The sequence below is a fragment of the Stegostoma tigrinum genome, chromosome 21 (assembly GCF_030684315.1).
Source record: "Stegostoma tigrinum isolate sSteTig4 chromosome 21, sSteTig4.hap1, whole genome shotgun sequence".
In the NCBI taxonomy this organism is placed as follows: domain Eukaryota; kingdom Metazoa; phylum Chordata; class Chondrichthyes; order Orectolobiformes; family Stegostomatidae; genus Stegostoma; species Stegostoma tigrinum.
Genome location: NC_081374.1, coordinates 44,729,221 through 44,935,611, shown reverse-complemented (window position 1 = coordinate 44,935,611; position 206,391 = coordinate 44,729,221). Strand labels below are relative to the sequence as shown.

The 206,391-nt window shown below is 43.1% G+C and overlaps 2 protein-coding genes across 3 annotated transcripts; both read left to right on the top strand.

The window, feature by feature from the left end:
- The first annotated feature begins 7,007 nt into the window (after positions 1 to 7,007).
- On the top strand, positions 7,008 to 88,869 carry LOC125462862 (sodium-coupled monocarboxylate transporter 1-like). The gene is made up of 12 exons (XM_059653229.1): positions 7,008 to 8,318; positions 16,622 to 16,687; positions 17,072 to 17,123; positions 19,187 to 19,254; positions 25,866 to 26,020; positions 41,447 to 41,587; positions 43,351 to 43,480; positions 47,992 to 48,080; positions 48,210 to 48,319; positions 52,675 to 52,742; positions 70,667 to 70,869; positions 87,750 to 88,869. The coding sequence occupies exons 1-12, from the start codon at positions 7,965 to 7,967 to the stop codon at positions 87,805 to 87,807; spliced, it is 1,494 nt and encodes a 497-aa protein (XP_059509212.1). The 5' UTR covers positions 7,008 to 7,964; the 3' UTR covers positions 87,808 to 88,869.
- Positions 88,870 to 92,780: 3,911 nt separating this feature from the next.
- Positions 92,781 to 176,958, top strand: LOC125462696 (sodium-coupled monocarboxylate transporter 1-like). Of its 2 annotated transcripts, XM_059653227.1 has the most exons (16): positions 92,781 to 93,834; positions 94,004 to 94,163; positions 104,409 to 104,474; positions 104,858 to 104,909; positions 106,569 to 106,636; positions 113,366 to 113,520; positions 126,901 to 127,041; positions 127,746 to 127,875; positions 137,049 to 137,137; positions 137,267 to 137,376; positions 138,005 to 138,072; positions 139,858 to 139,944; positions 154,313 to 154,515; positions 164,510 to 164,613; positions 165,902 to 165,996; positions 176,018 to 176,958. In XM_059653227.1, the coding sequence occupies exons 2-16, from the start codon at positions 94,008 to 94,010 to the stop codon at positions 176,135 to 176,137; spliced, it is 1,644 nt and encodes a 547-aa protein (XP_059509210.1). In that variant the 5' UTR covers positions 92,781 to 93,834; positions 94,004 to 94,007; the 3' UTR covers positions 176,138 to 176,958. The 2 variants fall into 2 exon arrangements, with proteins under 2 accessions (XP_059509210.1, XP_059509211.1); XM_059653228.1 differs by lacking the exons at positions 164,510 to 164,613; positions 165,902 to 165,996 and having other exon boundaries at positions 92,781 to 94,163; positions 176,018 to 176,150.
- The last annotated feature ends 29,433 nt before the right edge of the window (positions 176,959 to 206,391 follow it).

Sequence of the window (206,391 nt, the reverse complement as noted above, 5' to 3'; positions counted from 1 at the left end):
AACATTGTTGTAAAAGAGATATGCTATCAAAGATTTTGATTCAATTGGAGTCAATGTGCTTGGTTTGAAATTAAACAAAAACCTAGCAATGAACAGTTCACCATACATTTTGCATGGCAGATAACAAAGTGTGGGGCTGGATGAACACAGCAGGCCAAGCAGCATCTCAGGAGCACAAAAGCTGACGTTTTGGGCCTAGAACCTTTATCAGAGAGCTCTCTGATGAAGGGTCTAGGCCTGAAACGTCAGCTTTTGTGCTCCTGAGATGCTGCTTGGCCTGCTGTGTTCATCCAGCTCCACACTTTGTTATCTCAGATTCTCCAGCATCTGCAGTTCCCATTATCACTGATACATTTTGCATGGCAATGCCTCTACCAATGGCAGCCTTCTCACCAACCAATCAGTATCCTCTTCATAACAGAAGACCCAATATAATTTCAGATATTGTGGAGAACCAAGGATGCTATGAGAGTGAGGAACTTGAAGTAATTTATGAAGGAAAATACTGGAGAAATTAATGCAACTGAAAGATAATAAATCTGAAGTAGGAGGTGGACAATAACTGGAATCAGCAACCTGCATCTCCTGATCAGCTCCAAAACAAACACACCTTTCGAATTTTGAACTTTTTAGAGAATTATTCATTAACGTGTTATCAATGCAGAAGAATACTTTTAAAAACCATCAGACAACTAAATCGTCTCGTCTGTTGAATGCTTCACCAGGAAAAAAACGATGTCTGGCTGTCAATCATGGGATTGTGTACAGGCAGGCAGGTTAATCAATAAAACATAACTTACATTCATGTCCTGTTTGAAAGGCTCAATTTAATTAGCTTTAATATTTTAATAGATATTATGAGCTTGGATTCCTGTACAACATGGGGAGGCAATGGTGTAGTGGTACTATCACCAGACTGTTGATCCAGCTCATGGACTGGGGACTCAGGTTCAAAGCCAACCATGGCAGAGCTTAGATTTTTCTTTGTAAAACAGAATTCAAGGATAACCATGAAACCACATTGCCGATTGTCAGGAAAAACGCCTCTGATTCACTTATATCTTTTAGGGAAAGAAATCTTCCTTCCTTACTTGTGCTATGGACCAGATCAAACCGCCTCACAACATATCAAGACAATAACCTCAATCCTAAATTTTATCTTCATTTAAAGGCAAGCATAAGGCACTGTGCTCCAGATGTGAACCGAAAGGTCAAACTACTAGGCTTTAAGCAAATAACACTTTATTCTTCCACCACAGTTAAAATACAAACAAAAAAAATGAATTTTCATAACTTTAACTCTATCAAAATACTTAAAAATATATATTATGTAACTACCACTATTCCAATATAGCAGCATCCCATAAACACACCCTTGGCAAAGGCAAATTCAGCAAAATTCCCTCACTTGTTATCTCCTCCAGTCCAGGTAAAGGAACATTTACAGAATGAATCTAGCAGCAGAGGGAGAATTGTATCCAGCAGCTTCAACTCCAAAAACACCAACTTCAACAACTGAAAACAAAACTCAAATCCTGGGTCTGCATGAGTCTGAATCTACTTACTTTTTAAAAAACCCAAAACTATTTACTCTGCTTTCCATGGAGGAAATGCCTTGGCGCCAAGTTTACAACACCACTCTTCAAGGGAAGCGGAGTAGACAAATCCCTCTTAAAGGCACATATCATCACACTTACCTTTAATTCATTTCAGACACAGAAGAATGTGGTTGACTGTTAACATTAAGGGATGGGCAATAAATGCTGGCCTAGCCAGCGACATCCACATTCCATGGATGAAGTGAAAAAAAATGAGGGTGTAGATTAATCAATTTTAGAGATGCTCCTCGTGGTTATGATGGTGAACACGTAGAGTACATTTACTTGTCCCTCATGTTGACTGATGTTGCTTTCTGAATACTTTCAACATTTTTCCCAGCAGCTACCCTCTCCTGCTCCATTTTGACCAACATTCTACCCTTCCTTCTGATTGATATTAGAGACATTAGTGCAGTAGAATTAAATTTAAAAGTATTGATCATAAACTAGCAACTCACCACTCAACAAAGGTTCCTTTATACAGCACATTCTAAACCTGCATCTTTTGCCACTTGGGCCAACAAAGGAATCAAACACATGGGAACATTACCAATTGCAATTCCCTCCTCAAGGCACACACCATCTGGACATGGAAGTATATATCACCGTTCCTTAGCTGTCACTTGGTTAAGAAGCCTCTCCCTCTCCCTCTAATAGCCCTATCAACTCTGTTCCTGTTCTAGAGTGTCTGATCAATAAGATGCTGGAACTGTTTGAACAACACAAAGCTTCCAAGCACACATCTGCTCCCCAACTTGAACTATTTAAAAAGGAGAGAAAATTAGTGAATTACGGACCAGTTAGCCTAAAAGAGTAGTGAGAAAATGTTACCGTTTATTGGAAAAGGCATGATAACAAACACTTGGAAAGCATTAACAGGACCAGACAAAGCCAGCATGCTTAACAAATTAGTTAGAGTTTTTTTGAGGATGCAACTAGACTATGAAGAAAGATTGGATCAACTGTAAGAACATAAGACATCGGAACAGAAATTAGACCATCGGCCCTTGAGTCTGCTCCGCCATTCAATCATGGTTGATAAATTCCCTAACCCCATTCTCTCGCTTTCTCCCCGTAGCTCTAGATCCCCTTGATAATCAAGAACTTATCTATCTCAGTCTTAAATGTACTCAATGACCTGCCCTCCACAGCCTTCTGTGGCAGTGAATTCCAAGGATTCACCACTCTCTGACTGAAGAAGTTTCTCCTTATCTCCATTCACGTTACACTACCCATCAACATCTCAGCATACATTCAACCCACTGTGAGATCAAACAGCCATCCAACAGCTGGTAAACAACAATGCCTCCAGCACAGAAGGAATTCCTGCTGAAGTACAAAAATATGGCAGAGAGGCACTCTTGACACAAATCTATAACCTCATTGCCTCTGCTGGAGGAAGAAAGGGTGCTGGGAAATCTCAGAGAGCGTGTACTTGTGATCATCTTCAACAAATGAAATGGGTCCGACTGGAAATTACAGAAAGAATTCCCCACAGTCTGTCATGGGGAAGATCGTTTGTGAAAATCCTCCTCAACAGTTTTCTCTGAGCAGTTGAAGAGTTTTTCCCTGAATCTCACTGCAGCTCCCACCCATTAAGAGGCACAATGGACATGATTTTCTGTGCTGGACAAATCCAAGTACAGGAAATGTACCAACCTCTGCACATCGCCTTCTTTGTTCTCGCAAAGGTCTTCGACACTGCCTATCAAAAAAGACTGTGGAACATTGCCCCCAAATTCAGCTGCCTACGGAATTTCATCACCATTCTCCACCTGCTTCATAATGATCATGTGTAAGTCGTGATCCTCACAAGTGGATCCACCACAGACCCAATGCAAATATAAACTGCACTAATGCTCTTCTCCATCTTTCTTCACGAAGAAGCTAATTTATATAAAATCCTAGGATGCAGCCTATCAGCCCAGGAGAGTTATCGACCTTTAGCCACATTAGTTTCCCTAATAACTTGATTCTAGTGATATTTATGATGTTTATTTCCTTTCCTCTTTGCTCCTTTGATATTTTAGGAATACCCTTAATGTCTTCTACCAGGAAGACTGACACAAAGTATGTATTCACTCCTCTTACATTCTCTAGGGCCCCATTATTATTTCCCAGCCTTATTCTTTAATTGGCTAATGTTCATTTTACCCCCTTTCTTCCTTTTTAAATTATGTGGTTCCTGTCCATTTTATACTATTTGTTCGTTTATCCTCATAATTACTTTTCTCCCTTTTTTTGGTCATGTTTTCTTGGCTTTTAAATTCTCTGTCATAAAGATTAGATGGTGTTGTATTTTATATCCCAGCAGACTAGAAATGAATTTCACAGGCATATACATTTACAATCCAATTTTTGGGAATAGGCTGTTTATTATGTTAATTAAAGAGAGTGTCACTTTATAAAGCAATGTCTGTACGCACTCTATCCAGAGAGATTAGCTCAAGCGAGGGAAGAAGTTAAATTCATGGAGCTCACCTCTTATGATGGTGCAAACTGGGCAGGCCACGAAGATTCTGAATTATTGTATGTGAATATGGTAATGAAAACAGACTCATAACCTTGTCCTAGACTGGAGCACTGCATTGATTGAATTGGACATACACAATTTGTCACAATAATCTACTTTCTAAAGGACATTGGCAAAGTCTGATAATTGATAGACTAAGAAATATCACCTTTTTAAACATCAAATGGTCTTTATCAGTGTAAAGTCTTGCTGATTTGAATGAAAAATGCACCAGCAACATTTCACTGATTAACCAATATAGTCTTTGAAGGTCTCCGTAATTGTGTTGTTTACATCAATGATTTGCTTGTATTTCAGCAAACCTGGGGAAAACATTTACACCCTTGCCTGAACTCTTTCATCAGCTATGAAAAGCCAGTTTGGTTATACATTTGGCAAAGAGTGAATTTGCCAAGGCAAAGGTGATTTATTTGGGCATTAATCTGGGACAAGGTCAAGTAGCACTGAGAGAAGTGAAAGAATGGGCTATTTTAGTTTTTCCTGCAACTTGGGTGAAAAGCGTTTTATTCGTTTGAGTGGATTTATTTTAAGTGTGTCCCAAAACCTTGGCACTATCACTGCACCTTTATAAACTTGCAAAAACTGGCTGAAAGTTTGTTCGGATGCAAGAGTGGTAAAGTGCTGTTGAACATTTAAAAGCTGTTTTGACATCAGTACCAGTTTTAGTTGTACTGAATAGTGTCAAACCATTCAAACATAGAACATAGGAGCAGGAACAGGCCATCCAAACTTTCAAGACTGTTCTGTCATTCAATATGGTCATGGTTAATTATTCAACTAAGTACCCTATTCCTGATTTTGCCCCATGCCCTTTGTTCCCCTCAGCTCCAAGTGCGATTTCCAACTCCTTCTGGTAAACATTCAATATTTCGGCCTCAACTCCTTTCTGTGGCAGAGGATTCCACAAACTCACCACTCTGTGAGTGAAGAAATTTCTATTCATCTCAGTTCTAAATGGCCTACCCCATATCCTTAGACTGTGATGCTTATTCCTGGACTCCCAGACATCCTTCTTGTGTTTACCATGTCTTGTTCTATAAGAATTTGATAGGTCTGTGTGAGATCTTCCTCTCATTCTTCTAAGCTCTAGTGAATATAGCGGCTGTTGATACCAACAACATTAGAATGGGGGGTCTTTTACTGCAAGATGGCAAGATGGAGATGGACGGCCTCAGTTATTTTTCAATGAAACTGAATTTATAAATACTCTGCATGGAGAAGGAGACATTGAGTCTCACTCTGACTGCATCGTTTTGAAATACACATCAGCAACAACACAGAACTTATTTGGACCACAGCTCTTTTAATTTCTTGAAAAGATTTTGGGACAGCATTTTATAATTATTTCAATGGTGCTTAATTCTCCATATTATTTGATAATCCTTCGTGTGCTTATGATAGCACAGCATGTGATATGAAACCAAATAACCTATGTAATTTATGGTTGCCTCCTAATGGTATATTTAATGTTGGTGTATTAATCCTGTGTCATGCGGCACAGAAATAGTATAGGAAAACATGTAATAAATTTTCTTTCTTTGATGGGGGAGGTGTGATGTAGGGTGTGTGATTTAGAAATACCTTAATATAATTTATTTTTGAGTTGGGATTTTGAATTGTGAACCAATGGCATGTCAGTTTATCTGTGTATCTGAGGTGATTTAATAATGGCCATGTATGTTTTTCAGTAGCCATGGTGACTTATTTTTAAATAGTTTAAGAGAGCTAGCTTTCGAGGGCTAATAGGTTTTTGTGTGAACTAGAAGAGTTTGTGAGTGAACAAGGTAAACACAGATGTTTTGGTGGTCAGGAATTTTTTTTGATTCGGGAAAACATCCATAGCTCGGAAAACAATTCTTTTAGTTCTGGTATGGGACAGTTGTGCAGAGGTCTTCGATGAAAATGGATGTGTAAACCAATTGCTTCTAAGAAGAAAAGATAGTTAATTTTATTAACAATGTTTTTTGCCTTAGAATGAGGAACTTAGTCATAATGCCAGAACAGAAGTGATAGGGTAAAACCCAAGCTCAATTATTCAAAGGGTTCAGTAAGAATCTGTTGAATATCCAGATTGGGCGTTGAAGTCACTGTTAAATTAAGCATGTAGAGGCGACACAAAACACATTTTTCACTGCTATGTCTACTGTATGAGTTTGTGTTGGGATAAAGGGGAGTCTACGCTGTTTTTAAGTTTGTGTTACATGTAAATTGGTTTATTCTATTTTCATAACAGGTGAAAAAACTTGTTTTATTGTTAATACCAAATCTGTTAACATTGCATGGTTATGTTTAAGTGAAAGATTACCTTGTTATAGCTGAAAACAAAATCAAATCAGATCTATCAATCCAGATACTAGTCTGTGGTCTGAACTGTCCATTGATAGTGTGGTAGACTTCCAGGGATGGTCAATAAATGCTGGATCCAAGATGAATTTTTTTTAAAATCAGCTGGGATCAGAATAATTTGAAGATAACTCTGAAGAAAACCTTTGACTTCGCATTCACCTTGACCAATCGTTCAAGTACAAGCATAAACACTGACATGGTCCTGTCAGGATGAAAGTCCTCTTTAGTTTTGGAACTTTATGATACAGAATAGAAATGAACTACATCATCCACAGGAAATCACCACGGTCCCTTTCTCTAGCTGCCCAAACGGAAGAAATCTCCGGACATAGCAACAACTGCAGTGGCGGACACGCCAGGTCAGGGGCTGCTGCTGGTCAGTGATGGTCACTATGTGTTGGTACCAAGAGGGGGCGGGGGGACAGTCATCGGGGGGAACAGGGCACCGCCCGGACAACCAAGGGGATACCTTCCGGCGGCTCCTTCCCTGAATTCCCCTGAGGAAGGCGGCAAAAAAAACCTGACAGGATTCTCTGGCGCCAAGTCCTTCGCCTACCTTCCGTTGGATCCCGATTCCAGCAGAAGGAAGGCCGTGAATGGTTTCTCAGTTTGTAATTAATCAGACGGAAGCTCCACCCGCCATCACATAATTCCCCCCCCCCGCCCCATTTCCACTCCCGCCAGAGAATATTCCATTCTCTTCCCAGTAGGTGGTCTGTACAGACTGAGACGATCTTTCTGAGGCAATAGGGTTGAGATTTCCAACAAACAGGAATCTCTACCCCCTCCAGAAGAGGAGGATACAGCCAAAAATAACAGGCAGCCACTCACAGGAACCTCAACTGTGAGGCTGTCCAGGTTCAAAGGAAAAACGACTAAGGAAAGAATATGTTAACACAAGAGAAGCAGTGAGGGAGAAGACCAGCACATCTTTTGTTGTGATTCCAGATCCAAATATTCAAATGCTTACATACAGCAAAACATGCAATAACCTGCACTTCAGTTTCAAATATAAATATTGTCTGTGATGGCTAATGCTTGCTTCTCAAATTAGGTGTTTGGAAAATTCATTTGAAATTAGTTGATAGAATTAATCAATAGTCAACCAGTAGATCCTTTATAAATTGGGAAGTAAGGTGACTTGTCATTCAATCAGGTAGGTGCAGTGCAAGGATTTTTTGGAGTTGTGTTGTTTGAGAGGCCAAGAATCAATGTGTGACATGAGCTTTCTGTATCTCTGTTCTAGCTGTAGTCTACATTTGCTTGTGATCTCTACCACATCTGTTACAAATTTCCTTTATTGTTTAGCATTTTCATGAAATGCACAGAACAATTAGACAAATTCCCCTGATGTTTTCTCCTGAGTCTTTTCAGAAAACTTTAGTTTTGTCAACTTGTGTTGATACTCAAAGCTTTCAGAAAGTTTATTTTTAAACTTTTTGTTCAAACTCTGAAGTGTACAGCCCCGACTTTGAATCAATTTGGAAATGTCTACTCCCAGCACTGCTGTGGGTGAGTTCACTGCGTGGGATTATGTCGTATTTGTACTTATGCTGGTTACTTCAGCACTCATTGGAATCTATCAGGCAATTAAAGCTAGGGGCCAGTATAGCAATGTCCAGTATTTGTTGGGAAACAGACAGCTGAGGGCATTTCCTGTGGCTTTGTCCCTTGCATCCAGCTTTATGTCCGCAATTACAGTGATTGGGACGCCAGCAGAGGTTTATCGCTTTGGGGCCATGTTCTTGATTTTCTGCTTTACCTACGCCATCGTGATCATCGTCAGTGCTGAATTCTTCCTGCCTGTATTTTACAGACTGAATATCACCAGTACTTATGAGGTAAGAACAAAAGCTGATTTCCAAATTCATAATCCTCTGACTTCAAGACTAACTGCATAACGTTGCTTATCTCCACAGCTGTTTCAGCTTGTCTGAAACTTTATGCCTTACCTCCACTCCCTTTGTACTTGATTACTCTCGTGATCTCCTTGCAAGACTCCTAAATTACATCCTTCATAAACTTGATGTCGTCTAGAACTCCACTTTGTGTGTCATAGTTCATATCAAGTCCTATTAAGCCATCAGCCACATGCACGCTGATCTAAATTAACTTTTATACTTTCATGTTCATACGTTCTCATAATTGTTTTCAAATCCTTCTATGACATCAGTTCTCTGTTTCTTTAACCCCTCCAGAAATACCATCATCTGTGATTACTGTGCTCCTTCAGCTCTAGTTTTGTGTGCACCCTGACCTGGTTCATTGAATTAGTAGTGACATAGAAATAAAAAGCACTAGAGAAATGCAGGAGGCTAGGCAATGTCTACACAGGAAGAAGCAGAGCTAATGTTTTGAGTCCAGTATGACTCTTCAGAACTCAGAAGGATCCAAAGAAGAGTTATATCAGGCTTGTACTTAGTTTCTCTCTCCACAGATTTTGCCAGATATGCTGAGTTTTCCAGCAGTTTCTGTTTATTTCAGGTCCCAACACTGTGGTACTTTGTTTTATTCTGGCAGTGTTTTCAGCTGTCTAGTTCCTGAGTTTTGAAATTCCTTCCTAAACCTCTTCACTGCTCTTTTTTCTTCTTTACGGCAGTCTGCCAGACATGTGGTTACCTGATCTAATATTGATAGGACTTTTAATTAGAAACCTGGGTTAGGGTTAGGCTAAGGGCATGTAATCACTGGACACAAGGCTAGTGCAAACTGTTGGCATTTATTGCCCAGAAATGATGCACGTGAACGTAGTAGAGAAGGGCTTCACTGTTGCCTTCTTCCATCAGGTTTCAATCCCATGTGATCTGATGTCATCATGAAAGAGCTTGTTACAAAAATGATCTGGAGCTCTAAATTGAATATTGTTACATTTAGTCCCTTGGTCTACAAAATTTCTCCAAATTTGTGCCCAGTCCTTGTCTGATGATGTTCCTCTGAAGCACCTTAATACGTCTTATAACATGACAGGTTTTAAGTGAAAAATGAGGAATCCTTTTACGCCAAAAGAAGTGTTTATGTTTTGCCCTCCAGTACCTCAGTAAGTTCCTAAGTGCTTTGTTGCCAATATAACATTTTTAAATTGCAGTTACTGCTGTTATAGACCCAGCAGTCAACTTCTTCACAATAAATTCTCTCAAATATCATTCACATACAAGATCAGAAAGTGGGGGGAAAAAAAGAGAAGATAAAAAGGAGCTATTTCCTTTGTCGATGATTTCAAAACAAAGCATCATAAAATTAAAAATTGTTCAGCAAATATGTCAGGTAATACAAAAGACCGCTGAGAAAAGGTACAAAGTATCTTGCTGAGGGGGAGATCAGGAATATCTGCTGAGGAAAAAGATATCCAATATACCTGTGTTTCCATAGCATGTATTTTATGTACTATAGATGCCATAAAAATCCAACCTAACTCTTAGAGCAATAAAATCACCAGAGCATGTCTCTCAGGTAACGCACTGCTATTCATCCTGTCCATGCTCTACATCCTTACTGAAAGCAGTATTCAGTAAAAACATTGGTCAAACCTGGTGAATACAAAACACTTTGAAATTGATCACTGTTATATGTAAAATGCAGAACAAAATGGGTATTCCAAGTTGGAGGATGGGGAAAAACATTGTGTCTGTAAGAGCTGCTCCTTTTTTGAGGTATTTTCAGTGTTGGAGCTGATTTCCTCAAATTCTGGGAGAAGTAATTACTGCTTTTTAAGCATTTGCATTATTTTGGAACCTTGGGGAAAAGAAAAGAACAAAGCAACAACACTTCTAAAATAAGGAAAACAGATAAATGGAGTGACCACATAGGAAGTGAAACAAACAGAGAAATAGCTGCACTGCTGTCTGACCCAGTAGTCAATCTGCACAGCTGACTGCTCTGCTGTTTAATTTTAAATATCTCTGGACATCAGAGGTTTGTCTAAGAAAAAATAAAAAACAGTAAAATTCACATCTAACCTTGGAGAAACCTGTGTGGGAGAGCGCACAGTAGAAGAGCAACTCAGTGGCTTTCTAACCTTACTGTTTTCCTTTTGTAAATCTACGATAATGAGTAGAGTGGACTCTTTTTTGATGTTTTATTAAGATCTGTTTCTTGATTAAACTTTAAAAATTTGAAAACATAGGTACTAAGTTAGCCTGGAGTAGTGTTTTTTAGAGCAGTAAGACTATGCTATTCTCTGGGTCTGTAGATTGTTAAGGTGCAAAGTTGGCCTTTAGTAGAATGATGTGCTCCTTCTGTCACATTTGGTGATGAGGGAGAGTTTCTGTGTTACTCGTGATTTTGTCTGCAGGAAGTGTGTTTTATGGCGAGTCTTATTGGCCTGCATGGATTGGTTGGAGTGGCAGTTAGAGGCAATGAGGAATTTACAGGAGCTACGGGGTGTGATAGATGGCAGCTGCAGGAAGGGAGATAATCCAAAGATCCAGTCAGGTAGATGGGTTACCTCCAGAAAAGGTAGGAGAGGGAGACACGTCAGGCAGGAGTCTCTTATGGCTATCCCCATCTCAAACAAGTATGCTATTTTGGAAAATGTAGAGGGGTGGGGTGGATGGCCAACAGCGACACATCGCAATGGTGTGTTGCCTCCCTGGTGCTAAGATCAAGGATATCTCAGAGAGGGTGCAGAATATTCTCAAAGGGGAGAGGGACCAGCAGGAAGTCATTGTACACATTGAAACTAGTGACATAGGAAGAGAAAAGGATGAGCGATTCTGAGGAGACAATATAGAAAGTTAGGCAGGAATTTAAAAAGGAGGTCCTCAAGGTTTGTAATATCTGGATTAATCCTAGTGCCACGTGCTAGTGAGAGTAGGAATAGGAGGATAGAGCAGATGAATGCCTGGCAGAGGATCTGGTGCAGGGGAGAAGGATTCACATTTTTGGACCATTGGAATGTCTTCTGAGGTGGAAGTGACCTGTATAAGAAGCATGGATTGCATGTCAATTGGAAGGGGTCTAATATACTATGAGGAGAAGGTGAGGTAGGACCGGTGAATTAAATTGCATTTCAATGCAAGAGGCCTAACAGGTAAAGTAGATGAACTCAGGGCATACTTGGGAACAGGGACGGGGATATCATTGCAACTACAGAGACATGCTTCAGGGATTGACATGACAGCTCAGGACAGGCAGCTTAATCTTCCAGAGTATAGATGTTATAGGAAGGATTGAAAGGGGAGCAAGACAGGAGCGGGAGTGGTGTTTTTGATTTGGGATAACATTACAGCTTTACTTAAGGAGGATATCCCTGGGAATAAATTCAGGGAAGTTATTGGGTAGAACCAAGAAATAAGAAAGGGATGATCACCTTATTGGGATTGTACTATAGACCCTCCCAATATTCAGTGGGAAATTGAGAAACAAATTTATAAGGAGCTCTCAATTATCTGTAAGAATAATGGGATGGTTATAGTAGAGGATTTTAACTTTCCAGACTTAGACTGGAACTGCCAAAGTGTGAAGGGCTTGGATGGAGAGGAATTTGTTAAGTTTGCACAAGAAAATTTGTGGATGTACCTACTAGACAAGGTGCAAAGCTTGACCTATTCTTGGGAAATAAGGCAAAGCAGTGACTGAGATGTCAATGGGGGAGCATTTTCGGACCAGTGACCATATTTCTATTAGTTTTAAAATAGTGATCAAAAAGGATAGACCAGATCTAAAAGTTAAAGTTATAAATTGGAGGAAGGCCAATTTTGATGGTATTAGACAAGAACTTTCAAAAGTTGATTGGTGGACGGATGTTTGCAGGTAAAGGAATGGTCAGAAAATGGGAAACCTTCAAAAATAAGATAGTGATTTCAGAGACAGAATGTTCTGTTAGGGTGAAGGACAAAGCTGGTAGGTGAAGGGAATGCTGGATGACGAAAGAAATTGAGGTTTTCATCAAGAATAAGAAAGAAGCATAGGTTAAGTATAGACAGCAGAGAGCGAGTGAATCCTTAGAAGAGTATAAAGTTAGGAGGATTATACTTAAAAGGGAGATCAGGAGGGTGAAAAGGAGACATGAAATAGCTTTGGGAAATAAGGAGAGTCCAAAGCGATTCTACAAATGCATTAAGGACAAAAGAGTGACTAGGGAGCGAACAGGGCTTCTTAAAGATCAGCAAGGCAGCATATGTGTGGAACCGCAGGAGATGGGGGAGATATCATCCGAGTATTTTGCATTAATGTTTGCTGTGGAGGAGGATGTGGGAGTTGTGGAAAATGGGGAAATAAATAGCGACATCTTGAAAAATGTCCAAATTACAGAGGATGAGGGGCTGGTTGTCTTAAAATGCGTAAAAGTGAATAAATCCCCGGGACCTGGCCAGGTACACCTGGAACCCCATGGAAACCTAGGGAAGTGATTGCTGGGCCCCTTGCTGTGATATTTGTATCATTGATAGCCAGAAGACTGGAGGTTGGTTGATGTGGTGCCACTATTTAAGAAAGGTGGTCGGGAAAAACCAGAGAACTATAGATCGGTAAGTCTGACATCAGTGGTGGGCTTGTTGTTGGAGGGGATCCTAAGGGATAGGATTTACATGTATTTGGAAAATAAAGGACTGATTAGGGATAGTCCACATGGCTTTGTGTGTGCGAAATCAGGTATCACTAATTTAATCGAGTATTTTGAAGAATTAACAAAGAGGATTGACGAAGACAGAGTGATGAATGTGACCTATATGGACTTTGGTAAGGTGCTCGACAAGGTTCCTCATTTTAGACTGGTTGATAAAGTTATATCACATGGAATGCAGGGTGAACTAGCCATTTGGATACAGAACTGGCTCATAGGTAGAAGACAGCGGGTGGTGGTGGAGTATTGCTTTTCCGACTAGAGGCATGTGACCAGTGGTGCACCACAGGATCATTGCTGGGTCCACTGCTTTTCATCATTTATACAAATGATGTGGATGTGAACATAGCAGGTATGGTTAGTAATTTTGCAGATGACACCAAAATTGGAGGTGTAGTGGACAGCAAAGAAGGTTACCTCAGAGTACAATAGGATCTTGATCAAATGGCCCAATGGACCAAGGAGTGGCAAATGGAAAATAATGTAGATACTTGTGAGGTGCTGCAATTTAGAAAGGCAAATCAGGGCAGGACTTATACGCTTAATGGTAAGGTCTAACAGATTGTTGCTGAACAAGAGATCGTGGAGTGCGGGTTCATAGTTCCTTGAAAGTGGAGTTGCAGGTAGACAGGATTGTGAAGAATGCATTTGGTATGCTTGCCTTTATTGGTCAGTACATTGAGTATAGGAATTGGGTGATCATATTGCAGCTGTACAGGACATTGGTTAAACCACCATTGGAACACAGCATGCAGTTCTGGTCTCCCTGCTATATGAAGGAGATTGTGAAACTTGAACGGGTTCGTGAAAGATTTGCAAGGATGTTGCCAGGTTTGGAGGTTTTGATCTACAGGGAGAGGTTGAATAGGCTGGGGCTATTTTCCCTGGAGCGTCGGAGACTGCGGGGTAACTGTATAAAGTTGTATAAAATCATGAGGGGCATGGATAGGGTAAATAGACAAGGTCTTCCCTCCAGGGTTGGGGGAGTCCAAAGCTAGAGGGCGTAGTTTTATGGTGAGAGGAAAGATCTAAAAGGGACGTAAGGGGCAACTTTTTCACGCAGAGGATGGTGTGTTTATGGAATGGGTTGCCAGAGGAAGTGATAGAGGTTGGTACATCACAGCATTTAAAAGGCATCTGGATGGGTAACTGAATAGGAAGGATTTAGAGGGATATGAGCCAAATGCTGGCAAATGGTACTAGGTTAATTTAGGATATCTGGTTGGCATGGATGAGTTGGTCCGAAGGAGCTATTTCTGTGCTGTACATCTCTTTGAATCTATGACTCTAAAATCTGAAATACTTAGCGTGAACAAAGACACTTATTGTTTGTCAGTCAGTGCTTTCAGCAGTGAAGTACAACAGTTAAATAAATGTCAACATCTGGTATTTATGTATATAGATGAACAATAGCCACTTAGAGGTGGAACTGGGGAGTTCCTAGAACTTGTTCAACTGAATTCCAGTAAGTATCACATCCTGCAACGAGGCTGGGATAAATAGATGCAGAAGTTGAGGGGAAGGAAATTTTGAAACTGAACTCTAACCAGCTCAATTCCCTGGTCATGGAATTAATTCTGAAATAATGTGCGCATCAACTTTACCGAAACATAAAACAGACATTCATTCTGAAGCCAATTCATGGCTAGCACTTGAATTTATATCATGTGTACTGTTTGTAGTAAAACAACTCACAAGATAATTCAAAGAAGCTGTACGAGGCCAAATTTGATGTCAAGCCACAGAATTAGCTATTAGAACAGGTGACCAAATGATTCGATCAAAGTGATAGCTTTTGAGGTTGACTGGAAGGAAAGATGAGACACAAAGAGGTGTAGAGTGGGAATTCCAGTGGTTAGGACCTAGGCAGCTGAAGACATGGTCACTAATACTGGAGCAACCAAAATTGGGGTTGCTCAAGTGGCTGGAATTGGAGAAATACAGACCTCTTATATGCTTGCAACATGGAGGAGTTCAAGGCAATAGAGAGATATGAGGCCATCGAAGTATCAGAAAACAAGAATTTCAAATGTGACTGCCAGATCAGGAACCAATAAGGTAGATCAGTGAGCAGTAGGACAATGGATGAATGGGTGACAGTTTGGATACAGGTAACAGACAAGTGTATAAAATCATGGATGGAAGTTGAGAGGTGACAGACCTTTAGAACAGTATTGTAATTGTCCAGCCCAGAACTGAGATCTGTGATGATAAAGTTGAGCTGAGCAGATGACATTGTAGAAATGAAACTACATGGTATTGATAATGGAGAGAAAATACCAGTTCAACTTCAAGCACTTTCCAGGAAAAAGAATGGAGTTGTTGGTGAAGGAAAAGAACTTATTTGGAAAAAGTGCTGAAATCTACTGCATGTCATTTCTAATTGAGCTTAACACCCAAAAAGAATCAAGCTAATGTCCAAAGATGAGATATGACTAGAAAAAGCTATTTATGTGATTGAAATGATCTGTGAATGTAGGCTCTAATCTGAAGTGAATGAAGGATGTGGATCCATAAAGTGCAGCTTAGTTGGATTGGCCATGCTAAATTGCCTTGTAATATCCAGGAATGTGCAGGCTAGCAGGATTAGCCATGATAAATACAGGCATGTGTGGGTCTGGGTGAAATGCTCTTCAGAGGGTACAGTCTTGATGGGCTGAAAGGCCCTTATCCACACCATTGGGATTCTTTAATCCAATGTGTAAAAGAATTCTGAAAAGAGGAGAAAGATTTAAACTGTTTTTACTGTCTTTTAAGTTCTGCTAATAGGCTTTCGGTTTTTTGTGTTTAGCTGATTTTGTTTGTGGACCTCAGAACATGGCCAAAATAATAATTTGGAAATAAAGACATAGAAAGTTGAGCATAACATACCATGTCTCTGTCAAGTCAACTGCGGTGCAGCTCAGGTCTAAGGTAGTGTTTGTTGTATCATTCATTCAATCTCAGAAAGGCACTATACCTTTAAGACATGGTGCATGTGATGGTCTCGTATAAGAGGTCTCCTTCTTGCTCTCTGTTCATTCAATCACTCAGCAGTTAAGCAGTCAAGCAGTCAACCTGTCTACTAATTGGTTCATCAGCTCATTATTGATTTGTACAATATAATAGTAATCTAAGTAAGCATACAACTTGGACTGCATGTGGAATTCTGATATGTCACAGTATAGGTAGTTATTTGTTAATAAACTTCCAGATACATGACTCAATATGAACCCACTCTGGTATACATTACTTGGGCTAACATATAGAAAACCACTAGGTGCCCAACGGTAATGACACTACCCATAGCAGAGAAGATCACCACAGCCCTCAACCTGTCTGCTGGGACTTTCTTTGGATCCAGGCATGATGTCTATTTCAGGATTTTCCAAAGAAGGGATTACGGATTTACACAGCTGGTTGTTGATTTCTAGCTCAACTAATATGAACGTTTTAGGAACAAAAGCAAAGTTGCTTGACAGAAGAGGGAAATCTTGTCTCAATCCTGTTTCCTCCTAATACGGCAAGAATATGTAAGATTACATGCAGAACCTTTGTAAACATAAGTTATTCAACACTGACTGTTTGTTTTTCTCTCTCCAGTATTTACGTATGAGGTACAACAAAATAGTTCGGTACATTGGGACCTGTTTCTTCATCACTCAAACTGTGAGTATCAAATCTTCTACCACGCCAAAATATTTCCAAGATACTTGAGTTTTAAATTGTTTGTTGATGAAGAAGGAGAAAACCAAAGTTCCAAAACTTCCTGCCTTTATTTGATAACCTATGGACACTGTCTAGGTTCATTTGCAATGATCGACAATTTGTTTAAGATACCAGGAGAAGATAAATTAAGTTAGCATCGTACAGTGAGAAGCTGGACAGAAAAACATTCATGTTTCAGTCAGGTCTCTCAATCCTACCAATGAGCCTAAAGCCCAAGCTAGAGAGAATTCACTAATTTCATCAACTGGGTGATGTTGTTAATTTAATATTGGACATGGTTCTGCTTGAGATTATTGATTAATGATATTGGATGTCTTTTTACAGGTGCTGTACACTGGAATTGTCATTTATGCTCCTGCACTAGCATTGAATCAGGGTAAGCACAAATTTACATTCCTTACACATCTGTTAACTAATAACTGTACAGTCGAATCCTAAGAGGATGAGGCTGTTGTAGTGTGGTGAAGGTATCTCTACCACTGAGCAAGTAGGCCTGGGTTTAATTGCACAAGTTCCAGATGTCTGAGAAAGGGTCACCGGACCTGAAGCGTTAACACTGATTTCTCTCCACAGATGCTGCCAGACCTGATGAGCTTTTCCAGCAACTTTGTTTTTGTTCCTGAGTTACAGCATCCACAGTTCTTTTGGTTTTGATTGGGAAAGTACACTGAGGGGGCTATTTTGGTGTAATGGCAATGTGTATCCCTCTGGACCAGGAGGCCAAGTTTCAAGTCCCATCTGTTCCAGAGGTGTGTCATAACAGGAGTAAACAGGTTGAATAGAAAATTTCTAGTTAAAGGAGGAACTGAAAAATTTATAAGGGAATGTGTAGGGTCACAAAACATCCACAAAGTGACAATGACCAGTTGTCCATTCTGGAGAGTTGAAGCTAATAATTGACATTCATTTCATAAAGTCTCAAATGTCCGATGTTCGTTTCTCCCTGCCAGCATTTCCCATTCCCTGGTATTCTGCATCAAATTCTCCTGTGGGAGAATTAACCGTGTTAAGTGGTTGCTGTAGTCTACAGCTCCTGGTGTGCATTAGGAAGCAAAGACTTAGGATGGAAAATTTCATTATGCTGGTGGTGGCCACATGATATGACAAGATTGGCATAAATAATGCCAAATTATTTTGCTTGTTGATCACATCCAAATGTTACAGCAGACTAATATTTCATTGTAATTACAAGCAATTGACATGCTTTCACACTTCCCAATGTAATAAAATTCAGTTTCATCCAAGCCTGCCTTTCTCTCCAGTGTGTTTTTAATATCACTCAATATTGACAAAACCTGATATACAGCCAAAGGAATATCACCTTCAATAATCTATCTGTGCTTTAAGATAACAATTAAATATTAGTTATTAAGGTAGCATTAATATTATGGATCAGATTATTATTATTAAGAAGTTTAAGATAGATTCTATTACATTTTCATTTCTGCAACTTTTGCTTCCTCTGTTATCAGAATTGTCGGACAGAATCGTCTGCTCCCAGAGGTGGTGAGCTTGGAAGTGGGAAGGGCAGTTCATTAAACAGAATGGTATCGTAACCATAACCTGCACCTTCTTGTCTCCATCAGAATTAAATTTTGGATGGGACAGCCCAGATTTGGCCTTCCAGTCCACCCATTGATTAAGATCTTTCAGAGACCATTTAACAGCACGTTACGGGCTTTAGTCCACTATCTTAAAATTAACCCATCTGAGAGTGTTGCTGTCATCACTTAGGATGCACAATTGCTGCTACCCTGCGCATAGCTTGTAACGGGGGGATTTCTCTCAAGTTAAGTGCTTGATTGAGGGACTGGATGTTACTCAGGCAGCTTTCAGCTGGGATCCACACCCCTGCCCTTGCTTCTGACTGCTGTCTGTCTGTCTGTCTCTTTCTTTGTCCATACCACCCTGCCACCTCACTCTGTATGATGCTTCCCTGTTCCTCTTCAAATATTTTTATCCTTTTTCTTTCATGATTTCATTTTTTTTTAGCTCTCTCCCTTTACCTGGCTCTGTTTCCTGTTTCAATATCAGTTTCAATTAGCCTTTTGTTTTTCATCTATTTCCGTACCATGCCCTACACCATCCTTCTGCTGGCTCCTCTCAACATTTCTGTATTACTAATCTTTCATTGTGTTTTGCACAAATTTCTCTCACCTCCCTCTGTTGTTCTGTCACTATCCATATCTCCTTATCGCTGTCTAATCAAAGTGCAAAGATGGGAAATAAATCTTGTTTTCCTTTCCGTCTATTCATCTGCATTTATTTACTTAAATGCCCCCACCCCACCTTTCATGTGGCCTCTGCTTAAGCATTGATTCATTCCTTTTTTTGGACCAATATTTAATTTGTAAGGTAATTTATACTTTTATAAGTTAAACTATTCCTGTGTAAAAGAAAATTAAACCACTAAGTTGGAATAACTTTTGTCTTTAACAGTAACTGGATTTGACCTTTGGGGTGTTCTTGTTGCAACTGGTCTTGTCTGCACCTTATACTGCACTGTGGTAAGTTTAATCTGGTTATATGTATATTTATATATGTATGTGTGTGTAAGTTGCTGTGTCTCTGTGTGTGTTGCTGTGGGTGAACCAAAAAGGTGCGTAGATACATTTGGCTGTATTTGTACAAACTTTTTCCGGGCATGAATTGTGATACAAATATGTAAACCTGGTGTGAGAAACAATCCTGAAGCCAGTGAATTGGTACAGATGGATTCATGTAAGTGTGGCATTACAGAGACTTTCAAATCTGCCATTATTCCCACCGTATATAACACCTGATCCCTATATCCTTGCAAACTACCATTTCATATCCGACTTTCCTTTCCCTCTGTAAAGTCCATGATTGATTTATCTCCCAATTGCATGCCCATTTTCCCTATAACTCTTAAGTTTGAGTCCCCTTGTTCCAAGACAACGTGCTTCTCATCTTTCTTGCCCTGCCACAGCCTTTCTGGCCCACTGCCTTTGACACAGTTGATCACACTTTCCTCTTCTGATATCTCGCCATGTTGTCCAGCTGTGTGAGAGCTTGCTTACCTATTCTCATCCTTTTTTACCTGATTAGAGACACTGCGTTGCTCCAGTTGGGCTTCTTTTCTGTGTTCTTGCCCTATTACCTCTAGTGTCTCCAAAGGACGTATGCTTAATACCTCCCATTCATCATCAACTTTCTGCCCCTCAGCAATATCTTTCAAGATCGTGTGACAGTTTACATATGTTCACGGATGTACTCCAGGTATTCAAAACCAGCCCGCTCGATTTCCCTATCTCTACGTTATCAGACTGTTTAGCCATTATCCTGTAATGCATAAACAGAAACAATTGCACACTGAGGCGACTGAGTCATTTTCTTTGTTCCGGCCACAACCTTATATCCTTGTGCCAGCTGATCTCCCTGAATGGCAACTTAGTGAAGTTGCTCCAGACTGTTCGCAACTTTGGTATCATATTTGATACCAAGATTAATTTTCAATCACATTTCGGACCATAAGGCATAGGAGCATAAATAGACCTTTCAGCCATCATGACTGCTGTGTCATTCAAAAGATCAAAGCTGATCTGATGATCCTCAACTCAACTTACCTGCCTTTTCCCCATAGGTCTTGATTTCCCCTAATAATTAAAAATGTCTATCTCAATCTTGAATATACTTAACAACCCAGCCTCGACAACTGTCTGGTAAAGACTACCAAAGATTCATACCCTCTGAAAGAAGAAATTCATCCTCATTTCTGTTCTAGATGGGTGACCCCTTTCTCAGAGAATATGCCACCTGGTCCTAGATTTGCCCACAAGTAGAAACAACCTTTCTGCACCTACCCTATCCAGTCCCTTAAGAATCTTGTATATTTTAAAAAGGTTCCCTCTCATTCTTCTAAATTCTAATGAGTACACATTCAACTTACTCATCCTGTCTTCATAAGACGGTCTCTCCATACCTGATATCAGCCCAGTGCAGCTTCCCTGGACAGCCTGTGTTGCCAGTTTGACTTTCTTTAGATGTCAGGCCCAAAAGCTGATCTCAGCAGATCTGCATTTGAAACAATCATTCATTTTTCAATTGATTGTTCTCATGTATTTCTGGCCAATCTCTAAACTTCTCCCTTCTGTAAATTTCAGGTTATGCAAAACTCTGCTGAGCATGCCTCAACCCGCACTGATTTTCATTCCACAATCACCCTAATGCTCTCTAATCTATAATGTCTTCCAGTGAACTGACGCCCTGATATTAAAATTTTCATTTTCATTCTGAACACAGAACATATACACAAACCTATGAATCAAGAGCAGGACTAGGCCAATAGCCTACTCTGTCATTTAACTATTTGGCAAGTCATGTATCTCAATCCGTCTGCATTCTAGAACTCTGCAGTCCTCACCATTGAGATAATGTTCTCCTGCCTAAACGATCAACAATACATTTTCCCATATTATTCTCCTTTTGCCATATCCTTGCCTGCTTCTTCTAGCTAACAAAATATTTTTGTAACTATTTTCCCTCTTTGCTACTTAATGTCCTACCTATCTTTGTGTTTTCAGCAAATTTGGCAACCATGTCTTCTGTTTCTTTATCTAAATAATTTATATAAACACTTGAGTTCCAGCACTTATCCCTGTGACATTCCATTTGTTTCATCTCGCTAAACTGAAAAAGATCAGTTTTCACCTGCTCTGCTCCATGTTAACCAAAGACTTATCTATATAAGGATGCTACTGCTTACATTGCAATCTTTTATGTTCTGCAATATTCTTTGATGTGCCACCTTATTAAATGCCTTCTGGAAAAGTACAGTACAACCATTGATTTCCCTTTTATGCACAGCACATTTACCTTCAATAGATAGGTCAAATATAATATCCCTTTTGCAAAACTATGTTGGCTTTTCTTATCCAAGTGCCCTATTATGACTTTGTTAATTACAGCTTTGAATATGTCTCTTGTGACAGACGTTAAGCTAATTACCCTGTAGTTTCCTGCCTTCAGAATCACTCTGTTTTGAATTAAGAAATTATATTTGCTATCTTCCAATTCAATGGGATTATCCCTGAATCAAGAGAGTTTTGGCAGATTAAAAACAATGCATCAACTTTTCACCAGCCATATTTTAATACTCTGGAATGGAATCCCTTAGGACTTGGGCACTTGTCAACCCATGACTCCAACAACTGTCTCAAACACCACCCCCCCCCCCCCCCCCCCCCCCCCCCACCGGCCCAATCTCATGTTTGTTATTTTCCTGAATTCCTCCCTCCCAGCCATTTCATGATGTGTCGCTGCTTCTGGGATGTTATTTGTATCTTCAAATGTGAAAACCAATGCAAATGATCTGTTCAATGAATTTACCATTTCCTTAATTTTCATCTTAATTTCATCATTCCCACTTTCTGTAGGACCAACACTTACTTTGTTAACTTTTTTCTTTATTAAATATTTAAGGAAATTCTAAATTCTTAACACCTGTTTTATATTTCTGGCTCGCACTCTTTTATACTCACACATTTCCCCCTTTTTAACTTCTGGCTAGTGTTTGCTGTTTTTCTTTACATGCTCCAATATTCTGATATGCCACCTGTCTGCATAATTACCTGATTTTTCTTTTAGTTTGTGAAATAACTGCACAGCGGCCGGTATCCCATCACCACGGCACCCTTTATTTACGTGTGGTATGTATATGGGCTCTCATCAGCCAGCTCAGATCCAGTCCCTAGGATTGGGACATTCTCTGAATTTCTTCCTTATATCTGTCGGCCAGGGCTCCAAGATTGGCCCACATTAACAACCACAATCCAGAATCTCATAGTTAATGAGATCCACCTTGCCCTGGTTCTAATCACTACATTTTGATACTATCTTTAACACTTGTGGTTAACCATGTGGTTAACCGTGCATCTGTCTTTTGGAATTTTTTGTACTTGTTGCAATGTATCTATTCTGAATACTGTGGAATATCCCATTATACATCTGTCATTGAATCACTATTAAGCTATCTTTCAACCTACTTTGCTGATTCACTGTTGCAGCTCTCCTTTCATATCCTCATAATTGTTCTTATTGGATTTTATGAAACTAATCTTGAACTCACTCCTCTCACCTTTGAACTGAATGTAAAATTTAATCAATCATGTTGCATCCAATGCTACCTAGAGACATCTTCGCTGTGAGATCATTAATACCAGTTCCAGTGTAACTTGGTCTCTGGTTAGCTCTATGCTGTTCCAAAAATTCCATTTTTGAACTCCTCACATTATGGACCAGACCAGATTTCCACAACAATCCCCACCCTCACGACCCCCTTCCATCCCAGGTATTGTAAGGAAATAGCCTAGACCCTAACTTTACATTTATTTAAAAGCAAGTGTGAAATGCTGTGTTCCTGATATGATTTAGTGGTCCACCACTAGGCTTTATTCTTACAACACAGTTAAAATACAAATGAGACAACAATTGGCACAACTTTAATTCTATTGAAATACTTAGTGAAATAGTATACAGGTATTTCTCCTATAACATGATAGTTGCGTTCTTGTGTGACCTCGCGCTATAGAAAATCACCACAGAAAATTGCATTGTAGTGAAATTGCTATAGAAAATTGCTATACTGCATTGTAGAAAGTTTGCATTATCCAAACAACGTCCACTATTCATCAATCGTGTTACAGCCAATTTGCGCTAACAAAACATGCATTACAGCAAGAGTACCTGTATGATTTAACCACTAATCATCAACTACACCAACATAAGCAGTATCCCATAGTCACACCCCTGGCAAGGCAATTTAGCAAAACAGTTTTACACTCACAAGCTGTCCTTTCACTCTAGCAGCATAGAGAGAGCTCTAGCTTATAGGTGTGAGGCTGGAACAGCATGGCAGGTCAGACAGCATCTAAGGAGCAGGAGCGTCAACATTTTGGGCTGAAACCCTCCGTCAGGGTGGAAGGGTGAGGGGCAGGGGGAAGGATAGGAGAGATGATGACAGGCCAATGCAGATCAGGAGTTGTTGTGATTGATCTGTGGGAAGGGTGGACAGCCGTTAGGTGAATAGGAAGATGGACATATTAGGTCAGGTCAAGAGGATGAGGGCTGGACATGGGTTAAGGCTGGAGCTAGAAGGATTTTGAAGCTGGTGAAGTCAATGTTAAGGCCATTGGGTTGTAAGCTGCCAAGGCGAAATATCAGGTGTTGTTCCTCCAGTTTACGTTTGGCCTCAATGTGACGGTGGAAGAGACCAAAGTTGATTATGTCATCAGGGTGTGGGGGGGGGGGGGGGGGGGGGGGCGGGGGGGGGGGGAATAAAAATAGGTGGCAAATGGAAGGTTGGGTTGGCTGTTGTGTGCAGAGCACAGACATGGCACAGGCAGAGGAATTGGGCATATGGAATAGCATTTTTGCAGGAGGGTAGGTGAGAGGATGTATAATTGAGGTAGTTCTGGGAGTCGGTGGGTTTGAAATGGATGATGGTGGTGAGTCTGTTTCTGGAGATGGAGGCGGGAGAGGTCCAGTAAGGGGAGGGAGGTGTCAGGTAAATTTGGGGGCTGGGTGGAAGGTGTTGGTGAAATTGATGAACTACTTGAGCTCTTCACGGGAGCATGAGGCTGCTCCAATGCAGTCATCAATATAGCAGAGGAAGAGTTGAAGGATGGTGTTAGTGTAGTTGCAGAAGAGGGACTGTTCCACAAATCCCACAAAGAGGCAGGCATAGCTCGGGCCCATGCAAGTGCCCAAAGCCGCCCCTTTGGATTGTAGGAAGTGGGAGGAATTCAGGATAAATTACTAAGTGTGAGGATCAGTTAAGCCAGGCAAATGAGAGAGTCACTGGAGGGGGACTAGTTGGGTCTATGAGAGAGGAAGAAACGGAGGACTTTTAAGCCCCCGCCATGGGTAATAAAGGTGTATAGGGACTGTATGCCCATGGTGAATGTGAGGTGTTGGGGGTTGGGGAATTAAAAGTTTTGGAAAAGGTGGAGGACGTGGATTATGTCCTGAATGTAGGTGGGGAGCCCCTGGACCAAAGGGCAAAGAGTGGAGTCCAGGTCGGAGGAGATGAGATCAGTGGGGCAGGAGCAGGCAGAGACAATGTGTCGACTGGGGCAGTCGGGTTTATGAATTTTGCATAGGAGATAGTAATGTACAGTGCGGGGTTGGGGAATTATCACGTTGGAGGCTTTGGATATCAGTTCTCCCAAAGTGATGAGGTATTGATGGTCTGGGAGATGATGGTTTGGCGATTGGCGGTGGGGTCATGATCGAGGGGATGGTAGAAGGAGATGTCAGAGAGTTGGCGCCTGGCCTCAGCAATGTAAAGTTCAGTATGCCATACTGCCACAGTGCCCCCCACTTCCCCATTGTTGTTAGGGATTAATAGTCATGTTGGGGTGGAGTGAAGGGAGCAGAAGGCTGTGTGTTCTGATGGAGAGGGGTTGGAGTAAGTGAGAGGGATGGAGAGATCCAAGCGACTGGTTTCACGGCGTCAGTTTAAGTTGAAGAGCTTGAGGAAGGGTAGGAGGTCAGGAGGATGGAGTTTGCTGGAGGTGGGAGAAGGGGTTGTTAGGGGGTAGGTTGGATTCCCATTCAAAGAAATTGGCACGATGGTGGAGATGGCAGAAAAAGAGCTTGACATCATGGCATGTGTGGAATTCATTTATGTGTGGGCGCAGTGTAACGAAGGTGAGCCCCTTGCTGGGGACTGACTCCACAATTCACCCTGCCCACGGAAAACTCTCAATAACCCCCTCCTTGCATCGTCTACCTATTATCATCCCTCCTACCCTTGCCCCCAACCCCACACCCCTCCGTCTATTTATTTCTATATTCCCCACCCCTTCCCCAGCCTTGATGAAGGGTTTCGGCCGAAAACATGGACTTTCCTGCTCTTTGGATGCTGTCTGACCTGTGCTTTTCCAGCCCATGCCAATAGTCTCTGGATTCCAGTCTCTGCAGTTCTTATTGTCTCCAAGGAAGAGAGCTCCAGCTGCCAGCTAGCAGAAACCTCTCACTTCTCCTTATAAACACTCCTTAAAACCTACAGCCTAGGCCCAGTTTTTGTGTTCTATCCATATATCTTTTTAGGTAGCTCTGTGTCATTTTTGTAACATGATGCCTTTTGTGTTTTTAGGGTGGTCTGAAAGCTGTGGTGTGGACTGATGTGTTCCAGATAACGGTTATGATCATTGGGTTTGTGACAGTGATAATCCGAGGTGCAGTAATTCATGGAGGTTTTGCACAGGTGCTGAATATTTCATATCATGGCGGAAGACTCAACTTCTGGGAGTAAGACCCTGACACTTATCTTTGGGGACATGAGAATAAGTTAGCAATATAGGAAGGGTGGCTTTCTCTTAGCAATTTGATGATGTTGGAATCAGATTTTGACATGTTGTGTGGCACTGTCACTGTGCTAAATGGGACAGACATCAAACAGATCTAGCAGTGCAACACTGGGATTCCATGAGGCAATATAGGCCATCAGCATCAGCAGAATCACATTTCAACACAATCTACAACTTCATGGCCCAGCAGAGCCCATACTTAACTATTACCATCAAACCAACAAAACCCCTCATTCAATGAAGAGAGCATTGGCTATTGGCCGTGACAACCCTTCTAGTGGTAGTACTGAACACTTGTGCGCCAGAACTTGCTGAGCCTCTAGCTGATTAACAATACTAGAATCTACCCAAAAACGTGAAAAATCACCCAGGTATATCCTGTAATCAAAAGGCAGGACAGATTCATCCGTGCAATTACTGTCCCTGTTGGTCATAATCACTCCTACCCGATCATCAGTAAAGTGATCAAGCAGCACTTGCTTAACAATAACCTGCTCATTCATGCTCTGTTTAGGTTCCTCAGCTTCTGATCTCAGTACATTCTTGGTTCAAGCATGTATTTCTGAAGAGAAGTGCCAGAACAACCGCACTTGATATCAAGGAGCCTGGAATTAATAATCGGTGGAAATTTTCTGCTTATTGGTATCATTTCTGTCACATAGGAAGATGAGATTGTAGACATCCTCAGCGAACTGGTATGTTTGGTTGTAGACTTTCGTCACCCTGCTAGGTAACATCGTCAGTGCGCCTCCAGTGATAGGTTGGTGTTCTGTCCCGCTGGTTATTTAAATGCCTCGGTTTGCTGGAATGGTTGGCATTACATCGGGTTCTGTTTTTCAGTGGTTTGTATATTGGGTCCAGTTCAGTGTGTTTGTTGATGGAGTTCTGGTTGGAATGCCAGGGCTCCAGGAATTCCCTAGTTTGTCTAGGTTTGGCTTGTGCTTTTATCGATGTGTTGTCCCAGTGGAATTCGTGTCCTTCTTTATCTGTGTCTATTGAGACCAGTCAAAATTGGTTGTGTCTCTTGGTGGCTGGTTGGTGTTTGTGTGTCCTTATTATCAGTTTTCTTCCAGTTTGGCCTGTGTAGTGCTATATGTGATATGAGGCATATAAGTAACAAGTGGGACCGAACACCAACACTTCACCAGAGGCACACTGATGATGTTACTGAGCAGGGTGACAAAACATCTGCCATCAGACACACTGGCTCAACAAGCAAGTCTACAACCTCATCCACAATGCAAGCTACAAGTCTTCTCAAAAACTTTATACATAGAATGATGGTTTTGATGGTGGAGGTCAGATGTCGAGATTCCAGAACATCTCGGGAGTTCCTCAGGGTAGTGTCCTCGGCCTAACCATGTTCAGTTGCCTCATCAATGACACTCCCTCCGTGTTAAGGTCAGAAGTGGGAATGTACACTCATTTACTGAAAAATGGCTTAGTGTGAGGGCAGCTCTGTGGCTCACTGGTTAGCATTGCTGCCTCACAGCACCAGGGACCCAGGTTCGATGACAGTCTTGGATGACTGTGTGTGAGGAGTTTGCACATTCTCCCCATTTCTGTATGGGACTGATCATTGCCCCTCTGAATGCACAATTTCTAACTCAAATGTGTCACAAGTTACACCATACTGAGACAAACTGAGACAATAAAGCAGCTTCACACTAAGCCAGCCATAGTGGTCCCATGATCCATTCCTACACTTTGTAAATGTGACCTTTAAATTCAACTTAAATATACCCATCCTTTCAGCCTTCAAATTATAACAATGAACTGCAAGAAAAACAAACGTAACAAACAGAAAAAGACAATAAAATGGGTCGGATCATGCTGTGAAATGTTTGGACCCAATGGTCAATGTAGAAGCTGTATCATGCCTAACTGAAAGATGAGACCTGCCAACCCACCTGGAACATCCAAGAGCCTCTTTCACCTGACTGCTTCTATTTTGGGGGAGTTGAAAAGGCAGTTTAAAATGTTTACTTTTCCTTGCACCTGTCACCAGGAAAAGATTTCATGATGATGGGCTTGTAGCATAGATTGAAATTGGCCGTTAAAATTTTGTGGGTATCATTAGAGACTTGGCTGCAAGAGGATCTGGGCTGACAACTAAATATCCAAGGATACACGTCCAATCATAAGGAGAGGCACACGGTCGGAAGAAGTTGGGTTGCCTTGTTTGTGAGAAATTAAACTAAATTGGTAGCAAGAAGTAATACAGGATTGGAAGGAATAGAATCTGTGTGGGTAGTTGAGAACTTCCAAAAGTTAAAAAACATTTAAATGAGTAATGTACAGGCTTCCTAGCAGTAGTCGGGATCATAGATCATAGAATCCCTACAGTGTGGAAACAGGCTCTTCAGCCCAACAAGTCCACACTGACCCTCAGAGTATTCCACTCACACCCATCCCCCTATAACCCACCTAATCTGCACATCCCTGAACACTGCGAGCAATTTAGCATGGCCAATCCACGTAACCTGCAAATGTTTGGACTGTGGGAGGAAACCAGAGCACCAGGAAGAAATCCACGCAGACACAGGCCGAATGTGCAAACCCCACACAGCCTGAGGGTGAAATCGAACCTGGGTCTGTGGCGCTGTGAGGTGACAGAGCAACCGTGCCACCCTTTGTGGGGCAGAAACTAAATCGGGAGAGAGAAAAGACGCCTGTACTTCCTGCCTCTTCTGATAACTACCCATCTATTAACCTAGAGTCATTGACCTACACTGTTGTTCAGCAGTGCCCAGAATTTGTAATACTCATTCATGTTTCCATGTTCCCTACCCTGTCTCTGGTCCACTTCATTAAGCTGGATAAGCCTCCAAATAGTTTGCTAGCTTCCAGCTCAGACTTCTCGAATAACCTACTTTCTGGATGTGAGTTTGCTCGCTGAGCTGGAAGGTTAGTTTTCAGACGTTTCGTCACCATTTTAGGTAACATCATCAGTGAGCCTCCGACGAAGCGCTGGTGTTATGTCCCGCTTTCTATTTCTCTGGTTAGGTTTCCTTGGGTTGGTGATCACCAACATCACCAACACAGGAAATGACATCACCAACCCAAGGAAACCTAACCAGAGAAATAGAAAGCGGGACATAACACCAGCGCTTCGTCGGAGGCTCACTGCTGATGTTACCTAGAATGGTGACGAAACGTCTGAAAACTAACCTTCCAGCTCAGCGAGCAAACTCACATCCAGAACCTCAACCTGAGCTACAAATCTTCTCAAAACTCGCTAACCTACTTTCCTTTTTCAGCCTGCAGCAGCCGTGGCCCTCAACCAGTGAAATTCCTCCCTAAATCTCATCATCCCTCTATCTTGCACTTGCTTTCAGAGCCTCCTGAAAATGTAACTCAGAGCCTACTACCCCCAGATGATGCAGATTTTCTGAGGTGAAAAGTCTGATCAAACTTCTGAGAAATAACTGGTCATTTTTTCTACTCAGAACAGTACAGCACAGGAAGCTATTCGATCAACCAAGACTGCGCCAACACACATTGTGTTTGTAAAAACCTTTTGTCTCTACATGGTGTGTATCCCTCTATTCCCTACCTTTATTTATTCATTCATGAGATGTGGGTGTTGTTGGCTGGGCCAATATTTAATTCCTGTCTCTAGTTGCCTTTGAGGAGGTGGTGGTGAGCTGCCTTTTTGAACCGCTGCATTCCACCTGATGTGGGTTGATCCACAATGTTGTTAGTGAAGGAATTTAGGTTATTGAGCCAGTGACCGGGAAGGAATGGTAATATAATTCCAAGTCAGGACGGGGAATGGCTTGGAGGGGAACTTGCAGGTAGTTGTGTTCCCTTGTCCTTCTAGATGGAAGCGGTCGTGGGTTTGAAAGGAGCTATTTAGGAATCTTCGGTGAATTTCTGCAGTGCATCTTGTAGATAGTACACACTGCTGCTACTGAGGATCAGTGATGGAAGGAGTGAATGCTTGCAGATGTCAAGTGGACTGCTTTGTCATGGATAGTGTCAAACTTCTTTGGGAATTGTTAAAGCTGCACCCATCAAGCCAGTGGGAAGAATTCCTTCACGCTCCTATCTTGTACCTTGTAGATGATGGATAGACTTTGGGGAATCAAGTGATGAGTTACTCGCTGCAGTGTGCCTTGCCTCTGACTTGCACTTGTTACCACTGTATTTATGTTGCTGTGGACCAGACCAAACCCCCTCAAAATATACTAAGAAGATAACCTAGACCCTAATATTTTCTTACTTTAAACGCAAGTGCCGGATGTTGTTATCCTGATGTAATTTGAATGGTGAAACTACTGGTCTTGAAGCAAAACACACTATTCATACACCATGGTTAAAATATAACAAAAATAAGAAGAAATTGGAATAACAGTTTGATTGGAAAACTTAACAGAATAATGGATTATTTGACTATTAAACAGTAACTGTTCCAATATAGTAACATCCTATAAACACACCCTTGGCAAAGATAAATTTAGTAAAATGGATGGTCTCACGGGCAATTTTCTAATCCAGGAGGAAAAACATTAAGTGAAATTTCTGAGAGAGAGAGTCGCAGGAAGAGATGTACTACACCTTCCAAACCAAGCTTCAAGACCCCAGCAACTGCTGTTGAAAAATTAAACTAAATGTTCTGGCTCTGAGGGAGCTTGACCCCATCCATTCAGGCTCCTTCTATTCCAACTTAAAAAAAACACAGAGCCTTGCACGCTGTTTACTTTAATGGATTCAAATATTCACCTCAGCACCATTGTCTTAAAACCTCCATTCAAGAAAAAGATCAAAATATACCTCTTACAACCATGGTATCATCACAATGTGGCATGTCCAGTTGAGTTTCTAGTTAATTGTAACCTCCAGGATGGAGACAGTGGGAGATTCAGTGATGGTAACACCATTGAATGTTGAGGGGAAGTAATTCAGTTGTCTCTTATTGGTGATGGTCATAGCCTGACATTTGTGTGGCACGAATGTTGCTTGTCAGCCCGAGCCTGGATATTCTCCAGATCTTGTTATGTTTGAACATGGACTGCTTCAGGATCTGAGGAATTGTGAATAATGCTGAACATTGTGCAATCATCAGCGAACATCCCCACTTCTGGCCTTATGACGGAGGGAAAGTCATTGATGAAGCATTTGAAGATGGTTAGGCCTAGAACCCTGTCCTGAGGAATTCCTGCAGAGGTGTCCTGGAACTGAGATGACTGACCTCCAACAACCATGACCCATCTTCCTAAGTGTCAGGTATGACTCCAACCAGCAGAAAGTTTTCTCTCTGATACCCATTGATTCTATTCAGGTGTCCGCCAAGAAGCCCCTTCAATATTACTATTGTTTTCACCTCCACTACCTCCTCTACAGTGCATTCCAGGCACTTACCACCCTCTTGTAAAAAACTTTCCCCTCACATCTTTAAATTTACCCCCTTTTACCTTAAACCTATGTCCCTGAGTAACTAACATTTCTACCCATGACCCTCATAATTTTGTAAACTTCTATCAGGTTGCCTCTCATTCTTCAACATTCAAATGAAAACAAACTAGATTGTCCACTCTCTCCTCATAGCTAATACTTTCCAAATCAGGCAGCATCCTTGTAAACAGTTTCTGTACTCACTCCACATCTTCTGGTAGTGTGGTGACAAGAACTACACAATAATCCAAGTGTGCCCTCACTAAAGTTCCATACAGCTGCAATGACTTGCCAATTATTATACTGTATGCCCGACCAATGAAGGCAAGCATGCTGTATACCTTCTTGACCACCTGATCCACTGATGTTGCTAATTTCAGGGAACTGTGGACCTGTATGCCTAGATCGCTTTATATATTCATGGTACTAAGGGTTGTGCCATTGATCGGATGTTTCGCTCTTGGATTAAATCTTCCAAAATACAATGCCTCAGATTTGTTCAGATTAACATCTGCCATTTCTCTGCTCAAGTCTCCAGCCTGCCTATATCCTACAGCATCATCTGGCAGTCCTCCTCAATATGCCCAGCTCCACCAGTCTTTGTGCCGTCCGCAAACTTACAAGTCAGGCCATCTACATTCTGGTCCAAATCATTTACATATGTTACAAACAACAGGGGTTCCAGCACTGATCCTTGCAGAGCACCAGTGATCAAAAATCTCCAGTCAGGAAAAAACCTTTTCACCACTACTCTCTGTCTTCTATGACTAAGCCAGTTCTGTATTCCTGATACCAGCTTACCATGGATCCCATGCGACTTTACTTTTTATATCAGCCTGCCATGAGTGATCTTGTCAAAGGTCTTGCTAAAGTCCACGTAGACAACATCTACCACTCTAACCTCATCAATCATCTTCATTACTTCCTCAAAATAGACGTTCAGATTTATGAGATATGTGCATTGCCGCACAAAGCCATGCTACCTATTGCTTACTAGTCTGTATTTTCCAATTGTGAGTAAATCCTATCACTAAGAATCTTCTCAATTATGTCTTGACAGCTGAAGTGAGGCTAAAATAGTGATCAGAGATAATGACATCGCCGAGGCCAAACACCAACTCTCGGACACCTCCTCCTACTGCCCCCTTGATCATGACTCCACCCCTGAGCACCAAACCATTATCTCCAATACCATCCATGACCTCATCCCTCGGGTGACCTCCAACCCACAGCCTCCAACCTTATTGTTCCCCAACCCCACACGGCCTGTTTCTATCTCCTTCCCAAAATCCACAAACCCGTCTGCTCTGCAATGGCTGACCTATTGTCTCTGCCTGCTCCTGCCCCACCGAACTCATCTCCACCTATCTGGACTCCATTTTCTCCCCCTTGGTCCAGGAACTCCCCACCTACGTCCGTGACACCACCCATGCCCTCCACCTCCTCCAGAACATCCAATTCCCTGGTCCCCAACACCTCATTTTCACCATGGACGTCCAGTCCCTATACACCTGCATTCCTCATACAGATGGCCGAAAGGCCCTCCGCTTCTCCCTGTCCGGCAGGCCCAACCAGCCCCCCTCCACTGTCACCCTCATCCACCTAGCCAAACTCGTCCTCCCCCTCAACAACTTTTCTTTCGACGACTCCCATTTCCTACGGACAAAGGAGGTGGCCATGGGTACCCGCATGGGCCCAAGCTATGCCTGCCTCTTTGTAGGTTACGTGGAACAGTACCTCTTCCGCACCTACGCTGGCCCCAAACCCCACCTCTTCCTCCATTACATTGATGACTGTATCTGCGCCGCCTCTTGCTCCCCAGAGGAGCTCAAACAGTTCATCCACTTCACCAACACCTTTCACCCCAACCTCAAGTTCACCTGGGACATCTCCAACATCATCCCTCACCTTCCTGGACCTCTCTGTCTCCATCTCAGGCAACCAGCTAGAAACTGATGTCCATTTCAAGCCCACCGACTCCCACAGCTACCTAGAATACACCTCCTTCCACCCACCCTCCTGCAAAAATTCCATCCACTATTCCCAATTCCTTCTGCTCCCAGGATGAGGCATTCCACTCCCGCACAACCCAAATGTCCGCGCTCTTCAAGGACCGCAGTGGTTGAGAACGCCCTCGATCATGTCTCCCACATTTCCCGCAACACATCCCTCACACGCCGCCCCGCAATAACCGCCAAAAGAGAATCCCCCTCGTCCTCACGTACCACCCCACCAACCTCTGGATCCAACGTATCATCCTCCGACACTTCCACCGTCTACAATCCGAACCCACCACCCAAGACATTTTTCCATCCCCACCCTTGTCTGCCTTCCGGAGAGACCACTCTCTCCATGACTCCCTTGTCCGCTCCACACTGCCCTCCAACTCCACCACACCCGGCACTTACCCCTGCAACCGCAGGAAGTGCTACACTTGCCCCCACACCACCTCCCTCCCCCCATCCCAGACCCCAAGATGACTTTCCATATTAAGCAGATGTTCACCTGCACATCTGCCAATGTGACATAGTGTATCCACTGTCCCCATTGTGGCTCCCTCTACATTGGGGAAACCAAGTGGAGGCTTGGGGACCGCTTTGCAGAACACCTCTGCTCGGTTCGCAATAAACAACTGCACATCCCAGTCGCGAACCATTTTAACTCCCCCTCCCATTCTTTAGATGACATGTCCATCCTGGGCCTCCTGCAGTGCCACAATGATGCCACCCGAAGGTTGCAGGAACAGCAACTCGTACTCCGCTTGGGAACCCTGCAGCCCAACGATATCAATGTGGACTTCACAAGCTTCAAAATCTCCCCTTCCCCCACTGCATCCCAAAACCAGCCCAGCTCGTCCCTAACCCCCACTGCATCACAAAACCAGCCCAGCTCGTCCCTGCCTCCCTAACCTGTTCCTCCTCTCACCTATCCCCTCCTCCCACCTCAAGCTGCACCTCCATTTCCCACCTCCTAACCTCATCCCACCTCCTTGACCTGTCCATCCTCCCCGGACTGACCTATCCCCTCCCCACCTATACTCTCCTCTCCACCTGTCTTCTTTTCTCTCCATCTTCAGTCCGCCTCCCCCTCTCTCCCTATTTATTTCAGAACCCTTTCCCCATCCCCCTCTCTGATGAAGGGTCTAGGCCCGAAACGTCAACTTTTGTGCTCCTGAGATGCTGCTTGGCATGCTGTGTGCATCCACCTTCACACTTTGTTAACTGATGTGAGGCTCACTGGCCTGTTATTTCCCAGATTATCCCTGTTTCCCGTCTTAAACAAAGGAACAATTTTAGCTATTCTCCAGTCCTTTGGGACATACCCTGTGACTAAGGAGGATACAAAGATTTCGTATAAAGCCCCAGCAATTTTTTTTTGCCTCCATCAGTATTCTGGGATAGATCCTGTCAGGTTCTGGAGAATTGTCTATATTATTGCTTTTCAAAATATCCAACACCTCCTTTCTGATATTAACATGCCCCTGAATATCAGCACACTCCAGGTATGTTAATCATCGTTACCAGCCCCCATGTTCCTCTTCTTTGGGAATATTGATGCAAAATATTCCTTAAGCATCTCACCTCCATGCATAAATTCCCTCCTCTTTCCTTGCGTAGATCTACCCTTTCCCTAGCTATCCTCTTTCTCCTTATGTATGTCTAAAACACTGGGATTTTTTAAAATCCAATTTGTCAAAGACACTTCATGGCTGTTTTAGCCCTCCTGATTGCTTGTTTGAGTTCTTTCCTGTTATCTTTGAATTCTTTGAGGGTTCTGTTTGTCTTCAGTTTCCTGAACCTTCCGTATTGTTCTTTTATATTTGTGACTAATCTCTCAATTTTTCTTGTCATCCTAGGTTCCCAAATCTTGTCATCCTTATCCTTCATTTTCACAGGAAAGATATTGGCCCTGAGCTCTAATCAACTGGTCTTTAAAAGATTCCTACATGCTCTCTCAGTCGCCCCCCAATCTACATCCATCAATTTCTGTCTAATATTGTGGTTGTCAGCCTTCCTCCAGTTTATACTTTCACCTGAGAACTACTCGTACACTTATCCATGGGTAAGTTAAATCTCACACAATTATGGTCCCTGTTCCTGAAATGCTCCGCCACTGAAACTTTGATAACCTTCAGTCAGTTCATTCCCCAATACCAAGTGTAGTATGGCCCCTTCCCTGGTTGAACTATTAACATGTTTTTCATAAAGCCGTTCTGGACACACCTAACAAACTCTACCCTACAACCAACCCCCTGGACTAAGCAAGTCCCAGTCAATGTAGGGGAGTTTAAGATCAACTACCACAACAACCCTAGTTAACAAGGTGTAGAGCTGGATGAGCTGGGTTGTGTAAAGGTTCTGTATGGAGTCCAGTCACAATCAATTGTGCGCAAATTGGAATGCAGGACATCATAAAGGAACCGTTTATCTGGAAATGTTTGTACACTGGATTCTGAAAATTACACGCTGTATAAGATCATGTTCACAAGTACAAGTATTTCTAAGTCGGATATTCGGAGACAAGCAGCATCAGAGGAGCAGGAAATCTGACTTTTTGGATCTGGACCCTTCTTCAGCTGAATAGACTTGCTGTATATGTAGTGACCGCGGACACTGGAAGTATTCCTGATTTCCTATGTATTGCAGGAGGAGCAGGTTGGGTTCTCCTGCTATTTTGAACCTTATTGACAAAATCAACCTTATCGACTACAGACAATGATCAAGGAACAGATTACACAACCTTACCCACTCACTTGTCACCAAATTCTGGTCTCTTACTCCTGTTTTGTATCCCTAGCAGAGTACAATTACAAAAAATAAGTACTCTCTCAACGCAAACCTGGTTCCTGAGGAGCGAAGCTGATGTCATTTTTTGCTTCATGATATCACATAAGAAGCTCCACTCCTCGCTCCAGCTCCACGTTCCATCTGACTGACCCTGCTCCTCAGGTATTTATCCTGCTACCGCTGACACTGTTCATCCCCAGGTTTGCTCTGACTGACCCTGCTCCTCAGGTATTTATCTTGCTACCGCTGACACTGTTCATCCCCAGGTTCAACCTCTTTCACTCGGTTGGTGCTGCTATCATTGGTCAGACAGACCTCAGTCCAGGCCATGCTCCTTTGGTATTTATTTTGCTGCTGCTGTAGCTGTTCAACTCCTGCTGGTGAGGCAGTGCCTTCACTTCCTGTGCACCCCAGCCCCATTGTGAAAACTTTGAATTTCTCCCTGGAGTGTGAGAGTCTTTGTGGAATGGTGCAGGTCACACTCAACTGCCGTTACTGCAAACTGTCTGGACAACTTGTGTAATAGATGCCTTTTTCTCAGTCTGCAGAAATCTGTTCCTTTCAGGCCTTACTCCAGCCAGCTGATCACAACTATTTCAGAAAACCTGAGGACCTTCTGCCCCCAGGTCCTTCATTAAACAAGGGAAGGTTCACTCAGAGTGACTTAATGAATAAATGCTATAGATTTAAAAGAAACAAAAATAATTGTTCGGAATAATCTGCCATGTAGTGTAATACTTTAAAACACATTGGAACCATTCAAATAGGTACTGGAATTAATCAGAATTTGATATGAAACATTAGGGTACTGAACGTTGGAGAATTAGGGTTCTGAAAGGATGAAAAGTTGAGAGGTAAGGTACTGATTATTAGCCATCCGAATGCACAGTTTCTAACTCAAATGTGTCACAAATTAAACCATACTGAGACAGTGAAGCAGCCTCACATAATACCAGCCATAGTGGTCCAAATTATCCATTCCTACACTTTGTAAATGTGACCATTAAATTCAACTTAAATGTATCCATCGTTTCAACCTCCAAAGTATAATGTACACAATGAGAATCTCCAAGTTATTGGCTCTTTTTTATATTCTATATTATCTAATGTTACTGGACATCCTTCATCATAAGACAAGGGACTTTGTGTCAATGATTTCTGGTATTTCTGCGGGTGACCACTGCTAGTACCTTGTGTTATTTGCCATTTCTACCAGTAGGAGGTACTGGGCAAGGGTTATATGAACAGAGATAATGGGAACTGCAGATGCTGGAGAATCCAAGATAACAAAGTGTGAAGATGGATCAACACAGCTGGCCAAGCAGCATCTTAGGAGCACAAAAGCTGACGTTTCGGGCCTAGACCCTTCATCAGACGGGCTCTGATGAAGGGTCTAGACCCGAAATGTCAGCTTTTGTGCTCCTGAGATGCTGCTTGGCCTGCTGTGTTCATCCAGCTTCACACTTTGTTATCAAGGGTTATATGAAGTTGTTCACTGCCACCAATGCTCCTTTGTCTTTGGCAAAAATCATGAATGCTCATAGAGGGTACACTCCTGTAGAGTACAGAAGGGGTACCGTTAACAGAAAACAACAGTTATTAACAATAAGTACACCAGAGTTAGGCATTCATAAGACTAGGACCACAGGAGCAGATGTCTCAACTCGCTCTAACAGCTAAAGTCCTACTACTGATCTCTACCCACAATCTGTGTGTTGTCACAAGTTAACTGGGAAGTTTGCATTGACAATTGTGCTCCACAAGTTATCACAAGTTAACTGGGAAGTTTGCATTGACAATTGTGCTCCACTTTTCCACAGGCCATCGTGAAATATATAATGTATAAAATCACAATGAGACCACAAAAATGACCAATTTGTCTGACTGACTGCTACTCAGGACAAAAGCACTTCACAGCAGGTTTTGTCTAACAATGAAATAATTATTTATTGTAGTACACCTAAATGCATCAAGAGCAGAGACTGTGCAACCTTCAAAATCCTGAAACACAGATACATTCAATCTTGATTTAAGACAGACAGAAGTAAAATGGCTTAACATATACAGTAGGTGGGAAAAAAAAGTATATATAGATAAACAAAATTCTGAAGAACAAGACTCCAGATCATAAGGTTGGCAGTAATTTTCTCGGTCCTTTAGATTTTTTCAATGAAGATATACTATTGGCTGTAGGTTAATGGTTGTTCTTTGACTCAGTGATTGATCACACTAACATAGACCTTGACTTGTTTTAGGTTTTTTTTTCTTTTAATCTATCTTGGTTTCTCTGTCTTCTAAACACACACACACACACAGCAGAGATGGATGTTCTCTTTGAGTTCTGGCCATTTTTTGAATCTCTTGTGCTATTGCTGGCACTTGCAGCATTTTAACATTCAGCAGCTCAACTAATCTGAGAGGATTATTGTCAGGCAGAATTTCCTTAACTGGAGAGATTCTTGCTGCTGCTCAATATCAAATTCTCCCACTCCCTGCTTCAAAAAGAACATTATATTGCACAGCTCAAAAATGTGCAATACTTGATTGCCAAATTGGTGGGCTTCTGTTTCAGTTTACTGTCCCAGAAAATAAAATACAAAGTGTCTCCGAATATCTGACTTAGAAATACTTGTACTTGTGAACATGATCTTATACAGCGTGTAATTTTCAGAATCCAGTGTACAAACATTTCCAGATAAACGGTTCCTTTATGATGTCCTGCATTCCAATTTGCGCACAATTGATTGTGACTGGACTCCATACAGAACCTTTACACAACCCAGGGACTGTATATAGTCTCTTACAGAATGACATCAATAACTAGCTAAAGCCAATATAACAAAACATGAACCCCATCAGAACCATCCCCTTACACAACATTTCAGACATAATTCGATTTACAATCTCTTTGTTACTTTGGCAAATACAGAAGCAATGTCATACAAGATCACGGTCTAGAGGAAATTATCAATTTTTTGTGTAGTATAATCACCAAGAGAATTTCTTGATCATATTTAAGTTATGCTGTATTGACAGACCTGTTGCGGAGATTTAAACTCCTACTCCAGGTTGATAGTTTGGTGCTGTGCAGCGAGAGTGCTGAATTATTTGGGATGTTACAAGTAGTTCTGCTATAACATGTTAACGTGAATTGGCTATAATGCGATTGATGGATAATGCAAACTTCCTGCTGTACACGTACGGTGATTCTCTATAGTGCATTTTTCTACGGTGTGATTTTCTATTGCGTGCGCTCGCACAAGAACACAACTGTCACGTTATAAGAGAACTACCTGTACTTTGTAATGGAGACTTTAAAGTGATGCCCTGCCTGCCCCCTCAGGTCGCTGTAAATTATCCCATCGCACAATTCAAAAAAGAGCAGTGGGGTTTACTTCGAGTTTAAAATTAGCTATTTGGGACATTGTGAAATTTTGAGAAGTGTTGTATTTTTGTATGATAACGTACAAGTTATTTACATTTCCTGAGCGCATGTAGTGCATAGCTCCTTGAAAGTGGAGCAGCAGGTAGACAGGGAAATGAAGGCGTTTGACATGCTTGCCTACAGTAGTCATAACGTTGAGAATAGGAGTCACGATTTCATGTTGCGATTGTGCAGGACATTGGTGAGGCCACTTTTGGAATACTGCATACAATTCTGGTCGCCCTTCTTTAGGAAGGATATTGTTAAACTTGAGAGGATGCAGAAAAGATATACAAGGATGTTGTCAGTACTGGAGGTTTCAGCTATAGGGAGAGGCTGAATAGGCAGGGACAATATTCTCTGGAGCGTCAAAGTCTGAGGAGTTACCTTATAGACATTTATAAGATCATGAGGGTCATGGATAGGGTGAATAGCCAATGTCTTTTTCTACAGGTGAGCGAGTCCAAAATTAGAGGATGTACTTTTAAGATGAGAGGGGTAAAATTTAAAAGGGAGCTGAGGGGTAACTTTTTCATGCAGAAGGTGGTACGTGTCTAGAACGAGCTGCCAGAGAAAGTGATGAAGTGAGTACAGTTACAACATTTAAAAGCCGTCTAGATGAATTAATAGGAAATGTTTAGAGGGATCTGGGCCAAATCCTGACAAATGGGTTTGGGTCAGATTGGGATATCAGGTCTGTACAGATGAGTTGGATGGAAGGAGATAATGGGAACTGCAGATGCTGGAGAATTCCAAGATAATAAAATGTGAGGCTGGATGAACACAGCAGGCCAAGCAGCATCTCAGGAGCACAAAAGCTGACGTTTCGGGCCTAGACCCTTCATCAGAGAGGGGGATGGGGAGAGGGAACTGGAATAAATAGGGAGAGAGGGGGAGGCGGACCGAAGATGGAGAGTAAAGAAGATAGGTGGAGAGAGTGTAGGTGGGGAGGTAGGGAGGGGATAGGTCAGTCCAGGGAAGACGGACAGGTCAAGGAGGTGGGATGAGGTTAGTAGGTAGCTGGGGGTGTGGCTTGGGGTGGGAGGAAGGGATGGGTGAGAGGAAGAACCGGTTAGGGAGGCAGAGACAGGTTGGACTGGTTTTGGGATGCAGTGGGTGGGGAGGAAGAGCTGGGCTGGTTGTGTGGTGCAGTGGGGGGAGGGGACGAACTGGGCTGGTTTAGGGATGCAGTTGGGGAAGGGGAGATTTTGAAACTGGTGAAGTCCACATTGATACCATATGGCTGCAGGGTTCCCAGGCGGAATATGAGTTGCTGTTCCTGCAACCTTCGGGTGGCATCATTGTGGCAGTGCAGGAGGCCCATGATGGACATGTCATCTAAAGAATGGGAGGGGGAGTGGAAATGGTTTGCGACTGGAAGGTGCAGTTGTTTGTTGCGAACTGAGCGGAGGTGTTCTGCAAAGCGGTCCCCAAGCCTCCGCTTGGTTTCCCCAATGTAGAGGAAGCCGCACCGGGTACAGTGGATGCAGTGAGGGTCTGTTTTTGTGCTTTATGACTCTATAACTGTCAGAACAGGCAGCTATAGCTACAAGTAAATGCCAAAATGAAAGGGCTAGTCTTTTCAACGGGTGGCACTGCCTCACTACTGTGCTTCTCTGCCACCTGAGATCAAGTACTCACATGGGCATGTGTGCATGATGGTAGCACTTTGTCTCTAATGTCTCATTGTTATTCCAACAATAAAACGACAGCAAATCAAACAGTCGATCCTCACCACTGTTTTCTTGCCTGTTCTCAGCTTTGATCCAAGCCCAATAAGACGACACACCTTCTGGACGATCGTGGTTGGTGGAACTTTTGTGTGGACAGCTATTTATGGCATCAATCAGTCTCAGGTTCAGCGGTACATTGCTTGTAGAAGCCAGTTTGAGGCTAAGCTGTAAGTATTTGATCTTCAGTTGTCTAGATCTATTGAAGTGTGTGACATGGTGCTCAAGTGGTTCAGTAGTAATTATGTTACAAGTGCTACAAATAAACCCACTTCGTGTTGTCCACAATCTCTAGGTATTCTCCGACCATGTCACCAGCTCCTCTCTATTCGTCTCACTTGTTATCCTGTTTGTAATACTGTGCAGAGGAATCCCAGCCTAAAGATTAATTCAGTCAAACTGCTGTCACAGATGTCATTGGATGTGTGTTGCCCATTCAAAAGAACACGTCAGGTGTCCAGAGGCTGGACCTAGGGGACGCTGTCTCAGAACTGACTGTGGAGTTGAGAGGATGCAGTAAAGTGTTCCATGTTCAATTTACTCTCCTTCTACCTTGTATTCTAATTATTGTTCCAGTGAACCACAATTACAACACTTGGTAATGTGAGCAGGATTTGGCCCACCATCTGTGTGGGAACACTTTTTTTTGTTGGGAAAATAGATATCACATGTACTTTACTCCCACAATCCCATGCTGTTTTTAATGTCAAAGGAAGCAGTCACACGTGGACTCAGACCCCGGGTAATGCCAGGGAATAATGGTAAGTACTGAGGTGTGGGCCAAGAGAAGTGGCTGTGAGGGGTACACAGGCTGCAGCTGATGGCTGAAGAGGGGACTATGCATCTGGATGTTCCAAAAACGTTGCAGAGAACAGTCGTGAAGGTTCTCAGGCTGTGGTCAACGCCAGTTGAGAATGGTACAAAAACGAAGTTGCTGGAAAAGCTGAGCTGGTCTCGCAGCATCTGTGAAGGGTAAAACAGAGTTAACATTTCACGTCCAGTGATCCTTCCTCAGAACCAAAGTTCAGAACTGATTGGTTCTGAGGTTGCGTCACCGGACCTGAAACGTTAACTCTGTTTTTTTCCTTCACAGATGCTGCCAGACCTGCTTAGCTTTTCCAGCAACTTTGCTTTTGTTCCTGATTTATAGCATCCTCAGTTCTTTGGGTTTTTATTGTAAATTCATTTGTCTTTTGTTTGTAATTTTAACTATAGTGTTTAACTGAATTATGTCTTGCTTAATGTTGAGTGGTTTGACCAGTTGAACCACATCTGGAACACGCACTTCGCACCTACCTTTCAAAGATGATAAAGTTAGGGTCTAGGCTAACTATTAATATATTTTGAGAGGGTCTGGTCCAGTCCATAATATTCTGTTCAAGTTTACACTCTGTTTGCCTTATGTTCTCTTTACGGTTCCAGTGAACCACAAACATACTAACCACCATAAAAATTATATTATAAATTCAGAAATATGTTGTAGAAGCACTTTGAATTTGATATTGTAATACCTCAAGAAACATATAGATTGGTCATGATGCACTGATGTGATAGATTCAGACACAGCACACCTGATATGGAATTTCTACCATCGCATGTCTGCAGAGCTTTTTAATTATTGCAATCATTGCAGTGTCTGTGTCTTTTATTTTTTCCCTGTTATGAGGGTGTTTTTAAAAGAAACAGTTGTCGTTGTGTTGTGCTGCCTTGAGGATAGAAAAGTTGATTGCATAAGCTTGATTCTCAATATTAGACTTGACACAAGCTCTGGCCTCTGTGGACTGCTTGCTAATGGCCCATGACTGACCGTTCCATCTTATTTTTCTTCCAGAGCTATATTGACTTGTTTTTTTTTATGAATATCTCCTAGCAATTGTAAGTTATTCACTTCCATCCCCTTGAAGCTGCCATTCTCGGATTTTCTTTATTTCAGATCTCTCTATATCAATTTGGTTGGCCTGTGGATAATAGCCATTTGTGCAGTATTTACCGGTCTCACGATGTACTCTATTTATCACCAATGTGATCCCCTGACTCAGAAAAAAGTCAGAGCGTCAGACCAGGTAAGCTGTCAGCAGCGAGGTCATGGAGTATCCTTACAGTTCATGAGGACATGAGGCCCACTGGGTTCACGCCAGGTCTCCATGGTGCAATGCAGTCAGTTGTATTCCCCTGCTCCATGACCAAATATCCTACGAGTTACGTCCGTCAAGTCACGAACGAGTCTTTTGTGAAATTATTGATCATTTCACCTTCCTCTGAAGCAGTGAATTCCAAGTGGTTACCACTTGGTACACTAAACAGTTTGCCCCAATATCTGTTGCCCTTAATTCAGTGTCCTCTAGTCTTGGTGTCACCAACTAATGCAAAAGCTTTACTTTGTCCATCTTATTAAGCATTCATACTCCTTTAAGTCCAACTTTACTCCAATCCCGCTTTTTCCAACTTAACCCTGTCACTAAACTCCCCCATCTCTGGTGAATTCTGGTACATGTCCTCTGTACTTCTCAAATACCTTAACAGTTTTCCTCCTGTGTGGAGACCAGAACTGAACATATTACTCTAACTGCAGTCTGACCAGAGATATATTAAAGATTCAGTGTAATTGTTCCTGCTTTTTAATTTAATACTACTGTATGAAGCTCAAGATCCCATTTGCTTTACTTAATACAGTTTCAGCATATCTTGCCCGCATTCAAAATTTATGCACATGAACCCCCCACCAGGCCCTTCTATCTATGCCGTCTCTTTAAATTGTACCACCATGTAAATGTATATTTACCCTCTCCACATGTTCTGTGAAAATGCATTGTCTCACACTTCTCTGTGTTAAATTTCTTCTGGCCCACTCTGTCTATTCTGCAAGTCGTGTTGCAATTTGTATCATCCACATTGTTTGCCTTTGCTCCAAGTTTGGTATTTTCCAACATTTGGTGAAGTTTTGTGCAAATGTCAGGTCAAATACTGAATCTGAAACTGACTCTTGGAGGACACCATTGTGGAGTCTGAGAAATAACCATTACTGACTAAAAACTGAAGAATTCCTGATGCTGAAAATCAGAAACAAAACCAGGAATCGCTGGAAAATCTCAGCAGGTCTGGCAGTACCTGTGGAGAGAAGGCAGAGTTAACAATATGGGTCCGTTCTGAAGTGTGGTCACTGAACCCATAACATCCTTCCTACCAGAGAAACTGTATTTTACTTCTGACCCTTGTCAGGTCTCTAAACTGCCCTAAATTTTAATCTCAGTTTTCTAAGCCCATATTCTGAGACATTCTTAAACATTCCTCACACTTCCTGTCATAAATCATTACAGTATAAACAATCTTCTATGAACTCTCCAGGGATTCCCACCCTCTAACAAATACTGAATTAGGTCACTGTTCCGGGATAGCTTTCTGAACTCTTCTTTTAAAAAATAACCTTTACAAAAGTTACCTACTGATTTGCTATCGTTTTGAAATATAAATGCTACTGTTGTAAATGATATTAGTATATATTTCATATATAAATAAATCACGCGCCTCTCCTTACAGTCTAGTCCCACCCACTGTGGTTAACCATCACCTATTTCCAGCTTAAAATGTAACTGTAAACTGATTTATGTCAGAGCCAGTTGAAATTCCTAAGACTCTGAAAGGAAAGTAATGCCACAAATATCCCTCAAGTGCAAATGGGACGAATAAATTCCCCTAGAAAGAACCTTATGTGAGTACCATTTTCCGTTCCACACGAATATCCCATAATTGTGGAATAATTTGGAGGTGTAGGTACTGCAGCCTTGTGGCTCAGTGGTTAGCACTGCTGCCTCACAGCGCCAGGGATCCCGGTTTGATTCCACCCTTGAGCAATTGTCTGTGTGGAGTTTGCATGTTCTCCCTATGTCTGCTTGGGTTTCTGCCAGGTGCTCAGGTTTCCTCCTGCAGTCCAAAGATGTTCAGGTTATGTGGATTGGCCATGCTGAATTGCCTGTAGTGTCCAGGGATGTGCAAATTAGATGGATTAGCCGTGAGAAATGCAGTTTTCTGTTCGAAGTGGACACCCTTGCCATTCTTACTGAGCTTTTGGAACACCACTTGACTGAAGGCCATTATTTCGCCTAACTCAGGACATATCCTGAACAATGCAACTCTAGGTCAGCCCAAAGTCAAACTATGAAACAAAGCCAAGCCTTTGCCAAATTGTTAAAATTTTCTTCAAATGTTCGCAAACAAGCCGTTGTAATCACTTCATGTGGACTAGACACAGCCAATGAGCCCTACTATACCTAAGTTGAGTAAGAAAACTCATAGGCCGGTATCCAGGAGAGTGCACACCTTGCAAAATCCACTTACATCTAGTTAACAATAGTCAAATTGCTTACCAACATCCAAATCAGAACTAATAAAAATTAACTCTCTGTTAAGTGGCCACCTGTTTCAAATAAATACTGGCGCAGCCATTTCAGTCATTGCGCAGCCCGTCTTGAAAATTCGCTCTGGCCTCCAACCCTTAAGTTTGCACAAAGACCTCAGCCACCCTCAGAACCTAAACCATGCAACTTTTACAGGTTAATTGCACAACTTTGGTCTGGTCTCTTATGAGAAGCAGCTGGTTCAGTTACCACAGATTGTAGTAAAAAGGCTGAGGCCCAAGTTTGATATGGTGAAACTGGTTCAAGAAGATTCACCATGATTGGCTCAACATTTTTTGATTAGAAAATAGCTGCCTGTGTGTAGTTGTATTTAAATGCCCGGAAATTTTTCAGGAAGGTCTACAGACTATAAAAGGAGCTGTGACCACATCGCATGTCGACCAGGAAGCAATTCCATGGTTCTGTAAAGCCCACCCAGTGCCATTTGCCTCATGGGCAAAAGTAGAGGGAGAAATTAGAAGGTTGGAAAGTAAAGGAATCGTCAAATGAGTTCATTTGCGGAATGGGTGATGTCATTCATACTGATTGAGAAGTGAGGTGCGTCAGTTTGCACATGTAGAGATTTTAAACAAACAACATAATGCTTTTCACAGCTGGATAAATACCCAATCCCTTGCTTAGAGGACTTAGATGGAATGCTGGCAGGGGACTATCAGTCACAAAGTTGGACATGACCCATGCATACGTACAATTGCAGTTAAATGAGAATTCCCAGAAGTATGCTACAATTGATACCAATAAGAGTTTGTATCAATATACAAGATTGGCATTTGGGATATCTTCAACCTGTGCAATTTTTCAACAGACAATGGAGAACATTTTACAAGGTCTACCCTAGGTAGCCATTTACTTATCTTGACGTGCTAATGATAGGAAAGACAAATAAGGAGCATTTGGAGAACTTGGACATATTCCTGAGATGTTTGTTCATCTTGTACGCCTTAGAAGGGAAAAATGTGATTTCCAGGCACCCTTAAGTGACCTACTTGGGCTACAGAGTTGACAAGATTGGGTTAAACCTGTTGGCAGGTAAAGTGAGGACAATCAAAGATGCCCCGGCTCTCACATCAGTAACGGAACTTTGATCTTTCTTTGGCCTGGTGACCTATTACAGAAAGTTCATGCATAACCTGGCCTCCATCCCAGCACCTTTGTATCAACTCTTAAAAAAGGGTCAGCCTGGGAAATGTGATGTGGCGAAGCTAGAGATTTCAGGGAAGTGAAGAAACAGCTATCATTCTTTAAGGCATGGGCATACTATGATCCCTAGCAAAGTTTACTTCAGGGGACAAAGTTTGGCATGGCATTGGCCCTACATAGATAAGAGTCATGGTCTGTGTGAGGTCAGGTGCAGTGACGTATAAAGTTTAGGTAGGTACTGGAGTTCTGAATGAGGACGTGGACAGTATGAAAGCTGCAAACTCACACAGTGCAGGAGGAAAACATGTCTAGGTCCTTGACTGCCCTTCCAAACATTCTGGAGCCTGTGGATTCTCCATCTCTGTCATGTGTTGAAAATGCATCGGATTCTGAGATGGACATGACTAATGTCACTAACCTTAAAGCCTTTGCCACCTGAAAAAGAGAATGAATTTCTTCCAAGATGCTCTTGGCACAGGAGACAAGCTACTGTGCGTTATATGCCACCTGTATCAGAGGCAGATTTGGAATAACCTAACGTGGTGCTAAAATGCCCTGGGAGGAACTGCAAAATAAAAGAACCAGACTATGTCATCTGACACAGAGAGGGAGGAATGTGGTGATTGTAACAAGGTGAGCCAGGTGGATTCATAGAATATGAAATTCCTGATTGGGGCTGTTAATCTGGCCCAGTCAAGAAGCCCTGGCAGACAGATATAAACAGCAGTGGCAGAGTTCTGTCCACTCTTAAAGCTGGCTCTGAGTCAGCTGGATCAGTGTCAGTGACTCTACATGTATTTAAAGGATGACGGTGATGAGATACTGGCCTCTGTCGAGTTATTTGAAATTGGACTGTATTTGTCAGGGATCTTGTTTGAGCAAACCAGGAAGCGTAGGATTTTGCTTGAATAGTAGATGGTATTCCTTAGTAATTTGCCATACCATATGGGGTAGAAAAGGTTCCCAGTAAGTGGGTCTTAATATGTTAAATCAGGTTTGTTATACTCCTTGTGTTTTAGTTGCTCCCATATCTGGTGATGGATATTATGAAGGATTATCCTGGCGTTCCAGGACTGTTTGTGGCAGCCGCATACAGTGGGACTTTGAGGTACTGTACATCTGAATCTATTCAATAATCCTTAATGTTAATGTCCTTGTTCTTTCTAATTGATCTCGCTCTAATGCTGTTTCCTTCAGTGTTGAAGTCCTGACTCTCTTTCATTGATTTTTTTTTTAGTACGGTTTCCTCTAGTGTCAATGCATTGGCTGCTGTCACAGTGGAGGATATCATCATCCCGTTCATCAGTTTATCAGAGCAGAAACTTGCTTGGATCACAAAGGGACTCAGTAAGTAGAATTGCATGGCTACAAATGTTCAGATACATGTAGAAACCACTTCCAGGTTGGAATTTCAGTCAAACTGGTAGTTGATCCAGTTCTTAGGTGGAACATGAAGAGCAATCTACTAGTAGGTCAGCATTTATACATCAAACTCATTTACCAGGGTCTCAAAACTGTGGTACTGTGTTTTTGCCTCTGACTTTCCTTCAGCTTGTAAGCTGTACACTCTCAAAATCAACGTAATCATGTAATTGTTCCTGCCTGATAGAACTCATCAGGGCTGGATATTTTTGGTGGTCACCTGCAGAATCTACTTTGAGATTTTCAGTACCTGTTTTGAGTCACCTTTATTTTCAACTGCTCTTACATGCAATGATATGAGCCCTTTTCTATCAGAAAACTCAACATTACATTAAGGAGATATATCATTTTTATTCACAATGGGTCAGTAGTGTAGGATAGTGTTGTTGAGGGGCTCTGGTGGCCTAGTGTAACTGAGCCAGGAGACTTGTGTTCAAGTCGCATTTGTTCCAGAGGTATGAAATAACATCTCAGAGCAGGTTGATTCGAAAATGATTAGAAAGCATAACATGATTGAGTTCAGTGTAACATTTGAATGTGAAAAGAATGAAAGAGCTATTAGAGTTTAGGTAAGGCCAATTTTAATGAGATGAGGCAGAGACTGTTCACAGTGATCTGGGAATATCTGCTAATGGGTAACGCAACAGAAGAGAAGTTGAGGGTGTTTAAAGAAACATTTAATATCAAGACAGTTGATACCTCTGAGAGGGAAAAGCTCACTTTCACAGAAAACAAGCTATAGGTAACAAAAGAGATAAGGGACAGTATTAAAGGGTTTACAAAAATGCAAAAAAAAGCACCAATCCAGTTGAGTGGGAAATACTACAAAGGCCAGCATAGGCAGAGCACCTTGTAAGAGCAATAAGAGGGATTATGACAGAAATCTACAAAGGATATCAAAATCAATAAGAAATTTTATAGTAATGTAAAGGTATAGAGCAGTGTTAGTCCACGAAAGATTGGAAGTGGGAGTATTGTCAATAATTATGGGGAAGTGGAAGACATGTTGAATAATAACTTTGCCTTCTTGTTTACAGTAGAAATGTGGGTAACTAGCTGGAAATCCCAAGGAAATAAATAGTAGATTGGAAATAGGGACTAAATAATATTAATACAAGTAAACATCGGTAATGAGAATTCTGGCTGAGGGTACTTAGGGAAGTAGATGACCACATTGTTGACACCCTAACTATAATCACTGAGTTCCCTAGATATAGGAGTTGTCCGTCTGGATTGGAAAATTGCACTTTGCTTTTATTTAAGAAGGGCAAAAGAGGAAAACCAGGGAATTGTAGATCATTTAGCCCAACATTTGTGACGGGGATGTTGTTGGAGTCTGTAATCAAGGATGGGCTAACTGAACACCTTAAATATTTTCGGTTAATCGGTGAAAGCCGGCATGGAATCATGATCGATGGATCATGCTTGACAAACCTCACTGAATTTTTTGAAGAGCTGACTAAGGTAGTTGACAGAGAATTGTCTATGGATGTTGTTTATATGGACTTCCAGATGGAATTTTAATAAACTCTGTCATAAGAGACTGTGTTAAAGCACATAGAATAGAGGATAAATCATTGACTTGTTTGGAAAATCATTTGTGCGGCAGGTGACAGCAAATAGAGATAATGTATAGGAATTCAAATTAGCAGGATGCAACTAGTGATGTTCCACAAGGATCTGTTTTCGGACCTCAATTATTCACATTGTTTGTTATTATCTAGTTGTTAATGAACAAAGTCAGAGATCCATATTTGCTGATGACATCAAGTTAGGAGGCATTGTAGACAGCGTAGATGATGACACAAAGAGATATTGATAGACTAGATAAATGGGCAACACTGTGGCAGATGGAATTCAGTATAAGCAAGTGTGACGTTATCGATTTTGGGCTGAAAAAGGATATGATGTGGAGGTGCCGGTGTTGGACTGGAGTGGACAAAGTCAGAAGTCACATGACACCAGGTTATCGTCTCACAGGTTTATTTAAAATTACAAGCTTTTGGAATGCTGTTCCTTCATTACGTGGATGAAGGAGCAGTGCTAAGAAAACTTGTGATTTTAAATAAACCTGTTGGACTATAACCTGCTGTCGTATGACTTGTAACTTCGAAAAGGATAGATCAGGGTAGTTTCTAGGTGGCGTAAGGTTAAATACAATGGATGGCCAAAGAAACTTTGGGGGTCGGGTGTAGGAGCATAGAACTTTAAGATGCCATGAACAGATGCAGAAACTAATCCAGAAGACTGGTGGAATGTTGGCCCTTTTAATTTAAACAGAACTGGAGTATAAGGATGCAGAGGTTATGCTGCAGTTATATAAATCCTGGGTTAGATTCCATTTGAGTACTGCGAGCAGATCTGGGCTCTGTACCTTGGGAAAGATGTATTGGTCTTGGAGGGAGTACAACATTTTTTTAAAAGAATAATGTCTGGACTTCGGGGTTAAATTCTGACAGGAGATTATACGAGTTAGGCTTGTTTTCTCTAGAACTTAGAAGGTTAATGGTGATCTGTTGGAAGTCTTTAAGACATTAACAGGAAAAGATGGGGTAGGTAAAGAAACTAATTCCACTGATTGGGAATTCTAGAACTAGGGAACATAGTCTGAGAATTAGGGCCAGGCCACTCAGGAGAGATGTTGTAAAGCACTTTTACACACAAAGGGTAATATATATTTGGAACTCTGTTCCACAAATGACTGTGGGTGCAAGATCACTTGTCATTTTTATATCTGAGATAAATAAGTTTTTGTTAAGCAGAGGTATTAAGGCATATGGACTGAAGGCAGCTATATGGAATTAGATCACGGATCAACCATAACCTTTATTGACTTGTGGAATGGGCTGAAAGGCCTGAATCGCCTATTCCTGTCCCCATGTTCCTAAAATATCTAAAACAGCTTTTTAGATCACTGTGGGATGCTGCATAACATATCAGGGTAATTCAGCATGCTACAGAGATCCAGGGAGAAACGAGGTATTATTCTACAGAAGTTACAAGGGATTACTCTTCCTTATGACTTGGCACAATTTCTTACAGCCTCACTGTAAATTGCAGGGTTTACAGACATTTTCCTGTTTCGCTCAGTATCTAGCCTTGTATATTATTAATGACAATGATCTGCGGCTTTGACAGATAAATCCCCACAGCCATCTGGTAAGAAGCATCGAACAAATAGATGTTGTCAAAATATTTTAATACTGGTGACAATCACAATCATTTTGTGCAGTGGAGAAAGGGCCTACACTAATTTTTCCAGATTGTAGATAGACACCGTGAACATCTTAAACAATATCATTGTCAACACAAAGATTGCCACACGAAACAATGTTTCACAATTTTAATTATCTTAATTAAATTGATCAGTCAACATATTTTATTTCTAATCAGTATATTCTGCTGTAAGCCCACCTCTGATGTAATGCATTGCTTATTGCAACTATCCGCAGTTGTAACATTTCACCTTACCAGCTAGTTTTATTGTACTTTATTAAGTTGCTTAGTATTTCAAGATTCGAAATATCACTCAGTGACAAAATGCAGTTACACTGAGCAGAATGTAACCAGCTAAGCTCTAAGTTCAACACCACATGAATTTGTTAGTGAAACATTGCCTCAGTTTAGAGAAAGAAAACTACATTTAAACTCATCGACCTATCACTTGTCTAATTAATTCTTCTGGATTTTAGTTCTCAGATCTTGCTATCCCTTGCTTCCTCTCTCCAACAACTTCTTGCTACGTAAAAGACCAAAACAGCAGCTCCTTGTTGTCTGTACTAAATACCTTAACTTGGGTCCAGTATTCTGTTGAAGCTGCACTCTATCAAGCTGGCCTTTCTACTTCTTGCATGAATAAAAACATGTACTTATTGGGGCTGAAATTCCACTTATGTTAGACCTGATGCCTTGAGAACTAACTTCAAATAACCACACAACATGTAGAAGACAGATAACGTTTTTCTATTGATGAAAACTGGAATAAAATGTCAATGTTAATGTTAAATTAAAGGCATCCTGCAACTCTTCACGAGATTTTAAGAAGACATTAACTCACCAAATTCCCAAGTTCAGTGTTATGCCTTACTGTTTTGTTGAAATGACCTCTCGTAGTGTTAACTCAAATTTAACTTTTAAACACATTGGATTCCAAGATTTTGCCAGTGGACTGAAGACCATCTGTATGTCTAAGAGATTTGTAAATCACTGTATTTGACCATGGATATGCTGCATTTAATGGGGATGTACTGTTCTACAACAGTTACTTATTTGTTTCATAGGCTTCTTATATGGAATCATCTGCATTGCAATGGCTGCATTGTCCTCTGTGATGGGTGGCGTACTACAGGTAGGATTTACCTGTTTATAGAAGTAATGAGACGTCACTTCACATTTACTGAAATTTAGCCTTCATTAGCATGGCCAGATCTCATGCATTCAGCATTCTTTCTTTTTAAATAACTGCTGTCAGGGAGAACACAATCTGGCTGAGAAATCATGATGTAAACTCCAACAATACACATTAGTCACTCACCTCATCTTTTCTTACTGTACCAACGTGAGGTTTCCATTTCTTGTGCAAGACTCCAGTGGTTAGATTCTCAGAGATTGCCAGTTTAGGCCTACAGACCTATCCTAAAAGCTTAATTGAGAAAACTGAGAAGATCTTTACATCCAGAGATAATTGCATCAGTCTGAGCTGCATTTGGAGCCCAATCTAGTTGAAAGAGCTTTGTGCTGAGTGTTGCCAGGTTTGTATATTCCAATAACACTTTTCCCCTCAACACTTGTGCAAGTAGGAATTCCTCCCCAGACGGAGACCATACTGTGTTCCTTCTGCTGAATAAAAGATTCTTACTAATTCACCAGAAATAGTCAATTCATTATAAATTCATGGGGTATGGGTGTAACTAGCTGGGACATAACTTATGCCCATCTGTTACTACCCCTTCAAATGAGGGCTTGCTAAGGTTTCTTAGATATTCGCTGATGGAATGTGCGCATCCCTGGCTGGGCCACCATTTTTTGTAAATGTCTAGTTTGCCCATAAGGTGGTAGTGAGCTGCCTTCTTGAGTTGCTGCAGTCTATGTGCTTAGAAATTTCCTAACAGATAACAGCCTGAACCTTTATCCCCATGATTTGAAATTTGTAATTTTGTGCTACTTCTTTGTACCTTTGTGTTTACTTGTGATCGTGTTGGCGGGATATTTCCAATGGACCTCTGAATCTTGCTATCAGGCTCAAATGGGTATCAGAAGTCTTGAACAACTTGACTTTCTCTTGGGAAATAGGGCAGGACAGGTGACAGTAGGGGGAGCACTTTGGGACCTGTGACCATACTTCTATTAATTTTAAAACAGTTATGGAAAAAGACAAAACTGGTCCACAGGTTCAAATTCTAAATTGGGGCAAGGAGAATTTTGATGGAATTAGATAGGAGCTTACAGGAGTTGATTGGAGTAGTTTGTTTGCAGGCAAAGGGACCTCAGGCATGTGGCAGTCCTTTAAGAAGTGTGATAGACAGAGTTCAAGATCTATATGTTCCTGTGAGGGTGACGGGCACAGTTAGCAGGAGTGGGGAGCCCTGGGTGACAAGATTTGAGGCTTTGACCACAAAAAAAGAAAAGCATGGCTTGGGAGCAGGCAGCTGGGATCAAGGGAATCCCTAGAGGTACATAGGGGATACAGGAGTTTACTGAAGAAGGAAATCAGGACGGTGAAAAGTGGGCAACAGGTAGCTTTCGCTGAGAAGATTAGGTGAATCCAAAGAGGTTCTATAAGTATGTTAAAGGAAAAATAATAATTCCATAGAGAATAGGACTCCTCAAGGACCAAAGTAGACATGTACGCGTGGAACCACAAGAGATGGTGAGGCCTTCAATGAATTCTCCACCTCTGTGTTTACCATGGAGAAAGACATGAAGCCTTGGGAACCTGGGGACAGTCCAGATCATAGTACAGGAGGTATTGGAAGTATTAGAATGTGCAAAGGTGGATAAATTCCCTGTTCCTGACCAGATGCTTCCAGGAACTCTGCACGAGGTTAGAGAAGAAATTGCGGGGGCCCTGGCTATATATTTGCATCATTGTTAGCCACGGATGAGGTCTCAGAAGACTGAAGGGTAGCGAATGTTGTGCCCTTATTCAAGAAGGACTGTAATGAAAAAGCTGGCAATTATAGACCAGTAAGCTTAACATCTGTTGCAGGTAAGTTACTTGAGAAGATTCTGAGGGATAAGATATACATGCATTTGTAAAGATAGGGTTTGATTAGGAGTAGTCAGCATGGCTTCACAGGTCGGAGATCATGCCTCACAAATTTGTTAGAGTTCTTTGATGAAGTGACCAGGAAGGCTGATGAGGGCAGATTGGTAGACATAGTCTGTGTGGATTTCATTGAGGCCTTTGATAAGGTTCCACATGGTAGGCTGCTCTGGAAGGTTATATCACATGGAATTGAGGGAGAGTTGGCAAATTGGATACACAGAGATAGTAGGAACTGCAGGTACTGGAGAATCTGAGATAAGAAGGTGTACAGCTGGATGAACACAGCAGGCCAAGCAGCATCAGAGGAGCAGGAAAGCTGACGTTTCAGGCCTAGACCCTGCTTCAGAAATGGGGGAGGGGAAGCGGGTTCTTGAAATAAATAGGAAGAGAGGGGGAGGTTGATAGAAGATGGATAGCGGAGAAGATAGGTGGAGAGGACACAGACAGGTCAAAGAGGCGGGGATGGAGCCAGTAAATGTGAGTATAGCTAGGGAGTTAGGGAGGAGATAGGTCAGTTCAGGGAGGACGGACAAGCCAGGAGAGCGGGATGAGGTTAGTAGGTACGGGATGGGCGTGGGAGGAGGGGATAGATGGGAGGAAGGATGGGTTAGAGAGGCGGGGACAAGCTGGGCTGGTTTTGTGATGCGGTAGCAGGAGGGGAGATTTTGAAGTTTGTGCAGTCCACATTGATACCATTGGGCTGCGGGGTTCCCAAGCGGAATATGAGTTGCTGTTCCTGCAACTTTTGGGTGACATCATTGTGGCACTGCAAGAGGCCCAGGATGGACATGTCATCTGAGGAATGTGGGGGGAGGGGGTGCTTTTGAAATGGTTCGCGACAAGGACTTGCAGTTGTTTAGTGTGAACCGAGTGTAGATGTTCTGCCTCCGCTTGGTTTCTCCAATGTAGAGGAAGCCACAACAGGAACAGTGGATGCAGTATAGCACATTTAGCAGATGTGTAGGTTAACATCAGCTTGATGTGGAAAGTCTTCTTGGGGCCTGGGATGGGGGTGAGGGAGGAGGTATGGGGGCAAGTGTAGCACTTCCTGCGGTTGCAGGGGAAGGTGCCGGGTGTGGTGGGGTTGGAGGGGAGTGTGCAGCAGACAAGGGAGTCACGGAGAGAGTGGTCCCTCCGGAAAGCAGATAAGGGTGGGGAGGGAAAAATGTCTGGTGTTGGGGTTGGATTGCAGATGGCGGAAGTGTTGGAGGATGATGTGTTGGATCCGGAGGTTAGTGCGGTGGTACGTGAGGACAAGGGGGATTCTGGTTTGGTTGTTATTGTGGGGGGGGGCGAAGGAAGTGGGCATAGGGGATGGCATTTTTGCAGGAAGGTGGGTGGGAGGTGGTGTATTCTCGTTAGCTGTGGTAGTCGATGGGCTTGAAATGGATATCGGTTTCTGGGTGGTTGCTAGAGATGGAAACAGAGAGGTCCAGGAAGGAGAGAGAGGCATTAGAGATGGTCCAGGTGAACTTGAGGTTGGGCTGGAAGGTGTTGGTGAAGTGGATAAAGTGTTCGAGCTCCTCGTGGGAGCACAAGGCGGCGCTGATACAGTCATTAATGTAATGGAAGAAGAGGTGGGGTTTAGGGCCAGTGTAGCTACGGAAGAGAGATTGTTCCATGTAGCCCACAAAGAGGCAGTCATACGTTGGGCCCATGCGGGTACCCATGGCCACCTCCTTTGTCCGACCACCTAGTCACTGAAAAGGTTAGTAGGTACTTTCATGCGGTACCGCCACATCTGCTCCCAGGACGAGGCATTCCGCCCCCGTACATCTCAGATGTCCTCGTTTTTCAAGGACCGCAACATTTCCCCCCACCTCGCCAGCGGTCGAGAATGCCCTCGACCACGTCTCCCACATTTCCCGCAACTCATCCCTCACACCCCGTCCCTGCAATAACCACCAAAAGAGAATCCCCCTCTTCCTCATGTACCACCCCACCAACCTCCGGATCCAACACATCATCCTCCGACACTTCCGCCATCTGCAATCCAACCCCACCACCAGACATTTTTCCCTCCCCACCCTTATCTGCTTTCCGGAGGGACCACTCTTTCCGGGACTCCATTGTCTGCTCCACACTCCCCTCCAGCCCTGGCACACCCGGCACTTTTCCCTGCAACCGCAGGAAGTGCTCCACCTGCTTCTACACCTCCCCCCTCACCCCTATCCCAGGCCCCAAGAAGACTTGCCACATCAAGCAGATTTTCACCTGCACATCTGCTAATGTGGTATACTGCATCCGTTGTTCCCGTTATGGCTTCCTCTACATCGGGGAAACCAAGCGGAGGCTTGGGGACCGCTTTGCAGAACACCTCCGCTCGGTCCGCACTAAACAACTGCACTTCACAGTTGCGAACCATTTTAACTCCCCCTCCCATTTCTCAGACGACATCCTGGGCCCCCTGCAGTGCCACAACAATGCCACCCGAAGGTTGCAGGAACAGCAACTCATATTCAGATTGGGAACCTTGCAGCCCAATGGTTTCAGTGTGGACTTCACAAGCTTCAAAATTTCCCCTCCCCCCACCACCGCATCCCAAAAACAACCCAGCTCATATCCTTCCACCCACATATCCCCTCGCCCTACCTCCATGTCCTACCTACTAATGTCATTCCGCCCCCTTGACCCGTCTGTCCTCCCTGGACTGACCTATTTCCTCCGTAACTCCTCATCTTTACTGGCTCCATCCCCCACCTCTTTGACTTGTCTGTCTCCTCTCCACCTATCTTCCCCTCTATCCATCTTCTATCCGCCTTCCCCCTCTCCCTATTTATTTCAGAACGCCCTTCCCCTCCCCCATTTCTGAAGAAAGGTCTAGACCCAAAATGTCAGCTTTCCTGCTCCTCTAATGCTGCTTGGCCTGCTGTGTTCATTCAGCTCCACATCTTGTTATCTCAAATTGGATACACAGTTGGCTTGATGGTAGGAAGCAGAGGGTAATACTGAAAAGATGCTTGTCTGACTGGAGGCCTGTGACTAATGGTGTGCCTCAAGGGTCGGTGCTGGGCCCACTGCTGTTTGTTATCTATATTGATGATTTGGATGAGAATGTACAAGGCGTGATTAGTAAGTTTGATGGTGCTAAAATAGACGGTTTCGTAGGCAGTGAGGAAGGTTATCAGTAATTGCAGCAGGATCTTGATCAGCTAGAGAAGTGGGTTGAGAAATGACAAATGGAGTTTAATATAGATAAGTGTAAGGTGTTGTATTTTGGAAAGACAAGTCAAGGTACGAGTTTCATGATGAATGGTAGGCCCTTAAGGAGTGTAGTGGAACAGAGGTACCGTGGAGTTCAGATGCACAGTTCTCTGAAAGTGGAGTCACAGGTAGACAGGGCAGTGAAGAAGGCTTTTGGCACACTGGCCTAGATCAGTCAGGGCATTGAGTATAAAAGTTGGGAAATTCTGATGCAGATGTACGTGGCATTGGTGAGGCTGCACTTGGAATATTGTATTCAGTTTTGGTCACCTTGCTGGAGGAAGGATATTATTAAAATGGAAAGAGTGCAGAAGGAACTTACAAGGATGTTGCCAGGACTTAAGGGACTGTTATAGGGAGAGGTTAGACAAGCTGAGATTTTTTTTTCTTTAGAGCTGAGGAGACTTGTGGGGGGGTGGTCTTCTCAAAGTGTATAAGATAATGAGAGGTATGGATAGGATGAATGCAGTCAGTCTTTTTCCCAGAGATAATGGGAACTGCAGATGCTGGAGAATCCAAGATAACAAGGTGTGAAGCTGGATGAACACAGCAGGCCAAGCAGCATCTCAGGAACACAGATGCTGCTTGGCCTGAAGTGTTCATCCAGCTTCACACTTTGATATCTAGTCTTTTTCCCAGGGTTGGGGAAGTGATGACAAGAAGACATCAGTTTAAGGTAAGAAGGGAAAGAATACAGGGGAACCTGAGGGGCAGCTTTTTGACACAGAGGGTTTAACACTCATGGAATGAGCTGCTAGTGGACATGGTTGAGGCAGGTACATTAACAACGTTTAAAAGGCATTTGGACGAATACATGGATAAGAACGGTTTAGAAGGATATGGGCCAAGGGCAGGGAAATGGGGTTAGCGGGGATGGACATTTTGGTCGGCACGGACCAGTGTGGGCCGAAGGACCTGCCGCCGTGTTATAGCACTCTATGACTCTCTCTAAGTCTGCTCAGTGTGGGCGATAATTACTCACTGGTACTTCGCCAGCTGATCAAGATGCTGCTGCAATTTCTGAATACCTTCCTCACTGTCCACGTTACCACCTACTTCAGTCGCAAACTTACTAATCATACCTTATGAGTATATTTTCCCTGATTTGGCCATTTTCCCTGCATCCATTAGTGAGTTCCTCTCAAGGCTTGAGGGCTAACAGGAAGCAATCATCTCGAAAGCAGCAGAATTGTTCATTGTTCCCTGAAGGTGACAACGCAGGTCAATAGGGTGGTCAAGAAGGCATGTGGCATGCTTTCCTTCATTGGGCGGGGTATTGAGTACAAGAGTTGGCAGATCATGTTGCAGTTGTATAGGACTTTGGTTGGGCCACATTTGGAGTACTGTGTGCAGTTCTGGTCGCCACATTACCTAAAGGATGTGGATGCTTTGGAGAGGGTGCAGAGGAGATTCACCAGGATGTTGCCTGGTATGGAGGGTGCTAGCTATGAAGAGAGGTTGAGTAGATTAGGATTATTTTCATTAGAAAGACAGAGGTCGATGGGGGACCTGATTGAGGTCTACAAAATCATGATGGGTATAGACAGGGTGGATAGCAAGAAGCTTTTCCCCAGAGTGGGGGACTCAATTACTAGGGGTCATGAGTTCAAAGCAAGAGGAGGAAAGTTTAAGGGAGATATGCGTGGAAAGCTCTTTACACAGAGGGTGGTGGGTGCCTGGAACACGTTGCCAGCGGAGGTGGTAGACGCAGACACGTTAGCGTCTTTTAAGATATACTTGGACAGGAGGGCCGAAGGGCCTGTTCCTGTGCTGTAGGTTTCTTTGCTCTTTGTTTTTCTGTTTAATAACATGGCAGATAAGAGAGGGAATGCACTTCAAAATGGTGGCACCCTCTCTGCAAATATTTCATATTTAAAACATGCAATGGCCTCTGCAGCCAGGCCACCACTGTGGCAGGATACCTGCTGCTGCACTTCAAGTAGACTGAGAGGCCTCCAAGTCTACCTGGGGAGCTGGCTCCTGGTCTGCTACTTGTTCCCATGCAGTTGAACTGTTCTTCGCCACATGCAGTGACCTGGAGGCTGACGCTGGCACAGAATGAACTGGGAAATTGGCATGCTAGGAGCGACATGAAGCTATGTACCCACCTCCATACCTGCCCTCAGACACTGCTGAAAATCCTGCCTCTCAGTTTGTGCTGGGTTCAACCCCAATTTTTATAGCGTTATGTTGAACTGCCTGTCTATTAAGAAACATTTTCTGATTCAGTGCTTTCAACAAATTGATATTCTGGACCAATGCAGACAGTGCCTTCAGGAGAAAGAAAGTTTAATAGAGAACAGGAAACATCATTAGAATATTCCAATTACAGAGCTGCAGCAGGACCTTACAGCATACAATTTACCTAAGGATCAAAGGTAACGAGTTATTCCGTGACAACAGCAGCCGAAAGGTTAAAACCTATTTTAAACTGAGAGGCAAAGGAATGTGAAATAAATCTGGTTTCCGTGAATTGTCCTCTTAAAACTGTTTCACATCTCTCTGTCACAGATATCACACAAATATATCAGCAATCCACTCTCTCTTCTGTTTTTCCAGGCTGCCCTCACTATTTTTGGAATTCTTGGTGGTCCATTACTCGGGGTATTCCTGCTAGGCATGATATTCCGTTGTGCTAATTCAATTGTAAGTATCTGACAGACATCAGAAGCTCATGAAGGGGTTATACAAACAATCTGGAACTGAAATAGATAGCTTTGGGAGGAAATGGGGAACGTAATGTAAATTAGTCGAAGGCCAAAGAGATCCAAGTACATCAATAATTAAAAGTGACAAAATGTACAGAAAATGGCAAAGCAAAAGAATACAATAGGGATACGCCGGGCTTCTGCTATACAGAGCTTTGCTTCAACTGCACCTGAACAATTGTAAACAGTTCTGGGCAACACTACTTTGGAGGGATGTATTAGCCTCAGGGGGAGTGCAAGTTTGATTTTCCAGAAATAATTCAAAGGATTAATTTCAACAAAATAATGTTGTGTTCTCAGGAATTTAGTATATTAAGGACTGGTTAAGGGATGTTTTGAATGATTTTCATGATAAAATGTGAATAGGGTTGATAGAATTACCTATTTCTGTTGGCTGGCCTTTGGAATAAGTCAGATAGCCTGAAAATTAGAACTCAACCATTCCAGAATGAAATTAGAAAACACGAAGGCATGTAAAATGTGATCATTTGGATTTCTGTTCCACAAGTGGCAATTGATGTTGGATCAGGTGTAAATTTTAAAGATGAGATTGATTGATAGTTTTATTAGACTAGGATTAAAGGGTATGGGGCAAAGGTACTTAGATGAAATTTGGTCTCAGTGAGTCATAATCTCAATGAATGGCAGTGGAACAGGCTTGAGGGACTAAATGGTTTACTTCTGTTTTTGTTTCATAAATACCCATGGTAATTTAATGCCTGGTTTTAGGTGTATATGTCTGTAGAATGCTGCGACCATTCCTCTTTCCTGGACTGCTTCTACGTTCAGCTTATAGTGATAGAGGTACAACCATTGAGTTTCAACTGGAAGAGGCTGTTATCTTAAACAAAGTATATTTATGCATGTTATCAGTCAGGTTCAAGTTACATTAGACAAGCAGTAGTTTAGCAATACAGCAGTTGAGTACTGCTGAAAAAGGTACGTCGGCCTATCACCCAAATGACTGATGTGGTATATGAATTTCAGCTCTGTTGTGATGCTAGGTATTTAGCTGCACATCCCAAAGATGGTGGATGGCATCAAAGAGCAACAAGCAAGCTACTGACTGTAACCAAGTAGCCCATGCTTCCAAAGCTCGATGTAGTATCCAACATTAGGTATGATTCTGCAACTGGACAACATTTGTTACATAATCCTGATTGTAGAAAGAATTATGCTGCCAGTTGATTTGGGTTCCTCTCTCAGACTGCAAATTAAGGCATGTACTGAAAGGTACACTTATCGGTACATAGAATCTGTTCTTTCCAGACAGAAAGAATGCAATAGGTTAGAGTCATTCCCTGGTTCATACCTCAAGGCAATACTTTGCTCAGTCAGAGTCACCTTTCCTTGTTTAAAACACAAAGCCTGACAGCTAAGGATTAACTATCATTATGTCATGCGCTGTCCATGGCAGCACCTCTAGCAATCAGAATTCACTTGCTAACCAATAAGCATTCTCCTGTCATACGGTATAAATATTGGTTTCCCTTTTGACTTCAGTCTTCTTGTGACATGACCTGATTTAGCAAGAGAAGTTTTGTCAAACTGTGTCTTCTCAGCAAGACCCAAGTTACATGAACATTGTGACTAACAGTATAAGAAACCTATGAATCTTTTCACTTCACAAGGTTTAAGATTTTCTGCCTTACTGTTACCCAAGCCAGTATGACATCATCACAGTGGCCAAAACTTTTCACAGCCTCCAGCATTAACCGTTTCAGAACTATTATATTGCATAATAGATTTAACTTACACTTTTGGACCTTATTACTGATTAGCATCTCTTGAATTTCTCTGAAGGCATTCAAACAGGCATATATAAGTTTAGCACACAAGTAATGAAGTGATCAAATGCCGTTTTTGTGGAGTTGTAAAGTTGGTATTCATTAACTAAGGATTGAATTAGATAGCCCCAAAACAGGCATGAGAATCACAATGTGAAATTACCCCACATCAGTCAAAGAGAACGTAGACAGCATGCCAACTTTGTGCTCCCTGCTCATTGCAATAATTGTTCCAGGTTGCCAGGAGTAACTGGAATGAACACAATGGCAGAGTGCCCAATAATGTTGTCTGATAACACATACTTAAAGTTCACCTGCACTTCTTAAATATAACCTGCACCTCTTATGCAGAAGGTACATTGTGACTGCTGGCAGTGACAGGATCATTTTGAATCGTGCAACAAAGCAGTGGCTAATGATGGGAGAGAGCATGCACCCATGTTTTTTCATGCTGCAAGGCAATCTTGAAAGCGGAGGTGAAAAAGAAGAAAGATGTTCTGTTTCCACATTAGACACAGGGCATTATCCTGCAGATAAAGAATGAGACAGCAGTGGGAACAAATAACCATAGGTCACTGACGGGTGTTATAGCCTTGACTGAGTGGATTTAATGTTCTACTGCTTGTATGCTGACCTCACAGTGTGGGGAAACACTGCTGCAGTAGGAATGCTACTGGACTAGTAATCAAGAACCCAAACTAACATTCTGGTGAAATTTAATCCAGATTTGCATTGGGTTCAAAGAGCTGGCCTAGTCATGTCCATTTAAAAAAAATCAACAAAACACATCTGGGTCACTATTGCCCTTCAGGGACAGAAACCAGACATCCTTTCCTGGGCTGGCCTATACGTGACTCCAGATCCACAGCAGTGTGGCTGACTCTTAAGTGACTTGTGGCCAATTAAGGAGGAACAATAAATGCCGTCCTCGCCAATGATACTGATCACAGATGAAGTGCCAGCTGACTGGAGGATTGCTAATGTTGTTCCGTTGTTCAAGAAGGACAGCAGAGATATTCCAGGTAATTACAGACCACCTAATCCTATGTTAGTAGTAGGGACGTTGTTGGGAAAAAAGTCTGAAGGATTGGATTAATTAATACTTGGAAAGGTAGGGATTGATCAGGGATAACCAGCATGGATTTATTACAGATAATGGGAGCCGCAGATACCGGAGAATCCAAGATAACAAAGTGTGGAACTGGATGAACGCAGCAAGCCAAGCAGCATCTTAGGAGCACAAAAGCCGACGTTTCAGGCCGAGAACCTTCATCAGAAAAGGGGGAGCGGGAGAGGGTTCTGAAATAAATAGGGAAAGAGGGGGAGGCGGACCGAAGATGGATAGAGGAGAAGATCGGTGGAGAGGAGACAGACAAGTTGAAGGGGCGGGGATGGAGCCAGTAGAGATGAGTGTAGGTGGGGAAGTAGGGAGGGGCTAGGTCAGTCCAGGGAGGACGGACAGGTCAAGGGAGCAGGATGAGGTTAGTAGGTAGGAAATGGAGGTGCAGCTCAAGGTGGGAGGAGGGGAGAGGTGAGACGAAGAACAGGTTAGGGAGGCACGGACGAGCTGGGCTGGTTTTGGGATGCGGTGGGGGGAGGGGGGATTTTGAAGCTTGTGAAATCCACTTTGATACCATTGGGCTGCAGGGTTCCCAGGCGGAATATGTGTTGCTGTTCCTGCAACCTTCGGGTGGCATCATTGTGGCACTGCAGGAGGCCCAGGTTGGACAGGTCGTCTAAGGAATGGGAGCGGAGTTGAAGTGGTTTGCGACTGGGAGGTGCAGTTGTTTATTGCAAACCGAGCGTAGGTGTTCTGCAAAGCGGTCCCTAAGCCTCTGCTTGGTTTCCCCCATGTAGAGGAAGCCACAACGGGTACAGTGGATGCAGTATATCACATTGGCAGACGTGTAGGTTAACATCAGCTTGATGTGGAAAGTCTTCTTGGGGCCTGGGATGGGGGTGAGGGAGGAGGTATGGGGGCAAGTGTAGCACTTCCTGCGGTTGCAGGGGAAGGTGCTGGGTGTGGTGGGGATGGAGGGGAGTGTGGAGCGGACAAGGGAGTCACGGAGAGAGTGGTCCCTCTGGAAGCCAGACAAGGGTGGGGATGGAAAAATGTCTTTGGTGGGGATGGAAAAATGTCTTTGGTGGTGGGGTTGGATTGCAGGTGGCGGAAGTGTTGGAGGATGATGCGTTGGATCCGGAGGTTGGTGGGGTGGTATGTGAGGACAAGGGGGACTCTCTTTTGGCGATTATTGCGGAGACAGGGTGTGAGGGATCAGTTGTGGGAAATGTGGGAGACCATGGTTGAGGATGTTCTCGACCACTGCAGGGGAATGTTGCAGTCCTTGAAGAACGAGGACATCTGAGATGTATGGGAGTGGAATGCCTCATCCTGGGAGCAGATGCGGTGGAGGCGAAGGAATTGGGAATAGGAGATGGAATTTTTGCAGGAAGGTTGGTGGGAGGACGTGTATTCTAGGCAGCTGTGGGCGTCGGTCGGCTTGAAATAAATATCGGTTTCTCGGTGGTTGCCTGAGATGGAGACAGAGAGGTCCAGGAAGGTGAGGGATGTGTTGGACATGGTGCAAGTGAACTTGAGGTTGGGATGGAAGGTGTTGGTGAAGTGAATGAACTGTTAGGGGGGGCTGAGGGCCAATGTCGGTGCAGAAGAGGGATTGTTTCATGAAACCTACAAAGAGGCAGGCATAGCTTGGGCCCATGCGGGTACCCACGGACACTCCTTTATTAGAGGGAGATTCTCTCTGACTAATTTAGTTGAGTTTTTTTGAAAAGTTGACTAAATATATTGATGATGGAGTTCTATTGATGTGGTTTACATGGTCTTCTGTAAGGCCTCTGACAAGGCCCCACGTGGATAACTCACTCAAGAGTTACGTGACCTTGGGATCCACAGCAAATTGGCAAAATGGGTCCAAAACTGATTTAAAACTGGAGGCGAAGGATGGTGAAGGGTTGTTTTTATGATTAGAAGCCTGTGAACAGCAGTTTAGCACAGGGATCAAAGCTGAGACTGTTACATTAACGACTTGGATGTGAATGTAGAGGATATAATTATAATTCTCCAGATGACATGAAAATTGGTGGTGTTGTATTGGAGGAGGATGGTCTCAGGCTGTAGTCTGATATTGATTAGCTGGTGATTAGGGAACAACAGTAGCAGATGGAATTTAATCCCAATAACTGACGGTTGATGCGTTTTAGGACGTCTAATAAGGGAAAGATATACATAATGAATGGTAGGTCCCTTGGGAGTACTGAGGAATATAAGCACCTAGGTATACAATTCATAAATCCCTGAAGGTGTCAGCACAGGTAGGGTGATGAAGGCTTATGGGTTACATGCCTTCATGAGCCATGGTGTACACCATAGGAGGAATAAAGTCTTGTTACAACTTTATAAAACATTAGTTAAGCAACAGTAGGAATCCTATGTGCAATTCTGAGTTGCCACACAATCAGAAGGACTTGGATTTTGCCTGGGGTGAAAAGTCTTAGTTGTGTGGTGAGACTGGCTAGGCTGAGTTTATTTTCACTTGGAGCAGAGGAGGCTGAGGGAGTATCTGAGTGAGGTATACACATTTATGAGAGACATACACAGTCAATTGTGAGAATCTCTTCCCCTTGGCATGTGTCTAAGACCAAAGGGTCCTGAGAAAGTGGTGGAGGCAGGTACTGTCGCGACATTTATTAAATGCTTCAATGAGTACTTAATGTGTCAAGGCATAGTAGGCTGTAGACCAAGTGCAGGTAAATGGGATTTGTGTAGTTTTGGGTTTATTGGTCAATAAATATGACATTTGTGCTGCAGCAACACAAGGGGCAAGGACAGTGCATGTGCCAAATTGTCAGATGGTAAAGTTACACACATTTCATTGGACAGCACCCAAATCCAGATTTATTAGATTCACTTTATAGAATATTGATGGGCAAATGCAACAGGAACGCCAGTTCTTTGGGAAGCCTGCCAGAAAACTGGAATTCACCAGGTATAGAAGACTTTAGCAACAATTTGGCATAGGACTTTGTACAAAATTTGGCACAAATACTTTCCAGTATGATCAACTCTTATAAATAAGCTTGCAGAACCGAAACATGATGCAATAACCTACACCCTAAAGCCCAGTGAACAGACATACCCTGAACTAACTGTAACATATTCCAGGGAATACACACTGTCAGCATTCAGTGTATCACATCGCCGGGAACATACATGTCCAGCATTCAACTGTTGTATTGCAGTGGATACACACACTGAGCACTTGCTGCAACATGTCCCAGTGAATACACACGCTCAGCGCTCACTGCATCATGTTCCAGTGAATTGATACGCTGCAGTCAGTCTGTCACTTTCCAATGAACAGAGACATCCCATTCAATACACATGCCAAGCATTCATTGTTTAATATATCATGCACTCACTGTATGCCTGTCCCAGTAAATAGAAAAAGCCCTGTGTTCCCTGCAATCGTGTCTGAATGACTGTGCACACCCTGCACTCAATGTATTATAAACTGGTGTATAGACACACATAAGCTGACACTGTACGACTTCATGGTGAATGCACAAGTTCACATACTCAGTGTATCACATCTCGGTGAACACACACACCCATCACTCACTGTATATATCCCAGAAAATTCACACACACTGCCCCCACTGTATCATGTCCTACTGAATACAAATACACAACATTCACTGTATTACTGTACCAAACTCTCTTTCGAAGTCCAGATATAATGATGTGAACTAAGGCTATCCAGAGGCTTTCTCAGTATCAGAGATAATGGGAACTGCAGATGCTGGAGAATCCAAGATAACAAAGTGTGGAGCTGGATGAACACAGCGGGCCAAGCAGCATCTTAGGAGCACAAAAGCTGACGTTTCGGGCCTAGACCCGTCATCAGAAAAGGGGGAGGGGGAGAGGGTTCTGAAATAAATGGGGAGAGAGGGGGAGGTGGATCAAAGATGGATAGAGGAGAAGAGTTGCAGTGGGAGAGATATCCCCTGAGGTTTGTCTGGAGGGAGGACTCCCTGAGCTGTACCCATTCCCGCCATTCCTTCTAGTAGGCTGTCACATCCCAACAGCCATATCTCCCGATTTGCAAGCATCCAAAGATAGATAAAAGTTTGTCTTTCACCTTAGCAGAGCAAAGGAGTTCATTGAGTACCTTGTAGTTCTAGATTCAATTTCTGTCCATCACCACACAGCTGCCTATCTCTGCTATCTCCAATCAAGTTTATTTGTTTCTGTGGGAAGGCCACTTCCGTTGGTCATGATTGAAAAACACCTCCCACTTTGCCCTAGAAGCTTTGAGTGTGTAAAAAACTGTGGGACCACCCAGATTCTCCTTTGTGTAATGTCACAAGGGTTTTCAGTGGCCTGACAATCTTTCAGAGGACAGGAGGTAGAAGGTTCAGTAAGATATGAGTTCTGCTAACAGAGGGATGATTTGAGGTAACTGACTGAAGAAGTAGGTCAGTGACAGGTTTTTGGAGTGACAGAGGGTTTGCCTGAAGTTGATAGACAATTCACACAATGTTTCTTGCTGGGATAATCAAAACTCACCGTCGTCACAAATTTCCTGTCCTTCAATGTATCTGCCATTTCTGGTGCTGGTGAATTTTTAAACTGACCACTGAATCAGGATTCCAAGTCTCAGCCTGCCTCACCCCATCACCAACCCCGCTCACACATCTTCCAGCACTGCCCATCTTCCTGTCCCCACGCCTGCTCCTGACCCTAGCTAGATGCTCCCTACATGAAGGGCAGATATGAAATTAGATTCACTAGTAAAGACAATATCTAACATATAATTATTATAGTTACTCCATGAATACACTGAGCAAGTAACAGTCTGGTATATTTGTGAATCTAATTTCATATCTGCCCTTCATGTAGGGAGCATCTAGCTAGGATCAGGAGCGGGCGTAGGGACAGGAAGATGGGCAGTGCTGGAAGATGTGTGAGCGGGTTTGGTGATGGGGTGAGGCAGGCTGAGACATGGAACCATGATTCAGTGGTCAGTTTAAAAATTCACCAGCACCAAAAATGGCAGATACACTGAAGGACAGGAAATTTGTGACGACGGTGAGTTTTGATTATCCCAGCAAGAAACATTGTGTGAATTGTCTATCAACTTCGGGCAAACCCTCTGTCACTCCAAAAACCTGTCACTGACCTACTTCTTCAGTCAGTTACCTCAAATCATCCCTCTGTTAGCAGAACTCATATCTTACTGAACCTTCTACCTCCTGTCCTCTGAAAGATTGTCAGGCCACTGAAAACCCTTGTGACATTACACAAAGGAGAATCTGGGTGGTCCCACAGTTTTTTACACACTCAAAGCTTCGAGGGCAAAGTGGGAGGTGTTTTTCAATCATGACCAACGGAAGTGGCCTTCCCACAACAGTTCATCCACTTCACCAACACCTTCCACCCCAACCTTCAGTTCAGCTGGGCCATCTCCAGCACATCCCTCAACTTCCTGGACCTCTCAGTCTCCATCTCAGGCAACCAGCTTGTAACTGATGTCCATTTCAAGCCTACCGACTCCCACAGCTACCTAGAATACACGTCCTCCCACCCACCCTCCTGCAAAAATTCCATCGCCTCTTCCCAATTCCTCCGCCTCCGCTGCAACTGCTCCCACGATAAGACATTCCACTCCCGCACATCCCAGATGTCCAAGTTCTTCAAGGACCGCAACGTTCCCCCAACAGTGGTCGAGAACGCCCTTGACCGCGTCTCCCGTATTTCCCGCAACACATCCCTCACACCCCGCCCCCGCCACAACCACCCAAAGAGGATCCCCCTCGTTCTCACACACCACCCTACCAACATCCGGATACAGCGCATCATCCTCCGACACTTCTGCCATTTACAATCCGACCCCACCACCCAAGACATTTTTCCATCCCCACCCCTGTCTGCTTTCCAGAGAGACCACTCTCTCCGTGACTCCCTTGTTCGCTCCACACTGCCCTCCAACCCCACCACACCCGGCACCTTCCCCTGCAACCGCAGGAAATGCTACACTTGCCCCCACACCTCCTCCCTCACCCCTATTCCAGGCCCCAAGATGACATTCCACATTAAGCAGAGGTTCACCTGCACATCTGCCAATGTGGTATACTGCATCCACTGTACCCAGTGTGGCATCCTCTACATTGGGGAAACCAAGCGGAGGCTTGGAGACCGCTTTGCAGAACACCTCCGCTCAGTTCGCAACAAACAACTGCACCTCCCAGTCGCAAACCATTTCCACTCCCCCTCCCATTCTCTAGATGACATGTCCATCATGGGCCTCCTGCAGTGCCACAATGATACCACCCGAAGGTTGCAGGAACAGCAACTCATATTCTGCCTGGGAACCCTGCAGCCTAATGGTATCAATGTGGACTTCACCAGTTTCAAAATCTCCCCTTCCCCTACAGCATCCCTTAACCAGCCCAGTTCGTCCCCTCCCCCCACTGCACCACACAACCAGCCCAGCTCTTCCCCTCCACCCACTGCATCCCAAAACCAGTCCAACCTGTCTCTGCCTCCCTAACCGGTTCTTCCTCTCACCCATCCCTTCCTCCCACCCCAAGCCGCACCCCCATCTACCTACTAACCTCATCCCACCTCCTTGACCTGTCCGTCTTCCCTGGACTGACCTATCCCCTCCCTACCTCCCCACCTATACTCTCTCCACCTATCTTCTTTTCTCTCCATCTTCGGTCCGCCTCCCCCTCTCTCCCTATTTATTCCAGTTCCCTCTCCCCATCCCCCTCTCTGATGAAGGGTCTAGGCCCGAAACATCAGCTTTTGTGCTCCTGAGATGCTGCTTGGCCTGCTGTGTTCATCCAGCCTCACATTTTATCATCTTGGAATTCTCCAGCATCTGCAGTTCCCATTATCTCTGGTATATTTTCAATTAGCTTTTCAAATGGGCAACCCACCAGAACAGAATGTTAATCATCAAGCCACCGACCGTAAGCTGATTTTGCAGGAGAGGGTTGTGGGACTGCAGCTCTGTCTTTTGAATGAGATATTAAACTCAACCTCTGTTTATCCTCTCAGGGGGATGTGAAAAACTTAACTTCCTTTGGGTTGAGTTGGAATTTGGAATTCATTTTCAGAATGTGGGATAAAACCCTAAGACACAAGACACGTGGAGCATCATGAGGGATGAGGGTTCTCAGGCACCTGCTTTGATGTGATCTCAAGGTGGAACCTGGTGCCTGAGTTTTGTTACTGTTTTAAACATTATCACTGATCTGTTGACTGTCTATTTGATTTCAGGGTGCACTAGCTGGTCTTGGTGTCGGTTTCCTACTGACGATGTGGATAGGAATTGGTGGGCATGTCTATCGGCCACTACCTACTCAAACTCGACCATTACCCCTCAGCACAGCAGGATGTCTTGATATCGGTATTAACACATCACAAGCAGCGAGAATAGGCCCTTATTTAACAACACACCATGCACCTGACCTGACTTCCAGGTAAAATGAAAAGAACTGAGACTTTGAATAAAATGTTTATGGGTATTCATGTCCCTACAGTATTGTAGCCTGGCTCTGCTGTGGAAATTATATCAGTCTGTTAAATTACATTTACCATTTTTTTTTCTCCCTGCCTTAGGTATTCCCCTTTCTCATTATTAAAGTTGCATATCTGTCAGTTATTTTTAAAATAGCAATTGGTTAAATCATATCTTGACCGCACATTTGGCACCTGGCATACAGAGAATTGTCAATAACTCTTGTGCTCATTAAGCAGTTTCATCAACAGAGCAGAATTTTCAGATAATTTGTTAAGCCTATTCAGCACTATCCATGTGTAATTACCAGCTACCTTCACATGTGTGGCTTAACACAAGGATCTCTCAAATGTCAGGCAGAGGCTGCAGTTTTCATGTCATGGACAGGCTCACATAACTAGGGCCACTTCACACACTTAGAACGAGAGATTGGGAATACTGGTAAGCAGTATGTACTGGCATTGAGGTTTCCTATTGTCCCCATCATCCAAAGTGTGGATGATGGTGGGGGGGAGGTGATAAATTAAGAGAATTTTTTTATAACCTTGACCCATGCTTAGAACTCTTCAGTGGGCCTATGCTCACCAGAGGCTATCATGCACTCAGTTTAGCAACCACCGTCCTTGGTCAAGAGCACACATTCTCCTAGCTTCTTTGTGTGGGAAGGAGGCTTCCATTCCTAATCTAATTTGTGGCTCTTACATACAATCTTATTAATCTTAGCATGGGAAGAGAATAGCAAGAGTCAGAAAGGCCCAGGTTTTTCAGCACACTGAAAATGATAATTAGCATTAATGACAAGAGCAATGGAAAATTGCACCAAATCTCCACCACATTTGCCTACCAACTTCCACCCCCAAACCCCACTCAGACCTATCTGTGATGCTGTGTAAATGTCTTTTTAGTTTTCTGTATTTTTAATTGTGGATTGAAATTGGAAAATCACTTTTTAATTACAAAGGATTGTTGCACTTTTTAAAAGCAAATAGCCTGCCACTCATTGTACTCTTTACACAGCTGCTTGTTCAAGTAGTAATGGAAGTCCGGAGCCAGGATATAGGTATGAATAAAGCTTTGGCTGGTAGCAAGCAGCTAACTGATGTCTAACTAGTGACCAGTTATCGATGACAAAGGCTTTCTGCCTGCCAATAGTCATGTGATTGACATGAGATACCTATGTAGCTTGGGGATTTGAACGAGATAGTCACAAACAATTGCATCTCCATGAAGGCAGGAGCTGTCTTCTCTGCAGTAAAAGGCATCTCAAGGATAATTTCAGCAAGCCTTGTGGACAGAGACCACTAAACGGCTTTTCTAGTTTTTCCTTCCATCCATTTCTCCTAAGTACTTTTTACTTTCTGTATGTGTGTCGAGGGGGAGTTTATCAAGGAGTTACAGTCTTAACAATTAGAACTTTATGTCAACAGTTTGCAATTCTTTATATATAGTTAGACTCAAATAATTTGTAAAACTCTCATTCTCATTAAATACAGAAACCTGATCTGTTCTTCTCGTCAACCTGGATCAGAAAGACAGGGAAATGGAGGAATTCTGTGGAATTTTTAAAAACTTTGACTTTTGTAGTGACTTCAGGAACAGCAGGACTTGATTTCCAGTGTGCTACTGCACTGAGGATAGAACATTTCTCTGAAACCTCCTAATAAGGAGTCTCTGAGGGTACTCCTGGTCAACACATAGGAGTAAAACTTCTCCTACATCAAACTCTATCTTTGGCAGAATCCCTGGAGAAACAATGCAAAAGATAAGGAATGAAAGTACAAGGAATAAAATATATTCTCATGAATGCCAGGTTTTGTCAAGTAGGCACAGTCCTGTGTACCATACATCTTCAATGACTGAGATATTTACAGTTATAGAAAGAAGCCATTCAGCACGTCATGTCCACACCAGTCAACAAAGATCTGACTGCAATGATCCAGTTATCCAGCTGTTGTCCCCTGGCACTGGAGGTTATGGCAACGCAAGGGAATATCGAAATATTGCTTAATGTTATGAGAGTTTATTACTGAATCATCCTTACAGGCAGTCCATTCGAGTTTCTCCTCAGTTTGACTCTTACCCTTCTGTTTCTTTCCTTAAATATGTGCCTCCTGGATATTGACTCCTCTGCTAACGGAAAAGGTGCTTTCCTCTTCTCATTATCCATGCCCTTCATAATCTTTACTCCTCTATCAGCACCCTCTCAAACTTCACTGCTCAAAAGAAAACAAACCGCAGCTTATCCAATCTTTCTTCATAGCTCAGACACCCCAGCCCAGGAAGCATCCTGTAAATCTCCTCTGCACCCTCTCTCTAGTACAGTCACATCCTTCCTATAATCTGTTGACCGGAACTGCATTCAGCACTCCAGTTGTAAGCTAACCAATTTTTGAAACCGCTCCAGCGTAGAGTTCCAGTATAGACTCCCAGCTCTTCTGTTCCAAATTTCAACTAATAAAGGCAAGTATCCCGTCTACCTTCGTAATACCTTAACTGCTTGTCCTGCTGTCTCAGGGCTCCGTTAGTGTAGACACTGAGGTCCCTTTGTTCTTCTGTACTTTCCAGGGTCCTATCGTCTATAATGTAGACCTTTGGCTTGATTGCCCTTCCCAGGTACATTACCTGACATTTTTCCAGGTTAAATTCCATTTGCCACTACATGCCCAGCTGACTAGTCCCTTGATATCCTCCTGTAGCCTACCACCTGACCAGTTTCTGTTTCACCTGTGAATTTCTTGATGATTCCCCATCCATTTAATTCCAAGTCATTAATGTACATCACAAACAGCAAGGGATCCAGCAGTGATCTCTGTTGAACCCCACTGAAAGCAGATTTCCAGTCACAGAAACATCCCTCTGCAATTATGCTCTGCTTTCTGCCTCTGCTTCAGCTAGTTTTAGATTCAAAGTGCAGCTTTGTTTTGAATCCTGTGAACAGTTATTTTGTTGACCAATCTGCCATAAGGGACTTTATCAAAAGCCTTACTAAATATTGGAGTGAGCCATTCAGCCCCTTGAATGTTCCACCATTCAGTGAGATCATGGCTGATCTGTGGTCTTGTTAACGAAATATGCCTGTCTTCAGCCCATTATCCCTTAACACCTTTGTCAAAAAAAATCTATCTCAGACTTAAAATTAATAGCTGATCCAGCATCTGCTGCTATTTATGGAAGAGAGTTTCAAATACAGATCCCACATTTTGTATAGAAATGCTTCCTGACGTCCCTCCCGAGCGTGGGTCTGGGAATCAGGCTGAGGAGCCGGGTCTTGGGAGCTTTTTGGATCTCCCATCTTGGAGTGAGGCCTTGGCCTGGAGTAAATCTGGACAAATGAGAAAATGAATACCCAGTGGTTTACCAAGGGAAAGGTTTAGAGGGTAAGGGGCCAAACACAGGTAAATGAGACTAGTTTAGTTGGGAAATTTAGTCAGCATGGATGAGTTGGACTGAAGGGTCTGTTTTGTGCTGTATGACTCCATGAGCTGTCTGGGACTAATTCTCAGACTAAAGTCCATATAGACCAAGTAAAATGCATTACCCTCTTGAACACATAGATCACCTCCTCAAAATTCAGTCAAATTTATCAAACATAATCTTCAAATCCATGCTATCCATAATTAATGTGTTTCTCCAAGTGCAGATATATTCTTTCCAACAACTTTCCCACCATCAATGATAGACTAATTGGTTTGTAATTTCCTCATTTATCCTTTCCCCATATTTTTAATAAGGAGAAAATATTAGTTGTCTTCCCATTCCCTGACACCTCACCTGTAGACAGAGAAGATTTTGAAATTACTGCCAAGGCCCTAATATCTCCTCCATTGCCTCCCTAAACAGCATTGGATACATCTTATCTAGGCCAACAAACTTAGATTACTGAAACTACTTGTACTTCCTCTCTCTCACTGTTAATTTCTTCTAATATTTCACATTCCTTCACCCTGATATCCACACTGACAGCATCCTTTTCCATTATGAAAACAAATGTACAGTATTCATTGAAGACTGTGCCCATATCTTTTGCGCCCCATACACATTGTCTTTCTGGTCCTAATGGAACCTTCTCTTTCCTTAGTTAAGCACTTTCTCTTTATGTATTATAAAGAAACTCTTTGAGTTTTCCTTAATTCCACCTGCCAGTGCTTTCTCATGCACATTCTGAGCTTTCTTGATTTCCTTTTTAAGATCACACCTGCAATTTTTATGGCCCTTTCAGGACCGTGCCTTTGACATCTAGGGTTCTTCAGTCTTGGTCCCACCCTTTGTGTTTATGGGAACATATGTGCTTTCTACTGCTCTGACACAATTTGATCTACAAGTATCCACTTCCAGTACACTTTGATCAAATTGCATTTTGCCTTCATAAAATTAGCCTTTCCCCAGTGTAGAATTTATATTCCTGCCTATTCTTAACCTTTATAATCATTATCCTAAACCTAACTAAGATTTTAGTCACTATCTCCAAAATGCTCCCCTATTGCCTTTGTATTCTCCATCCCTAATTGTCATTCAGAAGCTAGTGCTGAGCTGCCTTTTTGACGTTATGATGGAGTAAAGATTGTTGATACAGTAACTGAGCATGGCTAGGCCTAGGACACAACCCAGAGGAATTCCTGCAGAGATATCCTGGAGCTGTTTTGACTGATTTCTAAATAACCACAACCAATTTTCAAACAGCAGAGGGTTTTCGCTGTAATTTCCACTGACTCATTTTGCTAGGACTCCTTGATGTCGCACTATGTCAAATTTGGCCTTGACGTCAAGAACAGTCACTCTCACTTCATGCCTGAAATTCAAATTTTTTTGTCCTTGTTAGTAGCAAGGCTGTAATGAAGCCAGGAGCTGCGTGGCCTTGAAAGAACACACACTGGCATCAGTGATTAGGTTATTACTGAGCAAGTGCTCAGTTTTGATGACACCTTCTATCACTTGCTGATAATCAAGAGTAGACTGGTAATTGGCCAGGATTAGTTTGTTCTGCCTTTTGATTACAGGACGTGGCTGGACAACTTTCCACATTGCTAAATAGAAGCCAGTGTTATAGCTATACTAAAACAGGGTTCTGGAGCATACGTTTTCATTGATGGAATGCTGTGAACCCATAGTCTTGCCTGTACCCCATGCCTTCAGTTGCTTCCTGATATCAAGTGGGGTGAATTACATTGCCTGAATAAGCATTTGTGATGTTGGAAACCTTCAGAGGATGCTTCATTCGCTTGCCAGTTCTGACTGAAGATTGTTGTAAATTTTTCAGCCTTATCTTTTTGCAGTGATGTGCTGGGCTCCTCCATCTATGAGGTTGAACATATTTGTGGAGCCTCTTCCTCCGGTGAGTTGTTGTCCACCATTGTTCATGCCTGGATGTGTCAAGAATGCAGAGCTTAGATCTGATCCCTTGATTGTGAAAATGCTTAGTTTTATTCATCATATGATGCGGCATGCAATTAGTCCTGTTGAGTAGCTTCACGCGCTTGACACCTCATTTTAAGGTAAACCTTCTACACTCTCCATCGAACCACAGTTGATCGCCTGCCTGGATGGTAATGGTTAAGTTGGGCATATTGCTGGACCATGAGACTGAAGTTGTGTTGGATTACAGTTCTGCTGCTATTAGCCCATTGCACCAATTGGATGCCAGCCTTGAGCTGCTAGATCTGTTCGAAGTCATATTCCATTAAACGTGATGATAGCTCTGCATAAGACAATAAAAGGTTTTCTTAAAATGAAGAGAAGGTTTTGTCTCCATGGGACGCTTGTGGTGATCATTCTCACTGACACTGTTATGGACAAATGTATCTGCAATAGAGAGTTTGGTTAAATGAAGTCATTTATGTTTTTCCCTCCTATCGGTTCCCTCACCATTTGCCACAGATCCAGTCTAGCAGAAATGCCCTTTAAAAGTTGACCACCTCAAGTAGTGTTGCTGCTGAGCCGCTGTTGGGGATGGACATTGAAATCTCCCACCCATCTCTGTACCCTTGCCACCCTCAGTGCTTCTTCCAAGTACTGTTCAGTATGGAAAAGAACATATTCATCAGCTGAGGGGGAGGGCACTGTTCATAATCAGCAGTTTCTTTGCCCACGTTTGACCTGGTGCTATGAGACCTTATGGTATATAGAGTCACTATTGAGGAATACATCAATAACTCCCTCCCAGTGTGTACAACGGCGCTGCACTTCTGCTGGTGCTGTCCTACTGGTGGGACGGTGCATTCCAAAGATGGTGATGGTTCTATCTAGGACTTGAACAGTAAGGTAAAATTAGTTGTTGCTTGACTAGGCAGAACAGTTCTGCCAATTTTGGCAGTAGCCCCCAGATGGAGGACTAGGTAGGTTTCATAGGGCTGTGTTGGTGTTGATGTTTCCAGTACATTACTCAATGCCAGGATCAATTCTTGGGACTTTTTAAGAGTTTGTTACCATGGAGTGGCTTGCTTAGCCACTTCATAGGATAGCTAAAAGTGAACCACATTGCTATGGGTCTGGAGTCAGATATAGGCCAGACCAGGTAAGGATGGCAGATTTTCTTCCCAGGCTGGATTAATGAACCACAGCAGCAGTGGTTTAATGTCATCATTGGATTTTTCTTCGATTGAATTTTGACTATCTGCCTTGATGGGCTTTGAACCCAGGTCCATACACCATTACCTGAGACTCTGGATTGCTAGTCCAGAGAGAATGAATGTTGCCTCCACTGATGTTAGCCCATACCAGATAAGCATAATCTTGTGTATCTGAAATCTTCATCACCGCTGCAAAGCAGTCATGTTAGAGGCTTGTGTGTTATGAGGGTATAGCAAAGAAAGTTTTAAAATATGAATTATCTCTAAGGTTTTTAAACTGTGTTTATGGTCTAAGTTTAAATCAATATCCAGTCACAACAGACAAGCAATAAAAACCCGTCAGTTGCCTATTGGTCTCCTGAGATGTCACAGTTTAGTTTAGTTGAAGTAGCTCTGCCTCTGGCCTGTCTGCTCTGGATCTTGCTGCTCCCTTTAACCCAAATACCATTGGTCCAGAGGCACACACAGCTCTACTGTCAGTCTAATATAATAAAATGTGAGGCTGGATGAACACAGCAGGCCAAGCAGCATCTCAGGAGCACAAAAGCTGACGTTTCGGGCCTAGACCCTTCATCAGAGAGGGGGATGGGGGGAGGGAACTGGAATAAATAGGGAGAGAGGGGGAGGCGGACCGAAGATGGAGAGAAAAGAAGATAGGTGGAGAGGAGAGTATAGGTGGGGAGGTAGGGAGGGGATAGGTCAGTCCAGGGAAGACGGCCAGGTCAAGGAGGTGGGATGAGGTTAGTAGGTAGGAGATGGGGGTGCGGCTTGGGGTGGGAGGAAGGGATGGGTGAAAGGAAGAACAGGTTAGGGAGGCAGAGACAGGTTGGACTGGTTTTGGGATGCAGTGGGTGGAGTGGAAGAGCTGGGCTGGTTGTGTGGTGCAGTGGGGGGAGGGGACGAACTGGGCTGGTTTAGGGATGTGTTGGGGGGAAGGGGAGATTTTGAAGCTGGTGAAGTCCACATTGATACCATTGGGCTGCAGGGTTCCCAAGCGGAATATGAGTTGCTGTTCCTGCAACCTTCGGGTGGCATCATTGTGGCACTGCAGGAGGCCCATGACGGACATGTCATCTAAAGAATGGGAGGGGGAGTGGAAATGGTCGCCCAGTCCCTATACACCTGCATTCCGCATGCAGATGGCCTCAAGGCCCTCCGCTTCTTCCTGTCCCGCAGGCCCGACCAGTCCCCCTCCACCGACACCCTCATCCGCCTAGCCGAACTCGTCCTCACCCTCAACAACTTCTCCTTTGACTCCTCCCACTTCCTACAGACTAAAGGGGTGGCCATGGGCACCCACATGGGCCCCAGCTATGCCTGCCTCTTTGTAGGTTACGTGGAACAGTCCCTCTTCCGCACCTACACAGGCCCCAAACCCCACCTCTTCCTCCGGTACATTGATGACTGTATCGGCGCCACCTCTTGCTCCCCAGAGGAGCTCGAACAGTTCATCCACTTCACCAACACCTTCCACCCCAACCTTCAGTTCACCTGGGCCATCTCCAGCACATCCCTCACCTTCCTGGATCTCTCAGTCTCCATCTCAGGCAACCAGCTTGTAACTGATGTCCATTTCAAGCCCACCGACTCCCACAGCTACCTAGAATACACCTCCTCCCACCCACCCTCCTGCAAAAATTCCATCCCCTATTCCCAATTCCTCTGCCTCCGCCGCATCTGCTCCCACGATAAGACATTACACTCCCGCACATCCCAGATGTCCAAGTTCTTCAAGGACCGCAACTTTCCCCCAACAGTGGTCGAGAACGCCCTTGACCGCGTCTCCCGTATTTCCCGCAACACATCCCTCACACCCCGCCCCCGCCACAACCACCCAAAGAGGATCCCCCTCGTTCTCACACACCACCCCACCAACCTCCGGATACAACGCATCATCCTCCGACACTTCTGCCATCTACAATCCGACCCCACCACCCAAGACATTTTTCCATCCCCACCCCTGTCTGCATTCCGGAGAGACCACTCTCTCCGTGACTCCCTTGTTCGCTCCACACTGCCCTGCAACCCCACCACACCCGGCACCTTCCCCTGCAACCGCAGGAAATGCTACACTTGCCCCCACACCTCCTCCCTCACCCCTATCCCAGGCCCCAAGATGACATTCCACATTAAGCAGAGGTTCACCTGCACATCTGCCAATGTGGTATACTGCATCCACTGTACCCGGTGTGGCTTCCTCTACATTGGGGAAACCAAGCGGAGGCTTGGGGACCGCTTTGCAGAACACCTCCGCTCGGTTCGCAACAAACAACTGCACCTCCCAGTCGCAAACCATTTCCACTCCCCCTCCCATTCTTTAGATGACATGTCCATCATGGGCCTCCTGCAGTGCCACAATGATGCCACCCGAAGGTTGCAGGAACAGCAACTCATATTCTGCTTGGGAACCCTGCAGCCTAATGGTATCAATGTGGACTTCACCAGCTTCAAAATCTCCCCTTCCCCCACCGCATCCCTAAACCAGCCCAGTTCGTCTCCTCCCCCCACTGCACCACACAACCAGCCCAGCTCTTCCACTCCACCCACTGCATCCCAAAACCAGTCCAACCTGTCTCTGCCTCCCTAACCTGTTCTTCCTCTCACCCATCCCTTCCTCCCACCCCAAGCCGCACCCCCATCTCCTACCTACTAACCTCATCCCACCTCCTTGACCTGTCCGTCTTCCCTGGACTGACCTATCCCCTCCCTACCTCCCCACCTATACACTCCTCTCCACCTATCTTCTTTTCTCTCCATCTTCGGTCCGCCTCCCCCTCTCTCCCTATTTATTCCAGAACCCCCACCCCATCCCCCTCTCTGATGAAGGGTCTAGGCCCGAAACGTCAGCTTTTGTGCTCCTGAGATGCTGCTTGTCCTGCTGTATTCATCCAGCCTCACATTTTATTATCTTGGATTCTCCAGCATCTGCAGTTCCCATTATCTACTGTCAGTCTGCCTGCTTCTGGGTTCTCACCTTTTTGCCCTTATTGGTGACTCAGTTTGCTCCGTCAGGATGATTTGTTGTCTCCTTGGTGCCAGGATCAGGTATATCACTGAACGGCTACAGAACATTCTAAAAGGGAAAGGGCAAAAAGATTGAAGTAGATATTGACACCAATGATATAGGTATGAGGTGCTGCAAGTACAAATATGGGAGCTAGGAAGTAGGTTAAAATAACAGGACCAAAAGGTAATAATCTCTGGATTACTTCAGGCCCCCCATACGCGTGAGGAGAAACAGGAGGTTAGAAAGTTGAATGGAGAGGTGCTGCAGGAGGGAGAACTGTAGATTTCTGGAATATTATTTTTGCGGTTGGTGGGACTGTACAAGTCAAATGGTTTGGATCTAAACACACCGGGACCAGCGTCTTTATGCAGAGGTTTGCTTGTGCTGTTGAGAGGGTTGAAACTAACTTTGGGGGCGCTGGAATCCAGAGAGAATGTTCAGCAGGAGGAGCTGCACAGCCCAAATTAATAGAGACAATAAATGAGTCAAGAAGACGAAGACATTGTAAGCCAGTTGAGGCACGAGGGAGTTTTGCAAAGTTGGATTGTGGGGAACTTGAAAGTGCGTGGTAAAGTTAAGTCAGCGTAGCTTCATTAAGGGGAGATTATGTCTGACAAATCCGTTGGAAGTATTTGAGGGAGTAATGAGCAAGTTAGACAAAGGAGAGCCAGTGGACGTAATGTATTTGGATTTCTAGATGGCCTTTGTTGCACAGGAGGCTGCTAAATAAGATAAGATGCTGTGGTGTTGGGGTAAGGGTACAGAATTGGCTGACTGGCAGAAAGAAGAGAATAAGGGAGTCTTTTTCAGAATGGTAGCTGGTGAATAGTGGAGTTCTGCAGGCGTCAGTGTTGGGACCACAACTATTCATAGTATACATTAACAATCTGGATGAAGGAACTGATGGCATTGTTGCATAGTTTGCAGATGACACGAAGATAGGTGGAGGCATAGGTAGTGTTGAAGAGGCAGGGAGGATGCAGAAGAACCTTGACAGGCTCAGAGAGTGGACAAAGAAGTGGCAGATAGAATACAATGTGGAAAAGTGTGAGGTTATGCACTTTGGTAGGAAAATTAAAGGCAAAGATTGTTTTCTAAACAGTGAAATGCTTCAGAAATCTGAAGCATGAAGCAACTTAGGAGTCCTAGTTTAGAATTCTGTTAAGATTTAACACGCATGTTCATTTGGCAGTTTAGAAGACAAATGCAATGTTAGCATTTATTTCAAGAGGGCTAGAGTACAAGAGCAGGGATTTATTTATGATGCTCGAAAAGGCTCTAGTCAGAGTGCATTTGGAATATTGTGAGCAGTTTTGGTCTCCATATATAAGGAAGGATGTGCTGGTGTCGGAGGGGATCCAGAGGAGGTTCCCAAAAATTATTTTGGGAGTGAAGGGCTTGATGGTCATATGAGGAGTGGTTGATGACTCTGGGTCTGTACTTAATGGATTTTAGAAGGATGAGAGGGTTCTCATTGAAACATTCAATATACCGAGAGGCCTGGATGGACTGGACATGGAGAAGGTGTTTCCACTAGTAGGTAGTAGCTAGTTTCTACTCGTACCCAACGGCACAGTCTCTGATTGAGGGGACAACTGTTTCTAACTGACTTGAGGAGGAATTTCTTCAGATAGAGGGTGGTAAATCTGTGGAATTTATCGCCACAGAGGGCAATGGAGGCCAAGTCAATGAGCACCTTTCAGGCAGACATGTTCTTTATTAGTAAAGGGATCAAAAGTTAGGGGGAGCAGTCATGAGAATGGTGGTGAGAAACATATCAGCCATGATTGAATGCTGGAGCAGACCTAATGGCCTAGTTCTGTTCTTATACATTATGGTTTTATGGTCTTATCTTTGTGGTAGAGTGACACCCACAGTGATGTTACGAAGGGAGTTCCAGGATTTTCACCCAGTGACACTGAAGGAATGGCAATACAGTTCCAAGTCAGGATGAAGTGTGTTGTAAAGGGGAACTTGCAAGTGATCATTTATTCACGCATCTACTGCTCTTGTCTTTCTAGGTGGAAGAGATCACAAATTGCAAGGTAGTTTGCCACAGAGCTCTGGCAAGTTGCTGAAATTCACACAGTTAGAATGGACACTGTGTGTCACTGGTGGGATGGTGAATGTTGAAGATGGTGGAAAATATTTGATCCCAAAACGTTACCTTCAGAAGATTTTACTCTACAAGTGACATTTCCGTTTCCCAAATTTATTATTTCGATTGAGTCTACCAGTTTAGTCCTGAACTGTGTTATAGTTTGAAATATTCATACTTAACAGATGTGCAAGCAGCAGGGAGTTGGGCTTTAGATTTAGAATAGCTGTAAACACTCCTCAATCTAAGCTCCCTTTTATCAACAGTCTATTTCACAGTAAAACACCATATGATTTTTGCCATACATCAATAACAATCTTAACTTAAACATTCCTGAAAGGAGACTAGATTTTGAAGCCATTGGTCTTGTAGTCATCAGAAGGCTCTGATTCCTTGTTTCCTTTTTGCATTGTTTAAGTTCTGTACTATCAAACAGTTATTGACAACCTTCAACTGTGTTCTCGTTTTCAATTTCAGACCAGCGATTGCAGACACGTTGTATTCAATCTCGTATCTTTACTTGAGCCCAGTAGGAACTGTGACTGTCATGATTGTTGGTCTGATAGTCAGTTTGCTGACAGGTTAGTGTTTACTCTGAGTTTATCAAAGTTTAATAGGCAGGTGAGATGGTATTTTAAAGAGCCACAGTGCAATATTAGTTTCTGTGTAATAAAGTGTAAATTAGATTGAGCAAAGAGCATGTTCTTTTACCCAGAAACGTCCAAATACGAGCTGCTGTCCATCCTGAATAAGATTGAGTTCTGGCATCCTCACTTTGCAGCAGATCTCTACATAATGAATTTAGGGATCCATATTTTGCAGCAGATGCCTATCGGAATGGGCTTGGGGATCCTCACTGCAGTTGATCCCTGCAGAAATGAGATTATGGATCCACACTTTGCACCAGATCCCCATGAGAAGGACCCATTTTTTGCAGCTAATCTCTCTGGGAATTTGGCTGGGAATCCACATTGCAGTTGATCCCTAAGGGAATGAGATTGTGGGTTCACACTTGACAGCAGAATAAGAATGAGTTTGGGCATCCATCCTTCGAGTTTCCAACATTGACACAATGTGTCGTTGAAAAAACCAAGTAGGAGTTTGAGTTTCCTCTGACAGTAGTCAAGCTGGCTACTGACATCAAGTGCCAATGTTTATTTAAGATCTACAGGTTTTCAACCTGAAATGTTAATTTTGTTTCTCTCTCTGCAGATGATACTGAAAATTTCCAGCATTTTCTCTTTTTATTTCTGATATCCAGTATCTGCTGTACTTTGCTTTTGCATCAGAGTTGTTTTTAATCTTCACAAACTGAAATTGACTGAACCATCTCAGACATTATTTATGTAAAGTTAGTTTAACTGAAGCACCAATTTAATTAAAAATAGTCATCACAGCACAATTCCTGTGGCTGGCCTTACACTTCAGATATTGTGAAAGTTTTATTGTGAAGATGATGCTGTCTGAAAGACAGAGTATCTGGTCAGAGTTTGCCAGAACTTCTCTTTAGCTGTTTGTTACACTGTGAGAGAATTACTCTGCCAGTCTGTTCCCATCCCTGAATAGTTTAAATCAAACTGATCTCTGTCCTCTAGATATTTTAATCAGCCTGTTCACATGTTTATGCAGGTATGTGGCACAGGTGGGATATGAACCTGAACGGTTCTGGTCCAGAAACAGGGACACTAATACCATGCCACAAGAGTCCTCATTTGGCTGAGAGATATTTTCTGATTAAACTGTTCAAAATGTGATCACACACACCTCTGGAGCCAGTGGGACTTGAACCCAGGTCTCCTGGCCCAGAGGTAGGGAAATTACTACTGCACCACAAGGAACTTCTAAATCGTACTGCACCAGGTATTTCCAGGCAGTCTACAATACAGGTAATAACCAGACCTGAATTTGCTTAGCATCCGAGATCAATTATTTTGAGATTACCATGGCCATAGGCCCTGTTTGGCCTCCATTAGTGATGGTGACTGTGATCAGCTTTTTGCTCTGACAAGAATCAGTCCTGAAATCACGTAGCATTTTCTTCAATCTCAGTCAGTTTTCAGAGTGGTTGTTTTTGTCATGTGATTGATGTGCACTGAATCTGCTACTGATTCCCATAGGAGGGAAGCAGAACGTGGTGGACAAGAAGCTGCTGATGACTTACAAGGATACGCTATGCTACACCTACTATGTCAACAGAAGTCTGCGTTCTCTGGTATTTGATGATGATTAGCATAGATAAAGGATTGGCTAATTATTAGATGGCAGAGAGTTAGGATAGTGGAGTAGTTTCAGGATGGCAACCTGTAACTAGTGGAGTGCCATAGGGATCATTGCTGAGGCCACAGTTGTTTAAAATATGTACTGACTTGTTTGAGAAACGTGAATGTCAAGTTTGCAGATGACACACAAATAGGTGGGAAGGCAAGTGGTGGCATATAGACATGTTTGAGTGAGTGGGTAAAACTTGGGAGATGGGAGTACAATGTGAAAAACTGGGAGACAATGCATTTTAGTTGGAAGAAGATCTGAACATTATTTAAATAGGAAAAGACTGCAGAAAGCTGCAGCCCAGAGATTTTGGAGTTCTTGACATAAATCACAAAAAGCTACCATCCAAGTTCAGGAGGTAAATGGAAGCCAAATGGAATATGCCCTTTATTTCAAAGGGAATGGAGAATTAAAAATAGGGATGTCTTGCTAAAACACTGCCACGCACTGGACCACATCTAGAATACTGTGAACAGTTTTGGTCTCCTTATCTATGGAAAGATCTGTTCTGGAATTGTAGGCAGACCAGAGAAAGTTCATTAAGTTGACCAGAAACTGGACTGGCCATATAAATACAGTGGTTACCCAAGCAAGTCAGATGCTAGAAATCCCATAACAGTGCAGCTCCGACACCATTCAAGAAACTTGACACCAACCAGGACAAAGTAGCCTGTTTGACTGGCACCAGATCCACAAACATCCTTTCCCATCCCAATGACACTTAGTAGCAATAGTGTGCACTTTGATTTTGTTCCTGATTTACAGCATCCACAGTTCTTTTGCTTTTTATTTACCACCATCTGGACGTTTCACTTCAAGCTACTTACCATCCAGAACTGTAAATATATTGCCATTCTTTCACTGTTGTTGGGTCAAAACCGTTGAAGTCTGCCCCTAACAGCATTCTGGGTCTATCTAAAGCATATTAATTGCAGTGGGTAAAGAAGGCAGTGCACTGCCACCACCTTCTCAAGGGCAACAAGAGATGGGCAATAAATACTGAGCCAGCTTGGAACACCCACACCCAATGAGTAAATTACACAAAACGTTAATACCAGGTAATGTGGGATTTTCTTATGTGGAGAGATTGAGTAGGCTGAGCTTATATTCATTAGAGCTTAGAAAAAATGAAAGGTGAGCTTAATGAAATAGATAAGATTCTTAGGAGTTTTGACAGAGTAGATGCGGTGAGACTTTTCCCCCTTGTGAGTGATTATGGGATCAGAGGATATAATTTTAGGGTAAGGCATTGCCCGTTTAAGTCTGAGATGGGGAAGAATTTCTCCTTTTGAGTGCAGTGAATTGAGAGAATTTATTACCAGGAAGAGCTGTAGAGGCTGGGTCATTAAGTGTATTCTTGGCTGAAACAGTCAGATACTTAATAAGGGAATTGGGTGTTATGGTAATAAGACAGGAAGATGGATTTAAGGATTATCAAATCAGTCATAATCTCAGAAGGGCAAAGCAGACGCAATGGGCTGAGTGACCTACATCTGCTCCTACATCTTATGGCCTTGAGGATTTATGCATGAGAATGACAATACTGTTTCAACTGTGGTTTGGGCATTGATGGATATTTTAGACCAAATGAGAAATTCTCTTGTGTTTAGTGTCACTGATTTCACATAACTGTGTGCCTTATGTTCTGGAATAGGCCTTTACTCCACAGTCTGGAGTGGCTGGGAAAGGTTCTGGAAAAGGGCTGGGAATGAGTATTGTATGTGAATAGACTAATGAATAGAGTGAATTACTAACTACTTTATAGTACTACTCACAGCAGACAATGACAAGATACTCCACAGTCTTGCTGGTGATGTGTTAAATCCACTTTTCAAGTGAAATTCTCCAGTCGTCCTGTGTTTAAAAAGATCTTCATTCTTGAAGATTGATATCCTCAGCAGATCTCCCAGCTGTGTAAGTTTCAGTTTGTCCCTTCTCAGCTGAACAAGAAGCCAGAAAATCTCTGTGCCTTTGTATTGAAGTACACAATAAGGGACACAGGGTTTTCCAATTGACGCAGTTTAAAATTCTGCAAGCAGCTGAAAAGCAATTCCAGTGCTAGTTTTCCAAGTGCTCCATCAGCAAAAATAACAAAGCAAAATCGATGTCCTCGCTAGCAAATCAAATCTCGAATGGGTTCTTCACTTCCATCTAAGTCAGCCCCAGGCCAGAGATCTGTTATCTTATGGTGAGAGATACTCAAGCATATTTAGAGAACAGCCATAAGACTGAAAAAACTTGGGCATTTCTACCTAGAAATGACAGAGGGATTCTTAGTAAGTAATGGACCAACTAGTGAGAAATTGAGTTGTGTCTAATATAGCCAGAACACTGATCTAAACCAAATCATTTCCATTGGTCAATGAGAAATCAACTCAAATTGAGAATTCTTTTTTCCCATGAAGAGTGCACATGTGAAATGAACATTTGGGTGGAAACATTAATATGAAACACTTGGAATGTAAAACAGCTGGATATTTGTAATCAACCTGTCTCAGACATGTTGTGACACACCTCTGGAACATGTGAAACACTTGGAACGTAAAACAGCTGGATATTTGTAATCAACCTGTCTCAGACATGTTGTGACACACCTCTGGAACATGTGGAACTTGAACCCAGACCTTGTGATCCAGCTGTGGGGACACTACCACCACATCATAACAGCGCTGAACGAAAATTTTTATTTCCTTGAGTTTCTCCTAAGTGGTCACCAAAACGTTTTGAAAAATTAATTGTGCTGACATACTGGTTGATCAGTTGAGAGAAGAACCTGAGGAAGCTTTTGGCTATATGTATTTGCAGAGTGGATTTCCATACACAAAACTAGATGGAACTTATTTATGAAAGACTGTGAATTGATACTGTGTGTGCTGTATTCACTCTTGATGTTGTTCCTTTAGATGTTGCCCCCTCGGGACCAACAGGATGTGGTTGCCAAGGAGGAGCTGGAAGCAATAGCTGACACAGAAAAAGTTACTCCCACATTCACTGACCAGGAGCCCATATCCACTGCTGAAGAGCCCATATCCACTGCCGATGAGCCCACATCCACTGAACATGTGCCTGATTCTGAGTAACAGAATCGGGAATCCACAACAGTTATAGTTAGCATGTGGGCTTTCTTCGATAAAAGTGCAGTAAACAAGTCATCAGACTTTGGAGATACCTAACACAGTGGCTTAATGTCTGTGTAAAATTGCCCTGTACATTATTCCATCGATCACTGGATCAGAAATAATATAAACCAGTTCTTATCACCCCTCCCAGTACTTCTCTTTCCCAAACTGCAGTGTAAATGGATTAATTTTTCCATTGCATTTCCAGTCAGATCAAACGAGCAGAAACAGCTCTGAAGATTTTTTACGGTTATAACTTTAAACATTTTAATGTCTGTGTTTTTAAAACTTTTGATGTTATTTGCATTACTTGGGTCAGTGTCAATGTCTACTCCCATAAACAACCCTCATTCTTGTTCTCCACGTGGCTGTGACAAGATCACAAAGTCAAACTGAGAACTTGTGACTGGATTCCAAATTACTGGCGTATGAATTGCAGCCACATGCCATACCTGTTTGGAGTGGAGGGATTGATCATAGACTGCTGTTTGCAGATCAGAGAAGGTTTCACATTCTGAAGTGAACTAAATCAGACTTGGCACAACTTTGTGCAGCTTCTAGCTCGTGTTCCAGCTATTGCCAGCAGTACATTAGCTTCATTGGAGCAACTGCTAAGAATGTTTCCCTGTGTAACAAATTAAGGCCCATGCTGCTCCCATCTAAATCCGATGTGCTCCTCACTCACCGTGCTCTCCATCCAGACTCACTGTGCTCCCATCCCAGATCTATTATGCTCCCAACCACACCCACCATGCTCCCCACCCTTCCAAATCTCCATCCAGACCCCCCCTGCTCCCTCCTAGACCATCCTCTTTCCTATCTAGACCCACGCTGCTCCCTATTCATCCTGTTCCCCACTCAGACCCACCAGGCTCCCTACCCACCGTGTTCTCAACTCAGAGTGACCCTGCTATTCGTCTAGATTTTGTCTTGCTCTGCATCATTTCTTATTTGATGTTGTAATGAGTTACAAAATATGTTCAGACTTGCTGTGAAGTGTTTTTGTCAATTCATAATTACATTAAAACTATATCAGTTTGTTCTTTCACTCTTATACACATGTTATTTGGACACTTTTTAGACATTAGAATAAGCAATAAGATTATGAATCCATTTCACATGGCACAAATTAGATTGATAGAAACTCTAACACACTAGCATGCCATAAATCAGAAGAGAGTTCTGATAATAATCGATATAGGGTCTGCTTAAGGAATGGTCAGAGTATGGTGGGAAAATGTGGGCACCAAGAAAGATGGAGAAAAAGAATGAAAAAGAGTTTGGAACAGTGAAGGCAGTATCGAGAAAAAGGGTCTTCAGAATAATCTTGAAGCAAGAGGAGAGTTTATAGCATGAAGAATTGTGGGCAGCACTGATAGAGGTTGAGGTGTTGAGGGAGAGAATAAGTGTGCTAGATATTGTTGATGGAGGGTGTGAGGAGGGAATCAAAAGACTTTTGAAGGTCCTTGAAATTGTATTGTTTGTATCGCCTATTTTTTTGTTTCTGTGTAAAACTGGCAAGAACATCTGGGCCATTTGGCTGAACTGTTTGATCAACTATAAAGAGCCAATTAATTTTACATTTGTCTCAGTGAATTTGCCAAGGCAAAGGTGATTTATTTGGGTGGGTAAAGGCCAGGTAGCCCTGAGAAAAGCACAACTACGGGCTATTTTAGATTTTCCTGTGCCTTGAATGAAATATGACATTATCTTTTGTTGGCATGAATGGATTTTATTGCAAGTTTGTCCCAAACCTGACCACAGTCACCAAACCTTTAATAAATATTAAAACTGGCAGAAAATGTGAATGGATGCGAGAATGTCAAAATGACGTCAGTGTTAAAAATTTTAAAGCCGTTTTGACATCTGCACTAGTGTTAGCTGTAACAAATAGTGTGAAACCATTCATATGTGGAAAATAAGAGCAGGAGTAGGCCATTTGGCCCTTCAAGGCTGCTCCACCACTCAATATGATCATGGTTGATCTTTCAATATCCCTGATATTGTCCCATACCCTTTATTCCCTTGAGCTCCAAATGGCACTTCCAACTCCCTCTTGTAAATATTTAATATTTTGGCCTCAACTACTTTCTGTTGCAGAGAATTCCATATACTTGCCACTCTGGGTGAAGAAATTTCTCTTCATCTCTCCTGAATTGCCTATGTAGACTGTGACACCTGGTTGTGAACTCCCCAGTTATCAGGAACATCCTTCCTATGTTTACCCTGTCTAGTCCTATAAGAATTTTATAAGGAACAAAAACAAAGTTGCTGGAAAAGCTCAGCAGGTCTGGCAGCATCTGTGGAGGAGAAAACAGAGTTAATGTTTCGGGTCCGGTGACCCTTCCTCCGAACTGATGGTGGCTGGGAAAACGTCAGTTTATATGCAGAAAATAGGGACATGGTGGGGTAGGGAGTAAACGATAAGATAGAACGCTACCGCACCCACCTCCCTATTTTCTTCATATAAACTGACGTTTTCCCAGCCACCATCAGTTCTGAGGAAGGGTCACCGGACCCGAAACATTAACTCTGTTTTCTCCTCCACAGATGCTGCCAGACCTGCTGAGCTTTTCCAGCAACTTTGTTTTTGTTCCTGATTTACAGCATCGGCAGTTCTTTTGGTTTTTATTAAGAATTTTATAAGTTTCTGTGAGATCTTCCCTTCAGTCTTCTAAACTCCAGTGAATATAGTGGGTATTGATACAGATAACATCAGAATGGGGACTGTTTTACTGCAAGATGATGAGATAGGGTTTGAATGATATCCATTATTTTTCAATGGAACTGAATAACAATAATGAATATAGTCCACAGTGGAAAAGGAGACATTGAGTCTCACTCTAGCTGTACATAATTTTGAAATACATGTCAGCAACAACAGGGAAGAAACTAGTATTTATATGGATCCCAATTCTTTAATATTCATAGAAAGATTTTAGGACAAGAATTTGCAATTATTTCAATGGAGCTTAGTTCTTGGACAATTTAGTTTGAAACTTTTACCACACAGAGTGTGGTGCACATATGGAACAAGCTGCCAGAGGACATGGTAGAGGCAGGTACAGTTACAACAATTTGAAATACATTTGGACAGGAGCATGAATAGGAAAAGTTTGGAGGGATATTGGCCAGCCGCAGGCAAATGGGACTGATTCAGTTTGGGATACTTGATTGGCCTGGACAAGTTGGATCGAAGGGTCTGTTTCCCTGCTTTATGACTCTGAAAATTATTTGTGTGTTTGGAAAATAGGAAGTGACGGTATATGTTTTAATGAGGGTCCAAGTGATATACAGTGTCTTATGTTATATCCATGAAAACCTTAGTAGATATTCATTGTCCCCAAATTAGTTGCAGTAAATGTTGATGTATTAGCCCTGTGCTGTCATAGAAGTAGCATTAAGTTAATTTTTGATGAGAAATTAAATGTCTGTTAAATACATACTTCCTTCTATGGGCAGAGATGTGTTGTAGGGTATGTGAATTGTGAACCCAAGAGCATGTCAATTTTTCCACTGTCTGAGGTGGCTTAATGATTACCTTTATATATACTTCTACAGCCAAGGTGATTTATTTTCAAACCTTTTGAGAGAGATAGCTTTGCAGGACTCATGGGATTTTGTCTGCATTAGAGTTTATGAGTGAACAAGGTAAACAAGGATGCAATAAACTTGTTTGGAGGATGGGAATTACTTTGGTTGCTCAGAAACAATTGTTTTAATTTCAGTCTGGGGCAGTTGTGCAGAAGTCTTGGATGAAGATGGATGTGTAAACCAATTGCTCCTGAGAAAAGGAGAAGATAGTTAAATTTGTTAATAATAGTATTTAACTTAGAAGGAGTTTTGTCGTAGTGCCAGACCAGAAGTGTTATGGTAAAATCCTGAACAGGTTATTTTAAGCTGAGAACATTTAAGTGTAGGTGTATCAGATTTTCCAGACAGCAAGTTGAAGTCACATTAGAGGCGACAAAGGAGGTTTTTTTTCCACTGGTGTGAGTACTGTATAGGGTGCTTTTAGGATTTGCAAAGGAGTGTTTTGGGTTAAATGGGATTCTAGACTCCTGTGCCTGAAACTCTTTTTGGTTTAGTCTATCTTATTGTATCATTTGCTGAAAAAATTTGTTTTACTGTTAAAACAAAATCATAACATTGCATGCTTACATTTCAGCGAAAGAACACCTTGTCAAAACCAAAACAGTATATGATCTATCAAACCAGACTTCAGTCTGGGATCTGAAATGTACAGTAATAATGTGGTGGACTCCGAACTGTTCTATGGGCAGTTGAGGAATCGGCAATAAATGCTGACTCAGCCAGCAGCTTCCACATCCCTCGAATGAACAAGAGAGAAAAAAAATCAACTGGGAATAGAAGAATTTGAAGATATGTCTGAAGAAAATCCTTCATTTTGCCTTCTCCTTGACCAATCGTGTGGGATTAAGAGGCGTGACAAAAGTGACCAAGGTGGTCAACAAGGGATAGTAATGGATTATCTGTAAATTTGAATTGGATAAGTTGTTGCTTCAAGTACAAGCATAAACACTGACATGGTCCTGTCAGGATGAAAGTCCTCTTTAGTTTTGGAACTTTATGATACAGAATAGAAATGAACTACATCATCCACAGGAAATCACCACGGTCCCTTTCTCTAGCTGCCCAAACGGAAGAAATCTCCGGACATAGCAACAACTGCAGTGGCGGACACGCCAGGTCAGGGGCTGCTGCTGGTCAGTGATGGTCACTATGTGTTGGTACCAAGAGGGGGCGGGGGGACAGTCATCGGGGGGAACAGGGCACCGCCCGGACAACCAAGGGGATACCTTCCGGCGGCTCCTTCCCTGAATTCCCCTGAGGAAGGCGGCAAAAAAAAAACCTGACAGGATTCTCTGGCGCCAAGTCCTTCGCCTACCTTCCGTTGGATCCCGATTCCAGCAGAAGGAAGGCGTGAATGGTTTCTCAGTTTGTAATTAATCAGACGGAAGCTCCACCCGCCATCACATAATTCCCCCCCCCCGCCCCATTTCCACTCCCGCCAGAGAATATTCCATTCTCTTCCCAGTAGGTGGTCTGTACAGACTGAGACGATCTTTCTGAGGCAATAGGGTTGAGATTTCCAACAAACAGGAATCTCTACCCCCTCCAGAAGAGGAGGATACAGCCAAAAATAACAGGCAGCCACTCACAGGAACCTCAACTGTGAGGCTGTCCAGGTTCAAAGGAAAAACGACTAAGGAAAGAATATGTTAACACAAGAGAAGCAGTGAGGGAGAAGACCAGCACATCTTTTGTTGTGATTCCAGATCCAAATATTCAAATGCTTACATACAGCAAAACATGCAATAACCTGCACTTCAGTTTCAAATATAAATATTGTCTGTGATGGCTAATGCTTGCTTCTCAAATTAGGTGTTTGGAAAATTCATTTGAAATTAGTTGATAGAATTAATCAATAGTCAACCAGTAGATCCTTTATAAATTGGGAAGTAAGGTGACTTGTCATTCAATCAGGTAGGTGCAGTGCAAGGATTTTTTGGAGTTGTGCCGTTTGAGAGGCCAAGAATCAATGTGTGACATGAGCTTTCTGTATCTCTGTTCTAGCTGTAGTCTACATTTGCTTGTGATCTCTACCACATCTGTTACAAATTTCCTTTATTGTTTAGCATTTTCATGAAATGCACAGAACAATTAGACAAATTCCCCTGATGTTTTCTCTTGAGTCTTTTCAGAAAACTTAAGTTTTGTTTTGTCAACTCGTGTTGATATTCAAAGTTTTCAGAAAGTTTATTTTTAAACTTTTTGTTCAAACTCTGAAGTGTACAGCCCCAACTTTGAATCAGTTTGGAAATGTCTACTCCCAGCACTTCTGTGGGTGAGTTCACTGTGTGGGATTATGTAGTATTTGTACTTATGCTGGTCACTTCAGCACTCATTGGAATCTATCAGGCAATTAAAGCTAGGGGCCAGCATAGCAATGTCCAGTATTTGTTGGGAAACAGACAGCTGAGGGCATTTCCTGTGGCTTTGTCCCTTGCGTCCAGCTTTATGTCCGCAATTACAGTGATTGGGACGCCAGCAGAGGTTTATCGCTTTGGGGCCATGTTCTTGATTTTCTGCTTTACCTACGCCATCGTGATCGTCATCAGTGCTGAATTCTTCCTGCCTGTATTCTACAGACTGAATATCACCAGTACTTATGAGGTAAGAACAAAAGCTGATTTTGAAACTCATAATCCTCTATCCTCAAGACCAATTGCCTAACAATGATTGTTTCCACAGCTGTCTCAGCTCTTCTGCAACCCTCATTCATGCCTTGTTTCCGTTTCCTCTGTTCTTGATTAATCTAATGGTCTCCTTGCCAGAGTCCTAAATTACATCCTACATGACGTGATCTAGATCTCCACTTGCACCTTAATTAATATGAAACCCTGTATGCTCATCATCTCCATTTTCACTGATCTAAATTAGCTTCTATTCCTCCATGTTCACAAGTTCTCATAATTGTTCTTAAATCCTTCCATGACAACCCTTCTCCATCACTATAACTCCTCCTTACGGCACGGTGGCTCAGTGGTGAGCACTGCTGCCTTATGATGCCAAGAACCTGGGCTTGATTCCAGCCTCGGTTGACTGTCTATGTGGAGTTTGTACGTTCTCTCTGTGTCAGAATGGGTTTCCTCTGGGTGCTCCGGTTTCCTCCCACCGTCTAAAGATGAGCAGCTTAGGTAAATTGGCCATGCAAAATCGCCCGTAGTGCCCAGGAATGTGCAGGCTGTGTGGATTAGCCATGGGATATGTAGGAATGGGGTGGGTCTGGATCTAATTTTCTTCGGACGGTCCGTGTGGACTCAATGGCCTGCTTCCATACTTAGGGATTCTATGACATTCCTCCAAACATACCATCATCTGTGATCTCTGTGTTCCTTCAGCTTTGACTTGTGCACCCTGCTCTGGTTTGATCAACTATGAGTGGTATAGAAACAGAACATGCTGGAGAAATGCAGGAGGTCAGGCAGTGCCTGTGCGGAGAGAAAGTTAATGGTTTGAGTCCAGTATGACTCTTCAGAACTCAGAAGAGTCCAAAGATGACTTATTTCAGGCTTGTATATTGTTTTTCTCTCCACAGATCTTGCCAGATATGCTGAATTTTCTAGCAGTTTCTGTTTATATTTCAGATCTCAAGGACTGTATTACTTTGTTTTTATTTAACTTGTAGTGGCAGTGCTTGTAGCTATCTAGTCCTCAATTTTTGACATTCTGTTCCTAAACCTGGTCATTGCTTTCTGTCCTTTAAGTCAGTCTTCCAGACACTTGGTCGCAAGTTGAAATGTTTGTGGGATTTTATTTGGGAACTTGGGTTGCAGTAACCACTGAACACAAGGCTAGTGTAGACTGTACACATTTCTTGCCTAGAAATGATGTACATAAACGTGGTAAAGAAGGGCTTCACTGTTGCCTTTTCCATCGGGTCTCAATTCCATGTGATCTGACATCATCATGACATAGCTCCTCATGAAAATGATCTGGAGCTCTAAATTGAATATTGTTACATGTAGCTCTAGTCTGCAAAATTTCTTTAAATTTGTGTTCAGTCCTTGTCTGACGATGTTCCCCTGAAGCACCTCAGTATATCCTACAACATGATCGGTTTTAAATAAATATGAGGAAGATTCCTTTTATGTCGATATAAGTGTTTACATTGTGCCCTCCAGGACCTCAGTATGTTCCAAAGTGCTTTGTAGCCAATGCAATATTTTTGAAGTGCAGTCAATGCTGTAATAGACCCACAGTAAATTCCCACAAACACAACTGGCATACAAGATCAGAAAGTGAAAAAATATTAATGGTGAGAAGATAGTGACCCTTCTTCAGAATTCCAGATCTGAAGAAAAATCACTAGATCTAAAACATTAACCCTGCTTTCTCTTCACAAATGTTGCCAAACCTGCTGAGTTTTTCCAGCAATTTCTGATTTTGTCATAAAACAGTACAATCATCAGAGCAAGCCTCTCATGTTATCTACTTCCAATAATCCTCCCTTCCCAACTTCCCTGTTGAGAGCAATTTCTAATAGAAATGCAGGTCAAGCCCACGGAGTACAGAATACTTCAAAAATGATCAATGTTATAATATTGATCAATCTTCACATAAAATACAGAACAAAATCTGAATTACACAGCGAACAAAAACACTTAGCATTTGTCAGTCAGTGCTTTCAACTCCAAAATACCACAGTTAAATAAATGTCAACACCTAATATTTATGTAAACAGGTGAACAATGGTCACTTAGAGGAGGAATTGGTGAGTTTCTAGAACTTGCTAAACTGTGTTCCAGTATCACATCCTTCAGTAAGATCATAAAATCCCTGCAGTGTGGAAACAGGCCCTTTGGCCCAACAAGTCCACACCGAACCTCGGAGCATCCCACCCAGACCCACCCCGCTGTAACCCACCTAATCCACACATCCCTGAACATTATGGACAATTTTGCATGGCCAGTTTACCTAACCTGCTCATCTTTGTACTGTGGGAGGAAATCGGAGCTTCCAGAGGAAACCCATGCAGACACAGAGAAGAATGTGCAAACGCCACACGGACAGTTGCCCGAGGGTGGAATCAAACCCAAGTTGCTGGCTGTGTGAGGCAGTACTGCTAACCACTGAGCCGCATGTCACCTAATGATGGCAGATGGGTATGGGAGTCGAAGGGGACAAAATTATGAAACTGAACTCTGACCAGCTCAATTCTGCAGTCACAGAATTCATTCACAAATAATGTGCCATTCGTCAAACATAAAACATAGACCATTCATTCTGGAACTATTTCAAGCCAAAGCTTGAGTCTATACAGCACAAACTGTTTGTAGTAAAGTAGTCACAAGATATTTCAAAGAAGCTATACCAGACAAAATTTGATACCAAGAATTAGTTATTAGAACAGTTGACCAAATGATTAGATCATATATAGGTGTTAAGGATAACAAGAAGGAAAGGTGAGAGACAGAGGTGTGGAGGGGGTTTCCATAGCATGGGACCTAGGCAGTTGAAGACATAGACAGTACTACTTTGGGACTGCTCAAGTGGCCAGAATTGGAAAAATACAGAGATTTTGTATGGTTGCGAGGAAGAGTTCCAGAGATAGGGAGGTATGAGGCCATGGAAGTATTAGAAAACAAGAATTACAAATGGCATCACTGCCAGATTGGGAACTAATAAGGTTGATCAGTGAGCAGAAGGAAGATGGATGAATGGCTGTGAGTTAGAATACATAAAGCAAATGATTGTATAAAATCACGTGGAAGTTGAGAGATGGCAAACCCTTTAGAACAGCATTGGAATAGTTCTGACAAAGAGACAAGATTTCAATGGCAGGTGCTTGAGGCAGTTACAAAGGAAACGTAGAAATGAAACTACACAGTATTGATAATGGAGAGAAAATTGCAGTTCACCCTCTAACAGTTTCCAGAAAGAGGACTGGAGTTGGTGGTGAGGGAATCGAGCTTGTTGGGAAAAACCAAGACGATGGTTGCTGAATATTTAAGTTTGGGAAATACTGACCCATTGCGATGATAGAGACATAGTGTAGACTTTAAACATAGAGAGGTGGACAAGCTGTTGAACATAAGCACATAAGAAATAAGAGAAGAAGTAGGCCATTCAACCCATCATGTCTGTTCCACAATTCTGTAAGATTGTAGTTAAACTTCTACTTCAACACCATTTTCCTGTACTATCCTGATTTTCCTTAATGTTCTTAACATGTACAGATTAATGTCAATCAAACTCAATGATTAGGCCTCAGCAGCTCTCTGAGGAAAGAATTACAAAGATTTACCATCTCCTAAGTGAAGAAATTCCACCACATCTCAGTCTTAAATGGCCTATTCCTCCATTCTGAGACTGTATCCCCTGGTCTGAACTGCCTGTCATGCTAGTGAACACACCTATCCTGCAACTACCCTGTTGATCAAGTAAGAATTTTGTATGTATGATTCAGATTGCCTCTCGTTCTTCTAAACTCCAGAGAGTGTAGATCCAGTTTGCCTGATGGAAGAAGAAGTAATCTGCCCATCCCAGGAATGAGTTTGGTGAGCCTTTGTTGCACTCCCTCAATGAGATGTCTGTCTTTCCACAGATAAAATTGCACATGTACTGCTCAAGTGTATTCTCATCAAGCATCTATAATATTGCAGTAAGATATCTTTGCTCTTATACACAAATCCTCTTGCAATGTAAACTTAAATACCATTTGGCTTTGCAATTGCTTGCAGCACCCACACCTTAACTGTAACCAGTCCATTCTATATCGATTTACACAATCTATTACTATACCCAATCCATTGCCATCTATTAGTGTCCTGTTCATTACTGTATACAATCTATTAATTGAACCCAAACTGTAATCAACCCAATATATCAACATTAATGATGTATTAATGTACCCATTTTCTCCTTTCTACAGCCTCCTGCCCTGTAAGAGGAGAGATACAATTCCTATGTATTTCCCTTTTCTTTCTTCATTGCCTGAGGCTACTTATGCAACCTCCAGGTGAAACAGTTATTTCTTTCGGTTAGTGTTCTGCAATCACTACTCATAAAGTTCTGAAGGGGTATAAAAAATGGATACTGAGTAATTGCTGGGAAATATACAACACGGGCCATTATCTCAGTATAAGGACCAATTATTTAGCTCTGAGGCATGGAGATTTTCTTTTACTTAAAGGATTGTGAATCATTGGAATTAGCCACCTTGAGAATTGTGGATGCTCCATCATTGAATACATTTAAGGCTGGGAGTGACAAATATTTAGCCTGTTTAGGAAGCAGGGATATGAGGAGTGAGTAGGGAATGAAGTTCAAGCCCAAGAACAACCACGACCATATCGAATGGTGCAACAAGGCCACATGGTCTACTGCTGCTATCTCTTCTGTTCTAGTGATACCTATTCAGTATCTACCATTCATATCTCCCCTGGAGACCTGTCCCATTTCAACTCCCATTGATTTTGCTCTGCAAACTCCGTCCTCTTTTAGTATGTCATATCCTCTACTCTGGAAGATCTTCCGCTTTATTGTTATCTTCTGTGTATAGGATTTGTGTGTAAGCTCAAAGATATCTTGCTGTAATAATATAGAGCCTCGTTGAGACCACTTGTGCAGTACATGTGCAATTTGACCTGCTGAAAATCCACTACATTTTGAACATTGACTATTTCTCATGAAAGGCCAACGATATAATATTAACTCTGTTTTTGTCTCCACAAGGGATGCAAGACCTGCTTAGGTCCTCTGCCATTTTGTGTTTTTATTTCAGATTTCCAGCATCTGTAGTACTCAGCCTTTATATTACAATGTCCAATCTATTACTGTACTTGATCTATTTCTGTACACAGTACTTTACTGCAAACAATTCATTATTATACTCAAATTTTTGTTACTGTACCTGATTCATTACTGAACCTAATCCATTATTATGCCACAACCCTTTACTGTACACAGTCTATTATTCACAATTTATTGCTGCACAAACTGCAATCAATTACTGTACTAAATCCAATACTGTATGCAGTTTCATTACCTGATATATTACTGTAACAAATCCATTATGGAAACCAATCCACTAATGAATTAATTATAGTACACAATTGATCCCTGTACCAAATCTATTACTGCACCAAATTGTTACTGTAAGCAAACTTCAACTGTCTCTAATTCATTGTTATCAGACAGCTCATTAAATTAATGACAGGACTCAAAGTCAGCTTATGTTTATTTATTTCATGCATATGCCAGGAGTGCCAGTCTTATCACTGTGAAATGTAAACCTAAACTCTGGCATGTTATAAACACCTCCAAGATTATTTTTAAAAATTAACCTGTTCTTAATCAAGCCATTCAGAGATGTTATTACACACCTCTGGAGCAGGTATGACTTGAACCTGGACAAACCAGACCAGGATAGAGCCACTATCAAAGTGTCACAAGAGGCTGCAAGCTTTATACGTATCAAAAATGGCAAAGTTGCCATAGTCTGACTGAATCATAGGGCAGTCATCAGTGTGAGACAACTCCAAACATATTACATTATCTGCTGTTTTCCCCTGAGTGTTCACAGGCATTGTCTGTATTTTTCATAAGGCCAGCTCTATTTTACTAATATTGCAGCTCCTTCAATTCCCACAATGGCTGGGGTTACCATGACGTCCTGCATCGTTGACCTCACCTCCCAATTAAGATGTAGTGACCCTCAAGTTAAACTTACCACCAGTGATCTGTCTCTAATGAGAGACCGTCCTTTGGTTCTTTAGGACGCTGGCACCTTCTACTCCAACCTGTGCAGTTCCTATACTTCTACCCTTCCTTTGTACTTCTGTTGTTCCCATTTCTATTTACAATGTGGCTGAAATTTTAACTTTTAACTAAATGAAATTGATTCAAAGCCTTAATTACTTTACGTAATTAATATCTGTACTGTTACTAAACTATTACTCTCTCTAACACTTCATAATATGAAATACATTTTCAGACATGATCCATTATTGAACTTAATCCATATTTGACTATAGTGTAGGAGTAAATTACTGAAGATGCCGGAATCTGTACTGAAAGCAAAAAATGCTAGAAATCAGATCACGTCAGGCAGCATCCGTGGAGAGAGAGCAAGCTGTCATTTTGAGCCTAGAACGCTCTACATCAGAGCTGTGGACAGGGCAGCATTTCCTTATCTTCTTCTATGTCAAGAGTCATTCCTGACTGACCTCTATTGAAGTTAAAGATTTCTTCAAGCTAGACTACCTTCACCCAGCCTTCATACAATTTTTTTTAAACCTTCTCCCTAAAACAGACCTTTTAAAAACTGACGACTCACATCTTATCCCTCTTTTACTGTTGTGTCTGATGTCTATAGAAACATAGGAATAGGAGCAGGAGTAAGCAATTTAGCCCTTTGACGCTGCTCCACCATTTAAAATGATCATGAATGATCTTATCCTGGTCTCACCTCCACTTTCCTGCCTGCTCCCCATTGCCCTTTGTAGCCCTTTTCATCAGAAATCTATCTTTTTGAATCTGTTGAATGATTCTGCCTCCACCACATTCTGGGACATTGAGCTCCACAGATTCACAACTCTCTGAGAGAAGTAGTTTCTCCTCATCTCGGTTTTGAACCTACCTCCTCTTACTCATATCTATGACCTCCTGTTTGAAACTGTCCCACAGGGGGAATCATCTGTTCAGCTTGCACCTAATCAATTCCGTTTAGCATTTTGTATACATTAATCAGAATCCCCCCCATCCCCGCCAATTATTCTGAACCCCAGTGAGTACAAGCCCAAGCTATTCAACTGCTCCTCATTCAAAAGCCTTTTCTTCCCTGGAATCAATCTGGTGAACCTCCTCTGAACAGCCTCCAGTGCTATCTTCCTGGACACAATACTCCAGGTGTTGTCTTATGAATGCTGTATATTATTGTAACAACACTACTTTCATAATCCAGTCCTTTTGCAATAAATGCCAGAATTCCACTTGCCTTTCACATTATATGCTGCACCTACGTACATACTTTCTGTGATTCGTGCACAGATGCCCAGATCACTCTGTACTGATGCACATTGAATCTGCTTCCCATTTAAAAATTAATTTGCCCTTTATTATTTCTATCCAAAATGGACAGCCTCACACTCATTCACATTAAACTCCATCTGCTGGATTCTGGCCATTTTCCTAGGCTGTAAATATCCATTTGTAAACTCTTTATATCCTCATCACAGCCTGCTTTCCACCTATTTCAGAATCATCCATGAATTTTGCTATGTTACACTCTGTCCCAGATTGTTTATGTAGATTCTAAATTGTTAAAGTCCGAGAACTGAGCCATGCGGCACCCCATTAGTTACAGTTTGCCGTCCAGAGAAGGACCCATTTATCATGACCCTCTGCTTTCGGTTGGTCAACTAATCCTCTATCCAAGCCAGTGCTCTACCCTTAAACTTTTGGGATCTAACCTTCTGGACCAAGCTTTTATGCTGCATCTTGTCAAATGCCTTCTGGAAGTTCAGATATACCAAGTCCATTGTATGTCCATTAACTGCTTTGCTGGCAACATTCTGTGAGAACTCCAGCAAGTTTGTCAAGCATAACTTGCCCTTCATGAAACTGTTCTGACACTGGTGAATTGAGCTTTGTTTTTCCAAGTGCTCAATTATCTCCGTTTTATGATTGATTGACTCCAGCAACTTCCCCACTTAAGAGGTCAAACTATCTGGCCTATAGTTTCCCACATTTTGCATATCTCCTTGTTTGAATAAGGGTGTCACATTAGCATGTTTCTAATCCACTGGTACCTTTTCAGAATCCAGAGAATTTTGGAATATCGTAACGAATATCATCCACAATCTCTGCTGCCTCTTCTTTCAATACCCTAGGGTGTAGGTCATCAAGTCCCAGGATTTTACCTGCCTTTAATCCCATCAATGTGCATGGTACTTTCTCCCTAGTTGTCGTAAATAATAATTATAGCGAAGAAATTATTCATTTTGGCACTTTTGAAAGCATATATCCCTATGCACCCACTGAAATCCACTGCATGTCATTTCTAATTGAGGTCAGAACTCAGAAACAATTCATTTCGTGTCAAAAGACGAGATATAACTAGAAACGACTACTTATGACTTCGGAGTAGAAAAGGCTACTTAGGGAACTGAATTGATCTGTGAATGTAGCCTTTAATCTAAAGTGGATGCAAAACATGGATCCATGTGTAAAATTTTTAAAAGAGCAAAAAGATTAAGAATCTCTTAATTGCTGCTAATAGGCATTAGTTTTCTTCTGTGTGTATTTGATGATTTTTGGATACCTCAGAACATAGTAAAAATAATCGTTTGGAAATAAAAATGTAGAAAGTTGATCACAATACACCAGGATTCTGTCAATTTAATAACTTTATAAAAGAGTAGCAAACAAAAGGAAAATGGAATGAAATTAGTTGTGCTGTACAGTTGAATACACTTAAAACAGCCCGGTTCCAAGGAAAACTGTCTGACAAACTGGGTCAGTACCTAGTTGGTTATATTATTTTGCTGTCTGCGACAACACTGCTGTAACTCAGGTCTAAGATTGTGTTTGTTGTATTATTTGGTAAATCTCAAGAAGGCAGTACACCTTTAAGACGTCATGCATGTGCTGCCCTCGAATACGAGGTCCCCTTCTTACTCTCTGTTCATTTAATCGCTCAGTAGTTAAGCAAGCAGTCAGCCAGACTGCCAGTTAGTTCACCAACTAATCAACTGTACAATACAACAGTAATCTAAGTAAAGATACAAGTTATCTGCATATGTAATTCTGAGATGTCAGAGTGTGCGTGGTTATTTGTTAATAAACTTCCAGATATATGATTCAATATGAACCTTTTCTGTGGTATATGTTACTTGGGCTAACATATAGAAAACCACAAGGTGCCCATCGGCAATGACACTACCCATAGCAGAGAAGATCACCACAGTCCTCAACCTGTCTGCTGGGACTTTCTGTTAAGCCAGATGGTGGCACGGTGGCCCAATGGTTAGCACTGCAGCCTCGCAGCGCCAGGGACCCGAGTTCAATTCCCACCTCGGGCGACTGTCCGTGTGGAGTTTGCACATTCTCCCTGTGTCTGCGTGGGTTTCCTCCGGGTGCTCGGGTTTCCTTCCACAGTCCAAAGATGTGCAGGTTAGGTGGATTGGCCATGCTGAATTGCCTGTAGGGTTCAGGGGTGTGTGGGTTACAGGGGGATGGGTCTGGGTGGGATGCTTCAAAGGGCAGTGTGGACTTGTTGGGCCAAAAGCCCTGTTTCCACACTGTAGGGAATCTAATCATGGGCTCCATTTCAGAATTTTCCAAAGAAGGGCTCACAGATTTACAGAGTTGGTCATTGATGTCTATGATTCCATTGATTCAGCTGGTGTAAAGATTTTATTTCTCTTCCCCTGAATAACAACAGCAACCTGGCATGGTCACTCAATACAAACACAATTGTCAAAAAGGATATTCTTCAGGGCCTTAGTTTTCTGCTCCTTCCTGACCTTCATGATTAAGCTTCCTTCTCCTGTGAATTGAGATTCTTTACTTCCTGACAGAACGGTGAGTGCAGTGTTTGATGTGAGATATGCGCGAGTCTGCAGTACCGTCATCAGTTCATCTCTGCTTTCTCCATTAGGCTGGCAAACAGTAAAGCCAGGAGTAAGCTCACCCATTAGTGAGTAGATTTGAAGGGAAGACTCTTCGGTAACATGAATCAGTACTTTGTTGTATTTGACAGGGGAAGGAAATCTGCTCCAGATTTTGTTCTCTCTAATGAAGCTACAATATGTAAGAATTAAAAAATAACCAAATGGCGTTAACTTTCCTGGATTACTTGAGGAACCATTGCCAATATAAGTTACTCATCACTGACTGTTTTCCCCCCTCCAGTATTTACAAATGAGGTACAACAAAATAGTTCGGTACATTGGGACCAGTTTCTTCATCATTCAAACTGTAAGTATCAAGTCTTCCACTGCACTTAAAGTCTAAATATTTCCGAGATATTTGAGTTTTATGACATTCGTTAGTGATGAAAAAAACAGCTAAGGTTACAAAGCTGCTTGTCTTTTACTAATAACCTGTTGGTACTGTCTAGGTTCATTCACAAGGACCAATCATTTGCTTAAGATACCAAGAGACACATAATTTGAATTAGCCTCTTACAGTGAGAAACTAAAGAGAAAATTGTTTTTTTTTAATTCAGTTCCCTTACCCGCAGCACTGAGCCCGAAGGGTAAGCTTGAGAGACCTCACTAATTTCATCAACCAGGTGAAGTTATTCATTTAATATCAGACATGGTTCTGCTCAAGATTATTGGTTAATGATCTTTTAACAGGTGCTGTACACTGGGATTGTCATTTATGCCCCAGCATTAGCGTTGAATCAGGGTATGTATAAATTAACATTCCTTACACATCTATTAACCAATAACTGTACAGTCAAGCCCCAAAAATAATTGCTCTGAGAAGAAACATCTTATCTCCCTGTGATCTATCTTAATCAGCTACTTTCACTATGAGGAATATGGTGGTTAGAGTAGGAAGGGGCTTTTATGGTATAGGAGGCTTGGGTTCAAGTCCCACCCATTCCACATGTGTGTAATAATATTTCTGAACAGGTTAATAGGGCACGTATCTAGTTATTGGAGGCACTGATGTGCTGCTGTGATGCCATGGCATGTGTGTTTTTGTGGACCAGGAAGCCTCGGTTCAATTCCTGACTGCTCCAGAGGTGTGTCATAACAGATGTGTACAGGTTCATTAGAAAATATCAATTTAGAGGCTGGACTGAAGGGTTCTTGTGGTGTAGCAGCAGCATCTCTCCCGTTGACTAGGAGGCCTGGGTTCAAGTCCCACCTACCCCAGAGGTATGTAACACCATGTCTGAACAGATTATTTAAAAAAGATCTAGTTAGAGAAGGGACTGAAGAATTTATAAGGGAAAGCATAAAGCCTCAACAAATCCCATCAAGTGACAATGACCAGTTGTCCATTCTAGAATGTTGAATCTCCTGATCGATATTCATTTCATAAAGTCTCAAATGCTAGATGTTGGTTCCTTCTTGCCAGCATATCCCATTGCCTGGTATTGTGCGTCATTTTTTCCGGTGGGAGGATGCAGTGTTAAGTGGTTGCTGTAGTCTCCAGCTCCTGGTGTGCATGAGGAAGCAAAGACTTAGGACGGGAAATTTCAATATGCTGATATGGCAAAATTAGCATAAGTGATGCCAAATTATTTTGCTTGTTATCTTTATGTAAATTATTTTGCATGCTATGGTGACTCATTGGTTGACACTGCTACCTCACAGTACCAGGGACCCTGGTTTGATTCCAGCCCCAGGTGACTGTGGAGTTTCTCCCCGTATCCGAATGAATTTCCACTCGGTGATCTGGTTTCCTCCCATAGTCCAAAGATGGATTGGCCATGCTAAATGATCTAATATTGTCCAAGGATGTGCAGGTCAGGTGAATTACCCATGATAGATGTGGGGTTACAGCTATAGGGTGGTGGGCTAGGTCTGGGTGGGATGCTGTTCATCTAGTTGGTGCAGACTTGATGGGCTGAATGGCCTCTTTCTGCCCTGTAGGGACTCTGTGATTCAACGGTTGTTAATCATATCCAAATTGGATTGCAAAGCGATATTTCTTTGTAATAACACGAGCAATTGACATTCCTTCACACTCCCCAATGAAATAAAATTCTGCCTCATTCAGGTCTGTGCCTTTCTGTCCAGGATGTTTTAACTTTGCTTTCAATATTTCTCTCAACTCTCCCTATCATTCTGTTACCATCCATCTCTCTGTATCACTAATATAAAGATAAAAACAGGGAAACGATATTGTTTTCCTGTCAGCTCACTCATCTTCATTTCTTTCTTTAAAGGCCCTCTACCATTCTCTCTGTCTCTGGCATAACCATTAATTCATTCCTTCTTTTGGAACTAAATGTCATTTCTAAGGTAATTTACAGTTTTATAAGTTACCGTATTACAGTATGAAAGAAAATTCATTTTTGTCATAAATTGGATTAACTCTTACTTTTATCAGTAACTGGATTTGATCTCTGGGGTGTACTCGTTGCAACTGGTCTTGTCTGCACCTTATACTGTACTGTGGTAAGTTTAATCTGGTTCTATTTATATTTGTGTGGAAAGAAATACATTTCGCTGTATTTATAAAAGCTTTTGCATCAAGACAGAGGTCCGGAAAATGTGTAAATCGAAGTGTGGGAGATGGGGATCCTGAAGCAGATGATTTGGTACAGATAGATTCATGTAGGTGTGGCATTATAGATTCCTGCAAATCTGCTATTATCTCTACTGTATAAAATTCCTGATCCCTGCATCCCCGCAAACAAACATGTTATTTCCAACCTCCCTTTCCTCTCTAAAGTCCTTGAATGATATGTTGTCTCCCAATTGCCTGTCCATTTTTCCAACAACTCCATTTGAGTCCCTCCAATCAGGTTTCCACCCCTATCATTGTAACAAAGCTTCTCATTTTTCTTTAGCTTTTCTGCTTGATTAGAGACACTGTATTACTTGTATTGGCTTCTTTTCCTATTCCTGCCCCATTACCTCGAGCGACTCCTAAGAATGTGTGTATGGCATCTTCAATTATTCATCAACAGGGATATCATCCAAGATCAAGAATTCAATTTCAGCAAATTCACTGATAACATCCACTTTTACAACATCATCCCTCTTGAATCCTTCATCTCTGAGTTTTCAGACTGTCTGTCCAATATCCGAAAATGGATTAACATAAACAATTGCACACTGAGGCAACCGAAGATATTTTCTTTGCTCCTGACACAAACAAACTTATTCCTTATACCCAGAGATAATGAGAACTGCGGATGCTGGAGAATCTGAGATAACAAAGTGTAGAGCTGGATGAACACAGCAGGCCAAGCAGCATCTTAGGAGCACAAAAGCTGACGTTTCGGGCCTAGACCCTTCTAGGCCCGAAACGTCAGCTTTTGTGCTCCTAAGGTGCTGCTTGGCCTGCTGTGTTCAGCCAGCTCTACACTTTGTTATTCCTTATACCCAACTGATCTGTTTGTGTGGAATCTTACTGAAGCTGCTCCAGACTGTTTGCAGCTTTGGTGTCACAGTTGATCCCAAAATTAATTTTCAATCATTTATGAGACCATGGATGTAGGAGCAAAGATAGGCCATTCAGCCCATGGAATCTGTTGTGCCATTCAGTGAGATCAAGGCTGATCTGATGATCTTCAACTCCCCTTTCCTGTCTTTTCCCCATAACTTTTGATTCCCTTGATAATTAAACATCTGTCTACCTTAGCCTTGAATATACTTAACCCAGCCTTGACAATTTCTGGTAAAGAATACCAAAAATTCATACCCCCTGAGAGAAGAAATTCTTCCTCATTTCTGTCCTAGATGTGTGACTCCTTACTCTGAGATTATGCCTTCTGTTCTTAGACTTTCCTACAAGGGTCACAAGCTCTCCATATCTACCCTGTCAATTCCCTTAAGGATCTTATATCTTTTAATAAGGTTGCCTCTCATTCTTCTGAATTATAATGAGTATGCAGCCAACTCAACATATCCACATATGACAGTCCCACTATATATGATGTCGGCCAAATGAATCTTCTCTAGACTGCCTCCATTGCCAAATTATCTTTCCATAGATGTGGCACTCTAAACAGTTCACAGTACTCCAGTTCTGGCTTGACTAGTATCTCGTATAGTTTTGCCAATACCTCCTTACGTTTGTACCACATTCCTTTTTAAATAAAGCCAAACATTCCATCTGCCTTCCCAATTAACCACTGAATTCGAATATTAGTTTTTCATGATTCATTGAAGAGGACTCCCAAATTCCTCAGGTGTGTGGCTTTCTACTCTGTTCCTCCATTTAAATAATATTCAGCACTTCTATTTTCCTTGCCAAAACTATGAGATGACTATGCACAGGAACAAAAGAACTACATTATCAGCCTCTCTGTTCCTCTTGTATTTATTTCTTTTTGTCCTTATTTTTCTTTCACTGTTTCAGGAATTTTTTAGCCCCCTTCACTTCATCTTGCTCTATTTTTCTGTTTCTCTGGTCTGAAAGAATCATACCAGACTCAAAAATTCAACTGTGTTTCGCTGTCCACAGATGCTGTCACACCTCCTGAGTTTCTTCAGCATTCTCTGTGTTTGTTTCAGACATGATTTTGATGAATGGTAGGGTACGGTTAAAGAGTCAAATCGTCCACCCCGGTTTCTTATGCCTTTATGTTCTTGTGAATAGAATACCTCTTAATCACTTAGCAGATACTCATCAATTAGCCAGTTTCTTCTTCTATGGCAAAGCAAGAAGAATTCCTGGAGGCTGATAACATTTGTGCAAAAGCAACAAATATCTCTTTGTCTTCCTTTATTTAGGTGCCTGAAGCACATAGCTCCAGCACTCCATTTTAAATATCAATCAATCCCTCTAATCTTCTGTAATCTCCTCCAGCCAAACACCTCTCTGTGATAATAAAATGTGAGGCTGGATGAACACAGCAGGCCTAGCAGCATCTCAGGAGCACAAAAGCTGACGTTTCGGGCCTAGACCCTTCATCAGAGAGGGGGATGGGGTGAGGGTTCTGGAATAAATAGGGAGAGAGGGGGAGGCGGACCGAAGATGGAGAGAAAAGAAGATAGGTGGAGAGAGTATAGTTGGGGAGGTAGGGAGGGGATAGGTCAGTCCAGGGAAGACGGACAGGTCAAGGAGGTGGGATGAGGTTAGTAGGTAGATGGGGGTGCGGCTCGGGGTGGGAGGAAGGGATGGGTGAGAGGAAGAACAGGTTAGGGAGGCAGAGACAGGCTGGACTGGTTTTGGGATGCAGTGGGTGGGGGGGAAGAGCTGGGCTGGTTGTGTGGTGCAGTGGGGGGAGGGGACGAACTGGGCTGGTTTAGGGATGCGGTGGGGGAAGGGGAGATTTTGAAACTGGTGAAGTCCACATTGATACCATTGGGCTGCAGGGTTCCCAAGCGGAATATGAGTTGCTGTTCCTGCAACCTTCGGGTGGCATCATTGTGGCAGTGCAGGAGGCCCATGATGGACATGTCATCTAGAGAATGGGAGGGGGAGTGGAAATGGTTTGCGACTGGGAGGTGCAGTTGTTTGTTGCGAACTGAGCACGGAACCCCGCCCACGGCCGACGGAACCCCGCCCACGGCCGACGGAACCCCGCCCATGGCCGACGACCTCATTGCTCCGCCCACAACCTCCACAGCCAGCAACCCCAGAGAAGACAGCCACACTGAGCCCTGCTGCATCTTCACCATTCCCCCAGACCTCTCACTGACTGAGGACGAACGGTCAGTCCTTAGTAAGGGGCTCACCTTTGTCCCCCTACAACCACACATCAACGAATACCAGTCACGGTTGGACATAGAGCAGTTTTTCCGCCGTCTTCGCCTCCATGCCTACTTCTTCAACCGGGAACCCAACCCTCCTTCCACTGACCCCTTCACCCGCTTCCAACACAAGTCCTCCTCCTGGACACCACCCCCAGGCCTCCTACCCTCCCTCGACCTCTTCATCTCCAACTGCCGTTGAGACATTAACCGCCTCAACCTCTCCACCCCTCTCACCCACTCCAACCTCTCCCCCGCAGAACGGGCAGCCCTCCGCTCCAACCCCAACCTCACCATCAAACCCGCAGACAAGGGTGGCGCAGTGGTAGTATGGCGCACTGACCTCTACATCGCCGAGGCCAGCCGCCAACTCTCCGACACCACCTCCTACCGCCTCCTCGATCATGACCCCACACCCGAGCACCAAACCATCATCTCCAACACCGTTCACGACCTCATCACCTCAGGGGACCTCCCACCCACAGCCTCCAACCTCATTGTTCCCCAACCCCGCACGGCCCGTTTCTATCTCCTTCCCAAAATCCACAAACCTGCCTGCCCTGGTCGACCCATCGTCTCAGCCTGCTCCTGCCCCACCGAACTCATCTCCACCTATCTGGACTCCATTTTCTCCCCTTTGGCCCAGGAACTCCCCACCTACGTCCGTGACACCACCCACGCCCTCCACCTCTTCCAGGACTTCCAATTCCCTGGCCCCCAACACCTCATATTCACCATGGACGTCCAGTCCCTGTACACCTGCATTCCGCATGGAGATGGCCTCAAGGCCCTCCGCTTCTTCCTGTCCCGCAGGCCCGACCAGTCCCCCTCCACCGACACTCTCATCCGCCTAGCTGAACTTGTCCTCACACTCAACAACTTCTCCTTTGACTCCTCCCACTTCCTACAGACTAAGGGAGAGGCCATGGGCACCCGCATGGGCCCCAGCTATGCATGCCTCTTTGTAGGTTACGTGGAACAGTCCCTCTTCTGCACCTACACAGGCCCCAAACCCCACCTCTTCCTCGGGTACATTGATGACTGTATCGGCACCGCCTCTTGCTCCCCAGAGGAGCTCGAACAGTTCATCCACTTCACCAACACCTTCCACCCCAACCTTCAGTTCACGTGGGCCATCTCCAGCACATCCCTCACCTTCCTGGACCTCTCAGTCTCCATCTCAGGCAACCAGCTTGTAACTGATGTCCATTTCAAGCCCACCGACTCCCACAGCTACCTAGAATACACCTCCTCCCACCCACCCTCCTGCAAAAATTCCATCCCCTATTCCCAATTCCTCCGCCTCCGCCGCATCTGCTCCCACAATAAGACATTCCACTCCCGCACTAAGACATTCCACTCCCGCACATCCCAGATGTCCAAGTTCTTTAAGGACCGCAACTATCCCCCCACAGTGATCGAGAACACCCTTGACCGCGTCTCCCGTATTTCCGGCAACACATCCCTCACACCCTGCCCCCGCCACAACCGCCCAAAGAGGATCCCCCTCGTTCTCACACACCACCCTACTAACCTCCGGATACAACGCATCATCCTCCGACACTTCTGCCATTTACAATCCGACCCCACCACCCAAGACATTTTTTCATCTCCACCCCTGTCTGCTTTCCGGAGAGACCACTCTCTCCGTGACTCCCTTGTTCGCTCCACACTGCCCTCCAACCCCACCACACCCGGCACCTTCCCCTGCAACCGCAGGAAATGCTACACTTGTCCCCACACCTCCTCCCTCACCCCTATCCGAGGCCCCAAGATGACATTCCACATTAAGCAGAGGTTCACCTGCACATCTGCCAATGTGGTATACTGCATCCACTGTACCCGGTGCGGCTTCCTCTACATTGGGGAAACCAAGCAGAGGCTTGGGGACCGCTTTGCAGAACACCTCCGCTCAGTTCGCAACAAACAACTGCACCTCCCAGTCGCAAACCATTTCCACTCCCCCTCCCATTCTCTAGATGACATGTCCATCATGGGCCTCCTGCACTGCCACAATGATGCCACCCGAAGGTTGCAGGAACAGCAACTCATATTCCGCCTGGGAACCCTGCAGCCATATGGTATCAATGTGGACTTCACCAGTTTCAAAATCTCCCCTTCCCCCACCGCATCCCTAAACCAGCCCAGTTCGTCCCCTCCCCCCACTGCACCACACAACCAGCCCAGCTCTTCCCCCCCACCCACTGCATCCCAAAACCAGTCCAACCTGTCTGTGCCTCCCTAACCTGTTCTTCCTCTCACCCATCCCTTCCTCCCACCCCAAGCCGCACCCCCATCTACCTACTAACCTCATCCCACCTCCTTGACCTGTCCGTCTTCCCTGGACTGACCTATCCCCTCCCTACCTCCCCAACTATACTCTCTCCACCTATCTTCTTTTCTCTCCATCTTCGGTCCGCCTCCCCCTCTCTCCCTATTTATTCCAGTTCCCTCTCCCCATCCCCCTTTCTGATGAAGGGTCTAGGCCCGAAACGTCAGCTTTTGTGCTCCTGAGATGCTGCTAGGCCTGCCGTGTTCATCCAGCCTCACATTTTATTATCTTGGAATTCTCCAGCATCTGCAGTTCCCATTACCTCTCTGTGATACTTGCATTCCTCTAAATCTGGCCCCTGGCGCACTTCCAAAATTAATCTCGTCCCCCATTGCCTATGCCTTAATTTGCAACTCTGGAATTCCCATCCTAAACACTTCTGCCTCTCTACCTCTCACTCCTCATTATGAACACTCGTTAAGACCTATCCCAGAGCTCAGTTTTTGTGATCTAGCCTCATATCTTTGTAGATATGTGACAATGCTGTCACTTCAAAAGGTTATTTTGTCCTGGATTTTGTTTTGAAGAGAAGTTGTAAGGCAGAGGTGACGAGCAGTCTACCAGAACCACAAGAGTGAACAACTTGTAAGGCCTTGGGTTATTTTTTGACAGCCTGAATGGGTGTGGCCAGGTCTCACAGACCAGACTTTCTGGTTTCTTTTGGCTCTAGTGTCAGAAGCGGTATGTGGTCTCAGAATTGTTGGAAATTTCAGTGAATGATTTCTAGCAGCTTTTTTCCCTGGCATTTCTCTCAATTTTGTTTTCCCTCTGGAATTGGAGAACTGCATGTTAAAATCTCTGACTGAATTTGCCTTTTTGCCAAGAGGTGTGTTTATGGGATATTGCAACAGTTAATTAGTAATGAGTACAGTCTATTATTAGATTAAGTTTTCCGATGGTTAAGTTAATCAAATTTTCTCTTCCTTTTGATTGTATTTTAACTTGTGTTAAAAAAAGTTGTATTTTGTTTAGCATCGAGTATTTTGACCAGTTGCATCACATCTAGAACAGGGACTTCATGTCTATCTATAGAATAAGAAAAACCTAGTGCCTAGACTACCTTCTCAAAATATTTTAAGGGAGTCTGGTCTGATCCATAACACTAGCTTTGTGTCATTATTGTAACATAATGCCTTTTGTGTTTTTAGGGTGGTCTGAAAGCTGTGGTGTGGACTGATGTGTTCCAGTCCACAGTTATGATCATTGGGTTTGCAGCAGTGATAACCCGAGGTGCGGTAATTCATGGAAACTTTGCTCAGGTGCTAAATATTTCGTATCATGGAGGAAGACTCAACTTCTGGGAGTAAGACCCTGACACTTATCTTTGGGGATATGAGAATAAGTTAGCAATGTGGGGAGGATGGCTTTCTCACAGCGATTTGATGAATTTGGAATCAAATTTTGACGTGTTGTATGGCACAGTCACTGTACTAAATGGGACAGACATCAAACAGATCTAGCAGTGCAACACTGGGATTCCATGAAGCAATAAAGACCATCAGCATCGGCAGAATCACATTTTCAACATAATTCATGGCCCAACAGATCCCACACTCAATCATTACCATCAAACCTAGAGAACCCTGGTTTATTAACCTGACTTGATTGGTTATTGTCACGTCTACTGAGATACAGTGAAATGTTTTATTTTGTGTGCAAGAAGGCAGGAGGGCATGCCAGGAACCACACCAGACATACCTAAAAAATGAGGTGTCTGCCAGGTCAAACTACAAAGTAGGGCTACTTACTTGCCCCACAGAATAAGCAGCAAGAGATAAGACAGAGCTAAGCAAGCCCACAACCACCAATCAGATCAAAGTGATGCCGTCTGCCATATCAGGTTGTAAATAGTGGTGGACAAATAAACACCTCACTCAAAGAGGAGGCTCCACAAATGTCTCCGCCTTCAATAATGAGTGAGTGTAGCACATCAGTCCCAGAGATGCGGCAGGACAAATCAACTACTGCCTCATTAGTCTACTCTGATCATCAGTAAAGTACAGAACATGTGATCAATAGTACTATCAAGCAGCATTTGCTTCACAATAAGTTGCTCAGCATTGCTCAGCTTGGAATCCATCAGGGCACTCAGCTCCTGATCTCATCATAGTTTTGAACATAGAACAGTACAGCACAGAACAGGCCCTTCAGCCCACAATGTTGTGCCGACCATTGATCCTCATGTATGCACCCTCAAATTTCTGTGACCATATACATGTCCAGCAGTCTCTTAAATGACCCCAATGACCTTGCTTCCACAACTGCTGCTGGCAACGCATTCCATGCTCTCACAACTCTCTGCGTAAAGAACCTGCCTCTGACATCCCCTCTATACTTTCCACCAACCAGCTTAAAACTATGACCCCTCGTGCTAGCCATTTCTGCCCTGGGAAATAGTCTCTGGCTATCAACTCTATCTATGCCTCTCATTATCTTGTATACCTCAATTAGGTCCCCTCTCCTCCTCCTTTTCTCCAATGAAAAAAGTCTGAGCTCAGTCAACCTCTCTTCATAAGATAAGCCCTCCAGTCCAGGCAGCATCCTGGTAAACCTCCTCTGAACCCTCTCCAAAGCATCCACATCTTTCCTATAATAGGGCGCCCAGAACTGGACGTAGTATTCCAAGTGCGGTCTAACCAAAGTTTTATAGAGCTGCAACAAGATCTCACGACTCTTAAACTCAATCCCCCTGTTAATGAAAGCCAAAACACCATATGCTTTCTTAACAACCCTGTCCACTTGGGTGGCCATTTTAAGGGATCTATGTATCTGCACACCAAGATCCCTCTGTTCCTCTACGCTGCCAAGAATCCTATCCTTAATCCTGTACTCAGCTTTCAAATTCGACCTTCCAAAATGCATCACCTCGCATTTATCCAGGTTGAACTCCATCTGCCACCTCTCAGCCCATCTCTGCATCCTGTCAATGTCCCGCTGCAGCCTACAACAGGCCCCTACACTGTCAACGACACCTCCGACCTTTGTGTCGTCTGCAAACTTGCTGACCCATCCTTCAATCCCCTCGTCCAAGTCATTAATAAAAATTACAAACAGTAGAGGCCGAAGGACAGAGCCCTGTGGAACTCCACTCACCACTGACTTCCAGGCAGAATATTTTCCTTCTACTACCACTCGCTGTCTTCTGTTGGCCAGCCAATTCTGTATCCAGACAGCTAAGTTCCCCTGTATCCCATTCCTCCTGACCTTCTGAATGAGCCTACCATGGGGAACCTTATCAAATGCCTTACTGAAGTCCATATACACGACATCCACAGCTCGACCCTCATCAACTTTTCTAGTCACATCCTCAAAGAACTCGATAACGTTATTAAGGCATGACCTACCCCTCACAAAGCCGTGTTGACTGTATTTGATCAAGCCATGCTCTTCCAGATGGTCAAACATGGCCAAAAGAGTTGTGTTCCAGAGGTGAGGTGAGAGGGATCTTGACATCACATTTAGCCAAGTCTGCTTGAAGGAGCATGGAATGGAAATCTGTGGAAACAATCTACTTGTTGGAATCATATCTGATACAAAAGAAGACAGTTCGGGTAGTGGAGGTCAGACACCTAGGCTCCAGGACATCTCAGGAGTTCCTTAAGGTGGTGTCTTCACCCAACCATGTTCAGTTGCTCATCAATGATCTTCCCTTCGTGATAAGGTCAGAAATGGGGTTGTTCATTGCACAGTGTTCAGCACTAATTCCAACTCATCAGAAACTTAAGTAGCCCATGCTTAAATGCACTAAGATCTGAATAACATTCAGTTGTCAAGTGGCAAGTAACATTCACACCACTCAAGGACTGTCTTGGGCGAGAGAGAATCTAACCATCGCTCCCTAACATTCAGTGACATTATCATCACTGAAATCCCCAGCATCAACATTGTGAGATTACCACTAACCAGAACCTGAACTGGACTAGTCATCTAACTACTGTGGCGGCAAGGCCACATCAGAGGCTAGAAATCTTCCAGCGACTAACTCATTTCTTGACTCCCTAATGCCTATCAACATCTACAAAGCACAGTTCAGGAGTCTGATCGAATACTGCCTACTAGCCTGGTTGAGTGCAGCTCCAACAACATTCAAGAAGCTTGAGACATCGAGGCTAATTGGCAACATATCCACAGTCTCTCCAACACTGACACTCACTACCATCTACAAAGTGCTGCTCAGAAATTCACCCATGCTGCTTAGACAATACCTTCCAAACACATGATCAGTACTATCTGAAGGACAAGGGCAGCATATACAAGGGAACACTGCCAACGCAGGTTCCTCTCCAAGGCGCTCACCATCCTGACTGGAAATATATCGTTGTTCCTTCAGTATCATTAGGCCAGATTCTTGGCACTTTCTCCCTGTTGACACATTGTACCTCCTTATAGCAAAAGGCCCATACCCGCTCAAGAAGACAGCTCACCATCTTCTCGAGGAACGAGAGAAGAGTAATGAATGCTCACCCAGCCAGCGACACCCAAGACCTAGGAAGGAATAAAAATAAATAGCTGGTAGTGAGTTAGAAAAAGGGCAGTGTCTTTACTCAGACTTGTCCAGGAGTAACTTGGCTCAGACAACTCTATAACAAGTATTTACTATCCTGGGGTAAAATTATAAACGTCAGAAGGCAAATGTCTTTCCAGTGAACTGGAACTGTTAGCAAAATGACTGAGAGTAAAAGGATCAAGTGTTGTCTTGCCTAAACCTCTGAGTTTGGCTTAAAAGGGTTTGGGGTCAGAAACCACAAATACTGAACTCATTAGGTCGAAGGATTTTTAAAAAAATTTATTTTGTAGGACGTGGGTGTCGCTGGGGCTCCCTGAAGCCACACTCAATCGAATGCAGCATTGATGTCAAGGGCTGTCATTCTCACCACCCCTCTGGAATTTAGCTCATTTGCCTATGTTTGAACCAAGGCCGTAATGAGGTCAGGAGCTGAGTGGCCCTGGCGGAACCAGAACTAAACATCACTGTGCAGGTTATTGCTGAGTGGATGCTGCTTGATAGCACTGTTGAAGACACCTTCATCACTTTACTGATGATCAAGAGTAGATTGACATGGTGGTAATTGGCTGGGTTGGCTTTAACCTGCTTTTTATGTACAGGACATACTTAGGCAATTTTCCACATTGTTGGGTAGATGCCAGTGTTGTAACTGTACTGGAACAGCTTGGCTAAGGGAGCGGCAAGTTCTGAACCACAAGCCTTCAGTACTATTGCCATAATGTTGTCAAGGCATATATCCTTTACAATGTCCATTGCCTCCAGCCATTTATTAATATCATGTAGAATGAATCAAATTGGCTGAAGACTGGTATCTGTAATGGTGGGAACCACTGGAGGAGACCGAGATGTATTATCCACTTGGCACTTCTGGCTGAAGATTGCTATGAAAGCTTCAGCCTTATGTTTTGCTCTGATGTGCTGGACACTTCTATCATTGAGGATGGGGATATTTGTAGAGCCACCTCCTCTAGTGAATTGTTTAATCGTCCACCAAAATTCACGACTGGATATGGCAGGACTGCAGAGCTTAGAACTTATCCATTGGTTGTGGGATTGCTTAGCTCTGCCTATCACTTGCTGCTTATCCTGTTTGGCATGTAGGTAGTCCTGTTTGGTGGCTTCATCAGGTTGAAACCTAACCTTCAGGTATGCCTGGCACTGCTCTTGGCATGCCCCCCTGCACTCTCCACTGAACCAGAGTTCCCTCCCTCACCCCAGCTTGATGGTAATTGTTGAGTGGGGTATATGCCAGGCGATGAGGTTACAGATTGTGCTGAAATAAATTTTACTGCTGTTGGTGGCCTACAGTGCCTCATGTCCAGTCTTGAGTTGCTAAATCTGTTCGAAGTCTGTCCCATTTAGCATGGTCATAGTACTATACAAAATAATGGAGGTTATTCTCAATGTGAAAGCGGGACATAGTCTCCATAAGGATTGTGCGCTGGTCACTCTTACTGATACTTACTGCGTAGTTTGGGTTCCTGTCAGGGCCACTCAGCTTCTGACCTCCTTACAGCCTTGATACAAACATGGACAAAAGAACTCAATGACAGAAGCATCTGCAGATGGCTGACTGATGAAGATGAGGCCCGAGTCTGTTTTTCCATCTTGTTGGTTCCCTCACCAACTGCTGTAGACCCAGTGTAGCAGCTGTGTGCTTTAAGACCTGATCAGCTCAATCAGTAGTACTGCTGCTGGGCCACTCCTGGTGGTGGACACAGAAATCCCCTACCCAAAAGTACATTTTGTGCTCTTGCCGTCCTCAGTGCTTCCTCAATGTGTTGGCCAACATGGAACAGTACTGATCCATCAGCCAAGAGAGGAAGGTATGTGATAATCAGAAGTAGGTTTTCTTGCCCATGTTCAGTCTGAAGCCATGACACTTCATGGGGTCAAGTGTCAATATTGAAGACTCCCAGAGCAACTCCCTGCTGACTGTATATCACTGCAACACCACCTCTGCTGGGTCTGCCCTACTGGTGATACAGGACATATCCAGGGATGATGATGGTGGTGTCTGGGACATTGTAAGGTATGATTCCTTGAGTATGACTGTGTCACTCTCTTGCTTGACTAGTCTGTGAGACAGCTCTCCCAGTTTTGGCAGTAGCTGCCAGATGTTAGTGAGGAGGACCTTGCAAGGTCGACGGGACTGTTTCTGCTGTTGTCTTTTCTGGTACCTAGATCAATGCCAGGTGATCTGTCTGGTTTCATTTCTTTGACACTTTGTAGTGATTTACAACTGAATGGCTTGCTGTCCCATTTATGTGAGCAATTGTGAGTCAACCACATTGCTGAGGGTCTGGAGTCCCATGTAGGCCAGACCAGGTGAGGATGGCAGTTTTCCTTCCCTGGAGGACATTTTTGAAGCGGATGGGTTTTTCCGACAATCAACAATGGTAGCATGGTCATCAGTAGCTTCTTAATTTCATATTTTTGTTTAGTTGAGTTCAAATTCCATCATCTGCCAGAACATTGTCTGAGCCTCTGGATGAACAGTCTAGTGATAATACAACTGGGCCACCGCCTTCCCTATGTGGATGTTACAATTTCTACTGTTTTAAATGTCAAAATAGGCACATGTTCAAGTTTGTGGTCTCACAGGAAGTTGCCAGAACTCTTAATGAACCTTGTTATAATGTTGCTGATCAAGAGGACATGGAGCTAATTTCTTCCTGATCTTTCCCCTGCATGTACAGACTCAATCTGACAATCTCAACTGGATCTGCTCGACTTGAGATTGGATATCTACTTTACGCTAGCTGAACACATGGTGGGATTACCACCTCAGGACTTACTGTCTGGGTTGTTGACTTGCTCACCAAGCTGACAAGTTAGCTCATAGACATTTTGTCACCAAACTAGTTAACATAATCAATTTGCCTTCGATGAAGTGTCGGTGTTCTGTCCCGTTTGCTATTTACGTGTCTCGGTTTGCTGGGGTGGGTGGCATCACTTCTGGATTAGTTTCAGCAAACCAAGACGTAAATAGCAAGCGGGACGGAACACCAGTGCTTCACCGGAGGCGCACTGATAATGTTACCTAGTATTGTGACGAAATGTCTGCGAAAAAACTTGTCAGCTCGGCAAGCAAGTCAAAAACCACATCAACAACCCGAGCTACAAATTTTCACCAAAACCTTGAACCTGGTCTCTCTCTAAGCACCAAGCTTGGAGCACAGGACTAATCACAAATGGGCAGAAACGGAACTAACTTTAACCAAGTGGATGATGGAATGGATGGTGAAGAGTACTCCTTAGAGATTGAGAATTATGACATACCATTGTGTAGGAGTGTACAAACTAAGTTTCATTGTTTACATGACTCAAAGACTCACAAACTAAATTATAATTTTTGGTGTTTTCCTGTTCTAAAATTCTACCTCAAACTCCGTAATCTCTCGTCCCCTTCTCATCAGTCTTATTGATGGGAGACAGCTGAAGAGGAAGCTTCATAGAGTTGTATTAAATATTAAACAGCGAATGATAAAGGCAAATTTAGCATCCACTGCTAATTGACAATAGAAAAAAAAAATCATTGGTTTATTCTTGGATACAGAATTGGCTGGCCAACAGAAGACAGCGAGTGGTAGTAGAAGGAAAATATTCTGCCTGGAAGTCAGTGGTGAGTGGTGTTCCACAGGGCTCTGTCCTTGGGCCTCTACTGTTTGTAATTTTTATTAATGACTTGGACGAGGGGATTGAAGGATGGGTCAGCAAGTTTGCAGACAACACAAAGGTCGGAGGTGTCGTTGACAGTGTAGAGGGCTGTTGTAGGCTGCAGCGGGACATTGACAGGATGCAGAGATGGGCTGAGAGGTGGCAGATGGAGTTCAACCTGGATAAATGCGAGGTGATGCATTTTGGAAGGTCGAATTTGAAAGCTGAGTACAGGATTAAGGATAGGATTCTTGGCAGCGTAGAGGAACAGAGGGATCTTGGTGTGCAGATACATAGATCCCTTAAAATGGCCACCCAAGTGGACAGGGTTGTTAAGAAAGCATATGGTGTTTTGGCTTTCATTAACAGGGGGATTGAGTTTAAGAGTTGTGAGATCTTGTTGCAGCTCTATAAAACTTTGGTTTGACCGCACTTGGAATACTGCGTCCAGTTCTGGGCGCCCTATTATAGGAAAGATGTGGATGCTTTGGAGAGGGTTCAGAGGAGGTTTACCAGGATGCTGCCTGGACTGGAGGGCTTATCTTATGAAGAGAGGTTGACTGAGCTCGGTCTCTTTTCATTGGAGAAAAGGAGGAGGAGAGGGGACCTAATTGAGGTATACAAGATAATGAGAGGCATAGATAGAGTTGATAGCCAGAGACTATTTCCCAGGGCAGAAATGGCTAGCACGAGGGGTCATAGTTTTAAGCTGGTTGGTGGAAAGTATAGAGGGGATGTCAGAGGCAGGTTCTTTACGCAGAGAGTTGTGAGAGCATGGAATGCGTTGCCAGCAGCAGTTGTGGAAGCAAGGTCATTGGGGTCATTTAAGAGACTGCTGGACATGTATATGGTCACAGAAATTTGAGGGTGCATACATGAGGATCAATGGTCGGCACAACATTGTGGGCTGAAGGACCTGTTCTGTGCTGTACTGTTCTATGTTCTAGTCAAAAATTGATATCAAAGGTAAAAGGCATACTGAGGAGATTGGAAATCTTAAAATAAAACAAGAAAATGCTGGGACAAAATTTAGCAGATTTCGCAGTACCAGTGTAGGGAGAATAACAGATTTAATGGCAGGGATTTAATGCTTTTAACCTTTGGTGATGAGCTTCTTCAAAAGTGACAAACATCTACTGCCATCGGCGAGAAACACCAGTCAGAGGGACATTGACTGGCTCACAGCTCAGCTTATCAAGTGCCTTGCCTGTGAAGCCGCACCCTGTCTAAAATTACCAACACATCAGTGCCCACCAGCTCCTGAGACCTGGAGAGGTTCGGTAATCCGTAGGCTGTGCAAACATGCTGATCTGCACTGACAAGAAATAAGTGGTTTTTGGGGTACAGGAAGGGACAGGGGTCTTGGGAAGAGGTGGATCATAGGAGTTGAGGTCTCAAGGTTGAAGGACAAGGGGTCGTGTTCAGTTGCATCCTCTTCCCTGCCTCCTTATCCATGTTCTCAGTTCTTCCTAGATTGAACAAATGCAGGCTTCCCCAACTAGGCAGGCAGGTTGTCTGGTTTCCTGTGAGGAAGGCAGCCACTTTTTTCTCTTGCCAGCAAGGCAAGTAGTCATGTTGGTGGCAGGTTGAGAGTATTATTTGGCTGTTATTGAAGAGTGTGGCTATCTCTGCAGAACCAGTTCACCCTATTATTTGCTCATCCTGCCATTTGCCTTGTCAGTGCTCAGGAGGGAAGCATCCAGCCTGTTTAGTTTCGGATCTGTGATCTTTTATCAGCATTGGGGAAATGTAATGTTGTAACAAGAGGTGGGTGGGGCAAGTGCAAAGACTTAAGACAGAAGAGGGTCGTCGGGAATGGACTTAGAATTAGGAAAAAACAAAAGGCTGGAGGAGGTTAGCAATGAACTGCAAGAAAAATAAAGGTAACAAACCAAAAAAGATAATAAAATTGGGCAGATCATGGTGTGAAATAGTTGGACCCAGTTTTGAATGTTGAAACTGAATCATGCTTAATTGAAAGGTGAGACTTGTCAACCCACCTGGAATGGCCAGGAGTCTGTTGGATTCAGCCACTATCTCCTGGCTGCTTTTAAAAGCAAATTGGGAGAGTTTAAAGGTAGTTCAAAATGTTTACTTTTGCTTGCATTTGTCACCAGGAAAAGAACAAATGACTTGATGATGATGGGCTTGTAGCACATGTTGAATTTGGCAGTTAAGATGTTGTAGGTATCACAGAGACTCAGCTGCAAAAGGATCAGTGCTGGGACTAAATATCCAAGGATATACGTCCGATCAAGAAGACAGACACATGGACAGACGGATGGACTTACCTTGTTAGAAAGAACTGAAATTAAATCATTAAGAAGAAGGAATATTGGGCTAGAAAGAGTTGAATCCATCTGGGTAGAGTTGAGGAGCCACAAAGGAAAAGAAAGTCCCTGATAGTAGTTATCTAGAGGCCTCCTAGCAGTAGTCAGGAAATGGGACAGAAAATAAATTGAGAAGTAGAAAAGACTCATGCACTTTCTGCCTCTTCTGATGATTACCCATCTGCAATTTCAAAGTCATTGACCTACATTGTTGTCCTATCCAACAATGCCCTAATTTTAAATACTCATCCATGTTTCTGTGATCTCTTACTCGCCATCAGCTGGATAAGCCTCTAAATAGCCTGCTGCCTTCTAGCTCTGACTTCTTGAGTATCCATATGTTCCTTTATTCCACTGCTGCAGGCTGCAAATTCAGCAGCCATGGCCCTGATCCAGAGAATCTCCTCCCTAAATGTCATCATCCCTCTATGTTGCACTTCCTTTCAGAGCCTCCTGAAAACATAACTCAGAACCTAACATCCTGTGATGATGCTGATTTTCTGAGGTGAAAATCTGATCAAACGTCTGAGAAATAACTGGGGTATATTTTGCTACATTAAAGATGTTATATAAATACAAGGTATTATTGTTCTTGATACCTCAAAAGACAGGATAATGCCCACTGTCCAATATTGGCATCATTCCCTGGCTTTGGAAATGGCCAGGAGAACTGTTCCAGACAAATGGCCATGATTAAGAGTCATCCCATTGTAAATTCCACGCTAAGGCAGGCTTTGGCACTGAGAAAAGGGGTAGAAATTGGAGCTATAAGTCTCTATGTTAGTGTCTGCTGTGTGTGCTGGATCTGTGAGAATGTAATTTCCAGGAACTGAAAGAGATTTCACACTGAGTGGCATCCCCTAACAATAAGCAATGTGTTTACCCATTCATTTGCAGATAATATAGTGCATAATTAATTTTTAATAGTTTTTTAATGAGCAGTTTTCCTTTTGTTCAGTGAAAAACAATGTAAAAGAGATGAGGATTGAAATATGACTCCTATAATTTTTTCCAAGATGTACAGGTGAGGCAGTGCCTTCACTTCCTGTGCACCCCAGCCCCATTGTGAAAACTTTGAATTTCTCCCTGGAGTGTGAGGGTCTTTGTGGAATGGTGCAGGTCACACTCAACTGCCTTTACTGCAAACTCTGTCTGGACAACTTGTGGAATAGATGCCTTTTTCTCAGTCTGCAGAAATCTGTTCCTTTCAGGCCTTACTCCAGCCAGCTGATCACAACTATTTCAGAAAACCTGAGGACCTTCTGCCTCCAGGTCCTTCATTAAACGAGGGAAGGTTCACCCAAAGAGAGTGACTTAATGAATAAACGCTATTGTTTTAAAAGAGTGAGAAAAATAAACATTCAGAATAGTCTGCCATGTAGTGTAATACTTAAAACACATTGGAACCATTCAAATAAGTACTGGAATTAATCAGAATTTGATATGAAACGTGAGGGTACTGAATGATGTTGATGGAGAATTAGGGCTCTGAAGGAATGATCTATTGAGAGAAGTGGGGGACTGATTATTGCCCAGTCGAATGCACAATTTCTATCTCAAATGTGTCACAAGTTACACCATACTGAGACAAACTGAGATAGTAAAGCAGCCTCATACAAAACCTGCCATAGTGATCCCAATTATCCATTCCTACACTATGTAAATGTGACCTGTAAAGTCAACTTAAATGTATCCTTCCTTTCAATCTCCAAATTATAATGCACACAATGAGAATCTCCAAATCATTGGCTCCTTTTTATATTCTGTGTTATCTAATGTTACTGGGAGTCCTTCATCATAAGACAAGGGACTTTGTGTCAGTGATTTCTGGTATTTTCCCGGGTGACCACTGCTGGCAACTTGTGTTATTTGCCATTTCTACCAGTAGGAGGTACTGAGCAAGGGTAATCGGAAAAATCAAATTTTTATATGAAGTTGTTCACTGCCACCAATGCTCCTTTGCCTTTGGCAAATGTTGTGATTGCTTATTGAGGATACACTCCTGTAGAGTACAGAAAAGATATCGTTAATAGAAAACAAGAAAGTTATTGCATAATAGCAATATATGTACCGCAGTTAGGCATTCATAATGACTAGGACCTTATGAAGCAGATATATCAGCTCGTTCGAAAAGCTAAAATCCTACTACTGATCTCCACCCACAAACTGTGTGTCGTCACAACTTCAGTTTGAAGATTGCCTCAACAATTGTGCGTCGCTGATCCATAGGCCATTGTGAAATATATAGTGCTTAAAATCACAATGAACCACAAAAATGAACAATTTGCCTGACTGACTGCTCCTCAGAATGAAAGCAATCCACAACAGATTTTGTCAGTAACTATAAAACAACTATTTATTGTAATACCCGTAACTGCAACAAGAGCAGAGAGAAAAAAGACTATCTCTTCTACAACTGCAACCTTTCAAAACCTTCAATAACGTACATTCAAACATGATTTAAGACAAAAGAAAAATGGCTTAACATATATTGTGGATGGTAAAGCAATATATTCAGGATAAAAATAATTCTGAAAAGCAAGTCTCTAGACTATAAGGTTGAAAGTGATTTAGATTTTTCTTTAGATTTTTATCAGTTCTTTAGATTTTTACAATGAAGATATGCTGTAGGGTGATGGTTGTTCTTTGACTCAGTGGGTGCTCAAGCCTTGACTTGTTTTAGACTTTTTTTTCATTTGATCTACCAAAGATTTATTTTTTTAATCTTCTCCCACACACACACACACACACGCACACACATACAGAAATATGGAGATGGATGCTTTCTCACTGTGGGTTCTAGATGTTTTTTCTCTGCAGTTCTTGGCATAAGGGTTGTCTAGATTAGGTGGGTTATAGGGGGATGAGTCTAGGTGGGATGCCATGAGGTTTGGTGTGGACTTGTTGAGCCAAAGGGCCTGTTTCCACATTGTAGGTATACTCTATTAAAAAAAGCTTACAACATTTTAACACTCTGCAGATCAACCAATCAGAGGGCTGTTGTCAGGCAGAATTTCCTTAACTTGAAAGGTACTTGCTGCTGCTCAGTGTTGAATCCTCCCTCTTACTGCTTCAGAAAGCAACATTGTATTACACAACTCAAAAATATGCAACAATAGATTTTCAAGTTGCAAAGTTCTTCTGATCTTTCTGTACCATCAGTCGTTTCAGTTTATAGCCCCAAAAACCAAAAGACAGGGAATCCTCAATTTATGAAAGCCTGACAAGTACACTCATACTTGAGAACATGGTCTCACGTGAGCTTAGTTTTAAGAATCTGACGTACAGATATTTCCTGGATGTGAAAATGGTTCCTTTGTAATGCTCTGCATTATCTTCCAAGTTGTGTTCAAATTGACTTGTAGATAGATTGCAAAACAGAATGCTTACACAACCTGGGGACTGTCTGTAAATAGTGTGACATCAGGAACTGGGTAGAGCTGATATAACACGAACATGAACCCCATCAGAACCATCACCTTATACAACATTTCATACATAATTAATTTGATTTACAGCCTCTGTTATTACAAAGTATTGGCAAGTGCAGAAGCGATGTTGTACAAGATCACAGAAGAGGGGAAATTATCAGGTTTTTTTGTGGTATGGTTGGCCCAAAATCTTCCTGATCATATTCAAGTTGTGTTACTTTGTCAAGATCTATTGCAGAGATTTGAGCCCATACTCCAAGTTGATATTTTGGAGTATATCAACTCCATCTGCACAGTTGGAGAGTGCTGAATTGTCAGGGATGTTGCCTTTTAAAGGAGGCATTAAACTGATGCCCTGTCTGCCCTCTCAGGTGGCCGTAAATTATTCCATCACATCTTTCAAAAAGAGCGGTGGGGTTCACTTCAAGAGTATGTCATTAGTTATTTGGGCCATTGTAAAAATATGAGAAGTGTGGTGTTATTGGATGGTAACGTACAAGTTATTGATATTTCCTGAATTGAACAATCAGAACAGACAGGTAGGGCAGCAAGTAAATGCCAACGTCAAAGGAATCGTCTTTTGGACAGGTAACACTGCCTCACCACTGTACTATTCTAACAGCTGAGATCATGGGCCCATGTGGGCATGTACTAGTGCACACAATGTCTTGCTTGTCTCTAATTGTTACTCCAGCAATAAATCTACAGCAAATCAAACAGTCGAACCTCACCACTGTTTCCTTGCCTGTTCTCAGCTTTGATCCAAGCCCAACAAGACGACACACCTTCTGGACGATCGTGGTTGGTGGAACCTTTGTGTGGACAGCTATTTATGGCGTCAATCAGTCTCAGGTTCAGCGATACATTGCTTGTAGAAGCCAGCTTGAAGCTAAACTGTAAGTATCAGCTCTACAGTTGCCTGCATCTATTGCACTATGTGACATGGGGCTCAAGTATTTCAGCGGTGATTATGTTACAGGTGCTATAAATAAACCATGTTGCCCACAATCTCCAGGTATTCTTTGATCATGGCACCAGCTCCTCTCTACTTGTCCCAAACATTATCCTGTTTGTAAAACGGTGCAGAGGAAACCCCAGTCTAGGGAGTAATCTAATCAAACCACCACAAGATTTATAGGTTCATATTTTTTACTGTTGGATCAATCAGAATTCGATATTTTAACAGCTCCATAAACCCCAACTGATCATGATTCACTGATGTGATAGATCTATGGAAAAACACACCTTAACAAGAAAAAGAATTTTCTCCCATTATAAATGTGCAGAGCTTTTCATTACTGCAATCACTGCAACATCTGTCTTTTTAAATCTTTCTTGTTTTGAGGCCATGTTGAAAAAAAAATTTGCCATTGTGCTGTGTGATTCCTGAAAAATTGAAAAGTTGGTTGCATAAACATGGTTCTCAGTCTCAGATTTGACACGAGCTCTGGAGCTCTTTGGTCCAGGACTGACAGTGCACCTTATTTTTTTCACCCCAGAACTATATTGACTTGTTTTTTTTACAAATGTCTCTCAACAATTATAAGATGCTCACTTCCTGTCTCTTGAAACTGCTATTCTCATATTTTCTTTGTTTCAGAGCTCTCTACATCAATTTGGTTGGCCTGTGGATAATAGCCATTTCTGCAGTGTTTACTGGGCTCACAATGTACTCTATTTATCACCAATGTGATCCCCTGACTCAGAAGAAAATCAGAGCATCCGACCAGGTAAGCTGTCAGCAGCGAGGTCATGGACTATCCTTACAGCTCATGAGGACGTGTGGTCCAATGGGTTCACGCCAGGTCTCTGTAGAACAATTCAGTTAGTCATATTCCCTTGCTGCATGACCAGAAATTTTACTAGTTACCTGTGTCAGACGCTTGTCTAGTTCTCTTGTGAAATCATTGATCATTTCACCTTCTTCCGAAGCAGTGAATTCCAGGTTATTACCAGTTAGTACATTAAACAGTTTGCTTCATTATTTCTTGCCCTTAAATTCTTGTCCTTTAGTCTTGGTGTGATCAACTAATGGCAAAACCTTTACTTTTCCCACCTTATTAAACATTCATACTCTTTTATATCTCTATTTCCAACTTTACTCCAAGGAGAACAATCCACTTTCTCTAACCTAATGCTGTAGCTAAACACCCCCATCCTTGGTGAATTCTGGTAAATCTCCTCTGTACTTCTGTAACAGGTTTTCTCAAGTGTGGAGACCAGAACTGGACATATTACTCTGAAAGCAGTCTGACCAGAGATATATTAAAGATTCAACATAATTGCTCCTTCTTTTTAATTCAATAGTTCTATATGTGAAGGTCAAGATCCCATTTGTTTTACTTAATAGAGTTTCAGCATATACTGCCGGTATTAAAAATTTATACACATGAACCTTCCAAACGCTTCTATCCATGCCCTATCTTTAAAATTGTACCACTAAGTAAATGTACATTTCTCCTCTCCGTCTGTTCTGACAAAATGCATCACCTCATGCTTCTCTGTGTTAAATTTCTCCTCACCCACTCTGCTTATCCTACAAGTTGTGTTGCATTCAATTGATACCATTCACGTGGTTTGTCATTGTTCCAAGCTTGATATCTTCAGCACTTGGTGAAGTTTTGCCCTGTAGTCAGATGTTAGGTCACACAGTGAATCTGGAACAGACTCTTGGGGAACACCACTATCTACCTCCCTGGTGTCTGAAATATAACCATTTATAACTTGCTGTTTTCCACCCTTGTTGCCATTTGTTTGATCCAAGCTGATGTTGACCACAATTGCGTGAGGCTAGATTATATAACTTTCCTTTATTATTGTACATCATCAATTGCTTTCTTAACATCAATCTAAGCAAAATCCACTGCATTTTCTTCATTCACATTCTCTGTTACTTCATTAAAACGTCCAACCAAAACGTCAAAACAAACTTTCCAAACTGCTTGTTTATTATTTCTAACATCTCACTGACCGCTGATGTTCAGCTGGCCAGTCTGTGGTTATTGGGAATGTACGTATGCATTTTCTTGAACAAGATTGTCACATTTATGACTCTCCATCCTTTGACACCACCCTTGTCTCAAGAAAAGTTCTGTGAATATGGCAAGTTGTTTTGGTAACTGCCCCCATGCTTCCCTTGTAACCTGAGATGCAAACCATCTGGGCTGTGATTTGTCTACTGTCAGACTTTAAGTTTCGATAGCCATCCCTGTAAATCCTACTTTAAAATTTCAGCCTATGCCCACTACCGTGTATTTGTTTTCTGATATTTTGTCAGCATCTCCTTTGTAAAGATTGATGCAATGTGGTCACTAAGTATACTAGCTCTGTCCTCTGGCTTTTAGCATTATTGGTCCCTAATAATCTGTTGCATATCATTAGGATAGTGCACTTGAAATCAAACCCCATTTTCACCAGGGTCAGAACAAAAGCTAAAGGTTGTTAGAAGTACACACAATTCCCCAATTTACCTGTTTTCAGACCAGACTGAAAGCAGTTTCCTGTACTTTATGAGAATGACTATTTATTACTCATAAGTAGATTATAACTACAGATAAATAATAATGAACTATATGACATGTTTTACAGAACTGCGATATGACTTTATGAAAGTCTTGGCTCTGAGAAATATCAGTTTATTGATGCCTGCATTTTCTGTATTCCTTCGTGTCAGGGAGGTAATGGCCTAGTGATATTATCGCTGGACTGTTGATCCAGACACCCAGATAACTTTCTAGAGATCTGGGTTTGAATCCCACCATGATGAAATTTGAATTCAAATTTTATGGTTGTTGGAGAAACCCATCCAGTTCACTAATATCCTTAAGGGAAGGAAAGTGCTGTCCTCACCCATTTTCTCCTACATGTGAATCCAGACCCACAGCAATGTGGTTGATCTTTGGGCAACAAATGCTGGCCTAGCCAGTGACAATCTCATCCTGTGAGTGAATAAAGAAAAAAAAAGTTCTTCCAGTGGACTTTCATGTGCTACTCACAATATCTGGATGGTACCAATATTTGCTGAACATTCTTCACCTGCATGCACGTGAGACTTCCTCCACTTCAATGTGAGAACTCCACTTTGAAAACAACAACATTCTGGAACTCCTTTGGCTTCAGCTGTTTATGCCACCTTACTCAACCCTGGATCTGCTACTTTAGCTTCAATTAATGAAAAGATGCTAAACACCTCTTTTGACTTACCCTTATTCTTAAATAAATTTGCTGATACCCAGTCATTTGCTTGGGCTCTTTCTGTGACTTCGGGTGATGCGCTTTTTTAGCCATTGATCTGATCACTGCACACAATGGAAAACTTCCAAAAATTGCATGTGTTCTGTCTCATTAGCCTCAACTAGACTTTCTGTGCTAATAATCAAAGCTGTCACTTCTATTCTCGCACGTATTTCCCAGAAGTATATCAACTCCATTCACAGGTAATTCTTTAACAACCAAAATTCCCACTAGTCCTGGCAACAAGTCAATTTCACTTGGACTTTGCTCAAGGAATGAGAATAAACTCTGTGCCCGTCCTGTTCACCAACACTTTGGTTTTCATTGAATTATCTGGAGGGAAGTTTAAGTAGCCCCTGTATCTCTCAGTATAGGTTTGACTTGGATGCTTCCTTTGAAGAAAAAAAGGTTCTCTCTCCTTTAGACCAAAACCCCTCATATTTGTCATCTACACTGCATAATTCTAATACACTCACAGAAGTATTGACCTCCAGTTCCCTAGTTGTAGTAAATCTACAATCTGATCTGTGGTCTTTTCCCACGGAGTTTCAGTTTCAGACTCATTCTTACAATTTCCAGTATGTCCCATGGGTATTCCTCACAACTTCTAGCATTCTGTGTGAACTTGTTGCATTGGAAACACTTCGGCTTCGGTAGGTCACCCTCTGTAACTCCCCTTCTTCGATCATGGGGCATTCCCAGCTGTCCATTCCTTACATTGGATTCTTGCTTTTTTTTTCACTGTCCCATTTCCTATCCCTTGCAAATTTAAGGGGTTGACAGGAAAAAAGCTTTATGGATTAGCTCGTAATCATCTGCCATTATTGATACCAGTTTAGCAGTTGGTCCCCACCATGCGTTCTTAATACTGAAGGTCATAAGTTTTAAATTCTTCTAAGAGCATAGCCTCTCTAAGAGCTTCATGCATGATTTCACCACCTACTGCTTGTAACAACTTGTCCAATTTACTTTGCTTCACTCTTTTGAATTCAAACATGTTTCTTTAAATTGTAGATCCTTTGCCTAAAGGGATTAATTTATATATAACTAATATAGGTCTCTTTGCAATGTTGTAATCATGTGAAGATGAAACATAACTTGTGTCTTGCTTTCTCTGTGCTTTGCCCATTAACTTACCCTGCACAGGCAATGTCTAGTCCTGTTTAGCCCGATTCATTTGCGTTGCTCTTTTCACCAATGACATGAAGAATGTGTCCATATTCTTGGTTGGGCCTCTGCAAATGTGGACATTTCCTTGCTGGTTTTTAAATTAAAACTGAAATTCTCCTAATCAAGACCTGCATTGGTGTCTGACATCTCCTGTTTCAATGACATCATTTTAAGCTGATACTCATGTTCTCTGTCTTCTCTTTCTCTTTGCAATTCTAATTTTCTTGTTTTTTTTTCATTTCTTTTGAATCTCTTCTTTTTTGTCTTTGCCTTTCTTTTGGAATGCCATCTCCAGTTTTTCATTCTCTCTTCATGCTTAAGCATCTGTATCAGAAACTGAATATCACCTAATTCTGGTATTAAATTCCTTGTTTATGTTGTGAGTCAGGGCTCCCTTGGCTAACCAAACTACTTGGTCTTTCTTCTGTTCCCTCATATCTTAATTATCCAGTACTTCATTGAACTTTGACTTCCACTTCTGTCAGGCAGTCTATCCTCCAGCTTATACACCTAGTCAATCAATCTGACCTTTGAACTTTTCCTCATGGACCACTCTGCCACCTGCAAGATATCCTTTGCCAGTGTCATGTATTAAATATCAGTCAGCACCTTTTTTTTCTAGCCTTCAGCTGTTTTGTTTATGAATACTACAACCTAACCCTCAGTGCCATTGTTTCAAATCAATCCTGTACAAGCCACCAAATATTTTTGAGCCTTGCTGGAGTAATCTATTAGACTTCAAGCTCTGCTATTCCCACTATCATCACAGAAGCCAAAGATGTTAAAAAGTATACAGCTTTCTCCAATTTTCCTGTCTTCAGATCCATGTTGACAGAAACATTGACTAGGTTTCTGTTGTTAACAAGATTGACTTTGCTAAAAATAAATAAATTCTAATTCCAAATAAACAATTATGAACTGTCAGCATATAACTGTATGAGGTAAAACTCTAACCTGTTTATAAACTTTGCCTCTACACACAGAGACAATGTAGTGATTGGAACAATGTGGATCTCGTTGACTAGGCTTGTTAACCTCTGCCAATCAGGGAGCCCTGGCCAGCCAGTATAAACAGGGGATTTTAGAATCTCTGCACTTCAGGGACTGACTCCAAGCTGATTGGCCAAATCCAGTGTACTGTGCACATGTAAATGAAGGGTGACTTGGTGATGGGCTACTGACCTCCATGTGGCTATTTCAGATAGGGAAAAGATAACAAGCGTGTTAAGAGTGGAGGGAAAGTTAGTTCTGTGGTCCCTGTCTACTGGGTTTATTGAGGTGATTCCTGTGCTGATCAGCATGTTGCTTCTCAATCTGCCTTCTCCAGATACTTTCATCTGTTTCTAAGGCACAGAGTGACTGATTCTCATTTATTGATAAGTCAAAGACCATTATTGTTAGTCAGAGTTTCCTGTAACTATAAGGGGGAAATAAAGCGGCTGTCTTCAGGTTTGGGATGCTTTTCAGTGCAGACCAGAAACAACAACTGCTTTTGAGGTCTGTTGATTTCTGCCAAAACATACACAGCCTCATGTTGTGTTCAGCTGCCTGGGAGCCAATCACAAAGTTCTTGGCAGGCAGAAGACGTCTTTCATCAATGACTGGCCACTAGACCACAGACCAATCAGCTAATTGTTGCCAATCAAAGCTCTATTTGTACATACCCCTCAGACCAGCTCATCTACAAACCAGACTTCCAATACTGCTTGGAGCAAGTAGCTGTGCAAACAGTACTTACAATGCCTGTCAGGCTACTTGCTTTTGAAAAGTGCAGAAATCTTTCAACAATCATTTCTTATTTCATCCACAATCAAAAATAGAGGAGAAATAAAAAGATAAGGCTCTTACAGAGCACCAAACCCACTCTTTAGTATCTACCTCTTATAGATATGTGAAGTGAAAGGATTAGTGAAGACAAATGTAGGCCCCTTATAGTCAGAAACAAGGGAAGTTATAATAAGGACCAAAGAGATATCCTGTGCCTGCTCCTATTTTCTAAGTTTCTTACAATGTAAATGCTGGTAGAAGTTCTTTGCATTCCCTTTTATGTTAATTGCCAATCTATTCTCATATTCTGTCTCAGTCAGTCGAGTTACTCTCTTCACCACAACTTACAAACTTATTCTATTTGACCTGGTTCTTGCTGAAAGAACTCACCATCATACACAATACACTCTTTTTGTTGTTTCAGTATATACCATGTTGTCAAAGCAAGCACAAGGGCCTTTTGCCCTTTGGAATGTATGTTGTTGGATTATATCTCACTTATTTGTGAAACATCTCCTCTATAACAACTAGCCATTGTTCCTTGTCAGTTTTCAATGTCAGACTTTATTTCCTGAAAAAAAAACCAAAAGAACTGCAGATGCTGTCAATTAGGAACAAAAACAAAGTTGCTGGAAAAGCTCAGCAAGTCTGGCAGAATCTGTGAACGACAAAACAGAGTTAACATTTCGGGTCCGGTGATCCTTCCTCGGAACTCCCCTTCTGAGGAAACATCACCAGACCTGAAACAGTAACTCTGTTTTCTCTTTCACAGATGCTGCCAGACCTGCTGAGCTTTGTTTTTGTTCCATGTTTCCTGTAACTCTGGCTAGATTCGTTTTCTTCCTATATAGTCAGATATAGCTATTCTATGTACCATCTTGTATAGTTGGTAGGGGGAATTGAAACTGTTTTTTGCTGAAAGGAAATGGACTGGTTGGTTGAAAATTTTAGTGGTTAGCCTTTTTGTGCCTGTTCTGGCTAGTAGTATACCAGTTGCAGTTGGGAGGTAGTCACTTTAATATGCCTAGGGCTTTCGGCGTTATGCCATGAGGTACTATGCACTCAGAAATCAGGGTCCTAGCGTCTGCTTTAACATCCCACTCCAAGTTCAGTTCAGTAGAGAGTGTACAAATGTATAAAGCCCATTTAACCTGTAGCTTCAATATCTATTAAAGATTTTTGTGGAGTCATTCAGTGCAAAAGAGGCCCTCTGTCCCTTTGACTGTGTATCATCGAAACACCCTCTTACCTACACTAGTATCACTAACCCACACCAGGACCGCTGCCTTGAACGTTATGACACTGCAAAAGTAATTTTTAAAATTTGGGAGGCTTCCTACCTCAATTACCCTTCCAGACATTCTTGTACCCACTACCAGCTCTGTAAAAAAAAAAGGTTTACTTAAAATATTTTGCAAACCTCCTGCCTTTCACTTTAAAAGTGTTTCACAAAGCCAGAAATTGCTGGAGATATTCAGCAGTCTCGCAGCATCTGTAGAGAGAAAGCACAGTTAAAATTTCGAGCCAAATGACACTTCTTCAGAACCCATTCTTCCTATTGTGTGGTGATCAAAACTATATGCAATCCTCCAGTTGTAGCCTGACCAAAGTTCTCTACAGCTCCAACATAACCTCCCTGCTGTTATAATCTACGTCTCAACTAATAAAGGCAAGTGTCCCGCATGCCTTCTTAACTACCCTATTAACCCGTTCAACCATCTTTAGGGATCTGTGAACAAGCACCCCACGATCCCTCTGTTCCTCTAAACATCCTCAAGCCCTGTCTCGTGTTGAATATTGTTTTGTTGCTTCTTCCAAAGTGCATCAATCACATTTTACATGGTTATGTTCCATCTGCAACTGATCTGGCAAACCCGTCATTGATGTCTTGAAACCTAGAACTTTACTCCTCATTGGCAGCCTCACAGCCAATCTTTGTTTCATCCATAAATTTACTTATCATTCTCCAGACATTCTCATCTATATAATTTATGAATATTGCAAACAACAAGGGACCCAGCACTGATCCCTGTGGAATGCCACAGGACACTGTCTGTAGTCACATAAGTAGCCTACTACTAGCACCTGCTGTCTCCTGCCACTTTTGGATCCAACTTACCAAATTACCCTGGATACCAGAAGCTTTTAACTTTCTTTATCAGTTTGCCATGTGGGCCTTTGTGAAAGGCCTTGCTTAAAGTGAGATAAACTACATCATTTGCCTGATTCGCATCTACACACTTGATCACCCTGGAAAATTCCAATCAAATTTGTTAGGCATGGCCTCCCTCTGACAAAGCCATGCTGACTCTCCCTGATTAAACCTTGCCTCTCTAAATAGACATTAATTTTTCTCCTTCACTATTTTCTCTAAATGTCCCCCAACTACGGATGTTATACTTAGTGGTCTGTAGTTCCCTGGTCTATTTCTACCACTCTCTTGTAAATTGGAACCACATTAGCTGTTGCCAAGTCCTCTGGCACATCCCTTGAGGCTAGAGGCAATTTAAAGATTTGGGTTAGAGCTTCTGGTGCTTCCTCTTTTGTCTCCCACAGCAGCCTGGCATACAGCTCATCTGGACCTGTAGACTGAACTGTAAAGTCTTCTTACATTACTACTCCAAAAACTGTTAGTACAGAATTTGTCAGTGGTTTAATTATTTTCAGATTTCTGGTTGAAAGTTTAACAAACTGTTACAAGACAAGTATACTTACCCTAAATTGTTCTATAATTCTTTCTAGCAGAGAAACTATATTTTGCTTCTGATCTTAGGTCTCCAGGGTGCCCTAAATTTTAATCTCAGTTTTCTAAATTAAAATCAATCCCTACTCTGAACCAAAAGCAAACTGATGGCCTTAAATGTTTATACTTCATGTCATAAACCATTATAGTACAAACAAGCCTCCATTAACTCTCCAGAGATTCCCCCTCTCTCACAAATACTGAATTAAGTCACGGTTCTGGAAGGGCTTTCTGACCTTTTCCTTCTTTAACACATGCACTACTTTTGAAATGGAAATGCTACTGTTGTAATTGATATTATTATATATTTTATATATAAATAAATCACACACCTGTCCCCACAATCCAGTCCCACCCATTGTGGTTAACCTCACCTACTTCCAGTCTGATGTGTACTCGTAAACTGACTTAGTCTCGGAGCCAACTGAAATTCCTAAACCAATCCCAGAAATATCCCTCAAGTTCATATGTCACAAATGACACTCCCCCGGAAAGAGCCTTCAGTGAGTACCAAATGTGATTCATAATTGTTTAAATGTAGAATACTGTGGAGATGTGTGTCAGTTTCTATTTATGGGGTATTCCTGGGAACCCCAAACCATATTCATTTCAGGGACAGTTCTGTTCCTTCTGACTGGTCCAAACTGAAGTTATGGGTGTACAAGATGAGTGTGGAGAAATCCCAGTTGATTTCCAGGTTTTACTGGTTTTCACTTGAGTGACAGCATTCCCTCAGATTTTCACTTGACCTACTAAGGATAGAGTGTTTTTTTCAGGAAAACTGGACTGTTCTCCAAAAAAACATGCAATATGAAGGTGAGTTGGACAATATTTATTCGAGATCTTGCTTGAGCAAACAGGGAAGGGCAGGACTTGAATATTAAATGGTATTCCTTAGTAATTCGCCACATCATATGATATGATAGAAAAGGCTCCCAGTAATTGGGTCTTAGTGTGTTAAATCAGGTTTGTTATACTGTTGTGTTTTAGTTGCTCCCATACCTCGTGATGGATATTATGAGGGATTATCCTGGTGTTCCAGGACTCTTTGTGTCAGCCGCATACAGTGGGACTTTGAGGTACTGTACATCTGAATCTATTCAATAATCCTTAATGTTAATGCCCTTGTTCTTTCTAATTGATCTTTCTCTAATGCTGTTTCCTCCAGTGTTGAAGTCCTGCTTCTTTTTCATTGATTTTTTTTTTAGTACGGTTTCCTCTAGCATCAATGCATTGGCTGCTGTCACAGTGGAAGACGTCATCAAACCTTTCACCGGTTTTTCAGAGCGGAAACTTGCTTGGGTCACAAAGGGACTCAGTAAGTTGGATTTCACGATTAAGAATGTTCAAATATATGTAAAAATCACTTCCAAGTGGGAAATAGAATTGATACGAGTTGATCCTGTTCTCAGGTGAGAAATGAACACCAAGCTGTGCTGGTAGCTCTGCATTTACGCATCCAATTCATTCTTCCCTGGGACCTCAAAACTGTGGAATTGTTTTTGTCTCTCAGACTTACCCTCCACTTGTAAGCTGTATTTTCTGAAAATCAATGCAATCTTGCAATTGTTCCTGCTTGTTATAACTCATCAGCGCTTGACAGTTTTGACGGTGGTCTGCACAATGTACTATCAGTTTTCAGAATCTATTTGAGCCATCTTCATCATCACACTGCTCTTATTTGCAAGTGATATGAGCTCCTGTTTAATTGAAGATGACCAACTGGGAAACTCAACACTGACTCAAAGAGACCTTTCATTGTTATTCACAATGGACCATTCATGAATTAATGCAAGTTGCCAAGTGTAGGACAGTTATCATGAAAGGCTGTTATAGAATGAAGATCATCAATTTGTCGAAGAGAATTAATTACTGTATTTGACCATGGATATGCTGCATTTAGCAGGGATAATCTTTTCTATACTAGCTACTCATTTGTTTCATAGGCTTCGCATTTGGAGTCATCTGCATTACAATGGCTGCATTGTCCTCTGTGATGGGTGGTGTACTGCAGGTAGGATTCATCTATGTTTTTAGATGTAACTCAAATTCACCTCTGCTGAATTTTAGCCTTCATCAGCATGGCTGACTCTTGCACATACAACATTCTCTCATTTGAAGTAACCACTTTCAGGAGCTCGCAGCTTAGCTGAGAAATCATGATCTACACTCCAACAATGCACGTTAATCACTCGCCTCAACTTTTCCTACTGTACCAACGTGGGGTTTCCATTTCTTGTGCCAGTGTTCAGTGGTCAGATTTTCAGAGATGGCCAGTTAAGGACTGCAGACCTATGCTACCAGAAGCTTAATTGAGAAACCTGACAAGATCCAGAGATAGTAAATTGTTAATTCCATTAGTCTGAGCTGCATATCGAACTCAATTTAGTTGTAAGAGATTTGGTCTGACACTGTTGCCAGGTTTGTATATTCCAATTACACTTTTTACCCCAAAACATTTGTGCAAGTAGGAATTCCTCCCCGGATGGAGACCATACTGTGTTCCAGCTCCTGAATAAATGCTGGGTCAACATTTATACCCATCCCTTATTTCCCTTCAAGTGAGGCCTTGCTAAGATTTTTTTTAAATTTATGGATGGGATGTGAGCATCATTGGCTGGGCCAGCATTTATTGCACATCCTTATTTGCCCTTACAGTGGTGGTGAGCTGTCTTCCTGAACCGCTGCAAGCCATATGCTTAGAAATTTCATAACAGAAGACAACCTGAACCTTTCTACCCGTGAGCCGAAGTTTGCAAACATATTGTGCTACTTCTTTGTACCTGTGTTTACTTGCAATCTTATTGGCAGGATATTTCCTGTGGACCTCTGAACCTTGCTGTCAGGCTCAAATGGGTATCAGAAGGCCACTCATTGTGGGAGATAATTATTCATTATGATTTTCCTTGATTTGGCCATTTACTGGCCGCAGAGTTGAGGTTGCCATCTATTGATGAGTGCTCCTCAAGGGTCAGGGGCTGACAGGAAGCTATTAAAAGCAGTAGCAGAACAACTTGGCGGATAAGTGAGATGGGGAGGACACTTCAAAAAGGTGGCATCCTCTCTGTAAATATTTCATGTTTAAATTATGCAATGGCCTCTACAGCCAGGCCACCATTATTGTGGGATACCTGCTGTTGCATTTCAAGCAGACTGGGAGGCCTCTAAGCCTGCCTGGAGAGCCGGCCCCTGGTCTGCTGCTTGGAGGTTGTTTCCAAGCAGCTGAACTGGCCCTCACCATATGCAGTGACCTAGAGGCTGACTGGAAGGTGACACTGGCACAGAATGGAGCTGGGGAATTGGCACGCTTGGCGCAACATGAAACTGTGTGCCCACCTCCTGCCCTCAGAGGCTGCTGAAAATCCTGCCTATTCCATCTGCCTCTTAGTTTGTGCTGAGTTCAGTCCCAATTTTACAGCATTACATTGAAATGCATGTCTGTTACAAAACATGTTCTGTTTCAGAGCTTTCAGTAAATTAGTATTCTGGACTTTTAGCGACAGTTCCTTAAGGAGGAAGAATTTAATAGAGAACAGGAAATGTCATTAAAATATTACAATTCCAGAGCTGCAGCAGTACTTCAGAGCATACAGTTTACCTGAGGATCAAAAGTGACTAGTTATTCTGGTGACAAAAGATTAAAACCTATTTTAAACTGAGAATCAGATGAATGTAACATAAACCTAGTGATTTTCACTGGTGTCGATCGATGATTTGTCTTTTTTAAACTGCTTCACAATTCTCTGTGACAAATATCATTCAGATATATCAGCCTTCCACTTTCTCCTCTGTTTTCCAGGCTGCCCTCACTATTTTTGGGATTCTTGGTGGCCCAATGCTCGGGTTGTTCCTGCTAGGCATGATATTCCGTTGGGCTAATTCAATTGTAAGTACCTGATAGACATCAGGGATTCATGAAGGGGTTATACAAGTACTTTGGAACTAAAATGAATAATTCGGGAGGAAATAGGGAAACGAAGGACAGTTAATGGGACTCCCAAGAGATCCAGGTACATTGAGAAGTAAAAGTGACAAAATGTATGAAAAATCAGGAAAGTGAGAGAATACAATGGCGAAATGCCAGACTTCTACTGTACAGTGTCCTGGTTCAACTGCACCGGGAGAATTGTGAATAGTTCTGAGCACCAGACCTTTGGAGGGATATATTAGCCTCAGGGGACTGGAACTTTGATATTCCAGAAATGATTCCAGGGGCTAAATTATACAAAATACTGTTGTATTCTATGGAATTAGTAAATTAAAGAGTGATTTGATTGAAGTTTCTATGATGAAATGTAGACAGATAGGGAAGAGGGAAGGAAACTATTTCTGCTGGTTGGACAGTCAGGACAAGGGACATGGTGTAAAAGTTAGAACCATTTTGACCTTTCTGGAGTGAAATTAGAAAACATAAAATGATGTAACGTGTGATAATTTGGATTTCTCTTCTACAAATTGTAATTGATGTTGGATCAGGTATAAATTTTAAAGATGAGATTGACTGATAAAGTTTTATCTAAGCGTTATGGGACAAAGGTATTTGTATGAAATTTGGTTTCTGATTAGTCATGATCTCAATGAATGGCAGTGGAACAGGCTTGAGGGACTAAATGGTTTACTTCTGTTTCTGTGTTCATATGTACCCATGGTAACATGATGCCTGGTTTTAGGTGTATTTGTCTGTAGAATGCCACTACCACTCGTCTTTCCTGGACTGGTTCTGAGGGCCAGAGATAATGGGAACTGCAGATGCTGGAGAATCCAAGACAACAAAATGTGAGGCTGGATGAACACAGCAGGCCAAGCAGCATCTCAGGAGCACAAAAGCTGACGTTTTGGGCCTAGACCCTTCATCAGAGAGGGGGATGGGGAGAGGGAACTGGAATAAATAGGGAGAGAGGGGGAGGCGGACCGAAGATGGAGAGAAAAGAAGATAGGTGGAGAGAGTATAGGTGGGGAGGTAGGGAGGGGATAGGTCAGTCCAGGGAAGACGGACAGGTCAAGGAGGTGGGATGAGGTTAGTAGGTAGATGGGGGTGCGGCTTGGGGTGGGAGGAAGGGATGGGTGAGAGGAAGAACAGGTCAGGGAGGCGGAGACAGGTTGGACTGGCGGGCAGCCTAATGGTATCAATGTGGACTTCACCAGTTTCAAAATCTCCCCTTCCCCTACTGCATCCCTAAACCAGCCCAGTTCGTCCCCTCCCCCCACTGCACCACACAACCAGCCCAGCTCCTCCACTCCACCCACTGCATCCCAAAACCAGTCCAACCTGTCTCCGCCTCCCTGACCTGTTCTTCCTCTCACCCATCCCTTCCTCCCACCCCAAGCCGCACCTCCATCTCCTACCTACTAACCTCATCCCACCTCCTTGACCTGTCCGTCTTCCCTGGACTGACCTATCCCTTCCCTACCTCCCCACCTATACTCTCTCCACCTATCTTCTTTTCTCTCCATCTTCGGTCCGCCTCCCCCTCTCTCCCTATTTATTCCAGAACCCTCACCCCATCCCCCTCTCTGATGAAGGGTCTAGGCCCGTAACGTCAGCTTTTGTGCTCCTGAGATGCTGCTTGGCCTGCTGTGGTTCTGAGGGCCAGTTCAGTTTACGGTGATAGAGGTGCAACTGTTATTAAATTTGAACAGGAAGAGGCTGTTATCTGAAACAAAGTGTACTTTTTTTTGGACGATATCAGTCAGGTTCAAGTTACATTAGACAACCAGTAGTTTAGCAATACAGCAGTTGAGTACTGCTGAAAAAGATATGTCAGCCTATCGCCCAAATGACTGATGTGGTATATGAATTTCAGCTCTGTTGTGATGCTACATATATAGCTGCACATCCCAAAGATGGTGGATGGCATCAAAGAGCAACAAGCAAGCTACTGACTGTAACCAAGTAGCCCATGCTTCCAAAACTCAATGTAGTATCCAACATTAGGTATGATTCTGCAACTGGACAACATTTGTTACATAATCCTGATTGTAGAAAGAATTATGCTGCCAGTTGATTTGGGTTCCTCTCTCAGACTGCAAATTGAGGCATGTACTGAAAGGTACACTTATCACCGTGTGGCACGGTGGCTCAGTGGTTTGCACTGCTGCCTCACAGCACCAGGGACCCGGGTTCGAGTCCAGCCTCAGACGACTGTCTGTGCAGAGTTTGCACATCCTCCCCGTGTCTGCGTGGGTTTCCTCCGGGTGCTCCGTTTTCCTCCCACAGTCCAAAGATGTGCAGACTAGGTGGATTGGCCATGCTGAATTGCCTGTAGTGTTCAGGGGTGTGTGGGTTACAGGGGGATAGGTCTGGGTGGGATGCTTCAAGGGGTGGTGTGGACTTGTTGGGCTGAAGGACCTGTTTCCACACTCTAGGGAATCTAATCTAATCTCAATACTGAGAATCTGCTCATTTCAGACAGAAAGAATGCAAGAGGTGACAGTCATTTCCTGGTTCATACCTCAAGGCAATACCTTGCCCAGTCAGAGTCAACTTTCCTTGTTTAAAACACAAAGCCTGACAGTTAATCCTTCGCTGTCATTATGTCATGCACTGTCCATGGCAGCACCTCTATCAATCAGAATTCACTTGCTAACCAATAAGCATTCTCCTGTCATACGGTATAAATATTGGTTTCCCTTTTGACTTCAGTCTTCTTGTGACATGACCTGATTTAGCAAGAGAAGCTTTGTCAAAATGTGTCTTCTCAGCAAGACCCAAGGTTACATGAACATTGTGACTAAGAGTATAAGAAACCTATGAATCTTCATTTCCTAAGGTTTAAGATTTTCTGCCTTACTGTTACCCAAACCTGAATGACATCATCACAGTGGCCAGAACTTTACACAGCCTCTAGCATTAGCCGTTTCAGAACTATTATATTGTACAATAGATTTAACTTACACTTTTGGACCTTATTACTGATTAGCATCATTTGAATTTGTCTGAAGGCACTCAAACAGGCATAGATAGGCTTAGCACTCCAGTAATGAAGTGATCAAATGCCGTTTTTTGTGGAGTTGTAAGTGGGTCTTCATTAATTCAATGTTGAATTAGATAACCCCAAAAACAGGCATGTGAATCACAATGTGAAATTACCCCCCATCAAAGAGAAAGCAGACAGCATGCCAACTTTGTGCTATTTGCTTATTGCAATAGTTGTTCCAGGTTGCCAGGAGTAACAGGAATGAACACAAAGGCAGGGTGCCCAATAATGTTGTTTGATAACACATACTTAAAGTTCACCTGCACTTCTTAAATATAACCTGCACGTCTTATGCAGAAGGTGCATTGTGACTGCTGGCGGTGACAGGATCATTTTGAATTGTGCAACAAACAAAGCAGTGGCTAAAGATGGGAGAGTGCTGTAAGGCAATCTTGAAAGAGGAGGTGAAAAAGAAGAGAGATGTTCTATTTCCACATTGGAGACAGTGCAACCTGCAGATAGAGAATGAGACAACAGTGAGAACAGATAACCATAGGTCACTGACAGGTGTTATAGCTGTGTTCAACTAGATGTCATGGTGTATTGTTTATATACTGACCTCACTGTATGGGGAAACAGTGCTGCAATAGTAATGTCACTGGACTAGTAATCCAGAACCCAAGATAATAGTCTGGTGAAATTTGAATCCGATGCAAATCTGGATTGAAGAGTAGGCCTGATAATGACAATTAGAAGGGTCCAGGCCCGAAACATCAGCCTTCCTGCTCCTCTCGTGCTGTTCATCCAGCTGTACACCTTGTTATTTCCTAAACTAGCCATTTTTTTGGTCATAAAAACCCATCTGGTTCAGTAATGCCCCTGAATGAAAGAAATTTGCCATCCTTACCTGGGCTGGCCTACATGTGACTCCAGATCCACAGCAATGTGGCTGACTCTTAACTGACTTGTGGCCAATTAAAGAGGAGAAATAAATGCTGTCCTTGCCAATGATACCTGTATCCCACGAATGAATGAAAGAAATCAAGTCAGATTCATTTAAAGTATTGTCATATTCGACCATAGTTACTGTTCAAATTACCACACCCCTATCACTGACCTATCAATGATTTCTATCAGTTGCCCCTCATTCCTATCATTCACATGTTTCACTTCACTTTCCTACACTTAGCACTGCTGCAACCTTTACACTGATAGCTAACAGCTTCCACACTGTTACAGCTATTTTTCAAATCCCATTTCACCTCATCCTTACAGGCAACGACTGGTGTTCCCATGTTGTTCTCATGTTTCACATCCTTTCTCACATTGTTCTAGTCCATGTATCCATTCATATATAGAAGAACTGTAAGTGGGATGAACAATGAAGGACCACCAAAAATCAGTCATTGTGAAGACAAGCCATCACTTCATTTCACATGTGAAACTATCAGCTCATGCATGTAGGATAGTTTGACCACGATGTGATAAATCTATCTGTACTGAGTTGGAGTTGGAGCAGGATCAGGAGAGGAGTGGAGTACAGTGAATCTGCGGATGAATGGTGGCAGCAGAGCTGCTAGATTTAAAAAAAACCTGAGGAGGAGGACCCAGACTGAGGTCAGTCAAGGCAGCAGCAGGCGAGGAGTGGAGAGGATCACTGAATCCAGAGGCAGAGCTCCAGTGGTGACATCAGGTTTCATAAAGTGATGCGGGGCAAGAGAATTGGCTGCTTAGGAACCAGCTTTATGGACTGAGAGAGTAGTGGTGGGTGGGAGATAGAATGTAAAGTCCTTATTTTTGACATTTGTAGTTTGTTAAGAGTGAGAGAAAGAGAGAGAGAAATTTGATTTGACGAGTTGTGGGGAAGTTTGAAAATTAGTTTCTCGTTTATTGAATGTAGGTGGAAAGCTCAAGAAGGAGAATTCATGCTCCACCAAATTTAGTAAGCTGGTCATACAAATAACAGCTACACAGGCACAAAATTGTGGGTAACTACTAGGAAGACTGGTAAATGCGGGCAGGCAGTGTAGGAGGCCTATGTGGCCATTCCCCTTTCAAAGAGCTATACCATGTAGGACCCTGTTGGTGTGGATGGCCTCTCAAATTTGTGGCACTGCAGTTGGCTGCACTACACAGCGGAGAAGGGAAAAGACTGGGAGAGCTGTTGTGATGGGGAACCTGATTGTAAGGGGAACTGACAGCAACTGTGGCAGCAAACAGGACACTGGAATGGCATGTTGTTTCCCTGGTGTCAGGGTCAGGGATATCTTACAGGGGTTGCAGGGCATTCTGAAGAGGGAGGGTGAATAGCCAGCAGTCATGGTACATGCTCAAGAAGGAAATGAGATCTTTCAACAGGAATTTGGAGAGTTAGGTGTTGGATTAAAGAAGAAGACTCCCACAGCCCAGTTTAGGTGGATTGGCCATGTTAAATTGCCTGTAGGATCGAGGGATGTTTAGGTTATGTGGATTAACCATGGGAAATGTTGGGTTACAGTAACAGGATTGGGCGTGGGGAGGGTTGATTTCTTTGGGTTTGGGTCACCACACTATCAGAAGGATGTGATTGCACTCGAGAATGCAGAGAAGATTCACCAGATTGTTGCCTGAGGTTAGAAGTCTCAGTTATGAGGAAAGACTGGATAAGCTGCATTTGTCTCCCTTGGAGCAGAGAATGGGATCTGATTAAACTGCACAAAATTACAATTGAGATAGACAGAGTAGATCTTGAGAATTTCTTCCCCTTGACTGTCAGATATGTCTAAGACCAGAGGGCATAAGTTTAAGATGTGGAACAAGTAGTTTGGAGGGGATTTGAGAAAAAATCAATTTCACCTGAGGGCGGTAGACATATGGAATGTGCTGCCTGAGAGGATGGTGAAGGCAGGTACTATCGCAACATTTAAGAAGCAGCTGAATGAATACTTAATGTGCCTAAGGGCATGAGGCTAAGGGGTGACCTTACAGAAGTTTATGAAATCATAAGGGGTATAGACCAAGTGCAGGTAAATGGGATTTGTGTAGCTTGCGGTTTATTAGCCAGTATACCTGATAGGCTGAAGGGCCTGTTTTTGTGATGTATGACTCAATGACATTTGTGCTGCAGCATCACAGGGGGCAAGGACAGTGGATGTGCCAAATTGTCATTTTACATTGTCAATTACACACATTTCATTGGGGAGAACCCAGGTCTGGATTTCCACAATCCAGTTAATAGAAAGTTGATGGACAATGAAACAAAAACTCAAGTGCTTTGGACAGACTGCCAGAAAACTGCAATTCAACTGGCATGGAAAACTCTAGCAGCAATATGACATAGGACTTTGCACAAAGCTTGACACACATACTCTCCAGTATGACCAGCACTATCAGCAAGGCTGTAGAACCCAAACATGATGCAATAACCTACACACTAAAGCCCAGTGAAGGGACGTACCCCTGAACTCACTGTAGCACATTCCAGTGAATGCACACTCTTGGCATTCACCTGTTATATTGCAGTGAATACACATACGTCATTTGCTCAGTGAATACGTATGCCAGAAAATCACTTCTTCACTTCCCAGTTAATTCACACAGCCTGCACTCAATGTATGAAATGACCATAAATAAACACACCCAGCACTCACAGCATTGTATCTTCGTGAATATATACATTGAGCACTCACTCCATAATGCACCAATAAATAGGGGCATCCCAGTGAATACACATGCAAAGCATTCATTGTTCAGTATATGTGGTGTCCTCGGTTTATGCACGTCCCAGCGAATACAGAAACCATGCACTCTCTACAATCACACCCCAGTGAGTGCACATAGCCTGCACGCATGATATAAACTGGTCTGTAGGCACATACAGCGCCACAGTCACTGCATCATCTCCTAATGAAGAGACATGCTGTAGTCAGTGTGTCATTCCCCTTTGAGTAGAGGCATCCCAGTGAATACATGTGCCACATACTCATTGTTCAATATATTGTTCACTCACTGTGTGCATTTCCCACTGAATACAAAAAAACCCTGCACTCCCTGAAATCATGTCCCAGTGAGCGCACACACCTTGCACTCAGTATATTATAAACTGGTGTATAGACAACACAACACCCGTTCTTCATAACAGCGAGTGTACGAGTCCAGAACTCAGTGTATCACATCAAGGGAATACACACACCCAGCACTCGCTGTTTGGTACACTGGCATTGAGTATAGGAGTTGGGAAGCCACATTGCAACTGTTCAGGACATTGTTTAGGCTATGTTGGAATCCTGCATTCAATTCTGGCTTCCCTGCTACAGGAAAGATGCTATGAAACCTGAAAAGATTTACGAGGACGCTGCCAGAGTTGGAGGGCTTGAGCTATAGGGAGAGGCTGAATAGGCTAGGGTTATTTCCCTCGAGTGTCAGAGGCTAAGGGGTGACCTTACAGAAGTTTATGAAAACATAAGGAGCATAGATAAGTTGAATAGCCAAGGCATTTTTCCTGGGATAGGTTCATCTAAAACTAGAAGATAGGTTAAATTGAATGAAGAAAAGTTTAATAGGGATGTAAGGAGCAACTTTTTTGTGCAGAAGTTGGTGCGTGTAAAGAGTAAGCTGCCAGAGGAGGTGTTGGAGGCTGATACAATTACAACATTTAAAAGGCACCTGGATGGGTGTATGAGTAGGAAGGTTTAGATGGATTTGGGCCAAATGCTGGCAAATGGGACTAGATTAAATTGGGATATCTAGTTGACATTGACAAGTTGGACAAAAGGGTCTGTTTTCATGCTTTACATCTCTATGACTGTGTTTGCCTGTTTATGAATGATGTAACTATGTTTGCCATTTTGGAATTTATCCTGAAATATAAACAGAAAATGCTGGGAATATTCAATAGCTCTGTCTGACTGCATTTCTGGAGACAGAAGCTGATCATCTTTGGGCGTAGGCATAATGGAAAATGGGCCTTGATGATGCTGAGTTCAGCTGCTGAAAATCTCACTGTTACCCGTTTTCATTGCTGGATGGACAGAAAATGAAACACCAATTTTACTTGCCATCTAATTAAACTAGTTGAAATTATTAAAAGCCAATTGATCACAATGTTGTGAAGCCGACAGCATTTTGCACATCATTCACCAACCACATGGTGGAGACTCAGCAGGATTTAATAAGCAGCAGACAAACAGGATTTAAAGGGGCCAGAAAGACTTGAGCAGAAGAATGTGGTAAAACAGTAGAAATTACATTGGAAGGTGAGAGACAGAAATTAATGCATCAAGAAGTCCATCTGGAAAAATTGGTCTTATGATCATTGCATTGATTATGCTGATGGAAACTCAACCACTGAGGAGGAAAATTAGGAACTAAATCAAAGGTAGCCACCTACAACTGCAATGTGCAGATGGGAGGAGGGCGGAACCTTACAGGGTACCCTGGGAGTAAAGACATGCTAGAAGAAAAGCCTACCCAGATGTACAGCATTTACAATGTTCCTGTTAGAACATAGAACAGTACAGCACAGAACAGGCCCTTCAGCCCACGATGTTGTGCCGACCATTGATCCTCATGTATGCACCCTCAAATTTCTGTGACCATATGCATGTCCAGCAGTCTCTTAAATGTCCCCAATGACCTTGCTTCCACAACTGCTGCTGGCAACGCATTCCATGCTCTCTCAACTCTCTGTGTAAAGAACCCGCCTCTGACATCCCCTCTATACTTTCCTCCAACCAGCTTAAAACAATGACCCCTCGTGCTAGCCATTTCTGCCCTGGGAAATAGTCTCTGGCTATCAACTCTATCTATGCCTCTCATTATCTTGTATACCTCAATTAGGTCCCCTCTCCTCCTCCTTTTCTCCAATGAAAAAAGTCTGAGCTCAGTCAACCTCTCTTCATAAGATAAGCCCTCCAGTCCAGGCAGCATCCTGGTAAACCTCCTCTGAACCCTCTCCAAAGCATCCACATCTTTCCTATAATACGGCGACCAGAACTGGACGCGGTATTCCAAGTGCGGTCTAACCAAAGTTTTATAGAGCTGCAACAAGATCTCACAACTCTTAAACTCAATCCCCCTTTTAATGAAAGCCAAAACGCCATATGCCTTCTTAACAACCCTGTCCACTTGGGTGGCCATTTTAAGGGATCTATGTATTGGCACACCAAGATCCCTCTGTTCCTCCACACTGCCAAGAATCCTATCTTTAATCCTGTACTCAGCTTTCAAATTCGACCTTCCAAAATGCATCACCTCGCATTTATCCAGGTTGAACTCCATCTGCCACCTCTCAGCCCATCTCTGCATCCTGTCAATGTCCCGCTGCAGCCTACAACAGCCCTCTATACTGTCAACGACACCTCCAACCTTCGTGTCGTCTGCAAACTTGCTGACCCATCCTTCAATCCCCTCATCCAAGTCATTAATAAAAATTACAAACAGTAGAGGCCCAAGGACAGAGCCCTGTGGAACCCCACTCACCACTGACTTCCAGGCAGAATATTTTCCTTCTACTACCACTCGCTGTCTTCTGTTGGCCAGCCAATTCTGTATCCAGACAGCTAAGTTCCCCTGTTTCCCATTCCTCCTGACCTTCTGAATGAGCCTACCATGGGGAACCTTATCAAATGCCTTGCTGAAGTCCATATACACCACATCCACAGCTCGACCCTCATCAACTTTTCTAGTCACATCCTCAAAGAACTTGATAACGTTTGTGAGGCATGACCTGCCCCTCACAAAGCCGTGTTGACTGCATTTAGTCAAGCCATGCTCTTCCAGATTGTCATAAATCCTATCCCTCAGAATCCTTTCTAACACCTTGCAGACGACAGACGTGAGACTTACTGGTCTGTAATTGCCAGGGATTTCCCTATTTCCTTTCTTAAAGAGAGGAATTACATTTGCCTCTCTCCAGTCCTCAGGTACGACTGTTGATGTGGAAGAGGCTGCATCCAAGACTGCTGTTGGCACAAGAGATGGTGACAGCTCTGATTCACGTAATGGTGGCAGAAGTTAGTACTATAGGTGGGCATCCAATGTCAATGGCTTGCAAGCTCATGGTCAACCTGAATTTCTGTAATTCAGGCACATTATGAAAGAGATGTATGCTGCATCTCTGAATCAGTCACACTTCGCTGCTTCAAGATTATGATCAAAACTCTTAGGATGTCCAATCGATACATGAAATCTGCTGTAATATGAAGTCTGGCCAAGAGAGAGACTTTGTGATTTTGGCTGGATGTCGCAAAGTCCAAGGAGCCATTGACTGCACACATTTGGGCACTCACTCAACTCATTTGTGATCACCACAAATGAGTCTTGCTGGCATGTGCTCATCTCCTGAATCATTCAAAATGTGTACATTCTCAGGCCAAGATAACAAAGTGTGGAGCTGGATGAACACAGCAGGCCAAGCAGCATCTCTGGAGCACAAAAGCTGACGTTTCTGGCCTCGACCCTTCATCAGAAAGGGGGATGGGGAGAGGGAACTGGAATAAATAGGGAGAGAGGGGGAGGTGGACCGAAGATGGAGAGAAAAGAAGATAGGTAGAGTGGAGAGTATAGGTGAGGAGGTAGGGAGGGGATAGGTCAGTCCAGGGAAGATGGACAGGTCAAGGAGGCGGGATGAGGTGGTAGGTAGGAAATGGAGGTGCGGCTTGAGATGGGAGGAAGGGACGGGTGAGAGGAAGAACAGGTTAGGGAAGCGGAGACAGGCTGGGCTGGTTTTGGGATGCAGTGGGGGGGGGGATGAGCTGGGCTGGTTTTGTGATGCAGTGGGGGGAGGGGATGAACTGGGCTAGTTTTGGGATGCGGTGGGGGAAGGGGAGATTTTGAAGCTTGTGAAGTCCACATTGGGCTGCAGAGTTCCCAAGCGGAATATGAGTTGCTGTTCTTGCAACCTTCGGGTGACATCATTGTGGCACTGCAGGAGGCCCAGGATGGACATGTCATCTAAAGAATGGGAGGGGGAGTGGAAATGGTTTGCGACTGAGAGGTGCAGTTGTTTGTTGCGAACTGAGCGGAGGTGTTCTGCAAAGCGGTCCCCAAGCCTCTGCTTGGTTTCCCCGATGTAGAGGAAGCCACACCGGGTACAATGGATACAATATACCACATTGGCAGATGTGCAGGTGAACATCTGCTTGATATGGAAAATCATCTTGCGGCCTGGGATAGGGGTGAGGGAGGAGGTGTGGGGGCAAGTGTAGCATTTCCTGCGGTTGCAGGGGAAGGTGCCGGGTGTGGTGGGGTTGGAGGGCAGTGTGGAGCGGACAAGGGAGTCACGGAGAGAGTGGTCTTTCCGGAAGGCAGACAAGGGTGGGGATGGAAGAATGTCTTGGGTGGTGGGTTCGGATTGTAGATGGAGGAAGTGTCGGAGGATGAAGCGTTGTATCTGGAGCTTGGGGTGGTATGTGAGAACGAGGGGGATCCTCTTTGGGCGGTTGTGGCGGGGGCGGGGTATGAGGGATGTGTTGCAGGAAATGCGGGAGACGCGGTCAAGGGCGTTCTCGACCACTGCAGCGGGAAAGTTGCGGGCCTTGAAGAACGTGGACATCTGGGATGTGCGGGAGTGGAATGTCTCATCCTGGGAGCAGATGCGGCGGAGGCGGAGGAATTGGGAATAGGGGGTGGAATTTTTGCAGGAGGGTGGGTGGGAGGAGGTGTATTCTAGGTAGCTGTGGGAGTTGGTGGGCTTGAAATAGACATCAGTTTCTAGCTGGTTACCTGAGTTGGAGACTGAGAGGTCCAGGAAGGTGAGGGATGTGTTGGAGATGGCCCAGGTGAACTTGAGTTTGGTGTGGAAGGTGTTGGTGAAGAGGATGAACTGTTCGAGCTCCTCTGGGGTGCTAGAGGCGGTGCCGATACAGTCATCAGTGTAACGGAGGAAGAGGTGGGGTTTGGGGCCTGTGTAGGTGCGGAAGAGGGACTGCTGCACATAACCTACAAAGAGGCAGGCATAGCTTGGGCCCATGCAGGTACCCATGTCCACCCCCTTTGTCTGTAGGAAGTGGAGGAATGGAAAAAGAAGTTGTTGAGGGGGAGGATGAGTGGCTAGGCAGATGAGGGTGTCATTGGAGGGGAATTGGTCCGTCCTGCGGGAGAGGAAGAAGCAGAGGGCCTTGAGGCCATCTGCATGAGAAATACAGGTGTATAGGGACTGGACGTCCATGGTGAAAATGAGGTGTTGGGGGCAAGGGAATTGGAAGTCCTGGAGGAGGTGGAGGGCGTGGGTGGTGTCATGGACGTAGGTGGGGAGTTCCTGGACCAAAGGGGTGAAAATGGAGTCCAGATAGGTGGAGTTGAGTTCGGTGGGGCAGGAACGGGCTGAGACAGTGGGTCGACCAGGGCAGGCAGGTTTGTGGATTTTGGGAAGGAGATAGAAATGGGCAGTGCGGGGTTGGGGAACAATGATGTTGGAGGCTGTGGGTGGGAGGTCCCCTGAGGTGATGAGGTCACGGATGATGTTAGAGATGATGGTTTGGTGCTCGGGGGTGGGGTCATGATCAAGGGTCTGCTAGGAGGAGGTGTCGGAGAGTTGGCGTTTGGCCTCAGCGATGTAGAGGTCAGTGCGCCATACTACCACTGCGCGTCCCTTGTCTGCAGGTTTGATGGTGAGGTTGGGGTGGGAGCGGAGGGCTGCCCGTTCTGTGGAGGAGAGGTTGGAGTGGGTGAGAGGAGTGGAGAGGTTGAGGCGGTTGATGTCTCCACGGCAGTTGGAGATGAAGAGGTCAAGGGAGGGTAGGAGGCCTGGGGGTGGTGTCCAGGAAGAGGACTTGTGTTGGAGGCGGGTGAAGGGGTCAGTGGAGGGAGGGTTAGGCTCCCAGTTAAAGAGGTAAGCGTGGAGGCAAAGGCGGCGGAAAAACTGCTTGATGTTCAAACGTGACTGGTATTCGTTGATGTGTGGGTGGAGGGGGACAAAGGTGAGCCCCTTGCTTAGGACTGACCGATCGTCCTCCCTCAGTGGGAGGTCTTGGGAGATGGTGAAGATGCGGCAGGGCTCAGTGTGGCTGTCTCCTCTGGGGTTGCTGGCTGTGGGCGGAGTGATGTGGTCTTCGGCTGTGGTCAGGCCATCCCAGATTTCACAGCTCTTATCAGAACCACCACCCCTCCCCCCCATATGACTAATGGATGAGGCAGATAGACCATTGGTTTAGGGAAGGTGAGATTTAGCTGCCAGGATTGTGTATGTGATGCTTTTGGTATGCCCAAGTAAGGGTGACAGATTGTGTTTGTCTGCTGCAGCTTGCATAACATGGTGCTGCAGCGGGGTAGGCTCTAGCAGTTGACAAAATCAAGGACTATCAGCTTTCCTATGGTAAGGATCATATGAGGAAGTTGAAGAGAAGCCTCACTATTTGTACAATCCCCTGTACCACTTGGAGACCATCAAGCTTTTGGTGCCTGCAATGCTCAGGAGCAATCGTCCTGAACTGCAGCAAGACGCATGACAGCAATTAGGTCCAAGCATTTTTGTTGCAGTCTGAATATAATCTTTAACAATTCAGCCAAAATTTTCTAAATGTCTTTTGTAATGGTCAGTCATGATAAAGCAGGCCCTACATCATTACCACCAATGCACACATTAGTCTACCGGGTTCGTCATCGGCATAATGTCTTTTAAAGAAGGAAATTCAAGGTCAATTTCATACAGGTATACACATGGTCACCAAGTACCATTACAGTGAGTATTTCGTAGGTGCATTCATTGCATATGATGCAGTGGGTGCAGTGTTGTGTATTCACTGGGGCCTGATGCAACGAGTGTTAATTCTGTGTATTTGTTGGAACCGGATACAGATGTGCTGGGTGTGTTTTTGAACAGAAACCAATTCTTGTGATCACCAAGTACCATCATCACATACCAGATTTAGTATCTTTGTTGTGCTTCCCCTTCTGTCAGTGGTGGAGGCAGGCTTTCATGTCTTTGCCTGGAATGACATTGGAAGCTGTCCTGTGGCTGCATGAGACTGTGAGGTTTCCAGGGATAAGAGGGACACCTGACCAGTGACAGGCAGCTTCTGTGTAAACACTGCAGCCTGCAGCGAAGGGGCAGTGAAAATGCTGTTTGCGGTGGGAAAGCTCCAGAAAGAACCTCCAGATGCAGACAACAGTTGTTCATCTGAAACATTGTCTGCCTCTTAATGAGGGTGTGAAAAATCTGGTTTCCTTTGGGTTGAGGTGGAATTTGAGAATGAGGGGTAAAACCCTAAGGCCACAAGCTTGTCTCATGGAGCATCAAGAGGGCCTAGGGTTCTCAGCCAAGTGCTTTGATGTGATCTCAAGGGGGAACCTGGTGGCTGAGTTTTGTTACTGTTTTAAACATTATCACTGATCTGTTGACTGTCTATTTGATTTCAGGGTGCAATAGCTGGTCTTGGTGTCGGTTTCCTACTGACGATGTGGATAGGAATTGGTGGGCATGTCTATCACCCACTGCCTACTAAAACTCGACCATTACCCCTCAGCACAGCAGGATGTCTTGATCTCACCGCTAACATCCCACAATCAGCGAGAATAGGCCCCTACTTAACAACACACCATGCACCAGACCTGACCTCCAGGTAAAGTGAAAAGAACTGAGAACAAAGTGTTTATGGGTATTCATGTTCCTATGGTATTGTAGTTTGGTTCTGCTGTGGAAATTATAATTCTGTTAAATTATCTTAACCATTTTTCTGTCTGCCTGCCTTAGATATTCCCTTTACTTCTCCTTATTAAGGTCACATGTCTCTCACTTACTCTTAAAATCACTGAGGTTAAGAAATTCCTAAGTACAACAAATCTTGTCCGTACATTTGGTGCCTGATACACAGAGAATTGTCAATAAATTTTCTTACTTGCTTATGCTTGTTGAGCAGTTTCACCAATAGAGCAGAATTGTTGGGCAATTTGTTAAAACCATTTACCACTGACCCCGTGTAAATGCCATTTACCTTCACCTGTGTGATCTAACCCTAGAATTGACCAAATATATGGGGTGAGGTGGAGATTGCTCTATTTTAAAACTGTGGACACAGGCTATGTGATTGGGGACTCTTCATACATGCAGGTGAAGGGATAGAGTGCTGCAGAGATTGGGAATATGAGTGAGTGGCACCCACTAGCATTCAGCTTTTTTTTTATTCACTTGTGATACGTAGACATTGCTGCTGGGTGAGCATTTTATTACCTGCCCCTAGTTGCCCTTTAAAAGATGGTGGTGAGCTGCCTTATTGAACTGTTGCAGTCAATATGCTATAGGTTGACTCCAATACTGTTAGGTAGGGAATTCCAGGATTTTGACCCGGCCTCATATTTCCAAGTCAGATTAATGAGTGACTTCGAGGCCAGCTTGGAAGTGGTGGTGTTCCCGCGTACCTGCTGCCCTTGTCCTTCAAGATGGAAGCAGGCATGGGTTTGGAAGGTGCAGTCCAAGGATCTTTGGTGAATCTCTGCAGTGCATCATATAAATAGTGCTCACTAATCCTACTGAGTGTCAACGGTGGAGGAAGTGGATGTGGTGCCAATGAAGTGGGCTGCTTTGACCTGGATGGTGTCAATCTTCTTGAGTGCCCTTGAAACTGCACCCATCCAGGCAAGTGAGGAGTATTCCATCATACCCCTGACTTATCATAGAACATTACAGCACAGTACAGGCCCTTCGGCCCTCGATGTTGTGCCAACCTGTCATACCGACCTCAAGCCCATCTAACCTACACTATTCCATGTACGTCCATACGCTTGTCCAATGACGACTTAAATGCACCTAAAGTTGGCGAATCTACTACTGTTGCAGGCAAAGCATTCCATTCCCATACTACTCTCTGAGTAAAGAAACTACCTCTGACATCTGTCCTATATCTTTCACCCCTCAATTTAAAGCTATGCCCCCTCGTGCTCGCCTTCACCATCCTAGGAAAAAGGCTCTCCCTATCCACCCTATCTAACCCTCTGATTATTTTATATGTTTCAATTAAGTCACCTCTCAACCTTCTTCTCTCTAATGAAAACAGCCTCAAGTCCCTTAGCCTTTCCTCGTAAGACCTTCCCTCCATACCAGGCAACATCCTAGTAAATCTCCTCTGCACCCTTTCCAAAGCTTCCACATCCTTCTTATAATGCGGTGACCAGAACTGTACACAGTACTCCAAGTGCAGCCGCACCAGAGTTTTCTACAGCTTCACCATAACCTCTTGGTTCCGGAACTCGATCCCTCTATTAATAAAAGCTAAAACACTGTATGCCTTCTAAACAGCCCTGTCAACCTGGGTGGCAACTTTCAATGATCTGTGTACATGGACACCGAGATCTCTCTGCTCATCTACACTGCTAAGAATCTTACCATTAGCCCTGCACTTTGCCTTCCGGTTACTCCTACCAAAGTGCACCACTTGTCCACGCTAAACTCCATTTGCCACCTCTCAGCCCAGCTCTGCAGCTTATCTATGTCTTATCTAATACTTGTTCATCACAGATGGTGGACAGGCTTTGGGGATTCTGGAGATGGGTTACTCACCACAGCATTCCTAGCCTGTCACCTGCTCGTGTAGTCACAGCGTTTATGTGATGAGCCTGGTTAAGTTTCAGGTCAATGTTAACTTCCAGGATGTTGATAGTGGAGAATTTGGTGATGGTATCATCATTGAATGTCAAGGAGCAGTGATTAGATTGTCTCTTATTGAAGATGGTCATTGCCTGGTATTTGTGTGGTGTGAATGCTGCTTGCCACTTGTCAGCTCACACCTGGATATTGTCCTGGGCTTGTCATATTTAGTCATGGACTGTTTCAATATCTGAGAAGTCGCAAATAGTGTTGAACATTGTGCAATCATCAGCAAACATCTCCACTTCTGCTGTTATATTGGAAGGTGGATCATTTAGTGACCCCATTATCCAGGGCGTAGAGGAAGGGAGGGTGTAATAAATGAGTAAAAATGTTAACAATATTTGACCCAGGCCTGGACCTTCTTAATGGACCTCAGTTCACCACAGGCTATCATTGACAAAGTTTAACAGCCACTGTTCTTGGTCAGGATTTAACATTCTCCTGACTTCTTTGTGTGGGCAGGAGGTTTTCATCTCTAGTCTAATATGTGGTTCTTTCATAGAATCTTATTAGTCCCAATATGGGGATGAGAAGAAGAAGAGTTAAGATGGCCTAGGTTTGTCAGCACATTGGGAATGATAATTACTGTTAACAACAGGAGCAATGGAAGACATGCACCAAATTTCCACCACAGCTGCCCCTCAATGCCCATCCGCAAACCTTACTTCAGGCCTCTTTCTGATGCTCTGTAAATGTCTTTTTAGTTTTCTATATTTTTAATTGTGGACCTGTATCAAAAATAACTTTCTCTTAAAATTGAAGGATTGTTGCACTTTTCAAAAGCAAATAGCCAGCCACTCAATGTAAGTACTGTTTACACAGCTGCTTGTTCAAGTAGTAATGGAAGTCTAGAGCCAGGATATAGGTATAAATTATGTTTCAACAGGTAACAAGCAGCTGATTGGTGTCAAAATTGATGGCCAGTTATCAATGATGAAGGCAAATAGCGATGTGATGATATGAGACAGGTGAATAGTTTGGGGATGAGAACGAGATAGTCACAGGCAATTGGATCGCCATAAAGGCAGGGCTGTTTCTTCTCTGCAACAAGGGGCATCTGAGATCTGAAGATGAGATAACACGGTGTGAAGCTGGATGAACACAGCGGGCCAAGCAGCATCAGAGGAGCAGGAAAGTTGACCTGACCTGAAACGTCAACGTTCATGCTCCTCTGACGCCACTGTGTTCATCCAGCTTCACACCGTGTTATCTCAGATTCTCCAGCATCGGCAGTTCCTACTGTTTCGGTATCGAGTCTGAAGATAACCAGTTTATTTCTCCACTGCAACTGCTGTAAGCTGTGACTATTGGGAGCTGGTAACCCTGTGTCTCCTGCAAACAGCTGAACATATCTGGAGAAAGAAGCTAGAGAAGTAGCATTCTGAACCGCACAAGGATCATTTCAGAAAACGTCATGGACAGAGACCACTGAGTGGTCCTTCTAGTTTTTCCTTCCATCCATTTCTCCGATGTTCCTTCCTCTCCCTGAATGTGTAGAGGGCGAGTTTATGAGGGGGGCTGTTAAAGTCTTAACAGGTAGAGCTTTATGTCAACAGTTTGCAATTCTTTATATATGGTTAGAGCTTAATAATTTGTAATAAATACTTAAGTACAGAAACCTGGTCTATACTTTTGGTTAACCTGGATAAGAAAGGCAAGGAAATGGGGGATATATGTGTAATTTTTAAAAAACTTTGACTTTTGTCATGACTTTAGGGACAGCAGGGCTTGATTTACAATGTGCTACTGCGGTGAGACAGAACATTTCTCTGAAACTTCCTAATCTGAGGGTACTCCTGGTCAATACATAGGAGTAAAACTTCTATCACATCAAACTCTATCTTTGGCAGAATCCCTGGAGAAATGATAAAAACAATATGAGTTCAAGAAATGAAATACATTCTCATGAATGCTGGCCTTTGCCAAGTAGGCACAGTCCAGCATAAGTGATAATAAAATGTGAGGCTGGATGAACACAGCAGGCCCAGCAGCATCTCAGGAGCACAAAAGCTGACGTTTCGTGCCTAGACCCTTCATCAGAGAGGGGGATGGGGTGAAGGTTCTGGAATAAATAGGGAGAGACGGGGAGGCAGACCGAAGATGGAGAAAAGAAGATAGGTGGAGAGGAGAGTATAGGTGGGTAGGTAGGGAGGGGATAGGTCAGTCCAGGGAAGACGGACCTATGAGATTAGTAGGTAGGAGATGGAGGTGCGGCTTGTGGTGGGAGGAGGGGATGGGTGAGAGGAAGAACAGGTTAGGGAAGCAGAGACAGGTTTTACTGGTTTTGGGATGCAGTGGATGGAGGAGAAGAGCTGGGCTGGTTGTGTGGTGCAGTGGGGGGAGGGGACAAACAGGGCTGGTTTTGGGATGCGGTGGGGGACGGGGAGATTTTGAAGCTTGTGAAGTCCACATTGATACCATTGGGCTGCAGAGTTCCCAAGCGGAATATGAGTTGCTGTTCCTGCAACCTTCGGGTGGCATCATTGTGGCACTGCAGGAGGCCCATGATGGACATGTCATCTAAAGAATGGGAGGGGGAGTGGAAATGGTTCGCGACTGGGAGGTGCAGTTGTTTATTGCGAACCGAGCGGAGGTGTTCTGCAAAGCGGTCCCCAAGCCTCCGCTTGGTTTCCCCAGTGTAGAGGAAGCCACACCGGGTACAATGGATGCAGTATACCACATTGGCAGATGTGCAGGTGAACCTCTGCTTAATATGGAAAGTCATCTTGGGGCCTGGGACAGGGGTGAGGGAGGAGGTGTGGGGGCAAGTGTAGCATTTCCTGTGGTTGCAGGGGAAGGTGCCGGGTGTGGTGGGGTTGGAGGGCAGTGTGGAGCGAACAAGGGAGTCCCGGAGAGAGTGGTCTCTCCGGAAAGCAGACAAGGGTGGGGATGGAAAAATGGTTTGGGTGGTGGGGTCGGATGTCATAGGGCTTATACCCAACATCTCCAACACTAACTCACTGACATTTATAGCACAGGAGGAGGTCATTCACTTCATCATGTCCAGGCTAGTCAACAAATCCCATTATTCACTTCTTGTGGCAAAGCACTGGATGCTGTGACAACACAAGAGAATGTTGAAATATTGCTTAATTGTTATGAAAGTTTATGACTCAATCACCCTTCTGGGCAGTGCATTCCAGTTTCTCCTTAGTTTCCCTCGTTCCCTTCTGTTTCTTTCCTTACATCTGTGCCTCCTGGATATTGACTCCTCTGCTAATGGAAAAGGTGCTTTCCTCTTCACCTTATTCCTGTCCTTTATAATCTGCCAGCACCCTCTAAAACTTCTCTGCTCAAAGGAAAACAAACCACAGCTTATCCAATCTTTCTTCATAGCTCTGACCGCCCCCCAGCCCAGGCAACATCCTGGTAAATCTCCTCTGCACCCTGTCTAGTGCAGTCACATCCTTCCTAGGATCTGTTGACCAGAACTGTATTCAGTACTCCTGTTGTGATTTAAGCAGTGTTTATACAGTTCCAGTATAAATTCCCAGCACGTGTTCACTTCGCAGTTAAGTATCCCGTATGCCTTCATTATACCTTAACTGCCTGTCCTGCTATCTCAGGTCTCTTTCAGTGTACACACCCAAGGTCCCTTTGATCTTCAGTACTTTCTAGCGTCCTACCATTTGTAGTGTAACCCTTTGGCTTGTTAACCCTCCAAAAGGTGCACTACCTCCCATTTTCCTTTGAATTCATTTGCCACTACTGTGCCCAGCTGATCAGTCTGTTGACATCCCCCTGCAGGTTACCACCTGACCAGTTTCTGTTTCATCAGTGAACTTTTTGATGATTCGCCATCCACTTAACAGCAAGTGCTCCAGCACTGGTCTCTATGGAACCCCGCTGGAAACAGATTTCCAGTCACAGAAACATCCCTCTGCAATCACGCTTTGCTTTCTGCCTGTCAGCTAGTTTTGGATTCAAGGTGCAACTTTGCCTTGAATTCTATGAGGTGTTACTTTGTTGAACAATTTGCCATGAGAGTCCTTATCAAAAGCCTTACTAAATATAGAAATAAGCATATAAATATAGAAATAATTGAGTGCTCCACCATTCGATGAGATCATAGCTGATCAGTGGGCTAACTCCATTTACCAGCCTTTGGCCTATCTCCCTTAATAACTTTGCTTAACAACAGAAATCTGAGATTTCAAATTAATAACTGATTGAGCAACTACTGCCATGCTTTGTCTATCGAAGTGCTTTGTAAGATCTGTCTGACAGTTTGGCCCTCATTCTCAGAGTAAAGTCCATGTAGACCATGTCAAATGCATTACCCTCGTCAACACTTTGGATTACCTCCTCAAAATTCAATCAGATTTGTCAAACACACTCTCCAAATTCACAATTATTACGTATCTGTCCAAGTATAACTAAATTTTTCTAACAATTTCCCCACACTGAGATTACATTTGTAATTTCGTCATTTATCCCTTCAGTACTCCACCTCCCATTTTTAATAGAATCGTAGAAGAATCATAGAATCCTTACAGTGTAGGGATAGGCCTTTCAGCCCAATGAGTCCACACCGCCCTTCTGAAAAGCATCCCACCCAGACCCATTCCCCTACCCTTGCATTTCCCATGTCTAATCAACCTAACCTAAATATCCCTGAACACAAATTTAACATGGCCAATTCACCCATCCTGCACATCTTTGGACTGTGGGAGGAAACTGGAGCACCCGGAGGAAACCCATGTAGACACGGGGAGAATGCACAAACTCCACACAGTCGCCTGAGGGTGGGATTCAACCTGAGTCCCTGGTGTTGTGAGGCACAGTGGGACCAGCATCCTTGTGGGGAGATTTGCTATGCTGTTGAGAGGGTTTGAAGCTGATTTGGCAGGGGAATGGAATCCAGAGGGAATACTCAGCTGGGCAAGCAGCACAGTCAGAATTAGAAGACAGCAAGTGAGTCAGGAAGACAAATACACTATAGTCTGGTTAAGGCACAAAGGAGTTTGGCAAGGTTGGATTGTATTTATTTTAATACGAGGAGTCTGATGAACAAGGCTGATGAGTTGAGGGCACAACTTAAAATATGTATTTTTTCAGAATTTATACTTTGGTGGTGTGATCAGTGTGGAGGCAATGGTGTGATCAATATGGAGGGGGCATAGATTTAAGTTAAGGACAGAAAATTTCAGAAGAAGTTTTTCACTCAGAGAGTGGTGGAGATCTGAAATTCACTGTACAGGTGGTAGAGGCAGAAACCTCATATTATTTAAGGAGTATTTTGATGTACACTTGCCATACTAAGGCATCAAAGGCCAAGTACTGGAAAATGGGATTAAGAGTAGGTAGGTAATTGTACTCAACTGCTGCCAACACAATAGGCTGAAAGGTGTTTTTTGTGCTGTCGACCTCAATGACTACACCTCCAGGAGATGCTCACTGCCTGCCTTGGTCTCCTCATCTCGTTCATTCTGCAGTGAACAAGATGAGGAGACCAAGGCTAAATTAAAAAACAGAACCAAAAAAGTTGAATGTGTTACTAACTGAGCAATGAGCTACTTAGCACAGGGTAAGCAAGATTAAAGAAGTAAATGTGTAGCTCAAAGGGTGGTGTTGGAGGAATGGGTTTGAATTTTTGGGAAGTTGGGAAGGAGGGAGCTGTTCCAATGGACCAAGGTCCGTCTGAATGAGGCTGGAACTTGAGTCCTGGCGAACTGCATAACTCGGGCTATGGAAAGGGCTTTAAACTAAATAGTTGGGGGCTGCGTTCAGTTGCATGAAAAATTACAAAATCAAAGACAAAGGAGAAGGGAGGAATGTTGGCTGGTGACGGGGTTTATTGTTACCGGAAAATAATTTGGTTCCAGGTCTTATGCTCTTTGGAGGTTCTGTGCAGACTTGATGGGCCAAATGGCCTTGTCTACATTGTAGGGACGATATGATTCTAAGAACTTTGGACTACTAGAAAGTAAGGCTGGAGAAATAGAAATGGGGAGCAAAAAAAATCGCACATGAACTGAGTAGGTACTTTGCAAGTAGCTTATCAGAACTTCAAGAGTCAGGGAGTAGACGTGCTGGGGAAGCTGAAAGGTCTTGAGGTGGATAAATTGCACAGACTAGATGGGTTACAATATAACCTCCTGAAGAGATAGCTGATCAGATTGTGGAGGCCTTGGTGGTGAGCTTTCAAGAATCACTGGAGTCATGGAAAGTCCCAAAGGAGTAGATTAGATGATTAGATTAGATTACCTATAGTGTGGAAACAGGCCCTTTGGCCCAACAAGTCCATACCGCCACTTGAAGCATCCCACCCAGACCCATCCCCCTATAACCCACACACCCCTGAACACTATGGGCAATTTAGCATGGCCGATCCACCTAGCCTGCACATCTTCGGACTGTGGGAGGAAACCGGAGCACCCAGAGGAAACCCACGCAGACACGGGGAGAATGTGCAAACTCCACATGGACAGTCACCCGAGGCTGGAATTGAACCTGGGTCCCTGGCGCTGTGAGGCTGCAGTGCTAACCACTGAGCCACCGTGCCGCCCCAAAGTAGAAAATGGCTAATGTAACACTCCTGTTTAAGAAGGAAAGGAGGCAAGGACTATAGGCCAGTTAGCCTAATCTTGGTCGTCCTTGGGAATCCTGAACTAGGATTTCTTTTAGACAGCCGCAGGTTTTAATTGGCAATCAAGTAAATGCAATGAAGGCATTCATTTCAGGATGACTAAATTGTGAGAGTAGGGATGTACTGCTGATACTGTATAAGGCTCTGGTCAGACCACATTTGGAATATTGTGAGCAGTTTGGAACCCATATCTAAGGAAGTATGTGTCAACTTGGAGGGCCTACCAAGGACATTCATAAGAACAATCCTGGAAATGAAGGGTTTTTTATACGAGGAATGGTTGAGGACTCTGAGTCTGTGCTTGATAGAGTTTAGAAGTATGAGGGGGGAGTCTCGATAAAAGTTACAGGAATACAAGAGTCCTTGATAGAAGGGGTGCCTTTAGAACTGAGATGAGGAATTTCTCCAGCCAGACAGTAATAAATCTGTGAAACTAATTGCCACAGAAAACTGTGGAGGCCAAGACATTGAGTGTCTTTAAAACAGAGATAAATAGGTTCTTGATTAGTCAGGAGAACAAGGATGATGAGGAGAAGTAAGGATGTTGGAGTTGAGAATGATATCAGCCATGATTGAATGGCAGAATACACTTGATTGACCAAATGGCTTGATTCTGATCCTGTATCTTATGGTCTTATGTTGATGGCATAAGGACATCCACGATGGGCTTAGGAAAAGAATTACAGAATTTTGACCCAGTGAAACTGAAGAAATAGCAATATAATTCCAAGTCAGGATGGAGTATGTTTTAAATGGGAACATGCAGGATATGGTTTTTCTCTGAATCTGCTGCCCTTGTCTTCATAGGTGGAAGAGATCACAAGTTGGAACCAAGGAGCCTTGGCAAGTTGGTGAAATGTGCACATGGTACAACACCATGTATCACTGGTGGGGCAGCAAATGTTGAAGATGTTGGATAATATCTGATTCCTTAAACTCCATCTTCTGAAGAATTCACTCTACAAACGTTCCCAAAATTGTACCTACTGAGTGTACTAATTTAGTCATTGACTGTGTTATAGGATGAAAATGTCCATACTTAGTGAATGTTCAGGCAGCAGGAAGTTTGGCTTCTCTCCCATCAGGCTGCTGGGACTTGAGCCCAACTTCAGGATTCGAATAACAGTAAATGAACAGTCACAGTCCTCGATCTAAGCTCCTTTATATCAACACAGTCTATTTCACAGTAATTCATGGTGATCTTTGACATATTTCGACACCAATCTTAAACATTGCTAAACAGCAATTATAATTTGAAGCTATTTGTCTTGCAGTCATCAGCAAAAGCTTTAATTCCTAGTTTCCTCTTAGTAGTGTTTAAGTTCTGTACTGCCGAGCATTTATTTACAATCCTAAACTGTGTTCTCATCTTCAATTTCAGACCAGCGATTGCGGACACGTTGTATTCAATCTCGTATCTTTACTTGAGCCCACTAGGAACTGTGACTGTCATGATTGTTGGTCTGATAGTCAGTTTGCTGACAGGTTAGTGTTTGCTCTGTGAGTTTGTCAAGGTTTAATAGGCAGGTGATTTAGTAACATTATGTTAGAGAAGCACAAAGACCTCATTGATATCAAGTTGTGTGCACTGAAGAACCACTTAGGTGGAGCCAAGACGATGTTCTGCTACTCAGCCATTTCCAAATATGAGTTGTCATCTATCATGAAGAGGAACGATTTTTGGGCATCCATCCTTTGCAGCAGATTCCTTCAGGAAGGAGTTTGGGAATCCAGATTTTTGTGGCAGATCTCTATGAGAATGGCTTTGGGAACCCACGCTGTAGCTTATCCCTCTGGGAACAAGATTGTGGATCCACTCTTTGTAGGAGAATCTCTACAAGAATGAGTTTGGGGTCCCCATTTCAGTTTCCAACATTGACACAAACTAATGCTGATGAAATCAAACATGAGTTAGCGTTTCTTCCAACAGTGCAGTGGAAGTCAAGCTGACTGCTAACATGAAGAGCAAAAGTTAATTTCAGATCTTGGAGCTTTCAACCTGAAATGTTAACTTTGTTTCTTTCTCCATAGATGATGCAAGATGATGCTGAAGATTTCCAGCATTTTCTGTTTATATTCTGTGTCTGCTGAATTTTGCTTTAGTGTCAGGGTTATTTTAACCATCAAAAGTTGAAATTGTCCTCTGAGACATTATTTGTGTAAAGTTAGTGTAATTGAAGCATTAATTTAGTTTAAGAATTCAAAGTGTTGCCTGTGCATTTTTAGTATGGACTGGGAGACCATCATAACACAATTCCTATGGCTGACCTTATACTTCACACATTGTGAAAGTTTTGTTGTCAAGATGGTGCCGTCTGGGAGACAGAAAACTGGCCAGAGTTTGCTGAAGAGACACTGCCCACTATGTCACAAGAGCCCTCTTTTGGCCGATAGATATTTTCTAATTAAAATGCTCAGAAATGTGATCTCACATCTCTGAAGCAGGTGGGACTTGAACTCGGGTGTCCTAGCTCTGAGATAGGGACATTACTGCAGCACGACAAAAGCCTTCTAAAGCCTACTGGGCAGTACCCCCATCCAGGTACTAATCAGACCTGAATTTGCTTAACATCCGAGATCAGTTATTTTGAGATTACCATGGCCATAGGCCCTGTTTGGCCTCCATTAGCGATGGTGACTGTGATCAGCTTTTTGCTCTGACAAGAATCAGTCCTGAAATCACGTAGCATTTTCTTCAATCTCAGTCAGTTTTCAGAGTGGTTGTTTTTGTCATGTGATTGATGTGCACTGAATCTGCTACTGATTCCCATAGGAGGGAAGCAGAACGTGGTGGACAAGAAGCTGCTGATGACTTACAAGGATACGCTATGCTACACCTACTATGTCAACAGAAGTATTCATTCAGAGGTATCTCTACAATGATTAGCACAGATAAGGGATGGGCTAACTAAGAAAGAGTTAGCATAAAGGGGCAATTGTAGGAAGGCAATCCATAACTAGTGGAGTGTCACACAGATCAAGGCTGGGGCTACAATTATTTACAATATATATTAATAACTTGCATGAGGAAAGCTAAGTTTATGGAGGACATAAAAATAAGTGGGAAAGCAAGTGGTGCCATACAGACAGGTTCAGTATGGGAGAATCCTATCAGATGGAATATAATGTGGGAACTGGGAGGTAATGCACTTTGGCAGAAAGAACAGAAGAACTGAATATTATTTAATTAGGAAAGACTGAAGAAGGCTGCAGCCCAGAGATTTGGGAGTTGACATAAATTACAAAAAGTTAGCATGTAGTTCAGAAGGTAATGGGAAGCCAAACAAAATGTTGGCCTTTATTTCAAAGGGATTGGAGTATAAAAATAGGGAAGTCTTGCTAAAACAGTGCCAAGCACTCGACCACACCTAGAATGCTGTGTACAGTTTTGGTCCCCTTATCTAAGGAAAGAAATCCTTAGTGTGGTAGCACAGTGGCTCAGTGGTTAGCTTTGCTGCCCCGCAGTGCCAGGGACCAGCGTTCGATTCCACACTCAGGCGACTGTGTACAGTTTGCACATTCTCCCCGTGTCTGCGTGGGTTTCCTCCGGGTGCTCCAGTTTCCTCCCACAGCCCAAAGATGTGCATGCTCGGTGGATTGGCCATGCTAAATTGCCCATAGTGTCCAGGGATGTGTAGATTAGGTGGGTTATAGCGGGGTACGTCTGGGTGGGATACTTTTGAGGTTCTGTGTGGACTGTTTGGGCTGAAGGGTGTGTTTCCACGCTGTAGGGATTCTTTGATTCTATGGATTCTGTGATCTACTGGAATTGTTGGCAGCTCAGAGAAGGTTCAACAGGCTGACCACAAATTAGACCAGTATATAAATGCAATGATTACAAGAGTGGGTCAGATACTAGGAAACCTGGAACAAAAACTCATCTCCTGACTCTCCAAAGCCTGGCCACTGTTGCCTGTTGCTTCCTTAAAACAATTTAGACAACTCTAATCAGAATGTTATGAATGAACTTGCCCAGATGTCCTACATTACGGAAGCCGTCAGCTCAACACGAACACAAGCCGGTACCAATACAAAACAGCCCCAACTTCATTGGGAACAAAGTTACAATAATCTTAAATACTAAGCTGATATTTAATACTATTTGGCCTTAAAGTTACAACGCTTCCTAAGCCTCTTTTAGAATTATGCAGGCTCTTTCTCTGTCTTTGTCTGTGAAGCTGCTTTTTTCCTGTCCCTCTCTGGATAGTCACCTGGTCTCTGCCTCTTGTCATGCTGGTTTCCTCAGACAGCCTCAGAAGATTCTAAGTGGTTCCCAGAGCATGGTTTCAAGAGAGAGGTCTGCAGATGAAACCATGTCTTTACACCTTTTAGATGGTTTTCTGGAACTTCCTATCAGTGTTCCCTGTCTTTCCATAATATGTGGGAGGGTGTCATGGTAACCCATCCAAGTACCTTTCTTTTAAAATAATGCCAATATTTTTGACTTCAAAGGTCCCGAACCCAACTTTGTCACTCAGAATAATTGGAATCCACAACAGCAAGCCAAGCACTTCCTCAAGAATGTCCTTGTGGTTGTCATTATACCACACCTTGGTGAGCTGCCACAACCGACAGCTAGAGATCTTGGTATGAATTCTCTCCTGGAACAAATGTTCAATCTGTTCATAGAGCCATACAGCATGCATCAATGAACCAGGACGGAACTTTCCCTTGCCTAGCTTGCCTGAGGTCCTCCCTCATTTGTTCAATCGTCTAGTTAGTCTGTAGATACTGCATAGGGTGCGGTTTTGCTGCTCACCATCATCCCTGGTTTGCCCTGGATGATCTTGATATAACCCTCTAGTATGGTCACTAAATGGTGTGCAGCCTGATACCCTGTAGTTATCCCATGGTTTCCTGTTGATTGTCTGTATTCAGTCTTTCTAGGGCTTGTTAGACTTGTTGGGCCTAATTTTCCAAATTAGCTAAACCGAGGGTATTGACCATTGACACTCCTGCCCATAAGCTGTGGCTAGATCATTAAGGAATTCCCTTTTATCTATCAACTGGTAGGGGGTTGTCATCTACACACACCATGATGTCTGCTGGGTTGGCTACAGGTATCCTGGGTACATCATTTTTGCCTTGTGCCGGTGCTAAATGTTTGGATACAGTCATTATAACAATAAATAATGTGATAAACGCTCTGTAAGGGTTGCCTTCCTGTCCTGGAGTAGCTGCTGTGGTGTAGTTGCCAAAAAAAACAAGAGTAATTTCTTTAAATATCTTTGTTCAGTGTCTGACGCAGTGTTCTATATGACATATTTAAAATTGTCCAATTCAAGTTGTCACCCATTCCTGGCCTCTGCCGTTTTCTTTAAGAAAACAAAAATGGCTATAGATCAATGTTTACTGTGGAGACGGATATGGAAGATAGAGAACATGGGAAAACAAATAGTTACATCTTGAAAAATGTCCATATCACAGAGGAGGAGGTCCTGGACATCTTAAATGCATAAAGGTGATAAATCCCCGGGACCAGATCAGGCGTACCCGAGTACTCTGTGGGATCTCTAGGGAAGTGATTGCTGGGCCCCATGCTGAGATATTTGTATCATTGATAGCCAAAGATGAGGAGCTGGAGGACTGGAGGTTGGCTAATGTGGTGCCACCGTTTAAGAAATGTAGTAAGGAAAACCCAGAAACTGTAGATCAGTGAGCCTGACATCAGTGTTGAACAAGTTGTTCGAGGGAATCCTGAGGGACAGGATTTACATGTATTTGGAAAGGTAAGGACTGATTAGAATCATAGAATCCCTACAGTGTGGGAACAGGTCATTTAGCCCAACAAGTCCACACTGCCCTTCCGATGAGCATTCCACCCCTGCCAATTCCCTTACCCCTGCATTTCCCATGTCTAATGCACTAACCTAAACATCCCTGGTCACTGTGGGCAATTTAACAAGGTCACTTCATCTACTCTGCACATCTTTGGACTGTGGATGGAAATGCACGCAGTCACGGGGAGAATGTGCAAACTCCACACAGACAGTTGCCCGAGGGTAGGATTGAACCTGGGTCCCTGGCACTGTGAGGCAGCAGTGCTAGCTACTGAGCCAACATGGCTTTGTGTGTGGGAAATAGTGTCTCACTAACTTGATTGAGTTTTTTGAAGAAGTAACAAAGAGGATTCATGAGGACAGAGCATTAAATGTGATTTGTATGGACTTCAGTAAGGTGTTCCACAAGGTTCCTCATGGTAGACTGGTTAGCAAGGTTAGATCACATGGAATACAGGGAGAACCAGCCATTTGGATACAGAATTGATTCAAAGGTAGAAAACAGGGTGATGGTGGATGGTTGCTTTTCAGACTCGAGGCCTGTGACCAGCGGTTTGCCACAAGGATCGATGCTGAGTCAACTGCTTTTTGTCATTTATATAAATTATTTGGATGTGTACATAGGATATATGGTTAGTAATTTTGCAGTTGACACCAAAATTGGAGGTGTAATGAATAGCAAAGAAGGTTACCTCAGAGTACACCCTTGATTAGATGGGCCGAGGAGTGGCAGATGGAGTTTAATTTAGATAAACGTGAGGTGCCAGATTTTGGAAAGGCGAATCAGGGCAGGACTTGCACACTTAATGGTAAGGTCCCGGGGAGTGATGCTGAATGAGGAGTCCTTGGAGTGTAGTTTCATAGTTCCTTGAAAGTGGACTCCAGGTACATAGGTTAGCTAAGAAGGCATTTTGTATGCTTGCCTTTATTGGTCAGTGCATTGAGTATAGGAGTTGAGAGGTCATGTTGTGGCTGTACAGGACATTGGTTTGACCACTTCTAGAATATTGTGTGCGCTTCTGGTCTCCCTGGTATAGGAAGGACATTGTGAAACTTGGAAGGGTTCAGAAAAGAGTTAAGGATGTTGCCAGGGTCCAGAAAAGATTACGAGCGTATTTCCAGGCATGGAAGGTTTGAGCTACATGGAGAGGCTGCCGAGGCTGGGGCTATTTTTCCTGGAGCATCAGAGGCTGAGGAGTGAACTTATAGAGAAGTTTGTAAAAACATGAGGGGCATGAATAGGATAAACAGAAATGACCTTTTTCCCAGAGTTGGGGAGTCCAAAACTAGAGGACATAGGTTTAAAGGGAGAGCGGAAAGATTTAAAAGGAACCTAGGGAACAACGTTTTCACATAGAGGGTGGTGCATGTATGGCATGAGCTGCCAGAGGAAGTGATTGAGGTTTGGTACAGTTACAACATTTAAAAGGCATCTGGATGGGTATATGAATAGGAAGGGTTTAGAGGGATATGGGCCAAGGATTTAGGATATCTTGTCAGCATGGACATGCTGGACCATAGGATTTGTTTCCATATTGTATATTTTTATGGCTGTATAATAAATATGCCCTTATACGTGAATGTCAGGTTATGCACTCGTGTTTAGGGACCTTTAAAGCCATTGCCATTGTGGGGTTGCCCTTGTCATCTTCAGTATTTTTTAGGTGCAGCATGTTTTCGTTCCAGCTGTTGCTGCCAGGATGGTACCCTGGATGTTGGCCCCTTTTTCTAAATTTCCCAATGCTAGGTTGGAATTTTAGGTGCCCCAACAGTCCGGAATGAAATTGCTGGTTCAGCCACAGTTATAGCATGGATCAGGTTTGAGGTTCATTTGTGGGAGTTCTTGCCTTCTGGGTGAAGGGGACTTCTATGAAGCGGGTGTCTGTCTGGGAATCCTTAGTGTGTTCGTACCCCATCTTTCATCCCTGTAAGGTGGAGGGAGTCTGTAAAGAAGTCCAGATCGCGCTTATGTGCCTGGGCTCTGGTTTTGGCTGTGGGCCATGGGTGGGGTTTGAAGGCATTGTCACCTGGGAGGTAGGTGGCAGTGGTCCCCATTTGTGGGGCAGAGGCAGGTGGGGTGCAAATATGCCAATTTGGGGCCTGACATCATCTCCCTGGGGAGGTAGAACCCCAAAGGCACACATTGTCTTGTTCTGGGCAGAGACCTTGTTTTCAAGGGACTGTGCTTGTTCCCAGTACTTTGAATGCTCCATACTAGGGCCTGATGTGTATTGCTCTGTATTACAGGCTTGGACAACCTGTATGGCTGCTTGGGACTCCCTACACTGTTCTTCCAGCTTGTCAATGCATGCTGAGGCTGCCTCCTGCTCCTCAAGGACCCTCCTCTCACTAGAATGGTTTCTTTCCAAATGTAACTGCAACTGTCCCAAATGAAATAGATTTTCCTGCATTCTGGTGTCCTGCTCTTTAACTACAAATTTTAACTTTTCTAATTCATCAGTAGTGATTTATAATTGCTCCTGCAGCAATCTAATCTCAGCTAGTCATCTACGGGATTTATCTAGGCTACAAGCTATTGCTATTTCTATGGTTATCTTTGTGGCCTTCTTTCCTAATTTATAATATATTTCTTGCCAGATGCCTTGGGCTGTGAAACAGCTAGGCCCAGGACCAGGTTAGGCTGCTACAGAATTCTGACTATTTGGGCCACTTTTTAAAATGGTATTGTCTGAGGTTGGCCTCTTTTATTGTCTGTTTTGCTAGCAAGCATAATATTGCTGGGTCCTTCACTGGATTTCTGTTAAAAGTAAAGATTCCTTAATTCTTTGGAACTCAAAACTCAGCTCTCAAGCACAAAGTAAAGTTCCTTCCAGTCTTAAAATAAAAATGACTTTCCCTCAATTCTGTCCCTACCAAACACTTCTGGCGTAGGGGCAACGAGAGGTTGAAATATGGCGTAAACATATCCCTACTCATCTAAACTCAAAATAAACTAAAATTCAAATCCTGGTCAGCTCCATCCCCATCAAACATTCCCAGGTCAGGGACAAGGGTTTAAAATCAGAAGAAAATTTCTTCTCCTCATTAGAACTGAAAAGAAATAAATAATATAAAGCTCCCCTCACACTGACCCCACCAAACATTCTGGGACAGGGACATCAGAGAATTAAAATAAAAGCTTCCTTGGTTTGTTCAAGGAGTCCAAAATGTGTCTAGGGTTTCTAGACAAGAGGCCCACGTCGACCCACCTCCACACTGATTCCTCACAGTCCCTCTGTATCCTGTTACCTTTTTTCAGCTCATGCTTTACTCACCCTGTCTGGAGAACACCTGGCTTGTACTGTGCCTGTCAGTTTAAGGTACTTGATTTATAGCTCAGTTGTGGTCAGTGTCAAGATCAGTTTATATCCTGGCCTTCGTGTGGGGCAGCTACCGCATGAACAACCAGCTCAAGCTGGACATGCAAGATCCCAGGCAAGGTTGGCACTTCAGGTTTGGATGTCCTCAAGGGTCACTTCAAACCAAATTCTCTTAACAGGGTCGCTACATGTTGTTTGGTGCTTCCTTAAAACAAATTAGACAACTCTGATCAGAATATAATGATTGAATTTGTTCAGATGCCCTACAATACTGAAGTGGTCGAGTCAATACAAACACAAGCTGGCACCAATACAAAACAGTTCCAACTTTGTTAGGAAAAAAAGTTACAACAATCTTGAATTTTTAACTAATCATTAATACTATTTGGCCCCTTTAAGGATACAGGATTTCCGGGGTCTCTTGTAGATTTTACGCATTTGCTCTCTCTTTCTCTCTCTGTCTGTGTCTCTGGGTCAGTGCAGCTGCTTTCTTCCTGTCTCTTTCTGGATGGACAGCTGGTCTCTGCATCTTGCCATGCTGATCTTCTCAGACAATTCCAAGAGGTTCCAAGAGAGAGGTCTGCAGATGAAGCCATATTTTTATACCTGTTAGATGGTTTTCTGAACTTTCTGTAGTTCTGGCCAATCAGGGAGATACATATAATAGTTTGAAAAAAGAGTCAATCATTTAGATGGCATGAGATAGCAGGAACTGCAGATGCTGGAGAATCTGAGATAACAAGATGTAAAACTGGAAGAACACAGCAGGCCAAACCGCATCAGAGGAGCAGTAAGGCTGACGTTTCGGGCCTGGACCCTTCTTCAGAAAAGATTTTCTGAAGAAGGGACCAGGCCCGAAACGTCAGCCTTCCTGCCCCTCTGATGCTGCTTGGCCTGCTATGTTCATCCAGCTCTACACCTTGCTATCATTTAGATGGTATGCCAGTTAATTTCTTTGTGTAGCAGAACTCTGGCTGCTGTATTTGCATCGTGTATGGCTCTTGTGATTTCAGATTTTCACTTGGTCAATGTACCCAGCATCCATTGCTGTTTGGCCAAATTAATAAGATGTGTTTTAGCAGCCAGGAGACTGCTACTCCACATTCTTCAAGGCACAGGTCAGAGATGTGATGGATTACACCCTGCTGGTCTCCATGATTGCAACTCCAACAACATTCAAGAAACTTGAGCCCCCTCAAGGGCAAAGTAGTCACTAGTGATGCTCAGTAGCAACAGTGTATACCATCTACAAGATACACTGCAGAAATTCACCAAGGTTACTTAGCACCTTCCGAACCCAGGCCCACTACCATCTAAGAGGACAAGGGTAGCCAGTCACTGGAACACCACCAACTACAAATTTCACTTCAAGCTATTCACCATCCAGAATTGTAAATATACTAGCTTTCCTTCACTGTCGCTGGGTTAAAATCTTGGAAGTCTTCCCCAACAGCATTCTGGATTGGCCTACGGCACACGTATTACAGGGGATAAAGAAACAGCTTACCACCACCATCTTCAAGGGCAACAAGAGATGGGCAATGAATGCTGAACCAGCCAGAAATACCCACATCTTATGAGTAAATTACAAAAAAAATCAATACCAGGTATGTTGGGATTTTTAGGAGTTTTGACAGTTGACAACTCACAGCCCAGAGGACTTAACATTGAACATAGAACATTACAGCACAGTACAGGCCCTCGATGTTGTGCCAACCTGTCATACTGACCTCAAGCCCATCTAACCTACACTATTCCATGTACGTCCATATGCTTATCCAATGACAACTTAAATGTACCTAAAGTTGGCGAATCTACTACCGTTGCAGGCAAAGCGTTCCATTCCCTTACTTCTCTCTGAGTAAAGAAACTACCTCTGGCATCTGTCCTATATTTCTTTCACCCCTCAATTTAAAGCTATGCCGCCTCATGCTCGCCGTCACCATCCTAGGAAAAAGGCTCTCCCTATCCGCCCTATCTAACCCTCTGATTATTTTATGTTTCAATTAAGTCACCTCTCAACCTTCTTCTCTCTAATGAAAACAGCCTCAAGTCCCTCAGCCTTTCCTCGTAAGACCTTCCCTCCATACCAGGCAACATCTTAGTAAATCTCCTCTGCAACCTTTCCAAAGCTTCCACATCCTTCTTATAATGCGGTGACCAGAACTGTACACAATTCTCTAATTTCAAATAACCTTCCCATCCCATTCCACAGCTCCCTTTCCAGTCCAACACCTCCCTTCCATTCCACCTAATGACCCTCCTTTCCAGTTACGAACTGGATTCATCCCTCTCAACGACCAACCAGGTTGTACCTACTACTGGTATCCACCTATCACCACCATTCTGCTACACCCACCTCCAGCCCTGAAGAAAGGTAATACCCAAAACATTGACTTCTCCTTTCCTCCAGATGCTGCCTGGCTTGCTGTGTTGGTCCAGCCTCCTGTTTTGTCTATTGTTCTATTGAAATGATTTGGTTTGGAGCAGTGTTCTGGCTAGAGTAGACACAACGGTTAATTTCTCACTCGCTGATACATTACTTACTAAGAACCCATCTGTCATTCGTAGGTAGAAAAGCCCAAATTTTTCCAGTCTTGTGGCTGTTCTGTAAATATCCTTGAATATCTCATCCTGAGGCAGCAGATCTCTGGCCTTGGGCTGATTGTAGATGGGAAGTGGCTAACCCACTTGAGATTTGATTTTCTGGTGGAAGACACCAACTTTGCTTTGTTATTTTTGCTGATGGAGCACTTGGGAAAACTAGCACTGGAATTGCTTTGAAGCCACTCACAGAATTGTGTACTGTGTCAATTGGAAAATTGTGTCCAATCTAAACCCTTCCTATTCATGTACCCATCCAGATGCCTTTTAAATGCTGTAATTGTACCAGCCTCCACCACTTCCTCTGGCACCTCGTTCCATACACACACCACCCTCTGCATGAAAATGTTACCCCTCACCTCCTTTTTAAATCTTTCCCCTCTCATCTTAAACTTATGCTGTGTAGTTTTTTACTAGCGCATTCTAGGAAAAGACCACGGCTATTCACCCTATCCATCTCCCTCATAAACCTTATAAACCCCTGTAATGTCACTCCTCAGCCTCCAAAACTCCAGAGGAAAAAGCCCCAGCCTATTCAGCCTCTCCCTATAACTCAAACCCTCCAGTTCTGGCAACATCCTTGTAAATCTTTTCTGTACCTCCTCCAATATCACAACATCCTTCCGACAGTAGGGTGAACAGAACTGTACACAGTACTCTAAAAGTGGCATCAGCAATGTCCTGTACAGCCACAACATGACATCCCAACTTTATTCAGTGTTCTGACAAATGAAAACAAGCATGCCACATGCCTTCTTCACTACCCTATCTATTTGTGACTCCACTTTCAAGGAACTATGAACCTGTAACTATAGATCTCTGTGTTGACATGAAAAACCTAGAATTTGTAATCAACCTAGCTCAGATATGTTGTGACACACCTCTGGAACAGTTGGTACTTAAAGTCAGACCTCCCGGCCCAAATGTAGGGGCACTATCACTATTATAAGAACACTGAACTAAAATATATATTTCCTTGAGTTTCACTTATGTGGTCACCCAAACTTTGTTGAAAATGAAAGCAGTTATGCTGACGTAATGGTTGATCAGTTGAAATAGGAACCTGAGGATGTTACTGGCCATGTATATTTGAAGGGTAGATTCCCGTACACAAAAGTAGAAGAAACGGTGCTGTACTGACTCTTGATGTTATTCCCTTTGCCATTGTCCTTTCTGTACCCACAGAAAACGATTGACAAGGAAGAGCTGGAAGCAATAGCTGGTACAACTGAACAGAAGGACACAACCAGTGAACAGGAGCCTGATTCTGAGAAACAAAACCAGGAATCCACAACAGACTTATAGTTAGCATGTAGGCCTTCTTTGATGAAAGTATAGTGAACAAGTCATCGGGCTTTGGAGATGTCTAACACAATGGCTTATGTCTATGTAAAAGATCGCTGGGCTAGAGATATCACACACCTCTTCCCTCCCTTCCCAGTATTCCTCTTCCTACCTGCAGTGTAAATGGATTAATTTTTCCATTGCATTTCCAGTCAAATCAGACAAGCTGAAACTGCTCTATTTTTTACGGCCATGACATTTAAACATATTAATGTCTGTGTTTTTAAAACTTTTGATGTTATTTGCATTACTTGGGTCAGTGTCAATGTCGACTCCCATAAACAACCCTCATTCTTGTTCTCCACGTGGCTGTGACAAGATCACAAAGTCAAACTGAGAACTTGTGACTGGATTCCAAATTACTGGTGTATGAATTGCAGCCACATGCCATACCTGTTTGGAGTGGAGGGATTGATCATAGACTGCTGTTTGCAGATCAGAGAAGGTTTCACATGCTGAGGTGAATTTAATCAGACTTGGCACAACTTTGTGCAGCTTCTAGCTCTTTGTCCAGCTGTTGCCAGCAGTACATTAGCTTCATGAGAGCAACTGCTGAGAATGTTTCATGTAACAAATTAAGGCCATGCTACTCCCATTTAGATCCGACGTGGTCCCACTTTGCTCCCATCTAGATTTGTTGTGCTCCCATCCAGACTCACCCACCCTGTTCTCCACCCAGACACATTCTCTACTGACCCTTTTCTTAACTCAGACCCGACCCTGCTGTTCATCCAGATTCTATGATGTTCTGCATCATTGCTTATTTGTTGTTATGTTAAGTTACAAAATATGTTCAGATGCTGTAAACTGTAATTTGTTCATTCCTAATTACATTAAAAGTATACCAGTTTGTCCTTTCACTCATACACATGCTATCAAGCCAGTCTCTAGAGGTTAGAAGAAGTGATGAGATTATGGATCCATTTCACACTGCACTAACTAGATTGATAGAAACTGTAACACACCAGCATGCCGTAAATCAGAAAAGGGTACTGAACATAATGGATACATGGTCTGCTTACAGGAATGGTCAGAGTACGGTGGGAGATGTTGATGCCAAATAAGACGCAGGAAAAGAATAGAAAAGCTCTGGAACGGTGAAGGCAGTATTGAGAGAAAGGGTCTTCAGAAGATGAGAGTTTGCAGTATGAAGAATTGTGGGAAGCAATGTCAGAAGGTGATGGAATAGAACCTGGAAGAGCAAAGTTGGTGAAAAGTCACACATAAGACTTAGATATTGTTGACACTGAGTGTGAGGCAGGAATGAGGGTGTGAGGAGAAAATGAGGGTGTAAGGTGCTAGATACTGTTGAGGAAGAGTGTGAGGTGGAAATGAGGGTGTTTGATACAGTTGAAGCAGAGTGAGACAGGAATGAGGGTGTGGGTGCTGTTGAGGGAAGGTGTGGAGGAATTTGAAGTGTAAAATGATTTTCAAATCCATTATTCTGTGGTTTGGGGAAGCAATAGACGTGGTGAAAATGGTTTGAGGTAATTTGCATGAATAAGGACACAGGTCATAATGTCTAAGGCAACCTCATGTTTGTTGATGTCAGGAATGGAGGGACCAACAAAAGACTTAGAAGTGACTGAGTCTGAAACAGCAGTACATGACGGTAGGACCTGAAATGTGATATTTCAGGCTTTACAAAGCTTCTCTTGCTAATGGAAACAAAGTTGGCAAATAAAGAAAGACAAGGCATTTGTGTAAAATGACTTTACATCATTATCTGTGATGTTTAAAAAAAGATGGTAAATCCTCCATCACATCACACACACCAGTCTGGTAGTGAGATGGCCACAAGAGTGATATTCAGTTGCCCATGATGTGAGGAGCAATAAACTTCAAGGCATTTAGAATAATCAAACTATGAACAAACACTACCAGCTCTCATGCAAAAACTAGCAATACTACCTCCTGCAGTAAGGAAGTAAAATATTGTAGATGCTGGAGAGCTAAAAAGCAAAGTGATGAAGCAGGTCTGGCAGCATCTATAGAGACTAACATTTAATCTTTTGAGTCCAGAAGGCTCAGCACTAGGGACCCGGGTTCGATTCCACCCTCGGGTGACTATGGAGTTTGCATGTTTGCCCCATGTCTGCGTGGGTTTCCTCCCACAGTCAGCATTGGAGACAGTGCAGAGGAGATTTACCAGGATGTGCCTGGGCTGGATATTTTTGGTTATGGAGAGAGATTGAACAAACTGGGATTGTTTCTGTTAGAGTAGAGGAGATTAAGAGGGGACATGATTGAGATGCATAAAATTACGAGGGGCGTAGGGTACACAGGAAAAAAATAACTTTTCCTGTTGGTGAAGCAATCTGACCAGAGAGCAAAGAGCAGAGGTTTAGAGAGAGTGTGAGAAAAAGTGTTCTCAGCCAGAGGGTGGTGGGAATCAGGAACTCACTGCCTGTAAGGGCGAAGAGAAGCAATTGCCAGCAATAGGACATAGTATAGCACAGGAATATACATCTGTGCCAACCATAATACCATTCTAAACTCATCCTATCTGCCTGCATATGATGCATATCCGTGAGGTCCCTGCCTGTTCATGTGTCTCTCTAAATGCTTCTTAAATATGCTTGTATCTACTTCTACCACTTAGCAGCATCTCTGTGTAAAAAAAAATCCTTACATCTCCTTTAAACGTCCCCCCCTCACCTTAAACCAGTGCTTAGCATTTGCTATTTCCATGACTCTAACCATACCTATCCAAATTTTATATATTTCTATCAGGTCACCATCAACCCCCAACTCCCAACATGCACTCATACACACACACATAGCCTTCCCATCCTCTCCCCCCCCCCCCCCCCCCCACTGAAGCTTTAGCTAAAACAATCTAAGGTTGTCGAACCTCTGCTTTTAACTAATACACTCCAATCTAAAAACATCCTAGTAAGCCTCTTTGGCACCCTTTCCAGCACCTCCTCATCCCTCTTATAATGTTTACATGCGATACTTCAAAGCTTTAAAAAATGCAATATAACTTGCCAACTTTTAAATACAGTGCCCTGAAAGATGAATGCTAGCATGCCATATGCCTTCTTCACGATCTTACCCACTTGTGTTGCAACTTTCAGTGAGTTATGAACTGGCAGCCCAAGCCTCCAGTCAGAAAAAATCCCTCCATAACTATCCTCTGTCATGTATAACCAAGCCAATTCTGTATCCAGCTTACCAATTCACTGAAGATGCCATGTGTCTTAATTTTCTCAACCAACCTACTATCAGGGACACTGTCACATATTTTAGTAAAGTCATTTAGATAACAACTACTGCCCTTCCCCAGTGAATCATTTTCGTCAGTTCCTTTAAAAGCTCATTGAAATTTGAGAGACAACACCTCCCATGCACAAAATCCATGCTGACCATTCCTAACAACCACTCCATTCTGAATGCAAATAAATCCTGTCTCTAAGAATCTTTTTCAATAACCTACCCACCATTTGGTATGGTTCACCAGCCTATAATTTCCTGGACTGTCCTGTTTCTCTTCTTAACAAAGGAATGACAGTGGTTCTTCTCTAGTCTTCTGGGACCTCATGGATAGGATTTATGAATAATCTCATTGTAAAGGATCCTGTAGGGATGCTAACATGCTAGAATTTCAAATTCAGTTGGAGAGCAAGAAACTGGAGTTCCACACAAACATTTGAGTTAAATGTTATATGATAATTAGTAAGCATGAAGGCAGATCTGACCTAGTACTTTCAGTGGGACTGGGTGTTCTTTCAAGTTGGGCAGTTAGACTCATCATTACTCTGCCAGCCTCACATTCTGACCACTCAATCTGAACTATCAATGACCGTTTCCCCCCAGCACTCTATGCTCCACTCCCTCCCCAGCTATTTCATAAATGCTGTCCCCATGCTGATCTGAAGTGGAACTTTCGGTTGAATTTTACATTTTTTAGCTAAGTCCAGATGTATTGAGTCCATGGAAGGTTTACACTTGAGGCCAAGCAGGTTCTATATTGTTTTTATTTTAACCAAACCTGCCTCATTCATTACCTAGTCCACCCTACTGTGTCTGTTGTGTGTGATTTCGGCCCCAATTAAGCACACACTGTTACCACGATTACCACCACTCGAGGGATGCCTGCTGAAATGCCAGCATCCATTGTGCACCTGTCATGTTTGAAAGACTGCTATGTACATGAACAACCATTGGCAATCCAACATTATCCCTCACCAGCAACGTTTTGGCACAGCAACCACAAAGCCACGCTGCCCGTGGCATGTAGCCAGCTACCTTAATCTCATGAGACTCTTAATTTTAGGATTGTGGCTTTGACTCCCACATTGGGCACTGCTGTTAGAGAAATGATGATATTGTGGTTATGTCACTTAACTAATACTCTAGAATCCAAGCTAATGCTCTGAACTCATGGATTCAAATCTCACTTTGACTATTGTTGGCATTTTTGGATTGAAGCTGTATTTTATGCAAATGGAGTGAGTTACGATCCCATACTGGCTATTTGGGGAGTTCTTGCAAAGCCTCTCTTTCCAGTTATCAATTCTTAACTATACTATTGTTCCTGCCTTTTAATCTTGGGAGAGATGGGGCATTGACTTCTGCACTTGTCCCAATCTGTGTTCATTGTCCACAAATTCCACTCTCTGGCCTCATCAATATCTGAGTTAAGCCCATGTGTTATCCATTTGACCCAGAGCTGACATTTTGAAATTAAGCTTGCAGACACGTTCTACTGCTCCTCAATTTCTCACGCTACAACAAGTCTTTCATTAATACCATCTGATACCATTTCACTATCACCCATCTCCAAATCTTCTTCAGACCAGTGACTCACCAATTCTATTATTAAAACTAGATTAAAACTTCTCAAAACTCATTAAAACTAGACTCAAATCTTCCAATGCTGTCTTGACCATCCTCCAGATTGCAACTTCAGAAACTAGAACTGTGCTTCAAATGACCTATGTCAAACCAAATCTTGTTCACCACCAACACCGAATTCATGACTTACATTGATTCCCAGTCTCTCATGATCTCTACTTTAATGTTTTGCTTATTGCATATTCCTGCAAATTGTGCCATTAAGTTTTGTCCAATACCCTACAGAAGTCATTCATATCCTAAAGTTTTTGGACATGGATTTCTGTACAATCTAAAAAGGCGTGGATGATACTGAAGATAAACCAAGTGTCAACAAGCATCTCTGGCTGAAGACACTACCCTGAAGAACTCCTGTATGATATCCTGGAGCTGCTGAGATAACTGACCTCCAACAACCACAACAACCTCTTTTGAGCCAGAAAAACTCCAACCATTGGGAAGATTTACTGCTGATTTCCATTGATCACACTGTCCATAAAAATGACTCCAGGATTCCAGCTGCCTGCCACTCCAACACACCTTTGTTATCCTGCCAACATTTCTGTCTCAGACCTGCTGCAGTGCTCCTGTGAGGCTGAACACAAGCTGGAGGAGCATCACCTCATTTTCCACTTAAGTACTTTAAAGCACTTAGGACTCAACATTCAGTTTAACAATTTCATAGCATGAACACCTTCCTCTACGTTCATTACTCACCTGCACATCTATCAGCCCTGTTTTGTATAGGTTGCTTCCTGTACAGCCAACCCATTTTCGCCTATACACATTGCATGTGACACCCATTCAGCATTTTGTTCTCTCCCAGCTTAACATCAGCATTCCCTTTGCTTTTGTTTTTGTCTCTGAACTCTATATCCATCTATTCAACTCACTTCCCATCCACTCCACAACCACAAACCTCAACATCAACATAAATACCACAATTTTCTAGCCATTTTCAGTTCTGATGAAGGGTCACTAGATTCAAAAATTAACTTTGCTTTTCTCCCCACAGAGGCTTCTAGACCTGCTGAGTTTCTCCAACACTTTCTGTCTTTGTTTCAGACCTTCAGCGTCTGCGGTTCTTTGTTTCATTGCACAATTGTCAACAATCAACTGTCTGAAAACCTACCATATTCCAAGTCTAAAAATAGAGTTTTGGAATAATTGTAAAATCCCAGACTATTCAAGTTTGTGAAGTTAGAGATATAGAAGGTAAAGGGGATTGGTTAACGTATACAATATTCACTATAGGAAAAAAGGCACTTGGCAGAGATACTTATAAGGTAATACTTATGAAATGTTGTGATTGTGATAAGATTTAAGCAATCTGGTGCTGTTGTATTTATTTCGGATAAAGCTAAGGATCTCATGGAATGAAGTTCTCTATCCTCATAATGTTTTAAACAGTGTTTATCTTCACATGTCCCTGATAGTGTTTTAGGGAAAGTACCTCTTCTCATTATAAATCACTTGGTGGCAGCAAACTACTCCAAGCACAAGCCGGTAATAGTCAACATCCCAAATCTTAAACAGGTGTAGCACACAGAGCGTAACACAAGGTGCGGGGCATGAAGTGCAGGCTGCAGACTTGAGGAGGCTGAGCAGAGGGCATAGCTTGCTATTCTGCGGTTTGTACGAACACATTGCAGAACATTGCAGGGTTTGTTAGAAGCACAACTCAGTCATAGTTAGGCATTAGAATTCCCAAGGAGACTTCAATTTTACAAAGAGGTACATTGTCATGAAAGACACTTCAAAAGCAACCACTTCAGTGAATATTTAATTAAATACACAGCTTTGTTCCATTATAAAATAATTAAGAACATATAATCTTGGAGAGTGGTGAAGAAGTTGTAATTCCTGGCATCTTCATTCTGTTGATCTAGCTTCACCCCTAACTTTCTCTTCAACTGTTTCAATCAGATCAGAAACCATTACAAATGTTTCCAAAAGCAGCTTGCCTGTTTGGTTCAATTCCAATGTTGTATCAGAACTACAGTTGCCCTTGGTGAAACTTAAGTGTGACAAAGGTATTTGGCAGTGTTGGATGTCAAGCAGCCTCTGTGGACTGTTCCCAGCATTAAGTCTATGTGATGGGCAAATAGTGGGTGAGGGTGGAAGAGGGAGATGCAGGTTAAGGAACAAATTCTAAGATGTGAAAGTTTAAATCTCTGACTATTAAATATTCAATAAAGAACAGAATCTTAAACAGAAACACAGCTTATGGTTTTGGGTAGGTGCTTTTGACAGGAAACATTAGTGGTCTAAAACTGACAGACTGGAAGTATCCGAAAAAGAATTTCACAATCTAGTAGCAACACAGTTTAGTTGAGTCAATGAGTTTATATGCCTTGGACAGACTTGCAATTTGTCTTCTTCAATACAATGAAAACGTAAGCATTGTAATGCGTTACCATAGCTCCCAGAAGCCTGCCAGAGTTAACCCAGTTGAGCCTGGGATTTTACTGCAGGTAAAAACTACTGACAGCTATGCTTCCAGATTTGGTTTGCAGAGACTCACTTCAATTGGTGCTAAAAAGTATAATTTATTCATCAACATGTAACGTTTCTTAACCACAGACCTTTAGTTGTTTAGTTTACTTAACCATACATGTGGTTATTAGTCTCTAACACGATTAACATTTATTGCAATACCATTTGATTCATGCACTATTTGAATGAGTTATAAGTCATTATGATAAGCCACAAACATATCATTGCTAACTATTAATTATAAATAAACTAATATATGTAATTGTAAAGTTAATTTCGGGATGGGCAATTAAATGTATTTAGAATTAAGGGGAGCCAATTTAAGACTGAGATGGAGAGGAACTTCTTTTTTCGGAGGGTTGAGTCTTCAGCACTCATTGCATAGAGCTATAATGGATGAGCCCTGTGCATATTTAATGCTGTGATAGATAAATTCTTGATCAGTCAGGGAATCAGGGGTTACAGGGAAAAGCGCAGGAAAGTGGATGTGAGGAGAGTTGGATCAGTCATATTCCTATCGAATGGCAGAGCAGGTTCAAAGGCTAAACAGTCTACTCTTGTTTCTTATAGCCTTAAAAAGACTGTATAGGCACAAGGTAAACTGAGAGTCATGAAAAGGTCAGCAGAGTTTGGACTAGATGGATATGGAATGCTCATAGAGAATGAAGAACGGAGATTAGCAGGGCAAGTGTTGCAAAGGGTAGTCCTGAGACCAGGAAGGCGAAATGAGCTGCTGAAAGCTGAAGAAGGGGAGACCGACAGGCTTAAAAGGGGAATGACAGCCAGAGTCTACAAGTGCAACTCGGGTCTGGGCATACATCTTGGAGGCAGGAATTGGGAGTCAGGGAAGATTTCCGCAATTGATAAACAGTCATCTTAACCTCACAAGATGATGAAGAAAAACATGTATAGTTCCTGATACAGTATTTCAACATGACACTTTAAGTCAACAATATAGTTTGGACATATCTGTCATGTAATTCCTAACTTCAAATCATAGTTCACCCATAATTCACAAAACTTTAATTAAATATTCACTGAAGTGTGAAACGTATTGCCTTTAAAATTGGCTCATATTCTTGAAAATTCTAGGAGGTCTGAAAAACTCACTTCTGTTGTGGAGCAGGCAATGTTGAGTGATGGATATGGGTGCCCAGTGAAAAGAATGAAATATAAATCATTCCTCCAGATCTCATTTCTCACACATACCCCCTCTCACTCCCACACAGTGCATGCCATCCTTGTCAACCTATGTCACCCCATACCCTCTAACCATTCCCCATAGCCACACACACTCCCTATATACTCTAAAATCTCATTGATACAGTATGCTGTCTTATGCACACCCCCCACCCATCCCAATAGCTCCTAATACCTCTTATGTCAGCTTGATGGTATGCCAACTCATGATTCCACCCTTCTCCCTTCATTCACCATGCCAACCACCTAGTAACCAGTATTACTCAGGCTTACAAGAGAAAAATGAAGTTTTAGGACCCCATATTGCAGACTGCACCCTATTGACAAAAACAGTCTCGCTCATAAGATATTTAACAGTTTTTAACAGTGAAGAAGTATCAGTTGTGATACTTCTTCACAATTCTTTATAGGTTTGACACTATTTGATAGTTTTTGACAAACTTGGCATTTATTGACAAAAACAGTCTCGCTCATAAGATATTTAACAGTTTTTAATGTTCTTGACAAATTTGATACTTCTTCACAATTCTTTATAGGTTTGACACTATTTGATAGTTTTTGACAAACTTGGCATTTATTTGGAACTTTATAGCTCCAAGAAATTTATGAAGCCTTTTAACATAAGTTCCTCTTATGTTAACAGTCCGAAAGATATCTTATCCTCCTGCAAGCAGTAGCTGATCTCAGTCAAGGACACCTGAACTCCCTTTTTTTCAAATCTAACCCAAACCATCCCCAAATCATATCCATAGGAGAATCTTACCTCTTCAAAGCAATAATCTGGTTAATAAAATAAATTCACTAAGTTCAGACCAGATCTAAGCAGATCTAATGCAAAATCCAGTTTGTCTGCACTCCTGCCCCACAAAAATGGGAAGTGTCATCCTCGGGGGCAGAGTTTGCAATTTTGGGTCAAGTCAGCAACTCTTGACACAGTTCCGTGCATGTATCATTTGGACTTTTGAACTGATCATGAACCTAGTGTGGTTTTACCAATAGCTCAGTGTTTAAATAATTTTACGAACCCATGAAAAGAAAATCAGGTTAATGAGATGATCTCATCAAGAAACAGCACAACCACATACGATAGATGCCATATCTTTGAAAAGCAAACAAGCAGGAAAAACTATTGTTTAATTCAAAATAAATTCGGTGAATTTTGTCTCAGGGTGATCAAGCAAAATTCCAGAAACTCAATCATTTCCTTATTGCCCCAGTTGACAGCAACTTACCACTTATCCCTTCACTCCAAAACTTGTGAAGCTTTCCTTCAGAGGACTGTGCCAAAGCCTTAACACTTACTTTCTAGAGATTGATTATTCTCTGCAGAGACAAACAACAATAGCTTTTCTGTATTTACCTCCTTCAGGAGAACGTTTCAAGACACTTCTTAAATAGATATAATGAAAATAAAATAACTCAAGAGGCCGGCATATTGTAACCAAGTCACCCTTTTTTTTGAAATTCATTTGTGGAATGTGGGCGTTGCTGGCTGGCCAGCATTTCTTGCCCAACCCAGTTGCCCTTCAGAAGATGGTGGTGAGCTACCTTCTTGAGCCACTGCAGTTCTCTTGTAGTGGGTTGACCCACAATGCTATTAGGGAGGGAATTCCAGGATTTTGACCCAGTGACAGTGAAGGAACGGTGATATATTTCCAAGTCAGGATGGTCAGTGACTTGAAGAGGAACTTGGAGGTGGTGGTGTTCCCATGTATCTGCTGCCCTTGTCCTTCTAGATGGAAGTGGTCATTGGTTTGGAAGGTGCTGTCTGAGGATTTTTGGTGAATTTCTGCAGTGCATCTTGTAGATAGTACACACTGCTGCTACTGAGTGTCAGTGGTGGAGGGAGTGGATGCTTGTGGATGTGATGTCAGTCAAGCGGCTGCTTTATCCTGGATGGTGTCAAGCTTCTTGAGTGTTGTTGGGGCTGCAGTTATCCAGGCAAGTGGGGACTATTCCATCACACTTCTGACCTGTGCCTTGCAGCTGGTGGACAGGTTTTGAGGAGTCAGGAGGTGAGGTACTTGCCACAGTATTCCTAGCTTCTGGCCTGATCCTGTAGCCACTCTGTTAATGTGGTGAGCCCAGTTGCATTTCTAGTCAATGGTAACCTCCAGGATGTTGATGGTGGAGGATTCAGTAATGGTAACACCATTGAATTCAAGAGGGGGGGCAGTTAGATTGTCTCTTATTGGTGATGGTGATAGCCTGGCATTTGTGTGGCGTGAATGTCACTTGCCAGTTGTCAGCCCAAGCCTGGATATTGTCCAGATTTTGTTGCATGTGAACATGGACTGCTTCAGTATCTGAGGAGTCATGAATGGTGAGCATTGCACTATAATCGGCAAACATCCGTACCTCTGACCTTATGATGGGGGGAAGGTCATTGATGAAGCAGCTGAAGGTGATTGGGCTGAGGATACTACTCTGAGGAACTCCTCCAGAGATGTCCTGGAGCTGAGATGATTGACCTCTCACAGCCACGAATATCTTCTTATGTGTCAGGTTTGACTCCAACCACCAGAGCATTTGCCCCCTAATACCCATTGATTCTAGTTTTGCAAGGGCTTCTTGATGCCACACTCGGTCAAATGAAGCCTTGATATCAAGGGCTGTCATTCTCATGTGGAAAGTCCTTGACACTGATCCAGCTTGCTCAAAGCCAGCTGTCAGAATGAACAAAATCTTTGACACTCCTGTTTATATCTGTCAGCCTGGACTCCCTGATTAGACGAGATTAACATCCCCACTCAGGGAATTCATATTCTATGAGGTCCACCTGGTTGACTTCGTTACATTCACTACATCCCCGTCCCTTGGAGTCTGAGGGCTTGGGTTGGTCCTTTTTGTAGCTCTTCCTTTGATGTTTTAGCCCTGGGTCAGGTTCCTCCAACTCTGCCTCCGCTACAGTTGGTGTGTCACACACAGTAACTCGTCTCTTATTCCCAAAGCATCTCGGAAGAAATTCATTCTCTTCTTCAGGTGACAAAGATATTGAGGTGGTGACATCCACCATGTTTACCTCAGATTCCAAGGTATTTTCAATGCTTGACAGAGAGGGAGAACGCATGAGTTTTAGAACAGTGGGAAAAGCTGTCAAGGAGACAGGTACATTTTTCTCCCACACCCTTTGTTAGTTTGCAGCTTTCATGTGGTCCACGTGCTTGTTCAGGACTGATACACCTATCCAAACATGATACATCGCTGGACCTGATCTTACAGCAATGTGCCTCTTACCTATGCAGGGCCATTCCTGTGGTTTTGACTCTAATCTTTGTCCCCTAAAATAAACTCTCTCTCAAGCGGTGGAGTCTTGTGCCCAGGATTAACATTGCTGATGCAGTTTCACCTTCCTTTCCCAGACTGGGAAGATCAGATTTAACCTGGTATGGAGTCTTGGAGTGACCCCTGTATTTGCATGACAGCTGGTCCTATAATCAGATAGGAACTGGGACAGTTTAGTACCTGGTGAAGCTATAGGCTGTTTCTTTAAGCCTGCCTTCAACGTTTGGACTGTTCTTTCTGCCAAACCATTGGATGATGGATTGTATGGAGCTGTCCTTATGTGTCAAATACATTTGACTTTAGGAAATGCTCAGATTCCCTGGTGGTAAACAATAAGCAACATTTCCTGGAGACATGTATTGCATAAGATGCATGCAGCTTTTCCATCATCATCCCCATGTTTAATGGTATGCATGTCCAGCCACTTCCAATGGCTGTCTACAATGACTAAGAACATTGAGTCCATGAAAGGACCCGACTGTTTGATATGTAATTGAGTTCAGGATTTACCCGACCATGCCATGGATGTGGGGGAGCTGGTGGCTGTAACTTTTGTCCTTGTTGGCACTCTGGGCACTGTTCCACCAACGCAGCTATGTCAGCATCCAATCCTGGCCACCAGACATAGCTTCCTGTTTGGAATTTCATCTTGAAAACCCCTGGAACACCCTGATGGAGTTCAGCCAGTATCTGGCCGTGACCTTTGCTAGGGACAATCACTCTTACTCCCCGTATTAATGAGCCACCCACAACTGTCTCTCTGGGTCCAAAGACATTTCAATTCCCCCATCACTGCCAGCTGTTTCAGTTTTACCAAGACTAGATCTTTCTGCATCCAAAGTCTGATATTGTCAGCTGTGATTGGAAGTGTGTCCAGGAAATTTAAAACCATTACAGACTCTTCCAGTGGCAGTACCACCGATGGTGTATCTGCCAGCGGGAGGCAGCTCAATGCATCCGCATTTGCTATTTAAGCTCCCAAGCAGTGTTCCAACTTGTACCTATATGCACTCAGTATTAGAGCGGATCCCTGAATTCGGCCCGAAGCAATGGGTGGCACTGCCTTGTCCTCTTTAAGTAGATGTAGCAGAGGTTTGTGGTTCATTATTATTATAAATTTATGTCCATAAAGGTATTGGTGGAACTTCCTGACTGAAAATATGACCACCAAACCTTGCTTCTCTATCTGGACATATTTATGGTCTGTGTTAGCCAAAATCCTGGATGCATGCACTATTGGGCATTCCTCGCTACTGAGCCACCTACAAGCTAATATTATCTGAAGCCATATAGAGGGGCATCACATGTCAATACCAGATCTCGTTTGGGATCATAATGCGTCACGCCTTAGAGGGTGACAGCTGTTTCTTCACTTCGCTGAAAGCTATGGCTTGGCTATGCGACCATTTCCAAGGATGACCCTTCTTTGAGAGTTAGAACAGTGAACATAGAACAGGGCAGCACAGTACAGGCCATTTGGCCCATGATGTTGTGCCGAACTTTTACCCTAAACCTAAGGTCTATCTAACCTCCACCCCTACCTTATACTATCATCCATATGCCTGTCTAATAGCCACTTAAATACCCCTAATGAGGCCGACTCCACTACCCTCTCCGGCAATGCATTCCATGCCCCTACTGCTCTCTGATTAAAGAACCTACCTCTGACATCTCCTCTGTATCTACCTCCACTCACTTTAAAACTATGTCTCCTCATAATAGCTACCTCCAGCCTAGGAAAAGGTCCCTGAATGTCCACTCTATCTATACCTCTGATCATTTTGTACACCTCTATCAAGTCACCTCTCTCATCCTTTGTCGTTCTAAAGAGAAAAGTCCTAGCTCTGTAAACCTTTCCCTCCATTCCAGGCGACATCCTGGTAAATCTCCTCTGCACCTTTTCCAATGCTTCCACATCTTCCCTGTAATGAGGCAACCAGAACTGGCCGAACCAGGGTTTTGTATAGCTGGAGCATAACTGCATGGCTTTTGAACTCAATCCCTCTATTGATGAAAGCTAATACACCATATGCCTTCTTAACAACTCATTCCACCTGGGTGGCAGCTTTCAGGGAACTGTGGACGTGAACCCCAAGATCCCTCTGCTCTTCCACACTGCCAAGAATCTTTCCGTTAACCCTGTTTTCTGCTTTCAAGTTTATCCTTCCAAAATGAATCACCTCACGCTTTTCAGGGTTAAACTCCATCTGCCACTTCTCAGCCCAGCTCTGCATCCTATCAATGTCCCTTTGTAACCTAGAACAGTCCTCTACACCACAATTTGACCCACATTCATATCGTCCGTGTACTTACTAATCCACCCTTCCACTCCTACACCCAAATCATTTACAAAAATCACAAATAGAAGAGGATCCAAGACAGATCCTTGTGGTACACCACTCATAACTCAGCACCATGTTGAATATTTTCCATCCACTACCACTCTTTGTTTTCTAAGGGTCAGCCAATTCTGAATCCAATCTGCCACATTTCCCCCTAACCCATGCCTCCTGACCTTCTGCATGAGCCTACAATGGGGAATTTATCAAACCCCTTACTTAAATCCATGTATACCACATCCACTGCTCTATCTTCATCCATGCGTTTGGTCACCTCTTCAAAGAATTCAATCAGTTTTATAAGGTATGATTTACCCCTCACAAATCCATGCTGGTGCAAAAGTTGGTGCCAGGATGTGGCCGGGCTGTGTATGAATGTTCCATAATAATTCACCAAGGAAAGCTCTGGTACAGACATGGGAGCCAGGGAAACTTTGATCGCCCTCATTTTATCTGCCAACGGGTGTAACCTGGTCTTGTTGACTTCTGTAGCCTAAGTAGGTCACTTGGAGCACATATTTTTTCCTTGCTAAGATGTACACTCGCCTGGTTGAAACATCAAAGGACAATATGCTAGTTCTCTAAGTTCTCTTCCCTGTCATTAGCACTCCATCGAGATAAATGGTGACCTGGGGTAGACCCTGTAAAATATTCTCCATTGTCAGTGAAAAATTGCACAGGCTGACGATATCTCAAACGGCTTCCTGACATATTGGTACAAACCTTTAAACCTTCCCCTACCACTGGTTGTAGAAAGTCAATACAGTGTGGAGCTGGAGGAACACTGCAGCATCAGAGGAGTAAGAAAGCCAACCTTTTGAGTCGAGAGCTTTCTTCAGTTCCTCAGTTGTAGAAACCTGCATTTGTTTTCACTAATCTTTTTCTCTTCGTGTATACATAGAATCTTTTAAAACCAGTTTGCATGTCGCCACATGCCAACTGTTATACTCTATTTAACCATTTTAATCAATCTCTTTGACCTCTTTTGCTGAAATCTAAGCTGCTTCCAATCCTCAGGCTTGCTGCTTTGTTTTTAGTTGATCTCTATGTCTTTCCATGGATTTAATACTGATTAGTATGTTCCTGGTCCTCTTTTCCATTTTACTTTTGTGCCAGACAGGAATGAATTCATCTGTGCACTTCTCAAATCTTTGTTTGCCATTGCCTATTCACTGTCACCCCTTTAACTAGTGCTCCCCAATTTATCAGAGCTAACTCCTGCCTCATAACAACATAGTTTCCTGTAGTTACATTGAAGACCTAGTCACAGAATTATCTACTGACTCTCCGTATCATATTATAGAAATTAGAACATAGAACATTACAGCACAGTACAGGCCCTTCGGCCCTCGATGTTGTGCTGACCTGTCATACCGATCTCAAGCCCATCTAACCTACACTATTCCATGTACGTCCATATGCTTGTCCAATGACGACTTAAATGTACTTAAAGTTGGCGAATCTACTACCGTTGCAGGCAAAGCGTTCCATTCCCTTACTACTCTCTGAGTAAAGAAACTACCTCTGACATCTGTCCTATATCTTTCACCCCTCAATTTAAAGCTATGCCCCCTCGTGCTCGCTGTCACCATCCTAGGAAAAAGGCTCTTCCTATCCACCCTATCTAACCTTCTGATTATTTTATATGTCTCAATTAAGTCACCTCTCAACCTTGTTCTCTCTAATGAAAACAGCCTCAAGTCCCTCAACCTTTTCTCGTAAGACCTTCCCTTCATACCAGGCAACATTCTAGTAAATCTCCTCTGCACCCTTTCCAAAGCTTCCACATCCTTCTTATAATGCGGTGACCAGAACTGTACGCAATACTCCAAGTGCAGCTACACCAGGGTTTTGTACAGCTACAGCATAACCTCTTGGTTCCGGAACTCGATCCCTCTATTAATAAAAGCTAAAACACTGTATGCCTTCTTAACAGCCCTGTCGACCTGGGTGGCAACTTTCAAGGATCTGTGTACATGGACACCGAGATCTCTCTGCTCATCTACACTACCAAGAATCTTACCATTAGCCCAGTACTTTGCCTTCTGGTTACTCCTACCAAAGTGCATCACATCACACTTGTCTGCATTAAACTCCATTTGCCACCTCTCAGCCCAGCTCTGCAGCTTATCAATGTCTCTCTGTAACCTACAGCATCCTTCGTCACTATCCACAACTCCACCGAGTGTCGTCTGCAAATTTACTAACCCATCCTTCTACGCCCTCATCCAGGTCATTTATAAAAATGACAAACAGCAGTGGACCCAACACCGACCCTTGCGGTACACCACTAGTAACTGGTCTCCAGGATGAACATTTCCCATCAACTACCACCCTCTATCTTCTTTCAGCAAGCCAATTTCCGATACAAACTGCTATATCTCCCACAATCCCATTCCTCCACATTTTGTACAATAGCCTATTGTGGGGAACCTTATTGAACGCCTTGCTGAAATCCATATACACCACATCAACCGGTTTACTCTCATCTACCTGTTTGGTCACCTTCTCAAAGAACTCAATAAGGTTTCTGAGGCACGACCTACCCTTCACAAAACCATGCTGACTATCCCTAATCAATTTATTCTTTTCTAGATGATTATAAATCCTATCCCTTATAACCTTTTCCAACACTTTATCAACAACTGAGGTAAGGCTCACTGGTCTATAATTACCAGGGTTGTCTCTACTCCCCTTCTAGAACAGGGGAACCACATTTGCTATCCTCCAGTCGTCTGGCACTATTCCTGTAGACAGTGACGAGTTAAAGATCAATGCCAAAGGCTCGGCAATCTCCTCCCTGGCTTCCCAGAGGATCCTAGGATAAATTCCATCTGGGCCAGGGGACTTATCTATCTTCACACTCTGTAGGATTTCTAATACCGCTTCCTTGTGAACCTCAATCCCACCCAGTCTAGTAGCCTGTATCTCAGTATTCTCCTCGACAACATTGTCTTTTTCTAGAGTGAATACTGTCGAAAAATATTCATTTAGTGCTTCCCCTATCTCCTCTAACTCCACACACAACTTACCGCTACTATCCTTGATTGGCCCTAATCTTACTTTCATCATTCTTTTATTCCTTAAATACCTATAGAAAACCTTAGGGTTTACCCTGATCCTATCCACCAACAACTTCTCATGCCCTCCTCCTGGCTCTTCTGAGCTCTCTCTTTAGGTCTTTTCTGGCTACCTCGTAGCCCTCAAGCGCCCTAACTGATCCTTCACATCTCATCCTAACGTAAGCCATCTTCTTCCTCTTGACCAGAGATTCCACTTCCTTCGTAAACCACGGCTCCTGCGCTCTACAGCTTCCTCCCTGCCTGACAGGTACATACTTGTCTAGGACAAATAGGAGCTTTTCCTTGAATAGGCTCCACATTTCTAATGTGCCCATCCCCTGCAGTTTCCTTCCCCATCCTATGTTCCCTAAATCTTGCCTAATCTCATCGCAATTGCCTTTCCCCCAGCTATAACTCTTGCCCACTGGTATACACCTATCCCTTTCCATTACTAAAGTAAACATAACAGAATTGTGATCGCTATCACCAAAGTGCTCACCTACTTCCAAATCTAACACCTGGCTGGGCTCATTACCCAGTACCAAATCTAATGTGGCTTCGCCCCTTGTTGGCCTATTTACTTACTGTGTCAGGAAGCCCTCCTGCACACTCTGGACAAAAACTGACCCATCTATAGTACTCGAACGATAGTGTTCCCAGTCAATATTTGCAAAGTTGAAGTCCCCCATGACAACTACCCTGTCTGTTTCACTCCTATGGAGAATCATCTTTGCTATCCTTTCCTCTACATCTCTGGAACTATTCAGAGGCCTTTAGAAAACTCCCACAGGGTGACCTCTTCTTTCCTGTATCTAACCTCAGCCCATACTACCTCAGTTGACGAGTCCCCAGACATCCTTTCTGCAACTGTAATACTGTCCTTGACCACCAATGCCACACCTCCGCCCCTTTTGCCAACTTCTCTGTTCTTACTGAAACATCTAAATCCCAGGACCTGCAACAACCATTCCTGTCCCTACTCTATCCATGTCTCTGAAATGGCCACAACATCAAAGTCCCAGGTACTAACCCATGCTGCAAGTTCACCCACCTTATTCTGGATACTCCTGGCATTGAAGTAGACACACTTCAAACCAACTTCTTGCTTGCCGGTGCCATCTTGCATCCCTGAAACTTTATTTTGGAACTCCCTACTCTCAACCTTTTCTATACTCGAACTACAATTTTGGTTCCCATCCCCCTGCTGAATTAGTTTAAACCCACCCGAATAGCCTTAGCGAATTTCCCCCCCAGGATATCGGTACCCCTCTGGTTCAGGTGAAGACCATCCTACTTGTAGAGGTCCCACCTACCCCAGAAAGAGCACCAAGAATCCAAAACCCTCCCTCCTGCACCATCCCTGTAGCCACGTGTTCAACTCCTCTCTCTCCCTATTCCTCGCCTCACTAGCATGTGGCACGGGCAACAAACCAGAGACATTCAACTCTGTTCGTCCTACTCTCAGCTTCATCCTAGCTCCCTGAATTTCTGCCTTAAATCCCCATCTCTCTCCTTACCTATGTCGTTGGTGCCAATGTGGACCACGACTTGGGGCTGCTCCCCCTCCCCCTTAAGGATGCCAAAAACACCATCAGAGACATCACGCACCCGGCACCTGGGAGGCAACACACCAACCCTGACTCTCTATCATCCCCACAGAACCTCCTATCTGTCCCCCTAACTATGGAGTCCCCAATGACTAATGCTCTGCTCCTCTTCCCCCTTCCCTTCTGAGCAGCAGGGACAGACTCTGTGCCAGACACCTGTGCCCCACTGCTTTCCTCTGGTAAGTCATCCCCCCCAACAGTATCCAAAACGGTATACTTATTGTTGAGGGGAATGGCCACAGGGGATCCCTGCACTGCCTGCCGGTTCCCTTTCCGTCTCCTGACCGTAACCCATCTGCCTTTTTCTTGTACCTGAGGAGTGACTACCTCCCTGTAACTCCTCTCAATAACCCCCTCTGCCTCCCGAATGATCCGAAGTTCATCCAGCTCCAGCTCCAGTTCCCTCACGCGGTTTTCGAGGAGCTGGAGTTGGGTGCACTTCCCGCAGATGTATTCAGCAGAGAGACTAGTGGTGACCCTTACCTCCCACTATGGTCACTCATCCCAAAGGGGCCTTGCACAGAACGATTGCCAATCATTTCTTTCTCATTACACAATACCCAATCAATTGCTATTTTGAAAATTCTGGAAACCTCAGGGGCAGTTAATATTGGTTCACTTATTAAAATTGCACTCAGTTGCTCATAAGCTGCTTGGCATTCTGCTGACTGTACAACATTTGCTTGTTCCTTGGAAGTGTTTTGTAAAGGCACAGCTGTTGTGCTGAAAGTGCACACAAATGTTTGGTAAAATCTACACATTCCTAAAAGCTTCATGATTTTTTGTTTAGATTTAGGTGCATGTAGAATAGGAAGCAATAGGAGTTATAGGAATTCAATTACAGCCTGCACTTCTGATGATCTTGGCAAATTCTGCTCATGTGCTACGATGCGTCTCAAGTAATTGACTCTTAAATTTAACCTAAAGTGAGTGTGAAAAAGTATCATTAAGCCAGTCTTCTGTAATTGCTGAGAAGAATCTTTGATTTTTCCCACATGCTCTTCCAAGTGTTACTAAACAACAATGTCTAAATAAACCACTTAGTCACGTGCCTCAGGTACTTTTTTCATAAGCCTCTTAAGCATAACTGGAGACACCAAATGGCATCACCTGGCATTGGTATAAACAAAAGTAGGCTTTGCTTAGCACTTGATATCAATGGCACCCCTTCAATTGATCAATCTTAGGAAGAAATGAAACACTGCCAGCCCTATCAATGCAACCTTTCAGTCATGGAATTGGGTACAAATCTATCTTTGTGACCTTATTCACCTTTCTGTAATCTATATATTATGTAATCTATAGAAAGTCCAACCAACAAGTGTGTTGTTTTATTGGTCCTGGCTTTCCCATGTCCACATCATGTCTAGCTAATGTAGTTCATCTCTGCAAATTCACTCATACTTTCTCAGTTACCTTACAACACCCTCTCATTGTCCTTTCTCTAAATACTACTTTGTGCTTTAGCTTCTTTTTGTACCCAGGTACCTTGACACCTAAGATGGCACCATTGTCGGTGACAATAAAATCTGAAATCTATAAAATCTACAGTAGTGCTGTATTCCATATGATCTAACCTTGGAAACCAGTCTACCGTGAGGAACTTTGTCAAATGCCTTACTGAAGTCCATATAGATCACATCCACCACTCTGCCCTCATAAATCCTCTTCATTACTTCTTTAAAAAACTCAACTAAGTTAGTGAGACATGATTTCCCACACACAAAGCCATGTCTACTATTCCTAATCTGTCCTTGTCTTTCCAAATACATGTAATTCCCGTCCCCCAGGATTCCCTCCAACAACCTGCCTACCACTGATGTCAGGTTCAATGGTCTACTGTTCCCTGGCTTTTCCTTACCACCTTTCTTAAACAGTGGCACACATTAGTCATCCTCCAGACTTGTACCACTTTACCTGGGGCTATCAATGATACAAATATCTCAGCATGGGGCCCAGCAATCACTTCCCTAGAGATCCCACAGAGTACTCGGGTACACCTGATCATATTCTGGGGGTTTATACACCTTTGTGCATTTTAAGATATCTAGCACATCTTTCCTCTGTAATACGGACATTTTTGACATTATTGCTATTTATTTGCCCATATTCTTTAGTTTCCATATCTTTCCCCACTGTAAACATAATACTCATTTAGATTAGATTAGATTCCCTACAGTGTGGAAACAGGCCCTTCGGCCCAACAAACCCACACCGCCCCTTGAAGCATTCCACCTAGACCCATTCCCCTATAACCCATACACATCTGAACACTACAGGCAATTTAGCATGGCCTATCCACCTAGCCTGCACATCTTTGGACTGTGGGAGGAAACTGGAGCACCCGGAGGAAACCCACGCAGACACAGGGAGAATCCGCACAGACAGTCGCCCGAGGCTGGAATCGAACCTGCGTCCCTGGTGCTGTGAGGCTGCAGTGCTACCCACTGAGCCACCATGCTTTAGTATCTCCCCCATCTCCTGTAGGCCATGCATAGATGGCCTTCTGTTCTTTAAGGGACCCTATTCTCTCCCTAGCTGATCTTTTGTCCTGAATGTATTTGTGGAATGCCTTTGGATTCTCCCCAACCCTATTTGCCAAAGCTACCTCATGTCCTCTTTTTGCCCTCCTGATTTCTCTCTTAAGTATATGCCTCCTGCCTTTGTTTGCCTTCCTCCAATTTGGAACTTTAACTTTTTGATCTGGCCTATTGTTTTCCATTGGGCCATTGGCCCTAAAGTACTCTCCCACTGATACCTCAGTCATCTGCCTGCCTTATTTCCCAAGAGTAAGTCAAGAGTTGCACCTTCTCTAGTAGGTACATCCGCATACGGCATCAGAAATTTTCTTGTACACACTTGACAAATTCCTCTCCATCCATGTCCTTAATACTTTGGCAGCCCCAGGCTATGTTTGGAAAGTGAAAATCCCCTAATATAGCCACCCAATTACTCCCACAGATAACTGAAATCTCCTTACAAATTTGCTTCTCAATTTCCCACTAAATACTGGGGTGTCTACAATACAATCTGAATCTGGCGATCATCCCTTTTTTATTTCTCAGTTCCACCCAAATGCCTTCCCTGGATGAATTCCCAATAATATCCTCCCTAAGCACAGCCATAATGTTATTACCAAGCAAAAACTCCACTCCCTATCCCCTCTTGCCCCCCTTTCTATCTTTCCTGTAGCATCTATACCCTAGAATATTAAGCTGCCAGTCCTGTCCATCCCTGAGCCATGTCTCCATAATTGCTATGATAACCCAATTCCATATTCCCAACAAGGCCCTGTGTTCATCTGCCTGCCTCCGTTTCTCATCAAAACTTTGTTTTCAATATAATAACACACTGGAATCTCTTCAGCCTCAGCTTCAGTACAAATTACTTAATTCTCGATCTGCTCCGTCAGCCTCAATTAATGACGATATTGCAACCATTTCTTCTGAATTATGCTCATTCTTCAACAGAGATTCCGTTAATCTACCATCTGTGATCTGTGCACTACTGTGATCTCTGATGATGAACTTGGTTTAGCTATTGCTTTGCCCATTCTTTGACCTGGTTTCTTGCTTTCCCTTCATGTTCCCATTTTTGATCTCTTTCAAATTTATGAGGGTAATAGAAAAAAAGGTTTAGTTTTATTAATTTGCTCATAACTATCAGCTGTTACTATTACCGGTCTAACAGTTACAACGTGCTAGTCCTCACATGTTTTCTCATTACTGGAAGCTATTAAGTTTTTAAATTCCCAAGAATGACCTTTCTAAGAGCCTTTCAACTTCAAATGCTCTTATCCAGCTGTCAAAATTACTTTGCTTAACCCTTTTGAACTCAAACAGGCTTACCCTGGCTACTTCCTTAAATTCTGTGTCATGCTCCTGCAAAACACCTGTGAAAGTGAGACATTGATTTCCTGTGCATTACCTGTCTAACTTACCCTGAAGGAGTAAAGCCCAGTACTCTTTTGCCCAAATAATTTGTGTCTGCTAGCTATTGTCTAAATTAAAAAGAATACTTTCACATTCTATTACTCAAATTTCACATTAAAACTCAGATTCTCCCTACCAATGCCTGCACCGATAATTGATGTCTCCTGTCTCAGCGGCATCATTTTAAGCTTTTATTCATATTCACTGACTTTAACTTTTTCTTGCAGTTCTAATTCTAGTTTTCTCAACATCATTCTTCTCAATCACATTTCACTTTCTTTATCTTTTTCTGCCAATTTTCATTTCTTCATTCTCTCCTTCTGCTGAAGCTATTTTATTTAGAATTGAATATCATCTGGTTCCAACATTTCACTACCAGAAGTACCTGGGCTCCTTTCTATTTCCTCTAAACCCAAGTCTTATGCTATATCAGAGATAATGGGAACTGCAGATGCTGGAGAATCCAAGATAACAAAGTGTGAAGCTGGATGAACACAGCAGGCCAAGCAGCATCTTAGGAGCACAAAAGCTGACGTTTCGGGCCTAGACCCTTCTTGTTATCTTATGCTATATCTGTGCCTTTCTGGATCTGCCAGGCAATACTACCTCCAACTTAGCAGCTAAGTTAATCAACCAGTGTTTGAAAGTTGAGATAACGCAGTTTGGAGCTGGATGATCACAGCAGGCCAAACAGCATCAGAGGAGCAGGAAGGCTGATGATTCGGGTCTGGACCCTTCCCTTGAGACTCCCAAGGGCAACACTGCCATCTGCAGGAAATACTTTACTCTTTCTAGCGCTATTTCTGAAATAAAGCACAGAACCAGATATTTTCCTTCAATTGTTTTAATTACCAATACCACATTAAAATCATTGTTTGAAATCAATTCTAGATGTGACTGTAAACCTTGCCATGCCTCACTGGGCTAATGTGCTACATTTCAAGTCCCACTATTCCTGGAGTCATCTTAAAAGTTGAAGATTTTTAAAAGTATGTGTAATTACCGAAATTATCAGTCTTTCAGACCCAAGTTGACAGAAAGTAAAGACTAGGTTTCTAAACTTATTACAAAATAATTACTTATTGTAATTAAATTGACTTAGCTGCACATAAACAATTATGAAACATCTGCATATAATTCTATAATTAAAACTCTATTTTCCTTTTAAACTTCACCTCACACAATACAGGAAAATAAAACACATGGAAAGAGGACAAACTAAGAAGCAGTTCAGTAACCTTTGTTCACAAGATCTGTTTTGTCATTTGGGGATGAGGAACAGCAACTCTTATTCCGCTTGGGAACCCTGCAGCCCAATGGTATCAATGAGGATTTCACAAGATTCAAAATCTCCCCTTCCCCCACCGCATCCCACAACCAGCCCAGTTCGTCCCCGCCTCCCTAACCTGTTCTTCCTCTCACCTATCCGCTCCTCCCACCTCAAGCCCCACCCCCAGCTCCAACCTACTAATCTCATCCCGCCGCCTTGACCTGTCCGTCCTCCCCGGACTGACCTATCCCCTGCCTACCTCCCCACCTATACTCACCTCTCCTGGCTCCATCCAAACCTCTTTGACCTGTCTGTCTCCTCTCCACCTATCTTCTCTTCTATCCATCTTCAATCTGCAGCCCCCCATCTCCCTATTTATTTCAGAACCCTCTCCCCCTCCCCCATTTCTGATGAAGGGTCTAGGCCCGAAACGTCAGCTTTTGTGATCCTAAGATGCTGCTTGGCCTGCTGTGTTCATCCAACATCTCCACATATCTGGACTCCATTTTCTCCCCTTTGGTCCAGGAACTCCGTACCTACGTCCGTGACACAACCCACACCCTTCACCTCCTCCAGAACTTCTAATTCCCTGGCCCCCAACACCTCATTTTCACCATGGATGTCCAGTCCCTATCCACCTGTATTCCGCATGCAGATGGCCTCAAGGCCCTCCACTTCTTCCTGTCCTGCAGGCCCGACCAGTCCCTCTCCACCGACACCCTCATCCGCCTAGCTGAACTCGTCCTCACCCTCAACAACTTCTCTTTTGATTCCTCCCACTTCCTACAGACAAAGGGGGTGGCCATGGGCACCTGCATGGGCCCCAGCTATGCCTGCCTCTTTGTAGGTTACATGGAACAGTCCCTCTTCCGCACCTACACAGGCCCCAAACCCCACCTCTTCCTCCGCTACATTGATGACTGTATCGGCGCCGCCTCTTGCTCCCCAGAGGAGCTCGAACAGTTCATCCACTTCACCAACACCTTCCACCCCAACCTTCAGTTCACCTGGGCCATCTCCAGCACATCCCTCACCTTCCTGGACCTCTCAGTCTCCATCTCAGGTAACCAGCTTGTAACTGATATCCATTTCAAGCCCACCGACACCCACAGCTACCTAGAATACACCTCCTCCCACCCACCCTCCTGCAAAAACTCCATCCCCTTTCCCAATTCCTCCGCCTCCGCCACATCTGCTCCCACGATGAGGCATTCCACTCCCGCACATCCCAGATGTCCAAGTTCTTCAAGGACCGCAACTTTCCCCCCACAGAGGTCGAGAACGCCCTTGACCATGTCTCCTGCATTTCCTGCAACACATCCCTCACACGCCGCCCCCGCCACAACCGCCCAAAGAGGATCCCCCTCGTTCTCACACACCACCGCACCAACCTCCGGATACAATGCATCATCCTCCGACACTTCCGCCATCTACAATCCAACCCCACCACCCAAACCATTTTTCCATCCCCACCCTTGTCTGCTTTCCGGAGAGACCACTCTCTCCGTGACTCCCTTGTTCGCTCCACACTGCCCTCCAACCCCACCACACCCGGCACCTTCCCCTGCAACCGCAGGAAATGCTACACTTGCCCTCACCCCTCCTCCCTCACCCCTATCCCAGGCCCCAAGATAACTTTCCATATTAAGCAGAGGTTTGCCTGCACATCTGCCAATGTGGTATACTGCATCCATTGTACCCGGTGTGGCTTCCTCTACATTGGGGAAACCAAGCGGAGGCTTGGGGACCGCTTTGCAAAACACCTCCATTCGGTTCGCAATAAACAACTGCACCTCCCAGTCGCAAACCATTTCCACTCCCCCTCCCATTCTTTAGATGACATGTCCATTCATGGGCCTCCTGCAGTGCCACAATGATGCCACCCGAAGGTTGCAGGAACAGCAACTCATATTCCGCTTGGGAACTCTGCAGGCCAATGGTATCAATGTGGACTTCACCAGCTTCAAAATCTCCCCTTCCCCCATCGCATCCCAAAACCAGCCCAGTTCATCCCCTCCCCCCACTGCACCACACAACCAGCCCAGCTCTTCCCCTCCACCCACTGCATCCCAAAACCAGCCCAGCCTGTCTCTGCCTCCCTAACCTGTTCTTCCTCTCACCCATCCCTTCCTCCCACCCCAAGCCGCACCTCCATCTCCTACTTACTAACCTCATCCCACCTCCTTGACCTGTCAGTCTTCCGTGGACTGACCTATCCCCTCCCTACCTACCCACCTATACTCTCTCCACCTATCTTCTTTTCTCTCCATCTTCGGTCCGTCTCCCCCTCTCTCCCTATTTATTCCAGTTCCCTCTCCCCATCCCCCTCTCTGATGAATGTTCTAGGCCCGAAACGTCAGCTTTTGTGCTCCTGAGATGCTGCTTGGCCTGCTGTGTTCATCCCGCCTCACATTTTGTTATCTACACTTTGTTATCTCTGTTTTGTTGTTTGTTTTCTTGATGATCAAAAGGTTTCTTCACAACTTTCCTTTTCCAAATGATGACTCACTTATAAAAGATCTCTGACTTAACGATTAAATGTCGCAGCTTACAGAAATTAGTGAAGGAAAAATAAATTGGTTTTCTGCAGCTTCAAAATGGCTTACTGCTGAAAAAAGGAGAGAGAGCTCCAAGCAGGAATAAGCCCTGATTGTTTCTCTCTTGATCCCATTCCTAAGTTATTCAGTTACTTGAGAACCAATCTTATGGCTGTTGGTACACAAAAGAGCTTTGTAATTGATAACTGGTCACTCATCGATAGACAAATCAATTCTTGTTACCAACCAATAGTCCATCTGAATACATAAGCCGGACTCCAGTTCATCTTATCAGGTGCTGCTCGGCCTGCTGTGTTCATCCAGCTCCATATCTTGTTATCTCAGATTCTCCAGCATCTGCAGTTCCTACTATCTCTCCCAATCATCAGTGGAATATGGTATTGTTAGTGAATGCAACTTTCAGGAATGCCCAAGATAGCTACAAAACGTCATAAAGAAACTTGAGTTTTGCAACCTTATTTGTAAGCAGGACATTGTACTTGTATACACAACTGTACATGAGGAGCACTACTCAGCTAGTTGTTCAGCAGTAGTAATGGCTCACGACTTGATTCAAATGTATAGTTGTGATTGTGGGCTTAATTGATAAATTCAGTCGGTGAAAATGTAAACCTTGCTCAGCAATCAAAACAGGTCTTCTATATAATTTATATTAAGATCCACCCCAGGTGATAGTGAGAATCAACAGAATCCACATTCGAGGATCTGGAAGGATTAAAAATGTCCCACAGCCAAGGACTGGATTGATTAGAGTCAGACATTGAGAATGTTTGCATTGTTAAGCTAGAAACCAAGTCAATGAAATTGCCAATTTAGTTCTTTTTTAGGATGAAGAAGCTTTTGTTGCATAGATGCTGTTTGGAGTGGAATTTGTCATGATTTGTGATGTAGACAACACAGTTTGAATAATGTTTAAAGAGTGTGGAAACGGGAGGCTAACCAGAAGAGCTTTAATTTGGTCAAGTCTATAGGTGGACAAAAAAGGTATGCACACTGAAAGATTAGTGCTGTGTCTCATTTCAGATTGGTTGTAATGCTGAAACAAGCACAGAAAATGCTGAATATGGGAAATTGTGTCTCTCTAACTTGAGTGAGTTTTTTGAAGAAGTAATGAAGTCGTGAGGGCAGAATGGTGGATATGATCAATACGGAGTTCAGTAAGACGTTCAAAAAGATTTCTTATGGTAGACTAGTTACAAGGTTAGTTCACATGGAACACAAGGAGAACTCATCATTTGCATACAAAACTGGCTCGAAGGTAGAAGGCAGTGGTGGAAGGTTGTTTGTTAGACTGGACGCTGTGACCAGCGATGTGCCACAAGGATCAGTGCTGGGTCCACTGTTTTTAGTCATTTATATAAATGTTTTGAATATGAACATAGGAGGTATGATTAGTAAGTTTGCAGATGATGCCACAGTTAGAGGTATAGTGGATACTGAAGAAGTTTATCTCAGAGTACAATGGGATCTTGATCAGATGGGCTAATTTATATAAATGTGAGATGCTGCATTTTGGAAAGGCAGATTAGGACACTCTTTAAACATTATTCAAGTTCTGCTGCCTGAATCCTAATTTATGACAAATTCCACTCCAACACCATCTGTGCAACAAAAGCTTCTTCATCCTAACAGAAAACTGAATTGGCAATTTCAATAACTTATAGACTTAGTGGTAAGGTCCTGGGGAGAGTGGCTGAACAAAGAGACTGTGGAGTGCGGGTTTATAGTTCCTTGAAAAGAGTCACCAGTAGATAGGATAGTGAAGAAGGCATTTGACATGCTTACCTTTACTGGTCAGTGCATTGAGTATAGGAGTTGGAAGGTCATGTTACATCTGTGCACGACATTGGTTAGACCACTTTTGGAGTATTGCACGCATTTCTGGTCTCCCTGCTTTAAGAAGGAATGTTGTGAAACCAGAAAGGGTTCAGAAAAGATTTATGAGGGTGTTGCCAGGGTTGGAGGTTTTGAGCTATAGAGAGAGGCTGAATAGGTTGGGGCTATTTTCCCTGGAGCATTGGAAGCTGAGGGGTGACCTTATAGAGGTTTATAAAATCATGAGGGGTATAGATAGGGTAAATAGCCAAGATCTTTTGCCTGGAGTGGAAGAGTCCAAAACTACAGGGCATTGGTTTAAGGTGAGAGGGAAAGATTTAAAAGAGCCCAAAGGGACAACTTTTCCACACAGAGGGTGGTGCATGTGTGGAATGAGCTGCCAGAGAAAATGGTTGAGACAGGTATGATTAAAACATTTAAAAGGCATCTGGATAGGTATATGAACAGGAGGATTTTGAGGGATATTGAGGGATATGGGTCAAATGCTGGCAAATGTGGCTAGATTTATACTGGATATCCGGTCAGCATGGATGAGTTGGACTGAAGGTTCTGTTTCTGTGCTGTACATCTCCATAACTCTATAACTCAGTAAGTCTGGCAGAATCTGTGGAGAGAGAAACAGAGTTAATGTTTACAGTCCAGAATGACTCTTCTTCAGAACTCTTGTAATAGTTGTATGGTTGTTGTGCTGTCCCATGTAAATGATAATCCTGAAGTAATAGAGGTCTGCCCTGTCATTGAGTACTATCCTGTGTTGACCAACAATCATGATGGCTGAAAATTAATGGATCAGTTGGATTTCAGTGAGATGAAAATTAAAAATATTTAAACTTTGCAAAATGGTTATTGCCTATAATAGCATAGAAATATTACTATTTCAGTGTATTAATTTGAATAGTTAGAAGCTGCACTTTGGAATTAAGTGATTTTTATAGGATAGCTAGGTCTACCTTCAAGAATTATTCCTTGAATTGTAGTTTTGAATATCTGCTATTAGTAGGCAGAGCAGCTGGATGATACAAAGTGAAGTTTCTTTCATGAGTCAACAGTTGCAAAAATAAAGATGTTTTATCCAGCTACTGGTTACATTAGCCAGAAACTCCATGCCACTTTGTGTACCGAATGCAGTGATGGAGGCAAATATAGCTGCCATTTTGCACACAGTCAGATCTCAGAATCAGAAACAAAGCGAATGGGGGAGGATTGCCAAAATCTTCTTTAAGTTGTGCTATTGAACCTTTAAACTTCATCTGAACCTGTGTTTGGGCCTCAAATTAATACCAACGTCTAAGAACAACATATGAAACAATACAGAACTCCCTATCAGTCAATGTTGTGTGGTTTCAGAGTAACAATCTAGCTCAAAAAGCAAGAATCACCAATTCTACAAAGTTGCTCCTTTAAACTACTCAGCTCATACAGGTTAATTTTGGATGTAAAATTTCAATTTGTCTCATTACTTTCTATTAAAATTCAAATAAGTACAACAAAAAGGCAGAACAACATCTCTTTTCCTCTCCCTCAGTTCTCTGCATTGTTACTGCTCAAGCTAGCATTAATTGGGAATGATGTGTCTTTCTTGTTTTTCAACCCAGGACAGGAGAGAAACGATCCAGAAAAATTAAATGTGCAGTTATTTGAGGAGTGGGAGTGGGTATTAGAATGGATTCCTGTTCAATGAGAAAATTTTAAAAAATGAAAGCTTAAAAAAATGTTTGATAGGCAATAAACCATGAATTACTGTTTACAGCAAAAGACTAGTTACTAATTTATAGTATTGTATGGTTGACT

Excerpts from the sequence above, each read along its gene's own strand:
- LOC125462862 (XM_059653229.1), top strand. The coding sequence starts at position 7,965 with ATGTCTACTCCCAGCACTGCTGTGGGTGAGTTCACTGCGTGGGATTAT. Across the intron at positions 19,255-25,865 it reads GCACCTTATACTGCACTGTG|GGTGGTCTGAAAGCTGTGGT; the intron begins GTAAGTTTAATC and ends TTGTGTTTTTAG. Across the intron at positions 48,081-48,209 it reads GCATACAGTGGGACTTTGAG|TACGGTTTCCTCTAGTGTCA; the intron begins GTACTGTACATC and ends TTTTTTTTTTAG.
- LOC125462696 (XM_059653227.1), top strand. The coding sequence starts at position 94,008 with ATGTCCGCAATTACAGTGATTGGGACGCCAGCAGAGGTTTATCGCTTT. Across the intron at positions 94,164-104,408 it reads ATATCACCAGTACTTATGAG|TATTTACAAATGAGGTACAA; the intron begins GTAAGAACAAAA and ends TCCCCCCTCCAG. Across the intron at positions 138,073-139,857 it reads TGATGGGTGGTGTACTGCAG|GCTGCCCTCACTATTTTTGG; the intron begins GTAGGATTCATC and ends TCTGTTTTCCAG.